Source organism: Perognathus longimembris, chromosome 28, assembly GCF_023159225.1.
Source record: "Perognathus longimembris pacificus isolate PPM17 chromosome 28, ASM2315922v1, whole genome shotgun sequence".
NCBI classification, from domain to species: domain Eukaryota; kingdom Metazoa; phylum Chordata; class Mammalia; order Rodentia; family Heteromyidae; genus Perognathus; species Perognathus longimembris.
In genome coordinates, this window is record NC_063188.1 from 106,117,418 (window position 1) to 106,374,583 (window position 257,166).

The window sequence follows — 257,166 nt, forward strand, 5'->3', positions numbered from 1 at the left end:
TATGGGAACCACCCTAATACAGGGCATGCCCTATAATTCCAGCGATGTGGGAGACTGAGATAGGAAGTCAGAGAGGGGAGGGGGAGAAAGGGAGAGGGCAGAGAGGGAGGAAGAGAGGAGGAGGAAGGAGGAGGGAGGGAGGGTCAGAGGGAGAGAGGAGATGGAAGAAGAAGAAAAAGGAAATCAGAAAAAGACAGCTTGAGAACAGTCGGTGATTATGAGTAAGACATGCGAATATCAAGGGGGACAACTGTTGTGGGTCCAAGCCAAGGACAGTGTGGGGGTGGAGGAATGAGTCTGAGCAGCCAATGGCTTCTGTCAAAGCAAGCAGGCTGTGCTGTGACACTTGTTCCCCATCTCCCAATCCCCTTTGCGCATATGTGGACAGGCCTGCTCCATCACTTGCATTAAACAACAATGAGCTGCTAAGTGATCTGAACTTATAGGGAGACAACGTTATCCAAAGAAAAACTAATGTCAGATTTAGAATCCCCTTTCCAGAGATAAAATGCTTTTTATTGTGATAAAACTGCCAGGAAACATGACAACCCAGAAAAGGACTGTTGAGTGCTACCAGAAAGGGACAGGTGTCAATATTTGTGTAAGTACATGGACATAAATCCATACATCTATTTCTACCCATCTATCTCGGTCCATAAGTGGAAATGTGAAGGTCACGGTATAATTGGAAAGTGTGCTTGGGATGGACACACACACACACACACACACACACACACACTGCCTTCTTCAGAAGGCACACACAAGTATTGAATATCATCTAGAATTCACCCACTGGGTCCTTTCGGAGAAGCTCCGGCTGCCCAGGAATTGGCATTACTGGGTACCAAGCACTGCCAGAGCATGAGAATTTGCTCTGCACCCTCTAAGCCCATCAGCTCATTCATCCTCCTAACCTCTCGGATTGTACAAGGAAGGGCAGCTCCTCAAGCAGGATCAAGTCATGCAAAATCCCACAGCTTGTGTGAAGCCACCAGCAAGCAGGCTTTGAAACCAGACCCATTGGCCTTCAAAGTTTGTCTCTTAGCTGAATCGAGGAGCCATTTCCCAGATGAGTGTATTTTTCTTGAGCTGACAAAGTAAGGCAAGGTGTCATTCCCCCTTGCCACTCGTGCTTCCTGCTAGGGTTTAATAATTAGCTTCTCCAGCCTGGGAGCCAGGCCCAAGTAGCCCATTAGTGACGGCAGACCCCCAGACCCTAAGCCCCACTCAGCAAGGCTCAGAAACCCTGGGCTCAGCCTCTGCCAAGGGACAACTCTTCCATAAAGGAAATGGGGCCAGGTTTTCTAAAACGTCAGTCTGCTCACACCACCCCCACAAAAACACCATAGCAAAGTGAAAACCAAATGCAGAGAGCGGATTATCCCTTACTCCTACATAGATATTTTTCTGGGCCCTTTGCTGTGGTCCAAAGAGATACACATTCAAAGGTCGATTACACCTTGCTAAGTGGCATTGTGTGTGATAAGTTTAAATCACAAAACTACTGTTTTGAAATGCATAAACATGGGAAATGGGAAGGATAATGGGCGTGCTATTCAGTGGTGAAAAATAATGCTGTGCTCTATAATTGCTTCCAAATCAGTCATTTGACAGTACAAAGAAAAATTAACTGAGATAAAATTCCCTTTTGGGGATGTAATTATGATTATTCTAAAGCAGTTATTATTCCTTTTATATATTGGGAAATTGCTCCCCAAATATGACCTGTTTGGAGATAGAAAGCTACTTCAATGTAACTCAAATAAATGATTTTTATTCTGTATCTCAAATTCAATTGCATTTTAAGAAATCAAAATAAGGGCTGGGGATATAGCCTAGTGGCAAGAGTGCCTGCCTCGGATACACGAGGCCCTAGGTTCGATTCCCCAGCACCACATATACAGAAAACGGCCAGAAGCGGCGCTGTGGCTCAAGTGGCAGAGTGCTAGCCTTGAGCGGGAAGAAGCCAGGGACAGTGCTCAGGCCCTGAGTCCAAGGCCCAGGACTGGCCAAAAAAAAAAAAAAATCAAAATAAGTGTAAGAGTTTGGAGAATTAGAATTATAATTATGATTACCTCATTTTTAAAAGGACATTATGTAGATTAGCTGATATAATATATATATACATATATATATATATATATATATATTTTTTTTTTTGGCCAGTCCTGGGCCTTGGACTCAGGGCTTGAGCACTGTCCCTGGCTTCTTTTTGCTCAAGGCTAGCACTCTGCCACTTGAGCCACAGCGCCCCTTCTGGCCATTTTCTATATACGTGGTGCTGGGGAATCGAACCCAGGGCTTCATGTATTCGGGGCAAGCACTCTACCACTAGGCCATATTCCAAGCTGATATATTATTTTATCCTTGTGTGGGTTACGCTTTACTTGTGCCCCACAAAACACAAGGAATATTTGTAAACCCTTGATGAGACGAAGGAAGGATGGATGAATAGAAGTATGGGTTGGGACACATCAGATGACAGAAAGCAGAACTGTCTACCTCCTGGTTACCTTCTGTCTTTGACAAGGAGTGAAAAAATGGAAAGAAAAGCAAAACAAAATCCAAAGTGAACACCATTCTGAAAAGGATACGGGGGTGTTGAGGTCAGAGAAAAATACTGAGTGACTATTATTGAAATCCCGTAGAAACCTTGCAAGTGCAATTGTTCTGAGCTTCCTGGTAGAGACACTGAAGTTCATCAACTGGGGTCTGAGGTGAGGTTTGCGCTGATGTCTGTCTCTTCTGTATTTATTCTTGCATTCATTCAACACTCTGTGAAGGACTGAGGACAAAAAGAGTGGAATAGGGAGAAGAGTTCAGCTGGCCTTCAGGGCATCTCCTGGCTAGCTAGAAAGGAAGCCTTCTGTATGGCCTAAATAGTTGTGTCTTGAAATTGACAGGGTGATGGTATTTTAAAGGTCTTTGGGAGGGGATTAAGACATGAGGTTAGAGCTCTCACGAATGGGACTAGTGTCTGTATAAAGGGGAACCACTAAGGAATGCTAGTTCCTTCCACCATGTATAATACACAGGGTGAAAATGGCTGGCTATGAACCAGGAAGCAACCCTCACCAAAAATCTGCTGCTGCCTTTACCATGAGCTTCCCAGCTTCAAAATCTATAAAAACATAAATGCTAGTTGTTTTTAGGCCAATCAGTCAATAACGTTTTGCTAGATACACCGGAACAGACCAGGACAATCTCTTCTTTCAACCTGAGTTTAGGATTTTTCAAGCCTGTTAGTTCCATCCCCGTATTCTGCAGAAATTTGTGGGCATGCTCATTGATCCTTTGGGCCACAGAGGGCAGAAGATATACCAGGCATCTGGATTGAAGCAAGACTCTACATCTGAACTAAAGTGTGACATGGATTCAGCACATTGTGATAGTGACAACAAAAAGAATAGACCTACTCTCAGTGCTTTACTCAACTATGTATTTCCAAACTCTCTCTAATGAATGGCAAGCAGGGGTCAGGATAGCTGCCTTTTGTCTGCCAGAGAGCAGGAAACAGATTCAAAGGGCTAGATAACCTGTTCAAAAGAAAACAGTAGGGCTGGGGATATGGCCTAGTGGCAAGAGTGCTTGCCTCTTTTACATGAGGCCCCTGGGTTCAATTCCCCAGCACCACATATAAAGAAAATGGCCGGAAGTGGCGCTGTGGCTCAAGTGGCAGAGTGTTAGCCTTGAGCAAAAAAGAAGCCAGGGACAGTGCTCAGGCCCTGAGTCCAAGCCCCAGGACTACCCCCCCCCCAAAAAAAAAACAGTAGAAAGCTTAGTTGATTTCTCACATGTTTTTGGTGAGGGCAAGGAGATGGGGATTGAACCTGGACACTAAACACACACTCTGCCATTGAGCCACCTCCCACATCAACCTACCACTTCTATGTGGATATTGATATTGATAGGTGGGAAGGGAAGGCATGGAGGAGCCCATGAGAATCAACTCAAGAAGACCTGTTTTAGTCACCCATGATTCTTATGGCCATGGTTAAGACGTTATTCCATTCTAAATCATAATATTCTCCTCTGAAAATTTTTGATATTGTGTTCTCTGCATATTTCTGTTTCCTGAGTCCATTGAGGAACTCTTTTACTTGGTGATATGTGGACTGCATATAAAACATATGGTAGACTTACATTTAGGGTCTAAGCATATTTTTAGAGAAAGAGATGGTCATAGTGAAGCAGAATGTAATAAATTGCAGCTCAGCAGGGGCAGGGGGAGGTATGTTCCCCCATCCAGCTTTGTTGCCTTCCCAGATGGTATTTGTAGATGGGAGACTCTGGACATGTCTACATCCTCTCTGAACCTCAGCAGATGTTCAAACAGAGAGATGGATGGCTTTTCACAGAGAAGACATTCCTGAGCCATATCAGACAGTCTTGTTGGAATTGCACAGACCATCATACTACAGTTGACCTAACCTTAGTTGCAGTGTGGTACAAGAACTAGATCCCTTTCCAGAAGAGTTTCTGAGCATTAAAATGTACAGTGAGTTGCATAATTATATCTGTTCCCCTTCTGTGGTTTAAGGGGACCATGTTCACTAACATTTTGGAAATCACCCTGTTACCAGGTGCCTTCTTCAGCTGACAGCTGAATAAACCTAGAACTTCATGTGTGCTAAACAGAGGGTGGCATTTTTCCACAACATACACTGTTATTTCCTTGTGGACAATGGAGAAATGTGTGCTGGTGTCAGCAAAATCAAGGATTATCCCGGTAACTAGAAACAATCATGCTCAATAAAGTGAGGTCATCTTGAAATAAAGAAGGATGATGAGGATCAATATTGTTATCTACAAAGCAGATGAAAATTTAGATACATTTCATCAAAACTGGGAGGAATGGCTAATATGCTAGGTAGAAAAATAAAGATGAAGAATGATGCATATAAGATAGCATGTTTTGCGGGGTACTGGTAGCTCGTGCCTAGATACTCACGCGACAGAGAATCTGAGGATCGTGGTTTGAAGCCAGCCCAGGCAGGAAAGGCTGTAAGACTCCTATCTCCAATTAACCACCTAGAAGACAGAAGTAGAGCTGTGGCTTACAGTGGTAGGTCACTAGCCTTGAGCACTAGCCTTGAGGGACAGCATCAAGGCTCTGAGTTCAATCCCTATAACATACAAAACAAAAAAGGAATATAATAGTTAACAGAGAAGAACAGGTGTTTTAAATATTTTTATGTTTGTAGCTCAATGGTAAAGCTAAGATATGTCAGGTCCTGGTTTCAAACTCCAACACCCAAAGCAAAGATACTTGTATTCAAAAATATCTAAATGTAAATGGAGGAGATATTTATCCAACAGATTAAATATTTGGTACAAGGTGGTTCCCAAATCTAACAAGTTTCCTGCCCAGGTAGAACATCTAATCTGCTGAGTAAAACTGGCCGTAAGGAAATAAAGTGGGGGCTGGAAGTGAAGCTCAGTGACAGAGCATGTGCTTAGCAAGAGTGACTTATTGAGAAAGCAGAGTCCTGGGAAGGAGGAAATGGGACGTGAATTTACAGAACTATGTTACAAAGACTATCAGGTTTCATTTAGTTACAAATTCAAAGTCTCATATATTCCTCGAAACATTTTTCATTCATTAATTGGCACATTTTAAGTTTACTCCCACTAGCATCATGAGACAAACATATACATTATGCTTCCACCAAATCCAAAGTAAAAGTGCAACTATCATAAGCTTTGGAAGAGAAGGGGAGGCATTTGGTGCAATGAAACCATTGGATTACTGGACTTAGTGGCCAACTCTGAGAGTGCTTCCAAAGGGAACTAATGTTGCAGCTTAGCAGAAAATGATTAGGGAGACATAGCCAGGCAACGAAGATGGGAATGGCATGCACAAAGGCCTCAAAGTCTACAATAATAACAGTGAGCTGGGCACTGGTAGCTCACACATGTAATCCTAGCTACGCAAGTGATTGAGCTCTGAGAATCACAGTTCAAAGCTAGGCCAGCACCAAAACAATCTGGAAGTGGAGCTGTGGTTCAAGTGGTAGAGCAGTAGACTTGAGCAACAAAGCTCAGGGACAGCACCCAGGCCCTGAGTGCAAGCCCTAGGACCAGCACAAGAGAGAGAGAGAAGCCTGAAGAATGAGGGCATGCAGTGGGAGATTAGGGTCATGCTAGGCAGGACCCTGGAGGACCTGACAAAGAGGTCTTAAAACACAGATTACTAAGAATACCAACGTGTACCCACTGGGATAGCTGTAATTAAAGGGACAGAGAATACCTGTGTTGGCAAGGAAGTAGAGAAATTGAAACCATTGTACACCAATAGTGGGAATGTCTTATTCCCACCTATTGAATTGAAGACATATGGCAGTTCCTCAAAAAAGGTGATCCTGGCTGGACACCACTGTCTCACGCCTATAATCCTAGCTACTCAAGAGGCTGAGGTCTGAGCATCACCATTCAAACCCAGCCCAGTCAGAGTGATGTATAGAAGGGTTGCAGTTTCATACGTAGGGCAGTGCATACATTTCTTATCCAACTTGTTACCTCCTCCCTCACTTTTGCCTCCACCTTCGACCCTTCCTGTTTCCTCCCCCTCTTGTGTTGTGCAGTTGGTTTACAACATAGAGGTATTGCTGTTGCCTTGGTTTTTCTTTTTATCCTTTGTCTTTCAATTTTGATATTCCCTTTCCCTTCTCTAGTTCCAATACACATATATACAACATCCAGGGTCCCAAAATAAGTTACAGTGACATCAGGGGATAAAACATGGGAAAGAAAGACAAAAGAAAAAAGGCATGATTTCACATGGTATGTTGAACATAACAACAATGATAAAACACTGTTTCCATAACGTGGAGTTCATTTCACTGAGCATCAATTTATCTGTTCATATGTACATAGCTATCAAGCTATTGTGCTCTGGAAACCATAGAGTCCATGTTTCTTTGGGTCTGGCTCACTTCACTTACTATTTTTTTTCAAGTCCTTCCATTTCCTTATGAATGGGGCAATGCCATTCTTTCTGATAGAGGCATAGAATAATTGCTCCATGAAACTTTTATCTACAATTAACCACCAGAATTCAGAAGTGGAGCTATGGCTCAAGTAGTGCTAGCCTTGAGTGAAAAAGCTAAGGGACAATGTCCAGGCCCAGAGTTACTTCCCAGTACCAGCAGAAAAAAAAAGTGTAGCCCCAAACAACCTTATTCCTCCTGAGATATTACCATATTCATTGGCAATCAGAAGGTAAAGGAGGATAAATGCATTTTGAGCTCTATGCATGGCTGAGTTTTAAGTTTCATCTATACAAAGATACAGTCAGATTCGTTGTATTCTTGGTCATTCATTGTGATTTTCTGATGCCCCCCTGTGAACTCTGATCTAAATTCAAATATGCTGATAATTCCGACACAGTCTAAAAGTATCTTTTTGTGTTTCTTGCAAAATGCTATTAGAATTTAGTACAAGTCTATGGCCTAGACTTGCAGTGTAGACTGAAATGCTCAGTACAAATCAAAGAAAAATCACTTGTCACGTTTTCTGATTCATATGCTATAGTATGGAATGATCTAATCTAGGATGTCCTGGCCTCTCCTGGCTTCTGTTTTGCCTGTATCCTCATTCTTGGCCTGCAGTTCTGTAAGACCATTGCAGGATGTAACCATTTCCTATTGCCTAGCTGGATGCTAGCTGGATTGCCTAGCTGGATCCTAAAAGCAGTCCTCAGAATGGACCCCTGGCAGAGGTCTTAGAACTTGTCTCTTGTCACCCAGACCAGCGCTCATGACAGGGAATCTATTGTCCTTGCCTGCTGTGCAGGAAGGTGCTCAGGTGAAAGCCAGGAGCACAGAGCGCCTGAACACTGCCATCTGTCACCTGTGGGGGACTCAAAGCACCTCCAGAAAAGTCATAAAGAGCCTTCTTTTCTTTCTCCCCAGAGGAGAATGGAAGGACTTGGAAAAAATTATACTAAGTGAAGTGAGCCAGACCCAAAGAAACATGGACTCTATGGTCTCCCTTATAGGGAATAATTAGCACAGGCTTAGGCAAGTCACAGCAGAGGATCACAAGAGCCCAATAGCTATACCCTTATGAACACATAAGATGATGCTAAGTGAAATGAACTCCATGTTATGGAAACGACTGTTAGATCACTGTTGTAATTACTTTCAACATGTGATGTGAAACCGTAGCTTCTATTATTGATGATATTCTTGTATCCCCTTCCTGTGGTTGTACCTGCACTATCACTGTATCTTATCTGAGTACATTGGAAACCATGTACTGGTATTAGAACTAGGAAACTGAAAGGGAATACCGAAATTGAGAGACACAGGGTAAAAAGACAAACAACTACAAAAGCAATACTTGCAAAACTGTTTGGTGTAACGGAACTGAACAACTCATGGGGGGAAAGGGAAAGAGGAAGGGGGGAGGGGGTAATGAGGGAGGAGGTAACAAACAGTACAAGAAATGTATCCAATGCCTAACGTATGAAACTGTAACCTCTCTGTACATCAGTTTGACAATAAGAATTAAAAAAATACAAAAAAAAACCAAAAAATCACAAAGGCAAATACCAAATATTATCTTCCAGTTGTACATGGCAAGATATAAATGAAGGCAAAGTTGATCTTTTATTGCTTTTCTTTTTAGTTCTTTTTTGTTATTTGTTTTGGTTCTGATCCTGGGGCTTGAACTCTGGGCCTGAGTCCTGTCCCTGAGCTTTTGTGCTCAAAGCTAGCACTCTACTACAGCACTTAATTGGCAGCTTCCCTTCCAGATTTTTATACATAATTGGAGATAAGGCTCATGGAGTTCCAACCAGGGCTCGCTTTGAACCTCTATCCTCAGACCTCAGCCTCCTGAGTATCTCAAATTACAGGCATGGACTATTGGGTAACTGATTCCTTCTATCGTGCTGAGGTAGGTTCTTCTCTCTCTCTCTCTCTCTCTCTCTCTCTCTCTTCTCTCTGTGTGTGTGTGTACGTGTGTGTGTGTGTGTGTGCGGGTGCCCTGGGGCTTGAACTCGGGGTATGAGTGCTGTCCCTGTATTTGCTCAAGGCTTATACTCTACCACTTGAGCCATAGCTCCACTAAAGCTTTTTTGTGTGTGTGGTTAACTGGAGATAAGAGTCTCATGGACTTTCCTGCCCAGGCTTGGCTTTGAACCCTAATTCTCAGATCTCAGCCTCCTGAATAGTTAGGATTACAGATTATGAGCTACCAATGTGTGGCCTACTTTTTTAAGACAAGATCTTACTATGGAGCTTAGCTTGGCCATGAATTAGAGATCCTCCGATCTCAGCCATTTATAGATGTGCACGTCTACTCTCAGCCAATGGTAATAATTTGGACAATGTATCCATCTTTACTTCAGCTTCCTCTCCTCCTACAATGGCTCCCACAGAAGGTGCTCAGTTGCTTAATACCATGGAGAGCTCAATCCTTTGCATTTCATTATCTGTCTCCTTCCATTAAACTTTCCTGTTCTATGCATGGCTCGTCTCATGTATTGTAAAAACAAACAAGCATACAAACAAACAAAGTTCTTATTGCTGAAGTCTGAGAAAACATAAAAAGGTATCAAATTGAAACTAAACCTGCATAAATCTCCATATCACAGAGATCAACCCTATATAATATCTTAGAATAGGTTATATATTGACATATTATTAAAAGTTGGTCACTCCTGTAACAAATCCCCAAATAGTTAATGATCCAAGCATAACATCAGTGTCTAGATCACAAGTGTGCCTAAGTCAGGTCCTGGTTATTAACACATTGAAGAACAGGCAGCCTTGGTTGCACAAAATTACTCAGTGTGCTAGGCTGATGGAAATAAGGCTATTTCAGCACATGAATTCCAAAGTTCCCCAGGTGGTGCTGTCTCTTCCCATCTGGGACAAAAAGGGGGAACATATAGAAGTGTGTGTGGTGAAGGTTTTCTAGGGAGGGCCTACACGTTATGGACATCTCTTCTGACATCATGTGCTTGAATTAAACCATATTGCCCCACATAAGCACAAAGGCGTCTGGATAATGTAGTTGGCCGTGTCGCCAGAGAGAAGAAATGCTTTGGTTAAGAAAATAATCATCTATACCATTGTATGTTTTCTTGCAGTCATTTTCAATTTAGATATGTGTATATACGCATACAAGTAGGATTATAATGTATGTTTATCATTTTACTTGGCATTCAAAAACCTCAAAGCATTTTGCCACACAGTTCTTTGTAAATAGGGAAGGGTTCATGGTATGCAGTCTTATAAATTAGGGATGTCAAGAGCAAGTCCATTCTTTTTTTGGGGGGAGGATAGTACAATGTCCTATGCTTTGTAGCAGACCCTTTCCTGCCATTGTGATGATCACAACTGTCTGAGGACATTGCTAAATGGCTCTTGAGAGGCCCAAACCACATTCAGTTGAGAACCACTGAGCTAACTCAAAAAAATGTTAGGGAAATACTTTATTACTTCCCAACAATTAGGCAATTGTTGATTTCCTGACTTGATAGTGCTTTGTAGTTTTATTTGCTATTTTGTCTCACCAATAAACATCCTTTCACATTAATTTGGACATAAATAGTTGTTATTTATTAGGACAGAGTCCCCGGACAAGGGTTATTAGGTCAAAGGATATGAATATTTTAAGTCTCTTGATATACACTGCCAAAATGGCTTTCCAGACAGACATGAATGGCTTATTCAACCCACTTGTAGTGTGTCTTGCTTTAATTTGTAAAAGTTTTGGTTCCTTAATAGGATAATATTATTAGTTTAAGACAGTATTTCTTTAAATAATAGTGAAATCAAATATTCTTGTTAGCCCCCTCTTCAGCACCCTCTTAGTAGCCTTTGTTATTTTTCTGACTGCTGTTTTGGTTTTCTTAAGGGTTGTAGGGACAATTACTTGTTGAAACCAATCCATGACATTGCCAAAGTGAGGAAAATTTTCTATTAGAATGTGGCTTTCCTTTGGCATTGTGTACACAATTGTTATAACTTTTTTTTTAATCACAGTATCCCATTGTGACTAGCTTCAATATTTGGACAGCTGTTCTTTCTTTTCTTTGGTTAAAAAAAAATCCAAACCTTCTAGGGAATGACAGAAATGGACCAATGGGTTTACTTTTATCTCAGTGTACAAAACCTTTTAGTTCTTGGTCCCAAAGTAGCTTTGACAGTATCTTGCCAAAAATGCTATATCTGATTGTCAGGCCCAAATCCTGTTCTGGAGTTATCATGATTTAGCAACCTGTTTAAATGTAGGGCCATACCAAACAGTTTTCTCAAACCAGGATTTGGCCCGAGTTCCTCGTTGCTCTCCCTCAGGCCATCTTTGTTTCTCTGTCCTTTTCCAATAGCTTCAGTTGTTGTCATGTGCAGTTGGATTACCACATACATATGCACTCAGGAATCATTCAAATGGATTATTTTCCTGTAATCGGAGGACAAAAAGTTAAACCTATGAGAGCCCTGCTGTTTTATTACTACGGGAAGATTGGTTTGGAATGATTATTCCCGTGGGATTGTGAAAATGAGCCAGTGATCCGCCTAGCACAAATCTCTGTCCTTTTATGTAAAATATTATTAGGCTTTCTAGAGCTCTGTCTTGATAAAACCTTTCCTAATCCAATAAATTTCAATAGATGAAATGTTTGTTTCCTCCTCCCTTTCTCAGTCCCAAAGCCTCTCTCTTCTGGCTTAAATGTCCCTTAAATGTACTATCTATTGTTACCGTTTATGTAACCCTCTGTTCAAGTATCTCAATGTATTTCCAAAACAATAAAGGAACACAACCACAACATAAACTTCAAGGGGCAAATAGTGGGCTCAGAAAATGTCACAGAAAGCCTTAGCTCTCTGGAAAACTGCAATGGTCTTAGAGCTTTTTTAATACTGCTGTTGACAGGAAGATTCTTCTCTAAGGAGGCACAGGAAATTTAAGCCATCCACAGTGTTAAACCATTAATTTGCTTAAAGGCTCAAGCTCCAGGCCCGAGCAGCAGGGAGAGCAGTTGGCTGGAGCTGGAATGAGTCTGGGAAGTCTCCAAAGGCCTTTTAGAGGTGGCCTTCTGGGAATCAAGTGTGCTGACTCCGAAAACCACAAATCTGGTCCTATCTCAGACTAGAGTGCCACCCGTACCCTCGTAAGTGATTTGTTAGCCACAAGTACCCTCATTCAGTGGTCTGCAGACTTGTGTGCACATAGGAATCACCTGGAGAGGGGCTCTAATGAAATCATGTTTCCAAAAGCTCCCTAGATGATTTGGTTGGGCAGCCCGGATGGAGACTAGTTACATTGTTACCACCAGCAGCCCATATCTGAATAAAAGGATGTAGGGCTGAGGTAATTCTGCCAAATACTGAATGCCCTTGGGCCAATAGGTCAATAGGTGATGCATCCTTTCCTTTTTTTCTGTCTCTCTATACATATCCCCCTCATAATGTATGTATGTGTGTATGTGTGTGCAAATATGTATGTATATACTTTCCATTTCTTCCCTTTTTTTTTCTTTTCTCCCCTCGTTTCTTTGTTTTCTTTCTCTCTCATATATCCTTCCTTTCTTCCTTCCTTTCTTCTTTCTCTTTTTCCCTCTTTCTTTTTGGTTCTGGTGCTGGGGCTTAAACTAAGGGCCTGGGTCCTGTCCCTGAGCTTTTGTGCCCAAGAATAGTGCTTTTACCACTTGGCACACAGTTCTACTTCTGTGGTTTTTTTAAATGGTTAATTGGAAGTAAGAGTCTCAAGGACTTTTCTGCCCAGATTGGCTTCCAACCTCTAGCCTCAGATCCCAGCCTCTGGAGTAGCCAGGATTACAGATGTTAACCACTTGGCGCCTGGCATCAGTTTCTTTTATCTGTGTAATGGGTGGTGGCTAAGACCTCAAAGCTGCTTCCAGCTTGGGGATCCTAAAATCCCACTGCCCTCTTTCCCCATTGCTCCACAAGCCCCTTAGATTGCTTGCCCCCCCCCCCCCCGGGGCTCATTTCGGGGTCACAGAGATTGCTGTAGGCTGGGTAGGCGGCGCAGTTTGCCTGCCGCCCCCAGTGGGGCCCTCGCTCCGGGCGTACAAAGCCCCCGGCGCTGACGTCAGGGCCCCTCTCGGCGTGGCCGGCCCCCAGTGCAGGCGGAGCCGCGGCGCGCTCCCACCCCGACCAGGAGCGCGGAGCCAGCGGTCAGCCCAGCGCAGCCCAGCGCGGCCAGCCCGGAGCCCACGTGCCCGCCAGACCTGCAAACTTGGGCCACCGGCTCGGTCCGTCCCCAGGGAAGCCGAGCGCCCGCAGCCCGCACCCCACCCGCCTGTTTCCAGCCATGGGTAAGCGAGCGCGCTGGCACCGCGCCACGGCCACTGCCACGGCCTCTCGCCCCCGCCAGGGAGGGGCACGCCCCGTCTAGGGGCTCGCCCTGCCCCCCCTCCCCCCGGCTCAGGTAGCATCGGGTCAGCCACCTCCATGACCAGTGCCAGTGCGGGGGGGGGGGGGCGGGAGGAGAGGGAGGCTGAAGGTGGGAGGGACGCTGCGCAGGTGTCTGCAACGCCCAGGTGTGCCTGCCTGCCCCATGTGGAGGACGTGCTCGCCTCGGCCGCTCTCCAGGTGTGCAAAACCTCGGAGCTGGGGAGTGGGGCCCCAGGAGGGCTTCGGGGAGAGCCCACTGGACGTCTCGGGCTGCGGGGCTCCTGCTTTATGTCAATGGGTTCGTAGCGAGGAGCTGCTGGCCCATTTCCCGGGACGAGCGTTCTGCCACTCGAGCTCCCAGCTCGAATCCCATCCCGCCCCACCGCCCTTGGCTCTTCTCAAGCCCCATGGCCCACCCGTTTCCTTAAACCTGGGGGTCTTCTCAGAGCTTGGATGGGAACCCTAATCCTTGAAAGCAAGAAATCGGGAGGGGAGGGGCTGGGGAACAGGATGGGACGGGGGATAGTCTTCTTTGTCCCTTTATTCCAACTATGTAAGCGTGGCCCAGGCACAGGTACAGACGGGGTGCGGCACGTTCAAGTGTAATTGGGGGTGCTGCTAGCGACGGTGAACTCAAATCAGGAAAGAAAATCAACGTGTGTGTGTGTGAGTGAGTGTGAGTGAGAGAGAGAGAGAGAGAGAGAGAGAGGTGGTGTTGGGATCCTTTCTGTCACGTCCTAACACCTCAAAATGCTGGCGTCAGCAACGTGTCATTACACGGGAACTCTGTGGGGAGGAAATACTCATAGTAGAGTGCTTCAGAAATGAACCTAATTCTTTACCAATGCTTGAAACGTCCAAGGCATATCCTTCTCTAGTGACACACACTCCAGTCAGGGCACCACAAAGAACCCTTCTGAAATATGTGTGCTTACCTATTGGGGGTTAGTAGTGAGAGGGTGGGAATTGCCTGTCCCCTCCCTCCCCTGCCCCAGATCATTTATATTCTCTCTCTCTCCATTCATTTTGCTATTAATTGGGCGGGGGAGCAGGCAATTTTGTGCTGATTAAAATTTTGGTAAGATCCTAGCTATTCAAGTGGCTGAGATATAAGGATCGTGGTTCAAAGTCAGCCTTGACAGAAAAGTCCCCACGAGATTCTCCTCTCCAATTAACCACTCAAAGGTCGGAAGTGGCACTGTCGCTCAAAGTGTGGTAGAGCACTAGCCTTGAGCACAAAGAGGCCAGGGAGAGCGCCCAGGCCCTGAGTTCAAGCCACACGACTGACAAAAATAAAATAAAATTTTGGTGAGAGACAAGGAGGGCATGTTATGTAGAAGGAACCAGAGAGAAATTTAGTGCTTTGAGGGTTCTTTCTTTCTAAAATTTACTATGATGAAAACTTGAAAGGAAATAAATCCCCTCCCCTAATCCAGCAGGAACATTTTTTTCTCAAAAAAGTTAGGTGAGAACTAGAGAACTAGAATATGAATCTTTCTTTAAAAAGGCAGAACTGAGTGGCTTCTAGCTCTAGTTTCTACTTCTTTTCAAGCCTACCTGTGAATAGTCAAATCATTCTGGTTACTCTTTAAGTGAGACTCATCCATGAAAGGCAGACAGTGATTGTGGGTCAGCTTGTGGCTGCTTTGGCAGGAGTTGTTAGAGATATATTCCACAGAAGTGCAAAATTGAGGAAAGCCATTTGCAAATTGTCCTGAAATCATGTTATTTCTGGTGTTTGAATGCTAGACTTTCAGATTCGTATGTTGAATTTGAGCATAGAATTACATGGAGACCTTCTTTACAATGGCTTTTACAATACTCTGGGCTTAAGTGTGGGTGGGCTTTATTTTTACATAGGCGTGGAAAGTAGATGCAGTTCTTATGAAGCATATATCCATGCCAGAGGCCTGTTCTCAAGGAAGTACTTTGTGTCTAGGACAATTATTGGTTCTACACTTCAACTGCCAATTTATGTTAATTTGTGCATACTTCACTGGTTATGGAAGTAGCTAGGTTTTAGCTTGTAGATTTATATTAAAAAGAAACTTTCCTTCATGCCAGAAAAGAAACTACTGATTTCCTTTAGCGTCTTAATAACTACACCACAGTGCCATGAACTGGTTTTATTTTTCCAGATGTATTTTATTACCAATCAAACCCTTATGAATATTTTAATTAAAATGACTTCATGGTGGGAAAACTATGACCATTGGTCCATTGAGTTGATTCAGTTATGTACATCACTGGCTAAATAAGTGAATGAGGATTGTTAAATAAAAGCCCTTTGGGATCCACACTTTAAGGTATTCAGAAATATTTACAAAAATAAGATGGTTGTATAATTACATCTTTGAATGCTACTTAAAAGAAAATGCTTTATTATTGAGCAGCTTGTTTTTCAGCTTAAAGTACCATATACATATGATTTACATTTTAAGTGTGTGAATTTTAGTGCAACTAGTGAGAGTGCAACTATACCTACTAGTTAATATTAGAATTATTTTCATCACCTTCAGAAGAAACCTTATACTCATTAGCAGTCATTCCTCATGCTCCCCAGCCCCTAGCAACCAATAACCTACTTTTGTGTCTGTGGATTTGCCTTTTCTGGATATTTCATGGAAATGGAATGAGCCAAGTAATGTTTGAAATATGTTGTACTGTTCAGTAACTTTGTTTTGCACAAATAGGAAGATGTCCATGTATTTGTATGCAGTCCACTACCTAAATGAGTGTGTGGAAACTAATTACTTCTCTAGTGGAAAGGCCCTTGAATCACAGCCATGCCCTGTCCTCATCAGCATTTCTCTGGTTTTATTTGATAAGAACTCACCTTGGTTGGTTGGCTAAGAATTCTGTTGTTTTATTCATCTGCCTAAAGACATAGTAACTTAATGGTTTCAGTACATTAACATTGTATTGGGGGAGGGGGAGGGCAGCACTTGGGTTTGAATTAAGTGCCTCACCCTTGGTAGGCAGGTTCCCAACACTTTTTTGCTTTAATTATTTTCCACGTAACATCTCAAATTTTCCCCCATGGAGATGGCATCAAACATCTATCTTCCTACCTAAGGCTGGGGTGACCATCTGTGTGCCATCATAGCAGGCTTTTTTTGTTGTTGTTGAGATGGAGGTCTCAAACCACCATCCTGCACATGTTTGCTTTCTGAGTAACTGGAACTATGGGTGTTAGCCCTGATGCCTGGTCACGAGAACTTCTTATAAGGCATTTGGGGAATAGCCTTTCACTATGGTTCATGTACTTAGGGAGAAATGCTGATTTTCTTTCCTTAGCTACCGAGAATTTTAAATGAAAATTGTATGCATAAAATCAAAATCGTTCTTTTGACTCATTTTATAGTAAGGAAGATTTTTTGGGGGGTTGTGTTTTAAAAACATATTTTTGTTTTCTTTAAGTAGTTGTACAAAGGAGTTGCCATTCCACAGAACAGTTGATGAATACAGTGCCTTTTTCTGTTGTGTTTGTGAGACAGGTCTTTCTTTGTTGCCCAGGCTGGCCTTGAACTCATGGGCTCACGTGATCTTATGTCAGCCTTCCAAGTAGCTGGGAACACAAGCCCAAGCCACTACATTCAGCTGAAAAAAGGAAGTTTTTATGCTTATACAAATTAAATTGTTTAACTGAAGAGAATTTTTAAAAATACTGGTTTAATGGTGTTACCTGGCAATCTTGGAAATGGCCTTGGGCAGGACCTGGGTTTTCTGACACACTCTGTGTACTGCTGAGGCGGCTGCGGGTCTAAGGGTCCAGGAAATGGAGGACAGGCCCTGCAAGCCTGAGAGATCTGCTCCCTGCTCTAGCTTGTTCTTAACTTGCTGTGTGATGAAGGGTAAATCATTCTCACTTCTTAGCTTCTTTCCTATATTTGTTTTCAAAAGGTGAAATTCTTTCTTGCACATCTACAAGTATGTAATTTAGAGAAAAGAAACGAGAGAGTAATGTGATGCTTGAAAAACATGTGCAAACAGCTCCCTAATTGTTTAAACACTGGTTCCATGAAAGCAGCAACACAGGCAACATTTGTAGTTGGGTTAAATGCTGGCATCTCCTATGGTGCCCTCCTACAGGACTATTGGCTCTTCCTCAAGGCAAGTGGTGGAAGAAGCATCCCATGCGCCCTCTAACACGTTCAGCCTTGGCCTTTGCCCTGTGCTTTTTAGAGCTGTCTGTACCAGAAAACTTTTCCTGACCTCACTCCCAAGACCAGAAGCTATGATCAAAAGGAAGCACTGAAGAACCATACTTGCAACTTTAGGTTTGGGGTTTTTTTCTCTGGAATTCAGATGCAATTGGAGACAAAATAAAGTGGTATCTTAGTGAATAACTGGGCAGGAAGTGGTCCCAGCATGGGTTAGCCAGCCTCCCTTGGAGTCTGAAGGTTAATGTGGTGTCTGTCATTGGTCTTGGAGAGCTTTCCTTTCAATGCGGGCTGAATTAGTGAGTGAACCAGCAAATGCACTGATGACTGGTTTTTGACAAACAGGAAGCAAATAATTCTTTATATATAGCAAAAGTTGTTACCCAAACCACTTGGCCAATGTGTTTCTTAGAGGAAACTCACTTCCCTGGGACCAAGCTGTGGAGTGGTTTATTGAAAAAGGCAAAGTCATGAATCATGTGTCCTAATATTTTAGTTAACTCTAAGCACGAATTAGTTGAGATTTTGTTGGAAAGTCTAGTCCTTTGCTGTGGATGTGAAGTCCTGATTGGAGTTTATTGAAGCTTTTTTCTAACATGAATCACAGTCAAAACTCATTGGCTTCTTAAGTCCATTTTGAGATTCTCTTAAAGGAGAAGGAGAAACTAAAGGCAGTGGGAAGGAATCTACACATACACCTTTCATATTTTCTACCTCACTTCTGGTAAACTTTGCAAAATTGTCCTGGACATACTACTTGTCATCTATTTCCCAAGTGATTGATTTTTTTTTAAATTTCTTTATTGGGGCTGGGAATGTGGCCTAGTGGTAGAGTGCTTGCCTAGCATGCTTGAAGCCCTGAGTTTGATTCCTTGGCACCATATAAATAGAAAAAGCTGGAAGTAGCGCTGTGATTCAAGTGGTAGAGTGCTAGCCTTGAGCAAAAAGAAGCCAGGGACAGTGCTCAGGCCCTGATTCCAAGCCCCAGGACTGGCCACAACAAAGAAAAAAATTTCTTTATTGTCAAAGTGAAGTACAGAGGGGTTACAGTTTCATATGTAAGGCAGTGAGTACATTTCTTATCCAACTTGTTACCTCCTCCCTCATTTTCTCCCACCTTCCCCCTCCTCACTTTCCTCCCCTTCATGAGTTGTACAGTTGGTTTACAACATATAGTTTTCTAAGTATTACTGTTGCATTGGTTTGTCTTTTATCCTTTGTCTCTCCATTTTGATGTTTCCCTTCCCTTCCCTAATTCCAATAAGCGTATATACAAGTGATTGATTTTTTGTTAAGATTTTCCAAAGACATGGATCTGGTTTTCTTTTAGTATTCATATTCTATTAGTTTATGTAATATCAAATGACCTTTCAGAAACATGATAAATACAACTAGCATAAACAGATTCTAGAACAAAGAATCTGTTTTTGTGTGTGTGATAGGTGATTACTGGGGCTTGAAATCAGGCCTTCCACTGTCCCTTGGCTTTTTTGCTTAGAGTTGGCACTCTACCACAGTGAGCCACAGCTCCACTCTGGCTTTTTGGTGGTTAATTGGAGAAAAGAGTCTCACAAACTTTCCTTCTTGGGCTGGTTTCAAACCATGATCCTCAGATATTGGCCTTTTGAGTATAGGAGTATAGAAGTTAGTCTCCAGTGCCTGGCTCAGAGGTCTGTTAAGTACATGATTTAGCTGGTGGGAGAATTAGTTTAGATATTTTAGAGAAAAAACTAGAACTATGTTCTGTGGATAGTAGTCAATGTGGTTTAAAAACAGTGGAGGGCACTGGGTAACTGTGTGGGGGTACGTTAGGTGAATATTAGAGTTTCTATTTTATGTTAGAACCAGTGTCACTCATTTGATCATCATGACAGGATTTTTCTTTTTCTTTCTTTTTTTTTTTGCCAGTCCTGGGGCTTGGACTCAGGGCCTGAGCACTGTCCTTGGCTTCTTTTTGCTCAAGGCTAGCACTCTGCCACTTGAGCCACAGCGCCACTTCTGGCCGTTTTCCATATATGTGGTGCTGAGGAATAGAACCCAGGGCTTCATGTATATGAGGCAAGCACTCTACCACTAGGCCATATTCCCAGCCCAGGGTTTTTCTATATAAATACCAAATTTATCAGGAGCAGAGATTGTTTTACTCATTGTTGTATCCCAGTATTCATTTGAAGGATTAACATGTTGTAGAAGCTCTACAGATAGTTTTTATTTAAAAAATGTGGATGTTGTCACATAACATCTTATTAAGGTCTGTATTATAAATGTATATATTTCGATGTATGTGAAATTAGTTATTACAAATGGGTAATTAAATAGGACAAATAACAATTACTCTCTAATAATATTGATACTTTTGCTGAAGAGTTTCATAGAATAACAGAATTTTCCTTCTTGATGTCACTTTAGAAGTAATTGGATTACTTCAGCTACAAACAGATACAAAAACAATTTGAAGAGCAGCTTGATGTTCATTCATTACTATTTTTTGTCTTTAGCTTTTCTTCCTCTGATGTTTCATAAACCCTTTTCTTCTCTCTGGTGAAAGTACTTCCTTCTTGTCAGATTTTGAAGCTGGGGGAAGCGTAGGTAGGCTGAAACAGTATTTGAGTGAAACTCATTACTGCTCTGGATGACACTTGTGTGTTTCCTTTCACACCATGGGTGTACTAGGTTGAAATAAGTACTACAGTGCCACACGGGTACCATGTTCTTATGGAACCTTAAGTTTCTGTGTTCCTCTTATCTACCTGTCACCAAGAGGCTCTCAAAGGAAGCCCCATTCCTTTGTGCTGAGGACCATGAAGAAGAAAAAAAGAAAGAAAGAAAAATAGCTAAGCAATGCTGAGTGCTGGTGGCTCACGCCTATAATTCTAGCTACTCATAAGGTTGAGATCTGAGGACTGAAGTGAGCCAGGGCAGGAAAGTCTGTGAAACTCTTCAATCAATCACCAAAAGCAGAAGTAGAGCTGTGGCTCAAGTGGTAAAGCTCCAACCTTGAGTAACAAAATCTAAGGGACAATACCCAGGCCCTGAGTTCAAGCCTCAGTGCCCAGTACTGGTGCACGCACACACACACACACACACACACACACACACACACACACACACACACACACCTAAGCAAGATCCTGCTATCAAATAGCCAGTTATTTCACAAAAGCAGATAAACAGTTATAATAGGCATGTTAGAAGGTCTGGGAGGAAAACAAAAACCAATATCTAAGAACAAAACATAGAGGCAGTATTTTAGAGGGGTTTCCTGGAGAGGCAGGTACATCTGAGCTGGCTTGACGCATTACCAGATGCTTGTACAGATGCGTGCAAATACAGGAGCCACAGAAGCTTTTAGGTGGGAGACTTTGAGGATCTGAGAATGGCCTGAGATGGGCAAGTGTGGAGAACACAGGCCAGAGTGGGTCATTACTCTGTTGGTTGAAGAGCATCTTGAAGGGATTTAAAACAAGTAAGGGATAGTTGGAAGGACATGACAGTCTTCTAAGCTGGTTAACACACACACACACACACACACACACACACACACACACACACACTGCCACTGCCACCAGCACCACTAGCACCACCAAAATAGAGAATCCTTAGTGTCTGAATGTAAAATTCCACATAAAAATATGGAAGAGCATGGGGATGGCTCAAGTGGTAGCTCACCTACATAATAGGCATGTTTCTCGGAGTTCAACCCCCTAAAAAACTATACAAGGAATTCTCAGAAGGGTGAAACCTTGAGATTTTAGTGAGGCCTCCACTGGAAATTTGGATCTGAGTTCTGTTGAGTGTGTGATGGGTTGGGATAATCCAAGAGAGATATTGGAAGATAACAGGTTTAGTAGAAGGACCCAGAAAAAAAATTGGCCCCAGACATAGCAAAGAGGAAATATTGGGATAGTAGAAAGTAACAAACAGTACAAGAAGTGTACCCAAGGCCTAATGTATGAAACTGTAACTTCTCTGTACATCACTTTGACAATAAATAAGAAAAAAATCACAAAAAAGAACAAGAAGACAAAAAAAGAAAATAAGAGTTGGCAAGTAAACTGAAAGTCAGATGGGAGTAAGAAATTCTAGGTAACTACAAATGGATACCCACAAATGATTATTTTGCAAAAATGTTTTAAATCTTGTATAGTGTCTTCTTCCTTTCAAGGGCTGAGGAGGAAGTGTGAACTTTTTGTGATTGAAAGAGATACACGTGAGCCTTGATGTGTTTCTAGAAGGGTGTAAGTTGAAGTGGAATCCTATCTTAGCCTATTTGCTTTTTAACTTCAAAAGTGGTATGATTTCTTCTGTAAATATTTGAAAAAATTCACCCATGAAGCTATTTGTGTTTAGTATTTTCTTTGTGAAAATGTTTTTTAACTTAAAAATTATATTTCTTGAAGCCAGATGTTGGTGGCTCATGCCTATAATCCTAGCTACTCAGGAGGCTGAGATCTGAGGACCTTGGTTTAAAGCAAGAAAGTCCATGAGACTTTCTTGCCAATTAACTGCCAAAAGGCTGGAAATGGGGCTGTGGCTCAAGTGGTAGAGCACTAGCCTTGAGCACAAAACCTCAGGGACAGGCCCTGAGTTCAAGCCCCAGGAGCAGTATGCATGCACCTGTGTGTGTGTGTGTGTGTGTGTGTGTGTGTGTGTGTCATATTGCTTACACATGCTTATATTTCTTGAATACATATATGACTATTCATACTAATACTTTGTTTCCATTTGGGTAAGTTGTATTTTTGAAGGATTTGTCCATTTTTTTTCCAGTCCCAGGGCTTGAACTCAGGGTCTGAGTAGTGTCCCTGAGATTCTTTTGCTCAAGGCAACCACTCTACCACTTGAGCCAACGCACCACTTCTGGCTTTTTCTGTTGATATAGTACTCAGGAATCAAACCCAGGGCTTCATGCATGCTAGGCAAGCACTCTACCACTAAGACACATTCCCAGCCCCGACTTTGTCCATTTTATCTAAGTTATTTAACTTATTGGAATAAATTTCATAATCTTACATCTATTTAATTTTATTTATAGACCTTGTACATGACTATGGATACAGGAATCTGTGGAGGATTTTTGTAACCAATCTTTCGCTTTTTATGTTGTTTTGTTTTGTCTTGTTTTGAAACAAGATCTTACTCTATAGCCCAGGTTGGTCTGGAGTTCTCCATGTAGCTGAGGCTTAGTCTCACACGTGTGATCCTCCTACTTCAATCTTCAGGGAATTGTGATTACAGACATGTACCACCAAACCTGGCTTTAAGCTTTATGTTAATAGCTTTTTCTGCTGTATCTATCAAAAAATAGTAAAATGTTGTGTAAACCATCTCAATAAGGAGCCAGTCTCTCCTGGAAATAAGACTGCCTGGTTTTCCTTGGTACCTTGAAAGCCTACTCCACTTTCTCTATGAAAGGATTGAGTCTATGAAGTTTATTTTGCTTACTAAAACTATTTTCATGGTCCTCCCATCTCTTCATTAAGTAGAAAGACATGATGGATTTAATCACATCCTTAATTACCACGATGGCCTTTCCATATTTAGAATTCATCTGCTTAGCTATAATCAAATCTTACTCAGATTAAGCCTTTACAGGAACCTTCCTGTAAGTTCTGTCCTTATATATAATACATGGTCATATGTTCATTCGTTTCCATGTGTTTGAGAGGCATAAGAGTTGGATGAGACAGGACTGATTTCCCCCTTACTGCCTGCAGAGAGCCTTTTCCTATAGCCCCTGATCTATCTGTCCTTCACATGTCCCTGCGCACCATCCTTAAGTCCTCCCCCAAATGGAGACCACAAGTCACTGTCGAACCAACGATTTGATCACCCTTGCAAAAGAGTGCTAGTATATGAAAGAGCTGCATCCGGAAGGAAGGTTAGGAAAAGCGTAGACATTTTGCTATTTTGTGTGTGCATCAAGTCACTGTGCATCATCTCTCAGAAAAGGCTGTTTCAATGGTGGATTTTGAAATGGGAGATTAAATTCAGACATCTGTTCCTTAACACAGTGAGCAAAGAATGAAGGTGTAATTAGCAAAGTAATTCAAATGCTTAAGATAACTTGATGCAGCCTTTTATTTTATATTTTCCTTTTCGTTTTCCCATTTGGCGTATTCTGACAGTTTCCATGGTAAGTAAAACAGAATTCAGAACACTAAAAGGATATGTTTCCAATGCATGAATTATTACTATTTTGTAAAGCCATTGTACTGGATTACCAAAAACTGTTTGGAGCTCTTTATAGGGTGATAGTTTGTCATAAATATTTTTACATGTTTTTATGAGAGGTATGAATATATAAAAATCATTAAAAATTTGTCATGGAAATAGAATATGTATACAAAGTGAGCAGATCATAAAGCATACAGCATGACTGGCTTTTATAAATGCTTAGATTAAGAAGCAGAACATGAGCCAGGTGCTGGTGGCTCATGCCTGTCATTCTAGCTACTCAGGAGCTGAGATCTGAGCACTGCAGTTCAAAGCCAGCCCAGGCAGGAAAGTTTGTGAGACCCTTACTTCCAATTAATCATGAAAAATTCAGAAGTAAATCTGTGGCTTGTGTGGTAGAGTGTCATCCTTGAGCAAAAAAGCTAAGGGACAGCGCTGAGGCCCTAGTCCCAGCACAAAAATATAAATATGAATAAAAATAAATAAGTACATATTCCACCTAGTTACCAAGTACTTATTGGCTGAATAGTGATAGAAGGATGATTCACATGTGATTTTTCTAGCCAGGCACTAATGGCTCGTGCCTGTAATCCTAGCTACTAGGAGGTTGAGGGCTGGGGACTGCAGTTCAAAGGCAAGGTGGGCAGGAAAGTTCATGAGACTCTTCTCTCCAATTAACCACCAAATAACTGGAAGTAGTGCTGTGGCTCAAGGAGCAGAGCACTGGCTTTGAGCTTAGGGACAGTGGCCAGGCCCTGAGTTCAAGCCCTAATGCCCAGTATTGGCACAGACAGACAGACACATACACACAAACACACACACACACAATGTTGTGATTTTCTAGTTTTTAAGTTATTTTTGTAATTTTTATTTATTCACTATAGTATTTCACACACTCATATTATTTTGATCAAATTAACCCCTCTATTGCTTTTCCTCTTCTTTCTTCCTCGTCCCCCTACTTCCTACTTTTGTGTGTGTGTGTGTGTGTGTGTGTGTGTGTGTGTGTGTGTGTGTCAGTGCTGGCACTTGCATGGTAGGAGTCCTAGCTGGTGAGCCAAAGTGATAGGAGGTATTTTTACTTAACCCAGACATTGACATTTATAAGAGAAGAAAACTCCTCAATATATTAACATGTGAATTTAGAAAACTACAGCCTAATTTGCATCATTTGAAACACAAATTGACATTTAAGATGCAAATTTCTAGCTAACAGACAAAAAGACCAATTTTCCACTAATATATTTGAGTGATGCAGCTAAGGTAACTCAAGAAAAGATTTCTTCTGTTCAAGTGCTCTTTCCATGTTTGGTGATGTTACTTGGCAAAATGAAATTTTCAAGGTGGATTCAAGATTACCTAGTTTCCCTCAGTAATTTAATGGAACACTTCTCGTGGAATAGTTTACATAGCTGGTCACTCTGCAAAGGAGGCCAAACACTTAAGCTATAGTGAGATCTTGATTTATTCTAGAAAGCAGTTTATTCAGCCATCAAATGAGATTATGTGCGCAGCTGTAGTTGCTACTTCACAGAAATATTCTTATTCCTCAACAAGGCCTCAAGTATTTATTTGAGAGCAATAGGATTCCCAAATGTAATTTTTCTAAAACATATCTTTGGAAGGTTCTTTTGTTTTTTTGGTGCAGGCACTGGGGTTTGAACTTAGGAGTTGAGTGCTTGTTGCTTAGATTTTGCCCCAGACCAGGTGCTCTACCACATACGCCATACATCCACTTATGGATTTTTGATAGTTACTTGGAGATAAAGTTCCTCACAGATTTTTCTCTCCAGTCCAGCTTCAAATCACAATCTTCAGTTCTCAGCCTCCTGAGTAGCTAGAATTACAGGTGTGAGACAACAGCGCCTGGCTAATTATTCTAGCTTTGTAACTTTATGCAATTTCAATTGGTGCCTCCTACATAATTTGACATACTGAGCCTTCTATATAAATGGAATTGTTATTTTAAAATTATCCAAAAGTATGAAGCACTGATGAACATTATTTGAAATAAAAGTAATGATATTCTAGGAGGGTAAAGTTAAGAAGAGTGAACCTAGTACCTTGATTTCCTAGAATTAAGAGTTTATTCTAATATGAAACAGCAAATATTCAGAATATCATTTATCATAAAATTTAATTACATTTGAAAGCAGGTGAAAATATCAGGCAAAAATTAGAGCTACATATTGGTCAGCCAAGAAACTATCTGCTAGGTTGGAGGTGTGGCTCAAGTGATGGATTGACTGTCTAGCAAACACAAGGCCTGGAGTTCAAATCCCAGTAAAGCAGGAGGAAGAAGAGGAAGAAAATGCAAGAAAGAAACAATGAAAAAAGAAAGAGGAAGTAAGAAGGAAATTTTGACCTCTGTTGACCTTTTCTTACAGTTGAAGAGGTTAATTTCCAAATAAGAAAGTAAAAGGAGTAGAAAAGTTAAGGAAGTGACCGTTATGCAAGAAGGTTTATCCTACTGTAGATTGCCTGCCAAACACATTGGGAATTTTCTGTGCGTTCAATCTCACAAGCAAATGCCTCTATAAATGTCACCAGAAAGCCTGCTGCCTGTTTTGTGCTGATCATAGTTGGCTGCCCCAATGCCTGGGGAGGAAGACGATGCTGCAGTTGAAGCCCCTGCTCTGAATGTTGCACAGTGGCTGAGATCTTGCTTTTATTTTGTCGATATCATCTGACTCATTGGAGGCATAATTTGTTTTCCTACTAGCCAACTTTCCACCTGTCCTGGTACACATTCATTGCCCAAGTACAGTTTTTGCTTTTTAAAATTTTAATTTTTGTGTCTGTCCTGGGGCTTGAACTCAGGTCTTGTGTACTGTCCCTGAGCATGTTTTGCTCAAGGCTAGTGTTCTACCACTTGAGTCACAGCTCTCCTTATGACTATTATGGGGTAACTTATTAGAGATAAGAATCTTATGGATTTTTCTGTCCAGACTTTCTTTGAACTACAGTGTTCAGATCTCAGCTTTCTGAGTAGCTAGGATTACAGGTATAAGGTAGCGGCACAATTGTATGTCCAGGGGCTAAACACGTGGCCTTTATATGCCCACAGCCCCTTAGCTTGAAGTAGAGCACATGATTTGGTGGCACGTGTACCAGCAAGCAAAGAAATTATGATAAAGGCTAAAAGCAAACCATCAGAAATGTGTTCTTCTGGTAAGAGAGTACTGCTAATATTAGCCTGTATTTCTACCACAAATATGTGCACATATGCACTTCTGTCTTCTTTTACATGATCATTGGCTGTTTTAATGACTGTATGAGCAAGGGTTTCTTTATGTATAAAGTTGCTCCTTTTGCAAGTGAACATCCTGCTAAAATGTCAGTAACTGTAATAACCTGATGAAACATCACTATGGCTTGCTATACCAGCAGAGGCATCTGAAAATAAATTCAAACATTGTTCAAAGGCTGAAAAACTCTAGTCTCATATATTTTAGTCTCAAGCAGAAGGATTCATTTAATTCTGTATACTTATTACCTGTGAGAAGTTATCATTTGGGTCCTGGAAATAGGGTACATCTTTGGTTTCCATGGTAACTTTATACTTAAATTAGCTAACTGAGCTTACTTGATTTTAAAATACCTATAGTTTGATTACTGTAAAAACCTCTATACATAATTTGTTCACAGGCAGTGACTCACTTCTCATTTACTTGGCATTTCAGGGAATGACTTGATCACATAAATTGAGTGGAGAAATAACTCGTTATTATTATAGGGTCTTAATGATATTTTGTTTTAGTGCTGGTCCTGGGGCTTGAACACAGGGCCTGGGCACTGTCCCTGAGCTTTTCTTGCTCAAGGCTAGCGTTCTAGCACTTGAGCCACAGCTCTACTTCAAGCTTTTTGCTGGTTCATTGGAGATAAGAGGCTCATGTACTTTTCTGTGTTGGCTTGGAGCTCTGATCTTCACATCTCAGCTCCCTGAGTAGCTAGGATTATAGGCATGACCCACCAGGGGCTATCCTGTTTGTATTTTTCACAGAGCCTCTTTCAAACACATTCATATACAAATTACTACACGAATACATGTTCTTTGCTAGCAAAAGTAAGCAGTACAGATGCCACATTGTTCCCATCCAGGAGCCTGGGAGAGCTAACCCAGAAGACAGGGCAGTACTTGGGCTTTGTGGCCTTTGATCACTGAGTCTTTTATGTTTATGAGTGTGCTGGTCCTGGAGCTTGAACTCAGGGCCTAGGTAACCTGAAAGCTTCTTTTGCTCAAGGGTCTGGGCTTTTTCTAGGTAGTTTGTTGGGGATAAATGTCTCACAGACTTTTCTGCCTGAGCTGGCTTTGAACATCAGTCCTTAGATCTCAGCCTCCCAAAGAGCTAGGATTACAGATGTGAGCCACCAGTGCCTGGTTCACTGGGTCTTTTTATACTTTAGTTTTTTGCAGATATCTCGAGCTTCCAGAGCAGTTCAAATTCTGAATAAGTGGAGAAGAGCAACTTCTTTGGATGGTTCAGAGTGTAAACTACATTATATCCACAGTGGTGGTATAAATATGTCCTACTTTGGACAAAGCAATGACAACTAGGCCTTCTTTTGTTTGTTTTCTGTGTAGCTACCTATTCCAAAAACTTGGGGGGGGGAGCAGCCTAGGGAAGAGAACTACTTCAAATAGTGTGTATCTCTTTTGTCCTGTTCTGCTGTTAGGGAAACATTTCATTGGCAGAAAATGAATGTATTTCTGTGCTGTATCTTTGATGGCTCAGGCAAGCACCCTGGGTCACTGAGAGAATAAAATTAGAGTTGAAGCCCAGAGACTGCTGCATGAGGCGCTCTTCTTGATCAGTGCCTTGGACACAGCCCCTGCTGAGGGTGGGCCAGAGCAGCTGAGAGGCCTGCTGAGTCTTTCAGAGCCTATTGGGAGATGTCTAAGTGGCAGATACACTTAATTAGTAGGTATATTACAAATGCAAGACAATGAGCTTTGACCACATTTTAAGTTCAGGATAAAAGACACTTTCTCCTTGGTGGAATCCCCTTGAAGAAAACAGTGGCAGTATCATTGGCTATCTTTTTGAATGTTTATTTTATTTATTTGTTTGTTTTTATGCTGATGCCAGGGTTTACACTCATGGCTTCATCCTGTCTCTTGGTGTTTTGCTCGAGGCTGAGCCTTACCTTGAGACCACTTGTACTATACTGATCTAGAAACAGTGAGAGGACTGGGATGTGGTATGATTGTCTTGAACTGTATTGATCTATTGATTTGTTAATTAGTTGATTCACGCATTGCTGAGAATGGGCCTCTTGTGCCCTGCCACTGAGCGTGTATACCTCAGCCCCCTGTATGTTTTTGGTTTTTTTTTTTGGCCAGTCCTGGGCCTTGGACTCAGGGCCTGAGCACTGTCCCTGGCCTCTTCTTGCTCAAGGCTAGCACTCTGCCACTTGAGCCACAGCGCCCCCTCTGGCCGTTTTCCATGTATGTGGTGCTGGGGAATCGAACTGAGAGCTTCATGTGTAGGAGGCAAGCACTCTTGCCACTAGGCCATATTCCCAGCCCCTGTATTTTTTTTTTAGGATAATAATTAATGTGCCCTGTGTAATAACTAAAAGTATGTGGCTTTAGCCTTACAAACTTTTCATTACAAATGTTTAATACTTTTCATCCAAGTAAAAGTACCAAAGGACATTCTTCCCTCACACTGCTATAAGATGAAGCTCGTGATGTTGCAGGTCTCATCTGTAGTTTTCTTCAGGCCAATATATGGAAATGAAGTAAACAGATTAAGCTAGCAATTTTTAATCTTCCACTTAAGTAGCCATATGGAGAGTGGGTTTTAAGTGGCTGTAAGTATATTAGGTACAGCAAGTGATAATGATCCTACATGCCAGATTCATCCTTCAACTGATGAAAGGAGGACTTCATGCTCTTATCCAGCAAAGCATCCCAGCTATTATTTTCATTACCTGATTGGATTCTCTTTGCATTCATATTGTGGGTTCTCCTGTGTAGAGGACTATTTTAATTAACTTTTTTTTCAGATTTGAAATAATGCTCTTTTCTCAGTTATGCTTCTCAAAAGGATTGCTTTGCAAGTACTTCATATTCTGTTGTTTTACTGAATAATTCTAAGCACAAGCTTCCTGTAATCAAAATCATAAGGGCCAAAAATAATGGAAGTCAGATGAGTTTGGGCATTAAAGTGGGTTTCTGCAATCTTGTTTGAGATGCTAATTAATAAAACACTCTACACTGTGACAACATGAAATGTCTGCTAACTAAACTCTAGAGATATTTTTCAGCAGTGGATTATACCTGTGGATTATACACTGGAAAAACTGCAGAAAATCATTGTCATATCTTCTTTAAGCAGTGCTTTACAGAATGCCATTTTAGAAATTGGAAGTCAATATTTGGGGTTTTGCTCTTAGATTTACTATGAATGAAGCCTATGACTATTTGGTAAACTTGTGTGTCTTCACCTAACTTGGTGTTAGTTTTTTATATATATACAAAAAGATAGGACAAAGGAAATAATGCATATCCTCTAGGATTGGTAGTGGGGAAGGATGTCATTGTCCATGTCACAACTTGTGGCTATTGGTGAGTGAAAATCACATTTACTTTATCTTATAACATTTTCCTTTTTGGGTGCTAATGGCTCCCCCTTGTAATCCCAGTTACTTAGGAGGTTGAGATCTGCGGATCACAGTTCAAAGCCAGCCCAGGCAGGAAAGTGTGTGCGATTCTCACCTCCAGTTAAAAAGACAAAAAGACAAAAGTGGAGCTATGGCTCAAGTGGTAGAACACTCACTTTGAGTGAGGGACAGTGTCTAGGCCCCGAGTTCAAGCCCCATAGTGGCATACACAAAAAACAAACAAAATTTTCCTCCTCTTTGGAGATGACCTACATCCTCATTGTTCAGGACAGCATGGAATGGTTTCTCTTCAGGAAATAGTTTGTTGACTTAGTGCCATTTTGTGAGTCATATCTTCCACTTTACAGCAAATCCTACTCCAGTAATTTTGCCAGGCAAGTACCCAGGAAAAGCATGGAGCTGAAGCTTGTATAAATCCCTTGGTGGTATTTTATTTCAGTGGATCTTCAGGTGGACTGATGAGCTGTTAAATGATCCTGGAGATGGAGCCCGGATTTGGAAATGAATTGGGGTGGAAAAGGAATTGTCAGGGGCAAAAATGACAGACCTTTCCTAGCCTCTATTACTGCCTTTTCAATATGACAGTCATTAGCCATTGAAAATTGAATTAAATAAAATGAAATTAAAGGCAATTCTCTAGCCACACACACTTAAAATGCTGAGTGTTTACATGTGGCCAGAGGGTTGTCCAAATACATTGGTCAAGCAAATATAGTAAATTTCCATTATCACAAAAAGTTACACCAGCCAGCGCTAGTCTGTAGGCATATAAGAAAAAATTAATTATGCTATAGTAAAAAGGAAGCTTGTGATGGAATTAAAGAAATTATTTTATTCCAATTTGAGCCCTGAAGAGCTCTGAGACCTAACCACTCTAGGCTTCAGTGCATACATCAATACTGTTACTGTACACTCACTGATAGTGATATAATGGTGCTAATCTGGTGATCAGTTGAGATTGTGTGTTACCCTTCAAGAGTGACATTTTGAGTCACAGTGCTGGATTTAAACACTAGTTACTACAAATTACTTATCTAGGACTTGATTTTCTTCCTTTCTTTCTTTTTTCCCCCTTTTGGTAGTCATGGGGCTTGAGCTCAGGGCCCTGTTCCTGGGCCCTTTTTGCTCAAGGCTAGTACTCTACCACTTTGAGCTACAGGGCCACTTCTGGTTTTCTCTTGGCTAATTGGGAATAAGAGTCTTACAGACTTTTCTATCCAGGCTGGCTTTGAACCACAGTCCTCAGAGCTCAGTCTCCTTAGTTGCTAGGATTACAGGCATGAGCCAAGAGCACCCCCATTTTAATTTTTTTTTATTTTTCCTTTCTTCTTCTTCTTCTTTTTTTTGTGCTGATACTGGGGCTTGAACTCAGGGCTTCATGTTCTTGCTTAGTATTTTCTGCTCAAGGCTGGCAGAACTCTACTACTTGAGCCACACCTCCACTTCCAGCTTTTTGCTGGTTAGCTGTAGAAATAGTATCTTGGATTTTCCTGGGCTGGCTTCAAACTGGGATTCTTAGATCTCAGTCTGCCTGAGTAGATAGGATTATACGCAGAAGCCACTAGTGCCTGATGAGGACTTGATTTTCTAATATGGAGCACAGAGACCAAGTACCTATTTTGTATGTTTGGTAAATGGCTTCATATCTGTAAAGCGATAGACCAGTAGTTAACCTATGGAAACTACTCAGTGATTTAGTCATTGTCATTTATTTCATCTCTTGAGCACACAGGGTGCTATGAAAACCTTTGGTTACACTGTTTTCAACTTTCTAATATTTTCTAGTTTTGTTTAGATCCCTGTAAAAGTGTTATGCATGGATTTAAGTTTACCACATTGTAGCCTGTCGATGTTAAGAAATCTAAGGCAACCTCCATCACTGATGTTTACGTACCTGTCTCCAAGTCATTACAGTGCAGAGGCAAACCAATCACAGGGGCCAGGATTCTGGTAAGGGTTTAATCAAACCATGCAGGTGGCTAGCATCCTTTCTGGGTGGACTGATTTTAACTTGAAGACAAAGGTAATGCCAAGACCTGTGTCCATATTCAGCACAGTCATCTATGGTTTCCTTTTGGATGAAGACACGGGGTTCACCCATCCTGTGCTTTTCAGCCCCATTGTGCACTGGCCTCACTGGAAGAGCTTTGGGGCTGCTAGTATCTAGTCTCATCCGTAGAGATTGTGGTATTACTCTCTTGTCTGCTGAGCATGGGACAGGCAGCACATGAGTTCCACATGTTAATCTAATGTGCAAGCAGGGTTGAGAAGCACTAACCTAGCCTTAATCTAGTAATAAGGAATGGCCACTTTTCGAGTGTGTCCCCGATATTGCTGCTTAAAAAGCCCATACAAGCCTGGATAGACATAGCTGGTGGTTTTTCCAGGCTCTTGTCCACATCTACACTTCCTTTAATTAAAAAAAACCCCTTTTTGAGATTTGGTCTTGCTATAGAGCCTAGGCTACCCTCAAACTCACAATCTTCCTTTGAGCTTCTGCCCCAGCCTAGTGAGTGCTAGGATTACAGATGAACTCCACATTACCTGGCCCACGTCCATGATTTTATCAGTAGTATGAATTCATGTCAAGAACACCAATTTGACCCACTAATGATGAAGTTAAGATTGAAAGAGACAGCTGGTATTGGATGAAAGGGGCTGAAGGCATTATTGATAGGTTTGAGAAAATGATATGTCTATCTAAGGGGAAGTCTCAAGGGGAAGAAGGAGAAAAGATGACTTTAAATAAAACCAACTGAACATGTCTTGGGTCTGGAGAGCTTAACTGAACAGCTGTGAGGGGAAGGGGTGAGTTAGGATGACTGACAGCTGCAGGGGTTAAGAAGGTCTCCTTGGAACCCATTCTGGTACTTGAGTATGGCCTTCCTGTGTCTACTGAGGTGATCTGGAGCACGTTTCTTAACCTCTCTGAGCTTCATTCTCCTCTACTTAGTGGGAATAAGAGAAGGCACCCCCTTAATTCCATTAGGATGATAATGAGATGATTTATGTAAACAGCAGTATCAAGGCCTGGCCCATAGTCAGCACGATGATTGCAAATAATAAAGACATGATTAACATCAAGTCGGTCTTCATCATTCTCAGAATAATGAGGCTGCCCCCGGTGCCAGCGAGATATGTTGCTGCATAAATAAAAGTATCTGCCAAGGGCTGGTTAATAAGGTAAACTGGATGGAAGGTATATGGAATATCTTTTCAATAATTTGGTAAATTTAAGAGTCATAAAACAAACTGGTTTTAAAAGCTTATTATTAGTGTAGTACTATCTTAGTAATTGCAAAGGAGATACTTATACAAAAATATTTGTGTGCTAAATGTATATTACGTAAGTTTGAAGTTTATTCTATTCCTAAAGAACCAACATAAATTTAAAAAGTATTTCTGGAACAGACCTTGCTTCCTTCTCGATTTTGTCAGTCATGGGGCTTGAACTCAGGGCCTGGGCACTGTCCCTGAGCTTTTCTGCTCAAGGCTAGCACTCTACCACTTTGAGCCACAGTGCCACTTCTGGGCTTCTGGTGATTAATTGGAGATGAGTCTCACAGACTTTCCTTCTTGGGATGGCTTTGAACCTTGATCCTCAGTTCTCAGCCTCCTGAGTAGCTAGGATCAGATTAGGTCTATTTAAAATTTTTGTTTTATATTAGATAGAATTTTAGATAGAGAAAAGCTATAAAACACTACAAAGCTCCTGTATATCTTTACAAAACTTTCCCCTAACATTAATAATTTACATACAGTGATCAAATTGTGAAATTTACATGGGCACCATGCGGCTAATTAAATCACAGTATTTATTTGGGGTTGGGCACTTTTATTCTTCTAGTAGCACTTTTCTATCACAGGATCCAGTTCAGAATCCCATGTGATATTTAGTAGTCACATTCCTTACTTCTTCCAACCAGTGAGAGTTCTTCAGGGTTTCCGTGTCTTTGACCTTGATTCTCCCTTCTTCCCTCCCTCCTTCTTTCCCTCCCTCCCTCCCTTTATTCCTTTCTTCTTTTTTCTTTTCTTTCTTTTTCTTGTGTTACTGTGGTTGAACTCAGGACCTTGTACTTGCTAGGTAGTTCTCTTCTTCTTGAGCCATACCCCAGCTCTTGCATGTTTATCTGGGCCTGTGTAGATCATGTTTCTCCTATTTACATTTCCCAGATAACCAAGATGACAGGCTCATGCCACCACTGCTTGTGGTAGATGGGCCTGAAATCAAGATCTTCCCAATTTCTGCCTTCCCAAATAGCTAGGATTATGGGCATCAGCTGTTGATACCTGGCTCAATCTCAATTCTGTTTTTGAAGAGTACAGGCCTGGTATTTTGTAGTATGGCCCTCCATTTGAATGTGTCTCATGACTGAAGTCAGGTTGCACATGTGGGGTAAGAATGCCATCTATATATTGGTGTGTATAAAATCAGAGGACCTGTGATGCTAGAATATTGCATTTTGGTGGTATGAAACTTGATCATTTAGTTAAGAGAAGTCAGCAGGTTTTCATCTACTTTTTAATGGACTTTATGTTATAGAACATTTTATTTATTGTGTGTGTGTGTGTGTGTGTGTGTGTGTGTGTGTGTGTGTGTGTTGGTCTTGGGGCTTAAATTCAGGGTCTGGATGCAGTCCTTGAGTTCTTTTGTTCAAACCTCGTGCTCTCCCACTTAAGCCACAGCTCCACTTCTAGCTTTTTGATAGTTTACTGGAGATGAGAGTCTCATAGACTGTCCTTCCTGGGCTGGTTTCATAGTGTGATGTTCAGATCTCAGCCTCCTGACTACATGAGTAGCTAGGATTACAGGTGTGAACCACTGGTGCCCAGCATAGAACATTTTAAATTGACAGAAAAAAATGTGAGGAAGGTACCGATTTCTTAAATATTACCTCCTACCTGCTGCCTCCCTCATTTGGATTTGTTTCAATACATATCTTTGATCACAGACATTGCTTATCTAAATATTAAAGGTCCTCAAATAGCTATGCATTTGCCTTTTTCTGTGTAATTTTCATAACTTTTTCTTTTTAATCTCATTTGTAATCTTAGTATTCTTCTCTCCATTTTCAGAGTTATGCCACAGAAAGTGTTTGAGAAAAAAGATAATTAAGCTGTTGTAATTGTATATAAAGTATAAAGAAATAGGCTATAAATCTAGACTTGAGAGAGAATTCTCTGGAAATGAAGTACATTATCTTTCGTGGGTATCTTAGGAGCACTTTGTATCTGTTAACATACTTGAAAAACGAAGTGCAATATTTAATAATCCTTTTCAAAATTAGTCATTTGTGAAGTCACACAAACCTGGATTCAAGTTTTGTCATTACCCTTCACTAGCAAGTTTCCTGTGTCTCTAAGCCATGGCCTGCACCCCCAGAAAGTCTCCACTGGAGTCAGAGTCAATGAAAGAGGAACCAAGGGATATGCTAAGTGTTATTAGCATGGTCCTGTGCATGCTACATAGAGATATTTCTATCAGTTGATGTATGTGTGTGTAGACACACACACACATATATATATATATAATATATATATATATATATTTACTACAGTGGTTCCTTGATTATAATGGAGCTGGAAAATTCCATTCACCTAGTGACACTGTAACTGTTTTTAGAGCAATGTGTTATTCACTGTTTGTGGTGATGCTATTATAAACAAACCACTAGTCAAATTAAAAAATAACAAATGCAATAATGCACAGTAAATATTTAGTGTATGGTAATGACAGTAAATGAATGTTATTGAAATATTTATTTACTATACTCTTGTGTTTTGTTTTTGTTGTTTTTATGCCATTTCTGGAGCTTGAATACAGGTCCTAGGCACGGTCTCCAAGCTCTTTTTACTCAAGCCTAGCACTCTATCACTTGAGCCACAGTTCTACTTTCAGCTTTTGGTGGTTAATTGGAAATAAGAGTCTCACAGATGTGTCTTCCCAGGCTGGCTTGGAATTGTGATCCCCAGGTCTCAGCCTCATGAGTAGCTGCTAACACCTGGCATGTGTGAATATTCTTTATGCCATTTGTACAACAACTGGGATCCTGGACCGTCATTAAGTGACACATAAACGTACATGGTAAGGGCCCAATGAAGGCCAGCTGCTCATTTTGCCATTATCCTACACAGAGCTCTTGTGGCCACTTAAAAGCTGACAGAACACAAAAGGATAAATTATTAGTTTTACAACCTAATTGATCTGCAACTGGGCTATAGAACTTACAGCACTCTACCACTTGAGCCAGAGGGCTACTTTTGGCTCTTCCTATATATGTGGTGCTGAGGAATTGAACCCTGGGCTTCATGTATACAAGGCAAGCACTCTACCAACTAGGCCATATTCGCAGCCTGAGCCATATTAACTCTTCTGTGCATTGATTGCAGTTAGATAATTCTCAAATCCATAATTTGCTTTAATAGCCATCATTCCAGAAGCTTTCTGGGTATGATTGTAGAACACAAACGAGTATTTTTCCAAAACTATCACATAACTTAATAATAAAGGAGTTGTCCATGGTATTTTCAAAACTTATTCCAAGTATTCTTTTTTTAAATTTAATTTCATTGTCAAGGTATGTACAGAGGGGTTACAGTTACACACGTAAGGTAATGAGTACATTTCTTGTCATACTTGTTACCCCCTCCGCTCCCTTATTTTCCTTCCACCTTCCCTCTCCCCAACCCCATCCCCTTTAGAGTCAGTTTTGGGGAATAATCCGATCATTGAAGAGAGTTTTGTGATCTTGAGCATTTTTACCTTTCTAATATGCTTTCTTTCTTTGTCAGTACTAGATGTTTTTTTAATGGATTTCATCCTAATATATTAAGGTCTGTAGGCTGGCATTTCTTGAAAAATAAAACAACATAAAAATTTTACTCTTTGTCTAGTTGAGTTGTTTGAAGGATACAAGAATCACGATATGACACATAGAATATTGGTTGAGTTTAAAATTTCATCTAATCATAAATTATTCATTCAAGCTAATCTCTTTATATTCAAACTCTCTGAGACACTATTTTCAATATTTATCAAGTCTTCAGAAAATAATGGCCAGTAGAAACAAATGCAGCAAACCCCACCCCCAATAAGGACATGGTGTCCTAGAAACAAGGAGACCTATAGTAGATTCCATTTTAATGCTGAGTCTTCAAAATGGGTCTTTAGAATTAAATTTGGCTATTAGCCCAGATTTGCTCAAATTTATAACAAGTCCTGCTTTGTATCTCAGCATGGCCCTAGCCCCCAACTTTGTAGTTGGTTAGGGGAGGGGAAGTAGAGGGAGCCCATGAACAAAAAACAAAGACAGCTGCTGGGGAGAGAACCCAGTAAAGGGGGAGAAGAAAAACAATTCTGCCACAGCAGCTGTGCAGATTCTCAAAAGAAGCTTCCCTCGCTTTCCATTTGATCACTGTAACGTGTTTGAAGATCTCAAGATGTTCCTTCTCTGGGAAGAAATGAAATGAAGTATGTATATGAAGCGGGTAGACTCATGCATAAATGCAGTGGATTTAAGAGACAATGATTCTTGAGTCAATAAAACCCTTGCCTCTTTTTAAGATTCTGGGCCTATTGTTCAACATTCAACATCAAGATAGGTTCAGAAGATTTTTTAAACTTTCTTGTTAGTTATATTTTGTTTGTTTATTTATTTTCAATTCTCTTGGTCCATAAATGAAAGATATAGCTGTCTCTAGCCAAATATTCTCATGCCCATGACCAGATAGGGGTTTTGAGGTGTATGGTAGAATAACAAATGTTCCAAGTTGAGCAAACTGGGAGGACGGACCCTGTGGCAGCTCCTTGATCTGTTTTATGGTATACTATTATTGGCCAGAGAAATCCAAATTGGCAGGGAAATGTAGGAGAGGTGGAATGGCTGGCTAGACTGGCAAACTCTTCCTTGGAGTTCATCTCTGTGGTATATAGCTGGCTCATGTATATACGACTTTATGTTATTGCATTTCGTAGCACCACAGGCAACATCTGCATTTTACAAGATGGCTGACTCTGAAAGGAAATCTTTCTATAGCACATTAGCCACTGAGGTTAGTAAACTGTAAAGAATGAAAATGAATTATTCCAAGAGCTGAGTTTGAATATAAGATGATGTGATCTAATCAAGGCACATATTTGAACATCAGATTCTTGATATTTTTCTTAAAGGTAGAAATGAGTCTGAAGTGGAGAAGCCTTGTGTTTTACAAACAGTGACAAACTGCTTTTCAGTGAACTCCTGGCATTTCAAGTTCTGGAGAGTTCAGGAGACCTGGCCTGGAGGATCTTAATGCTTGCTAGGTCAAGCCTTTAAGGATTTGTTTAGATTCTTAAACCCTATCCCTAATCACTCCTGAACTACAACTGGTCCCAGAGATTTTGAGAATTCCTAGCTCAGAGTCTCTCCCGTTCTCACCATCTTCTTGATTTACCTGAAAAGTCCTTCATGGATCCCTCTGGTTCTTCTTCCTCTGGATCTACTATCCCTGGTCCCCTACTTTGTGGAAGCATTGTATTTGTTTCTGTGTGTGCCCAGGTTCTAGCGAGAGCAGCAGTTTTGAAGTCTGTTGGGTCTCTGATTTCTTGACTATAAGAGGGGCCCCTTCTCTTGCACAAAGTAACACATGAATATGAATAGCAGTGACCTTGAAGATAACTTTGTCCTGCCCTAACCATACTGACATCTCTCTTCCTGGAGGCTGGCCTTGCATTGGAGAAGATCCAAGAGCCTGCATGGCAAAAATGATAATGAACATGAGCTTAGGGGCAGAATGCTGATGCACCTATTCTGTTAACTATGTGCTAACTATGTGCTTTGGGCTGGTGCCTATCTTTATTTTCTCCAAAGCTCAATTTCCTCATCAGTAAATTGGGGATTATATTTACTTGATAGGGTGTTATCAAGAGTAAATAATATACTAAATGAAAAGTGTGTAGCCTGGTGCATGGTAAATATTTGGTACTTGAGAGGTACTATTTGTACTATTTTCCTGGCCTGGTTGATGTATGCTTGGAGTCAGGCTAGTGTAAATCTAGGCTCTGAGGATAGCTCCATGACCCCAGAGATGACCTGAAATTCTGGTGGGAGCTGAAAGGCTAGAGACAGCTAAGCATAGTATTCAAGGACCCTTACCTTGCCGAGCCAAATGGGCACTTGTAGGTCAGGAGAGGAAGGACCCCTTGGAGAGGGTGCCCTGTGGGATCCAAGTCTACCTAACATAGTCATCACTTACGATCCTGAAACTCTTGTTAGCTTATAGTCATTTTTAGGACCCAGTATCCAGCAACAGAAAGATCCAGGTTGGCTCCAGGATTACCTGATAGAATCAAACTAGAGGCCCTACTGATAATAGCTCGGGGCATTTCACTGGAGCCTGATCCTCAGTCCCTTTTCTAGAACTAGAGTTCCCTGTGGCACTGTATATAGGTCTTGTGTTTGGGGGCACCAGTGACTCATGAGTTGTCAGGCTAAGGAGAGAGGATGGGATTCTCTGCAATAGGATCGGCATTAGATTGTGTATAGGAGTCATAAGCCTTGACTGGGAGGGAGACAGAAGCCTGAGGTCTTTTTTCCTGGTTTCTTCATTGATTTGCTGCTAGCCTTTCAGTGGCTCCTGAAGGTTGAAATTTGTGACAAAACAGAACAAATTCTTGACAAAAGGTAAGAAAGCTTGGATGTTGGAAGCCATAGGACTTCCACTATCTAATCTTGGGCAGGTCGTTGAACCTTTGTATGTTTGATTGGTGTGGAATAAATGAAGCAGAGTTGTTAAATCATTGCATAAGTTAGTTGAGAAACACACTGCCTGGCTCTAGATCAGAGGGCAATGACCAAATGGCATAATTGGTATAAATGCTAGAAAATGCAATCTAATCTGATAAAATGAACTTGTATAACAAATTGAAGTTGAACATTCCTGCATTTGTGCCTAGGATATTTCCTACTTGGTTTGAAAGTGTACCATTGTGAGAAAGTAATGAAGATCTTGTTAAATAGTCTCATTTGCATTTCTCCAGTGGATCATTTTTGCTAAAGATATTACCTCAATAATAGTGGCCTGAGTTTATTAGGCAAAACACACTCATTTTACACTTCTGTAACATAGCCAACCACTTTTCTACTCCTGTAGATAGTCTAATGATCATGTACGAGTTTTGAACTCAAATCAATGAATGGGACATGAAGTGTACAAACAGGTGTACCTATGTATGTACAATGCTACTACGTGACAGTTCTGTAAAATTCGGTGTAGCAATTCTGTGTGTGTGTGTGTGTGTGTGTGTGTGTGTGTGTGTGTGTGTGTGTGCATGCATGTGTGTGCGCTTTCTTGGGCTTAAACTCAGGACCTGGGTGCTGTTCTTAAGCTCTTTTGCTCAAGACTAGTCTTCTGCCACTTGAGCCATCCCTCTACTTCCAGCTTTTTGGTAGCTAATTGGAAATCTTGTGGACTTTCCTGTCCAGGCTGACTTCAAACCATGATCCTCATATCTCTGCCTCCTGCTTGGTTAGGATTACAGGCACGAGCCACTGGCTCTCAGCTCCATGTAGCAATTCTTTAAAAACCTGTAAGTTTGAGTTCACTTAATGAGTTTGTAGTGAGGTCTATCTCCTTCTTCAGATATAGGTATGTTCTGAACCCAGAGTCTCAAGCACAAATCTTCTGAGTTTGTAATGTGACCTTGTCTGTCGGTCTGGGCTTTAGAAACAAGTGGTCATCATTCCTGGCAGAGTTAGAGGAAGAGTGAAAATCAAGTCAGATGACTCTGAAGCTTTCTCAAATGCCATGACAGGAAGAGTGGATTGGGCAAGAATAATTTTTTAGACTCAGGAGACAATCTTCTTTTTTAGACAAGTAAGTGGGACATTCCAGATGGTAATACAAGAAACCAAGGAGACGAAAGCTAATGAAATCTCAAGAGAGGAAATGAAATTCTCTCTGGCTGGGTTGGTTGAAGCAGCTGCCTTCCTCCACAATGGCCTGAGTCTCTAAACTACCTTAATGTTTGACATGTTTATTTTCTACTTTCTCTGTATTTTCCCAGCTGCCCCGATGACCATTTTATGTTGAGGCAATAGAGGATGTTCTCATGTGGGACTCTCCTTATATGTAAAGGATGTTTCCCTTACAATTGTGAGTCAGTGTCCAGATCAGCATTCAAAAGCTACCTTTCAAACTCTTGCCCAGATAGCTTCAAGATTTGTTATCTAGTCCTCAAAGCAACTTTATTTTAGAAACTTGGATATTGAGGCTCAAGGGTGTGAATGACTGTTGAAAATGAGGCTTATAGACCTATCTGGAAGTCTAGAAAGTTTTCCACAGATCCCTCTCATGTTTTGCGCGTTGTATGACTTTTGTGAATTCTTGACCTCTGTAGAAACTCAGGACTGGTATATATATTATAATTTCAAAGGGTTGTTATAGAGAAAAATGATCTAGAAAACTCTATTGGGGGCTTCAGACTGTAGGTGATATGTTTCTGAATTAAAAAAAAATCCTTCTGAGAAAGATTTTCTTCTTTTTACAGAGTATCTGAGGTTACGAAATTGAAAAACCTTCAGAAGACAAGACTTTGAAAATTTCAACACAAAGAATTGATAAATGATGAGATAGATACCATTAACTTTATTTAAACATTACACAGTATATACATGTATCAAATATTATATTTTGCCCCACTAATATGTACAAATTGTATAGTTTTTTGTACTGGCCAAACTAAAAAAATATAATTGTGGTGGTATAATCTACCTATATATACACACAAGAAAATTGAGCTGTCTTAGAAATACAGTCAATTCTTACTACAATGTCTGTTTTGGAACTATAGGCAATATGTGTATGATCTGAATTTCACATTGGCTTATGTGTCATTTTCTCTTGGTGAAGCATTAGCTACAAATGCAGAAATCTGCACCCAGCTAAACCAAGTGACTTTGGGTCCAAACAGGTAAAACACATACTTGCACAACCTCCTTTCCATACCATGAGCTGCTCCAGTGAGTGCTATGCATTAGAAGCCAAGTTGTTCATAGCAAGTGTTAGAACCTTCCCTCTGGCTTCAGATCACTGTAGCTGTAGTCCTTTTAATGCCTACTCCACAAGTAAGTTTCAAGGCTTAATTCACAGTAAAGTCCCACTTACTGTTATTTCTTAATCATTTCATGTGTGTAAAATGGTGTCAGCATTTTTTAGGTTCATATGTATACATATATCTCTCTATATATGTATATATCATTGATGACATTTTTGAGTGTTGTGTCCCCAACTCAATTTCTCCCACAAATCTTGTGTGTGTGTGTGTGTGTGTGTGTGTGTGTGTATGTGTGTGTGTGTTGGGGCTTGAATTCAGAGCCTTTGCCCTTGCTTAGCCTTGTCACTCAGGCTGGCTCTCTCCTACTTGAGCCATACCTCTAATTCCAGCTTTTTGCTGGCTAATTGAAGGTAAGAATTTCACAGACTTTCCTGCTCAGGCTGGCTTTGAACTGTGATCCTCAGATCCCAGCCTTCTGAGTAGTAATGATTACAGGCATAAGCCATCAGCACCCAACAAATCTATGCCTTCTATGGTATCTTTTGGAAAAGGATGTTTTTAACCTTGCCTATGTTGCATAAGTAACTATACAAGCCTTGTACACAAACTTTTTCATCTGATTTCACACTATTATTATTTTCAAGATAAGAGGTATTTATAATATGATTTGTGATTATATGAAGAAATAGATTTATTTTCCAGAGGAACAAAATTAATGACATTTAAAAAGTCCTATAATTGGAGAGGATGATTAATGGGAAAAGAGAAAACTAACATTTTATGAAAATTAACTTTTGCCAAATCTTGGATGGCTTCCAGTAATCACTGCATTGCATATCTTCAGGGAAACCTTCTCAGATAGCAGGCAGGGAGTGAGGCATGTAAAGGTGGGACGCACAACTAAGGATTAGCTCCTCTCTCCATAGCAGTATGATGCCTGATTCATGTGAGGTTTTCAGTATCCTAGAAGATATACTTATACCCAGTAAGACAGTACAGACGAAGACAATACCCTTGTTCTTAATATGAGTGGTGTTCAACCCAGTGTATTGGTACCATGCTCTCCAGTTGACATTAGCATATATCTCAAACTGATTTTGAGTGGTGATGTAAATAGATACAGATAAATTCAGTTACATAAATTAACAGACAAAACATTTGTGGACTCATAAGCTTGACAAGTAGATCTACATTTGCAACAGGAAACCCTGAACATGAAAGGGTGGATGACTGTTCATCATGTAGCGTATTTGGGATGGCTGTACACTTGGTCAGCACTGTTTGTTGCAGTGGTATGCAAGTGAGCCCAGCTGGACATATTTGGAACAAACTTGGGACATTCTTTGGACTTCTGAAAATGACTTGCAGCTGGGTAGCAAAGTGGTGCAAAGTTATGATCCACAGATTGAAGGTTCTTTATTTTAGTAGAAATAGTACAGAACTCACTGTGAAAGATTTTTTGCCTGCCAGACTAACAAATATAGATTGACAGACAAAACTTGGCATGCTCTTAACAAACCACTCTTGTTTCCTGAGACATACATGTTATAGCAACAGGGTTGCTCAGTGTATTGATCAATTTGTGTCTGTATCATTTCAAACAATAGTAGCAATAGATAAGAGTAACTTTATTTCAAGGTGGATTGTTTGAAACTTTTTCTGTCAAGTATGGGTTAAAAGAAATTTAATTGATACATTTTACTCCTGAAAGATCTTTGTAAATAAACTACAGATTCTCTGGAAGATAATAGTATACTAATGCCAACTGGATATCTAAGCTATGATAAAAGGCAGAAAAGATTGTTGGGTCAATCAAGATGTTTTTAAAAGTTGACTGTGACTGAGCGCCCAGTGGCTCATGCTTGTAATCCTAGCTACTCAGAAGGCTGAGATCCGAGGACTGTGGTTCAAAGCCAGCTAGGGTAGGAAAGTCCACGAGACTCTTATCTCCAATTAATCACAGAAAAAGCCTGAAGTGGCGCTATAGCTCAAGTGGTAGAGTGCTAGCCTTGAGTAAAAGGAGCTTAGTGGCAGGGCCCAGGTGCAGATTTCAAGGCCCAGGACTGGCAAAGAAAAAAAAAAGCTGACTGTGAAGGAGAGAAGTATCTAAAATACACAATTCCAACAACTTTCAAGGCCAGTAGAGCCCAGCTGTTGGACAAGAATATGTGGAGTCTGGGTATCATATATACTTAAGACAAAAAAAACTAGACTTTCCCTACAACTAAAAACATATCTGCTGACCAGTTAACTCCATCATCTGGAATAAAGGTTCTTTACTTGTGTCCACAGTAAAATCAAGTTAATTAGTGGAGCCATCCCAATTTCTCTCATTTATTTATTTACTTATTGATTTTTAGTTAACTGTGCTGGTCCTGGGGCACTGTGCCGGAGTTTCACTTTTTGCTCAAGGCTAGCATTCTACCACTTGAACCAGATCTCCACTTCCAGCTCTTTGGTGGGTAGATTATTGGAGATCAGGTTCTCACAGTGTTTCCTGTCTGGGCTGGCTTCAAACTACAATCCTCAGATCTCAGCCTCCTGAGTAGCTAGGTTTGCAGGAATGAGCCATTGGCACTTGGTTCTTATTTAATTTTTAAAACTCTGGACTACCCTGTCTTTTACCTAACTGTGCTTTGTCTGTGTTAGATCAGACTATCTGAAATTGCTAATGCATGATTATTTTTATTTGAAAAACCAACAATTTTAGATGGTCTCGTCTAATACTCAGTTGAACACAATTCTTGTGTAAAAACTAACTTTTGTAAGAATGAGGAACAACACGTGGGTATAGTGTGTTTACTGAACAGTTGGTTCTGCTGGTGCTTTTGGTCTCTATAGGGCCCAATTTCACATAGGTAACCATTTCCCTTGGGAGTGGTACATTTCATACTTGGTGATATATAAGTCACCCTCCATTAATCCATGAATCCTTTCCATTATTTTGCAGCCACACAGAAACACTTAAATATTTTTCTTCATAGATACCATAATTTAAGATTATTTTTAAAACCTAATTTGAAGATTTTTTTTTTTTTTTTGGCCAGTCCTGGGGCTTGGACTCAAGGCCTGAGCACTGTCCCTGGCTTCTTCTTGCTCAAGGCTAGCACTCTGCCACTTGAGCCACAGCGCCACTTCTGGCCATTTTCTGTATATGTGGTGCTGGGGAATCGAACCTAGGGCCTCATGTATACGAGGCAAGCACTCTAGCCACTAGGCCATATCCCCAGCCCCTGAAGATTTTTTTTTTAAACACTAATTGTCACTGAGCCTCAGTGACTCATGCTTATAATTGTAGCTGCTCAGGAAGCTGAGATTTAAGGATGAAAGTTCCAAGCCAGAGGTAACAGGAAAGTCAGTGAGACTCTTATCTCCAATTAACCACCAAAAAGCCAGAAGTAGAGCTCAGCCTTGAGCAGAGAAAGCCAACTGGGAGCTTGAGTGTCTGAGTTCAAGTCCTAGTACCAACCCTCCTCCACAAAACCCCCTGCTAGTTGTTTCCCAATATTTCTGTCCCACTTATGTCTCCAGATATTGACAGATTATCCTTTGGGGGGGCAGCACGATTTTTGATATCTCATTATTTTGAGAATAATGAGATTTTTAAAAAATTATTTCTTTACTTCTGGTTTTCTAATGTCTGTTACTACATTCTGTGATGGAGATACAAATTGTGTTAGTTTTCAAATATATTTGACTTTGGCATTCCTGTTAACATCGCATGGAACTAGCACATGAAACTCTGCACATACTCAGGAAAATCCTGCTCCACACCAGTCCCTTTCTAAGAGGGTTTGTTAATAGTTGGCTGCACTTTTTCCCCCTGCAGAATGTTTTTCCCCTCAGCTTTTGGTTCATTCCAAAATACACATGGACTTGACCTAAGAATTTTGCTAAAGGAATATTATTTTCCTCCAGGGAAATGAAAGCTGCATGTCGCAACAGAAGGTCTTAAAACTGTATATGAAAAACAAACTAGTACCAGATCATTATTAGGTCTTGCAAAAATTAGATTTATAGGTTTTACTCTGGCCATTGTCAGTGCCTTACTGTGAGGCAGAATCATAGCAGGAAGATGCTAAAGAGCTTATTTTATCCCCTGGGTTGTTGTGATTATTTGGGTATATTTAGAAGCTGTAAAGGAAGCAGAGCATCAGCTAAAGAGGCCCCAGTAGACACTCTCAAATTAAGATTTTGCCCATTATGAGAAAAAACCCCAAAAGAAAATATTTTCATGGCCAAGAAAGATGAGCTCTTTTTCACTGAAATGATGTTGTAATATTTTAGGAAAAACAGTGACTATCACTTACTTAGAGTCATTGTATCTCCTAGGGTTGAGCAGTTGTCAGAGAAGATAAGAAAGAGGGAGTATGCGGGAAGTCCACTCTGATTTTCTGCTTATGTAAATCTCTACATGGTAACAAGTTTGTATTTTATCCTTAAAAATAGGTTAAAAGTGTCAGACTCTTTCATTGCAGGTACAAGGCATAAAATGCAAAACGATTCTGTAGCTAATCACCATTCAGAAAAGAGCCCAACATGGTTTGTAACTATTAAGTCTACTATATTCCTTCTTAGGTAGTTTTATGAATTTTTAACTTGTGCATAATTGATGGCAAGAGAATGCGTGAGACTCTGGTTTAATTAGCTACAATTTATAGTAGAATACATCAACATGAAACTCAGCTATGTTAAGAGGAAAAATATACTAAGTAGTAATATATTTATTTCTTACCCTAATATAAATTAAATATACCCAAGATCCATAGTTGAAAACCCTTGTACAAATTCACATTGATCAAATGCAGATAATGAATGCTTGATAAACTTTGATTTTCTAGCCTGATTGGCTATATTTTACAGTATTATGTCCAGATTTGCTAGAATAATACAGCATGCTTTTCAAGGCTTGTGGTCTCAGAGTTAAGGTTTATTTTGCAGAGGAAGGGTTCTGAGTCTTTCATCCAGTGACTTATGTACACTCATTTAATCTGTATATTTGTTTAGTGGTTTCATGGGCCAAGATATCCTTGGGTCATTTGGAGGCAATCAGTGTGTCTGGGTTTTGCTCCTTGTCTCCCCTGTGTGCTGTGGAAACCGTGAATGCTCTTCCATGAGATGTTCAGGAGCCAGAACCTTCCCTGTGTGGCAGCGAGCTTTTATCTTGGAACCAGCCCTGCTTAACCCTAGGAAGGAGCCAGACCTAGTTGCAGTAAGTGAAGCTTGCTGTGAGGTCCTTGAGGATATGAGAGATGGAGCACTCAACCAAATGTTAGCCAGTTTATTAAACCTCCTGGTGGGAGAAGAGGGCCAAGGCCCTCATCAGTACACAATATCCTTCACAGAGGGCAAATGTGGTCTCCTTGAACTCCACCCTTCTGACAAACGTTCTCCTACACCTCCTCACGCCCTTCAGCAGATGAAATCAGCCAGGTCTGGGTAAGGTTTCCTTCTCTGACCCGAGAACCTCCAGCTCTTGACACCAGCTAATGTGTGACTTGTGGCTTATGAACCTTATACACTAATGAAAACCTTGGACTGTCCAGGGTCCATGAACACAAGGCATGACTTTTTTGTTGTCTCTAACCTCCATTCTACTTGCCTCTGGTCATTCAGTACATTTGAGCATTGATCTTCATTTGTATTGAGCCCTTACATATAGACCAAGGAAACTAAGTGGTATTTAGGCTTGTACATTAAATAGTCATTGACTCCAATAACATGTTGGCCAGAGAGAACGTAGAAGCCAGTGTTTGACAGAAAAAAAAACACATTTTGTTGTAGATTCTGTGTTGGTCACCACACTGTCTCACTCAATTCAATTTAATCTAGGAAGATCTGATTTTTGAGAAACGAAGGCAATTTACATGCCTATGAACCCTATAGGGTTCAGTGATGTGAAATGTTGAGAATTCCTGAAGCTTCTATAAAGGAAAAGAAACTAGGGAAAACAAAATTTCATGAGACAGATTAGAGAACAACACACGTTTATTACTAACTCTTAATATGTTTCCTCAGTAAGATCCAGAAATGGAGTATAAAGAGGGAAATATTCAACAAAATGAGATGGGGAAGGTGGTTCATTGGGTACAGAATGAAAATAGTGACCTCCTCCATGTTTATTTTAAACTAATAAAGTCAAACTACCTACATTCAGTATACATACTTCTAATACGTGGGGTGTATAACCTTTGCCAAAATTTACATGTATTGGAAATACGTTTTTTTTTTTAACTCTTAGAGGTATAGCAATGAAAAAAATCTGGAACTGTTAAAAAAAAAGGAGTTAAAGTAATTTCTTTGTAACCCTTGTGAGCTACCTACAAGGCCACTCAAGTTCTTTGTTGAACCAAAGGAAACTTATTAGAAGGTTCTATAGTCTTGAGCCTTTATCTTATGTGTCTCAGAGCTGCAAAAGGAGGGAGAAAGAGAAGTTACCACAGATGACAAAATCTAGCCACCTTTCAATAGTTTACTATTCAGATGAGAAGACTGAGCTAAGAAAAGAGCGTCCTATGCCCATGATGGACGTTGACTAAGGGTTTAGGAAACACTCTTTGCCAAAGGCCTGTGTCAATCTGTGACTGAAGAAATAGTTTCTTACTGTGGAAGCAGCTTTGTGGAGCAGAGACTAAAATGAAAATTCATCTTTTACTGAATAAATATCACTCATTTAGACACCCTACTTTTTGTCTGAAGAAGTGATTATTCCTAAACTTCACATGATGCCAGTTTGAGGACAATCTTGCACGTCCACCTGGTACATAAAGCATACATACCCAGTGACAGTATGGAGGCTGTGTTATGTTATCCTATGATAGTCTTGTCACAACTTATTTATGGACGATCCTATTGTAAATTTCCAAGTTAGCCAACCCTTACTGACTCTCGAAGGCAGCCTGCTGATGCTCAAGCTGTGCTAGGAGATGGTTACATTGGCAGAGACACTCGTGATACTCCTTTAAATGTCAAAATTCAGCTAACAAGACAACTGCCACAGTTTGGGACATTCACTTTTGCCTGAGTTCCAGAAAAAAGAAATCCTATCATCCTCAAGAGCTATATTGGATAGGAGGATCAAAGAACTGTTTATTTTCCTAGTCCCGAAATGAAATCTTTCTTAGGTCCACAATTTGCTACCCAGGTCTAGAGGACAACTGAGAAAGAAAAATGCCCAGTGCATGGTAGGCAGAATTTTCTGCCTGTGGACATTCACAAGGCTGCATTGTGGAAACAGAAGCCGCTCAAATTGTTCATTGTTCAGTGGCTCCTACTTTGGCAGCCAGAAGTAAATTCATTATGCAGTGATTGGCATACTTTTCTTCTGTTTATTTCATGCCATGGGTACAGAAATACATTCTGTGCTCCCTGCAACCTCTTGCTTTGCTTCTTACTGTTGTTCTGGCTTGCCTCTTGCCTTCCATTCCTCCTGCTTTGCTGCCCTCCAAAGCGTGGACACAAGCAGACCTGTGACTGCTTGCCTCAACGTGTGTGGAATGGTTAGCTAGATACATTTCCTCCAACTTCAAGCAAAGCATACTTTATTCCGACATCTGGGCAAGTGAAGCCTCCAACAGACATTTATTAAGCACCCACAGAGTTCAGAACAGTGTGTCCAGCCTCCTTTGGGGGGTCATATAAATGTCCATAATGATCAACACATAACATTTCTCTCTCAGTGTTTCCTCCCCTGAATGTGGGCCCTCCTGGGCTTGGAGAAGGGAAATTGAAAAGCGGCTGTTGCCAAATTACTACTTACAATTTTTGTTTATGTCTGAATTGCTTTGTACAGCTAGAAAACAAGATTGCCGTGATTCCTCACAAGTCAATGTACTATTTTTTTATGAATTCTGGAGTAGTTTCTCTAGCCATAAAGTGCATTTCAGTCAGCTGGAGATCTTGTTACCGTGCAGACTCTGATTGCTGTGTTTGTAAGCAACCACTCTTCAGGGAAGGGAGGCTGCTGACCTGGGGACTTCCATACTTGACGACTGCACATGCGCAGTAGGTCTCAGAGCTGGCTCCATCTTCGGGTCATCTGGGAAGCATTAAAACTACTCCCGACTCCAGCTGGAGTCCCATCCCAGAGGATCCGGGATAACTGTTCTAGACTATGGCATAGACAGTGGCTGTTTCAAATCTCTTTAGGTGGGGTGTGTGTGTGTGTGTGTGTGTGTGTGTGTGTGTGTGTGTGTGTGTGTGTGTTTGCCAGTCGTATGCCTTGAACTCAGGGCCTGGGCACTGTCCCTGAGCCTTGTCTGAAGAGACTGAGATCTGAGGATCATGGCTGAAAACTAGCCTGGGCAGGTAAGCCTGTGAGACATCTTACCTCCAGTTAGCCACCAAAAAACCGGAAGTGGAGCTGTAAAATCTAAAAGACAGTGAAAAATCTAAAGGATAGTGCCCAGACCATGAGTGTGTGTGTGTGTGTGTGTGTGTGTATTGGCGCACACACACACACACACACACAAAGATAGTCCATGATTCCTTGATCATTGATTAGACAATAATATCATAGCCTCACTTGGTTTCTAAGATGAAATTACCATTCTGCTCCATGTCCTCATTATACTCAATACTTTTCCTTTTTAGCGCTATGGCTAGGATTTGGGGGATTGAATGATATACTGCCCCATTATAGTGTCAGCTCCATTACATTGAGGACTAAGTCTGCTTTGGTCTCCATGGTATCCCTCAAATGTTCAACAGTCTTCCTGGGATTTACCAGGATTTCTACAAATATTTATTGGTTAAGTGGATTTACTAGCAATATAAATGTTAACCTCCCTGGGACTAGGAGTCCACTCTTATCCTCATGTTCAAATTTCCTAGTTTGTGTCTTCTAGCCCTCTGCTGTGGGAGGAGTTATAGGATGGAGAGATTTTTATTATAAACTTTATTTTTTGTGCTCATCCTGGGGCTTGTACTTGGAGCCTGGGAGCTGTTCCTGAGTTTTGCGCTCAAGGTTAGTGGTGCTCTACCACTTGAGCCACAGCTCTACTTCTGGCTTTTGGGGTGGTTAATTGGGGATTAGGGTCTTATGGGCCTTCCGGCCTGGGCTGGCTTCAAACCATTACCCTCAGATCTCAGCTTCCTGATTAGGTAGGATTACAGGCATGAGCTACTGATGCCTGGCAATTAAGTACGTTTTGTATGATGTTACTCTCTGGTTTAGGTTAAAATCACCTGGAGTAGTTTTAGCCAAGTAATCCATGAGTCAATACACACACACAGATTTAAATTCTATTCATCTGGGATGGGGTCACGCATCAGGCCTTTAAAAAAAGCTCCAGACAGTGCCAATGTGCCCTGTATACCACTTTTGAGAACCACCACCTAGGTGCTGTTTCTCAAAGCATAGGGTCAGTACTAGCAGCAGCATTGTCAGGTTAGTACTTGGGGGAAAATACCGAGTCTGGAGCTCGAAGATCAGAAATTGCCTTTCAAAGAAGGCCCCGGTAAATGGCTTGAATAGCAAAGTCTAGGAAGCCTACATCCTTTGCTGTTAATGTGGAATGTTTGGGTTAGCCTGGAGAGCTGTTCGCTCCAGCATGAAGGAAGGCCTGAGAGAGATCTGCAATGTAAACATAGTTCATAGAGAAAGAGGTATTGTTGTGGTGATTCTATTTTAGATAATTGGCTTTGGAGACAAAAGGCAAAAATCCTCCCTCTCCTCTTCCTTCCTACCCCATTTCATTTCTGGTCTCAGTTTTTAAAACCACCGCCAAATAGCAAATGAAGAAAAGGGCTGCAGAAGGTTATAGGAACGAAATAGATCAAAGAATCTTCTTATCCCATATAGAAGAAAAATAAAAGACAAAGTTACATCTTTTTCTTCTAGAGAAGAGAATGCATTTCCTGTTTGCCTTCACAGAGAGCCTGAGCATAATAGTTCAGTGTGTGCAGAGCTGCTGAACAAAGAAGGGAGAAATGGCTGAGAGGACAAAGTTGGAACTGCCAAATATTGGCTCAGTGAGAAACCATGACAAATGGAGCCCTTGATTTCAATTACCAGGGCGAAAGAGAATCGTGCAAGTGTTTCTCTAGATCCTTTGTGGCTTTGTGTGAAAACGAAGGGAAGGTAATTAATTTTACCTTCCAGAGTTTTGTGTGTGTGTCCCCACTGGAAGATATGTCATGATTTGAAAGCATTTTCCTATACCAAGCTTGTACCCAAATGGCTTTCTGCAAGAAAATAGGCTTTACAAAAAAAATACCTGGCTGCATAAAGAAATACAAAACCCTTTGTGTTGATTGTATTGTATTGAATGTTGGTGTGAGATGTTACTAGAATCACAGAAAAAAAAAATCCTTGGGTGCTGAAAGGGTTTTAAGAAGTCACATCATTTAGTTGTGATCAATCTGTTTTTCTGGCTCCATCACACCTGTAGAATAGAAAGCCTGTAATTAGCACCAGCGACCTAATGGGAGTCTTTTCATCCCAAGTAGGGCACAGCAGAATGGCAGGAAGAGTGGAGAGGAAGTTATTATGGAACAAAAACTCCTCAACAGTTGGAATATGCTTTTCAAAGTACATTGTCTTTGGAAATCTACTTCTCTGGGTTCCACTCACAGAGATTTCATCGTTCTGGGGTGCAGTCTGGTTGGGGAATGAATGCTTCCCTGGTCATTCTAATGTATAGCTGCTATTGAAACTCGCCTGCCTTTGCTCTGCCTCCCTCTCCTCTGCCCATCTCTGGGGAGGCAAGATGAGTGTGGGTGGAAAGTGACCAGTGCACTTTGTTGAGAGATGAGTGGGGCCCTCTTGCTGCCAGTGTTTCTGGTTTAATAAAAACCGTGATAGAGTTTCATGTTACAACCTCCAGCAGCTTTACCTGTGTCTTCCCCCCACCAACTGATGAACTGAACTCTCTCTTCCATGCCCATCACCACTGGAGTTTGACTTGCTCCTCTGTTCCCAACATCAGAATCAGAAAGCATTTATCAGGAGTTGGACTGGCAGGCCTAGGGCAGCAGTTAAGTAATTGAAAGATGAAGGCCACTGTTCCAGGGGATATTTGTAGCTTAGCTCTCAGCTTCGTGCATCAAGTGGAGAGTAAAAGCTTTTCTGTGGCAGCATCATTTCCTTTTATTCAGCAGTGACTTCAGGTAGAGAGAGGCAGAGCCCAGATCTGAGTTGGTGGTCAGGCATGTTTAGAGCTGGGGAAGAGATGAGTTCAGCAGCACAATCCAAACAGAACATGTGGTGGAATCTTCTCACGAAGGCAGAGGGGGAAAGGCTGTAACATTCCAGGACAGAAACACAGGATGACAGGATTATATAGGAACTCTATCTACCCCTTCCATGCCTCATAATGTCAACAGTGCTGGGAACTTATAAATACTGCCTTTGTGTGGAAGCATTTTTCACATGTTCCACTAACACAACTACATCCTGATATATATGCTACTCTAAACATAAAGCTGAAAGAATGCAGTATTTACAGAGAATGTTTACAGATTTCTTTGGAGAAAAATGTGGAGGACTAAAAAGAGATCGATTGAGTTCCAACGGGTCTTGGGTTAAATTAATCATTGATTAAATGCGGAACTTCTAGATGAGACCTTGCTTTCTAATTCATTAGCTTAAGTTTGAATACATTTACTGCACTGTGTATATAGAATACTAATTGCAGTGAAGTCTTTATAGTACATAACCCAGAAATCAATAGGCATTTTATGATTGTGAGTTATAGAATCAGGAGAACGGGGTAGACTGCAAGGTCAGAATTTCACTTTTGTTTCTAATTTAACAAATTACAAGTATATCTCAGTTGTACACATATAAGTTTTTTCCTTCATGTTCTACATGTTTTAGTTCTTTGAAATGACAGGTTTGTTTTTGTTGTTTGTTTGTTTTTTTGCCAGTGCTAGTGTTGACAGTCAGGGCCTTGCACTTGCTAGGCGTGCATTCACATTCTATCTCTTGAGCCACACCCTTAACCCCTTTTGGCTTTATTTTAGAGATAGGATCTTGCTTTTTTGTCCAGGCTAGCCTGGATCATGATCCTCCTATTTATTCTTGCCACTACAGCTGGGATGATGAATGTAAGCTACCACTGTGCTAAAAAAAAAAAAAAGTCAGTTTGTATGTGTTATGCAGCCATTTTTGTGGTTACACTTGAAAGCAATGTGTGTGAAAAATGAACCCCCTACCTAAAATAGTGTCTGGCTTTCTTATATTAGACAAGCCTCTTGCTTTTCTGCTCACTGCAGTCAGGTGACTATTGATTGCACTGTTTAGCTCTATCTATCACTACCTTTCCCAGCTGGTAACAGCTATTCTACTCTCCATTTTTTACCTTCTATGTATGAGTGAGCACATTTAGTATTGGCTTTCTGGACCTGGCCTATTTCACTTAACATCCTCCAGTTTTATCCTTGCTATTGAAAATGACACACTCAGTAATACTGCATTGTGTGTGTTAATTATTTTCCAGGAAGCAAAAGGAGACATCCACCATGTAGAATTGCAGACGAAGGCCATGATTTTCTATCCAAAGATGTTGTCCATCTAGAATGCCCCCTTTAGAGAATGAAGAACAAATGGTGATATAAGACAAAGCAAATGTAAAAAGATACTAATTTTTTCAGATATAAACTATTCTTCCAAAAAGCTTCAGAAACAGAGAGACTTGACAAGGACCCTAAACTAGTTTCCTCACGGTTCTGGATAAATCTAGAGTGAGGGAATATAGTAGAGTTTGGAAGTGGCTGGGGGTGGGATGGGCAAAGCAAAGAGTTGCTCTGTGTGGAGTAAGGTCAGGCAAATGGCTTCTCCTGCCTTATGACCCGGGGCCTTGAAATGACACTGAAATTAGAAACTGTGTAACCAAGAGAATGGCCTGGCCTGTATAGTCATATGAACTCCAAAACTATTCTCCGACTTTGGCGTTGAAATGATGCTTCCCAAGTTACCCCAGTGGCTTGTCCATTGTTTTAGTGGTGACACAGAATCATGGCGTGTGTGATGTTACGCCAAGTGCTGCCAGGCAGTACGCATGCTCGTGTAGGACATACACACGTTATCATGCAGGCCGGTTCCTCTGAGTTCCCAGTTATTCTCTTGTTCACTGTCCCCAGCCAGTATAGGTACATATTCTATGCTTGGCCTTTGGAGAGACTTGAGCATGGCCATGATTTGTTCTTTATTGCTTCTTCCTTGATCTTTGCTTAAGAAATGTTTGCCTAAGTAGCTTATAATGTTCTTTTCTTCCCATATAGCAGAGCACTCTGATTATGGCTTTTTTGTGGTTCCTGTGGCACTTTTCTTTTCTCTTTACTTTTATGATATAAATATGACATAAAAGTTACTCTTACAGTTTGGATATGAAGTGTCCACACAGACATGTGTTGAACATTTGGTTGCCAGTAGGTGGCACTAATTTGAGAGGTGGTCGAAACTTTAGGAGGTGGAACCTTGCTGGCAGAGATAGGTCCCAGGGGGCATGATTTTGAAAGTTGCACCTGGTTCAGTGTTTCCTCTCTTCCTCTGCCTCCTGGCTGCCTGAAGGTAAAGAAACTCCTCTACCACCAGGATATTCATGAGATCCACAAGCCCAGAATCAATAGAGCCAAAGGGATATGAACTAAACCTTCTAACTGCAAGCAAAATAGATGTTTCCTGCTGTAAGTTGTTTCTGTCACGTATTTGTTCACAACCACTATAAAAGAAATAATACACTTAACCACTGTAACGATTGTCAAGTAATAATTCAGTAGCCAGTAGTACATTTTTAGTGTTGTACAAGCAACAGCAATGCAGTACTAAGACATTTTCATGATCCTAAAATGGCAGTCTCTCCCTATCCTTCCTCTCCTCTCAACCTCTTACAGCCACCAATCTGCTTTCTGTCTCTAAATTTGCTTATTCTGGATATGTAATGTGAACAGAATCATGCAACGTTTGGCCTTTGCTGCCTCAGCTTTTTCTGTCTGGCTTCTTTTATTCAGCATCATGTTTCAATATTCATCTACATGGTAACCTATTACGATGTCATTCTCTTTATGGCTGACTGGCTAGACTATTGTTTAGATAGACCACATTTTATTTGTTCATTTATTAGATGATGGACATTTAGGCATGTGTTTCCACCTTTGGCTATTGTAAAGAGTGCCATAGGGCTGGGAATGTGGCTTAGTGCTAGAGTGCTTTCCTAGTATGCATGAAGCCCTGGGTTCGATCCCTCAGGACCACATACATAGAAAAAGCCAGAAGTAGTGCTCTGACTCAAGTGGTAGAGTGCTGGCCTTGAGCACAAAGAAGCCAGGGACAGTGCTCAGGCCCTGAGTCCAAGCCCCAGGACTGGAAAAAAATTTTTAAAAAAGAGTGCCATATCACACACATTCTGGTTCTTATTTGAATCCCTGTGTTCAATTATTTGCATGTACACCACGAAAATATAATTGCTGGGTTACACGGTAACTGGATATTGTGGCCTTTTGTTCATGCCACTTTTCTGTGCCATATCTGCTTTCTTTCAAACTCCTTTTGGGAATTCCCTGCATCTGTATTCCTTTCCCTCATGGTTTCCTGCATTTTCTCATGACTCGCCTGTGTATCATTGAGAATTTCCTGAACACATGTTCTGCTCTGCCTGGATAAAATCTACTTCTGCCTTTTCATCTCTGTATTTATGTTGTTGTGTCTCCTTTGACTTTTCCCTCCTTCCCTCCTTTCCTCACTCGCTTCCTTCCTTCCTTCCTTTGTACCTTTTTTTTTTCTCCTGGTACTGGGACTCAAACTCAGGGCCTCAAGTTCTTGCTTAGCTTTTTAGCTGGGGGCTAGCACTCTAGCACTTGAACCAAACTTCACTGCCTTTCCTTTGTCTTTGACTATGTTTGTTCTACCTGCATCCAGCTGTCAGCTCCTCAAAGACAAAGATGGATATAATTGTCTGTGCTCAAAGGCAATTGTTACTATTTTTGCCTTTGTATTGTTCGTTATTCTAGTAACAAGTAGAATTACAGAAATAGATTGTGGGGCCTAGGGGTGAATAGAGCTCAGTGGTAAAGTACGTGCTTAGCATGTAGGTCCCTGGTTCCAACCCCAGCATCAATAATGAGAAGAGAGAGGAAGAAAGAGAAAATAGATTGTGATTTTTATTAATCATCAAGCCTAGATATTCACGGACATAGACACAAAATAGTCAGCTTAAAAACCCTCAAATAGCAGAGAAATACAACATAAGCCAAAGACAAGAAGAGAGCTTGAAAGGAAGGACTATTACGTATAGGGTCAAACAGGATTTTCAGAATAACAAGAGCGTTAAGTTTGACCACATTTACTCTTCACAGTAACCATGTGAGGTGGATTCCATTATTATTTCCACTTAAATGCAAAATAATACACAAGGAGCTCTGGGCCACACAGCAGTTAGGAAGGCAAAATCAAAACCTTTGTCCCCACAGTCTGTGTCTTGTACTGCTCTTCTAGTCAACCATCGTGGACCTTTGGAGAGGGTAAATCCAAGGTGTTACATCTTGTCACAACAATTCCTAGATCGTTGGATACAAAAACATAGAACATGTGCACTATACTCAGTATTTAATGAGTAGTTGTTGGATCTAATTACCGAGGACTATACCATTTATAGTATTAATTTTCCCCAATATATATTCATTTTAAAGTTCTCCTTAAATGCTACAGATGTGTGAGCTTTGTTTTTTATTTTTTTCAAATTTTTATTAATCAAACTGATGTACAGAGAGGTTACAGTTTCATACGTTAGGCTTTGGATACATTTCTTGTACTGTTTGTTACCTTGTCCCTCATTCCCCCCTCCCTCTCCCCTTTTCCCTTTCCCCCTTCCCCCACTGAGGTGTTCAGTTCACTTTCACCAAACAGTTTTGCAAGTATTGCTTTTGTAGTTGTTTGTCTTTTTTTTTTACCCTGTGTCTCTCAATTTTGGTATTCCCCTTTCAATTTCCTACTTCTAATACCAGTATACACGGTTTCCAATATACTCAGATAAGATACAGAGATAGTGTAGGTACAACCACTGGAATGTGATACAAGAACATCATCAATAATAGAAGCTACAGATACACATGGGACGTTGAAAGTAGTTACAACTGTGAAATAACAATCATTTCTATAACATGGAGTTCATTTCACTTAGCATCATCTTATGTGTTCATAAGGGTATAGCTATTGGGCTCCTGTGATCCTCTGCTGTGACTTGCCTAAACCTGTACTAATTATTCCCTATGAGGGAGACCATAGAGTCCATGTTTCTTTGGGTCTGGCTCACTTCACTTAGTATAATGTTTTCCAAGTCCTTCCATTTCCTTACAAATGGGCAATGTCATTCTTTCTGATAGAGGCATAAAATTCCATTGTGTATATGTACCACATTTTCCTGATCCATTCGTCTACTGAGGGGCATGCTACAGATGTGTGAGCTTTTTAAAAAATGGCAGTAGTAGAGTTTAAACTCTGGGCTTCATGCTCGCAAGGCAGGGCTTCTTCCATGGCCTTATCCCTTATGACTTCAGTTATTTTTCAGAGTAAGATCCTATGTGTTTTGTACAAAGACTGGTCTGCACTGAGATCTTCCCAATCTGTGCTGCTCAAGTGGCATTACAGGTTTATGCCAACTACACTCAGTGAAAGTATAAGTTTTATTTTTTTAAGAAAATGTTTCATTTTATTGTTAGACAAGAGCTTTATTCTTTATTTGAATATGTTTACAAACTGTAAAAACAAAGATGTTGACTGTCTCATAATGTCTTAATCTTACACTTTTAAAATAAAAATAGCATTAATATATCCATTGTAAATTGCTGGCAGCTCAAGTTGAAATATGTCTTTGCACAATGTGCACGATTAAATATTCTCATTAGTTGCTGTTCAGGGCACAAATAGATGACATGGTGGGTTTTGTCATTTAAAGTAGACCAGACATTTAACAAAAACATTGTATTTGACTTTTAAAAGACAAAGTGCAGCTAAATGAAATGAGAATATCCTGTTTTGGTGATGGAATGTGCAAAGGACCAAAAGGATACTTCAGACACATTCTAAAAGAAAATGTATCTTAGATATAAATATTTGGTTTTTAATCACTCATTAGGCAAAAATGATAAACCTTGAGCCCTCATGATCCCTTGAGGATATCTCCATGGTGTGTACATGCACATAGCATTGGAGGGAGGGCTTCCTGTATGGCAAACTTGGCTCTAATGAGCCTGCTTAACCCCAACTCTGTCTTATAAAGGCTAGAATAGTACCCTTGTCTCCCATGTTCTGTGAATTCGTTTTTCCAGAAGATAGAATGTTGAGCTAAAGCATCTCCATGATCTCCAAGCATCCCACACTTACAGACTTGATTACCCACTTGGAATCTCTTTAGAATTAAGGCAAGAAATGACCCCCAGAGTCCCAGAAGGGAAAAATGTGGATTATTTTATGTGCAAATCAATAATCCCTACTTCGGGGAACTGTGTAGTGAATTGCTTTATTGAGTAAGTGTGAGAAAGAAAAGATACTGGTTGTCCAAGAATGCTATTGCCAAACATTTGGAAACAAAATCTTTTCTGTGGAAATAGCATACATTGCTTTCTGTGCCATGGAATTTCCCCTCATTTGACCCAAGGGGTAAAGGAAAACTCTTATGCAACCATCATATTTTAGAACTTAATCTTTTGTATGTAGGCTGGTTAATAACCAACAACAGACAATTTTATCTAAGAGGATGACTAAGATCCTGTATTTTGCTCTTTGTGAGAGCTGATTTACATGTCTAATTCATGTTCTCAGAAATCAATCCAAGTTAAACTTAAGACTTGTTTTGGAGCTGAGTTAAAAGTCCTGTACTTATATTCAGTTGTGGAGATTACCTTCCAAAGGCAAAAACAGGTTAAAGTTCATCAATTTACTCTAATGAGACATTAGCATTTTATTTTTTTTATATCTAGCAGTGTGCAGTTGTTGTTCTCTAAAAGTGAATTTTAACACAATGCAATAGTGCATGTCATTTAAATTACTCTTAGCAGTTGTACCTCTAAGCATATACTCACAAACAATTTAAATTCTTATGAGGAACTTGTCATTTTCTGGAAAATATTTTACCCAACTTCAATCCTTCTGTGTTTTTCGATGTTACATTTAGGGATGAAATGGAGAGACTTCATAGTGTTTAAGAATTCAAAAAGAGGCAACGGATTTTAGTACCCTGGATATTGTATATACGTGTATTCGAACTAGGGAAAGGAAAGGGAATAACAAAATCGAGAGTCAACGGTTAAAAAAACAAACCAATGCAACAGCAATACGTACAAAACTATATGGTGTAAACCAATTGTACAACTCATGCGGGGAGGGGGTGGCAGGGGGGGATGAGGGAGGAAGTAACAAGTTTGATAAGAAAATGTACTCACTGCCTTATGTGTGGAACTGTAACCCCTCTGTACACCACTTTGACAATAAAGAAATAAAAAAAGGTGCTGTGTTAGGTACTTGCGTGCATAATTTCTAATATATTCATGATCCCTTTCATACAGCTACTGGATTCCTTGTTACAGAAGTGCACATCAACAACTGATATCTGGATTCTTTTTTGTTGTGAATGTAAGCTATAAGTGACCTTTTGGGGTAGACACATCATTTGAAATTAAATTATATGCGTGCCAACTCAACTTGTTCTGTCTTTTTCTGTTCTGCTAAATCTGTCACCTCACCTCCTCTGCCTCCACATTGAAATCATGCATTCATGCATTTCATTCCTAAGACTCAGATTTAGGATACAAAGTATGTCCCATGACATTCACCTTCTTTTTCAGCATCTCCTCGTTTTTCTGACTTGTCAAGTTCCTCATGTAATGCTGTCACTGAATGGATAAGATTCACTTCATATCTCCATGTCATCCATAGAGTTGACCAAGGAAATGCTGATTTCATTGGCACCATTGATAAGCATACAGAAATAAGGAAAGACCAACGTGAATCAGTGGAGTAATTGGAACCACTTAATACTTTGATCACCACTTCCAGACTCAGCTTTGAGATTTTCTGGGACTCAACCTCACTGAAAGGTTCTCTCTTCCACTTTTGCAAATGTCTCGTTGTGGTAGGTGATCTCATTTGTTAATTAGATTGAGAGATACCTAGGAGATTAGTAAAGCACACATCTTGATATATCTGTAAAGCATTTCTAAAGCAAATTAACTAAGGGGGTAAGACCTACCCTGAATGCAAGTACATCCAATAGACTAAAGAGCCAAGTGGAATATGGAGAAGGAAGCCCACTAGCACAAGTATTTTCTCTCTGCATCTTGTGTGCTATGTGAACAGCTTTGTTTCACGTAGCCCTCTCCACCACGGTAGTTTTGCCTTACCATAGGCCCAGAAACAAGGAAGCTAAAAGACCATATACTAAAACCCTGAGCCAAAATTAATCATTCCTAAATTGTTTTGCCCAGGCACATTGTCACAGCGATGAAAAACTAGCACACTTGTCAAAATCCAAGTAGTTCATGTCCAGAGAATTCCTTCAGCCTATCAGTCTAACCTAATCAGAAGAAAGCAGGAATGGCTGATTTTGCATCTAATAATCACTGTGTGTTTCTTTAAGTATTCACAATCTGTTCTAGACTCTTGACTAGGATGTATGTCAGATTAACAAGTGTATAGTTTTTGATGAATATATCTTCTGTCCACTCTTGAAAATTGCAAATATGTTTCCTTGACTCCATTTATATTACATGAAAGAATTTAGTTATTTTATCTTCAAGTTCTCCAAATGTCTGGGGCTGTAATTTGTCTTCATTGCATTGCTTGAATTCATTTAGAATGTCTTCTTATCAGTTTGAGCCTCAGTTCTATTCTCTTACAATTACTTTTTCCAATTCTTTTCTGGTGAAAAGTCATCGTTATTGTGCGAAAGAAACTAGATACAGAATAAATTTAAGAAGATAATAGGATTTTATTTTATCTGGCAGAATTGAAACATTAGTCCATGAACTTAGCCCATTAATTAATAATTAGTTGATCAATTAATTTAAAGACATGATCTCACTATTTAGACCCAGATTAGCCTCAAACACACAATCCTCTTGACAGCCTCCTGAGTGCTAAGCATGTACAACATACTTGGCTCTCTAAAGTCATTTTTGCTTATGAAGTTATGAACTGCATTACAGTTTAGAAAATGCTTTCATGTGCATGGGATATTTTATACTGGAGTCAGTGATTTTACTGCTTGCAATTTAGAAATGAGGAAATAGCATTGAACTTCTATTTAGTGACATGCAATATCGATTGATCTGTTCATGACAAAGCTGGATGTCTGCTGGCCTTTTTATGTTTGACATTCTGTACTTCAGAAGATTTGTTTGTCCTTTGATTCATGCCTTTCTCGTCATTCATGTGTATGCAGCATGAGAAGGGTGATTCCCATAAACTATTCCAACTTCCTGTTTTTCTCCTTTGCATTTTCATGAGGCTCTTGGGTGAATATAACACCAGAGCATGCTTTCAGAGATCACTCCAATTCTCTAAAGCAGTTTTCCTTTCAAATTTTTGGCCCTGGTTAAAAAGAAAAGTCATTTATTTTGAAGCCATTAGATAATCATCAAGTAAAAATTACTGTCGTCTGTGTGCCTAGGTACTTGTCCCTTGCCCCAACCATCTGACGTGAGGAAAGATGCCTCGCCATTGTAGTTCCCGAGTGAGTAAGCGTTTGGTCTAGTGCAGGAGTCTCCTTGTCTACCTTCCACAAGAAGAAACTGGTGGTTGTGCTACGTAGACAAGGAGATCTGCAATTATTTTTAGGAAAATAAAATTATTTATGTATTTTTGTCTTATAGTTTTTCAAATTGTCTTTAGTTGTACAAAGGGGTTTTGATTCAAAATGTCAATTTATGAGTACAATGCATTTTGATCCATAATCAATTGTCTATTCATTTTTGCTGGTGCTGGTGATGACTCACACCTGTAATCCTAGCTACTCAGGAGGCTGAGATCTGAGGACCACTGTTTGTTCTTTTGCCAGTCCTGGGGCTTGGACTCAGGGCCTGAGCACTGTCCCTGGCTTCTTTGTGCTCAAGGCTAGCACTGTAGCTTTTAAGCCACAGCGCCACTTCTGGCCATTTTCTATATATGTGGTGCTGGGGAATCAAACCCACGGCTTCATGTACAGGAGGCAAGCACTTTACCACTAGGCCATATCCCCAGCCCTGAGGATCACTGTTTAAAGCCAGCCTAGGCAGGAAAGTCTGTAAGTCTTATCTCCTATTAACCAGCAAAAATCTGTAAGTGGGGATGTGGTTCAAGTGGTTGAGTGCCAGCCCTGAGCCAAAAAAAAAAAAAAAAAAGGTAAGGGACAATGCCCAGGCCCTAAGTTCAAGCCCCAGAACTGGCATTACAAAAGATACTCCACAGATCTTCACTGATTTATTGTCATTACTTTGCATGTCATTGGAGAGAGGCTAAAGGCATATGTTCTTTGAAATTTGTTAAATCTTGCTGATTTCCTTTCTACTTCAAAGTAGATAACAAAGCAACAAAAGATCATTTTTTCATTAGTTTATTGGTTCAATTTATATGGCCTTTTTCTCTTGCCTTCACAAACATCTCACTGTTTTCCACAAAGAAATGGACCTCAGTCTGACATCTTTTTCTTATTGGTTTGAGAGATAGTAAGACACCATAAAGAACTGTTTAGTAAAATATTGGTTACTACATATGAAACAGCAACACGAATATGTGTCTCTGGTTTCTTTCACCATTTCATTTCAGACTTGAAAAAACAGACAAGGATGGACAAAGGGAAATTATTCCTTTGTTGTTTTGCCAAAGACCTCGTCTCTTTCCTTTCAAAACATCACATTTCCTGGAGTTTTGAAAAATGCTATAATTATCACAAGGCAGCTCATTCTCTGGGAAGAAAGTGAGTGAATTTCCCATTAGGAGATCATGGTTAAAACAACCAATCGGTGCTGGGACCAAATGTAACTAGAAAGTGTGTTCAAAAGCTGCATTCATTCAAGAGGGTGAAAGAAAACCTTTCTCATAATGAGCCCTGGGAAGCAGCCAGCATGGGAAAAGGGCACACAATTGCCAGTTTGGCATCTGAGTAACTCCTACCAGCTTGCATTCATTTGTGGTATTACAGCTTTTGTGGCTTTTCTCTGGGGCTGAATCCCTGGTGTCTTCAAGAAAGATTTCCATGTCTGTCTTTTTTTAAGGACTGTACATAATCTTACAGTAATCTACCATTTTTAAAGGAAATGGAAACAGTTACCATGTCCTGAGGGACAGAAATGGAACTTAGTAAGCTTTGCTTTCAAATGTTGTAGCATGTGGACAAGACATTTGTGCTTAAGGGGAAATGAGATGGAAAATGATTGTGTGTCATTATCTGTATCTTTTGTGGTGGTTTTCAAAGGTTGGCCCTCTAACATATTTTTGGTGAAATTAATTATGAAATATGTAAACATGTGTAAGTTTCTCTAGCATCAGAGGACAAAAGAGAAGAATCTTGAAGATTCTGCTTGCTGTCCCCAAACAAGATACAAAATGCTTCTGGGATTGAGGGCAGGGGAAGGGAAATTGCTCTAAGGCTATTTATGGCTCTGTATGATTATTTAACTTTTAGAGCATACTTCCACAAATTAAATCAGTAGTGCAAGACATACAATAGCTCTCGGAGAAGTGTGGAGGATAATAACAATTTCCTCACTGGATATTTCCCAAAAGCTGTGTAATGAACTCGCTTTCTGAGGATGATTTACCCCCAGGACCTTCTCAGATGCCTCAATCTCTGGGTGTTCAAGTACATGATATCTGCATACAGCCTTGCCCAGAGACCTTAAATAATCTCAAAGTCACTTGTAATACCCACTGTGATGTGAGTGCTCTATAAATAGTGGTTATACTGCATTCTTTGGGGGAATAATGACAAGAAAAGGCTGTAGATGTTTTGTACAGTAGGTTTAGAATAGTCTCAGTCCTGTAGTTGTTGAGTCTGTAAAGAATGAACTCATAAATACATAGAGTTGATTGTACTTTTATTTTTTTAGTTTGTTAATTTTTGTGTGCTGGGATGAGGACTTGGACTCAAGGCCTAATGTTTATTTGGCTTTCTTGCTCAAGGCTGGCACTCTACCACTTAGGCTATGCCTCCAGTTTTGGATTTTGCTTGCTAATTGGAGATGGAGTCTGGCACCTTTTGGCTGCAGCTGGCTTTTAATAATGATCCTCCAGCCTCAGACTCCTAAGTAGCCAGTATTATAGGCACGAGCTATCAGTGCCCAGCTTGTACTTTTATTGGTTTATTATTACTGCTTCTTGGCATTTGTATTGTCTACCTATCTACATGTGACTCATCATTTAATAGTATAAAAATAGTGTGTGAGATTTAAAGCAGAGCCCCTTGAAGTGCTTTTAAAGAAGCTGCAGAGGATAAACCAGGTGCCAGTTGCTCATGCCTGTAGTCCTAGCTACTCAGGAAGCTGAGATCTGAAATTCATAGTTTGAAGCCATTAGCATTTCCCCCACCTGAGGTCCTCAGCTCCTCCCATTGGCCCCCAGATGCACCCACACCTAAACTCCCTGTCCTAGAACTATAATGGGCCAGTCCTACTCCCCATTAAGACCTACCTACTTCCCCTCTAGCCCCAGAGATACTGCCACCTGGCTAAGGTGCAGATGCCATGTTGCTCCCTCTCCCTTGGGAACTATGGCCCCACTAATAAACATCCTTATGAATCTTCTTCTCCTGTCTGTGACTATCTCCGCATGGTCCCCTGGGATGGCTGGGACATATCCTTTCAGAAGTCAGCCTGGGCAGGAAAGTCTGTGAGACTATGATTTTTCTTTGTCGGTTATGGGGCTTGAACTCAGGGATTGGGCGCTGTCCCTGAGTTTCTAAGGTCAAGGCTAATGCTCTACCACTTAAGTCACAGTACCACTTCCCATTTTCTGGTGGTTAATTGAAGAGTTTCATGGACTTTCCTACCTGGGCTGTCTTTGAACTGTGATCCCAAGATCTCAACCACCCAAGTAGTTAGGATTTCAAGTCTGAGCCACTCGTGCCTGGCATCTATAAGACTCTCATTGCCAATTAGCAATTAAAGAGTGAAGCTGTGGCTCAAGTGGTAAAGCACTAACTTTGAGCAAAATCCTCAGAAATAGCTCCCAGGCCAAGAGTTCAAGCCCCAGGACATGGGAAAAAAGTTTCAAGGACCAAGACTGCTGAATGATCTGTTATGTTCACCAGAAATTGTAAGGGCTAACCTGAGAACCTGAGTGACTATATATAACTTTTAGTGTTAAAATTATAACAGCTTCTAAACCCTGGTGATGACTCCATGCTAGAGGGCTGCACCCCCACCCGTGAGACTAGTTTCTTGTAGTTTGACATTTAAAAATATAGGGAGCCCTTGTTCCCCTCTGTACCTGGGTAGCAACCATGGTAATGGACAGTAAAAAATGATCATAGTCATAGACTATAGAAATAACCATAATAGTAGTAGAAATGCCATGGTAACTGTTGAGTTGCTTTACTTATGATTGAGTACTGGATTGCTTTAGCCCGCTCAGGCTTGCTTAATGGTAATGAGAAAACATGGTGGCAATTGTTAAAATAAAGTTGGCACTAGGTCAGCCTGATCACACAATTCTGCTTCTGTAAACGGCTTGCTTAACCCATTTGTGACTTGCTCTACCCCCTGCACTAAGCCCCTGCATCAGTGCTACGTGACCACCTGTTGTCAGTTCCCGATATTGAGGCTAGTTCCTGATATCAAAGCCAAAATAGATAACGGAAAGGGTAGATAGCCAATAGAAATAGGACAAGACTTGCTTGCTAAAAGCCATCCAATCAAGTATCTGCCAAGTTGGAAATACCCTGCCCCTGTTGTAATCACAATAAAAACCCTGCCTATCTGAGCGTCGGGGCTCTCAATCCCGACCTGCTGTGTCGGTGATGGTTGAGAGTCCAGGCTCGAGCTTGCAATAAAGACTCCTGTGTTTGCAGTGGAATCGGCTCCTTGGTGGTCTTTGAGGACCGGAAGTCTAGGCATAACAAAATAAAATCACTGATGCCACTATGCATTCTGGTGAGTGAAATTAGCTCTCCAGAATGTAGGCAAATGACCTCTGAGAGAGGTAGAGAGGGACCTGTGCCTTGTCTCAGTATCCTTCCTCATTCAACCTATATCTTGACTGTGTCACAGTCAAAATGCAAACAAATTCATCTTTGGTTTTTAGCTTTCAGATACCAAAGTCCACTTGATAGGCTTTGTAGTTTTGGCATTATATCATTTTTACCTTGTCTGTTAAACTTAATCCATGACTGTACCATACACACTCAATACTCCAGTCTTGACCCCCACTGAGCTCAGCTAAACCAAATGAACTGGAGAGTTGATTTTCATCATTTCCAGGTCATAGAATCTTCTGAAGAGCCTGTTGAGATCATATAACCCATCTCTCCTGAAAAATTCAATACAGATGTATGTAGATTTTTGCCTACCATTTTCCAGGGATTCATAGCCATTAAGCATATTCTAAGGGTTTTCCACATGTAGCCTTTATTTCTGTTTTGATTTTTGTTACTATCTGACTATATTACTTTTGTTAATCAAATGTGTCCAGTTTTTTAATTAACAAATTAATTAGAAGAGCAAGAACCAAAAAACAGATTTATTTCTCATTTGTTGAAGTACAATATTGCATCCTGGGAGTCATTTGAAAACACAATATTTATCACTGTGATTGCCAGAACGCATCCTTGAGAGCCAAAGTAATATTAAATGATTATCAGTTAAAATTTTATCTGAAATATTTTGGACATAGATTATGAAGCAAAAACAGTTCATGCTGGGTGCCAGTGCCTGTAATCCTAGCTACTCAGGAGACTGAGATCCGAGGATCACAGTTCTAAGCCAGATGTGAAACTCTTATGCATAATGAACTACCAAAAGAATGTGGAGGTGTGGCTCAAGTAGTAGAGCCTAGCCTTGAACAAAAGAAGCTCAGGGAGTTCAAGCCCCAGCACCCCCCCCCCCAACACACACACACACATACCCTTTGTTTATTTGCGATAGGGCCTTACTATGTTTCTCAGATTGGTATTGAACTTCTGGGCTCATGTGATCCTCCTACTTCAGCCTCCTCAGTAGCTGGAACTTACAGGCATGTGTCACAGTGCCTGGCACCCAAACACAACAGCAAAACAACTTCTCCTCAAAAAGCAACTTACTTAAAGTTTCCATCACTGAGTGACTGCTACCCTTTAGGTACAATGGATAGTTGCCAAATTACAAACAAAAATTCTTATGTAGCTGTTTTTCATTTATATCTTCATATAAACCCCACTGGGGATTGTAGAAATGTTTTGCTTTACTATGACTCCATGTGGGAGACTTTTCAGACTAAATCTTTCACCATCCTAGACATCATTGTAAAATTCATTTATATTTTAAAGGATAGTCATCTTTTACTCTTCCCAGCAAGGTTTATATAACATTTTTGTGCACTATTAAAATCTGTTAACTGAAATGAATCAAGGGAAGAGAAAAGAGGTTGATGATAGGTGGCAAGCAAGAAATCCATTACTTGGGTTTTTCTTCTTAAATTCCAAATATAAAAACCACCTGGCCAACCAATAAGATTTTCCTTCAACTCACTGTGAAATACTGTTTCCAGTCTGTTAGCACTGAGTGATGTTTTAGTTGTTGTTACTATGGTGACATCAGTTACTGAGGGGATAAAGCTTGAATTTCTTTTTTAACCTGGCACTGGAATGAAGGACATGGATGACAAGAGAGCCAAGAAAAGGAATGATGTAGCCAACAAGCATAAATTGGTAAGTGGAATTATTCATTTATTTCAGTAGCTGTACAGCACTACTTTCAAGCACTATTGAAAACTCTGTGGGTGGTAGGATCATGTGTGGGAAAGAGCTTAGTTATAATAGCTATAATAGCTGACATTTAGTGAACACTTGCTATTCAAAGCACATTTATATGTATTAGTTCATCTAATCCCCATGACAACCATATGGCTTAACAAGGTTCAAATCCTGACTCGTCTTACTTCCTTGCTGTATAAGCTTGTGCAGCTTTATTTTTTAGATGCACTACACCTATCCTTTACAGTTATTGTGAGCATTGAATGAGATGGCAGTTATAATGCATTTATAATTGTCCCTAGTATATAAAAGAACTCAATAAATGATATGAACAACAATAAATATCTATTATACAAAGACTTAAGAGTAAATGTTCATAGAAGTATTATCATAATTGCTTCAAACTAGGAAGAATTCAATGTGTTTCAGCTCGTAATGGATTAAAAAATAATCACCATTGTTTACACTGTGGATTACTGCTTCACAATGAAAAGGGAAGACATTTGAGACCAGGGAAGGAGATTGTACTAGTCATTTTTATGTAAATGTGACAAAATACCTAAGAGAAACAACCTAAAAGGGGAAGGATTCATTTTGGATCACAGTTTCACAGGGTTCAGTTCATGGTCACGTGGCTCCATTCACTTGAGCAAAAAATTGTGGTGGCAAAGGCGATTCTTCACCTCATTGTGGACAGGAAATAGAAAGGGAGAGAGAGAAGGAGCCAGGAATGCTATGCCCTTAAGGACCTTCCTTCAGTGACCTCCTACTTCCAGCTAGGTCCATAGTTTTCCAGAAACTCCCCAATCATGTCTGCAGCTGAGAACTAAACCTACAACATCTGAAGCTTTTGGAGGGACATGTCACATCCAAGCCATAGCAGCGATGAGCTACAGACAGGTATTAGGGCATGTTTGTAAAGCAGGGGAGTTGTCTCAGTATTTTGCTTTTTGGTGATTATAGAACTGCATACAGCTACTAAATTTTATAAAATTCTACACTTGAAAATAAAGTTTAGTGTATGTAAAGCATACTAAAAAGCTAGAAAAACATACTTGCTGCAAATAATAAGGTTGGATAATAAGACTTTCTTGTATTTAGAGCAGGTGAGTGAAGAAAGTTCATAGAAGAGGTGCTATTTTGGGAACTGTTGGAATGATTTCAAAACAATATTAATTCAATTATTACTGCACCTTTTTTTTTTTTTGCCAGTCCTGGGCCTTGGACTCAGGGCCTGAGCACTGTCCCTGGCTTCTTTTTGCTCAAGGCTAGCACTCTGCCACTTGAGCCACAGCGCCACTTCTGGCTGTTTTCTATATATGTGGTACTGAGGAATCGAACCCAGGGCTTCATGTATATGAGGCAAACACTCTTGCCATTAGGCCATATTCCCAGCCCTGCACCCTTTTCATATACCTTTCTACTATGAAATATTCAAAGAATGATGCTAAAGAGACCTGAGGTTATCCATATTTGTATAGAAATTATAGAGACGTTGAAGAAACATTTTGTATCCTGTTCATCAAGAAATCCTGAGAGATTCAAGATATGCTGTTACTGTGGTCCTACAGCAGGCACCCAATTTTAGGTGTGTCCCCAAAATTAGGTCCATACACTTGCCCCAGAAACCAGATAAAAAAGTAATGATGGACATGCAGAAAAGAAATTGAATTAGTATAATCACATTGGAAGGATGGAAAGGTAGTGGAAAGTCAGTGGACTTGAAGGCAAAATCATTACAACCAATAATTGTATGACCTTATGGCAGACAATTGTGCTGTGCTTTCCCTCATGGGCCCAGTCTCCAGCATTCCCAAAAGACTATTCCGGAGCTGGGCATTTAGCTCAGCGGAAGAGTGCCTGCCTGGCAAGTGCAAGGCCCTGAGTTCAGTCCTCAGCTCTGGAAAACAAAAAGATGATTCCTTCCCTGACCAGATTTCTTAGAGTAATGCTCCTAGATTTTCTGGAAAGGAAAAAACAAAAACAAAAATAACCAACCAACCACCACCAACAAAAAACCCTTCTCCACCTAGTGCACAAATTCCTGAGGAGGGCATAAAAAGAAACTCTCATAAAAACTGGGCACTGGTGGCTTACACTTGTAATCCTAGCTACTCAGGAGGCTGAGATCTGAGGTTCAAGGTTCAAAGACAGGTTAAGGGAAGAAAGTCCATTATAGACTCATCTGCAATTAACTACCAAAAAAGCCAGACATGGAGTTGTAGCTCAAGTGGTAGAGCACTAATCTTGACAGAAAGAAAAAAGGCTATGGAATAGTACCCAGGCCCTGAGTTCAAGCCCTAAGACTAGCATCAAAAAAGTAGCAAATTAGCCAAGAAAGAATCACCAGCTATGTCCCAGGTAGCTGTATCTTTCTCTTTGCAGCAAACTGTTCTTCTGCTTAAGTTTTTCTACTTTTCCTGACTTTATTTCTATACTGTTCAGGGACCAACAACCCACTTGGTCCAACATCTTGGTCCCATTTTGGGGGTAATGACATGAACACTAAGAGAAAAACAATTGGAATATTGGATAAGAAGTATACGTAAGTAAGCAGTCTTAGTCAAACTGTGGTCTGGTTCCTCATTATCTAAGTTCTGGTTCTGTGAGGTGGCTGAAATGAAGTTGTACACTTTCTCAGTCATCTTTCAAAGGGACAGTCTGATACCCACAAGATGACATACCTTGAAAATAACTTAGTTGCCTTCTTTTCATACCTTCAGTCTTGAAGGGAGTGACATAGATTAGGTAAATTTAGGGTTTATCAACCTTGTATTACTTGTTTGCAAGCAGATACTTGTTAAGTGATTGACATGCCTAACTTCAAGGCAGAGTAGGAATTTTACATAAAGGAGATAGAAACCAAGTGAAGGTAGAGATGTCAAACTTTATCCTGCTTTTAGTTGCTCATCAGGTATCTGCTGGCCCACGTGAAGAGTCAGTGCTTTTATCAAAAGCTACCTCTAAGTCCTCGTTACAATGCTGCTAAATATTGGGGCAGATGACAGAAATGAAAGAGGGAAAGTCCAGGGGAGGCCACTGGCAGAAGTAAGACTGTTTGCTAGATGTTCTGGAAATACTTTGAGCAGAGATGTGGAAACCACAATATGTACTTGAAAATGGCTAGACTGGAGAGTGTTGGGAAGGTTCAAGATGGAGGACTTGGAAGTTTGTCAGTTTCACAGAAGGCTGCGAGGATTCCTGATTGTCCAGTGCTGTGTAGAGCTGGGTTATACTGGTTCTTAACCCTGACTGTATCTCCTTTAAGTTCAATGACATCACCTTAGTTGCTTCACATTGGATGGCTATGGTTGCTCAATAGGATGAAAATAAACAAATGCCACAGGATCAGACCTCTTTTAAAGCCCAGCAAGGTGATAGGGCATTCTTCAGCTTTCTGGCACATGGAAGGCAATTACCATGAATGAAATCGCCAACGAATCCTTATCCCAGTATTAACCATGCTATAAGCTTGCTGTATAAAACCTTTCTCCCCTGTCTATCTCATTAATATGCAGACTTCAGAAGAGCCAAGAATTTTGTATCTGTATATCCTAGCACTTACTACTGCACACCGTGTGTTTGAGAAATGCTCATTGAAATAATGAATTTAGGAAATTTCCATTTTAGATTACATGCAATTATCAGACAACCAATGAGCATTCTGTTGCATAAAACAGACCCAAGTCTTCCAGAAAACATTAAAAGGAAGAAAAAAGGTAGCATTGTGTGGTGTAAGTCATAGGTTCAGATCCTAGTGGGAGAGTATCAGTCTGCCAAACATGTCAGTTTCTTTGTATACTATGGACATTTAAGCAAGTTACTATCAGGTTTCTTCCAAGTGTAAGATGCTATGATTTTAAAAGAAGAAACTGGAGACTTTGTGGGTTTAAAACCAGGGTTCCTTTATTGTTTTATATCAAGGTGAAATGTTATATATTACGTATACATTTCCTGTTCTTTTGTTTACTTTCTTTACATCAAATTCTATTACGGATCATTGATCAGTAAGTGGTGTTGACTAGTAAACTGGCTCATTCTAGCCTATTTCTTTCTTCTTGGTCTATAGAAAGCAGAATAATGATACTGCTCCCTCCCACCCCCAGATGTCTAAGGCATGCTCCTGAGAAACTGAATATGTCTCTTTATCAAGAAAAAAGAGATTTTGGATTAAAGATCTTGAGATGAGGAGATTATCCTGGATTATCCACCCTGGTGAGCACACTATCACCACAAGGGTCCTTATAAGAAAGCGGCAGGAGAAGCAGAAGAGGATGTGAGGATGGTAATGAAGAGGAGAAGGACAGAGATTAGAAATCCATGGAAGAGTGGCCATTAGAAACTGAACAAGGCAAAGAAAAGAATCTCCTCTGGAGCCTCCATTCCCATTTAGACCTGCCTGTAGCTTCATTTTAACATGTTAGAACTGACTTCAGACTTCTTGCCTCAAGCTCTAAGAGAATGAATTTATGTTGTTTAAAGCTATGAAAACTGCAGGTGTTTGGTACAGCAGTCCTAGGAAACTAGGAGACCAATCTTTCCAGAATGTATCTACAGTATCCTTTGCCTCAAGGTATATAGGGGCCCTCTGGAGCTCCAGTTGAAATGCACATTCTGGTTCTAGTCAGTGGAGGGAAGATGGATTTACAGTTGAATGGAGACCCCTGGTGATGTGAGGCTATTGTCTATCCCCCCAACTCTGAATATAGTAAGTCGGGGGGGGGGGGAAGTATTCTTATCTGGGCTTCTCTTTCCTTAATTGCCTTTGGTCAACTGTACTAAAATACTATATCCTGTTGGAGATCCTTGGTTTCTAGCAGCAAACTGAGAATTGGGGAAAAAAATGTTTCCAGGCAAGCCACAAAGACTTGGAGTAGAGCCAATATGGGAAAGAATAAGAGAGCTGCAATTATTCAATGTGAAGAAAAGAAGGCTGAAGAATGATTTAATAATGATATGTGAGAAACGAGAGAGTTAATAAGTGGGAGATGGTGATTAACTGTTCCTTGTCTCTACTGAACCAACTAGAGGATAAAATAACAGCAAGAAGAATTTGAGTTTAAGAACTCAGTACTGGCAGGGAAGAGTGTGGGGGGTTTTGACTGATAGAATTTTGCAGCTGCAGAGGACCCTGGAATCCATCTGGCTCCACCACCCAATCCCCTACCCCAGCCCAGTTGCACGACCTTGAGATCTAGGCTGAGAGTGACTTCTGGAAGGTCACAAAGAACAGAGAGCTGGCTAGGTCATAGTCACTACACACCTCATTGAAGACTGTGCTGTGTATATAAAGCTTTGAGAATTGCTTGGTCCTGGAAAATGATTTTAAATTGTGGTTGTAATATGCCCTTGGGTTTTGTCAGATTGGTATGTATGTGCATGTGTACCATATTCATGAACTTACACACTTGACATTTGTGTCCTTGACTTTGTGCCAGATATTTAGTAATTAATAACCTTAGTATTTAGAAACTGAACATGCTGAACTCCTCCTAATAGACAAAAACTAGAAAAAAAATGCTTTTCATGTGTACTTTTCAAGTACACACGTACTTGAAGTCAGGGCTTGTGTGCTCTCCCTTAGCTTTTTCACTCCTTATCACTTAAGCCATAGCTCTGCTTCTGGTTTTTACCAGTTAATTGGAGATAAGAGTCCCATGGACTTTCCTGCCCTGCCTGGCAGATCTCAGCCCCCTGAGAAGCTAGGATTACAGGTATGGGCCACCAGTGCTTCGCCTGAATGTTTTCCACAGTAAAACTGGATAAATCAATTATGTATTCCTATAATGGCTTTCTGTACCAAAGAGTATGTAAACTACTAAACATGTTGAACAAAACTAAGTCAGACATTGAAGAGAACATTCCAAAGGGTTCCGTTTATCAAAAAATGAAAGCTGAGCAAATAAACAAGGATATTAAAGGTCAGGGTAGGGCTGGATCTTGTAGCATGTGGCTGCAATCCCAGCTCTCTGGAGTCTAGGGCAGGAGGATCATGAGCTCAAGGCTAGCCTGGACTACGTAGTGAAGATTCTCAGAAAACAGAGCAAAACAAAAATTCAGAGCAGCAGCCAGCTTTGAAGGAGGTATCTGGCACCCAAAAGATTTCTGTCTGGATACTTGGGTCTGTGCAATTCATGAAAATGAAGCTAGTTACATGTATCTCATTTGTGTGTTTTATGTGTATTATATTTCCATTACAAAGTTTACTTTAAAATGGCACTTTTAGAAGGCTGGGCAGAAAGAACTTCCTACGAGGCCTTTTCATATTAAACTTGAAAATTTTGTTTTATGGGTTATTTTAAACATATAAATGGGGATGGTTTTTATAGAATCCCTAGAAAATACTTGCTTCAGAGAAACATCTTGTTGAGAAATTCGGATATTGAAAATCTCACTTTTAAAAGAAAAGAAATGTCATTTTGTAGTCTGCATTCTCACTGAGCGGGTAGAACATTCTGTCTTTCATGAAAATCCCTGAAGCCAGTGCAGCCCTCAGTTCATTTGTGGCCCCTTTGTCATGCTGCAGAATGAAAGAATGGGGTCATTTTTTAAACACAGCAGCTTGTGATAAATAGTAATTTTGTGAGGAGACAGTTTTGTCATGCCAAGCACATTCCCCTGCGCCGGCGACTGGAGAATTGCAATTGGGTTCAGATGGTGTGAAGTGGTTGAAGACAAGCAGCCGGCCAATCAGAGCTTATCACCCTTAGCCACAGTTCACGCAAAGCCACGCCTACTTCCTGCCATTGGCAGTATGGTTTCAAACTAGCTGGCTGGCTTACTAGGAATGATTTCAGCCCGTGAGACAGGGCAGAAAAGAGTGGATCTGGCAGAGATGAAACTGTCGTTTTGAAAAGGCTGTTCGCAAGGCCGGCCATTGGCTGGTGTCTGGGACCTTGAATGAGAAACTGTTCCCTATGGTGACGTGACACTTGTCTAGGTATTGCTGGTGCAGGCGCCTACACCATACCTAGCAGGTAGTTTATGCTGGAGCCTGGAACTGAGATAGGGTGAAGCAGAGATGGTGTTTGAACACGTCCTTTGCTCTTGCTTGGCGTTTTCACTCGAAGTTAGAGCTCCAGCACTTGAGCCACACCTCCGTTTCCAGCATTCTGATGGTTAATTGATTGGATATAAGAGTCTAACGATTTTTTTTTTTTGCCCAAGCTGGGTTCAAACCCTGATCCTCATATCTCAACCTAGAGTAGCTAGAATTACAGGCATGAACCACTGATGTGTAGCTTCACAAAAAATTTTAAATATAAACATGAAGCCTGTTGCTGATGGCTCACACGTATAATCCTAGCTACTTAGGAGGCTGAGATCTTGAGGATTGTGGCTTGAAGCCAACCTGGACAGAGAGTCTGTCATACACTTATCTCCAATTAACCACCCAAAGACTGAAAGTGGAATTGTGGCTCAAAGTGGTTAGAGCACTGGCCATGAGCAAAACTGCTCAGGGATAGTGCCCAGGCACTGAGTTTAAGCCCTAATACCTACATTCAATCAATCAACAAGGTTAGATCAACCGGGTGCTGGTGGCTTATGCCTATAATCATCACCACTCAGGAGGTGGAGATCTGAGAATAGTAGTTTGAAACTAGCCAGGGCAGGAAAGTCCATGAGACTACTATCTTCAATTACCCCCCCCCCAAACACCTGGAAGTAGAGCTGTGGCTCAAGTGGTAGAGTGCTAGTCTTGAGTGAAACACTAATGGACAGCACCCAGGCCCAGAGTTCAAGCCCCAAGACTGGCACAAAGAAAAAAAAAGGTTGAGCAGAGATGAAGTATATCAGAATTCCACTATTCTAACTGAAAATAAGAAAACAAAACACAATAGTACATTTTTTTCAAACTGCTACCTTTGCTTATAAAAGCAGCCATCTGTTTTTTTTAAATAAACTTTTATTGAAACACAATATGCAACTTTTTATGTGTTTTTTGTGGCTGCTTTTGTAATATAGTAACAGAGATGAGCAATTGTAATAGAGACCATATAGCAGATAAAACCTAAAATATTTACTATTTGACCCCTGACAAAAAAAAGTCATGTGGTATATGCAGTCTGTTATTAACTGAAACATCATTATAGGGTATGCAACTATACTTTCATTTATGTCATGTCTTCTAAAGGCTATGCACACTTTTATAATGTCTTCCTTTGTCTTTGTGAAAGGTGTATAGTACCTCAAAAGAGCTGGAGGTTACCTAGCTCACTTGTCTTGCCAATGCTGGCATGTGTGGTTTAACTGAAATCCAAACTCCCATCCATGGAACCTGTTCTGTGGTGCAAAAAGCTTAACACCAATAACCGGCAGGCTTTCCATCAGCATGACACAACTCCAAATATAGTATTTATCACAAATTTTGCTTTGGGATAACTTCCTGATTCTATTTTCTATTCCCTTCTTGCCACCAATTATGGTGGTTATGTTCTAACAAATTGATTTCCACTCTACTATTGTGTTGATGACTTTAGCAACTCTGATGTAAAGGTAATTGCTAGTTTTATTGTCTTAACGTTGATGACTGTTAGGATAATGGAGAGTAATCAATGATATTCAGCCTCAGGCTGATTATGTTCCATTGTTTCACCATTTGTTCGTGAGTATTTATGTTTCACCCATGTGTACATCCAGTCTCTAGGCAAAGACAGTATGCACAAAATTATCAACTGATATTATAAGGCAATATGTGATTGTGTCAGAATGAATAGAAGAGAGCATCTGAGCCACTAAGAGGTCATAGAATGCGGACGTGGTAAGGAAAAGGCTTTGTGGAAATTCCAACTATTTCTCTCTCAGTGTCTTAAATCTTTCTTCTAATTTTGTTCCTATCTGGTCCAGGTCACCATCATCTATGACATAAGTACTGTACCAATTCTCCAGTTTAAAAACAAAACAAAACACCTCTTGCATTGAGGTATAATTTACAAACCAAGTCCCCAATTTTATAGTATAATTGAAACACTTTTTAGTAAATTTACTGAGTTATGTAGCCATTACCATAATCTAATTTTAGACCATTCCCATCACTCAGTAGAAATCTTTAAGCTTACTTACAGTTAATATCTGTTTTCACTGACACAGTCCCAGGTTCCTCAGGGAACCAATTTACTTCCCATCTCTGCTGTTTGCCTTTCTCTGCACATTTTTTTTTTTTGGCCAGTCCTGGGGCTTGGACTCAGGGCCTGAGCACTGTCCCTGGCTTCCTTTTGCTCAAGGCTAGCACTCTGCCACTTGAGCCACAGCGCCACTTCTGGCCGTTTTCTGTATATGTGGTGCTGGGGAATCGAACCCAGGGCCTCATGTATACGAGGCAAGCTCTCTTGCCACTAGGCCATATCCCCAGCCCTTTTCTGCACATTTTGATAAAACAGACTTAGATGTATTTCTTTGTGACACAGGTTTTTTTATTGGTCCATTCATGTTACAACATGTAGATATACTGTGTGTGTGTGCATGCGTGCACTACTACTGAGGCTTGAAAACAGGGCCTGAATGCTTTATCTGAGCTTTTTTACTCAAACCTAATACTGTGACACTTAAGCCATAGCTCCTCTTCTGGACTTTTGTTGGTTAATTGGACATAAAATTCCCATGATCTTTCCTGACTGGCTGGCTTTGAACTGTGATCCTCATATTTCAGCCTTCTGAGTAGCTGGGATTACAGATGTGAGACACCAGCGCCAGGCTTATACTTGATTCTTATAGCCAAATAATATGCCACACTATGGTACATAGCATTTATGTACCAGTTGGTGAACACCTGTTAGCACTTCTTAGCTGTATAAATAATGCTGCTATGAACATTCATGTACAATTTTTTTTTCAGTACTGGAGATTGAACCTAGGGCTTTACACTTGCAAGACACATGCTATTCACTCCAACAGCCATTTCATATATAGATGTGTGTGTGTGTGTGTGTGTGTGTGTGTGTGTGTGTGTGTGTGTGTGTGTTTCCTGGTCCTGGGGTATGAACTCTGGGCCCGGGCACTGGGCACTCTCCTTGGGCTCCTTTTGCTTTAGGATAGCACTCTACCACTTGAGCCACAGAGCTACTTTCAGCTTTTTCTGTGACTAATTGGAAAAAAGAGTCTCCCAGACTTTCTCCTGCCCTGGCTGGCTTTGAATCATGGTCCTCAGAGTTCAGCCTCCTGAGTAGCTAGGAGTACAGGTGTGAGCCACTGGGACCTGGCTTATAATTTGTTTCTGAGATAAAGTCAGGCTTACCTTGAACTCATGATGGGCCTTCTTCCACATCTTGAGTAGATGGGATTACAGGCATATCACCGGGTTTATATAAAAATCTTTTGTGTTTTCATTTATATATGCCTCTAGAAATAAAAGTTCTCATAGGATATCTCTCAGAAGTTTCCATACTGTTTTCCAAAGCAAATATACCATTTTACATGCTTTCCAGCACATGTATAAGACTTCCAGATTTTCTGTATCCTAAGTAATGTTTAGTGTTGTTTCTACTGTGGCCATTCTATTTTGTGTAAAGTGGTATCTCATTCTGTAATTCAGTTTCTAGAAAAACCAAAATGATTTTTTAAAAGAAATACATATCTTCTATCATATTTCCATTTCAACCTTTGGGGTTTTGTTCTGTTTTGTCTTTTAGCCAATTGCGGGGCTTTAACTTATGGCCTGGGCGCTGTCCCTGAGTTTTTGCATTCAAGGCGAGGACTGCACTACCACTTTGAGCCATAGCGCCACTTCTGGTTTTCTGGTGGTTAATTGGAGATAGGTGTCTCCCAGACTTTCCTACCCAGGCTGGCTTCAAACTGTGATCCTCAGGTCTCAGCTTCCTAAGTAGCTAGGATTACAAGCATGAATCACTGGGGGCCCAGCTGATTTGAGTCTTTTTAATGGGTACGAAATAAAAAAGAACCCATATACTCTTTGACCTGTTTGGTTCTCTAGGAAGTTGACTCTGAGATGGAGAAGACTGTCCGTATCTGCTCTCAGGATGAACACCTATGTTGGAGTAAAAGAAACATGATTTGACTGAAAATTAGTGCTAAATATTAATCATGATAGTAGGCAAGAGTTTTTTTTTATTTTTCTCCCTTTTATTCTTCTCTTTGAACATTTCAGTTATGTTTCCAATATGTACTGCTAGTCTTCCACTTATAAGCCATTTCTACAGTCAAATGAGAATTGTTTGTGAAGCCTATTTGAACATCAGTTGTTTAGAAGTTGGACAGTTTCTGAATCCCTTCTCTGCGCAAAGTAGGAGTCACAATGGAAAGACAAAGTATCAAGGTAAAAGTGTTTGTGACTGTTTGGGGGCCAGAAAATCTAGCTGAAAAAAACAACCGTGATGTAGAATAGAAATTGGTGTTTCAGGAACTATGTTTGAAGTTATTAGTGGATTTGGGGGGGGGGTAATTTCCTTAATGTCTTTATAATGGCCATTGGATATTCATGTAGTTCCAGGCTTAGGAAGAAAATGTAGGTGTTTCTTCCCAGCTTCACCTTTTATGTCTTGAAACAAATATGATTAAAAAGTGACAGAGCAGGCGGGAGTTGTCACTCTGTGGTAGAGCATTTGCTTCGCAGATGCAAGGCTCTGTGTTCCATCCACAGTCCTGCAAATCAAAAAAAGGGATGGAGAATTGAAAAAATCAATTAATATTTGAATCACTGTATTAGTAAAGAACCTTGTTATTAAGCTAGTGTTAAGGGTATAATTTGGAAGGCTCTTTTGGCTTTATTATAAAGTCCAATACTGGAAATTACTCATTTGATGTGATACATGGGAACTATTTCCTAATGACCTAGCATTAATCCACTTAGAGCTGAGTGGCTAATGGATTAGCAACCTCTTCCATTTTTCTATAAAGAAATGGATATTGTGAGAGCCTGAGTGGTGCCCAAAAGGAGCCTGAATAGAACCAGAATTCATGTATTCAAACTATACAATATATAAGTAGGATTAGTGTTGCATTAGGGTTTAAATGGTAATATTTATGAATTCGATTTAGAAGTAATGTAGTGAAATCTATAATGAGCAAGAATTGTTCTTTGTTTGATATAGACTTTGAGAAATTCATAGGCAAATTTTGAAATTGGATTTCTGCCTAATTCTTTTATGAATTATTGCTTAGAATTATTAGGCTTTAAAAATTACCTTTTTTCCAGAACTGATTTTTTTTTGCCTCATGGCACCATGGATCAGGCCTAGAGTTTTAAACATGCTGGACAAATGCTCTACCACAGAGCTACATCCCCAGCGCTTTTTCAGTTTTACTCTGAGACAAGATCTCACCAAGTTGCCTAGGCTGGCCATAAACTCACTATCCTCCTGTCTCCATCTCCTGATGAGTAGCTGATACTACAGGCATGCACCACCATACACTTCTCTTAACTGATTGTTTCCCCCTTTTTTTTTTTCAGTTTAACACAGTATTTTGATAGCCGCTTGTATGTAGGGATGTTGGCAATTGTATGGGATGATATTTTCCTTTACCTCAAGTAGTTTCATAAAGGCTGATTTTTATGTTACTATTGACTTGGGGTTTTAGATTTATAATACCATGTTTTAGTGTATAACATATGAAAATATGACAAAAGCTGGAGAGAAAGGGCTCAATAAATAGACATAGCAACTGAATGAGCAAATCCATCTGCTTGTCTCTGTCCATTAGTAATAGCTGCACTGGTGGGGGTCATAGAAAACATTGACCTTTATCGGACATGTGAGCCGAGGCTATGAAATGGGTGATTCTTTACCCCAAATGTTCCAGGAATGAATGATGAACATATGGTGCATATATACAATAGGATACTATGTATCCAGAAAAACAAAATCCTGTCATTTTTCTATGTCACCATGACTTAAGATGAAGGATGGGATGTTACATTAAGAGAAGTAAGCTAGGCACAGAAAGACTGATATTGCATGATCTGAAATTTCACTGCTACTGACAAATTTTCATTTTTTTAGTGCCAATCATGGGGCATGAACTCAGGGCCTGGGTGCTGTCCCCAGGCTTTTTTTTGCTCAAGGCTAGTGCTCTACCACTTGAGCCATGGCTTCACTTCCAGCTTTTGCAGGGGAGGACATAACTGGGATAGAGTCTCACAGATTTTCCTACCCTGGCTGGCTTCTGACTATAGTCCTTAGATCTTTAATTTTTTAATTTTTTTTTTTTTTGCCAGTCCTGGGCCTTGGACTCAGGACCTGAGCACTGTCCCTGGCTTCTTTTTGCTCAAGGCTAGCACTCTGCCACTTGAGCCACAGTGCCACTTCTGGCCATTTTCTGTATATGTGGTGCTGGGGAATCGAACCGAGGGCTTCAAGAGGCAAGCGCTCTTGCCACTAGGCCATATCCCCAGCCCCCAGTCCTTAGATCTTAGTCTACTGAGTAGCTAGGATTACAGGCGTGAGCCACCAGCACCCAGTGACAGATTTTCACGCAGACTTACCAGCTGTACTTAGCCTTTAGAAGATGTAGCATTACTGTAGGTGGGGACAAGAAGAAAGCAAACAGGAGAGAATGATGGAAAGGAAGACGTGGTTCAAAAAGAACTGTAGAATTGGATTCATTACTTATTATCTGATTCATCATCTTATTCCAATTCCATATGATAACAATAAAAAAGAAGCTGTAACATCCTGTAGACGTGTTGGAATGTTAAATATTTCAACAATTTTTTCAAAAAAATCATTTATATAACCATTGGTTAACTAAAACTCTAAATTACTAGTCATTGGAAATCCAAAAACCACAAGGAGAAAATTTTCACTCTCACCTTACTTTTCCATGGAAAAATAAAAAGCTGTTTTTTATGTACATTGGAAACATTTTGGTTGTTGGACTAGTTAGAACGGATGGCTATTCCATTTAAAATGAACAAAAAATCCGTAAGCTGGTAATTGGCAGCTTTTTTAAAGTAAATACCAAAAGGTCTGGATGCCTTTCAGGTACTCAGATTTCCACTGTAGGGAACATTCTGGCAAATATGAGAAGCTACCTGAGTAACATGAGGCAAGATAGATCTCAACTTTCTTGGGTTGGCTTCATAGTAATGACAAAGAATTGTCTTTGTGTTTTCTTGCTTTTGTCTATGCTCAGTAATAAAGAATAACTAAAAAAAATATAAGCCACAGATATCTCACAGGAAATGTGTTGGTAGGTTCTGAAGATAACCTGTAGCTATAGACAACTAGACAATGCCATGGGTGACACTCTTGATATATTTCACCTTTCTTGCAATTTGAAAACCATTCTGGATCCCAGTATTGACTTGAATAATGATATTTTCCAGTTGCTTGGCGTCCAACTTTCTTTGTGTTCAAGACTTGGCAATCACCATCTTGTATCTAGCCGAAATAATAATTCTGATGCTATTTGGTTAAATAATTCTGAATTACTAAATTGATGGAATTATTAAATGGGATGTTTGCTCATAGGATGGGATGTGATTGATGAAAGCCCATTTTAACAGAAGTTTGAGATGCTAAAATATTTTTGCTGTGTTAACAAGTATGAGTGGGATGTGAAATGCAGGGTTTTTCAGTGACTTTTTATTTTATTTTATTATTTATTTATTTCATTTAATTTTTTGTGCCGGTATTTGGGTTTAAACTCAGACACTGACCTTTTTTGCTTAAGGCTAGAGCGCTACAAACTTAAGCCACAGCTCCATTTCTAGCTTAGTGATAGTTAATTGGAGATAAGAGTCTCACAGACTTTTCCTGACGGGTCTGACTTTGAGCCATGATCCTAAGATCTTAGCCTGCTGAGTTGTTAGGATTACAGGCGTGAGCCACTGGCACCTGGCTCTTATTTTATTTTTGAGTCAGAGTCTTACTATGGCTTGGAACTTACTATGTCCACAAGTGGACTGGTTCACGAAGCTTATATTAGTATTATAATATCTATCCATTATAACAAAAAGTAAAAACAACCTAAATATCCATGGAATATAATTCAACAATGGAAAGAGATGAAATACTGACACATACTAGATGTGGGTGACTTTTGAAAACATGAGGCTGGGGGCTGGGAATATGGCCTAGTGGTAGAGTGCTTGCCTTGTATACATGAAGCCCTAGTTTCGATTCCCCAGCACCACATATATCGAAAACGGCCGGAAGTGGCGCTGTGGCTCAAGTGGTAGAGTGCTAGGCTTCAGCAAAAAGAAGCCAGGGACAGTGCTCAGGCCCTGAGTCCAAGGCCCAGGACTGGCAAATAAGTAAATAAATAAAATGAAAACATGAGGCTGAATTAAAGAAACTAGTCACAAAAAACTAACATATCCATATAAAGCAATTTTATAGAGAAAGTATATTAATTCTTGTGTAGTACCACAGCATTATTTATTTATATGTGTGTGTATGTGTGTGTGTGTGTGTGTGTGTGTGTGTGTGTGTGTGATACAATAGGGAGGAATAAGTGTTGAGTAGCTGCGGGATCAAGCTTTCTTTAGGGAGGGAAGAAAATATTTAAAATTCAATTCTGGTACCAGTTGCAACCATACAATTTGAACAAGTGGGCAAGGAGGAATATAATAAAAATTAATTGTACATTTTAAGTAAGTGAATTAAGAGTCATGTCAGATCTCAGTAAACCTATTTTTAAGTGAATATCCGAGTTTAATCTCCAATACCTCTCAAAAAGGAGGCGGGAAATACTTGGCTTAATCATGCATCATAACCAGTGAGAGAAATGGGTTGAGTAACTGTTAATAATGCATGTTTCTATGCTGTGCCCAATGACTCATATTTTAATTCAGGAAATATGCATCTCTAATTACTGCCATTGTGTACCTTAGGCTGATGTGTTTGGATAGATCTTTTGACCATGGAAATAGTTGTTCTTTAATCAGGTCAATAAAACAATTGCTGTTGGCAGATGGATGAGCCTCCTGTTCAACATTTGAGGTCATTTGCAGCCCTTGGGCTTTACTAATCATAAATAGAAAATTAAAACTGTGTAGCATTTTTGTGGATTGAACCTTGGCAATATAATGTATTTGCTAGGTAAATTTGTACTTTATCATTAGTCAGTTGTTTCCTTCTTGGTAATGATGTGCTCTTTATTTAACTATACCTTCTTTTAATTTGAGATTGGTCTGTACTATGTTGCCCAGGCTTGTCTTTGAACTCCTGGACATAGGTGATCTTCCTGTCTCAGCCTCTGCTGTCTTGAAAGATATGAAAGTGTGAGGGTATTTATTATTTCAGGCAAGAAAAGATACCTTTAAAAAATAGCCAAAAAAGGCATAAGCATTGCAGATGTTCTACTTGTTCTTTGAAAAATCAGTAACTTCCCCCTAAATCTGTGTATGTTTTCCTAAGCCTAGGCTAATTGCTGTGGCCTGACACCAGAGAAGAGACACATGGTCCCTGTCCATCAGAGAGGAGAGTCTTTCTGGAATAGAAGACTTACATGAATGAATGCTTTGGAGAAATAGATAGAATGTCATAAAGGATAAATTGGAAGGACAGGAACCTGAGATACAGTGAGAATCAAATCATGGTTGGACAGAAGCTGTAGCCCTTGAAAATGAACAGAATTCTGGGGGCTTCCCCAGCTGGAAGGATGCTACAGCTTGGCTGTGGGCTGTTAGCTCTGAGTGGGGCCTGGCATTCAGTGGTCCACTCAGCCTCCTTCTAGCAATGAGATGTCTAAGAAAGCTAATGTGACGAGTAAAAACCAAAGCAAGGAACCAGGACTTTTGCTCCCTTAGATTCCGTGGCAGCTGATCCTAAAGATCGTGTCCCCCTAGCCATCCATCCAAAGAAAACGCTGTGACAGGGTTTGGGGTTGAGGGATTGATCTTGCTTCAAGACTTCTTAATTAAATGTGTACCTGCCAGGAAAATGCAAATTTTTACAACATTTCCTCACTTTATGAACAATAAGAATTCCTTATGGGGAAAGGTCCTACTCTTGCATCTCAGGTTTAACAACCAACGCTGGAAATGGAGCTGGTTCAGCACCTCTGTGGGAGGCTGAAGCTGGTGCTGAGTTCCGGCCATGTTTCTCAAGAAGAGGGATGTGGTTTTAGATAATAGTGGTAAATCTCATTAAAAAGTGGTGGAACTTTCGGCCTCTACAATTCCAAAAGAAATCTTAAGAGGATTTTTAAAAAGAAACAAAATATAATAAAAGCAAGGCATTAGAAGTATATCCTGGAGGACTCTTTTAATTGTTTAATGAAAAAGCTACTAAATAGTAAAATATATGTACATGTACAAACATGATTGTAAACTAACATGGTAATGTCACCACAGTGCCTTTGAAATTCTAGAAACTTCCTTGTAATCCAGTTTACATCTGACAAAAGAAAACCTGACACACTGCTTTATAGCCTTGCTTACCTTATATTTGAAGGTGCTTATATCTAAATTTTTAAACAAATGTGGAAGAATCATAGCCAGTTAATATATTTGTAAGAAAGGTTTGTGGTTACTGGTTTTCAAGCAAGCACTCTGGCACTGAACTACATCCTAGCCTATGTTGATATGTATTTTAAAGAGAGAGCATAGATGTACGAACTATGAGGAAGAACCTTTTCAAGTCCCAGAACTGACAAAAGCAAAAAGAAGAACTGAATAAACTTTGAATGACTGTTGCAAACAGTAGGGTAATGTGAGAACATATTGCTACCTGCATTATACAGATGTAGAAATGGACATCCAGAGAAATAAAAGTTGGATAACTTCTGAAAGGAATTTGTTAGGTTTTTAAAGTAGGTAGCCGGTAAAGGAGAACACCACGCGGTATTCAGGCAGGAGAGAACGTTTATTACCAAACTGCTGGCCTGTGGCCAAGATGATCCATGGCCGGAGAGAAGGGAGAGAGAGAGAGCGACCCCCACCCAGCCCCGCCTTATATCTAGGGCAGGGGCAAGGGGTGTGGCCAAGTGGATTAGGATGTGACCTCAGGGAAAGGGGAGGTAACTGCCTCCAGGTCTGCAGGTTACCCAGGTAACTGGGTGGAGACTTAATGAGGTGGGGGCATCTGCATGGAGCCCTCAGGGAGAGGACCTAACAGAATTTAGCTGGTGAATAACCGACTTCCAATTCTGACGTTTGGAGATGAAGATATTGGGAAGGTAAAGATTTTGCCTTTGATATCAAGAAAATGAAGTTACTAGATGCTGTGGCTTGTGCCTGTAATCCCAGCCTCAGAAGACTGAGATGTGAGGATTAGGGGTCAGAGCCAGCATGGGCAGGAAAGTCCATGAGACTCTTATCTTTAGTTAACCAGCAAAAAGCTGAAAGCAAGGAGTGGCTCCGGTGATAGAGCACCAACCAGCCTTTAGCAAAAAAACAAAGGGACAGCACCCAGCCCTTGAGTTCAAGCGCCAATATTGGTATCAAAAAATATAGGTGAACTCAACTTTGTATATTTTTCAGTTCAAAGGAAGTGAGGTATTTAAATGATAGTAAGCACATAAATATATATATAATATGCATATGGAAGCATATATGCTTATATGTGGCTCCATGTACATATTTGTATATACATGCATATATTCATTCATGTATATATGCAATTTATTTGTTTATATATGAACACATTATACTTGTGTATGTTCACATATGTTTACACAAGCACAAACATATATATCTGTGCATATACTTAAATATTTTACATTTTTCTAAATTCAAAATGCCATCGTTTAAATGTTTCCTTTCCCCCATAAGAGTCTTCCTTCATTCTTCTCTTCATGCATGTGTTTACATATGTATATGTGGATGCGTGTATCCATATGTGCATTTGTGTTCACATAGGCATAGCCTTGTATCTGGGTATTATAAATGAGTAAATACAACATAGAAAAAGGAATTGTATTCTCCAATTTAGAACTGAGAACTTGGGGCCTGGAGGAATCATTTACATCTATTATAAAGGGGGAGAGAAAGAGAGAGAGAGAGAGAGAGAGAGAGAGAGAGAGAGAGAGAGAGAGAGAACAGCCTTTCATGTATTCACAGATGGATCATGGGGGAGGAGGCATTACTTTTCTGTAGGAGCACACCAAATGTCATCTGAATGTTTGTCATTCTGTGTCCCTCCCTCCCTCCCTCCTCTTTTTCTTCCTTCCTTCCTTCCTTTCTTTCTTCTTACTTTTTTCTTTCTTCTTTCTCCTTCCTTCCTTCCTTCCTTCCTTCCTTCCTTCCGGGACTTGAACTCAAGGTCTAGATTCTGTCCCTGAGCATTTTTTCTTGCTCAAGGCTAGCATTCTACTACAGTTGCCACTTCTGGCTGTTTTTAAAATATAGATAATTGGGAATTCAGAGACTCACAAACTTTCCCGCCTAGACTGGCTTGTAACCACTTTTTTTGCCAGTCCTGGGGGCTTGGAGTCAGAGCCTGAGCTCTGACCCTGGCTTCTTTTTGCTCAAGGCTAGCACTCTTCCACTTGAGCCACAGCGCCACTTCTGGCTTTTTTCTTTTTATGTGGTACTGAGGAATCGAACCCAGGGTTTTGTGCATGCTAGGCAAGCACTCTACCGCTAAGCCACATTCCCAGCCCCCTTTAAAACTTTTAAGCCCGAGATTTATTCATATTAACTCTTTCTCTCTCCCTCCTTTTCTCCTTCCCTCCCTTCGTGTGTGTGTGTGTGTGTGTGTGTGTGAATAATACTGAAATTTGAATTCAGCGTCCTGTGCCTGCTTTGTAGGAGCTATACCACAGAGTCCAAACCCAGAAAAAAATGGATTTTTTCTGTTAGTTGTATGGGTAACAGTTACTTTGAAGATTGGAGAAAAGTGATGGGGTATTGAACTTTTCACCAGGTCAGGAATACTCTAAATCTTGATTTGGAAGATGTTGTTCTAAAGACTCTTGATGATGTCTATTTGCCTTTAAAGAGCTCAGAGCTCTTTGAAAGAACTCATTCAGAGCTAGATGATTATTCATTGTCCTTCACAAATTGATAGCAATCTTTGGATAAACAAGTACGTACTGACTCATGAATCATTTCTTCTGCTGGCCTCTTAAAAAGAGATTTAGTAGATTGACATCATTTGTAAGATATTTCAGATGTGCCAATCTGGTTTGCTACATTGACCTGTTGCTTTATGGATGACAGGGACAGCCTTTGAGAAAGATGGTCAGGAAGTGCTTGCTCATATCCAAGGGCAAACCTCATGATAAGGCAGCCAAGTTACTTTTCAGTCTTTTCATTTTTCCCCTCCTTATTCATGGAGATGAGAAACAAAGGAGCATCATGACAACAATGTCCCCACTGAGCTTTAACCCTTTAATAAGTATTTACAATAACTAGATTTCTTCTGTTTTGTTCATTTCTCTAGGAAGAAGTATACCATACCACTAACAGCAGGATTGGAGGAAGGGTTTAGTTTATAATTATTATTTAATACAAGAATTTAATTGCAATTTAACAACAAGAAACTGTTTATTTCACAGTGGTCCAATAGATACTTTCTAATAAGTATTTAAGCCGCCAGAGAGGAGAAAAGGTTTGCTTTGAGAAAATTGAAAAACCAGGCAAAGCTGCTGCTTTGAGGGAGGGAAATCATTGTATTTCAGACACAGTTGCTAAGAGCAGCTTTGCTTTTTTCCCTCTCCCCCCAACCCAACTCCCTAGCTTTTTTAAAAAGCAGAAGCTTAAAAGCCTCTATTGTGTGGAGGGGGGGAGGATATGCTAATTTGAGGCCTATTTCCCATGGAGTCTTTTTAGGCCTGTCATAGCTTAGATATGAATGATGATAAAGCGAGGAGAAGGAAGCCAGGCAGCTTTCCGAGGGCTCCACGCAGTTCCTTATTGTGCTCAGAGAAAGGGGATAAACAGGGTGGCAGCTCTAGTCACCCATGAAGCCCCTGGGCCTGGAGGCTGCCCCGAGTTGAGTGGGTTCTCAGGGATATGCTGTGCCCTCCCCCTAGGCTCTGCCTTCTCTCATCCTTGCTAGACAGCCACATCCTGCGGAGGATTCCGGCAGGCCCCGGTCAAAGAAGGCTGTGTGCTTAAGATTAATAAATGTACCAGGGTGGGAAGTTCAGCCAGGGACTGGACTAGGGTGGGAGGTTGGGAAGAAAGACGTTGGGCTGCCACCTCCAAGACAAGGCCTAGCCAAGACAAAAAGAAATCAGTGTTTCTTTTGTTGTTGTTTTGCTTTTCTGTGTGTTGGTATGGTGGCTTGAACTCAGGGCCTGGGCACTGTCCCTTAGCTTTTTTGCTAATGGCTGGTACTCACCACTTGAGCCACAGCTCCATTTCCAGCTTTTTGGTGGTTAATTGGAGACGAGAGACTTGGGGACTTTCCTGCCTGGGCTGGCTTTGAATGGTGATCCTCAGATCTCAGCCTCCTAAGTAGCTAGGATGACACACATGAGCCACCAGTGCTGAGCAAAATCAGTATTGTTTTGAATGACACTAACAACTTCCTGATCCTTAGCCCATGGTTGAGGGCTATCTAGATACTTGTCCCTCCAAGCCATATCTTATCAGTTGAGTTATTTTTTGCCTTCAGATTAAGTCATTGGCCTTCCCAATCCATTACTAGATAGGTTGCTACATTTTTAGGCTTTTTTTTTCTTTTGGAGTGCTAGTCTTGGAGCTTGAATTCAGGGCGTGAGTGCTGTCCCTGAGCCTTTTTTCCCTTCAAAGCTAGTACTCTTCCACTTGAGAGCCCCACTTCTGGCTTTTTGGTAATTCATTGGAGGTGAAGTCGTATCATCGTCCTGCTTGGGCTGGCTTTGAACTGCGATACTGGGATCTCTGCTTCCTGAGTAGCTAGGACTCATACAGGTATGAGTCACCAGTGCCTGGATCTTGGCTTTCTTTCTTCCTTTTTTCATGGAGCACATTTACTGAGGATTTTTGTATAATGAGACTGACAGTATTGGATACAAGAATCCTGTGCTCAACAATAGGAAACTATGTCTTCCTTTCTTCTCTGAGTGACTGCATTTTATGCAGGAAGCTGCATTGATTAAATTCCTTGTGGGCACATTTTGGCTTAGTTTTGTAAATGTGTAAATTTTACAACAGCAGAATAATGTATGCATTAGCAAACAGTCATTATGACCAACAAAATGCTTCTTAATTGAAATTTCCCATGACTCATTGAAGGCAATTTGTATATTTGTTATGTGCACATAGAGTATATTCTGTGTTGTTTATGAAAATGAGCCATCTGAAACTAAGAATGGTAATTGAATTCTAGTACTTGATAGATAGCAGTGATAGTATGCAATGTCTTATAGTAGTCTGTAATTTTACATTTTTAAGAAAAATTAAACACTGAATCTTTGTTGCTTTTCATTGTAAATTCTGAAAAGCTAAACTATGACAAGACTTTTCACTATAAAAATAGGAAGTGACACCTAGCATGGTAGAGCAGAGACAAGCAGGCAAATTGGTAGTTGGAGGACACTTTGAGCCATATAGCAAGTTCAAGCTCAGCTTAAATTGCATAGGGAGACACAGTCTTCAAAGAAAGATGAATAGGGGGTTCAGAGTCATAGGCTGCATAATAATGCTTCTATGAATGGATAACATATACTACTGTGGTCCCATAAGACTATACCACCTAATGATATAGCCATCTTAGTTTGTGTAAATATACTTAATCTCCCTACAAAGCAACCATCTAGTCATAAATTTCTCAGTACATACCCTTATGTGTGAGGATGGAGTTGACTGTGTATCGACAGGTCTTCACCACAGAGGAACTAAGGTTGGTTTAGAGCTCATTCACTCACCTGAACTAATAAGGAAAGCTCATGTGCACTCACTGTATCTTGTGTTTGATAGCTCTGCTCCCTGCTATGGTGAATATGACTTAGCATTAGAATCACAGCCTGTTAACAGCATTTGGGGGGAGGGGTTGTTTGAAACTGTAACACGTCAGGTTGTTTCAGCCATCTATGTTGGTGATGGAAAGTGCCAGTCATTAACCTGTCTTGTTGATGTGTATGTTTAATCTCAATAGGTGGTGTAAGATCAGAGTTTAAGAGCCACATTATTCTGAGTAATATCTTGCATTTGTTTCTGAGTCAGCTTTGGCACACTGCTTACATGCTGCTCTGCTCATATCCCCAGAATCTGGAAGCTAATAATAATAATAATCTCTTTTCTCATCGATCACTTTACTATTAAAATGTCAAAGTTGAACCAAAAATGAAATATGAAAACCACCTATTACAATTGGAGATTAGGGTTGGGAGAGTCATGGAGATGGAATGGAAAAGGATTTTCCCCTTTTGTTTTAGCCCTTCTGGGTCTGAATTTTTTTCTCCAGATGCAACCTTTGTATTTCTAATTATAAAAAGAAGAGAGGGAGGGGGGTTTTCAGTGTCTTCATTGCACCCCGTCATCTCATCGCCAGATTACTAGGAGTCATGGAAACCGTGTGCCTGGGCCTCAGTTCTGACTCGGGGTTCACTTTGAGAATTGTGTGCTTCCAAAAGTGAGACTTCTTGACGCTGATGTGATGAAGCTCGGTGATGCATGAAACTTTTGCAAAGCTTTTAAAGTTTCAAGCAGCTTGCCGATGATGGTGCTACCAACTGGAAAAATGTCTTGGATATTGATAGCTTTTTTTTTTGGGGGGGGGGAGACAGTGTCTCACGGTATTGTCCACGTTGGCTTCAAACTTCTGAACTCATGCTGTTCTGTTAGCCTCTTGAGTGCTTGAGACTACAGGGGGCCCACCACACCTAGTCAATTGTCAATAATAGGTTTAAAAATGCTCCGGTAGTCAGCTGCTACATAACTATGAGTACAATCTTATTTACTCAGAAAGCTGAGATCAAAGGAGAGCAGTTTGAAGCCAGCTGAGGCAGTAAAATCCATGATGCTGTTGTTATTATTATTTTTTTGGTGTTAATCCTGGCGCTTGAACTCTGGGCCTGGGCACTATCCCTGAGTTTTGTTTTGTTTTTGTTTCTGTTTTTGTTAACCCAGACCTAGTGCTGTACCACTTGCGCCTTTTTTGATAGTTTATTGGAGACAAGGGGCTCATGGACTTTCCTGCCTGAGCTGGGTTTGAACCGTGATCTTCAGATCTCAGCCTCCTAAGTAGCTAGTATGACAGACACGAGCCCACAGCAACTGATTTCATGACACTTATCTCCTGTTAAACAGCAAAAATTCAGTAGATCTGTGGCCCAAAAAGGTAGAACACTAGCCTTGATGGAGAAAGCGAAGGGATGGTGGCCAGGCTCGGAGCTAATAGCCTGCAACACGCACACACAAGCAGCAGCACAGGAGACACGGATCTTTCATCCAATAAGATCTTTGATATTTTGGAGAAGCAAATTGTCAGGGTGGCTACTAAGCAATAAAGCTGTCCAAATTAGCTGAGCACCAATGGCTCACACCTGTAACCCTAGCTACTCAGAATGCTGAGAATTGAGGATTGCAGTTCCAAGCCAGCCAAGGCAGAACAATCTGTGAGACTCATCTCTCCAACTAACTACCTGAAAACCCAAAGTGGTTCTGTCGCTCAAAGTGGTTGAGCATTAGCCTTGAGTGCAAGAGCTAGGGACGTTTCCATGACCAACACACACACACACACACACACACACACACACACACACACACACACAGTCTAAATTATCTAAATACAGTTCTGTTTCATTTTACATCATAATGCTGTTTATATGTTATATATTATATATATTATATATTATTATATATATGTTATATATTATATATATTATATATATTATATATTATATGTTATATATTATATGTTATATGTTATATGTTATAATGCTCTTTTATATGTTAATTCTTAGGATCAAGGTCTACAAAAGAAAATTTAAAAACCTTCATACTCCTATTTGGTTTTGGGATTGAAGAATTAACCCAAATCAAAACATGTGTTTTGTTCTGTTATCCCAAACATGAGAGAGCATTTCTTTTTTTGGCAATAAAATTACAACAGCGTAGATTCTTTTAGTACTTTATCATTTTGAGCATGTAGAGGCATTTCATATTCTCCCAGAGTAGCCATTCTCAGCTACGGAGCACATTACATGTGTGTGTTACAGTTACTGATGAGAAATGTCAATACTTTGTTGCTTTTTTTTTTTTTGGTACTAGTACTGGGGCTTAAATTCAGGGCCTGGGCACTGTGAAAACTTTGCCGTACCTTTTTTCCTTCAAGGCTGGTTCTCTACCACTTGAGTCACTGCTCCACTTCTGGCATTTTGATAGTTAATTCGAGATAAGAGTGTCATAGATGTTTCTGCCCAGGGCTGGCTTTGAACAATAATACTCAGATCTCAGCCTTTCGACTAGCTAGGATTGCAGGCATGAGCCACCGGTACCAGGGCTCATTTCTTACTTGTAGTAAAACAAGAATGGGTGTATAATTTTCTTTTTTTTCCCTGAAGTTTTGCATTCATTCTGATTGTCTATATAGCAGTGATGGCTATGCACTGGGCAAAGACAAGTGGGAGCCATAGCTCGGGAGCTGAGAATTGCCCGTTGTGTAGGTTTCTCCCCTGAGCGTGGATGGAGCAGGTGACCATTACCCCTCCATTATGCTCTGGCAAAGGCAGGGTGACAAGCTCCATCCTGGAGCTGCTTTATTGCCTTCCTGAGAAAGCATTTCAAACCTCACTCTGGTCTCACTTATTAATCATAGCAACTGCTTTTTATTGAGTGTTTCTAGGTCTCTTACAAAGTTCATGGCATGCATTTGGCTCACTTAATTCGATGGCACCATTTATGAGTGGCTTTTCATTAAGAATATAAATTACACTACCAAGTATTGATTTCCAGAGATTTATATTTTCTTTTCTGTTATTTGCTGTCTTATCCCATTAAGGTTTTATTTTTAACAGGTATTTTGTAGAAATACATGAACATGTTTTCACCAAGATCTGATGTTAGATTTTAAAAAGAGGTATCTCCACCTACCATTTATATTATAGATTAAGCATTTGGTCCTTATTCTAGGAAAATATTTGCTAACTGCACACCAGATGTAAATGCGAACCTATTGGGCAGGGACTCAAGAAAACTGAGTCCTTCAATCCTGACTTTCCCTGCAACAGACTGGAAGAGGAGATAAGAGATAGATCGTTTTAAAATCTTCCTGGTTTGGAATTATTAGTATATGTCATTTATTTTAAAATGAGACCAGAAAACAAAAAAAAATGAGCACAATTCTTGTGTAATTTCCCAATCAGAAGTTCTAGATTTTGTTTTCATTTCTGTGCCGGTACTAGGGTTTGATTTCAGAGACCAGACACTGTCCCTTAGCTAACACACTCAAGGCTAGTGCTCTACCACTTGAGCCACACCTATATTTCCTTTTTTTGTGTTTAATTAGAGATAATAGTCTAATGAGCTTTCCTTCCCAGGCTGGCTTCATGATATGATCCTCAGTTCTCAGCTTCCTGACTAACTAGGATTGTAGGCATGACCCACCAATACCCAATGAGAAATTCTAGATCTTTTGATTCTAGTGCCTTGGTCTTAAGTGGTGGTAAAATAAGAGTATATACCTAGCCTGCCCTTTTAGGGTCCTACATGACATTGGCATGTCTATAGCACAGACCATGGACAAAGACAAGTGTGGAGTACTAGACACCTTCCTCACTGTGTCTATTACCCACTAGCCACTTAAAAATGTACAGTAGCAAATTTTTATTCAACTGTGGTTTATACCTGAATGATCTCAAGTTAGGTATGATTAAAAATTCTACTTGAGCATGGTTTTAAAATGTCTACTGACATGTTGTCAACACTGAACTATCTTATTCCTGAAAGTATGGAATAGGATCGTATCAAATGGTTTGTGAGATCAATTTTGATGGTGACTTTGGCTAATCTCCTAATCAGCAGCTGGTTGTGATTTGGGTGTTACCAGCTGACTGACTGGGCTTGTATGTAGAGCCAGGCACAAAACCCACCCAGCCCCGTGCAAAGTCAAAGAGTTCAAAAGGAATAGAAAAAGGGTTGTTCAAAGAGATGTCCATGGCTCACGCCTGTAATCCTAGCTAGAGTGTGAGATCTGAAGATCATAGTTCAGAGCCAGCACAGGCACAGCTTAATTTCCAATTAAGCTTTTTGGTGAAAAAGCTGCAAGTGGAGGTGTGGCTCAGGTGGTAGAGTACTAGCCTTCAGCAAAATTGTTCAGAGACAGGGCCCAGTCCCTGAGTTCAAGCCCCATGATTGGTGCGCACACGCACGCGCGCGTGCGCGCGCGCACACACACACACCTAAAATACAAAGCTTTTCCCTGCCTTCCACACATAGTTTCTGAATTGACTTGTTGGGTAGTTATACTTTCCACTTACTATCATTCTGAGTAAAGAAAAAAATAATTTTAAATGAATCGAAATGATTAGCATGAATCTCACTAATCATCCTCATATGGTACAATACAAGTTTGAGATGCAAATATGATTGTATTTAACACATGTAGTCATTGAAATTATCCAATTCATATTTTGTAACTTGTACATATATCTGTATCTCACTCTACACAGAATAGTGGAAACACTGCAGAAAGCAAACTGAACTGTATTGATTTTACTTCTTGATATGAGTACACTCTTCTAGCATTCCCTCCTTCTGGCTTGCTGATAACTAAGGAAGAACCAGAAGAAAGAAGAACTCTGGGTTGTTCTGTCTTTGTCTTACTTTCTATGGAGCCCCTTTCAGTTGGAGAATTACCCAATTCAGGAAAGTACCTTGAGAGGAAAAGGATGTGCTAGGTTCCTTGGCCATCCATGGCTCTTAGAATTCCCTCGCCCCCTTTCTGTCTTCAGTACAGGTTGTCTTTTGAATGAAAGCAGCACTTTTCAAGACTGACTGCCAGCACCAGCACTTACTCAGTTCAGGATGGGGCATGCTTCTCTTGTGCTGGCTTTGAGTCCTTCAGTGTGGCTCCACCAGAACACTGGGGTAATGGGCCATTTCAGATTTGACAGGCAAAACCAGAGTGACAAGGAACACATAAGTGTTATGCTCGTATGTGTGTGTGTCATTGTCCCATTGGACTTCACATACAAAACATAAAGTCAAAGATAAATTATGTCATGCACAGTGTCCCAAGGTTTTAATCCTAGCTACTTGGGAGGCAGAGGTTGTGGATCATACTTGAAGGCATAAAAGATGAGAGTCAGTCAATGGTTGAATGTGTTGGCACGTATTTGTCATCCTTAGAGGCATGGGGAAGCTCAGGAGAACTAAACTAAGGGAGCTGGAGGCATGACTCAAGTGGTGGAGCACCTGCTTAGCAAGTATGACACCTGGAGTTCAATCTCTGATATTGCCATAAAAAAAAGATGTAAGAATTTCAAAGGAGTAGTTTGAGAGGCCTGTTTAAGGTCAGGACTCTATATGTTCCAGGCAATGAAAGTGGATCTGCTTGAGCAGTTTTCTGACATGAAGAGAGAAAATTGTGTTAAATAAAAGCCAGGCATCCGTGGCTCATACTTGTCATCCTAACTACTTAGGAGGCTGAGATCTGAGGATACTGGTTTGAAGTCCATGAGACCTTTACCTCCAATACACTATTAAAACAAAACTATTAAAACAAAAAGCTGGACATGGAACTATTGCTTATGTGGTGGAGCACTAGCCTGAGCAACAGAACCTCAAGGACAATGCCCAGGCCCTGAGTTCAATCTCCAGGACTGGCGTGTGCATACACAAACACACACACACACACCTACAGGCAAAATCTAATTTGGTTTTGAATACTCATCTTAGCAACACCCTCCAGAAGATAATTTCGTCCATCTGTTAAAAAGCAAGTACCCTTAGAGACATATCTTTTTAATTCGGTTGCCTTATTCCGCTCAGTTCAACTTAATTATTTGCTGTTTTGTGAATCTTACACATCATGTACTTAGTGGTCCTCCTCATGAAGGGCCCCAAGGCATTTTGAGGCAAATCTGACATTATAGGGATGGAGATGGGACAGTTCTTAGAAATCCAGCCAGAGATTGTAATCTTGGCTACTCAGGAGGCTGAGATCTGAGGACCACAGTTCAAAGCAAGTTAGGAAAAGAAAGTCCATGAGACCATTGTCTCCAATTAATCAGCAAAAAGCCAGAAGTAGAGCACCAGCTTTGAGTGCAAAAGCTAAGGGACAAGGCCCAAGCCCCGAGTGCAAGCCCCAGTACTGGCACACACACATGCACACATGCATATGTGCACACACACAGAGCATCAGGCTAAGCAAGGACACAAAAGTGATTTCCTCAGGGACAGAGAAAGTTCTGGAAGGACATGAAATATCCAGCTAGTCCTTCCTCTTCATTCCCTTTCTTTGGACTTGTGTAATGGTGGTGGGAGCATGAAAAACTTCCAAAACAGAAATAGGATCTTGTCAGTACGGTGTGGGAGGCACCACCGCGCTGAGACTCTGTAACATTTCACTATGCTAACAATAGCCTAGTGGAGGAAGTTCCCTTATGAATCCCTCTAGTAGATGATGAAGTTGCGGTTCGGGCAGGTCACGTGGCATCAGGAGGTTGGTTAGGATGGAACTGGGCTGACAGGGATGGTGGGTGAGGTTGAGGGTGTTAGATCCTTACATAGTTGCAAAGGCATGCAGCCTCGTGTGTCAGAGAGAGTAGGATGGGCGTGCTCCAGATCGCCATGTTTTAGAGAAGAAGCAGTTGTAGGCCGTTCTAAGCAAGTCACTGGTGGCGATCTGGACTTTCAGAGTTAAATAATTGCTGCTGCTGATCATCTGGTCACCAGAGTCTTTGTTTAGCCTTGGCTCCTTTCATTGTGACTGACACCTGAGTTCTCAGCTTTAGTCCCCAGTCCCAGAATTACCTCAGAATTTGATCAGCTGCATGACCTCAGCCAACTCAATTGGGCTCCCTTTTTTGTTTGTTTCTCTCTGGCCATGCAAGGTGGATGGTAAGGGCTCACCTCTCAGTACTTTCGTAATGGCAAAGAAAGAAAGAACATGAGTTAAGTTCCTATAGCAACTCCAGTGCAGGATAACACCGGCCCTGGGAACTGGCCTCTATCATACCTAAGGAGCTACTGCCATTTCTCATGTGTGTGTGCATGTGTGTATGGTGGGTCCTTGGGAGACAGTGTTGAGCTCAGTTGGATGTGGATACCAGTGTTGGCTCAACATGTAGCCAGGACCCTTGCCTGGCCAAGTGGCCCTAGTAGCTGCCACTTACGATTTCTTTGGGAGTTCATAATAGTTCAAATGTTCAAATGAAAGAAAGAAAAATAAGTGGAGGGGGCTGGGGATGTGGCCTAGTGGCAAGAGTGCTTGCCTTGTATACATGAGGCCCTAGGTTCGATTCCCCAGCACCACATATACAGAAAATGGCCAGAAGTGGCGCTGTGGCTCAAGTGGCAGAGTGCTAGCCTTGAGCAAGAAGAAGCCAGGGACAGTGCTCAGGCCCTGACAGGTCCAAGCCCCAGGACTGGCCAAAAAAAAAGAAAAATAAGTGGACTCCAGGGCTTCCTGCTGCTTTCTGTTGTTCAGATCAATGGGAAATTTACATTGTTAGAGGTGGGACCTGGCGGGGGGTGGGGGTGGTGGAATCTTATTCCATGAGATAAATAGGGGATTTGTGTAGCTTCCTGAGGAGACATCTTTTTCTCAGGGAGAAACTTCTTCATTTGCACATGGACTCCATTTGAGGAAAAGGTGACAGTAACTTCTGCATATTAAGAGCAGGGAACCAGGTGAAATGGCAACTAGACAAAGCCAAACCAAAGCAACAACCACAAAAACTTTCCTTAAGGGACTCTCACCTTTATCGCTAACCTGCCAAGGCACACTCTTTAAGGTCTCAACTTCTGAGAATGTTTTATGGTTTGGATGTCTTATGATTTAACATCGGATTTAAAAATGACTAGCTTCCTTTGGCAAAGCAGGCCAGAGATGTCGAGGAGAACTAGATTGGACAGCCTTCCCTGGGGGTCCCGTAGTGAAGACTGTGATTGCTCCAAGTCATTATCTCCACTCGGAGTCAGAGGCAGGTAATGACAGTTGGCATTTATCCCTGAACCCCCAAGCAAGGTCTTGGGGTTGTGCCCTTCAGGAGAGTTGGTGCTAGGATGAGTGGGCTTTAGGCAGATCATGCAAGGACGTTCCGACAGCAGGTTTCTCAGGTTTGTAGTCTCTGGGTAAGAGAACCCCCAGTCCCTATGTTTTCTGGTGACATAAGAAGGAGTCATTCCAGAGACATGACTAGGACTCTGATAGCTGCAGATCAGAGCTAACGAAAAGGACGGAAGGCCTGACTATGTTCAGGTTGACTTGGTCCATGCTGTGTAGACGAGTTAATTGGGAGCCCTCGCAGGAAGAGGTGGTTGTCGGTGCACCACTTTTAATGAGAGACTCTGAGCTCCCCACAGGATGTGATAATTAATCAGGAAGCATGTTGTCAGCACATCAGCTGTCTCCTGACGTTTGTCTTGTGCACATGGAAGGAGTGGAAAATTTCCTTTCTTTATGAAAACCATTTTAACGAACCTTCATCTGGTTCTTATTTCCTCCCTGTTTCTCTCCCTCCCTCTTCCCTCTCTCCCTCTCTCCCTCCCCTCTCCCTCTCCCGTCTCTCCCTCCCTCCTTTCCTTCCTTTTTCCCTTCCTTCCTTCTCCATTCCTTCTTTCCTTCCTTTTTCTTGGGGTTAGTCTCTACTCTAACATGTTGAGGTTTATTCCCCAGTATGATAACATAATCAGAGCATTGTTTGGCTCTCTCAGTTCTTGGAGTAACTAGTCTCCTACGAACTCAGCCCCACTTAGGTCCCTAACCAATGTAGACTCGGGGCAAGTCACTTGCCTTACTAAGATTGAGACCATTATGTCACCTATAAGATGGAGCTGTGACTGATAAATGTCACCTTTTCTGTATGTGACACATTGCACTTGTAACCTGCCAGTCACTGCCACTTCCTTTATGATGGCATTCTTTAAAGGTTGACAATGGATTGAGTTTTCCTTTTTCTTCTATTTCCTCTTTCCTCACTTCCATGTTGTGAGGAGAAATGTCCTATTCTGTCCCCTACAGCTGGCATTCACTTCTTCTGTGATCCTGACTCATGGATTCACTTCTACTTCTATCTTAAATCTCTCAGCCACTGCCACCTTCTCAGCATGGTACATTTGGGGAATTTTCTTCTTGCCTGTTTTGCTCTTTAGCTTCTACATTTTCCCCTTGCCCTCCCTTCACTACATTTCTTTATAATGTGGGCTGCCCTGGCTTTCTTGTCTTCATTTTCCAGTCTTTTCATAGCCCCTCTAAAAACTGGTTTCCATTCCAGTCTTTGTGCTGATGCTGGCAAAGGAATTGGAATTTTCCATTTCAGTGGCCTTTGCCAGGTCCTCGCCTTCTGACTACTTTGAGGGGTGGTGTACCCCTCTCCTTAAAATTCTCTTCTCTTCTGTGACCGGGCCCTATCTTAGACCTTTTTTTCTGTTTTGTCACTGGGCCTCTTCCACTGGAGTGGATTCTTCCACTAGAGACCCCCTGATTAGGTGGCGCCTGCAATATTTGCTTGTCTATAACTTCTGCCTGAGTACCAGTCACATTCCTGCCATTATTGGGCTCTTCTCTGTTGATATTGCCCAGGTCTTCTTTTCTAAGCAGCCACGTAGATGTGGCCTCATATAATGTCCAGTTGTGATCATCCTTTTTTACTCCCTTCACTTGGCGAAGGTTGAGTTGTGTCCCCCTTAAATGTATTGAAGTCTTAACACCCAGAACCTTTGAGTGTGCCCTTAGTCAGACATGGAGACTTTGTAGATATGATCAAGATGTGATGAAGCTACATTGTACTCGGGGTCACCCTAGTACAATATGACTGGTGTCCTTATGAGGAGAGACACAACTATAGGCAGGGATACTACATTATGACATAGCCTTGAAGGGATGCATTTGTAAACTAAGAAATAGCAATGATGGTTGACCACTGCTAGAATAGTTAAGGAAGGATGCTCTCTTAGAAGAAACACAGCCCTGCCCACTCCTTAAATGTGGCCTGAGCACTGTCGCTGGCTTCTTTTTTGCTCAAGGCTAGCACTCTGCCACTTGAGCCACAGCGCCACTTCTGGCCATTTTCTATATATGTGGTGCTGGGGAATTGAACCCAGGGCTTCATGTATACGAGGCAAGCGCTCTTGCCACTAGGCCATATTCCCAGCATAAGAATATTTTCTGTTAAGACCAATGACTCTGTGCTACGTAGTCATAGTAGCCCTAAGAAGGAATATGTCACCGGATCTCTTTATGATCCCCTTGGCTTACCTTTACAGGGATCTAAGCTGTAGGAAGTCCCCTCTTCCTCTGTCAATGGTAGTTGCTCTAATCCTGCCTTCTTATCTCTCTCTTATCCACTGCTCAATTGGCCCTCTGTGTACTCTTCCCCAAACAGCTTTGATTGTGTCACTGTTATCACAGCACATATTTTGTGTGTCCCTACAGCCTGCAGAAACTAGATGCACACTGGAATTACCTTTTTGTTGTTATTAGGTTTTTGGGTTGTTTTTTTTTTTTTTTGGCCAGTCCTGGGGCTTAGACTCAGGGCCTGAGCACTGTCCCTGGCTTCTTTTTGCTCAAGGCTAGCACTCTGCCACTTGAGCCACAGCGCCCCTTCTGGCCATTTTCTGTATATGTGGTGCTGGGGAATTGAACCCAGGGCCTCATGTATACGAGGCAAGCACTCTTGCCACTAGGCCATATCCCCAGCCCCTGTTATTAGGTTTTGAACTTAGGGCTTCCCACTTGTTAGCATGCACTCAACTACTTGAGACACTCCACTGGCCTCTTAAAATTTTTCTGGATGGGCTGGGGATATGGCCTCGTGGCAAGAGTGCTTGCCTCGCATACATGAGGCCCTGGGTTCAATTCCTCAGCACCACATATACAGAAAATGGCCAGAAGTGGCGCTGTGGTCCAAGTGGCAGAGTGCTAGCCTTGAGCAAAAAAGAAGCCAGGGACAGTGCTCAGGCCCTGAGTTCACAGCCTAGGACTGGCAAAAATAAACCCAAAAATTTCTGGATGGCCACATACTCTTGACACTCCAATCAGAATCTTAGGGGTCAGGGCCCAGCATTACTATTGTAAAAGCCTCTGGATGATTTCAGAGTATGCCCAAGCTTGAGAACTATTGCCTGAAAGAATATGACAATAGCCAAAGGAAACATAGGAAAGGAAAGATAGATCTGAGGCAATAGTTCTCTGCTAGGGAAGAATACCCTTCCCTTCCCTTCAAGAAGATATTTGACAATCTTTGGAAACATATCCCTCCAAAACTAGCTGGAAACATATCCGGTTGTCAAAACAGGGTTGGTTCTATTGACATCTAGTGAGCAAGGCCAGGGTTGTTTCTAAACATTCAAGATACCCAGGATAGCTCTGCAACAAAGAATTTCCCAGCTCCAAGCGTCCCTTGTGATGAAGCCAAACAACCTTGATATAAGAGAGTGGAGAGAAGCCATGGTATTAACCTTGACTTTGCAGTAGATGGATGTGATTCAGAGCCAGTGAGGAAAATGCATAGACTATCCATTTCATGCTTTAGTACTGCCTCTATTGTGCCCATTCCTCAGTTTGGTATATTGAAACTTCTCATGCTACACCTGTTCCTATTATATAAAACCCAAGCCCGCTTTTGCCTAACATACACTTTTGGTATTGGTTAGGAAACAAGGTTCCATAGAATTTTGTTTTGTTTGTTTTACCAGAAGAGGGAGGCTGATGTCATACCCCCTTGTGGACTTTTGCCAAACTCAACAATTTGCTTGTTTTGGCAACTCCTCAAAATCCTAATGAGGACATTACCTGCCATTAAGTAAATAGCTGATCAGGTTGGCAAGAACATGACCTGAAAGAAGCTTCTCATCTACTGATGCTACTCAGGGACCTGCCTGGAAACCACTTCTACTATTAAAGAAAGACACTCATGATAATGGCTACCTAAGATTTACATTTTTTTTTGCTAGTCCTGGGGCTTGAACTCAGGGCCTGAGCACTGTCCCTGGCTTCTCTGTGCTCAAGGCTAGCACTCTACCACTGGAGCTCCACTTCCGGCTTTTTTTCTGTATATATGGTGCTGAAGCATCGATCCCAGAGCTTCATGTATGCTAGACATGCACTCTACCACTAGGCCATATTCCCAGCCTGCGTTACAATTTTTGAGTGTTTGTATACACCATCTATTTTGATCTGTTCTTTCATCTCTAGGCTCTGTGCAGTGCCATTTCCCATAAAAGATAGTATGGCACCCAAGCGTTACTGAGCAAAGACATCAGAAGGAGAATGATAAAAGTAAGACATCATAGGGTATATGAGACACTAATGGCTCATCCTCATAATCCTAGTTACTTAGGAAGGAGGTTGAGATCTAAGGACTGTAATTCAAAGTCAGCCTGGACAGAATAGTCTGAGAGACTCTATCTCCAATTAACTAGCAAAGAAAAACGTAGCTCAAGTGAGAGAATAACAGCTGTCATGAAAATGCTGAGTGACAGCATGATGTCCTAAATTCAAGCCCTGATACTGACAAAAAGCAAAAGAAAAGAAAAGAAAGAAAAAAGGAAAGAAATCTGCATGTATCTTTCAAAATCCCACACTGGAAGCAAAATTTGAAATTTAGTTATGGTAATGAAGGACGAAGGTTCTGCCAAATTAAATGAAATCTAATTATAAGGACTCAATTCTAGACTATCATATTCTAAATTTCTGGCTGTTTTTGTATTTCTTGTTTATGTGTTTTTAAATGTATGTGCCATTTTAAGAACTATTAGTATTTCAGATAATTCTACTTTATAAAATTATATTTTCTGCCTGAAATATGTGACTTAAGATTTCTTGCTGTAGCTGTAATTCTGTTTTTTCCGAGTAAAGAGAAAGCTCATATATTTGCTACCAGAACATTAAATTTTAGGTTTTTAACTTGAGTAATGTGAAAATAGGATCCACTTAAGAGAAATGTGTTCATTTATTTGTTGAGACAGAATCTTGCTATGTAATCTATACTCTCTTGGACCTCGTTATGTAGTTTTATCCTCAAACCCCTGATTCTCTTGCCTCAGCCTCCCAAGTGTTGAGGTCACAAATATGTGCCACCACACTTGACCAAAATTTTCATTTCAAGCAATTTACTTAAAATTCATTGCAAGTAGGTATGAGAGTTTTTAACTGTAAAATATGATGTGAGGTCCTTTGATTTTGCAGTTGCTCTTCTTAGTATTGAGTTCCCCTGAAGAACAATGAGAAAGAATTATGGCAGAACATATTTCATGTTACACAGATGTTCTATGAACCCTGAAAATTACAGAGGAATAAGTTGTTCGAAGAAACCTCATAATACTCTTTCTTGGTTTTTAATCACTCCTCATTGAAGAGTGACTTTGAGGTCAAAAGAAACCTAAAATGGAATTCTAGGAAGTTGGAAAACAGGCATTTGACAAAATCTTTGGTAACTACATGGCTAAAATAAGGATATGCAGGTAGACCCTTGTGTAGCTTGAATTCTCAGTTGGTTGAGTAAGTGCTTAATGAATGCTCTTTTCATGCTATTATTGTGATATTTTACCACTTGCAGCAGATAGGTGCACCTTGGTTTTGGAGAGTTTGGTGTCCCAGTAGCCTGTAAATTGCCTGGAAGAGAAATCAACAATGTTTTGGGCTGTACTTCCTGTACATATTAGTACATGGAAGGTTATTCCATGCGGTTTTAGAGATCTGGAAATAATTCTATCGAAGACGTGCAGGTATATGGGGAAAACTGTGTGAAACAGCTGTTCTCTTTAGGCAACATTAGCAATTTCGTAGGATCTTTTTCAATCCAGTACATTTGATGTCAATATGTCTGAATCCAGCTTTGGCTTTCAGAAATGTTTAGACTGTCTTACAATATGGGGATCAAAGAAATAGTTTCAGCTTTGGGAGATATTTCCTTTCCTATTCATTCTATATGCGCAGTTTTTCTGGTCCCAAATGGATATATACTTCAAAATATTATGAATATATTTCCCTAGTCATTCTGATTGACAACTTTTTTATCACTTGTTTTTTATTCCAATGGTTTGTTATAAACAGTGCAATTTGAGGCTGCTTAAGAAGTAGTACAGTGGTAATTTCTGGAACTATCATGTATCATTGTTCTAATGAAAATGGAGTTGTGAATAAGACAAAAGTGATCAATTGCTCATTTATCTGTAATGTTATTCCAAGTAAAAGTAGATGAAAGTATCTACTGGAAGATTTGTGAATATTTGTTGAATAGTTTTGGCTTTTATCATTGTGATATAGAACTAAGAGTTAGCCTTCAATTAAGAAAGTTTTATGTATTCTGTTTTCCATATGAAAATAATATTCCTAGCAGGGGCAACAGCATTTGCCTATGGTCCCAAATTTGAAGCAGCTGAGTCATGAGGAGTGCTTGAGCCCTTGGATAAGTACCAGCCTGATGCTAGTGGCTCGTGCTACTACTCAGAAGGCTGAGATTTGAAGATTGTGGTTCCAGGTTGGCTCAGGTGAGAAAGTCGGTGAGATTCTTATCTCCAGTTAACCACCCAAAAGCTGCAAGTGGAGCTGTGGATCAAATGTTAAAGCACTCGTCTACAACAAAAAAAGCTAAGGGCCCCTGGGTTCAGACTCCAATACCAGAGTACACACACACCAAGAATAAAAATAATATTCTTAAAGAAGAGCCAACATACCATTAGATTCTTGTTAGTTTTCTAGAATTGCATGCCTTTGTTAGATACCTCAAAAAACCCGGTAACAGGTAATCATTTGTGTCCTCTTTTGTGCTTAGTTGAATTTTGATTGGCGCTTTCATTTGAAATGCTGTGCGTGGAGGAAACAAGCTTGTCTTGCACAAGGACTTGCCACCTTTATGTCTGAATGGACTTACATTGTCTTTGCCAAACATGTTAAAAGTGTCCCATTAGGATACCTGAGAAGTTTTCTCTTGAAGGTAGTTATATCACAAATGAATCTTTTTGTTTCTAAAGGCACAGTTTTAGCCTGCATGCTTCCCTATCCCTTCACCAGGAGACAATAAACCTGGCTGAGGCCATAATTGAAAGGAATGTTTGATTGTGGGCAAAGCCTTCTAGGACAATGGTCAAAGAAAAAAGTGAGGGGTGAAATTAAAAGAAAGTGTTGAAACAGGGTAAACTGGTTTTCATGCCAGAGGTATTGAATCTAAAAGTTTGGAGGATTATCTAAAAACATATCATTAAAAGATCAGGTGGAGGATTTTGAATCAGGATCTTGTATTTATTAATTTTACTTACTTACCTTCTTAATTACTTATTTATGGTGCCATTCCTGAGCTAGAACTCAGGGTCTGAGGCACTGTCCTTGAGCTTCTTTTGCCCAAGGCTAGCACGCTACCACTTTAGCCACAGCTCCACTTCTGCTTTTTTCTCTGTAGTTCATTGGAAGTTAGAGCCTCGTGGACTTTCTTGCCTAGGCTGGCTTTGAGTTGTAATCTTTTGTTCTCAGCCTCCTGAGTAGCTAGGATTAAAGATGTGAGCCACCAGCACCTGACTCTTGTTCATTTAAAAAATATAGAGGGAGAAACCCTTAAAACTTGAGAAAGTATATTTAGAACAAACAGTCTCCAACTTCTTTTATATTTTCTCCCAAGGCTGGTGGTGTTATGCCCAACCAATCTATAAACAGAATATTCTAAGTTAGGAAATCCTTCACCCAGTGGTGATCAGTGATTATTTTTGTATTTGTATTTGTCTTAAGCCTCACTGTCTCTTTTCCTCCTTTTCCTTTTCCTTTCCCTTTCCATTTCTTTTCCTGTGTGTATGTGAACCAGTACTAGAGACTGAACTCAGGACTAGGCTCTGACCCTTAGCTTTTTCGTTCAAGGCTAGCACTCTTGGGTGGGAATTAGAGATAGGAGTCTCATGGACTTTCCTGCTCAGGCTGGAAACTGGAAATTTTGAACTGTGATTTTCAGACCTCAGACTCCTGAGTAGCTAGGATTACAAACATGAGCCACAAATGCCTGACCTTGAAATTCTATAGTTGTTCTAATAGGTGCAGAGAAAGTATGTAAACCAGACAACTGTCAGATGGGTTTGTAGTACATAGGGCTCATCATCTTTACAATGGCTTACATGCTAAAATGGGATAAAAACAGTTGTTCAATAGCATCTGCTTGTGCAAGAAGGCAGGTCAGGGTCACTGTTGGTACCAGAGCTATGATGCTGAATATTTAGAATGTTCATGAGAATGCCTTTTGTTTTGAGTGAAAGGATTTAATGAACAAAACTATGTAATATTTAAATAACTACATCACAAAACCATTTTGGTCTTTAGTAACAAAACCACCAAAATGTCAACTAGATACACTAGTCACATATTACACTTTTTTTTAATAAGAAAGGGTCACTTTTTATTAAGTGGGCTTGAGCAAAAAGAAAATATCAACCTATCTATCTAGAGATGTGTGAAAAAGTGGTATTTTTAAAAGCAAATAAAATAGACATCACAGACGCATCTTTTAAATATATTTCAGCAGGGTAAATAGAATAAATAAAACCTTGATGCCCCTGAAGGGGTGGCATGGGAAAGACAGCACTTGCCTGCGAGACAACATAGATTGTGGCCTGACTAAGTCACGTGGTAGGAGGGGTCTCTTTTCTTTCTCTTCCACATCCTTTCCTCTGATGTCACAAATCTATTCTTCCCTGGGAGAATTAATTAGTATTCATTGGGTGTCGTTGGCTAGAGGGAAGAAGGGAGCAGAGGAGGGAGGCAGAGAGAGAGAGAGAGAGAGAGAGAGAGAGAGAGAGAGAGAGAGAGAAAGATCTTAAGAGAGACTGTGAGGAGGAAGAGCTTGGAGGGGGAGCAGGTCCTTCCTGGGGAGCCTTGAGAGTCAAGTCGGGGCACAGAGGGGCACAGAATGGCTGTTTTATAACTGGGATCCTCTGTGACGTATTGCTGCCTGCTTCTTGGCAGCTATCTCTATGGAACAGTAGGCAGAGCGAAATTGACGCTGACAAGACTTTTACATCTTGGAAGGGGCTGTAATCTACTGTAGTGAAGAACAGAGCCTCTCAATCAGGCGCTGTAAATACGAGACGGAGGGGAGTCCAAAAGAAAAGGAAGAGGAAGAAAAAAAAGTGTGTGTTGGGAGAAAGCAAGGAAAAGCATTTTTGGTGGATGGTATGAAGCCAGCCATGGAAACTGCAGCCGAGGAAAATGCTGAACAAAGCCAAGAGAGAAAAGGTACCCTGTACTCTGACAATAGCCTGTTTAAAGCTTTTCACTGAGGGTGCTTGAAAAGGGTTAGCTTGGTTTTGTGTCTTTTAAAGCGACTCTGCAACAATCCCTATGGCATGCTCTTGTTTTAGGGTGTTTTACCCCCTGTGGACTGATGTTAAATTGATAAAGCAGCCTGTCTTCAACCTATTCCTGTTGTAAATCTTCCTGCGGAACCATCATATTTTGTAGAACCATGTCCACAGTTGTCACCTTGGGCAGTTGGATTGGGGAGATTGTCTTTTTTTCTACTATAATTAATGAGAACTTAGATCCGATGTTCTACATATTATATTCTGGGGACACGGAATATACTGTTCTCTGCCAATCCTGGGGAAATACTAGAGGACGGTATGCATGCTAATTATGCTTTGCTTCCATTAAGAGTGCAGTGATTTAGATATTGTCTAATTTCTTCCCCTAATATGATTGTTGTTTCCGTGAATCAGGCTCTGGATATGACATTTAATAAAACTTACAGTTGGAGCTTGAGAGAGGGTTCATAAGCGCTGTCACCTAGCACTGATGGAAAGGGGATTGAGGGTAGTTTTATGCTATTTCTGACTTGAAGATTTGGGAGAGGAAAATTGATAAAGGTCCTGTTGATCATGTCACAATTTTGATGTACAGAAGAGGGCTTTGGAGAGATCAGTGTTTTTGCAGTTTTAAGAAAAAAAAAGGGCAGAAAATTGAAGCTATAATTAAAATTTCCTTTTCTAAATAATGACTGATGTCAAGTTTGATGCCCTGTGAAATCAGCTCAGCCACTGTTAGGTTAATGGCATCTCTCTGCATTGTAATTGATCTCTCATACCCAAATATATAAACTGTCACAAAAGCACAAAAACGTGTTCTCTAACTGCAGTGGCTCAAATAGCAAAAACCATCACGTTAAGGTCATTTCTCCCAGCCTTCGTGCCCAGTGACAATTGCTAAATAATAGTAATTCTTCAGGATGAAGGTATAACTGTTTTCTTTATGAACAATATGCAGTTTGAATGTTAGGAAATTGCTGAAATTTTAAACCTACAAAACCCAGCATCCATACGTAGGCTCAACCACATGCTAGGGTAAAGGCTGCGGGTTATATAAAGGAAGCTCTCTGCATACATTGACATTGATTCCAAATAGATCAATTTCATTTATAAAATTCAGGTTTTAGAAATATAATAAAATACACATAGCATGAAATTTTCCATAATATTTTAAGTAAATGATTCATTGACATTAAGTACATAGCATTTTAATTTTAAAGTTGATTGTTTAATTCAGTTTTTGTACCAAACCTACCTTTCCCTTAACCAGAAAAAAAATCCCTTTTTTTTTCTTGTATGTGTCCCGCATCCCCTCTTAATCCATATGAATCACCAAAGAGTAATAAGAATAGGAGATACTCGGGAATATTTGTCAAGCTAAAGAAGTAAAAGTTTGAAGGTTCATTTTTCTGATTAAATAGTAAGTTGATTACATGCTTGAAGGATAAAATAACAGTGTTTTCCTGAGAAAAACCTATCAAATTTGTAGCATTTTCCCCTAAAGTATAGATGGTTTCGTTTTGTACATGCTTTATAGGTTTGCCCGTGACCGATAGAACCATTTTGTTCTCTGCAACACATTTTAGTCTCTACAAAATCACACTACTTGTTTTTTTCTCCAAAGTAAGAATAGGACATATAACCTATATAAAATCCCTACTATAAAATAATATTCCTCTGCATTATTTACTCTCATGAGTTACTATTATTTTATGTCAATTAAATGTTTAATAACTGGTCTATAGGTTACCACTTCATCCCTTACAATCTCCATATGAAAATTTTTAGCCATAGCTTCAGAGGCAAAATTAGATATGAAAGATTATTCTTGAAGGAACTTTATAAAGCTATTTGTTAAATAACACTGAACTATAGTGCGACCCAAAACATAGCATCACATATATGACAGAAGCTGGAATAAGATGATGGGCCAGGAAATTTGTTTTTACTGATTTGCAGCAACAGGGATTGCCATCATTATGGGAAACACCAACATGTTCATCTAGCTTATCTTCTAATCTTTATTTAGAACAAGTTCAGCTCCACAAAATCACAACTCACACATCTTCCTAGTTCCCCAGGTTGTTTGACTATTATCGTTGAGATCCACATAAAACAAAAGCCACATAATATGCTCATATGTGCTTTTCATTCCAGGCTTACTCCTTCAGATTTAATTTAGTTTATAAAATAAATGCTTATTTCACTAACATTTAAAATTTGAAATCATAACTTTATAAATGTATCCTATAATTCTAGACCTGGTAGGGTAAGTTCCTTCCTTCCTTCCTTCCTTCCTTCCTTCCATCCTTCCTTCCTTCCTTCCTTCCTTCCTCCCTTCCTCCCTCCCTCCCTCCCTCCCTCCCTCCCTCCCTCCCTCCCTCCCTCCCTCCCTCCCTCCATTTCTTTTCTCTTTCCCTTTCTCACCTCTTTCAGCAAGAGATCTTATTTCCTAACTACAATCCTAGGCATGTTGTCACCTCACACAAAGTTTTTTTTTTTTTTTTTAATTTTCATCAGTTCAGCTCTTCCTTTCCCACATTGTTTTCAATTGTTGCTGATAGGGGGAAATGCCCAACTTCATTTGGGGTGTTATTGCCCTAAGGCAAGTACCCGGAAGCTTGTGAACCAATAGCTTTGTATAATTAGTGCTGTGTCTGTTAAGAATGTAAATTAAACTTGACTTTTCTAGTTGGTGTCCTTTTCTGGAGGGAGTTGAGGCAGGACAACACCTCTGAGCTATGACTGAATTGGATTCAGTCACTCTTAGAAATCTGTTTCTTTAGAAAATCAATCAGAATGGTTTGTTCCTAGTTCAGACCAAAAAAAATGAAATCTTTACAAAAGGAAAGCATTTGTGTTTTTGAAATTTTGTGTTCTTTTACCATGAAATACTCTGACAACCAGAATTCCCACAAAGTGTTTGGTATATATTCAGGGATTTTTATAGAAAGCAAGCAGGTTTTCTCAGGTGTGAAATGCCAGATTACTAGAAATATGATTTTTAAATTGGGAGCATTAAAATATGAGGATTGAAAAGCATATTTACTGCAATGGAATAGGTGGAGAAAATGAATACGACAAAAATCAAAGGAAATAGATAATGGGATCCAATAATGAAAAGAGAGTTAGGTTTCCACTTATTTCAGTGGAATAGCACTTGATGTCAATTTATTTGTGGAAACAGATGCATCTGGAATTTCTGAGAGCATGTGATTACTGGGTTGAAAATGATTGAATTATAACAATTCTGGTTGTTCTATTATGTACAAATAAATCTGAGTATTTATGATGAAAATTATTTTATTACATGTAGGAAACTGGAGTCTGTCTACTCAAATAATTATAGTTAGGCTAGTTCAGTTCCTATGAATCATTACTGAACTCAATTGCAGTATTCAGACATTACGTTAAGTTCCTCTTCACATAGGAAGAAAAATACAGTATGTTGGAAATAATATTTAATTTAAAATAAATTATAGGAAAAGGTCAGAGTAAAAAAGTGAACTTAAATGATAGACTTGTTTACAAGATTAACAGATCCATTTTAACCTTTCTGATCAGGTACACATAATGACTTACATCTTCTTAATTTACCAAAGTGTATACACTTCTGGCTCTCCTTTTTTGTATTTGTTTATTTCTTAAGGAAGAAAAGCACTTCTTTAGACTCTATCACTTGTATGCTAAAGATCCAAAGGGACGCATTTAACATGTTGAATGTTGCTTTAATGATCTACAAGCTAATAATTTTTTCTTTCCCCCTCTCTCCCAGTTTTTCCCTCCCAATCCCACTCCTAAGTTGTATAATTCATTTTCTTCATAGTGTCCAGTTAGTACCATTGCTGCATTTGTTTACCCTTTGTCTCACCATTTCTGTGCCTCCCCCTTAAACTCTTAGAGACATATAAACGAACAAACAGAACAGAAAGGGAAGGAAACCCAAACAGCAACAAGAAAAAAACCTCTTGTTTTCATTTCCTAGGGTTCATTTCAATAAATATTATTTTGTATCAAATGAACACAGGCATTGTGCCTTTCTGTTCTTCTCCTAAGACTAATACATTTTTATTGACATTGTCTAACTCCTTTGTGTGAATATGATACAGAGAAAGTTTTAGATGTAGTTATTCTCTGTAAGGATTTGCCAGAGTGGACATCTGAAGAGATGGTGTCTGGGGAATAGTCTGTAGAGGAAAGTGTCTAGCCAGATGGTGCGGGACATATGGGGTAGGTGTGATATGGCATCCTTTGGTGTGGTGTTTTTTTTTTAAAGAAAATTTAAATGTGGAGAAAGATTTTGATGAGCCATCTGATGTTTCTGCTCCTTTATTCTCAAATCTATGAGCATGCTTTTTAAGGCTTAGCCTTACTATTTCATTAGAAAAGAAGAAATCTGGCCCATTTCTAGAAGTGTCTGTTTTGCTTGGAACGGAATTGGAAATCTAAATTCAGATTGCAATGAAGATAACATTTGTCTTACATTGAAGCACAGGTCAATTTAGAGTAAGTGATCTTAATAAAATAACTGCTGAGTCTTGCTACATTTAAGAGCATGCAGAATAGCCAGTCACCCTGACATAAACCTCCCTTCACTGATGATGAATTGGATTGTTCCAGAGATACTCCCTTGCTCTTTTATCCTTTGGACCAATTGAGTATGCACTAGTTGGCCAGAAGCAGGGGTGGCTAGGGGATGGAGGTAGAAAGCACCACCTATTGGCTTTTAAGAGGAGGCTATAATCCAAGTTTTGCCAGTGGGCATTGTGCTCATCATTTGTTTTCATGTTCATTTAATAATGTCCTTTTTCGAAATGTCATCCTCTGTTTTCTCAGCTTATGGAGTAGTGAATGGGTGCTCACTCATCTTAGGCATCATTAAGAGTAGTGTATAATACTGGGTGTGACCACAATTTTGTTGGTTGGCAGCAAATTAAATAGCCAACAACTGTACCCACACAGAAGAATTTTGATCAATAGCCAACCCAGTGGTATTTCTTTTTCACTGAGTGTACAATAAGAGCTAATGAAATAATGCTCTATTTTATAGTCTGACCTATTACCTTAACTGTTTTTATGCATTCAAACCTTCCTATGCTACACCAATATACATTTTATACATTTTCTGTAGAAGGCCATGTAACAAATATTTTGGCTTTGCTGGCCACAGATTTCTATTGAGCCTGCTCATCTCTGCCACCAACTTGTAAAAATGTCCATAGATAACAAGTGGGTCTTACCAGGTTCCACTAAGAATTGATTTACAAAATAACACTTCCTCTAGTCTGTTGTATTATTATAACCTGCCTTTAGTGTTTTAACTAATGGCTTAAAATTTAGAAGGATGACAAATAGAGCTTTGAAAATACTTGCCCAGGGAATGTCTTCTCCCAAGCAGCAGTGCTTGGCTCTTAGTCAATTTCCAATGATAATTTCCTAGAGTCTGAGAAGTGGTCCAACTTCCATCCATTTGATCAGCCTTGTCACCAAATCACATTAAAAGGGCAATGGTGGCTCACTCCTATAATTGTAGCTACTCAAGAAGCTGACATCTGAGGATCCTGGTTCAAAGCCAACCCTGGCAGGAACGTCCTTGAGACTCTTATCTCCAATCAACTAGTAAAGAGCCGGAAGTGGAGTTGTGACTCAGGTGATAGAGTACTAGTGTTGAGTGAAAAAGTTAAGGGAAAGACAGCACTTAGGCTCTGAGTTCAAGTCCCATTGTCAGAAAAAAAATGCATACCTGGAGGCAGATTGTACAGCTCCACAACCAGACTCCTCCTCCTCACTGAGCATGGACAGAAGATCATTCCTTTCTTGCTACCTCTCCACTCCTCCTTTGCCAAGGTAAAATAATACTTTCATAGGATGACTGTCACAAATGAGGCACCAGGCAACACGTGCTTGCTAACATAATGGTCAAACATTTGAAGCCCTGCACAAATGATAGAAATGAAAACAACTTCGTCAAACCATTCTGATCGTAACCAAATATGTTTTCCTTTTCTTTTGAAATAAGACATTTTTATCCTACCCTGAAGTCAAAAAGGTTTTCTCTAAAGCAACACTTACAAAAGAATATCATCTCTGCGTCTCTACCTAATATTTCTTGAGTTACCAGAGATCCTGGAGAGTGGAATTAGGATATGTAAAGGCTGAGATTTTCAGTATACTAAGCCAGGGCTTTTGTTTATTGTGTTTATTGTAGTTATTCCCTTGGTCTTGATCTACTGAGACCTGAGGTGCCATAATGAACACTGGAATCCTATCTTCTGATGGGATCTTTATTTATATCCATGCCAGAGGCATTTTTTTTAATCCTGAAATAATTGTATTACCCTAGAGGATAACCCCTTATTAGGTGTTATGGAATGTTCAGGCATAAACTGGCCATAGTGACCTTACTGTTTTTCAAATAATAGTTATCAATAACCTTCTCTGTACTAGGCCAATTGGTAGGTATTTTTCGCTCCAACCCTCTGAGTGGGAACTGTGTTACCAGACAGAGAACTGAGTCGCTGGGAAAACAATTGTCACCTCTGTAGTGGGTAAGCAGAGGTGTGAGCCTAAGATCATCAGCCCTTTCTCTATAATGCACCAAAAGATCGTTGAAATCGGATTTAATCCAGAACATTCAAGGCTCTGACGTCCTGAGTTGAAGATGAGGTGACGAGAATGCTGCAGATGTTAGTGGGAGGGCAGGCACTTCATCCAAGAGTCAGCAGGCCATGGGGTAATTTGCCAGCTTTTTAGGACTGGAAGTGGCTACCATTATGGAGAGAGAGCCTCTGCTTACCTTTGCCTGTGCAGCTGGCAATAATTACAGTGCTCTATTGGTCTGAAAAGGAAATCAGCAGAAAGAAAAATATTGTAAGGAGCCAAATTTTATCTATAGATAGTACCCTCCCCAAATGAGCATTTGATGTGTGTGAGGGTGTTGGGGGATGGAGAAAAGAAGCAAAGAGAAGAAAATGTTGGTGATTTGTGTAAACTTCAATTCAAACATGGAGGAAGAGACTCAGACATGAACTTATCATGCTAAGCTGAGAAATTGATACTGAAAGTTTGCAATTTGAGAGCACAGATTTTTTTAACTCCCCATTTCCTTTAACTATGTAGTAAAAGAATACATAAAAATGCTGATATAGAATCTTTGCTGGAGATAGACACTGACTCTTTGCCACTGAAATTGGCAGTGAACAGCAGAGCTGAAATGGAAATTGGCAGGTACCACTGGATGTACCCAGGCTCAAAGAACCACCAGTACCGTCCCGTGCCAACCCTGGGGGACAGGGCTGGCCCCTTGAGCAGTCCAGGTAAATACAGCCTTGGGTTGAATTCTAATAGCAACTCAATTGTTACCTTTACTATGATTTGTAATGGCTCTTTCAGTTTGGTGATATTTTATGTTTTGCTTGATCCATTCATTTGGTGACCAGGATATGGGGAAAATTAAGCCCTTTGAAATTTTAGAAACCATCTTTCATTTTCTCTCCCCCTTACCATTCCACCCCATCTTTCTCCCTTTTTCTCTTTGTTCACCCCAGCTTCTTCATCTAAAGGGAGCAGGGTACAGTAAGACATACTTTGGGGTGACCCACAAAATTTTCTCTAAATCAATATCAGGAGAGGAGAACCACACATGACCCCACCAACGGGGCCCCGAATTGGGCTGAGATAGTCAAGAAGCTTTAGCTTCGTGGGGATCCTGAGCATGTTTCCAACTAGATCCAGGCCTTTGCAATCCCTTTACTCGGCACTACCCTCTTTTTAACATCAATCATTGCCTTTGAGAATGAAAAATCACAGCTTGTAAAGTTAGAGTTGGATGACCGTGTATCGGACTCCCACCAGGTAGGTTCTTGGAGCTCAGTAACCATTTTCCTTGCTCAGGAAGAATGCTGGTTTCTCAGATCACTGGTATCAAATCTGAATGGAACATGTATGAGTTGATTTGAGGACTCAGGGTGGGGCAGATACTGAATGGGATGAACATTCACCCGCTTGAAACTCCGAAGTCTACATGTGTTCCTATTCAGCTCAATGATTTTGCCAACATACAATTGTAGTTCAAACTGTAAAGTGTGATCTTTTCATGGGCTAGTGGTGAGTAAGATAAAAAAGAATTGTAAGATGAAAATATTGCTATGATTTTGTGTCATTTCTTACAAATGGGAGCATACTTTTTTCAGAATAAATTAGAAATGGTAGTATATTGAGCAACCTTAGAAAGAGCAATCCTGAGGTACGGTGTAAGGCACCCCCATTGAATGAGAAAGTCATAAAAATGAATCTATTTGATCAAACGAGTTTTTCCCCCATTATGACCAAACATGAAGTCTGACTTTGGATTCAGTTCTCCCTTGGGTTATACATTCTTCCATTTCAACATGTGACTGTCGAGTACTGGTTATGTGTATGCTGGCTAGAAATGGTGGCCAGAATAGGCATGTTAGCTGGGTGAGATGTGATGCATACCTATGGTCCTAGCTACTCTGAAGGCAGAAGGATCATGGTCCAATGTTAATGGGAGAGTCTGTGTGAAAAACAAACTAAAAACAAAAGGAAATCAAGTAATAGAGCATTTGCTTAGCAAACAGGAGACCCTGAGTTTATACCCAGTACCACAAAAAAGGAGATTGGATTGAGCATCCATTCTCATAGATTTTGTAAAGAAAATAATGTGGAAAGGGAGGCTGGAATCTGGACTTAAAATGTTCTCTTAGAGATGATATATTCATATTAATATTCATTGGTAAAAAAATAATGAAATACTAATACATACTATGACATGAATGACCACTAATACATGATGCTAAATAAAAATAAAAGAAGTTAGAGCAAATGTTGTGTGACTTCATTGGCTCATTCAACAAGTAGGTTAGGCACATGGATCCCTCTTGGGGTAATAAAAATGTTCTATGATTAGATTGTGGTGACAGATACATTACTCTATAGACATACTCAAAACCATTGAATTGTACCATTTAAAACACATGAATCTTGCAGTATCCAAGTTCTATCTGTGTGATTTTTACCCAACCCAACTTTGGAATACAGACAGCAGTTCTAAGCAGCAGTTGCTGCTGAGAACATACAAGGCTACAGTTAATTTCCTGACATAGGTTTGTTTGAGAATCCTGAGGCGATTGTGTTCACATGATCCCATACATAAAGCCCAGCAACAGCCCCCATTCAGGTTAGGGTTTGGCACCAAGGAAGTTGTGGTCACCATGTTTTTGTTTGATTTTCCCCTGCCAAATGGATTAGGCCAAAAATAAAATATTTGAAAGCCTTTAGTTCTAGGGGTTTGAGGAATTTTTGAATAGTATGAGAGATTCTCCAACTCCCACAATACCAAGTTGCTGGGCTATTACAAGAATCCCTTGAACCAGTAGCTTCCTGAAAGGTGATAAAAGAAATCACTGAATTTGATTTGAAGTATTCTCTTCCTAGATCCTGACGTGGTCTCTAGCCATACATAGTTTTCATTTTGGTGGGCACTGACTAATCTATGCTAAAAAAAAAAAATACTCCTGAAGCCCACACCATTTGGGGCCATTTGTGTCTGAAACTGGCTGCAGAGATCTGATACTGGATCGTTTAGAGATGCCAGTGTAGGCCGTGGACTGAGAGGACCTGATGCAGTCATGTTATCACCTTCCGAGTGATTTAGACATTTTATTGGCTTCCAAACAAATGCAGTTGCCATTCTGCATTTACATTCCAAACCAGATGGTGTGAGGGGAAAAAATAGAGAATTCCATATGGCTCTGCTGTGCTTTCTCCCTTACCTCCCGCTACCCTCTTTCTTTCCATCTTTCTCGGTTTCTTTCCATGGGGGAAAAGAGACTTTGTTGCAGGCTGAGCAGAAACTGTTTCACAAAGGAAAATGTCCCTTACGCTCACTATAATAGAGATGCTAGCTGCCCCCTCCCAATATCTTCATTCCCCTTGGAAAGATGAAAATTATTCCAGTGCCCTTGGCCTTGATTTATTTTTCATCGCCATTTGCTTTTTCTTTTTAATGTAACTTCCCAGTATAGTTATATATTTAGGATTTGACTAATTACTCTTTTAACATCTGTTTCTTTTTTTAATGTATTTTAGGTCATGTGGGCAAGTAGTGTCCACATTTTGTCCAGGCCACATGAGCAGGGTCCTTGGGTTCCTAGGCCTGAGATGGTGGTCTGACACAAGTGACAAAAGGAAGATCTAGGAATTGATAGGAGCTTAGGAGAACTCTCAAGTTTCTCTCATCTGCCTCCTTAATATAATTCAGTGACTTGAAAGGTGCTATTACTAAATATAGGCTATAAACAAATGGACTGGGAGTGACTATTCAGCCAGGTATTGGTAGTTCATGCCTATAATCCCAGCTATTCAAGAGGCTGAGTTTGGGGGCTGGGAATATGGCCTAGTGGCAAGAATGCTTGCCTCAAGAGGCTGAGTTCTGAAGATCACAGTTTGAAGCTAGCCCAGATAATTTGGAGATAATCTTATCTCTAATTAATTAGAAACAAGTCAGAAATGGAGGCACGGCTCAAGTGGTAGAGTACCAGCCTTCAGCCAGTGTTCAAGCCTGAGTTCAAGCTTCAGTACTAGTTCCCCTCCCAAAAAATACTCCCCCAAGAATGACTGTTTCCATACTAGTAAATCTTCAGAACTTCAGAAATCAACCAGAAAATTATGGAGTAGAATAGCCACCCATCAATTTCCTGTCTTGCTCTGATGCTTGGGTTGAGGTGTCCTTCGATAACTCCGGAAGTCTAAACAAGATGCCTGCCCTCTTATGTATGGATCACAGCAGAGGTCATGGCGAGTGGAAAGCTGGGGGAATGCTGGTGTTTACTCAAAAGCCCAGGTGTGATTTGCATTGCCAAGTCACTGCACAAGGTCTCATCCTTTGATGGCCATGTTATCAGCCCAGGTGTGACCTCAGGCAGGCTCCCTGAGAACTATACAACCTTTAACTTCTTGCCCCCTGCACTGCAGCATGGGCCATCCCTCTCACAAATCCAGTCAGTAGCCTGACACCTGTGGGTGTGAGCCCTGGAAAATGATATTCCATCGGTGGCCAATGGGCTGATCCCGTGAGTCCTGTGGTCCACAGAGGCTTGTGTAGGGAAGCTTTCTGAATTGATACAGTGCAAGTCAGGGCAGGGCTCTGCCGGTGCGACGCTTCCAGTCACTTGGAGTTTTTGGTTCAGCAGAGGAAGTGTCAAACACAACACAAGAAGAATGTAGTCAAGTTCATGTTGTGAAGTACCTTAGATTTTCAGGGACTTTTTGTGTTTGGCTTTTACAAAAATGTGGTCTGTATTATAGTAACTATTTAACAAAGGCTTTTATATGTATATATACTGCATATCTAATACGTAATATAGAATACATTATAATATAGTATATATAAAAGTATATTATATATTATATGTATATAAATATATATAATAAGCAACATAGAATACTAAATTTATTATAAATATATGTATAAATATATTGCTTATTTAGTGAAGATTGTTTTATACATATATGTGTAAATCACACACCCACATACATGAAACATTCCTTGATTGCTTCCAAAACTTCAGAATTTTATATGCTCTACTGTCAGTGTATAATTCACTGGTGATATGATTGGCTTGCTGGGCATGCGCTGTATCCAGTTCTGTGGCCTCTTGGTCTTCTATCTGCTCCTCATTTCAGGCAAAGATAGTAGAGATGAGAAGCAAATTAATCACAATGAGGCTAACTTGTTGTCAGGGACAACAGCTGGTTTTAGAGACCCAGCTTGGATGATTATAGCCTGAGTAAATTCAGTCTTTTATAAGTAGTGACATCTGGCCTTTGTTTCCATTATGATATCCATCATGCTACATTTCTAACTAGATTTAGTTCATTTTCCTTTGAGATCTTTTACCCTCTAGGGGTAAAAGTAGAGGCCCGGCGCCTGTGGCTCATGCCTGTAATCCTAGCTACTCAAGAAGCTGAGCTCTGAGGCTGCATTTCGAAGCCAGCCTAGGCAGGAAAGCTTGTGAGGTTGTTATCTTCCATTAACCACATAAGGCCAGAAGAGGAGCTGTGGCTCAAGTGGTAGAGGACTAGCTTTGAGCACAAAGGCTTAGAGACAACACCCTAGCCCTGAGTTCAAGTTCCCAGATCAAAAAAAAAAAAAGTAGCCACTTGTTTTCCTATATATCCAGGTTGTATGTTTTCAAATGTTCTGGTTCATTCCCAATACATACAACCTGTTCCTCATGTCTAAAGCTAATACCAAGTGGATTTTGTCCTAAAAAGAATGTTCTGGTTATCACAAGCTACATGCTTTCTCTGAAGAGCATCATGTGTATTTTGTCTGCACTGTCCTTCCAAGATGTCCTATGAAGCTCTAAATCAGGGAGGTGATAACCTGTCACTTTTGCCATATTGAGTCCTCAGAAAAGTGACCCTCACCAGTTCTCAGCACAGCACAGCCTTCATGGCTTGGGACCTCCTGTCACCAAGTGTGGGGAGCCCCCTGGTGTGCTGGAGTCATTCCACTGCCCTCCCAGGCCACACCCGCACTCAGTTGACACTACTCAGTGGATCTGGCCTTTTGCCACTTTCACTCTGCAGAGGGTTTCCCAGCCCTTTAAAATCATTTGTAGCTTTTGTAAGACTTGAACTTAACAAACAGCATTAAAACCACTGTCAACAACAACAAAAAGCTTATTCTGGGATATAACTGCACTGCGTCTATCTCAAGTATCTGGTTGGTAAGTCTGGACTTCTATGTGTGCCTAGATGACCAATACACAGGCAGGCTGATGATGGTCCCATCAACCCCCAGTTTCCTCTGCGTGCCCCCTCTCCCAGTAACTGTGAATTTACCCGCTGTCTATTTCTCTCTGAGTTTATTTGCCTTTTCTCAACTGGCCCTTAGGAAGATTTGTTCACATAAATGCTCTCACCTTTTCCCAATTAACTGTTCCGATAAACAGTTCTGTTACATTGGTTGCTTAATAGCTCCAGGAGTTTGATTTTTATCCTTCCTGCTTCCGTTGATGATACCCTGCCCTCTTGGAAGAAAACTCAGAAAAACCCATTCTGCTACCACCTACTGCCAAACACTTTACTTTGCACCCACGCCACTCCAGCCTACACACCAGTGCCAGATTCGTCGCTCACAAGCACTTCTCACTCAGATCATGTCACTCGCCTGCACACAATCTTCCCCTCCCACTGCTGCAAATGAAGCAAGAGTCTCAGGCTGGCTTGGACGCCTCCGCCTAATGGAGGAGGGCCCACCTGCCTTTCCAGCCTCTCCTCACACTACCCTGGTGTCCTTGAGAAACTCAGCCACACCCTGTTTCCCATCATCCATCCTGCTTTCTATAGCTCATGATTGCCATGCGACTCCTGTTCCTCAAGGCTTGTCCATGCTTCTGCTAGCCATACGTCCTTTTAGTAGCTCTTGGTACTTACCGAGGACATCTCTATGTCTCTATGTCACAACTCTTTTTATTTTACTTAAAAGTTATCTTTCGCCGAGGGCCTGTGGCTCAGGCCTACAATCGAAGCTAATCAGGAGGCTGAGATTTGAGGATCACAGTTCGAAGCCAGCCCAGGCAGGAAAACCCATGAGACTCAACCATGTAAAAACAGAAGTGGAGCTGAGGCTCCAAGTGATAAGAATGCTAGCCTTGAGTGAAAAAGCTCAGGGACAGTAGGCTCTGAGTTCAAGTCTCATAACTGGCCAAACAAAACTTGTTTATCTTTCCTATTTGTGTGTTACTCCCTTGTCAATCCCCAAACACCAACCATCAGTGTCTCACCCCAGTGCTTCCCACATAGTAGTAGCAAAGTCAACAACACCTTATGAGTGGGATCTAGGAAAGTGAACTGGCTTTGCTTCAGGAGGTCAAGAAAGCTGAGCACCACAGAAGTCCACCATTGTTTCCTAAAGCTCTCCCACTCTGCCGTGTGTTATGTGGGTTTAGCGCTAGTTTTTCCCAATTAATCCCTGTCTTCTTCAGGCCGCCGCTGCCCCACTTTGCCAGGGTAAGAGAAAACATGTGATCTTTGGGAAAGCAAAAGTCTCTTGTTGAATTTATTCCCAGAAATGTGTATCGTTCTTTTTGTCTACTTTTGCTCATACCTTCTTACAAGTGTCAGAGGCTAATCTATTTTAAGACCTTCACAGTAGGCCACAGGTATGAAAGTTCATTATTAAATAGACTCCAGACTAGCTCCTTCTAGAAACCAGTTCTCTTTACAGCATTAGAAATCGTGATCAAGATACATTGTACTGGGGCTGGGAATATGGCCTAGTGGCAAGAGTGTTTGCCTCCTACACATGAAGCTCTCGGTTTGATTCCCCAGCACCACATATATGGAAAACGGCCAGAAGTGGTGCTGTGGCTCAGGTGGCAGAGTGCTAGCCTTGAGGAAAAAGAAGCCAGGGACAGTGCTCAGGCCCTGAGTCCAAGGCCCAGGACTGGCAAAAAAAAAAAAAAAAAAAAAAAAAAGATACACTGTACTTACAAACTGACATGCTGAATTGAAACTCCTTTGTACAACTACTGAAACTTAAAAAAGAAACGACAGTCAATATAATGAAACAAATATATTTGTAAAATAAGAAAAAGAATTAGTCTCGGGGTTGTTAGCATTATATGAATGAATGTTTATGTCTAGGGTTGTAGGAGAATCAGAACGTGAGAAGGAACTTACCATTTCAGTTTCTGCATTTACCAGTTTAACAGGAACTCCTCTATGAATTCTCAGTCCTTTGTACTAGTGGTTCTCTAGACTTTTTTTTTTTGCCAGTGTTGGGACTTGAACTCAGGGCCTGAGCACTGTCCCTGGCTTCTTTTTGCTCAAGGCTAGCACTCTACTTCTTGAGCCACAGTGCCATTCCTGGCTTTTTCTGTTTATGTGGTGCTGAGGAATCGAACCCAGGGCTTCATGCATGCTAGGCAAGCACTCTACTGCTAGGTCCCCTTCCCAGCCTCTCAGACTTTTCTGTTAGCTTCCTTTGAAATTTTAAAAATAGAGGCCCTCCCCAATCAAAATTTTGCTCCTGTACTTTATACCTACAAATACTTTCCTATATTAGAAATTACAACTAAGAAATTAATGTAATGTAATGGGGTTTTTGTTTGGTTGGTTGTTTTTGTTTGGTACTGATCCTTGGGCTTGAGCTATTTTTTTCTCTCAAGGCTAGCACTACAACTTGAGCTACTGCTCCACTTCTGGCTTTTTTTTTTTTTTTTAGAGATTAGGGTGTTGTTGTTTTTTAATTGAAGATAAGAGCCTCATGGACTTTCCTCTCTGAGCTGGCTTCTAACACCATCCTCAGATCTCAGCCTCCTGAGTAGCTGGGCTTACAGGCGTGAGCTACCAGTGCCTGCCTTTAATGTAATGTTTAACAATACACTTTTGTGTTTGATGCTGGGCATCTGCCTTGCACCTGATAGGCAAGGACTCCACCACTGATAAAGTTACTTATTAAAATAAGCCCATTGGGCTGGGAATGTGGCTTAGCAGTAGAGTGCTTGCCTACCATGCATGATTCCTCAGCACCACATAAACAGAAAAAGCTGGGTGTGGAGCTGTTGCTCAGGTGGTAGAGTGCTAGCCTTGAGCAAAGGAAGCCAGGGATAGTTCTTTGGTCTCGAGGAGCTTAAATAAGCCCATTATATTTTATCCTAAATAGTGTTTAGAAAATAGGGCTGGGGATATGGCCTAGTGGCAAGAGTGCCTGCCTCATATACATGAGGCCCTGGGTTCGATTCCCCAGCACCACATATACAGAAAACGGCCAGAAGTGGCGCTGTGGCTCAAGTGGCAGAGTGCTAGCCTTGAGCAAAAAGAAGCCAGGGACAGTGCTCAGGCCCTGAGTCCAAGCCCCAGGACTGGCAAAAAAAAAAAAAAAGAAAGAAAGAAAATAATACAAGTTTTCCAAATCAAAATAATACTTTAATGAGAAGTATAAGTACTGTCTTAAATTTTTACAACTATTTTTAATATCTAGCTTAATGTTAGGTTAGATTTTGTCTCTGCCTTCATTCAGAGGAATCCAGAAATGTTTTCCTGTAGTTGAGGTCTATGAGGAAGATTCAGTCTCAAAAGGTTTGTAGGTGGATAAAGGGGGAGTGTTTTAATGGCTTCTCAAGTAATTGTGGGGTTTTTCTGTGATGATCCCGAACATTATCCAGTATGTTATCTGAAACCATGTTGATGGACCCTTTGGGGCTATGATCTGTTAAACTCTGTTGCTCCATCTTTACTTTGATTGGTTCTTATATTCAAGGAGTTTGTAAAACCACACTGATTGTTTTGAAAGTGTGGGTTTTCTGAGCTGTAGGGATATTCCAAGTATGGACACATTTGATTACACCATGTCAAAAACTCCAATTGGTTCTTATCATCATTGATGTTGTCAGAGTGTCTTCTAAACTTAGGAAGCTGTCAGTCTCACTCAGGCAGGTACACGTTTTTTTCAATTCACTGACAACAGATATTATCAGTTGTTTTTATTGAAAGGGCAAGCTGCTCAGTGAGTTCATTTTTGAGGAAATTTCTGCCAAATATCTATGTTTGAGTAACTGTAGTTTGTCACTGTTTTTCCCCAGAAAATAATAGCACTATGAAAAAAAAAGATAATAGTTCAGTTTGTAAGTCACAGTAGAACTTTCCTGAAGATCATTAGTATACTCTGGCATGAGGTAACATGCTTTATGAATCCTTCTTCTCATTTCACTGTATAGAATATTCAAGAGATGTGTACATGTGTTGATGCTAAAATATTTTTTTTTCAGTCCTGGGCCTTGAACTCAGGGCCTGAGCACTGTCCCTGGCTTCTTTTTGCTCAAGGCTAGCACTCTGCCACTTGAGCCACAGCGCCACTTGTGGCTTTTTCTGTATATGCGGTGCTGAGGAATTGAACCCAGGGCTTCATGTATACGAGGCAAGGACTCTACCACTAGGCCATATTCCCAGCCCGCCACAATAATTTTTGGTTGCACCAAGGATGTCGACTTTTTGTTTTTTGCTTGTTTGTTTGTTTTGGTCAGTCATGAGGCTTAAACTCAGGGCCTGGGCACTGTCCCTGAACTTTCTCACTCAAGGCTAGTGCTCTACCACCTGGAGCCACAGCTCCACTTCCAGTTTTCTGGTGGTTAATTGGAGCTTTCCTGCCCTGATTGGCTTTGAACCGCAATCCTCACATTTTAACCTCCTAAATAGCTAGGAGTACAGGCGTGAGCCACTGGTGCCTGGCACAAGGATCTTTTTAAGTGAAAGTGACTTTGTATTTTTCCTTTTCTTCCTGTGAATGCATGGTAATGAAGGATATGCTGCTACTATGTACCTTTTCTGGACTATTCCTCTAAGTCTACCTGATAGAGCAAGAATTTTACTGTGCAAATGTCAATGATTAAAAAAGTAAATGACATCTTAGCACTATTATTTAAAACGAAAAGGTGTAGAGCTCACAGACCTCCTGAAAGGGCCTTAGCATCTCCCAGGGCTTTATGGTCTATTCTTTTTGACACCCATATGCACTGCTGGCTCAGCACAGGGCTACTGGTCAACTGCCTTATTCAAAATTTTGCACTTTTCGGGGCTGGGGATATGGCCTAGTGGCAAGAGTGCCTGCCTCGTATACATGAGGCCCTGGGTTCGATTCCCCAGCACCACATATACAGAAAACAGCCAGAAGTGGTGCTGTGGCTCAAGTGGCAGAGTGCTAGCCTTGAGCAAAAAGAAGCCAGGGACAGTGCTCAGGCCCTGAGTCCAAGCCCCAGGACTGGCCAAAAAAAAAAAAAAATTTCCACTTTTCAAGTTTGCATTAAAGTTTGCAGACCACTGATCTTCCATAGGGCTCTGCAAACTCTTCCTTTCAAGGGCTTTGATACTTGTGGCAACTGAACTCTGCCTCTAGCTTGACGGGAGCTATAAAATATGTAAATGAATATTTGTGGGTGTGTGCCAATAAAACTTTATTTATGGACACACATTTGAAATTCATATTCCCATGTGTCACAAAATACTTTTTTGAGATTCTCTTTCTCCTTCCACTATTTAGAAATATAAAACTCGCGCTTAGTTCTCAGGCAACATATAGAGAGAGCCAGATTTGGCCTGTGGGCTACAGTTTCCTGGCACCTGTTCTATATAACCTGTTTTCCAACTTGGGCATTTATTGAAATGACCTAGGAGCTTTAAACATGAACCCTCTAATTTTGAATCCCACCCCTAGAAACTCAAGCTTAACTGGTCTGGGGGTAAAGGCTCGATTTTCAAAGGCTTTCCAGATGATTCTAAGACATAGGAAAAATGTAAGAAATACTCTCTCTCTCTTTTTGTTTTGTTTTTGGCCAGTCCTGAGGGCTTGGAACTCAGGGCCTGAGCACTGTCCCTGGCTTCGTTTTGCTCAAGGCTAGCACTCTACCACTTGAGCCACAGTGCCACTTCCGGCTTTTTCTGTTTATGTGGTGCTGAGGCATCGAACCCAAGGCTTCATGCATGCTAGGCAAGCAATCTATCGCTAAGCCACATTCTCAGCCCTTCTCTCAATTTTTTTAACAAGTAACTATTTTTGTAAGCATTTAGTTGCAATTTTTAGAATTTAGCAGTGTCACCAGCTGTCTAAGATCACTATGGTGCATTGTAACCTCAGAGCAGTTTCTAACCCTTGGCACTTTTGACAGTTTGGGGCCAATCCTTTGTTTGAGGGCAGGATTATCCTGTGTCCTAGAGAATGTTTAGAAGTATCATCTCTGGCCTCTACTCATTAGATGCCAGTAGCATCCCTTCTCCCAGCTGTGACAACCAAAAATAACTGCAGCCATTGCCAGATGTTGCCCAAGGAGCGCAATCATCCCCTGTTGGGAATCCTCAGCCCACTCTGCATCAGGAAGGTTTCTGTCCGCCAACATTCCCTTCTGCCTCCATTGTCGCTGGATTTGAGAGTTGCAAGCCTTGGATCTTACTCCTTTTCTTTTGAATTTTGTGGCTCATTGGGAAGTAATAATGTGGCAGGAAGGCCTCGTATAGAGGTGTGTGTGGTATATGTGTGTATATGACATTCATTTCCTGGGGAGGAATCTAAGCCCTGCTTTCCACTGGCTCTCCTTCTGAGCTACCATTAAATCTGTAGCCAAGATCATGGACAACTTGGGCAAATCTCTTGGCCATTATGAACTCACAGCCATGGCAACAGCCATCCGCAAGCCTGCGGACAAAAGATGTTTTATTCTGTTGTTCTGCACAAAAGGTTCTAGGGATGCTGGAGACAAAATGGCCATTGAGAGTTAGAGGCATTGATGTGTACTTTTTTTCTCCCTACTGTGTGGCTTATATTTAAACTGCCTTAGGCTATTATACACTGGAGCTTTTGTGTAAACCAAAATCTAAAACTCCCTTTAGCTAGGGATCAGCTAAATGAAAGCTTAAGAAATTAATTCGGGGGGGGGGGGCTGATGAGAAGTATTGAAAATTACTAATAAAGTATGCTTTAAAAACTGGGCATTGATTTTTTTCTTTATTCATGGGATCATAATCACTATGAATAAATAAATAAATAAATAAATAAAGCCAGACCCCTCCCCCCCAAAAAACCCTTTCTTGCCCCTTCTAGTTCACGTTCATCAACATCCTCATTGCTAATTTAAAGCTTGGGAAACTCAAGTCTGTGGATTCATAATAGTATTCAAGCAAAGCACTGATCTTTCTTAACTAGCATTAGCCTTTAACAAGGTAATACTGTGTTGATCTGGGTGCCACTCCAAAGTGCAGAAAACCATCTGCTTGGGGATGATTTCTCATACTGGGGACAACCTAGATCTGAGTTCCACTTCGTCTGTATAGGATCTCCCAGAATACTTAGATGTTTTTAAGTCTGCTTGCTCATGTGACTGCCATTTACCTGTTTTCTCAGTCTCTGCCTGTGCCATCAAAGCCTCTTTGATGTCAGAAATTCTGAGGTCATCAGTTCTTGCTTGGCTCCACAAAAGCACTCTAGTTGTACTCTTTTTGGGGCAGCTGAACAACTGGGAACATTTTGTTTTTCTTTCTTGCAGCCCCCTGGAACTTGCCATTTGATTTTCAATTAGCTCAAGTGTTAGGCTAAATCCCAGTCGGCCACCATTTTCTTAGGGAGAAAATGTCATCCCCACTGGATGTGAAAGCAGACACTGCACATGGACTCAGGATGCACAATCTGGGAAGATGCCACAGACTGGAAAGATGAGACTACTGAGTAGAAATGGGCTTCTCAAAAAATGCCCTGTTCTTACAGGGAGTGGGACTTATTACATTGCCCATGCAGAGTCAGTTGGTTCAGGGTGGACCTAAGATTATTCATGGAAATCACCCCAAAGATATGTGGAAACATAGATTTCTGGGTTCAGTCCCAGAGGTCCTGTCCCATTCGTTCTGGAGAAGAGAAAGGGTCTGTGAATTTGCTTTTATTATTTTTTTGCAGGTCCTGAGTCTTGAATTCAGGGCCAGGGTGCTGTCCTTAAACATTTGTGTTCAAGGGTAGTGTGCTTCCACTTGGAGCCCAGCTCTACTTACGGTTTTTGTTTGTTTGGTTGTTTTTTTGTGGTTTCGGGTTTTTTTTTTGTGGTTCATTGGAGGTAAGAGTCTCACAGACTTTCCTGCCTGGACTGACTGAATCGCGATCCTCAGATCTCGGCTTCTCAAGTAGCTAAGATTACAGGTGTGAGCCACCAGTGCCTGGCTTGAATTTGCTGTTTTACTGTGTTCCCTGCTACTGCTAGTGGTTCAGAGACTATACTCTGAATACAAGCAAGCACTTTTAGATATGGATATTCAAACGTTATCTGTAAAGAATTATAGTAGATATATGAAGCTTCCCAACCCATGTAGTCTGTCACGTATACACAATTCTGCCATTTTCGGCTAAAATAGCCTTTCAGTACCAATTTATACTCATCTCAAAGCTGCTTCAAAAAGAAAAGGCTGGCTGGGTGCTGGTGGCACACAACGATCATCCTAGTTACTCAAGAGGTTGAGATTATGATTGTGGTTCAAAACTAGCCTGGGCATATGAATCTAAGAGATCTTATCGCAACCACCAAAAACCAGAAGTGGAGCTGTGGCTTAAGTAATAGAGCATCAGCTTTGAGTGAAATAGCTAAGTGAGAGCGTGAGGCCCTGGGTTCAAACTCCAATTGTGACACAAAAAAGAAAGAAAAGCTAAACAGGTTTTCCAAAATTGGAAGTCACTAATACTAAACGCTTTCACATAAATAGCATTTGACCTGAAATACATGTGGGTGTGTATATGGTGGAGGCCCTGATGGTGATGAGCATTCAGACCAGATTCAAGGTTATATGATTAATGTATTCATGTAAAGACCCCCCACACACACACCTGGGGGAGGCTCACTATTCTGATACTGAGGTAAGTCATGTGACCAAATTGCCTAGTGTTCAGTGATATCTTGCACACTGGGAATAGAAGTGACTTCTAGATGGACACAGAGGATACAGTGAGGGGAAAATCCATTTATAAACAATTGGATATCGATCACATATGTAGGCCTTCAAATAACTGCCTAACCAAGCTACAAGTTCCTATACCCAGTAGTATTATTTCCAGTTTTTCCTGTGTTGTACACCAAAAGTTTCTAGTCATCTTGGCTGGCAGGGTCTGTAAGAATTACATCTGTGTGAATGGAACAAAGATGATTTAGTAATTTCAGTTCTGTAAGAAACAGAGTTCTATCAGCCACCAATTAAACCATCTGCTGAAAACATAAGAGCATTGGCTTCTGATGAGCCAGAGTGATTCATTGAAGTGATCCCCCAGTTTCTTAGAACGTTGGTTTCCCTGCTATTATAAAACTAGATCCACAGTGTGGTGTCCATTGAATCCTTGGGAGACATGAATTGAAGAGTAACTTCAGCCTTGATCTAGTGTTCTCATTTGGGACTGGATAGTATCATCTTCTAACCACACTTATCTTTTTGAACCTGGGAGCAGCTGTCATAGTTCGTTTGACAAAAGCAGAATACTCTAAACCTTGGATGGAATATCTTTCTGAAGTGGCAACTGTGAGTTTGGAAGGATGATTTCTTTTGTTAAAAGGCAAATGCATTATACCACACCACCTAATTTTGATACCAAATGATGAAAAAGGACATGGGTTTACTAAATATATAAATGAAAAATATCCATAAATCAATGAGCATTTTATGAGGTTATAAGTCACTGCTACCATGTCACTTGTTTATTCCACATGCCATGTACTTCTGCACAGAGCTTTTCCTGTCCCTTCTCCAGTATGAATAATATTCCCTATCCTTCCCTCTTCCCCTCTTCTCCACCCTCCCTCACTGGTCCAACAGTCTCTGTTTTGGCTATCATTATGCTACAGTATAATGAGTATGCTACTTGTCTGCCTGTAGCATTAGTCTGTGAAGTGAAGATGTCGAGCCAGGTGTCAGTGTCTCATACTTGTAATCCTAGCTATCAGGAGGCTGAGACCTGAGGTTCGTGGTTCGAAGCCAGCAGGGACAGGAAAGTCTGTGAGACTCTAATCTCCAATAAACAACTCAGAAAAAGCCAGAAGTAGTGCTGTGGCTCAAGTGGTAGAGCACTTGAGCACAAACAGGCTCATGGACAGTGCCCAGGCCCAGAGTTCAAGCCCCAGGACTGGAAAAAAAAGTGAATATATGTATCTCAGATGCTGAGCACAGTGATTGGCCTCCACCCAGTAGGTCTTCAAAAAATACTCAAGTAATGGTGACTAAAACCTAGCTAGCACTCAGTTCACATGATAGAAAATGAATGTGTTTCGGTTCGTATGACAGAAAACATGACAAGTGAAGATGTGTCCTCCAAAGCAGTATTGCATGCTGACCAAATGTTGTGTGTCTGTGCTTTCCATTATGGTAGCCGCTAGTACAAGTGATTATCATGCACATTAAATTTCACTAGAGTTGCTGCGCCTCTCAATTTTTCCTTTTTAAAAGAAATTTGAATAGTCACGTGGACTAGTGGCTACTTAATTGGACAGTGCAGTCCCAGAGCCACACAGCTTTGGTCAGTAAGGACCAGATACACATGCATTAGCCAGCAAAGTGGGCATCTTGCTCTTAATATCATCATAGAATGAGAATAAGGGGCAGTTGTGAATTACGTAACATGCAGATGTTTTCTCTTCATATAGTGTAATGCCCTCAAGGCTGAGGATGTTGTTTCTCTTCATTTGGGACTTAGCTGTGTTCCTGTCACTCTAGTCCCCAGGAAGTCATAGGAGAAAGTAAATTTGCATGCCAACATCCCTGTTCACAAATCTCAAGTACCCATAGCTCTTTTTTTTTCATGTACCAGTGTTTGGGCTCAAACTCAGGGCCTCATGCTCTTACTTGGCTTTTTCACTAAGCTGGCCACAGCTCCATTGGGGGATTTTTGGTGGTTAATTGGAGATAAGAGTCTTGGTGGGCTTTTCTTCCTGGGATGGCTTTGAACCATGATCCTCAGATTTTAGCCTCCTAAGTAGCAAGGATGACAGGCATGAACCACCAGCCCCTAGCACCCCACAGCTCTTGATTTGCTAGTGAACTTGGATCACGTTGTGTACTGGTTTCTATTTTATAAAGCTTCCTATTCAGGAAGATTGGTCTTCCTGAAAACAGCTGGTTAAGATTTGAAGTAGACAGAAGCACGGGCTCCTCCTGAAAAATAGGCATTTTGTATTTTTCAACTAACAAAACAGAGTTCTGGTAAGTCACTCTCTATGGCAGGTTTCAACACATGCAAGTATTGAATGGGATGCTCATCAATGCAGAAAAGTTCATCTCTAGTGTGTCATGCTGGGTTTTCAGTCCCTAAATAATAGGATGACCATTTCAGGTCATTTATTTCAGGGAAATAAATTTAACTGCTTATTGTGCCTGCACCAAAGTAATGAATTGCTCTTGACTGCTGTTAAACATCTTAATGTAGTTAAAGTTCAATTTGCTCAACAAGTCATTTACTGAAGGGTCTGGATAATATAAACAGGGCTGGGAAGTCAGGAGACATTCTGATGTTAGGCCCAGCACAGTAAGGCTGTATTGGAGACAGAACTGTCTCTAGACTGAAAATGTCTGGCTGAGGCTGTCAGAGAAGTCGTCATTGATATTTCACATCAAAGCTTATTTTAAACAAGAAGAGTTTCATTTTCTCAAGATTAGGTGTGGATATGGTTCTATCTCCTTCATTTCACTTCATGGATGCTCATTTTGTCTTTTTTTCTTTTCTTTTTCTCTCCGTTTTTTTTTTCCTTCTTCTTCTGTTCCTTTCTCCTCGTCAAGTACTTAAATATCACCTACCAGGCCTGGGTTCGGGCTCTGAATGTCTGTGTCAGGGAAGGGGAAGATGGAAATCAGGGAGAAGGAGGTCGAGGAGGAGGATTGAATACATTTCTTGTGCTGCCTGAATGAGTGGGGGAGTTATTAAAAGTTTGAGGCAATTTCTCATATCACCTTGAATGAAATCTAAGTGGGTCCATTTGAGTAGATATTGGTGACTTGTGACTTCACTAGCCTGGGGACCCCAAATACCTATGGCCTTTCCAAGAAGATCCTTCATCTCTTGATAATTTTCCAAGCCTGGCAAAAGTATTACTACTGTCTTGGATTCTCCCAGTTTCCCCAGAGGTCAAGGGTTGGGGGAAAGCTGTTAGCTGCTAAGGCAGTCATTGTACTTGAAAACCTCATAAGGTTGAGCTGAGAGAAGACTATTCATTTCTTCATGGAACCACTGCTTCATTGTCATTCTCTTTTGACTCTGTTAGGAAAAGGTCAGGAAGCTGAAGAACCCTTCCAGACCCTGACCCTGAGCATATTGTTATGGTCCCTCTTGGAGCCTCAGCCCCCACTGGCAGAATCTGAGACTGTGGGGATGTCCCCCACCCCCCTACCCCCGTTTTGTTGGGCTGTTGATGTATTAGTCATAGAGCTTGAGAGGGGAGATGGGGAAGTAGAAACTTCGGTGCTAATTGTGGTGTTCCTGGAGACCTCGCCCATCAAGGCTGGTTTTCTCTCCTTTGGGTCCAGGCTGCTTCGAATGCTGCATCAAGTGTCTGGGAGGAGTCCCCTACGCCTCCCTGGTGGCCACCATCTTATGCTTCTCTGGAGTCGCCTTGTTCTGCGGCTGTGGGCATGTGGCTCTTGCAGGCACCGTGGCGATTCTCGAGCAACACTTCTCCACCAACACCAGTGACCATGCCCTGCTGAGTGAAGTGTATGTATTTGCTTCCCTTTAAAAAATGTATTTGAGGTGGGACTACCTGTTTTCTGAAAGACGACTGTGTCTTCTGGCCCAAAACTGGCACTTCCAATGAACACTCACTATAGATAGATAGAAAAAGTCCCGGAGAGAAAATGACAAGTTGCACACAACAGTGATTGTCATGGACGACTGTAACATGTTGATGTTGCTGACCATCTCACTGGAGTGAGAAAGAGTCAGCATGGTTCCCAGGTAATAAGTCTCTTCCAGTGTTCTTCCTGGAATTGAACACCCCTGTAATGATGAGAGCTCAACTGAGGACTTAACACCAGCCCTTACATTTACAGGAGTAGCATTTTAATGTGAATTCTCAGGCAGAACAATAAATCTCAGGGAACACCCTCCCCAGTGCAGAAATGGGCAAGCCCCAGCGGATTTAACCCCACATCTTCACCTTCCACCTCTGGAATCATTCTTAGCCAAGCAGAGTTTTATAACTGTTCCAGTTGAGCCACAATATTTTTTTCTTCAAATACTTCCCACCCCCTCCATTTTCTATCAGCAGTTTTTGCCTTTAATTCCCAAGTTTCATAGTGTTTGTGTGTTTTGTGGTCGTAAGAAGCATTTCCCCCCCAGAGTGGAAAAGCATGAAGAAATGTTTTACAAAATGAAATCATGTTGCAAGAATCCTTAGTGCATTATTGTTTAGCTGTTTACAATTGATATCCAAAGAAATGAGCAGAGCTGAGAAAGTTGGAAGGAGAGATCAAGCAGTACAAGGGACTCACTGTATACCAACTATGCACAGGGAAAACATTCTTAGCAAGACGGAATCTGGGCAAGTTATATTGAGTTAATGACCTAGCGATCTCAGCCTATGACTTTCAGTCTTCTGAGAAGCTTTAGAAATGTCTATGCTTGCTGGACACTGGTGGCGCATGCTTATAATCCTAGCTGCTCAGGAGGCTGACATCTGAGGATCGTGGTTCAAAGCCAGCCTAGGCAGGAAAGTCTGGGAGCTTCTTATCTCCAGTGAACCACCAGACAACTAGAAGTGGCGCTGTGGCTCAAAGTGTTAGAGTGCTAGCCTTGAGCAAAAAAAGAGCCCAGGGACAGCACCCAGGCCCTGAGTTCAAGCTCCACAACTGACTTAATAAGTAAATAAATGCTTATGTGTCACCACCCCAGACCATTAAGTTGTGATCCCTGGGGATTCCATCCAAGAACCAGTATTTCCAAAAGCTACCCAGGTAATTCTGTTGGGCAACCAAAGGCAAAGGACCTGTCATCTGGCTCTCAGTCAGTTTCCGAAGGACAAACTTAGTGTTGGATTAACTTTCTATAATGATTTTTTTTTCCAGTACTAAGGATTGAACCTGAGGCCTTGCACATGCTAGGCAAGTGCTCTACCACTTCAGCTACGACTTTCTGTAGCTTAAGTGTACTTGGCCTACCATCACTTGTGTAGTTAGAACCTCAATGCAACATCTGCCCAGGTTACTCCTTAAAGAGGCTCTGAGGGCTTACTGAGTGTTATTCTTATCAGCATAACATTAACCACCAGGCCTGATGTGGTTGAAAGGGCATGCTGTCCATTGAATTATGGTTCAAATGTTAGCTCTGTCCCTCTATCTGTGGATACTTTAACTCCACAATGCTTTTGTTCTGTTCAGAATGAGAATTCTACTATTTACTGTCCAGAGTTAGGTAAATCTTAACAGACAGTAAGTAGGCCCTGCTCTGACTAGAGGAAACTTCTCTCTTGCCCTCAAGCTGAGCATGGGATGAAAGCCCAGGTTAAGGGGGGTGGGCAGAGATGCCTGCCTAGGATGCCACAAGATTTCAGTAAGCCCATAGGAGATGTCAAAGTAATGTTATCTCATGTCTTGTTGTTTCTTTTTAATGCTGGTATTGGGGCTTGAACTCAGGGACTCTTACTGACACCTGGATTTTTTGCTCAAGGCTGGTTCTCCACCACTCCAGGCTTTTTGCTGATTCACTGGCTATGAAAGTTCAACTGACTTTTCTGTCCAGGCTGGCTTTGAACCATGATGTTCCAGACCGCAGCCTCCTGAGTTAGGATTACAGGCATGAGTCACTGGCACATAACACCTCGTGTATTTTTTCCAGAATGGACAACTACATCTGCCCTAAGCTGAATTCAGTATTTCCAAATTGCTTCTTTTTGTAGGATACAACTCATGCAGTATGTCATCTATGGGATCGCATCCTTTTTCTTCTTGTATGGCATTATCCTATTGGCAGAAGGTTTTTATACCACCAGCGCAGTGAAAGAGCTGCACGGTGAATTTAAAACAACTGCCTGTGGCCGATGCATCAGTGGAATGGTGAGTATAAACCTCACTGTAGATGTACAGCCAGAACCGTGTGTGTGTGTGTGTGTGTGTGTGTGTGTGTGTGTGTGTGTGTGTGTGTGTGTAAAGCATCTCTCTGGTTACAACTTTAAAGTTCCAGTGTGCACATATTGATGTAGCAATATGAGACCCTTCAGTATGTTATTGATAATAAATAAATGATAAATTACAATTTATGACAACAAATGTTTCTCTTATCAACATAAGCTAATAATGGTTAGAGGAGTCTCTAAATGTCAAGTTCCCAGGAGGAGATAGCTTCCTATTGTCTCAGTGTTTCTCTTTGTCTTCATGAATAGTGGCCATAAGGACAGCCATGTCCTAGGATCCATAGTCACAGTCCTTCTGTTAGCCTTTGCCAGCACCCACTGTTTATACACATCATCTAAAGGAGGCTCTTTGTCAAGGAGTTCACAGTCTAGTACAAAGTAAGGAGCAATGGCCTGTGGACCAATTTGGCCTGTCGCCTGTTTTAGACAAGTGAGAAAGGTTTTTACTTCTTTAAACAGTTAAGATAAAGCCAAATAAATAACATGTGATGGCATATGAAAATCACACAAATTGAAGTAGTATTGAACATGAAGAATTTTCTGGTCTGCAGCCATGTGAATTGTTTTTTTTTTATCTGTGACTAGTTTTGGGGCAGTGGCAGGCTTGAATAGCTGTAGCAGAGATTGTGTCGCCTGAAAAACCAGCCCAACTTCCTATCATCTGGCCCATAGTCACAAAGCATCTGCTGATATCTGCTCTACAGGAGAACACATGTTAAAAAATGAAAGTTGAAAGTACTTGGTTAAAAAGTGCTCTAGCGGGCTGGGAATATAGTCTAGTGGCAAGAGTGCTTGCCTCCTACACATGAAGCTCCCTGTTCAATTCCCCAGCACCACATATATGGAAAACGGCCAGAAGGGGTGCTGTGGCTCAGGTGGCAGAGTGCTAGCCTTGAGCGGGAAGAAGAGGGACAGTGCTCAGGCCCTGAGTCCAAGCCCAGGACTGGCCAAAAAAAAAAAAGTGCTCTAGCATAGTCAGGTGCCAGTGACTCACACCTGTAATCCTAGCTACCCAGGAGGCTGAGATTTGGAGGATGGTGGCTCAGAGCCAGCCTGGGTAGAAAAGTCCACGAAAGTCTTATCTCCAATTACCTGTCAGAAATCTGGAAGTGGAGCTGTGGCCCACATGATAGAATGTCAGTCTTTAGTGCAAAACAAAAACAAAAACAAAAAACTAAGAGAAAGTGCCCAGGCCCTGAGTTCAATCCCTAGTGCTGGCACCACAAAACAAAAAGAAGAATTCCATCATTTTCAGAAAAGTGACTAGAAATGAAGAACATTTTGTTAAGCAAAGTAAGCCAGACTCAGATAAATTTTACTTGTGGAATCTAGAGTTGAAAAAATAAACCCCTCAAGAACTTGACAACTTGAAATTAAAGGGAGACTATTTGGGAAGGGGAAGGACATGGAAGGAGACAAACAGATCCTGTATTTTGCTTTTTTACCTCTTATCTTTTGTTATTTTACTAACTTAGAATACATTTTTGGTTTATCCAAAAACAAAAAAGAAAGAGAAAAAAGAGTATCATGTGAGCGACTCAGTTGCAAATTAGCTCTTGAACCCTAGAGTATACAGTCATCTTTTGGAGACTTATGCTCTTGATGTTTAAAAGAGGGACCTGACAAAAACCTCAGAAGTCTCTTGGAGCACTACCATCGGAGATCCTCAGCTTAAAGTATGGGTAATTTGACCTTCTCTTGCTGTACTGGCATTTTTCTCTTGTTGTCATAGACTAGTGGGGTCCTCCAGAATGCATCCTATATTGTACAGGTTGGTATTAAGCTTAGAAATGTAGTCTCTGCTCTGCTGATGTCAATGATTCTTTCTGCTCCTCATTTTCTGCCTAGTTCGTTTTCCTCACCTATGTGCTTGGAGTGGCCTGGCTGGGTGTGTTTGGTTTCTCGGCTGTGCCTGTGTTTATGTTCTATAACATATGGTCAACTTGCGAAGTCATCAAGTCACCACAGACCAATGGGACCACCGGTGTGGAGCAAATCTGTGTGGATGTTCGACAATATGGTACTTCCTTTTGATCCCTTCCTATGAATTGGTTATGCTCTTTTTGCTTTGTCAGATGTGAGGCTAGAACTCAGGGCCTGGAAACTGTCCCTGATCTCTTTTTGCTTAAGCTTAGCACTCTACCACTTTGAGCCACAATATCACTTCTGGTTTTCTGGTGATTAATTGGAGATAAGAGTCATACAGACTTTCCTGCCTCAGCTGGCTTTGAACAGTAATCCTCAGATCTCAGCCTCCTGAGTAGCTAGGATTACAGGTGTGAGCCACCGGTGCCCAGATTCAACAGTGTTTTTTCCCTAATAAATGAGGTCCTCAAAACAGGGAACTAAGGTTGGTTCCTGTGACAAGACCTAGAAGGAGACATTGGCTCCTCTTTTTAATTAATTTGCAACTTAACTTCCTTTCTGAATGAGAGAAGGCGACAGGTTGAGGAGGGACTGCAATATGGCTTCCTTGACAGAAACAGTGGAGAGGGGAGGAAGGGAGGCAGGAAGCTTTTCATTAAAATCAAGAAATTACTGTTCTTTTCTGAAGAGAGATCATTATTTTATTTTTGCTTCTGGTTTTTCCTCATTTGTCTTACTGCTATCATGAAAGGCATCTAAAACTCTCCATCATATTGATCTCTCTAGACACAACAACAACATATTTTTAGCAAAGACTTAAAAATAAAGCCTTTGTTGGTGCTTAACCTGTCTTCAAAGGAATATTTAAATGGATATCTTCCCCTGTTGTGTACAAATAACTGTTTTCTATAAAGTTTCCATAAGCAGTAATCTTTTTAAATTCTCTGTATTTGCCCAACCAGTTATTCTTGAAATCACTGGTTTCAGAGAGAATTTCCCATTCTTCTGAGGGACAAAGATTTACTCTTGGCCAATGTCAGGGATGGAGGGCATAAGAACTCACTATTTTAAATATTCTCTTTGACCTCGTGAGAGAAGTATAAACTGAGCTGGGCATAATATTTAAGCCCACATCTATGCATTAAAGAAGAATAGGAAGTCAGCATTTACAGCTCACATCTGTAATCCTAGCTGAGAGGCTGAGATCTGAGGATCCGTTAGGAGCCAGCCAGGTGAGACAAATCTGTGAGACAAATCTCAAATTAACAAGGAAGAAAAGCTTGAAGAGTAGGAGGTATGGCTCAAGTTGTAGAGCTACAATGGCTTTGAGCCAAACAGCCCGTGAGCGTGCCAGGCCCTGAGTTCAAGGCCCCAGCTCTGGCACAAAATTGCATAAAGGGGTGCAGAGTTCCAGTGAAAGTCACCACAAACTACTTGACCCAGCCTCTGGGGCAATCGTTATTCCTGTTTTTACTTGAAAACAAAACCACATTTGTTTCCAATTTGATTTTGAATCCAAAAGTGGTTTCAGCAGAGACACATAAAATACAATCCAAGATGTTTGATTAGATTTCAACAACCATAATCTGTCATTGCCATGCAGATTTCTGGGTGTATACTCTTAGTGTGGACCACTAGCAAAGAATTATACCATTTATGAGGCAGTGTGCCTGAGCTCAGTATAATGTAAAATTATATGAGGGGGGTTGTCCTACAGGTGTTTAGCTATAGTTGATCAATAAACTATAGGGAAATCATAGCTTTGAAAATCCAACCTTTACAAACACGAGTTCCATTGAACAAAGCACAATTTGCAGGGGGTGGAGAATGCCACGCTGTTTAAAGTGCTTAGCTCTTGCCCTGTTGTCCAAATAGGGCTTATTCTTTATTCCCAAATGGTTGCTTTGCAGACAGCAGATAATTCAATTATTAAATGAGGAATGCAGCACTACTGAAAGAAGAACAACTCCCCTCATCAACCATCCACTGACATTCTGTTGGGATTTCCTTTGCAGGTATCATTCCTTGGAATGCTTTCCCAGGAAAAATATGTGGCTCAGCCCTGGAGAACATCTGTAACACAAATGAGGTAAAGCCACCATGGTTCCAGTCTCCCAACTTAGATGGAGGCAAAGGGTTCTCCTGGCTGGGTGGCCCAAATGCTTTATGTAAACTCTTCCTTGAACTCTATGTAGTCACCATTGTTCATTTTCCACCTACAAAAAATGGTCATATCACCCATTCGATTAGGCAAGTGTTTCCTTGGGACAAAAATTTAAGAGTGATCCTATACCTAGCAATCTGAGTTTCTCAAACACTTCTCACAGAAAAATGGAAAAGATTCCCTGGAATTTGTACATATTCCACAGTTTTGATACGAGGTCACAGTTAGGTGGTACACACCTATAAACCAATCAGGAGGCAGAGATAGGAGGATCATAATACATAGTGAGACCCAATGTCACAAAGCCAAAAGCGGATGATAGCTTATTGGTATAGTGCTTGCCTAGCATGCATAAGGCCACGGATTTGATCCCTTTGCTTCAGAAGATCTTGGGGATTATTTCCCTCCATTTCTCAGTCATCCTTTTTTTTTTTTTTTTTTTTTTTTTGCCACTCCTGGGTCTTGGACTCAGGGCCTGAGCACCATCCCTGGCTTCTTTTTTGCTCAAGGCTAGCACTCTGCCACCTGAGCCACAGCGCCCCTTCTGGCCGTTTTCCATATATGTGGTGCTGGGGAATCGAACCGAGAGCTTCATATGTAGGAGGCAAGCACTCTTGCCACTAGGCCATATTCCCAGCCCTCTCAGTTATTCTTTTTTTTTTTTTTTTTTTTGGCCAGTCCTGGGGTTTGGACTCAGGGCCTAAGCACTGTCCTGGCTTCTTTTTGCTCAAGGCTAGCACTCTGCCACTTGAGCCACAGCGCCACTTCTGGCTATTTTCGGTATATGTGGTGCTGGGGAATCGAATCCAGGGCCTCATGTATATGAGGCAGGCACTCTTGCCACTAGGCCATATCCCCAGCCCCTCTCAGTTATTCTTAACCGGCAATATATCCTAACATTTCGGTTAAAACTCTTGACCCTCTAGTATTCTTCAGTTGCGGGCTTACAACTGTTTATCAAACAAAATTACTTTCTTAATGTATTGTTATTATAGAGGTGATGTAAAGAGGGATTACACTGACGTGAGTCAGGAAGTGAGTGAATTTTCTTTCCTAGAGTGTCTTCTGTTCCCTCACTCTCTCCCAGTCCCTCCCTCCCATCTCCACCCATGAGTTGTATAGTGTATTTCTTTACCAGGAAGTCTGAATTTCCAAATGGAAGCATGCACCACCGTCCAGTGAGCTCCACTGCTACACTTTTTCACCCTTTTTCCCTCCAGTTCCCTCCAGTTCTGTGCCTTTCCCCTCCTCCCAGAGATAGACACATGAATGAACCATATAGAAAGGAAATAAGACAGGACCAACAACAATTAAAACGAGAACTCTTGGTTCCATATCTTGGGGTTAATTTCAACATATATATATATATAATTGTATATAAATATGAAGAGGGACATAGGTATTGCACCTTTGCAAACAAAATTCTTAAGTACACTGGTAGGAGCGATGTGTGTTTAGAAAGCACCAAGTTACCAAATAATTGGCCCTTACACTATCTAGCTTGTCAATTTGTATATCCATAAAATGGATTGGGTCAAAGCAGAGTCTCTTAACCTTAGCTACACTCTACCATCATCAGGAGAGATTTATAAACACCACACTGGCCAAGGCCCAGGATGTAGTATTCAGATTTCAATTGTTCAGGGTGCAGCTTGGACATGAGGAAAATGTTAAAGGTAGCCAGGTGATTCCAATGTGCGACCAGAACTCTAAAGGAATGAAGGTGTGAGTCCAGCCTTGCAGACAAGAGCTGACAAGGAAGATGAAGCAGCATCCAAATGCATGCAGGCCATTCTGTTCTACATCAAATGCTCATGCTAGTGCCCTGTGTCATTCTTTCCTAGTTCTACATGTCCTACCACCTGTTCATTGTGGCCTGTGCTGGAGCTGGTGCCACTGTTATTGCCCTGGTGAGTAACCACCCCTGGATGACTGTAGTCTAGCTCCTCTCCTGCCCCAAGCCTCCAAATGACAGATTTCCCTTCCAGCCTTTATCAGCCTCCTGAAGCACCAGATCTGTGCACTCAGCTGTGGGTAACCATCACCTATGTACACTTACCACATGGCTAGTTTGCAAGAAGCAGTCGTGGCTGTCTTGGCACTGGTGACAGGTGATATAATTTGGCCTCTGGAAAGAAGAGAGGGTATCAACAACTGGAACTGCATTTGAGCATTTAGTTTCATGACTTCATTCATGGACAGATATTCACGTGAAGCACTGACCATTTCTTTACCAGGAAGTCTTAATCTCCAAATAGAAACATGCATACTTCTATGTATGCATGTATACATATATTAGTTGATCTCATTATGCATAGTAGTTATGTTCTGTAGTCACTTTGAACTCTGAATTGTATATATTGAATGATTTTTCCCCTAGTATTAATATAGGTTAGGGCTCCCTAACGTTTCTGGTCACATCACTTTCACCAATCTATCGGTATATATAATGTTGTTTTATATGTGTTTCAGTAGAAAAACCTTATTTATATATAGCAGTAATTAATTACTATTGAATTCATAGCTAATAGCACACTGTCACTTATGCCTAAATGAACTTTTCCTCACACACATTATTTCAGTAAGGTATATTGTAGCTTTCTTGTAAGCCATCTTAGCAAAACCAACAAAACATGCAAAAGTGGCACTAAATCAACACCTCAAGAAGGACAGTTGTTTACTTGTTTACAGCCTGAGAGCTGAATAAATAGGCAGAACCCTGCCTTGCTCCGCTGGGAGTATGCACATTAATTGCTCTGTATGGGCTAACTAATGGCTGAGAAAGTGCTTCAAGTATCCATTTGGTTGTTGTTACAAATACATTTTTAGCAAGCAGGCAAATTTGAAATCTGGACATAATGAGAATCAACTGTATAAATACAGGTGTGTGTGTGTGTGTGTGTGTGTGTGTGTGTGTGTGTGTGTGTGTGTGTTATCTGGGTGTGCTTCATTTGTGACTTGAAGAAAACCCACTAAGATTGGTAAAGCCTGGGGGAGTTCCCTTGGAAATGAGTCATTTCCAGTTTTCCTGATTATTATTCCTTCCCATGACAGGGGTTCCCAAAAACGACCCTTGTTTTCTTGGCTGAGCAATAGACAGTGAAGAGAATGAATTGCTGCTGAGCAAGCAGTTTGGGAAAGATGGGAAATAAGGCATTGAGCTTCATCTTTCTCATGCTGCTGACCCAGCTCTCCCATCTTTTTCTTGAAACACATCCAAGTCTTTTGAATACGCTCAGGGCAGAGCCAAGGACTTACATCATATATGTGTGATCAGGAAAAGTGTGTGTGCTGGATGGAAAAATCACTGCTTGTGCCTGGAAGTGGGAAAAAGAAAGGCCACAGACTGTGTATGAGCTGGCACCCATCCCTGCCCCAGCGTAGAGTGTCGTGACATGGGCCCTCAATGCCTGTATCTTACTGTCCTGTTTTGTTCTCTTCCACCAGCTGATCTACATGATGGCTACCACATATAACTATGCGGTTTTGAAGTTTAAGAGTCGGGAAGATTGCTGCACTAAGTTTTAAATTGCATAAGGCCAATAAGGAGCTTTAGACAGCTCTCCTCTGTAGCATGAATATCACTGACCCTCCAGACTAAAACAGCCTAGGTTTTCTGCAGTTTTGGTAGAGTAATTTGTAAATAGCTTCAGTTAACTCCTTTTGCATGGTAGAATAATCTTACTTACTGTACAGGAATTATAATCATGAGATCTGGCTATTTCCACATTTTGAAAAGGATTCAGTTACTTACTGACATTGGCGCACATCCTTTGAGAAATAATTTTCTTGAACTTTGAGCAATATCTCCAAATGAAGTATTAATACTTTGGCATACCTGCATTTTCCGTTAGTTTTTGCTTGCTTGACAACTGGCTTTAATGATGAACATGAAAACAAAGTGCTGAAGAGAAAATGGAAGAGAACTGTTTTAATATGGATTGCATTTTGTCAGACTCTTTTTCTAGGAAATATTTCACAAATAATACCTTTCCGTTTGATTTAAAACCATTTTTATGACCACACGATTCACTACTAAATAAATGCCCCCCTCAAATAGATAGGATATGAAGATAAAGAAGGGTATCATCTCTTATTTCCCTTAGTACCCACAAAGTTGGTAATTTTAAGTTGCATTTTGGTGAGTAGTAACTGTTTTTATCATAGCGAGTTCTCAAATTGCATGTATGAATTTCACGGCAAGAGAAATTGGGCCTGGATCTGAAGGTGTCTGATATGTGGAGAAGGAAGTATGAAATCGAAAGAAATTGAGATATAGATTTATTTTGCAGGAAAAAAGGAAAATAAATGGAAAGAAGTATGTGCCACATCCACTGTAAAAGAAATGATAAGGATTTTTTACACTCTGTGAACTGCAATGACAGTTACAAAATGATAAATGTAGTTTCACTACTACAAATGTTAACAGAGCCTACGCATGCTTTGTTTAGTTCTTCATTTCAGTTTTGACATTCATTTAATTTTTCTCTATGTTAACTCATTGGTTTTAAAAATTATTTACTCAAAATAAACATTGTTCACACTTTCAGGCCTTTGGGGGAATTGATTTTTATCCACAGGTGGACTAGGTCTTTGTACTACATTTATTTACAATAAAACACAATGTGTTTCTGAGCTCCTGCATCAATCTTTGCCCTCAGAATGGTAAAAAAAAAAAAAAAGCACCATCTTGTATTTCATTTTTGCTTTTTCTTAACAATAACTTTGGCCATTTCCCCTCCCAAGTTCACTATATCTGTGTACTAACTTTTCTTAAACCTTTTTAATATGAAGCAAAATGGTAGCATATGCTCTGTGTCTGACCACTCTGCTCGCCCAATGAGTATTAATAGCAAATAACCCTTGGCCCCTTTGACAGTTGAGTCTGTCTAATCTAACTAGCAGCTCGCTTTGCCTTCTTACATGCTCACTAGCCATCATGCTCACCCTTCTTTTCCAGATCCACTTCCTCATGATACTGTCTTCTAACTGGGCTTACTTAAAGGATGCGAGCAAAATGCAGGCTTACCAGGATATCAAAGCAAAGGAAGAACAGGAACTGCAAGATATCCAGTCTCGGTCAAAAGAACAGCTCAATTCTTACACATAAATGTTTGCCAGAGTGTTTCAGCCGACGAATTTACAGCTCTGACATATCATCAGACAGCTGCTCTGCAGTACAGATGTGTATCCCACCCAACTAACGTAGACTACCAACATTTCACTGTCTGTCTCAAGCTGCTGGGATGTATCTCTAGGAAAACCTTTCCAGTGGGTAAACCTTTTGCTTTAGAACAAATATTGGAGGTTTCATACTAGCCATTTTAAAAGGAAACACTTTGAAAAAACAATGATGGTTTTCATTGTTTAGAAATTTGGGGCATGTGCACATTTATTGCTAGGGCAATGGTCTGCTGAGCTAGGTCATGAGAATACATGATACTTGAAAGGCACCTGTGACTTGACAGCATTCAAGTGTGTGACAATAAATTTACATATGCCACGTGTCCTTTGATATGATCTATGTAAGAAATAAAATGAAATTGGTGTGCGGTTCTATTTCTGACAGCTGACCTTTATTAAAAATTTACCCAACAGAGAATGTGATTCTTTCAACTGATGGTTTTTATTTTTTTATTTTTTAAGGTCCAGTCTCATTCACTTCTTGGGCCAAAACAGAAATTTATTTTTTGCAATAATGCTAAAACAGTTAAGACTTACTACTGAAAACTCAGTTTTGTATTAGATTTCATTTTAACAAAGTGACAGTGACACCATTATCATCTCTCTTGTTGGGAAAAATGTCAGCTCTGCCTTAATAAATATTTGCTTTAAATTTCTAAGAATTTTACCCAGACACCCCCGACAACTTTCATAGAATTTGTTCCATAATTTTTCTTAATTAAGAAGTGTTACCTTATTAAAATGACCACCAATTCTAAACCATTTTTAAGTGGTCTAGATAATGAGTTTACAGTTTTCATACCAACTTCAAAAACCTAACTGCAAATTGACCACAAACTTCTAACCTCCTACTTTTATAGACTTGAATACATAAGTAACTTACATTAGGGTTGGTATTTAGTTCCTTTTTTCTTAATTTCCTGGAATAATAGTTTCATGTTCAGCAAGAAAACTGCTTGAGTTTAAGCCATTTGCAAAAGAAACTTGCCTTCTAAATAATTGTGTTCCAGAATATTAAGTGACTGTAGGTATTGGGTATTAGTGATGGTAAACTTTGTGTTGTTCTTTCTGAAATGATCCATATAATTGTGGGGTGCATCAGTGCTTTTCAAAAGGGGCTGCATACTATAGGGTTAACTATGTATATTCATGTTAAGAGTTAACTTGTGGTTTGGCTGTTTCCTGGATTTTAAAACATATACACGTGCAGAAATGTATTCAAATGAAAGGAAGCATACCTTTATCAAGATGCTATTAAAACTGAACATCAAGTATATTTCATTTGATTATTTTTGGTTAATGCCTAAAATGCCTATTTGGATTATTCTGAATTGAAAGAAGCTCTCTTCTGTGTAGAACAGTAGTTCCAAAGTAGCTTAGTGTTTTGTTTTCCTGTTGCATGACAGACTTTAATATTTTTTTCCAGCAGTGGAGGTGCTGTTGTAGTCCAGTGTTCTAGAAGAGGCCGTATCTAAAAAGCCTAATTTTACTTTTCTAATTCTGGTAGCTATTACCAAGAATTTTCAAAAGTTTTGTTGAAGTAGTCTAATATTTTTTATGTAAAGAGCATTAAATTTTGCTATGTATAAATTTTTGTAACCTAACAGTGAATCAATATTTTCTATCAGTGCCAAGGGCTTCCTGTAGTTCTATTCAAGTGTTACAATAAATATTTGTAGATAATAGTCAATACTTGTGTATGCTTATTTTAAAGATTTAGGTGGAAATAGTTGTGGCTGTACTAAGAGTTATGAAAATAAAATTATAGCTTCATTCGCTTGCCTTTTTACCATACATAAATCCTATCTTTCTCTGTTCTCAGTATGGTGTCATTTTTAAATATGCATAATCGAGACTTCACATTTGTATAGAAATCTAGTCCATGAGAGAGGGCTACATATTTCATTTCTCACAAAAATCTGGTTTCAGTGAAAGCAATTTGAGAAAACATTGTAACCCACTGGATTTTGCACAAAATGCCACTAGCCTATTATAGATGTGTAAAAAGTAAAGAATTTTTCTGACTACTTTCTCCAATAAATAAAACCCATCTACCTTCTGGATACATAAAAGGCTTAATCTTGGACAAAACAGAAACATTGGGGAGCCTTAGAGCTCACATATTGTTGGCTGATTTTCAACCCCAAAGTATAAACGTCTAGTGAAAGATTTATCCAGGAATATAACAGAATGTTGTCTTAACACTTATTTCCTGAAGCAGCAGGACTATTAAAATTTCATTTTATAATTTTTACAACTCCTCTTCTGCCAGCCTGATTATGCATTTGTATTTTCTAACATCTGACCTTTCCCTGAGGACCAGCCTTTGTCATTGCTGACACACTGACACTTCTAAAGGTGTCCACTCTTGATCACTGCACTTCATCAGGCGTAGCAGAACAAGCAGGTGCCTAGCTGGCATGTTATTTGTCTCATTACTTATTACACTGTTTAAGCAGCATTTTATGTGATTTCAGAAGTCACATTAGTGTCCTAAATAAACTAAATAATGGTTGGAAAAAAAATCACAAGTGGTCTCTTCAATTATTAACAATAATCCTACCATCAAATGTAGGAACCCGTGAAAGGCAGAGGTTTTTCCAGTTCCCTTTGGAAAACTCATAGAAGAAAAGAAAGTCAAAGTTATAGGGAGGAGCTTACTTGTTTAAAAACCAATAAATTAATACTCGCTGGGTGCTTGGGTCTCACTTCTATAATCTTAGCTCCTCAGGTGGCTGAAATCTGAGGACTGTGGTTCAAAGCCAGCCCAACCAGTAAAGTCCATGAAGCTTGTCCACAATTAAACCACGAGAAAGCCGGAAGTGGAGCCTGTGGCTCAAGTGGTAGAGACAAAAAAAGGGGGGAAAAAGATCTCAGAGACAATGCACAGGCCCTGAGTTCAAGCCCCAGGACCAGCAAAAAAGCAAAACAGATTCCACAGTAAAGAGGTTATCTCAGTCTACTCCTACTGCTGTAAGAAAATAGTTCTGACTGGATAAGTTATAAAGAACAGAAGTGTATTTCTTTGGGTTTGGTTCAATGCCTGGTAGAGGGCTTGGTCTCAGCTTCCACAATGGTAACTTGTATCCCCCAAAGAAATGACTGCTGTGTCTTCAAATTGTGAGACAACAAAAAGGCCTAGCTAATTCCCTCCAACACTTTTATAAGGTCATTAATCCTATTCAGAAGGGTTTTGCCCTTATGACTGAATTACCTCCTAGAGGCCCACTTCTTAATTCAATGTGATCATTGGAGTTTAGGTCCAAATACATGACTTTTTGAGGGACACGTTGAAATCATAACGGGTATCAAAATTACTATTTTTAGAGCTCAAAAAATCTGTGTCTCGGGGCTGGGAATATGGCCTAGTAGCAAGAGTGCTTGCCTCCTACACATGAAGCTCCTGGTTCGATTCCCCAGCACCACACATATGGAAAACGGCCAGAAGGGGCGCTGTGGCTCAGGTGGCAGAGTGCTAGCCTTGAGCGGGAAGAAGCCAGGGACGGTGCTCAGGCCCTGAGTCCAAGGCCCAGGACTGGCCAAAAAAAAAAAAATCTGTGTCTTTATGTGCAAGGAGAAAACATGAGAGTGCTAGAAGATGGCCTCCTGTTTTACAAGTCATAGCATAACTCTGAAGACAAAGCCACACTGTCTAAACTTCAGATGGTAGGCCTAGAGTTTAATGAGTAAGTTTTTAGGTAAGTATAAAAATCCTGATACTTCCAGCACCAGAGTTTTTGCCAGTAAAGACAGGAACAGTGTAATGAATGAGAAAAAAATTTCTTTCAGTTGTGGGGCTTGAACTCTGGGCCTAGACACTGTCCTTGAGCTGTATTTTGCTCAAGGCTAGCGTTCTACCACTTTGAGTCACAGCTCTACTCCAGGTTTGGGGGAGGTTAATTAGAGATAAGAGTCTCACAGATTTTCTGACCTGGGCTGGCTTCAAACCTTGATCCTCATATCTCAGCCACAAATGAGAAATTTTATGGCTTAGGTTTCACTTGACTCAGTTACTCTGGGTTCATACAGCACCAAAATAAAATCATGTAAAAATCACACTGATGACACAGTTTTTTTTATTGAGAATTTTGTCTGATTACAGAGAAACATTTAACAAGGCGTCCATGTTGTATAACTTCGCATTGTTGTACATAAGAAATCACGATGGTAACATAAGATTACCAGGTGTCATCTTGTTCTTCCTGAGACAAGCCTGCAAGACTGAATTACATGAAAATTAGAAACTTAAATATTCATGTCAAGTTGGAGATCTTCAGAATGTTCTCAATCTTTCTGCCCTGACACATAATTAATATCAGGAGCAATTTCACAAGATCACAATGGACATTCCTGAAGTCAGTTTTGTTTCCCCTTTGCATCAGCCTCGGCTAGCCTCACATTCATGAACATTCTAACCCAGATATGAACCATCACACCCAATTTAGAAGGCAGTACTTTTGGCTGCTTCAATAATTTCATAAAGGAACCTCAAATGTGTAAGCCATATGAGCAACAAACGTTTATTTAAAGAACAGTGTTGGGGAAACCATACCTCTCATCCTTGTCGCTAGAGGGTGGGGTGTCCACCAGGGAGCATTCTTCGGACATCTTTTTAAAACCCTGATAGGAAGATGAAAGAAGAATTTTGAAATTGAGTTAATATTTATAAACACTGATTTCTCTAAGAACTATCTTTTAAATATATAGGTAACATCAGTTTTAGCAAGACTTTTTACTGTGAAATTTTAGCAAACATCAAAAGAAAGTCCAATATACATTTACAAGACTCATAATTCAGACTTTGAAAAAGTATCTTACAATTACTGCATACATTATTTGACGATAATGATCACTTCTGGTTTTGAATAAGTAAGATATCAACCTATATGAACTCAGACAAGTCAAAGTCTCTTCACTGTTTTGTCCAAGTCAACAGAAATTTTGTTGAAATGGTAATATTTAAAAGATTTGAGGTTCTATTTGAAGTATACATTTTCTAAGTTTCTAATCCTTTTTGTCTTCAACAAAGAAGACAAAAAATAAATCAGTGCCCCTCTACTCCTCTGCTATCCAGAGAAAATGTCCTGTCCACAGAATAGGAACCTTATTTGCAGATGCTTGGTCCTCTTGTTCCTGCTGGATAACTCTCATGTACTTCTCTAAAGGATTTCCCTCATCAGCAGAATTGCCATTTACTTCTTGAACACTTGTTTTTAGTTCATTTTCCATTTCAATCTTTAGTGACTCTTCAATCATCCTCTATAAAACAGATAATATACAATTAGGCTTTAAAAGCTTGCCAAGCTCTGATAGCTCATGCCTTTAATCCTAGCTACTAAGGCCCCTTATGAGCTGAGGATCACAGTTAGAATCCAGCCCTGGGCAGGCAAGTTCATAAGACTCATCTCCAATGAACCACCAAAAAGCTGGAAATAGAGCTGTAGCTCAAGTGGTAGAGTGCTCGCCTTGAGAACTGAAGGACAGCAACCAGGATACACACACACACACACACACACACACACACACACACACACACACATCCCCCCCCCCCCCCGATACCACCAATGAGAGAGAAACATGTCTTCCCAAGGAAGGAAGTCATTCATTTGCCTCAAGAGTCCTGTGAACTGAGACCCAAATCAGCAAGGAATCCAAGAACATTCATACAGGTTGTAAGTGGCCAGAATAATTCACCTGCCCAGGACCAAAAGCAGGGCACAGAAGACAAGAAGAAAATTACAGTACAGGAAGGAGAAGGGCAGTATGTGTTCTTGGAAGCAGCTGTGAACCTCCAGTCTGGCAGCTCTTCTCTTGGCTCACGTGGTAGCTGACTTTGAATGTTCCTTTAAAGCCCATACAAAGGGAAATGCTAAAGCAAAGCCTAGCTTGCTTTCTTTAGAGACCTGTTGTGAGGATTAAGTGAGAGTGCATGTCTAAGTGCTTTCTAACACTTTCTTCTGCTAGGAAGCTAAAGAGAGGCCAGGGATGTTTCCACAGTTGCCTGCCACTTCTTTGCCCTTGGGACACTCTTGGTGAACCTCCTCCATGAGCTCAAGGAACCTTCCAACGGAGAATCCGGTACAGAGACTTAAGTCACACATATTACCCTCTCCTGATCCAGTTTTTCCAGCTCTCTTCGTTCCCTTTCTAGAGCTTCTTGCTGGTCACTCTGCCTTCTTTCTTCCCTCTGCTTTTGTTCTTCTGCATGCTGGTCCCACACTTTTTCTTCTTCCTTTTGCTCTTCATGCTGGTTTTGATCTACATCAAATAAGACAGAAAACAGGGTGAATACCTTCCAGCATCAGGGTTTTTTCCCTTCAGTGAACACAGGACCAGTTTGCAGGCAGACCACTTGAGTTTTCACTGATTCTGGTGCCCTGTTTCAAGCTGCTGTCACTGTTATTGTCTTCAAGCCCTTAGATCCACTTGTAACAATGCACCTTTACCTTTTACTTTGCTGAGACAAATACAAATCACCAGGAGTGACCCCAACTATCCCCACTCTATGCCATGTCCTCTGTACTCACTGATCTCGTTCTTGCTTCAGTCTTTCCACGGAAAATCTTGTATTTCTGCCTGTGTTTGATGACAATTTCTCCCCTATCTTTGGGACAGCAGTTTCATAACTTTTCCTTCTGCAAAGGGGCTCAAGTCTCGATCCCCAAACAATAGAAAAGCACCCCACTCTGTATCTCCTCCACACTGATGGTGATCCTTACTGGGGTTTTAGTGTTCATCTGGACCTGAATCATTCTCACACCTTTTTACAAATCTCAGTCTCTCTCCCACACCATGTCCATGTTTCTATGGGCTCCTTATCAGGACATGGACATGCCACAGTACCAGTTTTGTCCCTCACGTTCTATCAACCCTTTTACGGTGCTCTTTCTAGGCAGGTCATGGTGGTACAAGCCCATCGTTCCAGCTACTCAGGAGGCTGAGACAGAATGATTGCCTGAGACCTTGAGCAACAGAGTGACACCTTGTCTTAAAAAAAAAAAGGACCATTTTTTTCTACTCTATCTATATGCATTTGGCCACCAGGGCTGGTTGCATGTTTGAGCATCTCATCTTGCTGGTGCAGAGAGGCTTAGGGTCACCATTTCCCTGGAATGCTGAATAATGAAGTCAATGCTTCAGCAACATGGCCATTGGCACTATGCACTTCCTGCATAAATGCTGTGGGTTCCTGGTACAGTGAGTCTCTTCTGGAAGCTTCCAATCCCATAGTGGTTCCGAGTCTGAGAATCTACCTTGTCCTTTCCAGACTGATTGCTGACTGTAGCCATGGTCTTTTGGTTTGCACCTTCACTGGCTCCTTAACCTAACCCTTCTTTCTGTTTCTCTCACAAAACCCAAGTGCTATTTCAGACCCAGTTTAAATGCCACTCTGACTCTCCAAGTGACAATTAAGCACTCTAGCACCAGCTTTGCAAAACTCCCAGGCATACTTCATTTCTCTTACTTATATTCTTTCTGGACAAGGCCTATGCTTTAAGTACTCGCCTACTCCCTGTAGCTATCGGTATCAGTCCCTATACTTTAAACATTTAATTAAGTCTCCGGCCCACAGATGACAATACTGGCCTTTCTCTTTCAACTTTGGCCTTACCAAAGCCACTAAAGCAGAGAAATCCGCAGGCTCATCAGAGCTTGTCAGCAGGAGGAGGAAAGGTGACTTTCACAGGTAGAAATGTACTATCTGCCTTGCTGGCAAAGGAAGAGCACTCCTGGATGGTATCCCTTTCTTAGAAGGAATAGCAATCTTAAAATAGGGGTGAAGGAGGAGGGAGGGAGGGAGGAGAAGGAACGAAGCTTTTTTCCCCTTCAGGTATCTTATGTAGCTAGGAGTAGCACACAGAAACCTCTATGACACAAGTCCCGAAGCATGTGCACTGAGTACCCCAAAGACACCAGTTATGATCTAGACAGCATTATTACATCTACATTATATCTGAAGGCCCACTGCTTAGCTCTTTATGGATTTCCCTAATCTACTGTCATTTTGGTTCCGTCACTCAGTTCTGAGAAGGTGGACACTGCCCTTTTCTCAACTGGAGCAGTGCCTCCCTCCTGAGGGCCTTGGAGATGGCCCCCCACACCCAAGACTTTTCATAAATGTAGAGGTGTGTGCTGGAGGCCTGCCCCCCGCCTAGGAAAGTACTGCGCAGCAATGGACCAGCATGGACTAGACAGGAAAAGTCTGATGCCAAGTTTTCTTTCAGAACTAACAGGTGCCATCAGCTTTCTTGTAAACTGATAACGGGTTTTTCTTTGTTCATTTGTTTGTTTTTGTATGCAGTAGTTGGGCTTGAACTCAGAGCCTGGGCATAGTTCTTCAGCTTTTTGCTCAAGGTTTGTACTCTACTACTTGAGCCACAGCTCCACTTCTGGCTTTTTGCTGATTAATTTGAGGTAAGGGTCTCATGGACTTTTTTTGCCTAGGCTGGCTTTGAACCATAATCCTAGCTAGGATTACAGGTATGAACCACCAGCGCCTGACTGAAATATAAAGTTTTACTATTTAATTTTCTTAAGACACAAAGGAAGCCAATAGAAAAAGATATTTAAAATATTACAATCACATTAAAGGTACAGAATGGGAGTTGGCCAGTATTTCTGTGTTTCCTCATTATTTCTCGAGATGGGAAAGGTTCCTGGTAATGGATTGTAGAGAAAAAAGCTTAGGGACACACGTGTAATTGTTCTGTCAGATGCTGAATGAGCAAAGTGTTTTAAAAAGGCAACTCTGCTATCACCCTGAAAATAAAGTTAACTTTAAAAAGTCAACTCTCCTGGGAAAGACTAAACGAGAAAACTTTTCATCAGAAGTTTTCCTCAACAATAACTTTACATGTTTAGATGGGGAGCACTGCAGAAATGGCATGAATGATGGTTATACCCCCAATCCAAGTTTTGGAATCATTTCTGCTCTAAAATGTCCTTCAGTGCATACAGGAAGGAACTGACAGAGCACACCGATTGGCATTCACTGCATGGCAGTGCTGCCAGTTCGTTGAAAGGAAGAACCACTTACTTAGATAGTGATATGGGATGGCTCCGGGGGTCAGAGAGGCCGTGGCACAATCCATGGGAAGCATATCACCAGCAGGGTGGAACCCATCACTTTCAAACTGCCTTGACCTGCTCTTTGCATCTATAGGAGATAAGACATTGGTGCTCTGAGTCCTTAGTAACAACAGCAAGCAAAGGAAGGGCAGGCCAGGGTGTAGGGATCTAACCAGAGGGGACTGGAACTCAGCTAAACAGGCTGAGCCCTTTCCTATAAGATTCTAGAATGTTCTCAACTACTTGCCAACACTTTCACTTCTCAAGATATTCTTGTACTTTAGAGGATTACATTTGTTCACAAAATTGACTTCATTACACAACAAGAAAAATCAATCAAGTAAGAGAAAAGAATTCCCTTGGCTTGCTAATAAGTTATTTGAATTCAATTTAAACAATGATTTAAACAAAGTCCTTTTAACTAGTGAGTTGCAAAGACTACAAAATGTCCTAAGCTTTCTCACTGAATTGTCTTAAACATGTCATTTTCAGATTTGATGGGGAAGTTTAGAAGGCTAAATGATAGGTTATATGTGAATGAAAAGCTTTCTTTATCTAGAAAGAGCCTCAGAGGCAATGTGGTGCACATCTGTTGCACTTCCAGAGTGGACTCTGGGGTGAGACAGTCCAAGCAGGACCACAACCAGACTACCAGCTTATGTGCAATTATTTGAACATTCTTTCACTGAGGATGGGGTTTTCTAAATTTGAGAAGTGAACAGAACCATTCTAAAGAGAAATTACTTTTTTGTTTTTTTTTTTTTTTGCCGATTGTGGGGCTTGAACTTAGCAAATGGGCACTGTCCCTGAGCTCTTTTGCTCAAGGCTAGGCCTCTACTACTTTGAGTTGGCATATGTGGTCTATCACAAAATAAAAATGTCACTATTTCTAACTACTTTGCTTATACTAATGGCTATGTTTCACCAAAAGTAAGCTTTCTACATTTTCAGCTAATAAAAATCAGCTTATCAAATGTTTACATTGAACTTACATTGAAAAGATGATTCAAATTCTTCATTCTCATTAAAAGGTAGCTTGTCCAGGTTTGTAATTTCAATTTTGTCTTGAACTTCAATTTCTCTCTGATAAATACTAGATTGGAAAAACAGAATTCACGAATGGGAAGTGTTATGGGAAGTGTTAATAACATAAAAGCCAAGAGCAGAGCAGAGGGTTGACAAAAAGCTTTTTGTGGCTCAAGAAATACATGTACACATCTCATTGTTCGTTGGCTTGTATATACTGGCTCTGGGCCTGGGCATATGGCTCACTGGTACAGCACGTGCTCAGCACGTATGATAACCCGTGTTCCATCCCAGCAATACACACACACACACACACACACACACACACACACACACACACACACTGCCCAGTGCATTAAGTGCTCACCAGGCACTGTTTTTGCAATCCATTTTTACCCATCCCTGAGGTAGACACTACTACTTACTAAAGAATGTTTGTACTCTCAAGGTTATTTCTAGGAGCTTAGATTTCCAATAAGTTAAAAAATCTCTGTGTGTATGCCAGTACTGGGTCTTGAACTCAGAGCCGTACACTCTCACTTGGCTTTTTCACTCAAGGTTGGTATTCTACTTGAGCCATACCTCCCCTTATGGATTTTTGCTGGTTAATTGGGCATAAGAATGTCACAGATATTTTTGCCCGGGCTGGCTTCAAACTGTGGTCCTCAGATCTGAGACCCCCTAAGTAGCTAGCATTACAAGCATAAGCTCCCAGTGCTCTGCTTAAAAGCATTAAAAAATAGCTCAATTCTGCACACCATGAGCATATGCCACAGTTGAAGATGCAACACCATCAGCCTGGCTGGGTAGCAAAGTGTGCTAGTTTGCCATATATGTGGCTCTTGCCTTTCCTTTTCCTCTATCATAAGAAAGCACACTATGAAAAATAAATTAAAGCCCTAGAACCATGACAGACACACGTGGCAGTTTTCAACTCTGTCTAGGAGAACTATATAAATACCAGGTATTCAGATGTGTGCCCCCAAACTGGGCAGAGTCAGAATCTCCTGGTGGGGGGAGTGAATCAGGATATGGGCAGAGTCAGAATCTCCTGGTGGGGGGAGTGTATCAGGACATGGGCAGAGTCCCACCCGCCTCTCGGAGAACAGGTGATGCACAGGTCTCATTGCTAAAAACATCCACTTCTCCCTTCTTCAACAATCACACTGTAGAAACCACTGTTATTTGAAAATGTGCCTCAGTAGAACCATATCTCTTCTTAAATGTCAAAACATTTTAAAAGTGAGTTTTTCGTGATAGGAAAAGTTTTTCTAGCTTCAAAAATAAACGCACTTTGTACATTTATCTTTACAAACTGAACCTACTCCCAGGCCTATAAAGAGGTTGCTTAATAATATCATACATTGCCCCATATAATTCAAAAGATTTTCAAAGGTCACATATAATTTCACAATCTGTCACATGGTCTTTAACATCACCTGGAACAATCAAAATACAAGGTAGGTGACATGATTCAATGGAAGCTAACCAGAAAACGGTACTTACTTGGCCTTCTGTTGCAGAGTGCCCAAGAAGGGAGGGAAAGAGAGGCTGTGCCTATCAGCAAATGCTCTGTCAGGACATAAATGGGGAGAAGCAGCCTGTGACCTAACCAGACCTAAAGGTAGAAGGAATCAGGGCAAGAATATTAAAAATTGCATGGAGAAGATATCAGTGTAGTTTTCTTTCTTCCTTTTTTTTGGTCAGTCCTGGGGCTTGAACTCAGGGCCTGGGCACTGTCCCTGGCTTCTTTTTGCTCAAGGCTAGCACTCTACCTCTTGAGTCTTGAGCCACAGCGCCACTTCCAGCCTTTTCTGTTTATGTGGTACTGAGGAATCGAACCCAGGGCTTCATGCATGCAAGGCAAGCACTCTCCCACTAAGCCACATTCCCAGCCCCCATCAGTGTAGTTTTCAAAAAGCTCAATTAGTTCAAAAACAAATTCTTTTTTCTTGTGGTGGTGGTGCTGGGGCTTAATCTCAGGGACTGGGTGGTGCCCCAGAGCTTTTCTGCTCAAGGCTAGCACTCTACCACTACAGCACCACTTCCGGTTTCCTGGTGGTTCACTGAAGATAAGACTATCATGGACTTTCGTTCCCCTGGTTGGCTTTGAACTATGATCCACATATTCAGCCTCCTGAGTAGTGAGGATTACAGGCATGAGCCGCGGGCACCTAGCTCAAAGGCAAATTCTATCTAGCCTATAGGATTACGAGATTCAAAAAAGTAGTAGATTAAATCACATAAACATAACCATAGATGTAATATTAAAATGTACAAAACTGACCAGCATCAAGGGAAAGCCACTAATGCTCTGTAGACACCTCTATTCACTAAACAAATACTACATCCCAAACCCTTTATTCCACTGACCCCAACAACCGTGTGACATGGAAAAAATTCCACTACTGACCAGAAGATGGCAGGCGAGGATAAGCCACCAATGCTCAAGTGCCCCTAGATGGACGGCTGTGTGAGCTAGACTTTCTGTGGTCCAGGCACTATACTTCCATTCAGGAGGTCTTATGTAGACCAAGGTTGCCTATCTTCCAGATTATCCCACAGGCCTATGAATCAGACTTACCTTCCATATACATTTCATTATCCAGGCTTCTTCTGGCTTTGGGGAGAGGTGTAGAGGAAAACTGATTGGAGGAAGAGCTCCTGTATGGCCGGCGGACCACACTGCCCGTCAGTGCTTCTGATGTGTCACTCTTTTCGTCTTTGAGCAAGCACACCTGAGGCGGCTCAGAGGCAGCATGGACCTCTGTGAAAACATGGTTTTCCAGGGATCTGGGTGTGATGTTTCTGCATATGTCGAGCAAGGGCAGAGAATGCAGACCCAGTGCTGGTGAGGGTGGGCTTTCAGGAGGGCTCAGAACAGCTCTTGGACGGTAACTTCTGAAAGCCATTTCCAAGCGTTCCGCTTCTTGCTCCAGCTCTCTTACCCTAGCCTTAGTATTGACTACAAACTCATGGTCAGAGTCAGGGGAACTACGTTCCTTCCCCAAAGGTGGATAATCTATCATTTTTTCCCTGAGGGCACCTGCTAGAGCCTTTTCTTGTTGAAATGGCCTGAGAAGGAGATTGGCCCCTATATCACCAGTGGGAAATAACGTGCTGTCATTCACAGGATGGCTGATCAAAGACTGCTTTGGGTTGCGGTACACTTCATTCTCTAGGGCTGCCAATCACAAAAAGAAAATTTGACAAATGATGAGAAATGTCTGCGAATCAAATACACTTGTAAATCTAATTTTTTTCTGGACAAGGAAAGAAAGTAATGCAGATAAATTTGCCTGTTAAACCATTTCTGAAGCCACAGTAACAAGTACTGATATTTACTGGGAATATCTACATATAGGTATATAGATACACACATGTATATCACTTAAATCTTGATCTATCTTTGGTAATACAGATATAAGTTCACAAATGGTTACACCTGATTTGAAAATCCAAAAAGCTCAGAGAAATGAAAACTGATAGAATGTCTAACCAGACTTGAACTCATTTGGTTGAAAAGCATAACCTGAATAGACATAGACCCATTTACAATCTGTATATATTCCCATTGGCATGAATGTTCATGTATTTGACTGCAAAATCTTAAATGTGTTTCAATAAAGAAAAAAATGCTCCAATTCCCAGGGAGGTTGTAAAATCTATAGTTTATGGCTGAGTTTCAGGCCATACTAAGGATATTCATTTCCATCACTATAGACACAATTTCCCACGGCACTCCTTTCTCAGCTAGGGGGTGGAGGCTCGGCGACATACTCAGCAAGTCCTAGCGTTTCTGAGATTTCCTAACAAAGCCACTGCACGTGCTAGATCCTCTCCTGCAATGCCGACCCTATGGGACTAGTAGGCAGAAGCTTGCAATGGGCAATGAGCACATGCAGGGTTCCAGGCTTGCAATTGATATTCGTGATGAAAGCCTGCTATGATTTCAGCTGCGGACAGTCTGGGAGACAATGAGGAACAGGAAAAAGATGAGTACAGAGAAAAATGAAACTTGTAACCAGGCACTGGTGGCTCATGCCTGAAATCCTAGCTACTAAGGAGGCTGAGAGCTGAGAATTGTGGTTTTAGCTATCAAAAAGCTGGAAGTAGAGCTGTGGCTTAAGTGGTAGTGCTAGCCTTGAGCAAAAAAGCTAATGAACAGTGTCTAGGTCCTGAGCTCAAGCCCCAGTATCAGCGTGCATGCACGCGCGCACACACACACACACACACACACCCTTGTGCCAGTAGAAGAGAACAAAGGAGTGATGAAGAAAGAGTACAGGTGGGAACTAAACAAGGCTCAGACCAAGAAAGTCTGAGCCATCAGCTCAACTGACAACACATATACCCTATGAATTTGAAAGCAACTGGAAAAGAAGGTATCTCAACTGCAATATTTCCCTGTGAAGTAGTAAAGTAGGACGGGGCAAATGTGCATCCACAGTGAAAACACAGTAATGCATCACTAGCAGTAACTATTTTTTAATGCTGGTACTGGGACTTGAACTCAGGGACTAGGCACTGTCCCTGAGCTTTTATGTCCAAGTCTAGTACTCTACGACTTGAGCCATACCACTATTTCTGGTTTTTTGGTGGCTAATTGGAGATAAGAGTCTCATAGACTTTTTCTAGCACCCAGAGAAGCAGTAGAGATTTTTTTTGCCAGTCCTGGGCTTGGACTCAGGGCCTGAGCACTGTCCCTGGCTTCTTTTTGCTCAAGGCTAGCACTCTACCACTTGAGCCACAGCACCACTTCTGACCATTTTCTATATATGTGGTGCTGGGGAATTGAACCCAGGGCTTCATGGGTGTGAGGCAAGCACTCTTGCCACTAGGCCATATTCCCAGCCCAAGCAGTAGAGATTTTGTGAATGTCATTTAGGGATGAGGACGGAACCCATGACCCATCGCATTTTATGAGCTCATGTTTTGGAGTCCAAAATAAAAATAAGTCTTTAAATCCAACAGGAATATTCTTTCACTAAGTCAACCTGTTTCTCTCACATACTTTAGCCTCTGTCTGTTAAGTAATATACCAAAGTATTGAATAGACAAAACCTTAAGATGAATTTGGAGACTTCTGTCTCATCATCACACCTTTGCAATTTGAGATATCTGCAAAGGCAAATCGCTTTACCTGATGACCCAGTTGGTATGCTTGAGACAGAAGTCTTATCTCTTGAATGGCACATACTTCTATGGCTTTCCCCCACTACAAGATTCACTATGTGATCAATAAGTGACAATCATTACAATTCCACAAATGTCTAAAGCATTACACACAGAGATATATGTACGGGTTAAAAATGTTTCTAACCTGTCTGAGTTTGTTTCAGTTGCAATTTTAAATCAGAAACCTGAATAGTTAACCTCTTTATAGATGCATCATAATCTATTATCTGGGCCTTTAGCTGTCCAGACTGTTCGATCTGAAAAGATTCAGAGAAGAAAAAGAAATCAATGTAAAACCAATCTGAACTTGTTTCAAAAGGAAAAATTTTCTTATTGTATGGATCCTCTTCTCTGTTTTACCAAAACTGAGAAGTTTTACAACAGTAATCAATGGGTCTCCATTTAAAAACAACAACAACAAACAGAACAGACATTTTTCATTACCTTTTTCATTCATAGAACAGCTACTTTAGGGTATGTAGGCAGTGATCAGAAAGATAGAATGAACATTTTTAAGTCTCAGGACGAGAATCAAGAGACTAAGGTGGGGGCTGGGGATATAGCCTAGTGGCAAGAGTGCCTGCCTCGGATACAGGAGGCCCTAGGTTCGATTCCCCAGCACCACATATACAGAAAACGGCCAGAAGTGGCGCTGTGGCTCAAGTGGCGGAGTGCTAGCCTTGAACGGGAAGAAGCCAGGGACAGTGCTCATGCCCTGAGTCCAAGGCCCAGGACTGGCCAAAAAAAAAAAAAAAAGAGACTAAGGTGGGTACTATCAGGCACTCTGAAAAGATTATGTTTAAGTAAGATGTCTTTCTGTTCAATACAGTACTATTAACAATATAATACCACAACATTACTACTTTATGTCAGCTCTTTTAAGAAGGAGCTCCGGGTATTAAAAATAGGTCTGTGTGGTATGACTTGTGTCAGGTTTGCATATTCAAACCTGTATTTGAACAAGTATTTGGATACCTGTATCCAAATAAATATCTGACTGGAATGATTCTTGCAAGAGCAAGGAACAATACTCACTTCACTTTGTAGCAGCTTTTGGAGGGCTTGTTTCTGAGTTCTGAACTCCTGTTGCTCAAATGCTATAGTACTTTCTGCTTTTTCTAACTCATTCTGTAAAATCAGAACCTCGGGAGATGGCTGAGCCATGCCTAAAATTTAAAAGTCCGAGTTATTATTAATCTTAAAGAGACTTTACATGGTTTTGTGTAATTAATCTTGTAATCATCAGTTCTCTTAAATGGACTAAGAACAATCCTGATTCACAAAGTTTTGAACAAAAGAACTGAATACACATTACTGCAACTTCATTATTCCTAAAGTCCTTCTCCAAGTAAAAGAATTCTTTCAAATTGTCAAAAGAATTGAAGGCTTGCCCCTCTCTCTTCTCCCACCCTCAAAAAAAGCTTAGGCTCTCTGTCTACCTATTGATGACTGCCCAGAGGTCTCATACAATCTGAACAACTGTCAAGAGCAGTCACGCTCCAGGGCAGAGGCAGACAGTGCTCTCAATCCAGGTCACTTGAGGAACTTTAAAAAGGGTATCTTATATAAGGTAACCACCAAGGATAGTGCAGTTCACTGGGCTAGAAATAGGATGTTGGTACTCCTTGAGCTTGAAGGGTATGAGGAGGTCCCAGACCTGGAGAGAATACGTAAGCACAGGAACAGAGTACTACTACCCACAGACTGTGACCTTGCTTGGCTGAGAGGTACAAGAGGCGGGCAGACTCCTCGCCCTGCCTCCTTCTGAGTGCTTACTGGATTCCTCCCTGGCCAAACCCAAGAAGCAGTCAGAGCATATGAGCCTGATATCATCCACCAAGCACAGCACTATTTAGTGTTCCTTAAATTGATACTACTAATTATGCAACAAAGGAAGCAATTCCAATTGCAAGAAGCCTATAAAAATCTTCCCAAACTGAAGCATTCCTTTGAGGTACAAAGCAAAGGTACAAATACTGAGGTACAGAAATGTACAAATCAGAACAAAAAGACATACAGTTTAGGAGACGCAAGTTTTCATTCCTAAACTCTTCTAGTTGCTTCCTCAGTAATCTGTTTTGTGCCTGTAGATCTACGTTCTCTTCTTGCAGTAGTGTGTAGTCACCCATCTCTTTGATCTTCTCATTCAACAAGTGGTTTTGCTTTGTTAATGTAGAAAACTGGGATTTTACAGATTGTAACTCCATCTGAAATTAAGAAGGGAAAATGGACATATTAATAATCACCTCACAGTACAACAAAAGAGCTGGGTGGCTTGCTTTGCTTTGTGTATATGCTGAAGCTTGAACTCTGGGCCTGGGTATTGTCCCTTTGCATTTTTAGCTCAAGGATAGTGCTCTATCACTTGAGCCACAGCTCTACTTCCAGCTTTTCTATTGATGAGGTTAAATTGAAAATAAGAGTCGTATCCCTTTGTATATCACCTTTGTAATAATAGTAACAAATTTTTAAAAAACAATTAAACTAAACAAATGAGTCTCACACTTTCCTGCCTAGGCTGGCTTTGAACCATGATCCTTAAATCTCTGCATTCTGAGTAGTTAGGATGAGAGATGAGAGCCACTGGTTTGGGAAGTTCTTTTCATCTGAACCTTCCTGGACAGAGCTTGGTTCCCTGCAGCAAGATCCTAACTACAGTAATGGAAGTCAATGTGTGTAATAGTGGTGAGGCAGAAGTCAATCATGATGTGTATCTGCAGACTTTATGTCCTATGAAGTGAGTGCTTCTGATGAAGGTTATTTCTCCGATTTCTAAATGTACCCAGAACCCAATAACAGTCACACATTGTAGCAGCGTGTGAAGGGTGAGCTTAGAAACAATCTCTGATCTACTGTAAAGACCAGTGCCTTCCTTTTCCTAAGTCTAGTATATCTTATAGTTGGCTACAGAAGCCTATAAAGGTCTCAAGTCCTCATGGTTGCAAAAGTAAATTTTATATAAAGAACACAGTTTACCTCAAATTTCAACTCCTTCCTTCAGCCAGCAAGCACATTAACAAAAAAGTAAAGTACAAAATGATAAGAATTTGTACCTGCGACTGACAGGACAGGAAACGATGCTGAGGCAGAAACTATTATGCACTGGCCATCAGCTATGAGCTAGTTCATTGAATTCCCTCAATAACTTTGTGGTGCAGGAAATATCTCAGAGTCTACAGAGAATAGGCACACAGTTGTAAGAGAAATAGACAGGATTTAACAGGACCATAGGACCCAAAGCTCTTCCCCTGCTTCTCTATGTAACTTTGATTAAAATTAAGAACCTACTGAATTGACTTATTCAGCTATCACTTATAGTCATGGAATAACCAGCCCAAACATACCAAGACAACATAAGCCAGGTGAGGCGGTCAACCTTGTAATCCTTGCTATTTGGGAGGCAGAGATTAAGGCAGGCACTGTGGTTAGAGGCCAGCTTGGGCAAAAGGAAGTTTGAGACACAGTGGCTTACACCTGTTATCCCCTGTGACATGGGGAAGCATAAGTAGGAGGATTGCAGCTAAGGCAAAAAGCAAGACTGTGCCTCAAAAATAATCAAAGCAAAAGGAGACTGGAGGTGTGTCTCAAGTGGTAGAGCGCCTGCTAGAAAGTATGAGGCCCTGAGTTTAATACCCAGTTCTTCAAAAAAAAAAAAAATCCGAAAGAGAGTATGACATAAGATAAAGTATGAGTGACTTAATGTCAAATTTTATATATTTCCTAAAGTCTATTTCAAAACACAATAGCTTAATAAATACCTCAAGGTCTTTCATCTGATTTACAGATTTACTGAGTTCTTCTTTTTTTAAGTTTATAACTGCAAGCTCCTCTTGTAGATGAATAGATCTTTCTGGAGGAAAAAAGGGCATATGAATTAAACAATGTTTTCATAGTGAATACAAAAACTATTTAATAATTTATGTCTAGTATAAGAGACTAAATGGCCATTACGTCCTAAGCTAAAAGAGCAAGTGTAGGAGTAAAAACATAGTTGGCAAGTAATAAATAAATCCTATTATCCAATGGGTGATATAAAGTTACAACTGTCATGTATGTGGTGAAATTCTTGCTACAAGTTGAACAAAGTTATACCATCTCAGAGTACAGCATTCTAATACTGACAGTGACAAATTTCCTTAAAGATAAAGATCTGGTTGTTACCCTTTTTGTAGTTGACACTTCCTCTAACCAAAGTCTATAACAGATATATATCATCAAACAACAATTTGTGAAATACATAATGGTACAAATTCATAAAAGAAGTATTAGTCTCCACAAGATAGTGACAAATGGAACAGTATCGAGTCCCCAGCTCTTATTTACTCAAGAATTTGGTTAAAATTTCCACCAACAGTTACACTTCTTGTCACAGGCAATTTCCCAGAAATATACTAAGATGTAAAATACCTGAAAATTGAAAAAATTATTCAATTTCCATAGTTTCAGATATATATGTATATACATATATATATATATATATATATATGAATTTAGGAGGCTATATGTCAAATGTAAGTACCACGAAACATAAAGATATATTACAAACAAAATAAAAAAGAAACTTGGTTACAAAAGACAGGCAAGGGGCTGGGGATATGGCCTAGTGGCAAGAGTGCCTGCCTCATATACATGAGGCCCTGGGTTCGATTCCCCAGCACCACATATACAGAAAATGGCTAGAAGTGGCGCTGTGGCTCAAGTGCCAGAGTGTTAGCCTTGAGCAAAAAGAAGCCAGGGACAGTGCTCAGGCCCTGAGTCCAAGCCCCAGGACTGGCCGAAAAAAAAAAAAAAAAGACAGGCAAAATATTCCATAAGAAAAAGCCTCTTTGTACAACTACTTAAAGATAACATCACAAAACCCAAATGTTAAACACAAAAGCATCTAAAAAGGTAGTGAAAAACAATCTTATTTTGTAACATTAAAATGACAAAAATGTGATGTTTTTAAAAAGATGAACTATAAGCCATATTTTAAAGAATACAGAACCCAAATCCATAAAGTAAAAACCTATATCAGAAGTGAAAAACATAGCCAGCTCTCCCTCCATCACCTTTATTTTTCCTTTCCTCTTCTATGAGTTTATTACTTCTGCTGATGTAGTCATCTTTTAATTCAAGTTGGTACCTGAGAATCAGAATGACTAAAATGAGTTCCTTGTCATCTTCCTAGAAGGACTGTTATAGTGCAGGGGCTTATCTACTTCGTATTGAGCTTTGAGTAGTAGAACAGGGCAGGCCAGAAACTTCAAAGTCTCTCAGTTCTAAATCCACAGATTTGGGGCTGGGAATATGGCCTAGTGGCAAGAGTGCTTGCCTTGTATACATGAAGCCCTGGGTTTGATTCCCCAGGGCCTCATATACAGAAAATAGCAAGAAGTGGCGCTGTGGCTTAAGTGGCAGAGTGCTAGCCTTGAGCAAAAAGAAGTCAGGGACAGTGCTCAGGCCCTGAGTCCAAGGCCTAAGACTGGCGCACACACACACAAAAAAATCCACAGATTTGATCTGAACATAAAAGGTCTGGTAATGGACCCTAAAACCCAGATTCAAAACATAATCGCACAAAATAAAAACTGCTACCTTTAAGTTACTGTAATCAATTAATTTTCAGTTGTTCTCCGCTGGCACAGAAAGCAAAGCAGGAAACTAAGTAAATTAGACAATAGCAACAGACTCTAATTCCCCAAAGGTAACAAGGGAGTCACTCACTTCTAATGCATTTCTTGTGTCTCTCCATTCCCAACCAGAACACCTTAGGCTCTAGCACAGTATAGAGGGGCAACTGGCAAGAGCATATATTTAGATTTGTAACACTAAAAGACATTTTATAGAATTTTACTTATTTTGCCAGTTGTTTACCAGTGCTGTGGTCAGAGATGAAAGGAAGGAAAGACAAACACCTTTGTGGTAAATATCCTCCAAACTTCCGTACTTAACAAAGTCATAGGAGGCTAGGAAAGATATGGAAATGCTGCCAGCAGTTCACGCTCTCCATAACTATGTAAAGTTAATACAATACTTTGATTCATTTGTTCTTAAAAGTTTAACAACTACAAGCCAGGTACTGATAGCTCAAGCCTGTAATCCTAGCTACTAGAGGAGGCTGAGATCAGAAGATCATGGTTCAAAGCCAGCCTGATCGAGAATAACTGTAAGACTCTTATCTCTAATTAATGACCAAAAAACCATAAATAGAGCTATGGCTCAAGTGGTAGAGTGTCAGCCTTGAGGAAAAAATAAAAGCTTGGGGACACCACCCAGGCCCTCAGTTCAAATCCCAGGACCAGCCCCCCCCCCACCCAAAGTTAAACAACTATAGATTATTTGGTATTGCTCACATTTGTTATAGGAACAAAATACATGGAGAACAAAATCTATCATTTTAAAAGTTGCTATGTTTGGTTAATGCAATTCATTTAAAATAAAACTTCAAAAAGCCTTTCCAAGAACTACATACTGGGTTATTGATAACAAATTATGGGCAAGTCAGTAAAGAGACCAATGATTAAGAAAGATATAGAACAATTGAGTTGAACTGTCCCTGAAGAAAGCATTTACTCAATAAACAATAATAAAGCAGTTATTCAGTGCCAGACACGATGCTTCTACGGAGAGAGAGGGAGAGAGAGGGAGAGAGAGAGGGGGAGAGGGGGAGAGAGGGAGGGAGAGAGAGAGAGAGAGAAATGTCCTTGTAAAGGGATATAATTCACTGGTACACAAAACACACTACAGAAAAGCCAGTAAGTGGAGGGGTCAGCATGTCTGAAATCTCAACACTTGGGAGGCAGAGACAGGATGATTGCATGTCTAAGGCCAGACTAGGCTTCACAGTGAGACTCTATTTAGAAAAAAGAAAAGCACAACGTGGACTAATACTAAGACAGAAATTTCTTCTTAACAAAAATGAGGTGAAGCCAGATGCCAGTGGCTCAAGTCTGTAATCCTAGGTGCTTATTAGGAGGCTGCTATCTGAGGACTTCGGTTCAAAAAATTTTAAAAAAGCCCAAAATAGCAATAGTTGTCCATATTTTCCTTTCCCTATATCACATTTTGCTTATGTAAGTAATCTTAGTTTATTTGTGGAAGCTTGAAGGTATACAAAGCACTTATTCATGGACACATACCATATCATCTTTAAATAGCTAACTTTATAGATTGGTAGGTATCTTCTTAGTGACAGTATCAGCGGGGTGATGGAAATAATCATTAAAAATAACTACAATTCCAATTTTATAGGACATCAGCTATGAAAGCTGAGCAAAATCATAAGCCCTTGTAGCTGGGGACCTTATGAGTCAGGACAGAGGACAGAGGATATAATTCTCTACTGTATCTTCAAAACAGGAGGTTTTGTTTGTTGGGGTTTTTTTGAGGGGGGGCAGTACTGGGTTTTGAATTCAGAGCTTCATGCTTGCTAGGCTGGCACTTTGGGCACTGTTGTTCACTGGTTATTTTTAGGACAGGGTCTCATTTCTCTCTAGGTGTGCCCCTGGACTTCAATCCTTCTACTTTACTTCCCATCGGCGGTGGGACCACCAGCACCTGCCACAGTGTCCAGGTTGTCTCTGGGGAGATGGACTATTGGGACTTTTCTGTCAAGGCTGGCCTGGAACCTTAGTCCTCCCAATCTCAGTCTCTCAGGGAGCTTGAGATGACAGGAGTATGCCATCCAGCTATGGGTTGAGGAGTTGTTCAAGCTTTTCTGCTTCAAAATTTGGGGGCCTCAAATTGCTAGCTTCTGCAGATCTCAGCTTTCCAATTAACCAGGATGAGCCACTGGTGCCCAGTTAAAATACAATTTGAAACTAGTGCTCTACCACTGCAAAAAATGATAAAATAAAGTTTGAAAGAACTATCCTAATTCAAATATGGGAAAGAATTGACCAAAAGTAGGTATTTGTTCAAACACTAAATTTTACTACCAAATATTAACATTATTTACACATCATCAGTTTTTGTCCCATGTCTACCTAATGAATGCAAACATGTTAATGAAAACTAATTACTTTAGAAGTTCACTCTTGAGTCTTTGGTCATAGGTCTCTTCGATGTTCTTTAAATTTTGCTCCCTTCTCTTAAGAGCCTCAGTCACATTTTTATTTTTTTCCTCCTGGAGCTTCTGCGTCCTGAAATGAACAAAGAATATATAAGGCAAAGAATACACTATCTCAGGTAACACATTTAGTTAGAAAAATAAGACACAGCTCACCAGATTAAAGCTATTATGTTACCATTACCAGGAGAAGTGGAAAGAGAAAGAGTCAGAATTCAGTTTACAAACTCACCTAGTGAGAACTAGGGAGGGAACTGGGTAGAGGCACCAGGATTGCAGCATTTCTGCAAGACCAAAGCAGTTCATCACAGAAGCTAAACACAAATTAGTCATAGGTGATAAATGGCCATAATCAATTTAGGGATAGAAGCATGCTATTATGAGCTACAAAGTCACAAACAAGTTATGTAATGTACTTAGGGGCTTGTCTCTTCTATTATATTGTTGCTAACTATGAAATCTGATCCATTAGTTCATAAAACAAAGTGGAAGGTTTGTTTCAATTATTTAAAAATTGATTTATGTAAACTGAACAGTGCTGAGAGAAGAGAAGAAAGATGAATGGTGGATAATCCCAGCTAGAGGTAGAGATCCAAGGGGACTGTAGTTTAAGGCTGGAGTGTCTTCTTCCTATGCATTTACTCAACAAGGTCTTGCAGTGAGACCTTTTTTGTGTGTTGGTTATGCATCTTGAACTTGGGGCTTGAGCTCTTTTGCTCATGGCTAGTGCTCTACCACTTGAGCCACAGCTCCACTTCTAGGTTTTTGTGATTAATTAGAGATTAAAGTCTCACAGATTTTTCCTTTCTGAACTGGTTTTGAACCACAATCCTCAGATCTCAGCCTCCTGAGCATCGAAGAGGATTTCAGGCATGAGCCACTGGTGCCTGGTTGCAATGAGCTTTAAATCAATAGTAATGCCAATTCATGAGCAAAGTCAAGGGGTGGGTTTTGTTCACAGCTGCTGCTGAGATTAAGCCAAGAAGAAAATCACTATGTATCTACTACCTCTGCTGGCTAATCTGAAAAGGCCTGAAGCAGTAAACTACATTTATTTCACTTCAATGTTCAGAAGGGAAGCAGACTAGAGAAAGTGATTATATAATCACCGAGTCTTTGCCAAAATTTTGTTCTTTTCTTGCTTTCTCTTTTATCAGTACCTTGTTAGTACTGTCCAAAAAGAAAGGTAGATAAAAGAAATCACAAAAATTGAGCCTGTAGAAGTAAGAAAATTACAGAAATAAAGATGGAGATAATTTCCTTAATGTCCTGAGATTCCTGGAGTATCCATGAGAAAGTGTTAATTAGTAACAGATTCCAAATAAGAAAGCTTACTGTACACACTACACAAATGTCCTTGCTATCAATCCCAGGTAAGATTTGAAGGATGAAACGTGCTCACTTAGAAAACACAAGTAGCATACACTATGAAAACTAGTTTCACCCAGTACAAGTCAGTTTTCTGAGTTGCAAAATAGGTAAAAAGGCAGCAGAGGCCTGGGTATCTGGAATTCAGTTACATACCCGAAATGATCAAGTTTGAATGACTGAAGATAACTGCAAAATATATGACCCATTCAAGTCTTTTTTTTTTTTTTTTTGGCCAGTCATGGGCCTTGGACTCAGGGCCTGAGCACTGTCCCTGGCTTCTTCCCGCTCAAGGCTAGCACTCTGCCACTTGAGCCACAGCACCGCTTCTGGCCGTTTTCTGTATATGGGGTGCTGGGGAATCGAACCTAGGGCCTCGTGTATCCGAGGCAGGCACTCTTGCCACTAGGCTATATCCCCAGCCCCCATTCAAGTCTTATTATCTTCTCCAATGAGGGGATTGCATGATGGTTTTCACTTAATGGCTATTTCACAGGTAAAACCCTACTTTTTGTTTCTCCTAATTTGTACCTTTGGAAGCTAGGGGATATCAACTTCATAACTAAAAACTCTACTTGGCAATCAGAACTAGAGTATTTAGACATATATTTAATAAAACCTTCTCATCTCATTCTGAATAACTGAAATGAAAATACACTACAGTACTTACAATTCAAAAGTATCAAGTCTTTGTTTCAATTCTATTTCTCTGCTTCTTAGTGATTCCAAATCTTTTAGTAGAAGCTGCCTTTGAACATAAATTTCCTTTGTTTCAATCTGCATAAGAAAACATTAATTTTTGTAAACAAGCAAAATAGATTCCAGAAAAATCAAAGAACGTATGGACATTTAGGGCAACTAATTTACCTTCAAGAGATTTCAATTCAAAGTTTGCTCTGTGTCTATTCTACTTACACAAATACACACAAAATTAGTCCCCCACTGCTAAACAACATTATTCTACATTCCTAAGAACCCCTGTCTAACCAGCTATGAAATTCCAAAAAGAGAATCACAAAGGTAACTGGTGGTGGTGATGGTGCTGTCTGGATTTTTCAGTTCATGGGTCATTCTGACTCAATGATAGCAAGCTCACATGAATGATGGGGACATGCTTCCATTTGGAAGCTCACTGAGCAAGGATTTGCTAGCTTCTTGCCATCTGTCAACCAGCAACTGGAGAGCTAGACATTCCAAAGCAGGCAGATAATGTCTCCATCTTTTAAGGCTCTTACCATTTTGTCAGAGAGAGAGAGAGAGAGAGAGAGAGAAACAAGTAATATACTATGATATAATTACATAATTGAATGAAGCACATAAAGACTGATAAAAGAACAAGACCTAGCTGGGTGCTGGTGTCTCACGCCTGTAATCCTAGCTATTAAGGAAGCTGAGATCTGAGGATCCCAGTTCGAAGCCAGCTCAGGTAGACAAATTTGAGAGACTCTTATCTCCAATTGGTCAGCGAAAAAGATGGAAGTGGCGGTGTAGCTTAAGTGGTACAGCGTTATTCTTGAGCAAAAAAGCTAAGAGGGAAAGGCCCTGAGTTCAAGCCTCAGTACCAATACCATACAAAACAAAACTGAAAAACAAGGAACAAGGTGTCAAGGAAGACTTGACTGAGGTGAGATTCTAGCAGTGTTTGGAGGACAGTACAGTCTTATCAAAGAAAGAAGTGGACAGGTATCCCAAGTGAAGGAATAAAGGCCGGATGTTTAGGATAACAACCATTAACACTTTTGGATAACAGTAAATAAATGGGGATCTAGTCAGCCACTTACCCTGATGAAGTTGTTAGTCTAAATATAATCCAGTCTCTCAAAGATCTCTGCTTCCAAAGTCTACTTTTATAACCTAAATATGCCCAATGTCTAGAAATACTGGACAACATTATGGAGGGAGGTCCATTTCATGTTAAATCACAAGATCATGTTAAATAATGAAGGACCAGGATTTCCTAAAGAGCAGATCTGATCTTTCCTGCTGATGCACACTCCTTGCCACTTTTCAACTTCTCTCCTGCACATTCATTTTCCTAGGCAATGAGACCAAAGGGCTATGTGGATGAGCCTCTCAGCCCTGAACTCCTCTACTCTCAGAGACCTTCACCTTCAACCCCTCTGTGGCTCCTTCGAATAGATGCATACTGACCTGCACCCAGTTTCCCCTGGAGCTCTCACCCAGCAATGTTGAGCTCTTGGTCTGGTCTCACTCTTCCACCTGCCAGTCTATCTCTTGGTCCCTTTGAGGCTACCAGGTGGCCCTCAATTTCCCCCAGATAAGAAGCCACTCATTCTTTCTTCTGGCTCCCTTCACTATTCAGCAGAGCCCCCAAAGACTTCCAAATCACAGGCTGTCTTGCTCAAGTCAGTGGAATTAAACTCTGCTCCCAAAGCACTTTTTCCTTTTGACCTTTACTGAAAGGGATGGAAAAAGGTGCTTATAAATTATAAAGTTTTCTGCAAGTGAGAGAAACTTCATCTCCAAATGCATGGTTTACTCTCTTACTCAGAGCCTGTATTAGCTAGAATCTCAACTCCACTCAGCAGTCCTCTCTGCTTTAAACCTCTGCTTTCCTCTCTCCCGAGGAGTGCTACTCTATCTCGAAGCCTCAACTCAAATCCCTATCACTATTCCCAATCTGCCTGAAAGAATGGAGTTTATTAGTGTGTATACATTGCCTGCTCTCAGTGAGGCCATTCACCCTACAAGTCTTTCCTTTCCACCATCTCAGAGGAAAATGTCTGCATAAGGCCCAGCATTCTCTGCATATTTGGCCCCGGTTTTCACTGTTTCCCTACAGCCTTGGTCCATCAACTTGCCCACCTTGTGTCTGCACATTAAATCAACATAACAACAGTATTTTACAATATTACCTCTTGATGTTTCTGAATTCTTTCAAGAGAATTCTTTTCCTGAGAAATGATTGCTTCCATTTTGGCTTGATAAGTTTTCTCAAAATCTTTCCGATATTCAGCAATTTCTCTCTCATATTTTCGTTTCTCTTCTATTTTAATTTTGGTTATTTCAGTTTCTTTAAAATACTTCAACTGCAAATTAATCACAAAAAATTGAAAATACAGTACATACAGAAACATTCTCTTTATGGTTAAGTTTAATATTAATGCTATCTAAATGTAGCATGTTTAATTTAACACACTTTTTAGTGTTAACCCATCCACTGTACTGTAGGATTCAATCCAAAGGCATTAACAAATGGAATCAATTGAAAATAAAAATAATATGTGCAGCACTATAGTATTCTAGTCTTTAATAAAAGGCCCTAGACTGGTGCTAGTGGCTCAAGTCCATAATCCTGGCTACTCAGGATGCTAAGCAGTTCAAAGCAAGCCAGACAGAAAAGTTCATGATTCTCTTATCTCTAACCACCAGAAAACCAGAAGTGGAGCAGTGGCTCAAAGTGGTAGACCACTAGCCTTGAGCAAAAGGGCTCAGGGATGGTGCCTAGGCCCTGGGTTCAAATCCCACAACCAACAAAAAAAGTCCTAGATGTTTTCTCACATAATAGAAAATTAAGATATTAGAAAACAAGTAAACTTATCATTTGCATTAAAATCTACAAAAGATACAACCTACCTTCTGACACATTTCTTTATGAAGCTGATGTTGGACTTCTTTCTTATATTCATTTAATTTTATCTCTAAAGATTCTAGCTTTGCACGTTGAGGATGAACATCTGCAAACTGCTCATCAATATGTTGAAGCTTCTCCGCTAGCAAAAGACAACACATAAAATTGGGATATTTAGCCTCATTCAGATGTGGGAGATAAAAAAAACAGATAGTACATATGGAGGAAAGTACAAGGGTGTCGGCCATGTACTTTGAAATTTATTTAAAAATGAGATGGGGTAATGGATCAAAAGATAAGTGATGGAGTAGGTATAACATAAATTTCATGGTGAGTTCTAACACTGCAAAACAGCTTCAAATTTAATGCATATCTGAAAATGTTCATAATAAATGTCATGTTGGGGAGGCAGCAATAAATATAGTTTCAATTAGGAATTATCAGATTCTGTTCTCAGTTTCTAAGTGCCAAGACACTAACTGGACTTTTTTCTTTTATGTTTTTGGTGCTAGTGCTGGCACTTAAACTTCAGAGCCTGTAGTGCTGTTCTTTAGCCTTTTTTGCTCAAGGTTGGTGCTCTATCACTTGAGCCACATTTACCTTTTGGTGGTTAACTGGAGATAAGTATCTCACGGACTTCCCTGTGTGGGCTGACTTTATTTAAATCGTGATCCTCAGATCTCAGCCTCCTGAGTAGCTAAGATTACAGGAGTAATCACCGGCACCCAGCTACTAAATACAGTTTGATTAAAGTTGGCATACACATTCAAAGCAATGACTTCAAAGTAAGCAAAGACCATATATTTTAATCCCTCCATAAATGCCCATATAGTTAAAGTGACTTCTAAAAGGTTAGACAACTATAGCATAACTGGGCCTAAAGTAAGGCCTGCCGATTCTCCCATGCCAGTGTTCCTTCTAGAAAGCCAATGGCCCTCAAACCAACTATGGAGTAGAATCTGCCAAAGGACTCACTGCAAACCTGAAAACAGAATACGATCTCAATCATGGATGATACTACCAGCACCAGAAAAGCCTGAACAGGTGGGCAGAAGTAGAATAAAACAATGGCAGTGTTTGTCTACAGTAGTTAATTTAGACATGTTTCCCAGCTACTTTTTTGCATTTGCCAAATTATTTCTAACTGCAGTCTAAAACAAGACTTTTTTTGGCCACAGGTGGCCCCCTGAGTTCTTGAAATGGAGCAATTCTGAACTGAGATATACACTAAACATAAAGAATATACCAGATTTCAAAGAATTAGTACAAAATAATTGTAAAATGTCTCACAAATATTTTTGAGTAAATGGTGAAATTTTAATGTATTTTGTTAAATAAAACACATTGTTAAAATGAATGTCATCTGTTTCTATTTACCATTTTTAATATAATTACTAAAACTTGAAAATGACATCAGTTGCTTACATTATTATACAGCACTGCTTTACAGTATACATATAATATACCCCTCATGTAATTTAAAACTACATTTAGAAGACCTAGTTATTCAATATAGTTTTTTACAAATTACAAAATATAGGTGCTACTATTATTTAAGAGTAAGGGGAGGGCTGGGAATATGGCCTAGTGGTAGAGTGCCTGCCTTACATACATGAAGCCCTGGGTTCGATTCCTCAGAACCACATGTATAGAAAAAAGCCAGAAGTGGCGCTGTGGCTCAAGTGGTAGAGTGCTAACCTTGAGTAAAAAGAAGCCAGGGAGAGTGCTCAGGCCCTGAGTCCAAGCCCCAGGACTGGCAAAAAAACAACAACAACAAAAAAAAACCATAACAAAGAGTAAGGGTAAACTAAGAAATGGATTTTTATCTCTGCTAAGGAAAAAAATGAAAGGGAAGGACGATATTACAGATAGACTTCATAAAAGAAAAGCTCGAGATCAAATGACTATAAAAAGTTCTATCTGGATCATGGCCCAGAGAAGATCTAAGACTCTAATATTAGTTCTGACCCAGACTATGTGTTTCCAAGATGTTCTTCCTCTGAGGACCTCAATTTCCTCAAGCATAAAGAGAAATGATAAGCCAATGACTTCTCTAGCTCTTGGCAAAGCAAATAGTCTATGATGTTCTAACTTAATGTTCACTGTAAAATAGCCACGGCCTGAGGAATAACCTCCAAATTGAGAGCGATTAAACCCAACAAATGAGGAAGAATGTGCCCCTTGGCATCCCTGAATGATTTGCTCACTGTGAGCATGGCATTCAGGAAGACAAGGATGGCACTGGAAAGCAATGCCTGATCTTTTTCAGCAATATGATTCTAAAATAAATGAGTTATCTTGTCACCTACAGATTGTATCTCTGCACTTTAAGGAATATACACACAATAAGATGAGGTAATATCCTTCCTTCAAAAAAAAAAAAAAGAAAACAGCAGAACTGAAATTACTACAGAAGGCTTAATTACCAAGAGAATCTTTGGTAAGAAATGTTGAACTTGTCTGAGTTTCCACATCACAAATCTCTTTAGCTTGGTGAAATTCTGCCAGTTCTCTTAAGAAATTCATTAAGAAACCTAGAAAACACAATGTATAGTTTGGTTTTAGAAATTTCATGAAACTACTGCTCAGTCACTCTTCATGAATTTTGGTTTTCTAATATGAGGGTTTTTTTTTTACATTATTTATCTTTTAAGAATGATCACCATATGAAGTGTGGTTTACTTATCAAGTAATGTTAGAGTCAGCCAGGAAAAATTAAATGATTTAAGTTAATTTTCCTACTCGTCTCCCTAAAAATTATATGCTTCCTATTTTAGGCTCAAAAAGTACATACAACTGAGCACCACTGGTTCATGCCTACACCCCTAGCTACTCAGGAGGCTGAGGTCTGAGGATCTTGGTTTGAAGCCAGCCCCAGCAGGAAAGTCCACGAGACTCTTCACTTCACTTAATCACTAGAATACCAGAAGTGCAGCGGTGGCTCAAAGTAGTAGAGGGCAAGCCTTAAGTGAAAAAACTCAGGGACCATGTCAGGACCTCAGTTCAAGCTCCATGACTGACCCCCCCCAAAAAAACCCAAAAAGTACATAAGAACTCTTGCTAATTTTTATAAAGGTGAAGGCTTTTACCTTTTTGGTTTTCTTTATCAAATGTAGAAATCTGTCAAAAGAAAGTATTTTATCTTTATTAAACTATTCAGTTGTAATTAACAAGGCAAAAAGGTTATAAAAACTAAATAATCATACCATTGATTTGTAGAGAGTGGAATTGGGGCTGATTTTAATGAGCTGTAACAGATCGTGCATAGTAAATACCTACCGGGGAAAAGAAAAATTAAGTTGTCATACTTGTATGTTAATGTTTAAATGAGAAATTAGGATATGCTTCTTCATATGAAATTTAAAATAGTGCTTCTGATTAAATGAGATTAAAATTATGCTAATAAAACAGAACTGAAGGGTTTTTTAAACTGTTAAATTACAACAAACACATTGAAGGTAAAAGAATAAAATACTTTTTAATCCTGTAATTAACTTCCAAATACTTTACATCAAAGATGGTATGCTTAATGGCATATCATTAATGTAGCAGAAATTACAGAAATAGTTAATGCTTTACAGATAACACTCAAAGAGCCAATATATATGAGAAAATTTCAAGGTCATTACATTTTAAAAATATAAGTGAGCTAAATTTTTACTATTCTCACAACCATGAATGACTAACGTGTACCTAAACCATTTTTAAACAGGTATTTTGGATATACGGGGATTTTGCTGTTGCTGTTTGGTGGTACTGAAAATTGAACTCAGGGTCTTGTGCTCTGTAGGCTGGCACTCTACCACTTGAGCCATACCTCCAGCCTGTTTTCACATGACATTACATTATTGTCAAGAAAGGGTCTCATTTATGCAAGCGCTTTCCCAGGCTTTAACCTGATGTGCTGGGTATGGCAGTTCCCAGCCACTGTGCTTCCTTGTAGTTGGGATAAAAGGTATGTACCACTTCACTCACTCACCATTATTTGAGACAGAGTCTTAAAAGATGTTTGCCTGGCCTCGTCTCAAACCATATAACTCCAAGCTCTGTCTTCCAAGTAGGGTTCTGGTTTTGGGGGGGGTACTTGAGATTTGAACACAGAGCCTTGTGCTTGCAAAGCTACACTTTAATATTTGAGTCACACTCCAGCCCTAGGTATTCTTTATATTTCTCCTATAGTATGTATTACTATATTATTTACTATAGCTACCCCTAGAACAATGAAATAATTTGCTTTCATGTGGTTTTCCTTTAAAGAAAAGTTTCTGGGGCTAGAGGTACATCACAGGGGAATCTGCGTAGCAAGTTCATTGCCCTGAATTCAAAGGATAAATGAAAAGATCCCTGTATAGCATTTTATATTAATAGAAAACATTAAATAGAACATAATCTGATTTCATTATTGTTATAATGGTGATAAAACTATTAAACAGTAAGGAGAATTATTAAATGCATGATTAGAAATTTAGAGAATGAACTAAAAAGGAATCCTTAATGTGATGAATTTAGTACTTCATGAATAAATATAGCATACTTAATTTTCAAGCCTCCATTTAAATACTGACATCATTCTTATTTCCTTAAAATGTTTGGAATTTATAGACAGTGAAAAAGCAGGTGACCCAGCTCATCCAGAGTGAATATTAATGTAACCTATGGACTGCGACTGATAATAGCTTCACGGATTGTAGCAAATGGGTGAGAGGATATGGTAACTGTATTTTCCACTCAATTCTGCTACAAGCGTGAAATGGCTTCCAAAAAATTAATTCTATTAAACACACATGCTGAGAAAAAAATTGCTACAAAAAGTTTGCCTTTAAATAGGGCTGGGGAATATTTCAAACGGTAGAGTTCCTCCTAGAAAATGTTGAGGCCCTGAGTTCAAATCTCAAACCACACATTAAAAAAATGAAAAAAAAACAACTAAGAAAACAGTGTTATTAAAATAAAGTGTGATTAGGAAGTTCAATGGTGATGAAAATAGAGTTTAAGTCATTAGAAATGTGAAAAATAGCCAGTTACTGGTGGCTCAGACCTGTAATCCCAGCTACTCAGGAGGCCGAGATCTGAGGATGGTAGTTCAAAGCCAGTCCCAGCAGAAATGTCCCTGAGACTCTAAACCCCTGTTTAGTACCAAAAAGATGGAAATGGAACGGTGGCTCAAGTGGAAGAATGCCAATCTTGAGTGAAAAAGCTACATGGCAGAACCTAAGCCCTGAGGTCAAGCCTCAGTTCTGACACCAAAAAAGTGAAAAATACAAGACAAGTGTTTTAATATTTTATAATTTTCCAGGCTTTTAAAAATTGCGCATTGGGCTGGGGATATGGCCTAGTGGCGAGAGAGCTTGCCTCGTATACATGAGGCCCTGGGTTCAATTCCCCAGCACCACATATACAGAAAATGGCCAGAAGTGGCGCTGTGGCTCAAGTGGCAGAGTGCTAGCCTTGAGCGGGAAGAAGCCAGGGACAGTGCTCAGGCCCTGAGTCCAAGGCCCAGGACTGGCCAAAAAAAAAAAAAAAAATCGCGCATTGTTCATTTCTCTTTTACAAAGAAGAGAAATACCTAAAGAGACTGTAGCATAGTAAAAACAATCCACTTTAGGAATCGTTCACTGTGTTGCAACTGGTTGTTACATGATTGCGTTATCACTACATCTCTCTAGTCTGGTGCATCATTTGTAGCACATGTCACACTTCCACTGTGCCTGGCACAAAGGCTAGTTCACAGGAGACACTCAAAAGAAATGGCAGTTTGGAATCTAGTTAAACTACAGTCTATGTTAGACCAATTGTAACTCCAAAGCATTTAGTGATGTAACATCACTGCTTTAGAAAAGAGGAAGTGAAAAATTGAAACATTAATTAACAATTGGCTATGTAACAAATCCATGAAGGTAAGGTCCAATTTCAAAGACAAGAAAATTGGACCTACCTATAAGATACTTAACTCAAGTATACAGAATGTTATAATTATCAGAGGAAGAAATGGATAGTACAAAATTCAAACATAGAAAGACGTTACCTTTTCTTTTGACAAACCACTTTCTGGAAAGAAAACAGAAAGTGAATATTCATAGCCGCATCTTTGTAAATGATCTGCTATTATAGCATTAGACGCGCCTACTAAGAGGGAGCTGCCTTCCACTGATATGGACTGAGGCTTCAATTCTCCACTCAACACAGGATGTACCAATTCCTGAATTAGCTGATTTCGGAGATGTGTCTAGAAAGACAGGGACAAAAAAAATTCAGCAGGACTGTTTCACTGGAAATATACACAGGTTTGTCATGTTAAATAAAAATCCTTTTATTTCCAGAATGGGTCTAGATCCATGACCAGGAGTTAAGAACCACTCCGTGCACAATCTATCTTACACTGTGAGATAAGTAGCCTGGTAGGTTTGGGCAAAAGCCTTCTTTCCCCAACTACCTGATGCTTGGTATTAAAATATCAAGTAAAGGATAATTTTGTTACTTCATCACACCTCTGTGGAATGTTGGAAGCTATGAAAAGAACACTGAGTCAATCCAATTTACTGGGCACATTGATTATAGTAAAACTGGGTTCCTAAGAGAATGCATACAGAAAATTAGTAGGCCCAAAGAAGTCTAAGAATGCATAGTGTATTTACATTTAAGCCACTGCAAAGACTATTAATTTTCTCACAATTTATAAGTGAGGAAAACTAGACCCACAGTAGATTATTTTCTCAAATTTACAACAATGGCATTATTATTTTTTCAAACTTTAAGAAAAATCCTCTAAATCAGACTACCAGATGTTTAAATCTATTTTGTATATAGTTTGGACATACACAATTGAGCTGAGTGTATTAGAAAATTATTTAGATTCATGAGATCAGCAGGAAATAATATATAATTCATACTACTGCAACAAAAGCAAGCAACAAATAAGAGTTCTTACTTACCCCTTTTTTAGAATGGCACATAATTACCAGGATAGAATGGGACTTACTATATATCTAAAATTCAATGCATTTTTAAAGTATTCACTTTATTGTTTTTATAAAGGTGATGCACAAGAGGAATTACAATTACATGAGTCAGGTAACAAGTACATTTCTTTTTGTCCTTTCTATATTTAATATGGACATGTAAAATGAATAAAATATACATGCTCAGTCTCATCTGAAACAATTAACTACTTGAAATCATAAGCAAAAAAAGAGAACAGTATCCAACACAAGAAAATTTAGAAGTAGTTTAATCAATTACATTTGTATCATACAGAGGGAGTGGTGTATTAAGGCTCAGCTTAATTAATAAGCTGATTTAGGGTGTCTAACATACAGGATAAAACATAATATAAGCAGAATGAAAGAAAAGAGTAGAAAAAAATGAATCACATAAGATGATTTCCCATTTTTACAAACACAAAAAGCTTATAATTTTAGTACTTATGGGAATCACAAAAATGGACCTTCTCAGGATCTTCTCAGTAGCCAATGAAGAAGAGAAGTCTATTCAGAATTAAATTTTGGAATGTCTCCCAAATAAAAAGCATGAAAGACAATTACTATGATTGTAGGGAGGAGTGCAAGAGAAGAAACTTTGTAAGTACTCAATCTGTGCCAGTTATTAATATGAGACTATAAAAATTAGCTCATTGTAAGAAGGTAAAAATTGTGGGGAAAAATAACCTGGCTTGGAGAACTAGTAAATGAAGACAAATTAAAAAAAAAGTAGAAATGAAGAAAAAGTAAAAAAAAAAAAAATCTATCCTGTCATTGATGAAGTTGGAATAATAAAAAGTGAATAGCCAGTCATGCCATATCTGTAAACAAGTCCAAAGGAGGATAATGGGGAAAAAAGGATATGATTGGTTAATATCAATTATGACAGCAGATATGAAGTAAAACACTACAAGTGTGGAGAAGAGGGTGGGAAAAGTTAGACTAACTTTCTTTAATTTCCTATGTTAAATGTAAATACACTTTTTGAAATGTATATTGTAAAACAAATCCGTTGAGCTAAGCCCATTCGTTGCTGTTAATGCAAATATAAAATGTACTAACAGGTATGCACTGTAATATGCAATATTCATGGATTCCAAAATGTTTTTTAAATTGTTCCTTAAATTGTTCTACAGTGAGCAATACATTTATTTAGTGTTTTCCACACAGTGTCAATCAATGTACTTTGTCATCCAAATGTACTACAGAAGCATTTATCAATTCAGGAACCTGTAACAGATTTATATAACAAGTGCAATCTGATTCAAATGTGTTCATGACATGCTATCTTAATGTTATCTCAGTAAGTGTATTATTTGAATATGCTTTTGTTTCAAGCTCAACATTGTCTATACAACAATTGTTCTATAATTTTTATTATAGACTTTAATTTAATTGTTATATAAAATGTAATTCAATGTTCTATATAACGCTTTAAAAAAAAAAACAAGGGCTGAGTGAATTTAGATGTGGGCTACCTGTTATAGGTTTTACAGCTAACGCTTACACAAGTTATGGCATAGACATGCCTAAATCTGATACCTTAAGTGTGTCCAATACACCTCGATCCTTAAACGTCTGGTACAGCTTTTTGCGCAGTTCATCTTGACTCAATACATCACACTTGGGGGGCATGCTGGACTGGAAGAGAAAATGGTTACGAGTTACCTGGCAGGTACAGGGGACGGGAATTTCTGAAAACAAGCCTGTGGTCTCCCGGGAAACCCTGAGGTGCCTAGCTTTTAACGAATACAAACAAGTCTTCATGTCTGCCTGTCCCCGCTCAGTGACAATGTGAGCTACCTGGGCCATCTACCGGTATCTGCTTCCTCCTGGGCCGCCCAGCCGTAAGCGGAGTTTAAGGTTCAGATCGGGGTGCGGAGTCATGAGGAGAAGGAAGCCCTGTCTTCAGAGCTCGGCTTCTTGGCTCGGTGAGTTGGGAGAAACCAGGCTCTTTAGCCTGCCGCTCTGCCTAGGGATCGGAAGTGGAATGTGGGTAAACACGCACACTTCCTTTCCGCGCAAGGCTAAGGGAGCAGCCGAGCCGGGACACCCACGAGACTTCCAAACGCAGCAGGAAGGCGGAGACTAAGCCGAGAAGTGGGGTCCAGCCCCCCACCAGGGCCTCCGAGCTCTGACGGCTCAGATCTTAACCGGCTCCACCCCCGAGCATAAAAGCACCACCCGCCTTTGTGTGGAGGGCAATGACGTAAGCCCAACCGTCCCAGTCCAACCAGAAACCCCGCCTAGATCTCGCGAGAACCCAGCGCGAGAACTCGCGCGCTCTGCTGGAGAAATCTGGGTTGAAACTGTAGAGCGCGGGTCCCTGTCGCGTCAACGGGGCGGTTCCACCGTCGGCCTTTCACTGCAGGTAGGGGCTGGAACGCGGGGGGAGGGGCGGTCGCTGCGGCACTTAGGGGGACGTCCCAGGCCCCGCGTGACACGGATCTTGCCCGAGTACCTGCGCTCTGCCTCGGAGGGACCAACCCCGCTGGTCCCCGAGCCGGCTGACTCAATCATAGCTCACCTGGCCAATGCACCCTTGCATTTGAACTCAGAAGCCTCCCCTGCCCTCTTGGGGGCTTGGTTCTGCTAGATCAATTCACTGCGGGTGTCTTCCCGTGATGCGATTGCCACTTGGAGCCAAACCTGTTGTGAAATGCAGCCCTGTGCATTGTAGGAAAAAGGTTGAGCGCCCCCCCCCCCCGCGGGCTGCACCTGTTTAAATGTTGTACCGCCGTGTGCAGGTGTAAACCCCCCAAATGTCTCCAGGCATTGCCTGATCTCCTCTGGGAGGCAAAAAGCCCACCACTCTTGCCTAAATTTTATAGCTCCGTGGTATGCCGTGAGAAAGATAAAAGGTGAAGCAGGGGCTTCAAGAGGCAAAAATCTAATTACAAAAGGAACGAAATGACTCAGAAGGTATGATGAATTGGAAAGTAGTTAAGATGCATGGTAGGTTGGGAAGAGTTTAGACCAAATGAGAGGTGAATGAAGGTAGAAATGATGGAGGACATATCTGTGGGAAAAAAATGTGATTCATCAGTGCCTTACGATTTGGATGGGGAGTGAAAAAGTAAAACATCTCAACAAGGGGAAACAGAGCAAAGGAATACAGAAGTCAGGAACCGCTTGAGGAGATTCTGTCCTGGATACAATGTATCCTTTGAGAACTAAACTGAATCAAGATCAGCTGTGTGCATAGCATCTCACAGCACAATGAGTTTTGATCTTTTGCTATGAATTTAAGAGACAGTGAGAGTAATAGACTTCATAGGAGGTGAAAACTCCTAGGTTTTTGTTGGAAATAGTTGTGGAAGAGGCACTGAGTTGGACAATAAATGGATAAGGGTTGAACACACAACCAGGGAAAGAACATTATCAGTTTGAAGAGAGAATAGTAATTTTGGAGTAGAAGTGATCAAAAAGAGTTTGGGAGAAAAAAATCAACCAGACAGTTCTAACAGAGATGAATAATAAAATTAAGAAGTGACATGTGGACCACAAGAGTCTTTTTCAAATACTAGGACAGGATCCTGTAGCTAAGATGGGTGGAATAATGATGAAATTATTTCAAAAAGAGAATACATTGTAAATGCTGTTAATTAAGCATCCATACTTGAAGACACACTCTCTCCCACCCACATCTTTGGTCCTGAAGTTCAGTAGAGTTACTAAAATGTTACCCTCATAGCAGCATAAACTCACTTGAGGGGAAGGGGAATGTTGCTTACAATATTAACAGGCAATTTTGCCATTACAGACCTATGAAAACATTCGTACATAGACATGCCCTATGCCCCACTAGGCCCCATCTAGGAAATAACTGAAACCACTGCTGCCTGGGCATAGGCAGTTCCTTTGTAGAGGTTGTAAAGATATTAGCTATAAAAATGGATGATGTTAGAAGTGGGATGTAGAAAGTTGTTTAGGTTGCCTTACCTGCCACTTAAAATTCGCAAGTTGGAAAGGACTTGTAAGTTCATTGAGTTCATTCTCCTACTCTGGCACTGGTGGTTTTCTATCTGACCACTACACATTTTTGAGTTCCTAGTAATTTCAAATGAACAGCCTTGGGCTTGGCATATGGAACAGTTCTAAGTCTGTCTGGTACCAAGCTACCAAACACTTGGCCCTCACGTAGGTAGTGTGCTCCAAACCCATAACAACATGAGTAATTGATCACAGCTGTTTATTGCTAGACCACATTTTATATCCGATTCTTTCTCAGCACCAGGTCTGGTAGTCATTACCAGGTGTTTAGAAGTTTCCCAAGAGAAGGAACCCTCTGTCATCCCTAGTCAAATCCCTTTTCTATTAGATATCATGTTGTTTCCCCACCCAATGAAAAGTCCTTTCTCCCCTTAGTTTAACACAATTCATTTTGTCAGGTGTTTCTTATTTCCAGAGCACCTCTAGCCTAGATCCTGCCCTTCCCCTATCACACACAGTTTAGTGATATTGATCCTTTTAAAATGCGATGTCTCCCATCTGAGTATCTTCCCCAAAGACGATATTATTGAAGAGGATATGGACATTTTCCCGACTTTGCTGGGACATGGTCTTTCTTTTAATATAGCCTAATTTTTAAGTTTTTTTAACTTATCAATCATTTACACTACATTAAAATTTGGGGGTTTATTTAGATGAATTGCTCTTAAGGAAGTCTTTCCTCCTGCTATTATTGTGAAGTTGATTTTTTTTTTAATTTTGGTCAGTCATAGGGCTTGAACTCAGGTTCTAGGCTCTTGCTCAAGGCTAGCACTCTACCACTTTAAGCCACAGCTCCACTTCCAGTTTTCAGGTAGTTAGTTGGAGGTAAGAATCTCACAAACTTTCCCCCCCAGGCTGGCTTTGAACCATGATACTCAGATCTCTGCCTCTTGAGTAGCATGAGCCACCAGTGCCAGGCTCAGTTGTTTGTTTTCCTGACTCAAGTACAGGACTCATTTTGTCTCCTATTAAGGTACATCTTATTAATCCACCTAGCTCTCCTAGCCTTAGAGATTTTACCCACTCCTAACTTTTGCCTTAGCGTTATCTTTGAACATGGCAAATTGTCTTCATCCAAGTTAATAATTCAATTCTAGGTGTGCAGGTAGCATACACCTTTAATTCAAGAGCTGCAGGCCAGCCTGGGCTGCCTAGCAAAACCCTGTCTCAAAAAGCAAAACAAACAAAACCACGTTACTGATTGTGCTGAGATGGACTAGGTTAAGGTCAATTTCAAAGCCTCCCTAGAGATACTGGGCTATAAATTGACTACATAGAACACCCAGTGTTCTTTTGAGTATTGACACTCAGGCCAGCTCTAAGTCATCCTTATTCTGCACATAAGTGCCCAGTGGGCTCCTGGCACTGTTGTAGCTCTGAGAATACCACAGTGAACAGATAAACAGTGTGTCTGCTCTCAGAGCATCATTCTTGGCAAGATCATTTTGCTATCACCCAGGCTAAAAGTCTTCAGTTTGTTCCTAGGTATTTACCAAAATACCACAGAAAGTAATTTACTGACTACTATATTCCCCTTCCAAAACAGAAAAGGTTTGGCCTGGCTTGTTCTCAGCATAAATACAGTATGAATAACAGTGATCTAGCCCACTTTTTTTTAGTAATTTATATTAAATGAGTTTATCTATAATAAAACTTCCTGGTGTTATATCGGACCCCAAACTGTCATTTACATATTTATTTTGATGTTTTAGTCTCTCTGAATGTATCCAGTTATAGACTAGGAGATAACCCATTTTCCTGTTTCTGAAAATAATAGCATTCGCTTCTTTAAGGGTATGGCCCTTTTCTGTGCCTAAGTTACATTTGTTAATCCATGCTTTATAATTTGCCAGAACCTGAAGGCTTGAATTTATTGAAATGGCTAGATATGTTTAAATGTACTTATTTTGATGAATTGTACTGCACCTAAACTGATTTCTTCTAGGTCTGCTGTTTAGAAGTCATTCTTAAGAGAAAGTGGAAGGAACCAGATCTGTATCCTGTTATTTTCATGCATACCAAGTGCTTGCTACAGTTGACCTTTCTCCCTTGCTTTTCCTGGTGATCACCTAAAAAGGAATTTGTTTTCTTTCCTATACTTACACACTTTAATCCTACAGGCTTGGCTCTTCTGATGCTAGCCTCCCAGATTGCCGGGCCCTGTTTATGTTTGTGACCAGAGGTCTACTTCCTACACTGTTTATTGCTTCATGTGTAAGACAGAGAGCTCCTTATCTCACCAAGTTGATTTTTGTTTTCTCCCTCTCAAAAGAAGTCCAAGTCACCCTTGTGACACCAAGGGACAGTGATGGCCAGCTGCTGTTTTCACAAGTGAGAGTCCCGGCTTCCTTCTGCCAGCCACCAAGTCTTCTCCTTGCCACTGCAGAACTCTTTTTCACAGGTATCTTAACACACTGCAGTAGCTTGGCACCAACATGCTATGAACCACCTGAACAGTCTTCCTCATCAGTTCCAGACACGCACTCCTGTAACCTCTCAGCACGGAGCTTTCAGAAGGTTCTTTTCAGCACTAGAGCAACTTAATGCTGCAATCTTCCTCCTCGTACCTGCCTCCCAGTAGCTCAGGCAGATTCTCCTTGTTCTCACCGCAGCCCTCTGGCTGCAGTTCCTTCTGCAAACAGTAAGCAGGGGAGGTATGGGTGCTACAAAATAACACAGCCCTGTTCTTTTCCACAGTGTCATCCTCCTCTTGCTGCAGCTATTTTCTAATGGCCAACGTGCATTTAGACTCATAGCCCTGGAGGTGAACTCCCTTTTGTCCAACATTAATTTATTACCTTAGAGTTCTAGAGAAGACGTCTCATGTCTTGTTGGACTAAACTCAGGCTATCCTCAGGGCCGTGTGCCTTTCAGAAGCCCTGGAGAGAATCTGTTTACTTCTATTTTCCAGCGTCAAGAGGCCACCTACATTCCTTCATGTGTCCCCTTCATTTATTTTCAGAGCCAGCAAGGTTGCATCTTTGTGACTATTCCCCTGTAAGCCACACTTCTCCCTGACTTTCCTCTGCCGCTTCTTCCTTCCATGTTGTGTGGGGTTTTTTTTTAGACAGGGATTCCCTATATAGTCTATGTTGATATGAAGACAAACTCAAGGTTTGTCTCAGTCTCCTGAGTTCTGGGGTTCCAGGCATGAACCAACTTGCCTGGCTCCTTCCTTCCATTTTCAGTGTCATCTGTGACCACATTTGTCTTACTTAGATGATCCAGGATATTCTCGCTACCTTGAGCTGATGAGCAGCTTTAATTCCATCTGCAACCTTAATTCCGCTCTGCCAGGAACCTCAACATATGCACAGGTTCCACGCAATAGCCTGTGGACATCTCAAGAGAGGGGCCTTATTGATTCAACAGGGAGTCATTTAATTATTTATTACTAATTAGGTTTGTTATTAAAGTAACTACTCAATTTGGGATCATGGGTTTAGAGCTGTACTGTCCTCTCTGTACTGTAGTAACCAGCAATGAGTGGCCATTTAGGATTAAGTCAATGAGAATGAAAAATCATTGTACATTTCAGGTGCTTAGTGGGCCCTACTATTGTACAGTGTGTGTAAAACACATTTTCATACTTGCAGAAAGTTCATATAGTAGATAGCAAAGGCGTGTATCACCACTGCCCAAGGCCCAGGGTGTGGGAAGCCTACAAGCAATTGCTAAATGATTATAGGCATTCCCTTCCAGAGATAGTGGAGTTCTTTTCTCCTAGGATTTTCACTTCTTCCACTTCACCTGTCAAGTTTGCTTTCACAGAATAAGTGGAGAGTTACAGCCCTTCCTGCTTCTTCAGCTCTTTACAAAATCAAGGTTTTGGCAGCTCTAGACAAGGGCAGACTATATATAAAGAAAGCTCTGTCTCATTCGCCCAGCCAGGTGGTTTGTAACAAAACCCCTGTGCATCTGTCTTTCAGTTCCCTTTTTGTCTGTCTTCACACTTTAGTTAAGCACTGTGCATTTCTCTCATTTGTGGGTTCCATAAAGGGACACGTATGGGGGGTGGCATATGGGTTATTTTCCTTTTGCATGTGTCTTCTGTCGCTGCTTCTGCTGCTGCTTAATTGTCTGTGCCGAAGAAAGCCTTTCCCTTGGTAAACACTAGCCCTGAACCTATTCCAGCAAGAATTCATGATTCATGATATCATTGTTTACTCGGTTCAAATTTCCAATTCCCTTCCCTCCTGTCATCACTTTTCTCTGGAGAATTATTGCTAATTCTCCTAGTTTTGCCTAGCTTTTGTGTCATTCTTGGTTGTGTTTCTTATCCAGTATGACTATAAGGATCTTTCTTTCCTTCCTCTTCCCTTCTTCCTTCCTCTCTCCCTCTCCCTCCCCACCCCTTCCCCTTTCCTTTCTGTTCTGTCTCTTTGTCTTTATTTTCCTTTTTCTTCCCATATTGGGGTTTGAATTCCAGGCCTCTCATTCTCTTTTGGCTTTTTTGCCCATAACTGGTTGTCTATCTCTTGAGTCATGCCTCCCACTTCAGGCTTTTTGGAAGTTAACTGACTTGTCTCACAGATTGGTCTGATGGAGCTAGCTCTGAACCTCAATCCTTAGATCTCAGCCTCCTCAATTACTAGGATTATAGATGTGGACCACTGGTATCCAACTTCTTTTCTTTCTTTTTTAAAAAAAAATCCCCTTACATGGCCAAACATTTTGTTAGTCATATGACTTGAACTCAGGGCCTGGGAGCTGTCCTTGAGCTCTTTTTGCACAAGGCTAGCACTATACCACTTGGAGCCACAGATCCATTTCCAATTTTCTGGTGGTTAATTGGGGGTAAGAGTCTCACAAACTTTCCTTCCCAGGCTGGCTTGATCCATGATCCTCAGATCTCAGCCTCCTGAGTAGCTAGGATTACAGGAGTGAGCCACCAGCACCTGCTCAGTCAATAATCATTTTTGCTTTGTAGGCCAAATGGCCTCTATTGTAACTACTCCTCTTGGCCACGAAAGAGTGAAAGCAGCCTTAGAGTAGTAAGAGGCTGCTCCCCACAAGTGCAGTGCGCGGGCCTCTTCCCCAAATAGCATTTTAAATGTTCTTTCATCATACCAAAGCAGTCTCCCCTCCCATCTACCTTTTCTTCCACAGTCACAGCCTCTTCTAGTTCAAGATACAAGTTCCTTTTGTGCATGATTTCTTTCATTAAATGTTTCATGCATTCAGAAATCCATTTCAGGTTCTTTGGATTTTGTTGCATTTTCGTTGTGAGTTAGAAGAAAGCCCAATGAGGTTTGTTGGGTCCTAGACTAAAATTGCCTCTGATCTCTAGGATCACTGGTCATTTCCAGCGAACTAGATTTCCACCCTACTTGCCTAGTTAATAGTCACATCCTAACATGCATTATTCTTTCTTGTTATTCTAGATTAACACTTACTGTGAGCTAGACACCAAGCTTTACATGCATCTGATTGTATAATAATCTTCCCAAGTACAATAAAGTAGCCACACTGCTGTCTCTATGTGCAAAAGGGGAAATGGACGTGGGAGATTAAGGACTGCTGGTGGTCACATTACTAGTAAGACTTCAAGACTCTTTTGCTAAAAATACAAATGTAAATCTGAGCCCTCATCCATCTGTCTCCCCATCTGCCAATTCAGCTTTTGATGATATGTGTTCAAAGCCATGGGATCACTGCTTTTCGCCTACTTTCTTTCTTTGGTCAACCTGTTAGGCCTAGTTCCAAGACCCTTCAATTGTTGTTCTATTTCGATTATCTCTTCTCTCTTTCTCTCTCTCTCTCTGTCTCTCTCACCCTCTCCCTCTCTCTCTCTCTCTCACCCTCTCCCTCTCTCTCTCTCACCCTCTCCCTCTCTCTCTCTCTCTCTCTCTCTTCTTGCTGTGTGTGCGCACTTGCACGCGTGTGCACACATGTGCACACAGGCACAGGTCCTGGGGCTTGAACTCAAGGCCTGAGCACTGATCCTGAGCTTTTTATGCTCTACTACTTGAGTCATAGCTCCACTCCCAGATTTTTGATGGTTAATTGCAGGTAAGAGTCTCATGGACTTTCCTGTCTGAGCTGGCATTGAACTAGGATTGTCAGATCTCAGCCTCCTGAGTAGCTAAGATTACAGGCATGAGCCACCAGTGCCCAGTTAGATTTTTTTTTCTTTTGGTAGTTAATTGTAGGGCCTTGGCATTGTCTCTTAGCTTTTAAGTACTGGAGTTTTAATTCAGAATCTGGGACTTGCTAGGTAGACATTTGACCACTAGAGCCAAGGGAATGAATGCATTCCCCACCTCTTTTGCTTTTTTGTGTTTTAGGTAGAGTCTTACATCCTTGCCCAGGATCAACCTCAGACATCTACTTTCGCCTCTTGTGTAGCTGGGATTACAGGTTTGTACCACCATGCTAACTGCTAAGACTGACTTCAAACTGTGATCCTCCTTATTTCTGCCTCCTAAATAATTGCTATTGTAGACATGAGCCATCATCCCTGCCTTACAGTTTGTTTTTACTTTGCTCTGAAGGATGCCTCCTGGAAATTGCCAAGGCAAACTCTTTTGCCTTTCTATTGTACTTAACTAACCAACACTTCCTATTAATCTTTCTATGTGGTAATGCTAATGCTAGCTAGTCCCATTTAAATTAAGCTTAACTTACTCTATCAGAAACATGGGGATCCTTGAGCTGAATGTTCCAAACTTTGGGATCGATCATGAGAATATTATCTTTATGATTTCATGTTGGAGATGCTCCAATTTCCCTCTGACAGTAGAGTACTTATTATACTTACTTTATATGGTCCAAAAGCAATAGCTATAAAGAATATACTGGAAAGCCTGCCAAGCTCGTGAAGATACCAAGAAGATATGGGTATCTTCTTTCTAAATTTGCTATCAGTAAATTTTGGATTTCAGTATTGAGTGCTAAAACAACGTGCGTTATTTTTTCATTTAATTAGGAACCATACATTGAAGAGAATGTCTGGAAGCTTCTACTTTGTAATTGTTGGCCACCATGATAATCCAGTTTTTGAAATGGAATTTTTGCCAGCTGGGAAAGCAGAATCCAAGGTGCGTATGAAACCTTAAATTTCATAAGATTTTTTTTTTTGCTGTTGTAATGATACCTTGTAAAAGTTTTTAAAACCGGAAAGGTTCCAGACAGATGACACAATTGAAGCCCAATCCAGTTAAATTCTCTCTCGAGTCCCATAGACTGAGAGAAGCTACCCAGGGAATGTCTTTGGAGTCAACTTTAATTCAGCACAGTGTAGCAGGGACTAACTGGCATGGTGTCAAGATCTCTTTCCCACCATATTCAGTTGATTGTGTCACACACCATGAAATTTTGCTTCTTGAGTGGAAAAACATTCCACCTATAGTGGGATTACAAGAACCATCATTGACACCTTAAAATCCCTCTAAGTCTATCTTGGTTCATTAAATCATATTTTTCACCCAGATAGACATTGATCAATTTATACATGAAAGGATTAAAAGAGACTCCCTACTCCTCGTTGTATGGGCACTGTGTCAATAGCACCTTGTTTTCAGTGGTTTCTGCAGTGGTGCTGGGCTGGGTGGTACCAACATGTATAGAAAACCTTGAAGGAAGTATAAGAGGTGCTGAACCCTTCTCTTCCCTCTCCCTCACAATTTTCTTATGTCTAGAATGGTTCCAGAGAAATAGCTTGGTCCCTACCTTTGAGAGTAAACTGTCATCGCTTCTTGAAAACAGCTCAGTCCTTTCCATCTGTTTGTACTAGTGCATGTTTCTAATAAGTTGCTGGCAAGTATGGTATGTTTCCTTCAACTTCTACAAGTAGGCTTTAATGTCCTTTATATAATGTGTTATTTATTTAAGTTATTTAAGTTATTGTCCTTTACCTAATGTGTTATTTATTTATTCAATCTAAGTATGTAATTTGAAGTGAAAGATGTTTTACAACCATTTCAGTCTTACTACAAAAATACAGTAGAGATTATGTGTGTGTGTGGTGTGTGTGTGTGTGTGTGTGTGTGTGTGTGTGTATGTGTGTGTGCCCTGGTACTAGGGTTTAACTCAGGGCCTTGTGCTTTTGCTTATGGTTTGCTCCAGCTGTACTACTTGAGCCGTGCTTCCAATCTGACATTTTGTTGGTGAACTGGAGATACATGCTTATGGAAACACTGTACTAAAATCTTTTGTTTTGCTGGGCACCAATGGTTCATGCCTGTAATCCTAATTACTCATGAAGCTGAGATCTAAGGGTTGTGGTCCAAAGCCAGCTGGGCATAAGTCCACAAGCCTCTTATCTCCATATAACTATCAGAAAGACAGAAATGGAGTTGTGGCTCAAGTGTAAAGCATCAGCCTTGGGCAAAAAAGCTCAAGGACAGCACCCATGCTCTGCGTTCAAACCCCAGGATGAGAACCAAGAGAAAAAGTAAAACAGAAAACCAAAAGACAACTTTGTTTTGAAGTCTCTCTTTTGCAGCAGTTGCATTGGGAGCATTACTACTGATTCCATTCCTGTGCACCCCAGAGGTGTTTGTGGCAAAAACAGCACTTAAAAAAACACTTGATATGACTTCTTTTTCTTGCTACCACTCATCTTCTGAAAGCATTTCTACAGTTTTCTCGCAGTGCCTTAAAGGTGGTCACTAGTGTAAAGTCGTAGAAAACACTGCTGTGGGCCAGAAACAAAGTACATCCATTTCTCTAAGGATTCCGTTAACCTTGTCATGGCAACATGAATAAAGTAAACATACTTTAGCTGTGTAAGGGACCCCAGAGCAACTGGCAGCTTTCCCCTGCCTAGTCAGGGGAACAGTCTCTTCAGCAAGAACTATCTATCACTTTCCTATGGCTGTTGTAAAAAAAGTACTAAAATCTGACTAGTGTAGAACAGCAGAAATGTATTGTCTTCAGGGGCAGATATTTGGAGTCAGTGTTGGCAGGCGATGCCTCATCTGAGGGTTGTCTGCAGTCTTCCATTTGAATGATATCTCCAGCTCTTTTGGCTTTCAGTGCTTTTTGAATAGGGTCTCACTTTTTGCTCTGACTCGACTACTGTCTCCCTACTTAAGCTTATTTTAATGCATTTCTTACTGTTGTTATAAGTGATGCACAGAGGGGTTACAATTACATAAGTCAGATAAAGAATACGTTTCTCTTTGATGAATATCACCTCCTCTGCTTTCTCCTAGTTTTTTTAAAAAAATTATTTTATTGTCAAATTGATGTACAGAGAGGTTACAGTTTCATACGTTAGGCCTTGGGTACATTTCTTGTACTGTTTGTTACCTCCTCCCTCATTCCCCCTCCCCTTTTCCCTCTCTCCCCCCCATGAGTTGTTCAGTTGTTTTACACCAAATGGTTTGCAAGTATTGCTTTTGGAGTCGTTTGTCTTTTTACCCTGTGTCTCTCAATTTCAGTATTCCCTTTCAGTTTCCTAGTTCTAATACCAGTATATACAGTTTCCATTGTACTCAGAAGAGATACAGTGATATTGCAGGGACAACCACAGGAAGGGGATACAAGAGGATCATCAACAATAGAAGCTACGGTTTCACATGGCATGTTGAAAGTAATTACAGCAGTGATGTAACAGTCGTTTCCATAACATGGAGTTCATTTCACATAGCATCATCTTATGTGTTCATAGTTTTCCCCTAGTTTTTCCCTCCCATCCCCACCCACAAGTTGTAGAGTTAATTTTCAGCATCATGTCTGCTGAGCACCACTTCTGTATTTGTTCACCCTTTGTCCTTCTGTTTCTATGCCCTCTTACCCTCCAGAAGATAGATAAATGAACAAACAAGACAAAAGGAAAAGAAAACACAAACAGCAACAAAGGGAAACGTCGTCTTGTTTTTATTTCATGGAGTTCATTTTGATAAAGATTATTTGATATGATCAGATGCATATAGGTATTGCACCTTTTTGTGCCTCTCCTAAGAATATCCTCTTTTGGTCTCATTGTGTTTGAATGCCTAGAGACCTGTATAATTTATCATGTCCTCATGTATTTTCTTTTTAACCATACAGTGTGTTTACTTGTAGATTTATAGGCACATTTTAGCTATCACAAATGTGGGAAACCATGCAATCTATGTTTCTCTGGGTCTGGCTTACGTTGTATTTAAGCTTCTTGTATAGCAAGGATGGCAACTTTTTATTGGTTGAGGTGAAGTTTCATGAAGTAGTTTTGCTCAGTCTTCAAATTGAAATCCTCCTGTCTTCCACCTCTAGAGTATCTAGAATTACTGGTATGAGTCTCTATACCTGGCTTAAATCTCCCATTTGTATGGGAACACCAATTAATTATTGGAATATTCCAGTATGATCTTATCTTTTTTTTTTTTGCCAGTCCTGGGCCTTGGACTCAGGGCTTGAGCACTGTCCCTGGCTTCTTTTTGCTCAAGGCTAGCACTCTACCACTTGAGCCACAGCGCCACTTTTGGCCATTTTCTGTATATGTGGTACTGGGGAATCGAACCCAGGGCTTCATGTATACGAGGCTAGCACTCTTGCCACTAGGCCATATTCCCAGCCCTATGACCTCATCTTATCCAATCTGCAGTGACTCTTTCCCACTAAGGCTGCATTCAGAGGTACTGGGACTTTGGATTTCAGTGTATGAATTTTGGGGAGGACACCATTCAATCATAACAGGTATTCGTTGAAATTTTCTTCCTTTTTCATTCTCTTTCTTTCTTTCCTTCCTTCTTACTTTTTCTTTTTCTTTCTTTCTTTTGATGTTAGTACTGGGGCTTGAGCTCGGGGCCTCATTCTAGCTCAGCTTTTTCACTCATAGTTGGTGCTCTACCATTTGAGCCACAGCTCCAGTTCTGGCTGTTTGCTGTCTAATTAAAAATAGCAGTCATATGGCTTTTCTGGCCAGGCTGCCTTCGAACCACTGGTTGTCCCAAATGACTGCTCATGACCGAAGCTGAGTTGAGCCTGGTGGCCTCCCATGATTCCCCGATCTTCATGCCATTTATGTTCTGTCCATCTGAAAGAGGCCTGTAGTGAGTGACCACAAGTTTCAGCCCACATGTCTGCTTTTCTGGCGCTACTCCCAGGAAGCCCGATTCTCCTTGCTGGCTCTGGCCCTTGCCTTGAATGGCACCACTCATCCTTACCTTCTCCTTTGCCACCTACGTGGCCTGAAGGGGTCTCTAATCCCCATCCACTCAGGGCCTGTTCTATGCCTGTTCTCTCCTAAATATAGTATTTTCTCACATGTATAAATGGTTACAGGATATAGTAACTTCCTTGGAACACGCAAAAACATAATTTTCAGTATAGTTTTTTAAAACCAGTTCTGGAACTGGAACTCAGAGCCTCAATCTCTTGCTCAGCTTTTCTCTTTCTTTTTTGTGTCCCATTTATGATGCACTCTGCCACTTGAGCTACACCTCCACTTCCAGCTTTTTGCTGGTTAATTAGAAATAAAAGTCTTGCCGACTTATCTGCCTAGGTGGAATGAGCCTTGATCCTCAGAGCTCAGCCTTCTGAGTAGCTAGGAGTATAGATGTGAGCCACTGGTGCTTGATCTTAAGATAGTGTTTTGAACATAACTCACTTTCTGTTCTTTTTGAGTTTTAGATATCAGTTCACACTATGAAAACCATAAAGCCTTTATGTCTCCTGATATGTAGAGTTTTTCCTCACTAGAAAAACATCTATAGGGCTGGGGATATAGCCTAGTGGCAAGAGTGCCTGCCTCGGATACACGAGGCCCTAGGTTCGATTCCCCAGCACCACATATACAGAAAACGGCCAGAAGCGGCGCTGTGGCTCAAGTGGCAGAGTGCTAGCCTTGAGCGAGAAGAAGCCAGGGACAGTGCTCAGGCCCTGAGTCCAAGGCCCAGGACTGGCCAAAAAAAAAAAAAAGAAAAGAAAATCATCTATAGAATTTATAGAATGAGTTGTTGTAATCTGAGGTCATCTGGAAATGTTTGTTGCTGTCCTCTGTCATTCAGGACGATCATCGCCATCTGAACCAGTTTATAGCTCACGCTGCACTTGACCTTGTGGATGAAAACATGTGGCTTTCAAACAACATGTATTTGAAAACGGTGGACAAATTCAATGAGTGGTTTGTGTCAGCATTTGTCACTGCAGGACATATCCTTCCTTTAGTAGGAAATAGGCTTACGTAAAAGGTTGGGTTAGCAAACGAAGAGCATGGAACAGGGCTGAGATGTAGCTCAGTGGCAAGCCAACTTCAAACCGTGATCCTCAAATCGCAGCCTCCTGTGTAGCTAGGATTACAGGCATGAGCCACCAGTGCCAGGCTTTATATCTGCTTTCTAACTTTATTTTTTGGCCATTTGAATTTTCATGCTTGCTAGGCAGGTGGCTCTGCTCTTCAGCTGTGCCCCTAGCTTTGTTTTCTATCTTGAAAGATTACATTCTAAGATGAAACTAATTGTCTTTAAGCCCAGTTTATGTGTTCAACTCTCCCATTGCAAAATACTACATATGAGTAATTTGAAGAACCACTTCTGACTCATAAACATTCCTGCCAGAGCTAGCTTCAAACTGCTATCCTCACATTTCAGCCTCGTGGGTAGCTAGGAGTGCAGGCCTGCGCCACCAGCCTGGCTAAGTGATTACTTTTAATTTTAAATTTTGAATAAAGAGTATGCCTTAATTATTTCACATATGAGATTTATTATGCTTCATGACATAAGACAAGAAGATGGAATAAAGAACTTCTTTACTGATGTCTATGATTTATACATAAAGGTATGGTATCGTGTATAATTTTTTAAAGTCTGATTGTAACAAGGGATTCTAGCTTTGACAGGCAACTGCCCTGTTTAAGCATATCTCTTAAGCTTCAGTTTTCATTTTAGACTAGCTTTCACCCAGTTATAACTAGTTCTGCCAATTTTCCCAGTGGGGAAGTATTCACTGCCAAGTCAAATTGTATTCAGAAAAACAGTCATGGTAGTGAGTTTTAGGTTATTGTGAAGGTAAGTCCATGTCATTCTTCTCCTTTGGTTAAGAGACTAGACTTTATTAGAGATTTCTAAAGAGAGCAAGGAAGTAGTTAGTCTACCTTAGTGAAAATGCTTTAAATCCTTTTCTATTGACTTGACAAATAAGTTGCAGTTTACAAATAACATTTAGTGATGACTATAGATCACACACTAGTAGGAAGTGGGTTTTTTGTGTGTGTTTGTGGTTTTGTTGGTGGTGTATTTGACACTACTGGGGCTTGAACTCTGTCTCACTCTCTTGCATAGCTAGTTTGCTTGAGGCTACTACTCTACCACTTGAGCTACACCTCCACTCCCAGCTTTTTGCTGGTTAAATGGAGATGATTTGTCTTCCCAGGCTGGCTTCAAACCATCATCATTAGTTCTCAGCCTCCTGAGAAACTAAGATTATAGGTGAGAGCCACCAGTGCCTAGCAGGAAGTGATTCTTTTATCACCTACCCATTCGAAGACATTGGTGCCACCTGTTTGGTTTTTTAAAATATATATTAAATTGACAAATGAAGTAGTAATAGGATGCCATAGTTAGTGCCAACCGCGGTATGTTCGTAAGTATGGTCTATATTTAGACTTGAGGTAAAGCACAATAACAAAATTGGATATTCAGTATTTCTAGTCAAAGGTGTCAAATATTTTTTCTCACGTACTATCATATACTTACTATATCAGCTAAGGAACTGTTATTTAGCCCTGTGTTGGAATACTAAAGACACAGATAAAAAGCTATCATACAAGGTAATACATTTCTATAATCATAGCACTCAGGAGCTGAGACAGGAGTATCTATAATTCAAGGTCAATCTGGGCTATTCAGTTGGACTGTCTCAAAAAAGTCACATTAGAAGTTACTTTCTGGGCACAGATGGCTCACACCTGTAATCCTAGTTAATCAGGAGACTGAGATCTGAGGATCACGGTTCAAAGCCAGCCCAAGCAGGTAAATATACGAGACTTTTCAGTTCACCACCAAAAAGCCCTAAGTGGAATGGCTCAACTGATAAAGTGCTAGCCTCCAGTGAAAAAGCTAAAGGCAAGTGTGAGGCCCTGAATTCAAGCCCTAGTACTTAATACATAGTACATAATAAAGTATACAAATAAGTTACTAAGTAGCAGTATGGTGTAACTGTTTAATTCTAAATGTATGTCAGGTTTTACATTTGTTTATGTAGTTCAAAAGGTTTGACACTCAATCCATATATTTTCATGAATACATTAGAGTAGTATTTAATATAAGGGTGAATTTGCACAGGCAATACTTGTCACACCACTATTAGTATTGCCATAGGTACTTCTCAAAACTGAAGCACCATGAGAAAAATTCCCTTAAGGAGATGTGTTTCACAATGGAACATTTTCAATGAAACTTAAAAATGAAATCCTCAGGGCTGGGGATGTAGCCTAGTGGCAAGAGTGCCTGCCTTGGATACACGAGGCCCTAGGTTCGATTCCCCAGCACCACATATACAGAAAACGGCCAGAAGCGGTGCTGTGGCTCAAGTGGCAGAGTGCTAGTCTTGAGCGGGAAGAAGCCAGGGACAGTGCTCAGGCCCTGAGTCCAAGGCCCAGGACTGGCCAAAAAAAAAAAAAAAAAAAATGAAATCCTCAGACTTTGTCTTACTTTTGAAATTTAAAGATATAGTTTCCTTTTAAGGAATTGTGATTTGTCATCCTTTTTGCTTTGATAAGTGCACTAATATTCTCTTCTTTTCCTAGTTTGCTATGAATCCATTTTATGAGCCCAATTCTCCTATTCGGTCAAGTGCCTTTGACAGAAAAGTTCAATTTCTTGGGAAGAAGCACCTCTTAAGCTGAGTGCAAAAAAATCTGATGTCATCACAATGGAGAATGCTCAGGAATGTGTGCATTGTGAGTAAATTTATTAAACAACTTGGGAAACTCGTCGCTGACTATCTAAACGTAATATAATTTCTTTAATATGCTAAAATAGTAGTTTCATGTTGACTATCAGTATTAATATGCTTGTAGTGTTATTTATGATGTGTTTTTTTTTGCCAGTCCTGGGTTTGGACTCAGAGCCTGAGCACTGTCTCTGGCTTCTTTTTGCTCAAGGATACTCCTCTGCTGCTTGAGCCACAGCGCCACTTCTGGCCATTTTCTATATATGTGGTGTTGGGGAATCGAACCCAGGGCTTCATGTATACGAGGCAAGCACTCTTGCCACTAGGCCATATTCCCAGCCCCTGTTTATTAATAATTTTGAAAATTTTATTTCAAAAACAGACTAAGCTTTTGACTTTGATTCAGGTGGCTTGATCTTGATGTAACAAATCAAAAACAAATATCCTCAAGATTTAGTAGATTTTATACTAAAAGATATTGCAGAAGTAAGCCGGGTACTGGTGGCTCACACCTCTAAGCCTAGCTACTCAGGAGGCTGAGATCTGAGGATTGCAGTTCAAAGCCAGCTCAGGCAAGAAAGTCCATGAGACTCATCCCAATTAATTCCCCTCTCCCCCAAATAAAGCTGGAGAAACTGTGGCTCAAGTGGTAGAGTGCTAATCTTGAACACAAAACTTGAGGAATAGCGCCCAGGTCCTGAGTTCAAGGCCCAGCAGTACCACACACATGCACCCCAAGAGTCTGCAGAAGTCATTGAAAATGATAGCTTATACTTTGACTTATTTATGTGTGTATATATATATATATATATATATGTGGAGATGTTATTTAAAAAAAGGCTTATAATGCACAGTACTACTTAAGAATCTGAAACCAAAAGCTTTTGCAGTGCTAAAATGTTGCATGTCAGATACTGAGAATAGTGATTCTTCTATAGTTTTAGAATCCTGTACCCATGTAAAAAGTACCAACATTACAGTCCCCAAGGAAATATATTGCCTCTGTCACATTATGTTCTTACATTTGCTTTTTCTTAGACACTAAACTAAGGGTTAAATGAGACTCTTAATATCTGTACTTTAAAAATGGTGTGATTTGACAACTGTTATTAAAAATAAGATTGGTAGCCTGGGCACTGGTGGCTCACACCTGTAATCCTAGCTACTCAGGAGGCTGAGATCTGAGGATCACAATTCAAAGCAAGCCTGGGCAGAAGACTGTGTGAAACTCTTATCTCCATGAACCACCAGAAAACTGGAAGTGGCGCTATGGCTCAAAGTGGTAGATAGAGCACTAGCCCTGACTGAAAGAGCTCAGGGATAGCACCCAGGCCCCAAATTCAAGCCCAAACAAATAAACAAAAAAAGCTTGGACTTCATTTGCACTTGGCCTTTTACTCAGTGGGAGCTAGAAGTCTCTTCTGTATGATTCGACTGTAAAATAGTACATCGGTGGAAATGCAAGTAATATAGCCAGGGATTTTTATGTGACTCTTGGAGAGTTTTGTTCAGTGAGTAACTTTTGAGCAAGTAAATCTAAACTTTATCTTGTATGCTTGTGTGAAGTCGCTACACCCATCTTTACCCTATTTATTTGGAATCTTAAATAAAGATCTGTGTCCAAGATTGTGGTAACTTAATGTCTTTTTTGTGTATGTGTGTGCTTGTACTAAGGCCTGAACTCAGGGCCTTGAGCTTTTGCTTACATTTTTTTCCTTAAGGCTGGTGCTCTACCACTTCAGCTACACTTCTGCTTATGGTATTTTACTGTTTAACTGGAGCTAAATCTCATGGTCTTTTCTGCCCTGGTTGGCTTTGAACCATGATCCTCAGATCTCAGCCTCCTGTGTAGCTAGATTATAGGGGTGAGTCACCAGCACTTGACTGATATCCACTTTTAAAATGCTGCTCAGTACTCCCCACCCATTTCTAGTCCTGCTTCCCTATTGAAAGTCTACATTATTAGTATGTCAACCCATTAGACAGCTCAGGTCACCTCCAGCTAGATCTTGTTTTAGGAACAGGTATGATACTCATAATGGAAGAATCCTGAAGTGCCTTCAGACATACTAATTGGAGAGCCTCAAACATGTACTGTTTCTAGTTTGCCCTACCCTCTTGGAACATGTGTATAATCCAGGGACTATGCATCGTGTCAACCAGGAGCAGAAACATGTTACAGCATGAAGACCTAGGGGTGAAGAACACCAGACTACAATGTTTGTGAGGGTTAGATGGTTACTAGGAGTATACACCATGTAAATGACCAGTAAAGTAGCAGTTTTCATGTTTGGCTGTTAATGGAGTTCAAGGGGAGAGTCTGTCTAGCAGTGAATCGGACTTCAGGTGGGTCACACGGGACTATCACAGGCCTAGAGAAAACAACGAACCACAATTGGTGTTAACTGGAAAGTCAGGGCACTGAACATTGAAAAAGCTAAGCTGCCGAAACTTAGATGTGGTAGGTAATGTCTGAAGATAGTGGAGCAAGAGTGATGGGGTGAAATCAGTCATGAGAAAAATTAGGATACACTGAGCACATGCATGCCAGCACTAAGCTTGTAGTATCCACTTCTTATGTGGTGTAGATAAAGGTTGCAAACCTGGCTTTGCCCCCTTTGTATAGCGGGAATTTCGTAGGATACCTAAGTGTCCATGATCTGAGTATCCGTGTCTCCTCTGCTCATGCTGCTTCTCCAGTGTTCTCAGTCACTTCACTACCTAGATGCCAGTCTATGGCATTCGAGAAAATACTGCCAGCCCAGACCTTTCACTAGGTACCTACTTTTGTCTATTTTTCTATTTAACTTTTACTGCCTTACAAGACATTTCTTCCTCAGTAGTTTCCAATGAATGAGATCAGGAGAAAAATGTATCATTACATCTAATTATTCAAACTCTACATTCCCTGCATGACTATCAGATATCCTTCCCTCCTTAGTATATGCTTTCATAACCCAGCTGCTCCACACCCACAGGCGAGGAAGAATCCTCACCACATCAGCTGCGGTGGAGGTTTTGACTTGTCTCTAGGATAGGACCGTCATCAGTGGCACTGCCTATGACCTCGACTCTCCTGAGTGACCAATTTGATTTATTAAGTCTGGTCATTGTAGTTATACCTTTGTTTGAGGGACAAAGGGGGTTTGAGAGAATATCCAATGATATAGAAGATCCTAAACCCATACCTGAGCAAATAAAGTCGTCCTCATTTGCCCTCTCACAAAGTACAATCCTTATTGTTTCCTCCAAGCTCTTAGGAAGGGGGTGTATCTGTGACACATGAATGAGGAACAACTGTCAGGTCGATTCTAATGCTATGCAAAATGAATACGGGCAGTTAAAAATCCTCTAATAAATATAAATAAGTAAAAAAAAAAGCAGTACAACAAAAACACACTAGATTTTAATCTTTATTGCTTCAGGAATTATTTCCCCAAACCAAGAATAGAATGCTAATTACATAAAAATATACACATATAAAAGTAGTTCTCCATTTTTCTGGGGAAAAAAAAAACAATCCATGTATAACTTCCAGAATATCCAAGATTTTTGTTTGAATTACAATTAAATTCATGGTCATTTCATTAGTGCTAACAGTATATTTAAATTCAAGAAACATCAAGACAACCGTTACAATTTATAAGTGTAAGGTGCCATTACTGAGTAAATAGATTTCCCCAGAGTGGATGTGTCCCTTCTCCCACCAATTAATGAAGCAGCAATATACATTAGTTTAATTTTATTAGTAAATGAACACTGCTGCAAATGCTAATTCGTTTATCCACCCTCATGTTTACCGTGTGTAAACATGTGAGTTGGTTAGAATGTATGGACTATCTCTAACAATCAACAGCAAGATGAGCTTGGCTTAGGCTTTCGGTGAAGATGGATCGTGTCTGTCTGAATCAGGTGATCTGACCTATCCTCGGTAGCTAGAACTCTTCGAACTGCCTCCTCAAAGGCTGCGGCAACGTTGGTGGCATCTTTTGCACTTGTTTCGAAGTAAGGACAGTCGCCGTTGTCTCTGCACCAGGCTTGGGCTTCTTCTGTGGACACCTGCCGTTCGCTTATATCGATTTTGTTGCCCAAAATCACAAAAGGAAAACTTTCGGGCTCTTTGACATCTGCATAATATATGAATTCCTTCTTCCAGTTGCTCAAGTTCTGGAAGCTCTGTGTATCATCAACACTAAAAGTAAGCAGGCAACAGTCAGAACCTCTGTAAAATGGTGTCCGCAGGCTTCGGAATCGCTCTTGACCAGCTGTGTCCCAAATCTGCATGGTCACAAAATGTCCATCCACCTCCAGATCTTTATTTAAAAATTCCACACCTATTGTGTGGAAAAGCTGGGCATCAAACTTATTAGTTACATATCTGTTCATAAGAGAGCTCTTCCCAACTCCACCATCTCCAAGGAGAATTACTTTAAAAAGTGAGGATTTTCCTGCCATTATTATGAGTTTTGATGTCAAAACCCTGTAAAATGAAAAGGTAGCATTCATTACATCCTTTTACATTCAACAGTCCTCTGCATGATTGTAGGGATACTAACATAGCACTTAAGTGAAATAAAACAGATAGCCTGGATTCCTTTTTGCAAAGGGAAGACCTAAATAACAAGAATTGTTATTTACTGAGCATTAGGCATGGGCCAGACATTCCCTTCCCACTGGAAGAGCTGGCAGGAGGCTTACTGTTCCCTTTCACAGGTCAACACCATTACTGCACCTAGTATTCCAGGCAAAATTTTACACCCCATCTCAACATGAGATAAGCCCTCTCAGCTGACAACAGGCCCCTCTGCCATTAGTTAAAGAGACCAAATCCACAAGACAATTTCAAACAGTCCTTTAGTGCTGGAGTTACACAGTGTTCACTGACGGTGCTCCTTCTGCTAGGGATTTTCCCTACTACCTCTCCACCTTCTCTCCAGATAAAAGCAATGTTAAGCAGAAAAGCCAGAGACTTCTAGAAGCTCACTGATCTGGGTGTGAAATGAAATAAACCACCTGTTGAGTAAATGAAGTTTTTCTTCCTTAGGAGCACTATTTTGAGTTGTTAAAATTAGTGTGGCAGCAATGGAATTTTTTCAATAATATAATCTAGCACTCTGTACTGACAAAACTCATTTGGGCAGCTCCAACTCTTAGCACATATGAGCCTGCATGGTTTTGAGTAGATTGGAAAAAACCTTGAATGGAAATGTGCTACTACCCTACCCCTTTAAAGGAAGTCCAGGGACAGGACTAAACTTTCCTACAAGAACCAGCCTTGTGGGAGTGAAATTGCTGGTGCCTTTTTACCGACAGCTACTTATAAGTGCCAATGAGAGCACTGTTCCCAATTAATGCTTCTGTTCTATTTTTATGTTATGGAAAATTTTGAACATACTGAAATATATTCAAAATTTCTGAGCACTCATGAACCCTGATTCCAGTTTTACAAATTATAAACGTATGTTGAATAATCTTGTTTCCTCCTTAAAACATTCATTCTTCTTTGTCCCCAGTTACTTTGAATCAAACTTTATCATTTAATCTAACTATTTCATTATTAAAAATTTTAGGTATACAAGCTAAGAGAAGTAACAAGTTTGATAAGAAATGTTCTCACGGCCTTACCTATGAAACTGTAACACCTCTGTACATCACTGACAATAAATAAATCTTTTAAAAAGCTGAGAGAAAATATTAAATTTGGAAATATCGACTATAAAGCCCTATATAATTTAGACTCTTAAATCAAGCATACTAGCCTAAGTTGATCACCAACATAAAAAACAAACAATATGAAAGTTTGATATTATTTTACAGTCATGATCATCAGCTCCTGGGAATTTAGGTTACTTTTATAGAGCAATGAAATTTAAAGTTTGCAATGTTGGCCAACAATATTATGTAAAAGCATAGAGGATTATCTTCTAATATATATTTTATATTACATTCTGCAACTTTGCTATGTTAATCACACTCATTAACAAATGTTCGTTTTGATGAAAATATTTTTAAAGCCCCTCCCCTTTTCATAACACTTTTCCTAGTCATGATTTCATTTTGTTATAATCTCAAAGGAAGGAATTCTTATGATTTACTTTTATGTTTTGAACAATCTATTAAGTTATGGAAAAAGAGTTTCAACTTTCACCTGTATAATCAGTATGTCTAAATTCTGTATTTTATATGGTTGAATGGTGATTAAAATGTTCAAAAGGAAAAAATAGGTATACTAAAATTTCTAGAGGAAAAAAATCTTTAAAAGGGAATTTTCTACAATAATGGCAACATTCACCATGACAGTCATTACAGGTGGCTGATGGGAGGAACCAAATTTTAATTTTTTTTAGTGCTAGCGATTAAACACAGAGCCCTGAGCATATTAAGCACACAATCTACCACTGGGCCCCATTTATGTAATTTTAGCTCATTTAAATATAGCCACGCTTATTTCAAAGGTGATGTTTTGTCAATGCCATGACTAAGTTTATCTTAGAGTAAAAAACCTCAGTCTTCTTAATTGTTTAACATGGGTAACAATTGCCTACATCAGGCCCTTTGATTTTTTTTGAATCTTGCTTAAATAATGACAACAAAAGATGACCAAAACAAACCAGTTGTGCCACATAACAAATAACTCAATGCCAGACCAAATATGCAAATACATATAAATAAAATGGTGAGCCCAAAGACTATAAAAGAGCTGAAAAATTCTTATGACCAAGTGATGTTGTAGTCCTGACAGTGCAACCAATTACTCACGTATTTGTGATGGTGCTGGTGTAAACCAGTCTCCCATGCTAAAGTCATATGAAAAGTATAGCATGTGTACTTACATATACTTAGTTGCTAGTGTATAGTTTATTTGCTAATGGTAACAAACATCTACCAAATTAAGTTGTAAGAATCCTTTGAGGGCTGGGGATATAGCCTAGTGGCAAGAGTGCCTGCCTCGGATACACGAGGCCCTAGGTTCGATTCCCCAGCACCACATATACAGAAAACGGCCAGAAGCGGCGCTGTGGCTCAAGTGGCAGAGTGCTAGCCTTGAGCGGGAAGAAGCCAGGGACAGTGCTCAGGCCCTGAGTCCAAGGCCCAGGACTGGCCAAAAAAAAAAAAAAAAAAAAAAAAGAATCCTTTGAGATTTTATAAGTTAGAATTTTTATTAGGTCACTTTGATAATCATTAGTTTTTTTTTTTAAATATGGGATGTCCTACTTTCTGTCGTTATTCTGACCAAAGAAATTTGGGGTATGCAAACCCCACACACCAGGAAATAAGGACTAATTTCTTTTTGTCAGTCATGGGGTTTGAGCTTTTTGGCTCAAGGGTAGCACTCTACCACTTTGAGTCAACAATGCCACTTTCAGTTTTCAGGCAGTTCCTACCTGGGCTGGCTTTGAACCGTGGTCTTCGGATCTCAGCCTCCTGACTAGCTAGGATTTACAGGCATGAGCCACCAGCACCTGGCAGGAGTAATTTTTAAAATATTTCCAATCTACAGTTTGATGAACCCTCCCACCTTCTTATTTATTAACATCATTAATATATACATTACTACCTCTGATTCTAACTCAAGAGTTATATACAAACATACATGATGGTATAAACATACAATTCCCACTAATAAACATCTAACTAGCCAATTTCACTCAATCTACACATTAACAAAAACACAATGAGTATATGGAAATTAAAAAATGTTCCCTTCTTATTCTCTAAAAACAGAATTCCTTGAAATTTCTTCAAGTTAAATAAATATGCTATTCTAAAATTTTAGCTAAGAAATGAAATCTCTTAAATTCCAGTTTGGAATAGTTGTCCAAAGACAATAATCTCCACTGAGGTTAGATATTACTTACATAATACAACTAAATTCAAGTAAGTCTGGAAAAAAATAAGGTCCTAAATCTTACCTTAACAGCTCAGTTCAAGCATCACTAATCTGCAAAGAAAAAATGGAAAACTCACATTTGTGATATAGTTATTTTCATAATTTTAAGAGTAAGAGCAAGAACTAAGATGTGAAAGAAATATTTGGCTTCTGTTATCCAGATTCTCTTTTTTTTCTTTTTATGTACTGGATATTGAATCCAGGGCTTTACCCCTGCCAAGCAAAATGCTCTACCAGTTCAGCCATGCTCGCAGAATCATCCAGATTCATTATATCTGCTAATCATTCTTTACTGAGTTTCACACACAGAGATAACTATAAAAAAAGAAAAGAATAAAACGGAACAAGGAAACCTGTTGGGAAAGCTATTTCTTACTGAAACTAAAAAGATAATACTTGATGAATTCTTCAAAACTTGCCCATATTTTAAGTGGCTTAGAACAAGTCATATTCCAGAAAATGAAATGGACATCATAAACAAGGAGACTCAGAGGGGCCACACAGTGAGCGGAGGCACCAATGAGATGCAGGCTCAGGCTTCTGGGCCTCCAGAGCAAAATAAAACTCCCCTGAGGTCATTAAGAAACAGTCAGAAAGCACCCGTTCCTGGTACTAATGGTCAGAGCACACTCCTGTGGGTGGTCAAGCTATTTAACTTCTTGAACAAGAGCAACATTACCTACCTCGTACAGTTCCTGGAAAGATTCACTCAGATGACAGGACACAAGTGTTTCATTACAGGGCCAGGCTCATTAAAGGAGCAAGGGAAGTTTCTGTGAACTGAATACATGAAGCAATCTTTACTGGCAGTTTTACAGACAGGTTCTTTCTATGGCCAGTAGTTTTATGTCAAACTCAATTAGAAGGTTCCCCAGTGATGCCTATGTCTGTGCTAAACTACAAGAGCTCTTTTTCTCTAAAAGTTTCAAATCCCACTCACCCATTTGTCACAGCCTGCAAGACACATGTTCTACCACTTGAGGCACACCTGCACCTCTAGCTTTTTGCTGGTTAGCAAGAGAAGAGTGTCTTGAATTTGTATGCCCCAGTTGGCTTAGAACTTTCATTCTCAGGTTTTCAGCCTTGAGTAGCTAGGATTATAGGTGTAAGCCCACTGGTACCCAGCAAAAAAACAAAACAAAAACGCTGACTTTTAGAGTTAAGGATAAAATAACAGTAGCAGCTAACACTGACTGAGCCCTGTTGCCATTTTATTCCTCATACGTTTCTTATTCGTCCTACATCACAGAGGATACAGACTCAAGGGAGGTGACATAACTGATTGAAGATCACACATCCAGAGAAAGGTGGGGGTAAGATATAAATGTGGTAGAATGATGCTAAAGCCCTGGCACTTAACCCACTGGGCTACTACAATCACTATAGCTTTTGCATTTGTTCCTATGAGTCTTAGAGTTATTGCAAGTATAGTGAAAATAGTTCCAGACAGTAATAGTCTTTCCAACTGTTTGCTTTATTTTAAGAATCAAATAAGGGCAAGTGATCTAATCTGCCAATATAAAGAATAAGGCACATTTTGAGTGAACTCATGTTTTAGTAGAGCATAAGTGATTTCATGTGTTTTAAATGAAGTGTCAGCCAAATATTTTCGACTTCTCCTCAGAAGCCTAGTGCTCCATAGGACAGGTAGGAAAAGTTTTTCAACAAGTATTTAGTGAGTGCTACCTACGTGCCAGACAGTAAGGATGCAAACTACACACACAGCCCTAGCTTGAGTGACAGTGACATCACGAACAAAACCACCTATGTCACACCCTGGTGGCAAGTGCAGAATAGAGTCTAACTATTCATCCAAACCCAAATAACTTCCAACAGTGCAGGTAATCTGCTCACCACCTCCCCCACTGAGAAACGCAATGCAGAAACTTAATTCCCTTAATTAGACCTACATTTTGCATACCACTATGTCCTAGAACTGTATGTGGAGACTTACTTTGCATACAACATGATCCTGTAAACAGAAACCAATTATTTCACCAGCTAAGCTGCAGTAGGACTGAGGTCGGCCAACACCAGAGGGAAACTGGATTGTGTTACACTGTGCTAATGAGAAACTGTACATAGGTTGCCAGTGTGATGTGTCTCAATGATTGTGTTAGCCACACAGTGACCGTAGGATCCAGAATTTGACCAGGCAAAGCTCATCAAGAATGGAGAAATCAGAAGATAGGAAGGAGCCTGATGGGCAAGTCCAGATTCAGCAGTTATGGTTGCAAGTGAATGAGGAAAGGTAAATGAGGAATACTTGTTAAAATCGGAAAGACAGACCAATTTTTGTCAAGGTTTGCTACTGTCTTGTCTTTTTTTACTTTAGAGTTCTGTGGGCTCTTTGGGTGGATGAAGGAATTCTGGAATTAGACAGCAGTGATGGTTGTACATGTTGGTGATTAAAAACCACTGGATGGTATACTTCAAAATGGTGAACATTATGGTATGTGAGAATATATTCATACACATGCACATGGACACACCATACACACAGATACCCTGAGAACTAGACATTCTACCCTGGAAATGGATGTACGTAACTAGAGCTGCAAATGATCTCCTTAGTCCTTTAGCGGCATCCTATTAAATCAAGGGTGGGAAAGTTCTTTTTCTGACAAGACCATTTAGATATTTATAGTATCATTCACAGACCACACAAATTTATCAATATGGGCAGAATGAAAAGCAGGCAAGAATGTCGCCCTTCAAATACCAATGTTTTCACAGGCCCAGCCTTCCCCATCCTGGAATTTCTTTATACAAACAATAGATATAGTCCCTTAATAGTATCACTTGGGTTGTTTCTTCTACTTTTGGCTACTATGAATTACGTAGTTATGAATATTCCTGTATAGGATTTTACATTAATGCGTGCCAACATGCAGCACACACATAGCATGGCACCCATCTGAATGGCAAGTTGGATAAGCAGGTCACTGGCAAGAAAGAAAATGAAACAAATTTTCAACAGTTCACAACTCCACAAAGAAAAAGCCTTTTCTGTCAATCCTCCTTCTCCTAACACTATTTTCTCAACTTTTCTATTATGTGCTTGTGTGTCACATGTTCAATTGCTTACAAATAGTTTCTCAGTAGCACTCTTTCCTTTGGTCTTTGTTAGATACCAAAGCCAACAACTAACTAACAATGTGGAGAATATAAAGCATCGGGATCTAAGCATCAATAAGATAATTAGTTGATATGAATGTACAGACTAAACATTTCCTGTTTGTTAGAGATCTCATTGCCTCCATTCTTGCAGGTATCTAAATCAATTTAATTCTTCATTACTTTTATTACACAGAATTTTGAGCATGGCATTCAAAAATGAGCTACCTAAGCTTAGCTTCAAATCGGTCCTAATAATACCCCTACAATTCAACACCCCTATCCAAACCTATCTCTGGATTTGCTGATCATGTGTCTTTGCTTGGGTTGTAACCTCCCTTCCCTAACCAGATAGCAATGAAAATCCAAGCCATGAAGATGCCAAGTTCAAATCATTTGATGCAAGAAGCCTTCAATGGCTACCCTAGAACCAAATCTTTGTTTTCTTAGCACTCACTGTCATTCCCACATGTATTATAAACCCTCATTTGCTTACATGCTCTACTGTTTATCTGTTGCCCAATTACAGTTCAGTTCCCTGAGAGGGTCAACGTAACACCTAATGGCCCTTTTCGTCTGATGGATCTTGTACAATGATCTGCATAGTGAGGGGCAAATGAATGCTACACTGAACCCTTTTGCCTCTTTTTTTCCTATTACACTATTGTAATTTCTGTACTTATACTTTGTTTCTCTATCAGCTCTTTCTCCATTCTATTTTTGACATCTATTAAAATACATGAGCGGGAACAAAAACATTGATTCCTATTTGTAAGCTTAAAATTTAAGAACACCATTTTAAAACAAGTATTGACTGATTGCAACAGGAGCTGGCACCACTGAAAACTACATTTGTCTCATAGTCTGCCAAAGGGAAAGTAGGCCTCCTTTGTAAACTGCCTTTTAAAACTTCAGATTTGAAAACTCCATTATTCTCTTGCCTAGTTCTCATTTTCAAAATTTTAAATTGACTATATCACTCCTATTCTAAAATTAGAGTATTTTTCTCTCAAATTCACAAATGCCTTTGCATTCACCCTGAATATACTTGTCAGAGGCATATTCATCATTCTATTTAACTTCATACTAATGGGAGGTTCAAAGTGAGCTGCAGGGCACAGGCCTGTAATCCCTATGGGAGGACTGAATGCAAGGCCAGCCAGGGCTACATAATGAGACCCTGTCACAAACCAAAACAAACAAAATGAAAGCAAATTACAGGTAGTGGGCCTATAATCCTACCTATTCAGGAGGCTGAGATCTGAGGATCTCAGTTTGAAGGCAGCCAAGGCAGTTAAGTCCGTGAGATTCTTTTATCCAGTAAACTACTAAAAAAAAAAGCCAGAAGTGGAGGTGTGGCTCAAGTTTCAAATGCTAGCCTTGAACACAAAAAAACTCAAGGATAGTGCCCAGCCCAGTTTAAGCACAGCACGCGTGCACACGCACACACACAGAAAAAGAGATCAGGTTCAAACAAATGAACCAGGGGCTGGGAATATGGCCTAGTGGTAGAGTGCTTGCCTCCTATACATGAAGCCCTGGGTTCAATTCCTCAGCACCACACATATAGAAAAAGCCGGAAGTGGTGCTGTGGCTCAAGTGGCAGAGTGCTAGCCTTGAGCAAAAAGAAGCCAAGGACAGTGCTCAGGCCCTGAGTTCAAGGCCCAGGACTGGAAAAAAACAAAATGACAAAACAACAACAAATGAACCAAGCCAAAAACAAAAAAACAAAAAAAAACCAACCACATAAATTATCTCAAAAATATTCCTAGATTTGCTTGAGCTGTTTTTATTTCCTTGTATCCTCATTTAGGTGTGCCTCAGATTAAAGAGTTCCCCTGTTGGTTTCTGAAGTCTTCCTGATTTTCCTGCTGAAATGGGTGACCAAAACCAAGAGTGGGAAGTCATTAAGGTGAATGGGTACTAGCTAGCTCTACAGCAAGAACAAAATCAAACAAAGTGCAATCAAGGAAAACTACAGGAGGAGCAGACCACTTTGGAGGTAAAATAGTCAACCACTCAGCATTACCTAACAGCTAGGAAAGGGAGACATGCTGGATAGTAGACAATGTGGTTAACCAGTAGTTCACAAATGAGCTTAAGACAGTCACACGTGGAATCAGGATGTCTGTGTGGATTGAAGCTGGTATGTTTGAGATTTTCTCTAGAAAAACTAAAAAGAGGCTAACTGGGGGTGGCAGTACTAGGGCTTGAACTCAGGGCCTTGAATTCTTGCTTGGCCTTTCTTGTTCATGACTAGCATTCCACAACTTGAACCTCCAGCCTGGCATTTTGCTGGTTATTGAAGATGGAGTCTCACAAACTATTATGCTCTATCTATCTAGCTTGGAAACTTCACCCTCCAGATTTCAGCCTCCTGAGTAGCTAGTATTACAGGTGTGAGCCACCAGCATCTGGCTGTATAAGATTGAAACCACCTACCCTTCCAATGATCAATTCATTTCTCTATCATTTCTATGCCACGTGATGTTTTGCACATCACATAATACTTTTCATCTTTATTCAACATCAATATGCCTCCTTTTTTTCCTCAACCATGGAAATTGGTTACATTACACTTTGACCACAAACTGTGATAGTTTAGCAAACAGCCCTACTCACAGGAAACTGCTAATCTCAGTAAATGAAGGTGCTTTATTTAAGGGCCAGACATAAGTCTATGTGTAATAAGGGACTGAAGATGTTTGCTGACAATAAATTAGGGGAGAAAGTTTACAGCTGTACCTTGCAAGATGAAATAACAAAGAAATACAAGATAGGAACACTGAGAAGCCAGTGTGGTAGCTTGTACCTATATCCTAGCACTCTGGAGACACTGCAGGATCCCAAAATTGAAGCCATCTTGGCTATATAACTAGACCCTGTTTCAAGAAAAAGATAAAAAGAAAAGAATACTGCGGATTATGGCTAGGTAGTTCAGAAAGAAAACTTATGAAAGGAATGAATTAGAAAACCTATTCAAGCAGCAAAACATAAACCAAATCTTGTCCATGTACATGTTCGGCTATCACTTAAGGAATGTGATTCTTAACCCTCCAAGTTAGATAAGAAAGCAAGTACATTTAATTTAGAGCATACATGGAGCTGAAAACTTGTATTAAAAAGTACGATCTGTCTGTCTATCTACCTATCTATTATCTATCTATCTATCTGGAATATGGTATGAAGTAGATTAGAGGCTCTCAAATACCATGCTGCAAGGAAGTCGTCACCACTTCACATTGAAATACTCCAAGTAAATAATTCTTCATAATTTCAGTTTATCTGTTGTAACTAACACATTTTCATCAGTGACACCTCAGTTTGTCCAAATGTTGAAACTGACTTTTCTCACAAAACAGTTTCCAAGACCAGATCTACTTTGCCCATCACTCCTCATCGTTTCCATGACAGAGGACCCTTCCACTCAGTTATACATATGTTCCATTCTCTGGAACATCAGGAGAAGTCACCTGCTTCTCATTCCTCATCTGAGTGCTTAAGGTGCACATAGCCAAAAGTAAATAAAGAAGGAAACTATTTCTCTGAAGACTTCATTTGACTAGTCTTTCCACATGAGGCTCAGGTAGTAAATAGTAACTTCTCAAAGTGTGCATAACAAAGAATCAAAGAGAGGTAGTGAAATCTTTACAAACAACAAAAACCCCTAAGGAATGGAGGCCCATGTAGGAAATTGTCTTGTACCATACCAAAAATCTAGCTAAAAGCACCTGTGATGCCATTATTTATACATTATAGTGTATATATTATAGTGTATATATGCATAATGTATATTTATCATATATTATATACCATATATTGTACTTGTTGTGTAATAATGTATATTTATACATTATATCTTATAATGTATAAATAAATGCTCAGGACTTAATACATTATTGCCTATATCTAAACAGTTTGACAGTGATTCCCTTAAAATGTTTTTTTATTGAGTCTTATAAAACTACTCTGATTGTCTCTATTTTCTCTCCTCTCATCTCCTTAAGCTTTCTTCAACTAGGTCCCCTTTTCTTAATGATGGTATCCTCTTCCCATATGAAGGCTTCCTGGGCTATGAAAAGCAATACTTATGAAAGTCCACCTCCACCTTCTCTCAGTCTAGTGTCCACCTGGTGCCTTGATAGTAGTTCCAATTCAACATACCTAAAACCACATTAATTATTTTCCCCAACACAAAATCTCTCCCAATTACCCACGATTTAACCACACAAAGCAATGTGTTTACTTCCTTCCCTATTACCTAGTTACTGAAGGTCTATTACTAAGTACCTAGCATGCAGCACCTTAAAATCGCTTCCATGTAGGACACTATCACCCCTGCTTCACAGGTTGGAAGTTCACAAAGACTAAATAACTTCTCTGGATCTGATTTAAACAGGGAGGCCAAAAGTTATTTATCTTCATTCCCATCAAATGACTGAAAAGGACTAACAAATGAACACCCACAAAGGACACCAAGAAGGAACAACTGCAGATTCAAGTCAGTAACAACCTGAACTGGAAAACAAATGGGCCAGTCCAGTAGAGACAGCAAAGAAACCCAATGCTGGAAGAAACAAATGACAATGAGATTCCGCCACAGAACTGAAAAAGAGCTAAACAGTTCACAAGCACTTCTTTGAGACCACAAGGAAGGTCAGGGTTGAAAGCTGGAGCAGTCTCCAAAAGGATATAGATGCTATGACCACCCCTATCTTGCCAAACCACAAAATCTTAAGTTCATATGCAGCAGAAAATGGGAGAGAAAACAGGAAGGAAAGTAGGGATGCTGGGACAGTTTGCATAGGAAACCTTATCTGTGGTTCTTTTCCTATGCTCCTGCTCTTTCAGCTCAGCAAACAAAATGTCAGCATCCTCAAAGTGCACCATTAACCCTCGGGGAAATAAGGAGCCCAAGGGAAAAAAGCTCATTGACACTGAAAGGAGAGTGGTAGGAAATTAAAAAGCTGCTTAATTGTAGATAAGAGCCTCATGGACTTTCCTGCTCAGGTTGGCTTCAAACTGCGATCCTTAGATCTTAGCCTCCTGAGTAGCTTAGATTACAAACATAAGGCACCAGTGAGTGTGCAGCTACAAAGCAGCTTTGATGACTTACTCCCTTACCACTAAACCTTGCAGTCTAGAAACCATCATGGAAAATACCAACTTCTAATCCTGTGGTTCTAAAACTGTGTGCTGAGGTGTCCCAAAGCATTATGGCAAACTCACAGGGGCAGGGCAGGCTATTTTAAATGTTTTTCATGAAAATAGAGATACTCTGGAGAACACCAAGCTCCGGGGAGTTCACAATTTCAAAATTAGGTTGCACACATTCCCTTTAATGACATCATTTATTTATGACACTGGGCTTCAGAGGATGGCTGTGATAAAATCAAATACTGTGCATATTTTTTTTGCCAGTCCTGGGCCTTGAACTCGGAGCCTGAGCACTGTCCCTGGCTTCGTTTTGCTCAAGGCTAGCACTCTACCACTTGAGCCACAGCTCCACTTCTGGCCGTTTTCTATATATGTGGTGCTGAGGAATCGAACCCAGGTCTTCATGTATAGGAGGCAAGCACTCTCGCCACTAGGCCATATTCCCAGCCCTGTGCATAAATTTAATGCAGAATAGGACAGTGGCAGCCATTTTCTCCAAAACAACTATTTTCCAATTTTTATTTAAGAACACTACAACTCATTCCAGGGGATACTTTGCATTCACCTATGTGTGGGGTCATCTAATACACTGTGTGTTTTCAATTATGTTCACCTAGCCAAATACACAAGCATGAAACTGAATGAACTAGACTACAGCAGTCTTGTAGCTATAAACAGTAACCCAATGATTTCTTTTTGTCTTTCTTTTTAATTTTTTTTTGGGGGGATGGGTTGTGGGGCTTGAACTCGGGGCCTGGGTGCTGTTCCTGAAGGCTTTTGCTCAAAGCTAGCACACTAACCCTTTGAGCCACAGTTCCTTGCCTGGTTTTCTGGTGGTTAATTGGAAATAAGGATCTCAAAGACTTTCCTTCCTGGGCTGCCTTTGAACAACAATCCTTAGATTTCAGTCTCCTGAGCATACGCCACTGGCACCCAGCTCAACCAAGTTATTTCTAAATTATCATTAGTTTATGCACAGCTGGGGAGCAAACCCAGAGCTTTGCTAACCAAGCACTCTACTACTAACCTACATCCCCAAACTTGACTTAATTTTTTTTTTACCTTAGAATCATTTAAGTGCTCTTATCCATTAGTTTTATATAGCAAGTTCTAGAAACAGGTCTGTTAAGGCTTTTTTAACACTGATAACACATGCACTCTTCTAAAAACCTTCTAGAAGTTACCTTAGTTTCTGTAACCAAAGTTAATCCAATTCAAAAGAACTTGGAATTAAAATAGTTCAGCTCCATTATACTCTTCTTCTACAGTCCATTCCTTCACACTTAAAGAATATAGTCATATAGTCATGGAACAAAAGCACGGAGGTTTGTTTATACTGTTTCTCCATCCCTTGTCAAACAACAGCATACATTTCTAACACCTCAGACATAAGACAAAAGTAGAACAGTGTTCACAGGATGTGAAGCCTGGACTCCCGGCTTCACTTCTCAATTTCTTTTTCCCAAAAAATATTCCTCTGCTCCTATAGACGGAGCTGTCACCTTACTGATATTAACCACATCTGGCCATCCTTTCTATGCTCCTAATAAGCAACAACACAGAAGCCCAAACTCCTCATGCTCAAAAAGTAACAAAAATGGAAAAATCCAGAATGTAGAAATACCAGAGCATGACTTCACAACATATATAATATCAAGAGTCACATTGGGAAACAGATTTTCCCTCCAGGTTATCTAACCAGCCCAGGTACCCCTAGGCTCCTGGCAAGGCACACCTGGAACAGCTGTAAATCTAGTAACCCTACCCCTCTACCTACACACCTAGGCAGTTCCTCAGTCTCCACCCTCAGGTATCAAGGCCTTCTTGTAGCCTAACTTCCCACAAAACTCCTGGAGGCTGTGTGTGTGTGTGTGTGTGTGTGTGAGTTCACTTCCACCCCTCCCAGCCAAATCCTTAATAAATGGTTTCTGTATGACCTACTTAGTCACAAGCTCTATTTTCTTAGGCTAGGTTTTGACTAACAAATTTATTATCTAGATAGCTTTCAAGTTTGACCCAAACATCCGCTCCTAATATGCTTATTTCCCCTCCCTGCTTAACCAACAAATTTTGAGGGACACAATTTACTGTCCCTATTTGGTGCCAAAACTCTTATAGAGATTATGATGTACAACCATCTTCTCATTTTACAAAGAAAGAAATGTGGTGACCTAACTTGGCCAGAGCAGCAAAACAACTAAAGATTGAGCAAGAGTCCTCTGGCACCAATTCCTCTTGACCTTTCCCACATAAAACATATGCTTTTCGTTAGGCCCCATGTGACAGCAATCCTTTCCAGGTGTGTAATTCAGCATACTCACTCCTGCCTATAGTGGACAACTCCTGATAAGAGGCAGAAAAACTCACTCTTAGCAAAGAAGATACTGGCCATGAGTTGAAAGCCAAAGCTACTAACTACTTGAGTAACACCTTCCCGGAATGAACGCCTAAAGAGAGCCAACCTTTTTCGATTTCTCTCCATCAACCACTCCTGAAGTTTACCTAACAGTTAGTTATAACTGCCATGAGAATGAAGCAGTACATTTTTTTCAAATTCCTGGTCTTAGGCATGGAGAAAACAGGCTGGAAGATACCAAAAAGAAAATTATGCAAAAGCTATTTTAAAAACTGGCATCATTTATTTTTTTTCTTGATTTTAAAGACACAATAATGCATGTATATGTGTTTTCTACTGAAGCTAAATTTAAGGAAGCATTTTATGCTCAACAAGAATGGCTTCTTGAGGCAGAAAGATTGCAAATGAAGACCCTGTTTCAAAAAAGAAAATTGGCCAGGCACACTAGTAGCTCATGATTGTAATCCTAGCTCCTCAGGAGGCTGAGATCTGAGGATCTTGGCTTGAAGCCAGCTCAGGCAAGAAAGTCCACGAGACTCATCTCTAGTTATCCACCAAAGCCTCAGAAGTTGAGCCGTGGTTCAAGTGGTAGAGTGTTAGCCTTGAGCAAAAAAGCTCAGAGACAATGCCCAGGCCCAGAGTTCAAGCCCCAGGACCAGCACCAAAAAACAAACAAACAAAAAACCCCCACACTTCTGTACTTGGGTGTTACAAATGGTCACAAATGGTCAACTGTATGACGTTATAAGGAATCTATCAGGCTGGGAAGGTGGCTTAGTGGTAGAGTGCTTGCCTAGCATGCATGAAGCCCTGAGTTTGATTCCTCAGTACCACACGAACAGAAAAAGCCAGAAGTGGCACTGTGGCTCAAGTGGTAAAGCGCTAGCCTAGCAAAAGAAGCACAGGGACAGCATCCAGGCTCAGAGTTCAAGCCTCAGGCCTGGCCAAAAAAAAAGAATCTATCAACTTTTCCCCACTTCACCTTCGTCTGTCCACTATGACACAGGTATTTCTGTGCTGGGTATAGATGTTTTTTTTCCTTAATGAACCCCTGACCTCTCTTCCTAAGTAGTCTAGGCAATAAATTCTGTTCCCGGATGATGTCAGAACCTGATGACAGTGATTAGAATGTAAGCTTCACACTACCATTGTTGTAGTACCTTTTATCTGTGCTGGACAAGGTTGCTCAGAAAATGTAGACAACTGGGATAATGGAGAAATGGAACCCACTAAATCCACTGACAGGGGTCCCATTACCTCTCAAATTGTTTTTGTCACTTTTGACTTAAAACAAAACACAGATGCAGATACCAGAAATTTGCTCCCTCGCTCATCTGTGTGTGTGTGTGTGTGTGTCTGTATGTGTCTTAGTATTAGAGCTTGAACCTTGAACTCAGGATCTAGACACTATCCCTTGGCTTTTTCTACTCAAGGCTGCAGCCCTACCATTTAAGCCACAGCCTCTTTCAGCTTTTGGCTGGTTATTTGAAGGTAAGAGTCTCAGGGACTTTTCTGCTTTGGTTGGCTTCTGTGATTGTCAGATCCCAGCCTTCAAGAACTACAGGAATGAGAGACCAGCACCGAACTAACTACTTCCTTCATCTTTCCAATGAATATGTCTCTTAATGGAGAGAATTTCCCCAGTTAGCTTTTAAAATAATAAAATTATTTTCCTAACTAGTAAAATGACAATGAACTTCAAGAATGGCCGAAACAGCTGAAATGTGAGCACTGGTTTCTCACCCCCAATACTACTAACAGTTTAGGTCCAATAACTCCTTGGGAGGAGGGAAAGTCTCATCCTCTCTGGGATGTTTAGCACTCCCTGATTCCATGTCCAGGTTGGGAGCACCTTCCCTGCCCACCCCAGGGTGGGGGAAAAATTGTCCCCTAGTTGAGAATTAGAACTACTATCACATAAACCTGCTCTGTTCTCTTACTCTGTGTGTTTGAGACCTTGGGAAATTTTTAACCTTCCTACCTTCTAGAAAATTCCTCATTTGTAAAACGGAGCGATTACCACAGAAATTCAATGAGAATAAAATATTATATTAATACAATCCTAATAAAAGTAGGATTCAATGGTAAGAAATTAAGTGAAGTTAAAAAAAATCATTTTTAGCTGGGTGCCAGCTACTCATACCCATAATCCTAGGTATTCAAGAGGCTGAGATCTGTGGACTGCAGTTCAAAGTGAGTCTTGGCAGGAAAGTACATGAGACTCTTATCTTCAATTAACCACTAAAAAGTTGGAAGTGTAGCTATGACTCAAATGGCAGAGCACTAGCCTTGGGCAAAAATGCTCATAGACAGTGCCCAGGCCCTGAGTTCAAGTCCCAGGACTGGCACAAAAATTAATTTCTAGCACAAAGGAACTTACCTTCAGGCCTCCAAAATGCAGTAGTCTAGTCTGAGAGAGGAAAAATAAAAAGGAAGTTGGAAATAGTCCCCTGGTCTCCAAGAAAAGGACACTTTATTTAGTTTTTGCCAGTCTAATCTAACCTTCCATATAATAATAAACTAAAAATGTCCTGCAATCACAGAAAGTCTCCAAAATAAATCAACCTTCAAACTATAAATGTTCTTAGTATGAACAAGGGAGTTTACCACAAAGTCTACAAAACTACTGAAAGCACCAAATTGCCACAATTAGATATGAAACTCTAAGAGGCATTCTACAGAACTAGTGAGTAACTTCAATATGAGCTTCTAAAAGACAAACTAAACTGAAAAGTTCCTGAGGCTAAGAGATTTGGGCCGGTGGATGAACACCTCAAGTGCAAGACCCTGGGTTCGGTCCTCAGGCTCTGAAAAAAGCAAGTTCCTAACTAAAATAACTCTGGATTTCCTTCAACTCTAGTTAGTCAACCCTGGACAGCTTCTGAGATTAGACAATGTTGGGATATTCCACTAATGAAGAAAGAGAGAAGACAAACATATTAAAAGGAAAAAAAATCAAATTCTTTTTTATGAGGAGTCTAAAATCCTATGAAAAAGGCAGTGGTCACATGCCAATTTGGAAACTTTAGCAAAGTTATTCCTCAAAAAAACTATGATCACGGGATGTGTCATCACTTAAAAATATATCTCCACCAACCATTTGGTCAGCACTTAAAATTCTCATCTTGCCTTTCTGCTTACTAAGTTGGAAGAAAGGAATGCAATTCTGAAACCTTAGCCAGTGTCTCAATCAGATACTGCCCTAAACCGCCTGCATCCCCCTAGAAGTGGCTTTACATTGCAAGCTCTTCACCCGCCAGGTCACAAGATGTGAAGCAAACTTTCAGCTAGGTAGGATGTCAGAGGTCACCAAAATCGACGGGAGCGTGTTTGCTTTCCCTGCATTACTCATTCGGGAGTAGGACTTGTTCTGGAGGGGGATGGGGTATGCGTCCCTTCCCAGTACGGTTAAAGCCAGGTAACTACATTAGCTGCCCTTGTGCGTGTCCATCCTTTCCTTCTCCAGTGTCTGGGACTTGATCTCCCTTCAATGGTGTTTTCCTTCTTTTTTTCCCTGGTGCGTGCGTGTGTTTGAGTCTTCCGGAGCCGTTGGGTGTGTGTCTCTCCCCACGGGTGTATGGACGTGGGATCTGGTCTTCCCGCCACGGTGAATCAATAGGAGCCTGGGGTCAACAAAGCGCGGCCCCCTCCCCGCCCCCTGCAGCCCAAGGCCCGCGCTGGCCGCGCGCGCCCGAAGCCCCAGCTGCCCGAAGTCCGGGCCGCGCCAGCAAGGGCTCCCAGCCCGGCCCCGAGGGGAGTCTCGATCTTAGCTCACCTCCCACCTTCAAGGAAGACGCTCCTAGAGCGGCTGGCCTGCTCACCTGGGTGCGAAGAGGGAAAAAGACCGCCGGAACCTCGGAGGGGAGGGTAGAAGGCAGCCGCGGCACTACCAACATCCAGCTTCAGTGGTTCCCGTCCAGGGCCGAGGGAACAATATGGCGACTGGCTGGGGCGGGGCCCAGAGAAGAGGCGGAGTCTTCGGAGGCGGGCTTTGGAGGCGGCGCCTTGGGAGGCGGGCCTTGGAAGCGGGGCCTAGAAGCCAGACCCTGGGAACATCCGGGCGGAGAAAAGGAGGAAGGAGGAAGAAAGCGGCCAGGAAGGCGGGGCCTGGAAGACGAGGTTCCAACTGCCCCGCCCCGCCCCGCCTCGCCTCGCCTGGCGACCTTCTACTAGCTTTGTAAAGTTGCACTTAACTAACTTGTTCCACATTCCTGCTGTGCTCTCGCCCAGCTCCCGCTGCAGGGACTCAAAATTATGTTTTTAAAGTTTAGGCAAAGTGGAAATGAACAGATTTGATGAACACAATCATAGGATGTTATTACAATAATAAGAACGAACATACGAATGACAGGTAAATGACAGGTAAAAAGGAATATAGTTGAACTTTTCTAAGTTAAATTTTTTTCCCTTTAATCTTCTAGTGCTGCCCCTGTCATCTCTAAATATCCATCGGTAGTGGCAAGAGGTGGCCTCTCAGAAGCTCATAACTCCTTGCTTTTTATGTGGAATTGAGCACATGCCTATAATGTAGAAGTACCTAGCAGAAGGAGGCAGTCCTTATGACTTTTCAATATTTTGTGAAGTAGATTATTTCACTCATTTGTTTTTATTTCACTCTTTCACTGGCTTTGGGGATTGAACTCAGTGTTCAGGCCTCATGCTCAGATTTTTCTGGCATGTTACCACTTGAGCCATACCTTCAGTTCTGGATTTTGGTCGGTTATTTGGAGATAAGAGTCCCTAGGATTTGTATGCTTGGGCTGGATGGCTAGATTCCAATCAAGATCCTCAGGTTTCAACCTCCTGAGTAGCTAAGATTATAGATGTTAGCCACCAGCATCTGGCTAGTTGTTTCCCAGGAAGCTCTCACTTTTTGATGGGGCCAACAATAATTGACTCTGGTCTTTGGTGAGTCATTTTCAGCTCTAGAAAGGTTAAAATTAAAATCTGTCACAAATATGTTAATTTTACAATGATTGTGTAAGTAGGGCACATAATACTGAGTTCTAGTTTGAGCAGAAATGAATTTTCTAATAAAAAGAAATAAAGCCAATTTTATATATACAGAATATTTCCCATAAGAAATTGAGTACATGTGTATAACATAAAATCTGTTGAAAAGAGCAAGCAGGAAAATATAGCATTTGTATTTAAAACAACTAAATGTACACAATAAACCAAATATGAACTTACAGTGAATTTTCCAAGAGAAAGAAATATATAGTGCCAGATCCATTGAGCCAATTTGAACCAAACCAAACAATCCATAGGGTCTTGAGAGAAATATCATCTGAAAATCTTGTCATGATCATTGATTGTCAAGAAGTGATGACATAGGAATTTATTAGCGCAATGCTAATATTAACTAGCTATTGATCGAAGTCCAGCCTGGACAAAGCCCAGAGACTTTTAGCAGTTTCTAATAAAAGTCTCACAAGCCAGGCTTAGGTGGTTTAAAAATGTAACAATGTAGCTGGGTGCCATGCCTGTAATCCTAGCTACTCATAAGGCTGAGATCTGAGGATCATGGTTCGAAGCCAGCTCAGGCAAGAAAGCCCATGAGACTCTTATCTCCAAAAAGCCAGAAGTGATGCTGTGTCTCAAGTGGTAGACTGCTGGTCTTCAGCACAAGAGGCTCAGGGACAGTACCCAGGCCCTCAGTTCAAGTCCGAGAACCAGCGCGCACACACACACACACACACACACACACACACACACACACACACACGGTAAGAATGCTTCTAAATATACAAGAAGAATTTAAGGTGTGTCCCAGGAGCATCTTTCTTCCTCAAGAACTATCACCCTCCACTTTGCAAACTTTTTTCCCCTTGATATCATATGACCTTTATCATGGTGGGAAAAAAAATTCAGACCTTTTCTTAGGAGAGCTTAAGGAAGAATGCAGAAGACTTCAATAAGCATACTGACAAAAGTATAGTTCCAAATTGTATTAAGGGTTTTGATGGAAATAAAATACTGTAGGTGGTGGGCATACAGGATGATAACACTAGAGAAGGTATGTGTGCGGAGGTGCCTTATGCCATCCCTAAGGATGAAGAAGTAGAAACCAGAAGGGCTATGAAACAAGTGGTATAAGTTTAGAAAACAAAAGTTCACCAAGAACCTGACATATAACATCATTCCATACAAAAATGTGCAAAGTAGTAATAAACTTTAATGGATGAAAACTTGAAATCATGATTATTTCTCTTGCTATAACTATTTCTAATGTGTTCTTTTACATTTTATGTGTCCATGTTGGATAATGCTGTTCTTTGTTCATCACACTCTAAACATGGCTTAATTTTATTAAATCAAAATGGCAGACTGACGCAGGCATACATTTCAGGAGTGAGATGAGAAATTTGATCTCTGATGAATTTTAAACTGAATTTAACTATCAAAGGTAAAATAAGGACAACTGTATAGACACAGTGGTTATAGTAAAGTACTAAGTATATCTGTGTGTTTGTACATATGAATGTTTTAAAGTAAAGAATGGAAAAACTAAAGATAATTATTGTGGTAGTTGAATTTGGAATAATTTTTATTAACATTTTTAATTCCATGTTTCAATATTCTTCTGGCAATAAGTGGGATTAAAATATTTTTAGAACAATAAACACTTTTATTACACAAGCTAAGGGTGGTGGATGAATTATTCACCTTTCCAAGCCTTGATTGTTCTCAGAATTCTAGTTCTTTGTCTTCTAGCATCCAGCTATCTGATCAGCCACACTGGCCTGCTCTAAATGCAACGCGAGCAAGCCGCTTTCTCTGCTGGAACTGCTCCTCCAAAAGATTGCTGATTTTGACATTTTCCCCCTTTCATTGTATTTCTTTTGAATTTTCTTGGATTTTTTTTGTTTGTTTGTTTAAAATCTCTTCCTAGATGGGCACTGGTTGCTGCCTGTAAGTCCTAGCTACGCAGGAGGCTGAGATCTAAGGATCACGGTTTGAAGCCAGTCAGGGCAGGAAAGTCCATGAGATTCTTATCTCCAATAAACTACACAAAAAAAGAGATGGAAGTAGAAGGGTGGTTCAAGTAGTAGAGAGCATTAGCCTTGAGCACAAAATCTCAGGGACAGTGACCAGGCCCAGAGTTCAAGCCCCAGGACCAGCAATGAACAAATAAAGAAACAAAAAACCCTTTTCCTCCTCAGGAATCACCTTGACCCCCATCTTGTAGGAGCTGTACAGAGTGGGATACATATCACAGTCAGTACAGTGTGCTATTGATGGGCACAAAGCAATTCTTCACCAGCAAGTTCATTATTGGATACATTGTAGACAACAGCAACGATCCTTTTTTTTTTTTTTTTTTTTTTTTTACCAGTACGACACACAGAGCCCCAGGAAAAGCATGGCACTTCTTGTTGCCACGTCGGAGTTGGACTGTGTTGTATGCAGCAGGGGCCAATCTTAGTGGTGGCAGCAGGGCATCCCAGCTCATACTTCTGCATCCAGTGGTAGGGCTTTCTCTTGGCCCCATCCAAAACCAGTCTCACGGTGCTTGTGCTAATTGTCCCGAGAGATACCTATTGCTGGGCACTGGCTGGAAAGACCTAGGATTTTTTTTAATGAAGTAGTGTTAAGTTGAGGAGCAGGCTGGGAATGTGGCTTAGTGGTAGAGTGCTCACCTCGCATGCATGAAGCCCTGAGTTCGATTCCTCAGCACCACATATACAGAAAAAGCTGGAAGTAGCACTGTGGCTCAAGTGCTAGCCTTGAGCAAAAAGAAGCCACGGACAGTGCCCAGGCCCTGAGTCCAAGCCCAAGTACTGGCAAAAAAAAGTTGAGGAGCAATATAAAAATTATAAACAATAAAATAAAATAATGGCAATTCTTATTATTCTACTTCCTCACCAACATGTACCATTCTCTTCCCTTTTAACAGTTGGACATAGGTGGCTCATGCTGCTAATCCTAGCTACTCAGGAGGCCGAGATCTGAGGATTACAGTTTAAAATCACCCTGGGCAGGAAAGTCCATGAGACTCTTATCTCCACTTAACCACCAAATAGCCAGAAGTGGAGCTATTGCTGAAATGGTAGAGTGCCAGCTTTGAGCAAAAGCTCAGGGACAGTATCTAGAGCCTGAATTCAAGTCCCAGGACCTGCACAAAAAGAAAAAAAAAACATTCTGAGTGTGAAGTGGTACCTCATGATGGTTTTAATTTGTATTTCCTTAAGAAATAATGACCTTGAACATCTTTTCATGTGTGCCATTTCTGTATCTTTGATCTTCTTTGGTTAAGTATTTATTCAACTTCTTTGCCTGTTTTTAACTTGTGCTCCTGATTTTATATATATGGAAGTGAGCAGACAGGATTTGCTGGCTGCTTCTAAGGGTGATGTAAAAGAAAGCAAAGACTCATTGAGGGCTCCTTATCAGAAATTTGTAGTTCAAGTTACAAAAGTAGGGAGTTGCCAGTAAGCAGAAAAGCAAGTGTTGGAGAGACAATTGGAAGCTTATTTTATTTATTTTTTTTTTGGCCAGTCCTGGGCCTTGGACTCCGGGCCTGAGCACTGTCCCTGGCTTCTTCCCGCTCAAGGCTAGCACTCCGCCACTTGAGCCACAGCGCCGCTTCTGGCCGTTTTCTGTATATGTGGTGCTGGGGAATCGAACCTAGGCAGGCACTCTTGCCACTAGGCTATATCCCCAGCCCTGGAAGCTTATTTTAAACATGTTAAGTTTCGGAAGCTTCTTAGATATCCAGAATTGTCAAAGTCAGCTGTGAGATTTATGGGCTTGGGATCCAAGAAAGAATTATCAGCAAACTGATAAATCTTGAAGCCGGAGAACTAGATAAGATCCCCCAAAGAAAGGTAGATATAGATAGAAGGGGTAGAAAGATATTGCCAAGTCAAAAGATCAGGAGAGCAAAGAAGAAACAGCAAATAATGCTGAGGGGAAATGGCCAGTGAGGTAAGATCAGGGAAAGCATAACCTACATCAAGCCACGAGGGAACTTCTTTTCAGGAAGCGAGCCTGTCCATTGCTGCTAAGGATTATCCCTTACATTTAGTGACTTGGACGGTGGAGGCTGCTGGTAACCTACACAAATGGAGATAGCAGTGTGAGCTAGGTACTTTCACCCAAAGGTAGAAGCAGAAAGGTAGAATTCACAGGCCCAATGTCTGTGCACAGAAGTTTCACAAATATGAATATACACTAAGCATCACTGGAGGCTTAGTGAAAATGAGGATTCAGACTCACTGGGCCTGGGATGGAGGTGTTTCTGCTTCTGCTCCCAGGTGATGATGGGACTGCTGGCTGGAGGGCCTCACCAAAAGAAGTCAGATTGCCTTGTTGTATCTGCCGTTATTCCAAGTTTCTTTGCTGAGTACATACATGCCAACTGCCCAAGGCTAATTCTAAAGGATTTTCTATTTTCCACAGGCTTACTCTCATTGATAGTTCACTTCAAACAGCATGAAAAAGAAGAAAGAAACATAAAGAACAATTATTTTGAATCCCACTAGTAGTCCTGTGAGCTGTGGAGAAACCAAAGGTCAGGCCCAGGAAAGTGCCCTGACAACTTCGGAGCCACTGGGAGACCCATTCTTTACCCAAATGGTTTGGCTATAGCTTCACCTGAGAAAATGTGTCATTATCTCTCCATTATATATTTGCATAAATTGGGGGCCACTCCAGGCTCAGAGTAATTCATGGAGATACATGCCCAAGAGAGACCATGTCTTCAAATCTCTCTCAGTCCGTTTGATTTTTTTTGGTAAAAGCTTTATTGAAATACAACTCACATGTCATATAATTCCACCCATGTAAAGCCCACAATTCAACAGTATTTAACCTATTTATAGAGCTGTGCACCAATCACCATAACAAATACATTTAAAAATTTTTGAAATTTAATTTATTTATTCATTTTTGGTGCTGGGGATCAAACCCAGAGCCTTTCACTGACACATTAAAATCTCAACATTTATACATATTAGTGAAGTACCATATGATGTTTTATTATATATATATATATATATTGTGTAGTCAGGTTAAACATACTTCTTTCCTCAAAAGTTTATCAATTTTTAGGGCAAATTCACTCAAATTCCTTCCTTCTAGTTTTTTGAGATATATTACACAATAAGTATCTGCAGTCACCTCATATTGGTAGGTCAGTAGCACACTAGAACTATGACTGAAAACCCACTGATGAACCTTGACTAAGCCATTGACCACAATCAACTTTAGGATATTTCTATCACTCTCAAAAGAAATCCATGGGCGCTTTACCCACTGCCTCATTTTTAAATGATATATTTCCTAAAACAACATATATGTCTACTAAAAATGTCTAGAAACTTTCTGCTCAGCAATTTGTATGATAGCAAACTGTGGTGGAGGAATGCCACAAAAAACGTCCATGTGATGAAGGAAAACCAAACAGCAGAAATAGAAACTAACAGCATGAAGAAGATAGTAAGGACCAGAAAATAGACACTAGTCTGGTGGACACATAAATATTGACAGAGTTCATTTAAACTGTTGAGTTTGGCTGGGAGCCTGGGCATCTCATGCCTGTAATCCTAGCTACTCAGGAGGCTGAGATCTGAGGATGGCAATTGAAGCCAGCTGAAGCAGGAAAGTCCATGACATTGCTATATAAGATTAACTACCAAGAAAGCCAGAAGTAGAATTGTGGCTTAAGTGGTAGAACACTAGCCTTGAGCACAAAAGCTAGGGACAGCACCCAGGCAATGAATTCAAGTCCCAGGACACACACACACACACACACACTGTTGAGCAAGACTAATGTAGACTTCAGTTTTTCTCCACTGAGGTACACATGATCATGTGCCATGGGTTAGAGCTATGTGGGACACTGATTGGACAAGTACCTGCCTATGTTGTGACAGGGGAAGGAAAACTAAAACTGGTTTTGCAGCTGTGTCACTCACAAAGGCTAGGTGGAATCCAGCCAGATGACTCGGCCTCACTGGCACTCTTGGAAATTCCTTAATTTTTTGCTTCAATTCACAAAGGTGTATTTGGTGAACTGTGATACCATTTGGATGATTTAAAATCAACTGCTGGGTAATTATGTCTCTGTTCAAAAGAGATGACATTAAAAAATACTACAGAAGCTGGGTGCTGGTGGCTCACGCCTGTAAATCCTAGCTACTCAAGAGGCTGAGATCTGAGGATCACGGTTTGAAGCCAGCCCAGGCAGGAAAGTCCATGAGACTCTTATCTCCAATGAACCACCAGAAAACTGGAAGTGGAGCTGTGGTAGAGTGCTAGCACTGAGTGAAGAGAGGCAGCATCCAGGCCCTGATTTCAAGCCCCATGACCACCACCACCAAGAACAAAAAACAGTAAAGGAACTTACAAATGAATGATACTTTAACTCATGAAATCACTTTTCAGAAACAAGAGGAACCACAAAATGACACAAAAAAGGTTCCCCTGTACTGGGAGAGCTGGCACCTGGCAAAGCCTAATGTGTAATCATTAGTATAGAACATTTCCTACCATGCTTGGTAACATCTTTGGAAATATACTTTCAAATAACAATGCAATAGATTGTGGGCTGTTCTGAAAGCAAGAATGTGCCTTCTAAAATCTCATTTTAGTAAATATTTTTCATTTACTATCTGCTCTAAAAGAGAGCCCCAGACCTTGTAAAAACAATGGAGCATTGCCAACTGCAGGCTTCCTGCCTGGCATTTAGAAACAGTGACAGGGAATGAAAGGAGCCTCTCATCACAGGAAGTGGCCAAGGAAGAGACAGAGCTGCAATTGTATTCAACTCTTTATTTTAAAAAAGTAATACAGACAAAGGAGATTGACTCATGAAAACAACTGATGTCCAGGCCCTGCGCTGTTACTCCTGGTAGCCATGGAAACCAGCGTACAGGTTATACTTGTGTTGAAGTTATTATTTTTTCAAGTCTTATTATTTTCTTATAATCCACAGATACAGAATTTGGGATTTAGTTTGTATCAGGTTTTATCATGTAGAAGGATGCAAGGAGGGGCTGGGGATATAGCCTAGCGGCAAGAGTGCTTGCCTCGTATACATGAGGCCCTGGGTTCAATTCCCCAGCACCACATATACAGAAAAAAATGGCCAGAAGTGGCGCTGTGGCTCAAGTGGCAGAGTGCTAGCCTTGAGCAAGAAGAAGCCAGGGACAGTGCTCAGGCCCTGAGTCCAAGACCCAGGACTGGCCAAAAAAAAAAAAAAAAAAAAAAAGAAGGATGCAAGGAGACTAATGAGGTTACATTTGGATCACTGCAATGGCCACCATGCTGTCCCTGCATCTACCTTTGCTTCCCTCTCAGTCTCACTAAACATAGCAGCCAGATTGCTTTTCCTAAAGGATATTCAAAGGTCATCACCATGAGCTCCCTGGCTTCAGTGGCTTTAAAAAACTCAACATTAAGCTGGGTGTTGGTGGCTCACGCCTGTAATCCTAGCTACTTAGGAGGCTGAGATCTGAGGATTATGGTTCAAAGTCAGCCTGGGCAGGAAAAGTCACTGAGACTCTTATCTCCAATTAGCCACCAGAAAACTGGAAGTGGAGCTGTGGCTTAAGTTGCAGATCGCTAACCTTGAGCTGAAGAGCTCAGGGACAGTGCCCAGGCCCAGAGTGCAAGCCCCATGACCGACCAAAACAAACAACAAAAACCCTCAACATTATTATCAGACTAGCAAGGGCCCTCATGAGCTCTGTGCCTTCTTTGTCCTCATCTCTTACTGTTCTTCCTCTTGCCCACTGTACCCTAGTAGTGCTAGACTCTTGCTGTCACTTGACCATATTTGACTCCTTCTTACTTTGGGAGCCTTAGCACTTGCTGATGGATTGAGAAGGATTTTAAATTGGAATCTATTCACCAGCAATTTGAAAGGAAAATGATTTATTTTTAGGAGATAGCACATAGTATATGAAAGAATCATTGTCTGCACTTAAAAAATACAATGTTGTTTTACTGAGCAAGAGAAAAAAAGCCCACATTACTACTATCTGTAGTTGCAAAACTAACTGACAACATTGATATGAGGAAGGTCTTGAAAATTGTTATATCTTGGAGTGTATGGGATTTTCCATTTAAGTGCTTTTATTTGTCTGCAAATTTAGTTTCCAAAATCCCACTATAGAAACCACACACACACATACACATAAAAGAGCAACAGTAACTTAATGCAACTTGGTTTTCATGTGTTATATGTGCTCTTTCATAACCTCTGAATAGTTTTTTTTTTAAGATCATTCCAAGTCATATGAAACCACACTTTCCTCGCAAGTTACTGTTTAAAGGACTAACATGTTGCATCATAGTAAGCAGCCCTCACAAGCCACAGGGAGAAAGAGCCATCAAAATAAAATTCGCACTCGACAGTCTCAAGCTGATTTCTCCACTTAGTTGAAAACATGAATGTTTTTCAGTTTTATGGACTATTTAGAAGAACTATCATTAGAAGGTAAAATATATACCCTGGAAGGCCACCAGACTCCATCAAAGATTGGTGAGTTAGGGGGAAAAACCTGCAGAAATGTGTGGGTTTGTAGATAACTTAGAAGTAAACTTTTTAAAAAACAAACAAACCCCAACAATGGTCGTGCTATGATTTTTTTTAAGGAAAAGGCAGCCGTAACCACATAAAAGGCTTCATATGTTTAAACAGCTATAGAAATCAGTTAAACACTGCTTGCAAAGAAAGACCTCAAAGATGTAATTTCCTCTTCAATTATTAGGTAAATAAATATTGGCAGATTCAAAGGCTGAAGCTCTGGACTTCCTCTGACAGATAAATGCTATTTTCATTTAAATACAACTTGAACTTCAGACTAGCATATCCTTGAGAACATGAGGACCTCACCATCAGAAACCACATGTCTGAAGGAGTTTATAATGAACTAGTACAAAGATAAAAGAATATACAGTTCCTTCAAATGAACAAGAAGTCTTTAAATAAAATCCCAAATGCAGGATGAAGGATAGCCTCAGTTTTATGATTCAAGAAAGACCTATAAAGTAAGAATGGGGGAAAAAGAATGATGCTCTAGTCTCCTAAGGTGAGAGCCTAAAGACATTATTCACTTAGTTCCACAATTCCAAAAGTACATTTCCCAGATGTCAATATTGAGCCAGTCTTATACTGTGAATTTAGATGAGGAAAATCTGGCATCAGTGTGGGTTGGCTTATTTGTGGTTGTGTAGCTTAGCCAAGTCACTGGAACTCTGTGGACCTATTTCCTCATCTGTAAAGTCTCTGAAGAACACTAATTTCTTACATATAGAAAGAACCAAATGATAGCCTATTTAGGAGTAGTTCTCAACTCTGACTGCATCTGAAAAGTAACCTGAGCAATGTGTTTGCCTGGGACCTACTCCACAGGTTCAGACTGAATTATTCTAGCCCAGGCCCTTGGCACCTTGGTACTAGTGAGTTTCAAAGCTCCTCAGAAGATTCTAATATGCAGTCATTCCAGAGAACCACAAGCCTGTTGCTATGGTAATGATATTCAAAGTGCACATTAAGACTAAAGCAGCTCAGGGCCCAAAAGCCTTGATTTCTAACAGGTTTCTAGAATACTGAGCTGCTCTCAATCCTAATTTGGGTACAGCATGGTAACAAATGGTCCTGAAGAACATGGAATAGTTAATCATTCTTCTTCCTCTCTCCTTTCCTTCCCCTTCTCCCTCTCTCCCCAAATGATCACTTTTTTTTTTTTTTTGCCAGTCCTGGGCCTTGGACTCAGGGCCTGAGCACTGTCCCTGGCTTCTTCCCGCTCAAGGTTAGCACTCTGCCACTTGAGCCACAGCGCCGCTTCTGGCCGTTTTTCTGTATATGTGGTGCTGGGGAATCGAACCTAGGGCCTCGTGTATCCGAGGCAGGCACTCTTGCCACTAGGCCATATCCCCAGCCCCCAAATGATCACTTTTAACGTTGGTGGTATCTACTGTGGCAAACAATCTTAAGTTTGTTTCAAGAATGGCAGATAAAAGATCTTAAAAAACAAGCACAAAGGGATGTGTGTGTGTGTGTGTGTGTGTATCACATGTTGCCTGAGGGTATATATTAAGGAAATATTCATTTATAATCACAAGCACACCCACTTGCTATGGTACCATTGCTCCCCACATTCATTACAAATAACGTAAGTCATCATCTGTTCATCTGGATTCGAATTCCGCACCCAGCTTGGAAGGAAAAGTGTTCCTCTGGCAATTACAGTCACCTTGCAGTTGTAGTTCTCACAGCGTTTACATTTTATTTTATTTGTCTGTGTGCCATCAATCACTTGGGGAAGGTAATGATCCTGGATACAGGATTTCGTGTAGGAAGCTCTGAGCTGTTTCAGTTCCTGGTTTGCCATCTCCATGACAGTCATTTCAGCAAACTGTTTTGCAGACATGGTTCCAGAGAGCAAGTTTTGTTGTAAGTGAGCATTTTTGGGGTTCTTCAAATTGGCAACTTTGCTTCTGACACAGGTTTTGTATTTTCTGATGTTCTTTGAATAGAGGGCAAAAATATGCTCTTCAATTTCTCTTGCAAAATTTTGCCACGCATCATCTTTGGGCTGATCTGTGGAAGAACCACTTAACGCTGTGTAAAGGAGCTCTACACATTTAGTTCTCATAGGCATTGTTGGATCCTGAAACCCATTTGATTTCTTGCCAGCGGATTTAGGGTCACCAGTTCTGAACTGTTCTTCCTTAGCTTCCACTTGAGCAGCACTATTTTCAGGCACAGTTATTTCAGTGGGGTTTAAAACAGCTTGGGATGGTAGCAGAGAGTTAGAACTACAGAGCTCTAAGATCTTATCCTGGCTCAGGTCTTGAGAAAGTCCTGCATGTTCTTCTTTATTACCATCTGAATGGATTGATTTAAGGCTGTCCCTTGGTTTAAAGTATGTATTCTCATAAAGAGCTTTCCACTTTGAAAGCAAACACTTGGCTTTCTTTTTCAAAGCCACGGAGGGGCAGTTTTTGAGGACTCGGTACACAGCTCTGATCACATCTGTCTCTTGGAGATGTGCCTTAGTCACATAAAACATTTCTAGCTCAGTAAGGTGGTTGCCAAGATCCTCAAAATTCCTTTGGGACACAAGTTGTTCAATAAGGGAAGCTCTAGCAGCGATCTTGGTTTTGTCAGACATCTTTACAGCTGCAAAGAAAAAAGAGAATTCAGTTTTCTGCAGCTTGATTTTGTTGGTTATAGTTCCTGCATAATGAAATAGTACTTTCTACTAGTTACCAAGGTGCACAATGTTTTCTGAAGAAGTAATGTGATATAAATGGTGCAACATGTTAGAAAATGGAATCTACAATGTGCAACAGTTTAGTTTCAAGTTTTATTCTCAATATTCCAAGGAACAAACAATACTGCAGGCTTTCAGTAGAATATTAAGAGGCTTGCTGGAGGATTAGCTGTAATTATTTTTCCACCGCTAATTAGACATATCAATCTTTGCAGATTAGTCATTTCATTTGGACAGAAGTTGATGAACATGTTGCATACTAAATTATGCCTAAGTCAGCACCAATATGATAGTGCTGAACAATATCAAGCCATTTTCCCTCCTGATATTTAGCTATGTGAGTGAAATACTTGCTGATTTTTAAAAATAATTTTTAAAGTGGTAATTTTCTGAATTCAAAAGAATAAAAAGAACGAGATCAAAGGGGAAAATGTCTCCAGAAATCTAAAGAAATTGTGAGATAGCACGTGGTGGGAAGCAGTTGGAACTAGGTCTAGTGAGCCCCCAAAGTCAACAGGATGCATTGTGCTGAAATATGAGCCTTTTGAAAAACAGAGAAATTATACAGATGATATAGAACTTTGGGTTAACTGGTCCTTGGAATGTCTGGTTTCATTAACTTTTTTGTATGTGTGCCAGTACTTGGGCTGGGACTCAGGGTGTTGTGCTCTCTGATATATCCCTGACGGGACAACACAAAAATGACCAAGAGTCAGAGTTTTGCATGTAGAAAACCTAGACAGTCCTTTTGTGTTTTCATTTTAAAGTTACTTTTACCAGTCACTCAGTAGGTATTTTTCCAGTTCCTGGGAATGAACACTTAAAGATAATTCTTTTTACTTTAAAGAAATTCCACATTTTAAGAACAGTAAAAGTAGTCTCCCTAAGAATCAAAGGCTCAACAAAGAACAAGCAAGATAGCACAGGAAAAAAAATATACACCCTCAATTGTTGAACACTTGTGTCTGAAGTGTCTGCTTCAGATCTTGGGAAAGTCAAACAATCACGTTACAATGATGAGGTTGCAAGCTGCTCAATATACTTGAGTCCTGGCCCACTGGTTGGAAAGTTTCCTCATCAACAAGCAAGGTTTATTCTTCCTAGAGTCTTTGCACAGTGCTTCTGGAAAAATCAGGAGGGAGGTTGTCCAGATAGTCAAAAAGATGGCTAAACGGAGCTTGGGGGTATAGTTCAGTGGTAGAGTGCTTTCCTAGAGTGAAGCCCCAGGCTCCATCCCCAGCACCACAAAAACAAAATGGAGTCAGGCCTAGACTGCTCACAAGGGAAGCAACATTTGACTTGGGTCTAAATTTATCAAGCAAAGGTCTGCTCTCCCCAGGGGTTCTGAAGGTGAACTTCAGGGTTTCAGGGCTAAGAAAGGAGTTCAGATTTGGTCATGTAAAACTATAGAATTTAATGTGTAAAACACTTGGCTCTTCATTTTATGTGTTTGTTATTTGCCTTTTCTTCATACTTATTTAAGCATTTTAATCGTGGTAAAATATAAAAACATACAACTTACCATTTTAACTTCTTAAAATATAGACTTCAGTAGTATTTATCATTATGTTTTCATATTACAAAACAGAAATTCGTGTGCTCATTAAACAAGTCCCTATACCCTATCCCTGGCAACCACCATTCAGCTTCTGTCCCTATGGAGTGGATTAGGCTAGTTATAAGTATAATCACATGGTATGTGTCCCTTTCTGTGTAGCTTAATTCACGTCATCTAACAGCCTCAAGGTTCATCCATGTTGTATCATGCGTCAGAATTTCCTTCCTTATTATTGCTAAATAATACTCTCCTATGTATATGGGCCACAGTTTATTTATTCATTTGTTGGGCCACTTATGTTGCTTCCACTGAAGTGTATACTTATCTTTTGGAGTCTCTGTTTTTAATTCTTTTACATATACACACACACGTACAATTGCTGGATCTTATGGCAATTCTATTTTCAAAGTTTTGAGGAACCATCATACTTTTTCCCTACTCTTCTCCATACCTAGAATAGCATTTAAATTTTGCCAAACTTTCTCTTCTCCCTGTGAGATAATCACATGACAATAAAGCATTTATTACACTAAAAAAGTCAGTAAGACTCCAACTCTTAGACTTTGCCATAAAATGACAAAATAAGCTGCATGTCATATTAGTTCTACATAGTTCACTCAAGAAATATTATGTAGCTAGAATGTGCTGTATACTGATCCTACAAAAGACTAAGTGTCTTAAAGAGGATGACAGCTAAGTGGAAGCGATACTGACCAGAAAGTGGGTAATTATAATAAATGTAGCTGCTAGAATAAACACATAGTATGGATACTAAACCCTCTTTAGATTATCATCTGGCCAGCTGCAATTGCTTCTTCACTGCCTCCGCTGGTTCATGGCACTTTGTTAGAATGACCTCTGATACAGAACTCACAGCAAGATACCCTTTGATTGTCCACTTAAAGCTCTTCAGAAGTTCCCCTAACACTCTCAGGATGGAGCTCAGGCTCGTTGGCTAGATAATAAAAAGTGCCCACCTCCTCTCTCTCCTTCACTACTTATAACCGACAGGTCTGTTTCTTTGCTCTAGCAGCCACCTGAGCCAGGCTTCTCACTGTCATCATAGGTGGTTTTTAATCCTGTCTGCACTACTTGGAGGAATTGAAAGGAACAATGTGCAGGCCTCACTCTAGATAGAATGAATTTGCATATCTGTTTGGTTGTCCAGCTGATTCTAATTGAAATCACACACAGGCAACAGCAGCAGCAGGTCTCCCGGCGGCGAGGCTGCCATTAACCCCAAATACAGCTGAGATTCTGCTTCTGGACTAAGCCCAGAGAACACCTCTGACTTCAGACTTGGCTAGGTGAGTCCTACTACATCTCATCTGAGAGCTTCCACAAATTATAACTGGTGATTCTCATATTTTAAGTGTTGTGATGTATACAATTTCTGATATTTGCTCCCTTACCTTAAATTAGTGGATGGAAACACATATTTATTGAGCATTTCTGTACCATTCACCTTCATGTCATCTTAGGGTCAAACAATCAGATGAAGATATGTCTACAATTCATATCCATGTTGCAGAAGAGACAACCTATTAAGAAACACCCAATGATCAGTGTTTTCCCCCCCATCGTGTTTGCCGCACTAATAAAAACATGTTTGTCTGCTTTTCCACCAAGAACATAAGGGACGACTCACCCATTTCATTCAACAGTACAAATCTGCCAAACACTTTATTTAACCAATAGTTCCTTTTGTTAAACAAGTGACAAGCATCCATGATGCTTTTTATCTTCTCTGTTTGTACATTTCCTTTCCTTTCGATCAAGACCTTGTTACTCACCAAACCTAAGCCCAGTGACCCTCTCCTCCTACTCTGGAAGACCAAGCCCATCCTTGATTCTAGTTTTAAAAACTCATACAAAAATACTAGATGAGAGAAACCCATGGGGTCCACTGTAGGCCAATCAAGTAGAGCTAGGAAGCCAAACCTTTTAGATGAGGACAGTCAAGTATAGTTGTCAGAAGTGAGGGGAGTGTCCATTTAAATTGGCTAAGTTTGCTGGCCATCTTGATGCTCCAGTTTTCCTACTTACAAAATAAGGGAAATTAAACACCCTAGGATTAATATGATAATTAAATCTGTGTGTGTATGTGTATGTGTGTGTGTGTTGGTACTAGGGCTTGAACTCAGGGTCCAGGGGCTGTACCTAATCTTTTGTGATCAAGGACAGTGTTCTACTACTATAGGCATAGCTCCCCCTCCTCCTTTTTGGTGATTAATTGAAGAGTCTCACAGACTTTCCTTCCTGGGCTGGCTTTGAACTGTAATACTCAGATCTCAGCCTTCTGAGTAGCTAGGATTATAGGTGTGAGCCACCAGCACACAGAGATCTTTTTTTTAAAAAATTTAAATTATTTTGAAGTAGTAGTACAACAGGATTTCAATTCAGTTTGTAAGTACAATGCATATTGATCAATGTCACCCTTTCCATTGTTCTCTTCATGCTTAGAAGTATATCCATCACACAACAAGTAAAACAGTTATGTGGGTCTATAGTTTAAAAGGTTTAACAGTATCTCCAAGTGTACTGACATAGCCCTGTAATCAACAGCACTCAGGAGCTAAAGGAGGATCTCAAACTCTAGGCCACCATCTCAAAAAACAACCAACCAACCATGCAAAAAGTTTAAGACTATCCACCATATCAAGTTTTGTTCCAGAGTAGGGGCTGGCAAGTATTTTTTGTTAAAAAGCCAAACAGTAACCAGTAAACATTTTAGGTTCTTTGGGCCACATGATCTCTGCCTAGACTACTCCAGTCTTCAACTCTTGAAGCAGAACTAGCAGACATAGAAAATACATGAATGAATAGACATGACTGGTTCAGATAAAGCCTATTTCCACCAACAGGCAGTCTGGATTTGTACAGGCTATAATTTGTTGACACTTTATTCTAGAGTACTACAGTCCCTCAGAAACAAAAAGCAATCTACAAATATCATTTACAATTTTCTAGAAGCCATGTTAAAAATAAAGTTAGGTAAAATTATTTAACCCAGTGTATCCAAAATATTCTTTTCTTTCAAAAAAAATATGGCGCTAGGGATCAAACCCATGACCTCATACATGCTAGTCTGTCACTGACCTATATTCTAAGCCCTCCAAAAACTGCCATTTCAAAATGTAATTGATATAAACAAGTTGATGTATTTTAATTTTTTGTATTAATTCTCAAAAGTTTTTTTTATGCACATCTCAATTTGGACTAGTCACATTTCAAATGCTCAAGCCTTATGGAACTTTATTGGCTAGTCCTAGGACATATAGTAATATGGATCATACTTAGATACATACCTACGTGTGCACTAGTTTGAGTAAAACTAAACATGAGGGGCTGGGGATATAGCCTAGTGGCAAGAGTGCCTGCCTCGGATACACGAGGCCCTAGGTTCGATTCCCCAGCACCACATATACAGAAAAACAGCCAGAAGCGGCGCTGTGGCTCAAGTGGCAGAGTGCTAGCCTTGAGCAAAAAGGAAGCCAGGGACAGTGCTCAGGCCCTGAGTCCAAGGCCCACGACTGGCCAAAAAAAAAAACTAAACATGAATTTCTACAGTGCCAGAAGAGTGTGGGCCCTAACTGAATACAGATAACAAAGCTTGTAAATATTAACTAATATTATATGCGAGCAAAGTGTATACACGTGCACTAAAATAACAGCCTAAATCTTCAGAAGTACAAGAGAAAAGTTCATGGTGAAATTTCCACACGTTGGTAGCCTATTGGCAGTAGCCTACATAAGTTACACAACTCTCCAAGGTCTCGAGGAGCCCCCCTGTAAGGAGAGATCTGATGCCAAAGCTTGGCAGGAAGAGGCCTTGCAGTTTGTAAACTAGAGCTCTCCCCTAGGATGATACCTAAGAAGCGTGCAGCGGGGTGAGTGGAGCAGCCTAAGGGCTCTGGCAAGGGTTCAAGTTCCGGTGGGTGGAGTCTAGCACTAAAAAGCCAGCAGCTAACTCTCCCAGGACCGTGGCCTGGCCGTGACCGGCAAACATGCAGCAGCGGTCCGAGGGCTCTGCCCACCCCGCTGACAACTAGAAGGGAGGAAAAGAATGAGATGACAGCACCTTAAGGTCTCCTAGGCCCAGGGCGTGCCAGAGAGCCTCTACGTGCCGGAACCGGCTCACCCTTCAGCACACGGAGATGCCCGGAAAGAGACTCGCTGGAATGCGCAGGCGCGGGATCCACGCAGTTCCGGAGCTCTCAGGAGAAAAAGTACTTCCGGTTATAAGGCTGAATGACAGAGGCTCAACCAATCCAAGTCCACGAACCCGAGAAAGTGGGCGTGGGACCCAGTACACTGTGGCAGGGAAATCGCGACTGCGCAGAACGATCTGCAGGCTTAAGGTGGACCCTTTGCAGTTTCCAGTGGGAGGGGCGAGGCTGGCTGCTTCAGCATAAACAAATTAAACTGGCTGGGCTTTTTTCTTTTTTTCTTAAAAAACCAAGTTTGTTGAACTTCTCTTCAACGTACCCTTTTTACTTTCTATCAAGACAGTGGTCAGTTTGATATAGACATTACTGTAGACATAAATTTAACTAGTCCAAGAAATATTTATTACACCATAGTTGGTATAAAAGTGATATCCATTCATTGTAAATCTGTGTACCCTGACCTTATCACCTGGGCACATTGTTTGCCTGCAGTTATGATAGTGGGCTAGAGTAGGTGGCAGTCTCCTTTTGTTGATGCTTTACTCCAGAATAATTTGGTGCAAAGTTTAAGGAAGCAGAATAGCCAGTCCAGTTTTTCTGCACCAAATACTGACAGAGAGCAGGATGACTCTGTGATTGAGTCATGTAATAAATTTTACCTCGAGGGAGGGAAGATAGTGATGCATATTGACTAGGATAGGGGGTGTCTGATCATTTTTGTGGTTTGGACAATGGTATGTTTTGGTCATTATTGGAATATGGAGGTCAGATCTGGCCAGCGCCATCATTGGCTGTTGAGGGGTGTCAGATTGACTCCATCTCAGATTAGCTAAAGAGAGCAGAAGCCGACTCCATCTTCACTAAGATTTCCCCCGCCCTATCCAGGCAAGTTCCCCTTCGCTGTGATAAGATTGTGTAAACTGCTTGACTACCTGAGTAGTGGAAAGTTCAAGGTTAAACCTGTGCCCTCCCATGAGTAAGCATATCCACCTGCATTATGTGATCCCCGCCAAATCTGTGTGCCAAGTCTAACTAAAATGATAGGTTGGTTTTAACAGTTGCTATGAGGCAGATTGTAACCTCATTGGCCACCTGCATGTGGCAAGCTTGACCATGTGGTGTTTGCCTTTATAACCTGGCCTTGAGCGTGCGGGGCGCACAGTCTCAGCTCCCGAGTCTGGGCTGTGGCCCTGGCCAGTCATTTCGCTTTTTACTTCCCCAATAAACCCATCTTTTTACTTGAGACTGTCTCTGAGCGGTGGGCTCTTGGAGGGATGGGGGATTCCCCTCCCTCCAACCCCATTACATTGTGCTCGCCTCCTTGGAGGGACCCCACTACAATGATTACTGGCAGGATTACAAAGGAGTCTTGTTTTGTCGTGATTTACCACTGCTGGAGAATAGCCTTAACTGATGTTGATACTTGGTGAAATTATTTATGTTCTGCAGAAGAAAACGAAGGTCCAGCTGTAAGGACTCAACTAGCTTGGAGCTGTAAGGGGTTGTTTTTCCTGTTTCTAGACTTAAGCTATTGCAAGGATAAAATGTTTTCTTGTGTAACTTTCATTTCCACTTCAAGATTTTATATTTTTTTAAATTTATTTATTAATTAAACACAAATTTTTTGACAAGGTGTTGTGCAAAAAGGGTAAACTTACATAGTAAGGCAGTGTGTACATTTCTTGTGGTATCTTACACCCTGTTTTTGTTTAAGATTTTATATTGTTAAAGAAAAAAATTACAGCGACATTTATTAAAATATGGCAAGGAATCATAGGATTCTCGATAAATAGAGATAGGGTCTATGGCAATAGGATCTTGTTGTAGGGAAGGAGATTGGACTTAACTCCAAATAAAGCATGAGCAAGAGGGAATTTTTAGTCAAGGGCGAGCTGCAGGGCAGTGGATGGAAAAGCACTAAAAGGAAGCATTAGGAGTAGGGGAGATTCTGGCTAAACCTACTTAATAGGATTCTTGCCAAAGACAGGCCAGGATCAGAAGTCAGGATGACATGGTGGAGTGTGTGGAATGGAATCAGATACTGATAGTGATCAGGTACTGAGTGGGGTGGTGCTAAGCTGACTTCCAGAGCTGTTTGCTAAAACTGGGACTTACAAGGATTTGCTTAGATAAGGCCTAGAAGAAGTTTCAGGAAACTAAAATTTGGCCTACAAAGTATCTTTGTCCCTCTTTTACTTTTGCCTGTTTAAAGAAAATTTTTGTAGAAATTAAATTTAGCAGAGTTTATTTGGCCAAAGCACGATTCAAGAATCAGTGTTGAGAACCAGAAAAGGTACAGAGAGCTCAGTTGGCAGTATTTATAGACAGAGAATGGCAATCAAGTACATTACAGAAATGTGTTGCTTGGACACAGCTCCACAATTACTTGTGTGTGTACAGTCTGATCAGTTGGTAGACTATGACTAGCTAAGGATTGGCTGCTTGTAATTGGTTGAGCTTTGCTATTTATTATACTCACAAATTATGTTTGTAGTTTGTTTACATACTAGTTAGGTTATAATTCATTGTATAGGAATTCAACTCAGGCTAGTAGCTTCCTGTGTATTTAACATACTTAAGTAGTATTTTTCTTTCACCACTGATAACTGTTGATTCATTTTCAGAATACCCTTGTTCTCTTTTGGAAACACCCAGTTAAAAATATGTGGCACTGGGCTGCAAATGTAGCTTGGTAGTAGAATGCACAGTATTCTGAGCTCCCCATGGTGGAGGGGGGAGAAAAGGGTGTTATAGGTGCTCAGAAGAATCTCTGATCTCAAATATTGATTCGAACAAATACTTCTTTTGTGATAAGATGTGTAACATTCAATTTTTTAATATTTAGTATTTGTCTACACAGTTGTACTAGGCTAGAGGTGAGGCTTAAGGGTAAAGCACTTGCCTACTATGTACTAGGCCCTGGGTTCTATAACTAGCATGGCACAAATCAAGACTGTCCCCAAAATTGTCCTCAAACTATAAAAGAATCAACCTGAAGTGTGAGTTTAGATACTAGAAGTTACTTCAGAAACTGTCAGTGGAGACTTGAGGGCTATTAAAACAAATTTCTCATAAACTCTGTATGAGGAAGAAAAAGATATTAGTCAACAATTAAGAACACAAAACCGTGAGCCACGTTTTGAAAGAAAAAGATGTGCTAAAGATCAAGATAGAATTACAGTGTAGTTCTGCATTGTTTGCCAAATATGGCTACTGAAATTTAAGTAAAAAAGGCTGGGAATATGGCCTAGTGGCAAGAGTGCTTGACTTGTATACATGAGGTCCTGGGTTTAATTCCCCAGCACCACATATACAGAAAATGGCCAGAAGTGGCGCTGTGGCTCAAGTGGCAGAGTGCTAGCCTTGAGCAGAAAGAAGCCAGGGACAGTGCTCAGGCCCTGAGTCCAAGGCCCAGGACTGCCAAAAAATAAAATAAAATATATATTAGTACCTCAGTTGGACTAGCCAAGTGTCAAGTTCTTGGCAGGCATCTGTGGCTGGTGGACAGAACAAAGGGAACATGGCTTTTGCTGCAAAAAATTCATTGCACAGGGCAGGCTGAGTTCACTGGGAGGCAGTCTGTAATTTGGCTTACAATGTACTAAAAGGGATGCTGAGAAGCTCATTTTTGGGGGCAATTTTTAAGCAGAAGTACACAATTTGACAATTTCTCATACATCATGTTCAGGCCTTTGTTTTAAAATCATCTTTCAGCTGTTTTAATATTTTGGACTATTCTTTCCTAAATTTCCTTTAATACAGCAGAAAACCCTTCTAGGCCTTTTTATGTCTCTGAGTGGCAATATTAATATCCTGAGTTCATACAGACATCCCCTTTCCTGCAAATTCCCAAGGAACAGAGGCAAAAATCCTCTCCTGAGGCTAATGTTGCACATTTCTTGTGGAGAAGTTACAGATGTTTTCCATTGAATGAGGTCATAGAACTGCATCTTTCCCAGGTTCGAAGGTGCTGACTGGTATTCATTTCCTGACTAAACAGCAGAACCAGACATAGAGCTTAACTCAGGCTATTCCTGGAGGTCACAGAGCATAATAAATGGTGTATAAAAAAAAGAACAGATACTTTCAAATCTCAGGAGTTAAAGAATATCGTGAAACATAACAAAAAAGGCATATTGTAGAGAAACTGAAACTTTATGTTGGACTTCTGGACCTCAAATATATGCAGGTGACATGAGAGAAGCCATGAACATCTCAGAAAGAAAGAGGCACGCTGGAAGAGTTCGTTCCGGAGTGGATCTGGCAGTGTGTGGATGCTAGATCAGAAATTATTAAACCCTGGCCTTCTCTACCAGGCGTGGGGGAAGTGGCTTCCAAGTACCAGGGAGATCGTCTGCCAAACACCTCAGCCACCCAAGCTACCCAGGATGGAGGAGGTGGAGAGAGAGGAGAGGGGAACTGTACTTCTGGTCTGAAAACATTTTTCTCTACCACTAGGCCATTTTGTTTTGTTTCTGTTTTTTTTGCCAGTCCTGGGGCTTGAACTCAGGGCCTGATCACTGTCCCTGGCTTCTTTTTGCTCAAGGCTAGCACTCTACCACTTGAGCCACAGTGACCCTTCTGGCTTTTTCTTTTTTTTTTTTTTTTTCTCAAATTTTTATTTTCAAACTGACGTACAGAGAGGTTACAGTATCATACGTTGGGCGTTGGATACATTTCTTGTACTGTTTGTTCCCTTGTCCCTCATGCCCCCCTCCCTCCCCCCCTTCCCTTCCCCCCGCCCAGTTGTTCAGTTCACTTACACCAAACAGTTTTGCAAGTATTGCTTTTGTAGTTATTTCTCTTTTTTTACCCCGTGTCTCTCGAATTTGGTATTCCCTTTGAATTTCCTACTTCCAATACCAGTATACACGGTTTCCAATATACTCAGATAAGATTACAGAGATAGTGTAGGTACAAACATAGGAAGGTGATACAAAACATCATCAATAATAGAAACTACACATTCACATAGGACGTTGAAAGTAGTTATAACTGTGATATATCACTTGTTTCCATATCATGGAGTTCATTTCACTTAGCATCATCTTATGTGTTCCTAAGGGTATAGCTATTGGGCCTTGTGATGCTCTGCTATGGCTTGCCTAAACCTGTACTAATTATTCCCAATAAGGGAGGCCATAGAGTCCATGTTTCTTTGGGTCTGGCTCACTTCACTTAGTATAACTTTTTCCAAGTCCTTCCATTTCCTTACAAATGGGGCAATGTCATTCTTTCTGATAGAGGCATAAAATTCCATTGTGTAAATGTACCACATTTTCCTGATCCATTCATCTATGGAGGGGCATCTGGGTTGGTTCCAGCTTCTCGCTATGACAAATTGTGCTGCGATGAACATTGTTGTGCTGGTGGCATTACTGTGATTTTGTTTGTGGTCTTTTGGATAGATACCCAACAGTGGGGCTGCTGGGTCATAGGGGAGTTCTATATTGAGCCTTCTGAGGAATCTCCATACTGCTTGCCAGAGTGGCTGAACCAGTTTACATTCCCACCAACAATGAAGTAGGGTTCCCTTTTGGCCACATCCCCTCCAACAATTGTTATTATTAGTTTTCTTGATATATGACATTCTTGCTGGGGTGAGATGGAATCTCAATGTTGTTTTGATTTGCATTTCCTTTATGGCCAGTGATGTAGAGCATTTTTTCATATGTCTATTGGCCATTCTCATTTCCTCATCAGAGAAGTTTCTTTGTAAGTCTTTAGCCCACTTGATGAGGGGGCTGTTGGTTCTTTGCAGTTTTGTTTTGGAAGAAGGTAATTTTTTTAGTTCTGCATATATTTTAGAGATGAGGCCTTTGTCTGTTGAATGTCCGGTAAAGATTTTCTCCCAGTCTGTGGGCTTTCTGTTTATCTTGAGAGCTATGTCCTTTGCCGTGCAGAAGCTCTGGAGTTTGATGCAATCCCATTTGTCCAACCTTTCTTTGATTTGTAGCCTTTCAGGGTCTTTGTTAAGGAAGTTCTGTCCTGTGCTAAGGAGCCCAAGTGTTTCTCCTACTCCTTCCTTTAGTGTCTTCAGGGTGCCTGTTTTGATTTCAAGGTCTTTAATCCATTTGGAATTGATTTTGGTGCAGGGTGATATATAAGGATCTAGTTTTAGTTTGTTGCATGTGTTGAGCCAGTTTTGCCTTCTGGCTTTTTCTATATATGTGGTGCTGAGGAATGGAACCCAGGGCTTCATGGATGCTAGGCAAGCATACATGTGGCAAGCACCACTAGGCCATATTCCCAGCCCCCTGAAAACATTTTTCTCTTAGGTTAAAGACACTTCACTTTTAAAAATCATGTAAGAACTTCCTTCATGGCCTTTGAAAGCAACCATCCCAGAAGACCACATGGACACAATCATGTGCAGAAGAAGGAGGTTTATATGGAGGTTTATCAGTGGGACTGACAAGGCCATTCTCCCCCATGGGAAAGGGAACAAAATGGTGCCTGTATCTATCCAGGGGTATCCTTGTAACAGCTGGGCTGGAGATGGAACTGACAGGAGCCACAGGGGAGTTTTTTGGGCAGGGGAGGGTAGAGTTCAGGTTTGGCTGATACAGGTGGGGGCAGACACAAGCTGCTCCCGGAAGTGAAGTGGGAAGGACTGAGGACCTGAGATGGAGGGCATGCTAACAGCCTTGATGCTTGACTTGTGTGTTTGGTTATTGTTTGTCGAAAAATAACTCAGAGCATAGCCCATGCATCTTCAGGTTACATTTGAATACAAATTATATATACCCAGTGAGTCCTCACCTAGATTAAGATATAAACATTTCCTTGAGAGAATTTCCTGTTTACCCCTTACACCACAGTGGGAAACTGTCTCCATAAATTAGTTTTATCTGTTTGAGCTTCATCAAAATGGACTCATATTCTATGTACTAGTTTTTTTTTTTTTTTTTTTTGGCCAGTCCTGGGCCTTGGACTCAGGGCTTGAGCACTGTCCCTGACTTCTTCTTGCTCAAGGCTAGCACTCTACCACTTGAACCACAGCGCCACTTCTGGCCGTTTTCTGTATATGTGGTGCTGGGGAATTGAACCCAGGGCCTCATGTATACGAGGCAAGCACTCTTGCCACTAGGCCATTTCCCCAGCCCCTCTATGTACTAGTTTTATCTAACTTTATTCACTCAATAATGTGTCTATGGAATTCAGCCTTGTTGTGGTTTTTCATTATGTAGTAATATTGGTTTGTGTATATGTACCATATTGTATCCATTTTACTGCTGATGGGTAGTTGAGTTATTTTCAGATTTGAATTCTTTTTTTTTTTTTTTTTGGCCAGTCCTGGGCCTTGGACTCAGGGCCTGAGCACTGTCCCTGGCTTCTTCCCGCTCAAGGCTAGCACTCTGCCACTTGAGCCACAGCGCCGCTTCTGGCCGTTTTCTGTATATGTGGTGCTGGGGAATCGAACCTAGGGCCTCGTGTATCCGAGGCAGGCACTCTTGCCACTAGGCTATATCCCCAGCCCCCAGATTTGAATTCTTACAAACAAAGCGGATAGGAACATTTTCATCAGTTTTTTTGGTGGACCTATGCCTTTATTCTCTTGAGTATACAGTCAGGAGTGGCGCTTGCATAGGTGTCGGTTTTAGTCAACACCATCAACCAGTTTTGCTAAGTAGTTGTTCCAACTCTCTCTGTCTCTCTCTCTCTCTGTCTCTCTCTCTCTGTCTCTCTCTTTCTCTCTCTCTCTCTCTCTCTCTCTCTCTCTCTCACACACACACACACACACACACATACACACACACGGATAACCACAGCTAACATTCTCATCAAGAGCTGGGAGTTAGAGTTGCTTCCCATTCTCACCAGCATATGGCTTGCTAGTTCTTCTACTTGAAGCTATTCTAGGGTCACCTCTCAATCTTTGCTACATATTAGAAGTACCCAGTGAACTTTTAAACCCCGCAATAGCAAGCCTGGATCTTGGGCCAATTAAATCAGTGTCTTTGCTCAGGACCCAGGCATCTTAATTTCCTTGAGTATTCCAAGTGAGCATGGAAGATTGATCACCGTTGCCTTAAGTCACTGGATACTGTCCTTCACTTCATGCCGCAGTGTTCTCCAAGAACCACTGGCTTAGAATAGAATAAGCTGAACACATCCATCTTTCAGAGAACTAAAATGTAGCACATATTCTCAGTTTTTGCTATTTTTATTAGCATGCATCAATAGTTACAAGGGCAGCATATTCTTTTATAAAAATCCATTTCTTTCCCTTGATTTCCTCATGTCTCATGATAAACTGTAAGTCAAGGTTCCCCCAGAGGTTTCTGAAGTCTCCTCCTCTCCCATCCTTTGGATCCTTATCAAGAAGCTGGTTCAGCAGGTTTGAATGAACCCAAGGGAAAATGGACTAATGGCTTGCTTCGTGTGTCATTTCCTCTCCTTTAGCTCTGTAAGTTTCTTTCGTCTGTCCAGCAACTTTCATCCTGACTCATACAAATACATATGAGCTAGAGCAGAGCATTGTTCCTTCAGCTGAAGAGCTTGTAATGAGTGTAGCTGCACTGGATTAGCTTTCATGGTGTCTGTGTGGGATGAGGAGGGTAGATTTGGGGATTAAGTCTGTGCTGTGGCTTCCCTGTCTATAAGTTTCCTAACAAATGGTACTAAAACTGCCTTGTGTTTAGGCATGTGTACAGCCCTGCCACATTGTGTCACATTACAATGTACATGAGATAGTCAGGAAAAAGAATATGGGGGGGGTATGAAAAGAAATCAGATGAGGAGATTCAACTCCATCCAGAGACTTTCACCTGTAGGGCCAATTGCTTTCTCTCATTGCTTTCATGAAATCAGAGGTGTGTTGCACAAGTGATTCATCTGAATATAGAGCTATATGTGTTAAACTGGAAGGCGTTGGTTGGTATTGCTTCTTTATCTTTTGTTTTAGTACTATGCAGTTTCATGGAGCTTTCTCATAGACTGATAGTCTATGTACCATCCACAGTATTCTTTGCACGATATGATCTGGGAATGCTGCCAGAAAGCCTTTTCATTAAAAAAAAAATCATGACAATATAAAGTATGGCCATGTTCTCTTCCTAATCTTCAGTGGGAGGCACATTTGGCCAGAAGTGCTCTGTTCTGATTTATTGTGTCTGAGTAAAGCATTTTCCATTTCAACCTCATTTCTCCTGTAACAACCTAACACATTGTACTTGCTGCATAGCTTAACTCATATAATAGTGTTTATATTAGCTGCTTTTAATTTCAAACCTGACTCAAAGGTCACCTAGGTTTTTGTTTGCTTAAGAGAATAAAGGCATTGTCCTCTTTTGTTGTGAAAAGAGTAAGTAACGTACACTGGTATGTTGGCTGAGATAATGACATGCCCTAAACCTCAGTTTTTGTGTGATGGACTCTATGTGGGGTTGAGCCACTCACATTTAAACTGGCTTTCTTAATAGTTAAGCAGATAGCCATTCTGCCCTAGGCAGGGGCAGCCTCAGGACCCCAGCCTGGAATGTTAGTTCTGAGCAGAGTACTGTGGAGATTATACTTGGTGAGAGGTCATCCAGGCAAGAGCTCATCCTTATCAGTCTATTCTTGCCACGACTCTGTCTATAGTTCTGTTTCCAGCCCTGCAGCCTTTTTCCAAGTTTGACTCTTTGTCTTTCCATCCACATGCACATTCCTGCAGTTCTATTGAAACTTGCCTTTGCTGTACTTAACCAGACTCTTTCTTCTTCTTGTGACCAGAAAACATTGATATGATCATTTTTAATATTCTGTGGGATCTGAGGAAAATTAGAAGAGAATCTCTAATGTTACTATGGTGCTTGATTTTCCTTGTTAGTCATTCCTTTGGAATAAGGCACTGATTGACACTAATATAAAATATTACTCAGGAAAAGGTTATGCTTGAAGTTCTTTATTCCCTATGCTTGTATTGTCTTATAAAAAATATCCCTAGCTGGGCACTGGTGGATCACATCTGCAATCCTAGCTACTCAGGAGGCTGAGATCTGAGGATCACAGTTCAAAGCCAGCCTGGGCAGGAAAGTCCATGAGACTCTCATCACCAAATAATCACTCCCCCCCCCCCAAGAAAAACCCCACCCAGTGAAGCTGTGTCTTAAGGGGTAGAGTGCTAGCTTTGAGCAAAAAAGCTTAGGGACAGTGACTAAACATACCCTGAGTTCAAGCCTCAGGACTGACACAAAAAAAGAAAGAAAGAAAGAAAAGAAAAGAAAAAGACCAACCAAAGGAGACATAGAACATTTAAACATTGGTAAGGCTGAATTGAAAGAGAATAAATAAAAGACATGCAAGTTTTAATTCTTCAGAGGTGACCAAATTGGAAATATTTGGTAGCCAGAGAGAAACGGGAGTTCACAAGACCCTGGGGAAGGGGAGAAATGGAGAGAAGTGGGATCAGGAGATGAAGACCGCTTTCTGATGTTTACCTGGTAGCAGCCACATATATGCGCATAGCTTGCCACAAGGGGGCGCATGTGAAACAGCTTCATAAAACAATGAAGGACGCACATACAAAGTGTCTTATGCTCAGCTGAGTGCAGTTTGGACTCATTTTGGAAAGCAAAGGTCTGTGAAACAAGCAACAAGATCCAAAATCCAGGTAGGGGTGGGGGTTGTGGAGAATGTAACACTGTCCAGAAAGATCAATAAATGTGGGGGCAGCTGAAAATCCTGGCTGCTGAGTGAGAGGCACTATTTCTTCAGTCCTAAGGACTGTTGAACTACCTCTCAGCATTTCTAGTGGTATTTACCTTTCGTAGTCAGATGGTTCATTATCATCAGAGAGATTGGTGGGTGGATCATACTTATGTATGTGTAAATTTAGTTACAACCCATCTGGCATTGATACATGTATTTATTCTAGGTGTCTCAAGTCATCTGGAACAATGTCAGATAGACAAGGTTTACCTTAAATAGGGTAAGCGATGAATAGTTTTACTTTTTGAAATAAGTTCTTATTAAAGTATAACATGCATAGGCCATGTATACAGTCACACATAAAGTGCACACGTCATAAATGTACTGCTCATAATGTTCACAAACTGAACATGGCCAGGCAGAAGCATTATTAGTTTTTCAGAAATGATCAGTTTCCCCCAAATTTTCTCTTGATATTCCCTTCCTTCCCACAAGGCTAAACATATCCCAACTTCTCTACAATAGATTTGTTTTGCCTCATTTTGAACCTTACATAACTGAAAGCATATAGAATGTACTTTCTGGCTTTATTTGATTAATAACATATTTTAAAATATACGTGTAGTGCTGTGATTAGAATTGGGTTGTTCATTCTCACATCTTTGTAGTATATCACTGAATTAATACACCACAGTTTATCGGTTCTACTCAAATTAGAAATTATGTATATATGGATTTTTTTCCATTGGGACTCTTGCAAGTAATGTTACTACACATTTCTGATAGGCATATGTCTGTCTAGCAGTGAAACTCTGGATTTGTAATACTGATTTTGGTCATAAATGACACCTAACCACAAACTGATAATATCAAGTTGTATATGATTTTTTTTGCGTGCTCTGGGGCTTGAACTCAGGGCTTGGGCACTGTCCCTGAGCCTCTTTGTGTTCAAGGCTAGCGCTCTACCACTTGAGCACCACTTCTGGCTTCTTCTGTAGAGTTATTGGAGTCTCATGGATGTTACTACTGGGGCTGGCTGTGAACCATAATCTTCAGATCTCAGCCTCCCGAGGAGCTGGGATTACAGGTGTGAGCCGCTGGATCCTGGCTGCATGTGATTTTTATATCCCTCCCCCCAAACAATTCAAAATCAACCGTGTTTTTGGCCAGTTTTTAGTGACATCTAAGTGTAAGCTCTCAAAGAAATTATTGACAAAAAGGTAACTAGCTTTTGCCTACTTACATCAAATCCAGAATTCTTCAGAGACGCTATAGAAAATGTTCCCAGAGGGGCTGGGAATATGGCCTAGTGGCAAGAGTGCTTGCCTCGTACACATGAAGCCCTGGGTTCGATTCCCCAGCACCACATATATAGAAAACGGCCAGAAGCAGTCCTGGAACTTGAACTCAGGGCCTGAGCACTATCCCTGGCTTCCTTTTAAGGCTAGCACTCTACCACTTGAGCCACAGCACCACGTCTGGCTTTTTCTATATATGTGGTGCTGAGAAATCGAACCCAGGGCTTCACGTATATGAGGCAAACACTCTTGCCACTAGGCCATATTCCCAGTCCCCCTGTCCCCCTCCCTCCGCCGAATTAATTCTTTGTTCCTTTTTTTCCCTTCCTTTTCTCCTTTTCTTTCTTCACTTCTTTGTGTGGCTGTGTGGTTCTATTTTCTCTTCTGGCATAGGGCCTCCGACTTGGTAACGATCTATTCAGCGTCTTGACTCATATATATATATATATATGACTCATATATATGACATATATATATATATATATATATATATATACCCTTTTGTGTTTTTGTTATTTTGTCGAGGCATAATCTTGTGTTATGGACCTAGGCTTGCCTTGAGCCACCTGTCACAATACCATAGCTGCTATCAGAGGTCTTGCCATGTCTGATTGATTGAGGACATTTCTAACTTTTGCTCCAATTGGCCTCCAGTTGCATTCCTCTTAAGCAGCTGGGATTGAGACAAGCTGGCTCAGAATTTGTCATTTTCTTTTCTCAATCTCTGAAATTCTGGGATTACAGATGTGTGCCACCACACTTGGTTCATATTAAATTTTAAAAAGGACAAAAAAAAAAAAAAAAAAGAAAGAAAGAAAACGGCCAGAAGGGGCGCTGTGGCGCAAGTGGTAGAGTGCTAGCCTTGAGCAAAAAGAAGCCAGGGACAGTGCTCAGGCCCTGAGTCCAAGGCCCAGGACTGGCCAAAAAAAAAAAGAAAATGTTCCCAGAGTAGGAGAAACAAGAACAAATGAACAAGTGAACAGAATAATAACCTAAAAGTGGAAAAGTATATGATGCTCCCAAACTGATTAAAGATATAAACAAGAACATTTTTGCACACGGAACCTTGCTGTATATTTTCAGTACTGGGGGTTGAATTGAGGGCCTTGTATGCTTGCAAGACAAGTAGGTGTTCTACCACTTGAGCCACATCTCCAGCTTAACTTTGCTATTTTAGGCTTACTTTGAAGCATTCCTTCTTAGTCCCAGGATAATTTCCCATGATCTCGCTTTCAAATACGTTATTTGTAAAACATGTTACACTTTTTTTTTCCTTGCCAGATCTGGGGCTTGAACTTTGGGCCAGGGTGCTGTCTCTGAGCTTCTTTTGCTCAAGGTGAGGGCTCTACCATTTGAGCCACAGTGCCACTTCCACATCTTCCCCATTTTTTTGTGTGCACAGCAACACTAAAATTGCATGTAACAATTTAATATTATATTTAAAAATGTAGCTCCAAGTCAGGCCGGGTGGCTCATGTTTGTCATCTCAGCTCCATGGGAGGTAGAGATTGGGAGGATTGAAGTTTGAGGCCAACCTCAGGCAAAAAGTTAGTGAGATTCCATTTCAGCCAATAGCTAGCTTGGTGTGGTGGTGTGTGACTGTAATACCAGCTACCCAGGGGCACAAACAAGAGGATTATATTCTGGGATAGACAGAGCAAAGATATGAGGCCTTATATGAAAAATAACCAAAGCAAAAAGACTGAGGGTGTACTGTTAGTGTGCCTGCTAGCAAGTGTGAAAAGTTAAATTCAAACCTCAGCACCACCAAAAAGTATTTAGAAAATCCAAAATGATTATAAATACTCCAATCTACAACCCCACTTTCCAAAATAATTATTATTTATCCACATTCCCTGATAAGACAGAATGAAGCTGTATCTGCATACTTTGGAGAAAAAATACAACCATTTGGCATTTTTAATTAGGGTCTGGTTGAATGGGAGAATCATTTATACTGTCGGGTTTAGATAATCACTTAGTCTAAGCCATGAAGGTCCCCAGACTTGTCAGGAGTTAAAAAAAATCTCACTTAAAAGACAAAGATAAGGGCGAACCAATGCAATAGCAATACTCACAATATGTTGGAAATTAACTGTACAACTTGGGGAGGGGTAGTGGTGGTGGAAGGGATGGTGGGAGAAAAATGAGGGAGGGGGTAACAAGTATGCCAAGAAATGTACTTACTACTTTCCATATGTAACTGTAATCCCTCTGTACATCACTTTGACAATAAAATTAAATTTAAAATTCAATAAAAGTAAAAAAAATACATTTAAGTCATAAATTTGCCAACATTCAATAAAATCCAGCTTTAAAATAGAAATATGTCTTGCTTCTATTCATTCTTGGAGAGAAACTATCAGTGCTTTGGGTTGCTACTCTGCTAGCATTCCATCCGCCACAAGAATTGCGTTTATCCAAAATGATGCTAAGTAGTTATTATCCAATTCATCCTGTCAGTTTTCCAAAAGCACTTTAAATGTTCTAAAAGGAAAGACTATGTGAACTCAAAAACAACTGCTTTCAGAGCAGAGTATCAAATTATAACATACTCCAGAATTCTGATAGTTCTCCCTCAAATTGTGGAATGATTTCCTCCATGTTTATTTTGCTGAAGTGAAATCACATAACTGTTACCTTATGGTCTGACCGAGCACGATTTAAATAGAAGTCCTGGAAAAGTAAGTTCCAGAAAGTACTTCACTCAGAGAAGGTGAGCTGGGCCTGTATCAAAGGTAAGAATGTTTTTTTGCAATCCTGTGGACTGGTAAGGAGCCATCACCAGTACCCCAATCTCTCAATCATTCTTTCAGCTAACAGATTCCAGAAATCTAAAAGAGTGTGAGGTTAGGAGGTAAAGCTTTATGAGTGCATATATATATATATATATATATATATTCACATTTGTTTTATTCACATTACTTAAATAGAACAACTAAGTTATTTTCATAATGTCAAACCACTAGTAAATAACACATTTGTAATTTAACCCAAAAGTTTTTAATTTTGTAATTTAATTTGTAATTTAAACCAAAAGTTCCACCTAGTGAAAAATTTTCAATAACATCTTCTAATTACAATTAAAAGTTATCTTCAAATGGTTGTACAAGGCATGAGTGTCTTGTGTTTTCCTCCTCTTTGGCAGAAGGGCATCAACAGCTTTTGCTTTATATTATCTTTTCTAGGATATTTGTTTAGTGAGCAGAAGTGGAGGTATGGATGGAGAATAGAGATGGGGGATGTCTACATTTCTGTGGGCAGATCTTTAGTTCGTAACCAAGATACTGAAGCTATTGTCTTCCCACAGTGCAAACCCTCAGTAGGTATTCTATCAGCCATTTTATACGATTGGAAGTTTTCTAATTCAGACTCACTCATATATGGCGCAAACAAGCATTTTTAGGGAGGGGCCCATATGTGCATTACAACACCCCTGTGGCACTTAGCTCCATACTTTCACTGCTTTAGGTGAAAGAAAACAGCTGGAGAATGATGGAAAAGGTGATATTGATCAAGATGCATTGCACCCATAAATAGGTATTTTGGATTGAATCCCCTTTGTACAACTAATTAAAGATAATGACAAAGATAAAAGAAAATAATAAGAGAAAATCACTGAGGAACCTTCAATCTGGGAACTGGTTTAGACCTGTTTCTGATGTAGAATCTTAACTAACATACAGATGTTTCTACATTTCATCCATACAGATGTATCTCCATGGGGATTATTTCCTGATAAAGCTATCATATAATTAAAATAGCACAAGTCCAAGTGCTACATCTCTGTTGCACATCATAGGTTAACCTTCTGTATCTAAAATGTGTTCAGAATAGTTACATCACACTATAGTTGAGGACAATCTTCCAATACAAGTTTTGTTTTATAATAAACGTGTTGAATACCTTATGCATGGTCACAGATGGGTGTTTTGGAGACACGATGGAATGCAAAACCAAAACAAAATATCCTCACACTCACCAGAAAACAACAGACTACAGAGTGTGGTTGTTTCTTCTCATGATCACAGGGCTGGCTAGGAGATGCACCTCAAGGCTCTGGCTCAGCATTGTGAGGATCACATGACATAGTGATAGCCTGAGAAAGAAGAATGATCCCAAATTCGAAGTACCATCATAAAACTGGATAGTCATGAACCATAATAAATTAGGGTTCGTCAAATGTTGCGTTTGAGGAATACATTCAAGATTTATGGCCACACTAAGCTCTTCTTGGGTTTGAGAAAACAGAAATAGAATGAAAGCATCAATTTTTATTTTTTCAGACCTTTTACTTGATAATTTATATTTCGGTAGCTCTCTGATTTCTTGGATTTCACAACATAT

The 257,166-nt window shown here is 40.5% G+C and overlaps 5 protein-coding genes across 22 annotated transcripts; 2 read left to right on the plus strand and 3 right to left on the minus strand.

Annotated features, from left to right (window-relative positions):
* Window positions 1-13,140: 13,140 nt before the first annotated feature.
* On the plus strand, window positions 13,141-148,020 carry Gpm6b (glycoprotein M6B). Of its 4 annotated transcripts, none has more exons than XM_048335942.1 (8): window positions 108,938-109,389; window positions 116,654-116,773; window positions 134,517-134,703; window positions 136,883-137,039; window positions 138,965-139,136; window positions 140,998-141,071; window positions 142,991-143,056; window positions 146,107-148,020. In XM_048335942.1, exons 1-8 carry the CDS (start codon window positions 109,329-109,331, stop codon window positions 146,254-146,256), a joined length of 987 nt encoding a protein of 328 aa, XP_048191899.1. In that variant the 5' UTR covers window positions 108,938-109,328; the 3' UTR covers window positions 146,257-148,020. The 4 variants fall into 4 exon arrangements, with proteins under 4 accessions (XP_048191902.1, XP_048191899.1, XP_048191900.1 ...); XM_048335943.1 differs by lacking the exon at window positions 146,107-148,020 and adding an exon at window positions 144,594-145,692 and having other exon boundaries at window positions 108,940-109,389; XM_048335945.1 differs by lacking the exons at window positions 108,938-109,389; window positions 116,654-116,773 and adding an exon at window positions 13,141-13,294.
* Window positions 148,021-150,383: 2,363 nt separating this feature from the next.
* Ofd1 (OFD1 centriole and centriolar satellite protein) lies at window positions 150,384-183,784 on the minus strand. 2 transcript variants are annotated; one of them, XM_048336924.1, is made up of 23 exons: window positions 183,394-183,784; window positions 183,133-183,231; window positions 180,639-180,839; window positions 177,820-177,888; window positions 177,703-177,733; window positions 177,040-177,147; window positions 174,619-174,755; window positions 173,898-174,071; window positions 171,692-171,798; window positions 169,607-169,726; window positions 166,655-166,728; window positions 165,362-165,453; window positions 163,621-163,810; window positions 162,639-162,769; window positions 161,749-161,860; window positions 159,010-159,609; window positions 157,932-158,043; window positions 156,392-156,492; window positions 155,368-155,487; window positions 152,437-152,588; window positions 151,434-151,589; window positions 150,883-150,950; window positions 150,384-150,551 (listed from the first exon to the last, which is right to left on the minus strand). In XM_048336924.1, the coding sequence occupies exons 1-23, from the start codon at window positions 183,400-183,402 to the stop codon at window positions 150,509-150,511; spliced, it is 3,006 nt and encodes a 1,001-aa protein (XP_048192881.1). In that variant the 5' UTR covers window positions 183,403-183,784; the 3' UTR covers window positions 150,384-150,508. The 2 variants fall into 2 exon arrangements, with proteins under 2 accessions (XP_048192881.1, XP_048192882.1); XM_048336925.1 differs by having other exon boundaries at window positions 151,443-151,589; window positions 152,437-152,594.
* Window positions 183,785-183,862: 78 nt separating this feature from the next.
* Window positions 183,863-200,446, plus strand: Trappc2 (trafficking protein particle complex subunit 2). Of its 7 annotated transcripts, XM_048336937.1 has the most exons (7): window positions 183,907-183,961; window positions 187,856-187,984; window positions 191,871-191,943; window positions 192,512-192,623; window positions 197,523-197,667; window positions 198,206-198,291; window positions 200,261-200,446. In XM_048336937.1, exons 4-7 carry the CDS (start codon window positions 192,531-192,533, stop codon window positions 200,357-200,359), a joined length of 423 nt encoding a protein of 140 aa, XP_048192894.1. In that variant the 5' UTR covers window positions 183,907-183,961; window positions 187,856-187,984; window positions 191,871-191,943; window positions 192,512-192,530; the 3' UTR covers window positions 200,360-200,446. The 7 variants fall into 7 exon arrangements, with proteins under 7 accessions (XP_048192893.1, XP_048192894.1, XP_048192895.1 ...); XM_048336938.1 differs by lacking the exon at window positions 187,856-187,984; XM_048336932.1 differs by lacking the exon at window positions 183,907-183,961 and having other exon boundaries at window positions 186,862-187,984.
* Window positions 200,447-203,806: 3,360 nt separating this feature from the next.
* Window positions 203,807-222,870, minus strand: Rab9a (RAB9A, member RAS oncogene family). Of its 4 annotated transcripts, none has more exons than XM_048336940.1 (4): window positions 222,749-222,870; window positions 208,981-209,077; window positions 208,320-208,348; window positions 203,807-204,886 (listed from the first exon to the last, which is right to left on the minus strand). In XM_048336940.1, exon 4 carries the CDS (start codon window positions 204,859-204,861, stop codon window positions 204,256-204,258), a length of 606 nt encoding a protein of 201 aa, XP_048192897.1. In that variant the 5' UTR covers window positions 204,862-204,886; window positions 208,320-208,348; window positions 208,981-209,077; window positions 222,749-222,870; the 3' UTR covers window positions 203,807-204,255. The 4 variants fall into 4 exon arrangements, with proteins under 4 accessions (XP_048192897.1, XP_048192896.1, XP_048192898.1 ...); XM_048336939.1 differs by lacking the exon at window positions 222,749-222,870 and adding an exon at window positions 221,308-221,337; XM_048336941.1 differs by lacking the exons at window positions 208,320-208,348; window positions 222,749-222,870 and adding an exon at window positions 221,308-221,337.
* Window positions 222,871-233,829: 10,959 nt separating this feature from the next.
* Window positions 233,830-240,947, minus strand: Tceanc (transcription elongation factor A N-terminal and central domain containing). 5 transcript variants are annotated; one of them, XM_048336926.1, is made up of 4 exons: window positions 240,799-240,908; window positions 238,130-238,258; window positions 236,102-236,281; window positions 233,830-235,065 (listed from the first exon to the last, which is right to left on the minus strand). In XM_048336926.1, the coding sequence occupies exon 4, from the start codon at window positions 235,055-235,057 to the stop codon at window positions 233,999-234,001; it is 1,059 nt and encodes a 352-aa protein (XP_048192883.1). In that variant the 5' UTR covers window positions 235,058-235,065; window positions 236,102-236,281; window positions 238,130-238,258; window positions 240,799-240,908; the 3' UTR covers window positions 233,830-233,998. The 5 variants fall into 5 exon arrangements, with proteins under 5 accessions (XP_048192883.1, XP_048192884.1, XP_048192888.1 ...); XM_048336927.1 differs by having other exon boundaries at window positions 236,102-236,530; XM_048336931.1 differs by lacking the exon at window positions 236,102-236,281 and having other exon boundaries at window positions 240,799-240,947.
* Between the last annotated feature and the right edge of the window lie 16,219 nt (window positions 240,948-257,166).

Bases quoted from the DNA above. Each gene is read 5' to 3' on its own strand.
- Gpm6b (XM_048335942.1), top strand. From the start codon at position 109,329: ATGAAGCCAGCCATGGAAACTGCAGCCGAGGAAAATGCTGAACAAAGC. The intron at 109,390-116,653 runs GTACCCTGTACT...TGAAATTGGCAG, and splicing joins ACAAAGCCAAGAGAGAAAAG to TGAACAGCAGAGCTGAAATG. The intron at 143,057-146,106 runs GTGAGTAACCAC...CTTCTTTTCCAG, and splicing joins GTGCCACTGTTATTGCCCTG to ATCCACTTCCTCATGATACT.
- Ofd1 (XM_048336924.1), bottom strand. The intron at 166,729-169,606 runs GTAATTAGTTTT...TCTGATTCTCAG, and splicing joins CTCAAGAGTGAACTTCTAAA to GTACCAACTTGAATTAAAAG. The intron at 163,811-165,361 runs GTATTTATTAAG...TCTTAATTTCAG, and splicing joins ATCAGATGAAAGACCTTGAG to ATGGAGTTACAATCTGTAAA.
- Trappc2 (XM_048336932.1), top strand. From the start codon at position 187,750: ATGTTTGTGACCAGAGGTCTACTTCCTACACTGTTTATTGCTTCATGT. The intron at 187,985-191,870 runs GTATCTTAACAC...TTTGTGTTTTAG, and splicing joins TGCAGAACTCTTTTTCACAG to GTAGAGTCTTACATCCTTGC. The intron at 192,624-197,522 runs GTGCGTATGAAA...TCTGTCATTCAG, and splicing joins CTGGGAAAGCAGAATCCAAG to GACGATCATCGCCATCTGAA.
- Rab9a (XM_048336940.1), bottom strand. From the start codon at position 204,861: ATGGCAGGAAAATCCTCACTTTTTAAAGTAATTCTCCTTGGAGATGGT.
- Tceanc (XM_048336931.1), bottom strand. From the start codon at position 235,057: ATGTCTGACAAAACCAAGATCGCTGCTAGAGCTTCCCTTATTGAACAA.